Below are 288,358 nucleotides of genomic sequence, written 5' to 3'. Positions count from 1 at the left end.
CAGGAGGGAATGTCACAGGCTAAATATTTCATCACCGACACTTCCTGCAGCTGTCTAAAGTACCGTTCATTCTTCTCTATGGTCCAGAAAGCAAAATAACGAGAATCTTCACGATAGTGATGGCTGAGTGTTTAGCTCGGGATTTAGGACTGGAAGGAATTTAGCTGAGGAATTATGAAATATACAAGAGGAACTGTGAGGCATGTCATTAGAGAGATGGATGCTCTGGGGCAAATATCCCAACTCCTACTTGCCCTGATGAGTCTAGCCACCCCCCCCCCCGCCACCCCCCCCCAGAGCATAGTTATTACATTCTCTCATATCCCTAATGTCTTTAGTGGGTACCCCCTGAGGATTTGGGGTTTGCCTTTCTAGTGCTATGGTTCATGAACCCCCACTGGTAGGTTCTGCCCCAGAGATCATCAGTTGAGAATCAATTTAGTCAGTAGCCTAAAATAGCTTTTAAAAAAGGGATATTTATTTTTTGTTTTGTTTTGTTTTGTGTGGGGCAATGGGGGTTAAGTGACTTACCCAAGGTCACACAGCTAGTAAGTGTCAAGTATCTGAGGCCGGATTTGAACTCAGGTACTCCTGACTCCAGGGCCGGTGCTTTATCCACTGCAGCCACCTAGATGCCCCGGGATATTTATTAAAATGGTACAGTAAGGATTCTCTAAAGGGTCTGGGACACAGCCCCTCACCAAGCTTGGAAAGCACATGTAACAAAGGGATAATTCATGGCTCCTGGATGTCACCGAAGTCTTTTTTCTCTTCTTCATGGGGGCACTCATGATGTTCCCCTTCTCTATGGTTTAATTTCCTGCTGTGAATCTTCATCTAGTTTTGTTCTTTGGTCCCAATGCATTCTCTGCCATTTACTGTTCTGGGGATGCTACTGGAATGAAAAGATGGAAAGTCTACTAGACCTCCAAAGTTCATAAAGTTCTCCTTGAGTCTAAGAGTGGGGGGTAGGAGGTGGCCAATGCTGATGTTTAAATGTCTTCCTCCCCACTCGCCCAGATGACTCCTCTGTCATTTGGAATGATCTCTCCTGATTCATGGCTCACAAACATCTCTCTCATTTTGTATTGGTCCGTTTTTTAATAGAAGAACCATGGAGTGTGATCACATTTCCTCACTTAATCCAAGTGCTCTTCCTGCACCATCACTCCAGTTTATCTGGTGGCTCACCAAAGACCTTTTCTAAATTAAGCAAGGCCTTTTTCACATTTAGTTGGAAGGCCTTTGATTGTTTTGCTTCAATCAGGATTCTTTTCCAACTGGTTAAGGTACCCAGGTATGGCCTTGAAGTACTTATTGTAGATGGGGGGCGTGATTTTATTGATTTTTTTCCAATTGACCCCACAGTTACAGAGGACTGGAAAAAATTATGGGTAAGATATACAGCAAGAATGTCGGATTTACTGGATGATATGGACAAAAGTCTCCCAGAATGGGTAAGCTTGGATGAGTTACAATAGACATGACTGGAGGGAGTACACTCATCATGGAGAATACAGATTCAATGATATGCTAGAATAATTTAATTGCCATCCAGTCCAGTTTCCACATTTACACATGAGAAAACTGAAACCCAGAAACTGTGCACCTAGCCACCCTGGTAGAATGTGGAAAAACCACTTGACTGGCAAGTGCATGTCTATGGGGCACCATGGAACAACTATTGGACTTGAGCTCAACCGATATGATTATGGACAAGTAGCTTATAAGTTCTCTTCACATCTCAGAGGCAAAGTTTAAATTGAGATCCTCTGACTCTAGAGTCAATGTTCTTTTCAATTCTCATTCCTGAGAAACCTTCTGCAAGGCAGGCTGTTGTAGGATAGCAAAGCTGGATATACTCAGGGCTCTGTCTTGGGCCCTTTCCTTTTTCTGCACCTACTCCCTGTGATTGCATCAGCTCCCCTAGATTCAGCTATCACCTCCTTCTAGCCAATTTCCAAATCTACATGTCCAAGCTTCATTTCTCTCTTAAAGGTCAGTCTCACATTTCCAACTATCTTCAGTGTGGTCTGGAAATGTCTGAAAAGTGATGTGGATACTGGTGCTGGGCAAGGTAAAATGAAGGCTCACCTTTCAGAACCTGGGTACCCAGGGACATGGTATAGGTGATCAAGAAAACTCTGCCACTTCCTATAGAGACTGGTAGATCTATCCAATATTTTCAACTTGTAGTTTTACTCCGTGTTCCTCAGGGTCACTAGAAAATTGACCTTCCCCAGACAGTAAGTCAATTCTCGTAATTTGCAGTAGTTTTGTTCTATTAGGTGACTGCAAACACTGAATTAGTGAATATTGAACCCCTATGGAAATATCGGGTTAGGTTCCTCTGATCCTCTGGTCACAACATTTGTTTTAGTACTTTCCAGAATGGCTTCAGATTGGAGAATTTCCTTTTCCTTTTCTGGATGGACCATGTCATTGATTCATTAATACGGAACCCACACATGCCTGAACCAAACTTATCTAACACATGCATTTTATCCATGAGGCACAATGCAGCCTTCTTGCACTTTCAAAACACAAGACAGTACTTCAACATTATGTTTGGGAGCCACTTTAAACAGCAAAATCACAAAAATGTGAAAAACAGCACTAAGTTGACTGCAAAAAGGACACTTGTTTATAGTATAATGCAGCCGAATCAAGAAAGCAGAGCATCACCTTGTTCAACCTCAGCTGGGAATGTGGGTGTCCAGTGACTCAAATTTTTCACCATGCTGCAGATGTCTGTGAAGTACTGCAAGTATTGATTTTGAGGTTATAAATACATTTTAGCTAGTAGGCGAATTCACAAATACAAAATTTGCAGTGGTTAACATAATGATACTAGCAAAAGTCAATGCCCCTCTTCGAGGGTGGGACTTCATGCCTCATAATTCCCTAGTCTTGACTTTGGTTCCAATCTTTGACTCTGTGGTACACTGTCATGCCAATCTTTCTTCTCCTTGCTGCTCTTTCATCCCATTACCCCTTCAGTGCCTCCATTGCCTTTTTTTTTTTTTTTTGGCAGGGGCAATGAGGGTTAAGTGACTTGCCCAGGGTCACACAGCTAGTAAGTGTTAAGTGTCTGAGGTCAAATTTGAACTCAGGTCCTCCTGAATCCAGGGCAGGTATTTTATCCACTGTGCCACCTACCCATTGGCTTCTAGCTGTTTCCTACAAGGGTTGCTCGGATACAAGGGTTTTGAGGATAGGTCTATGTATGACTTGGCATCCCTGTCTGGGACAAGCTCATTCCCTCCAGAGACAGGTCTACATGGGCTCACTTTCTCTGTGTGGCACCAGCTCCTTTCTGTCAGAGGTCCTGTGGCTATAATGGTCTTCAGCACAGGCCTCTTCCCAGGTTACATGAAGCTGGTGTCTCTATCTCATTGGTCAACCACTGTTTCCAGGTCTGCTTGGTAACACTCTCTGCCTGGTCTTCACGGTTTCATTGTTCTCAGATGGAACTAACTTCCTTTTAACCTGGTTTTCTTCCACACATGAGGGTGAAGGGGCTTTCCTATTTTTTTCTTGGTGAATGTTCAAGATGCATTCCAAGCTCACATCAGTACCTTGGATATTGACAGTGTGGCGCCATGAAAAGAACGCTGAACATGGAATCAGAAGACTTAGTTTGACTGAGAAACTCTGACACGAATTATTTGTGTGACCCTGGACAAGTCACCAAACCTTTCTAAAGCCTTGGTTTCTTCATCTAGAAAACTAGAGGCTTGGAGTAGGTTTCCTCTCTAAGTGATCTTCTAGTACTGTGAGTTTGTATGAATGTGTATGATTATCATTGATCTCTGGCTTTCCAGAAAATCGGCTCCTGACTCATTGCCCATTCAAAATCACTGAAGCTTTTGAACTCTGAGCTCCTTAAAGGGGAAGGGCTGCCTTTTGCCTTTCTTTGTATTCCCACTGCTTAGCATAATGCCTGACACACGGTGCTTAATAAATGCTTTTCGACCAACTAACTGCCAGATTCCCTCCCTTCAGATGCTGCTTTGCCACTTCTGCTGATGGATTTGCCTGGACCCTTCTATTACAGGGACCCCTTGGTTAACATAATAGATAGGTTTCTGAAAAACTGTGTGCAAATTATAGTGGCCATATTTGGGTTTGGAAATAGTGAGATGTGTCCTGACCAAGCAGCAAGGAAGAAGAAACCATATCTGAAATCGTCAGCACTGTCTGACCAGGCTCAAATATATGACCAATCATTAAGAATGCTGCAAGAACACGAGAACGTTCCAAGAAGACACTCCTCTATGGCTAGACAATCAGTAGTCTTCTTAGAAAACAGACTTGGGTAAATGAAATCTGGGTTTTTTCAGATGTCCAAGACCATTTCAGAGACAAATGAGGTAACAGAGGGAACGCTTGTAGAGAAGTCAAATGACCTGGGTTCCAGTCTCTGCTCCCTCACTAACAACAAGCTGTACGATGTTGGACAAGTCATTTAACTTCTCTGCAGCTCAGTTTCTTCATTTGTAAAATGATTAGTGAGGTTCCTTCTAACTCTGATATTCTTTGTTTCAGGGCTTCTCTTGGGTTCTGACATTCTCTAACTTATGATCCTTGTTTACTCTAATATTCAATATTCTAAGATTCCTCCTCCTAGCTCTGACATCCCACATTCTAAGATCCTTCCCATCTCAGATATATTTGAGGGGCCCTCTTGTACCCGACATTCTAGTCGACTACAGATCTATCTTTTCTCTTCATTTCTATAGGGAACAGGCAGTATTTTTTTTGTTTTGTTTTAAAGAGTCCCCTTTCCTCTTCTTTCTTTCCCACCCCAATCTTTTATGCTGCATTGTATATGAAATTCGAGTATCCCGGGAAGCTTTTGTTTAAAGGAAATCTTTTTAAAAAAATAAATGAGGTACCTTTTCATTAATGGTAATACCCAGTCCTCTCATTTGTAAGTTTGTCTTTTGGGTTCACTGGTTTTTCTTAAAGGCACTGTGCTTATGCACTCTTTCCTGGCAGAGAAAAAAAGGGTGCAGTTTTGAGTCATCCCACACTGTAGTCAGCTAGTTCACAGGCGTTTATTGACTGAGGAACATGAGCCGGGGCCCCTCACTAGATGCTGTCATGAATCTCTAAACATCAAAACCATTGTTTCCGAAGACAAATAAAACTCTGGGGTCAAATGAGATCCACTTTGCAAAGCAGAAGGAAGCAGCAAAGCATTAGGGGGGATTCTTCAACTAACATATTTCCCATCTCTTTGTAAACAGGAAACACTACACGCACAGTCTCACAGTCAGGGGTGAGTGATACAGTTCTGTTGCCTATTCACTGTCGCCCCGATTGAGGAAGCTTACCAACTTCCAAGAAAGCTGCAGAAAGTTAGTTAAACCCATGCATTTTAATTTGGTTGTAAAGAAATTTTTAAGAAAGAGAAAAAAAGAAACAGAGGTGAAATGAGAGACCGAGTGGGGGTCAGAGAGGGAGGGAGGGCGGAAGAAGAAAGAAAAGAGAGAATGAGAAAAATGAAGAGAAAGGAAGGAAGAAAAGGAAGGAAGGAAAGAAGAAAGAGAAAATCTTAGAAGGAAATGAGGTTTGAGCTGTTACTCTCGCAGTGGTAACCTCTCACTCTCTTGGATTATCCCTGTCCCCTTGACATATCAACAGGGCATATTAGGAAATTAGGGGTACAGATGTGAAAACAACTGTCCTTTAAAGGCACTGAACCCATTACATTGAATTTATTGGTATTGGATGTTCATCAAAGACAGAGGGAATCCATGAAATGCTTTAGTATGGGGAATGGCTTTAAAAAAGTGTAATCCTTTAGTCAACAAACAACAAATTAAGGACCTACTATGTACCAGGCACTGTGATAAGTATTGGGGATACAGAGGAAGCTCTCAAGGAGCTCAGTCTAATATGGGAAACAACATACAAATAACTATGTACAAACATATAGAAGATAAATAAATAATCAACAGAGAGAAGGCATTAGCATTAAGGGGGCTCAAGAATGACTTCTTGGTTTTTTGTTTGTTTGTTTTTGTTTTTTTGCAGGCAATAGTGGTTAAGTGACTTGCCCAGGGTCACACAGCTAGTAAGTGTCAACTGTCTGAGACCGGATTTGAACTCAGGTACTCCTGAATTCAGGGCCGGTGCTTTAACCACTTTGCCATTTAGCTGCCCCTAAGAATGACTTCTTGTAGAAGATGGGATTTTAGCTGAACTTGAAGGAAGCCAAGGAAGCTAGGAGGTGGAGATGCAAGAGGAGGGAGAGAATTCCAGGCATGGAGACAGCCAGGGAGAATGCCTGGAGTGTGGAGCATCTCCATGAGATGCTGCGTAGTTTATTTTTCTGTCAGATCCACATTCCCTCTTGTCCGTTTCTCAGTTTTCCTGGCAGCTCCTACAAGTGTCTGAAGAAAGAAGGAGGATGCTATGAGTCTCTGGCCTCTGGTTGATAGGGATGTTGTTGGTTTTTGTGTGTATGTTGGCTTGTTCCCCCCACCCCAAATCAAATTCCTGAAAACTTTATTTAAAAAATAACCAAGAGGGGCAGCTAGGTGGCGCAGTGGATAGAGCACTGGCCCTGGAGTCAGGAGTACCTGAGTTCAAATCCAGCCTCAGATACTTAACACTTACTAGCTGTGTGGCCCTGGGCAAGTCACTTAACCCCAACTGCCTCACTAAAAAAAAAAAAAAAAAAAACCAAAACAAGAAACCACAAGTTTCTCTCCAGGGCCTTTTGGCAAAAATGTAGCCCTTTCCAAATACCAATGTGTAGCCTTACATGCATGGACTGATTTTCAGAAACCAACTTGGTAGCCCGTGGCATCTGTTCTTTGAGGTGGGAGTCCGGAGCCAGAGCGGGATGAGTTATTCAACTGAAAGGGAAGGGAACTGTCTAAGGGGCAGAAAAAGTCAGAGGCTGTGGGCTCCTGCAGGGTTGGCTTTGCACCAGGGGACATTTATCAAGCTTTCCTTGGGGCCTGTCTACAGATGGGCTGTTCAGTAGTCAAGGGATACAAGACGTCCTGGAACACTGGATCCATTCCCAATCTTCTATTCAATATCTATCTCACAGGAGAGATAAACACAGGATGGAGCCTGCCCTCCCCATCACTAACTAAGGAATACTAAGAATAAAACAAAGAGCTGGTATGTATGTAGTATTTTAAAGTTGGCAAAGTATTTTTTCTTTTTTTTTGCGGGGCAATGGGGGTTAAGTGATTTGCCCAGGGTCACACAGCTAGTAAGTGTCAAGTGTCTGAGGCCGGATTTGAACTCAGGTACTCCTGAATCCAGGGCCGGTGCTTTATCCACTGCGCCACCTAGCCGCCCCGGCAAAGTATTTTTAATACATTTATTTGTCTCAGCTGAATCTGAAGATGACCTTGGGAGACAAGTACTACAGGAATGATTGTCCCCATTTTACAGATGAGAAAAGTGAGGATCAGAGAAGGGGTTGTACAGTTAACAAATATCACGGGATCCAAACCAAGGTCTTCCTGTCTTGGAGTCTAGTGCTCTTTCTATTCTGGAATTCTATTTTCTTTTCTTGACTCATAATATCCCTCCCAGGTAAGTAGTTCAAGGATTTACTTCTCCCCATTTTAGAGATGAGAAGACTGAGGCTAAGAGAAATTATTTTGCCCAAGGTCACAAACTGCCAAAGCAAAGTTAGAATTAGGGCTCATGTTAGTCATTTGTCAAATAAAGGAGGTGAACAAGACAATCACTAAGTGTTCTTTCAGTATTATACCCTGTGATCTATAACTTTAACTCAGGGCTCTTTCCACTGTACTATGTTGTTTCCACTGGGATTTGGGGGGACTTTTTTTTTTATTCAGACCCATAAATTCAATAATAATTTAGAAATTCCGGCATGGAAAATCCTTCCACTGGTGGAGAGCTGCAACTTATCCGTAACTTCCAATCTTGTTCCTGATTTTCTTTGAATTTCAAAATCATGTCTCTGTTTCTGGTTCATCTTAGAACTTGTTACTTGCAGCCTCCTTGTTCTAGAACATCCTATTACAACTGTGGCTGAGTTCACCCTGGAATACCTCTCCTCAAGGCATTTTTCCCAATTGGTGAGTTCTCCTTGGGCCCACCATTTTGTGGAGGGGCTCAGGACAGCCTGCCACCGTTCCCCTCCTAGTTCAGTTCCTGGCTTTCTCTGGACTTTAAAATCATGCTCCCGGGGCAGCTAGGTGGCACAGTGGATAGAGCACCGGCCTTGGATTCAGGAGTACCTGAGTTCAAAGCTGGCCTCAGACACTTAACACTTACTAGCTGTGTGACCCTGGGCAAGTCACTTAACCCCAATTGCCTCACTAAAAAAAAAAAATTAAAAATAAATAAAATCATGCTCCCACCACACCAAGGAGTCAGGTACCTTCCCCCCTTCCCCCACCTTGATGTTTAGCTCCCTTTTATGTGCTCTCTTTACCCTTTTAAATGGAAGCTGCTTGAGCATGGGTACTATTTCTTTTTGCTAGTATTGGTATTCCCATTTAGCGTGATGCCTGGAACATAATAAACTTTTTGTTGTTGTTGGCAAACCAGGGTGAAGTGACTTGCCCAGGGTCACACAGCTAGTGTCTGAGGCCAAATTTGAACTCAGATTCTCCTGACTCCAGGGCCAGTATTCTATCCATAATGTGCCAACACAGTAAACTCTTTAAAAAAAACAAACAAACAAAAATCATTTTTATTTATAGTTTTGAATTCCAAATTCTATCCCTCTTTCCCTCCCTCCCCTCCCTGCTCCCTGAGGCTATAAACAATCAGATATGGGCTATACATGTACAACTATGTAAAACATTTCCATATTAGTTATTTTGTACAAGAAAACTTGAATAAAAGAAAAAATGAAAGTGAAAGCGTGCTTCAGTCTGTGTTCCATCAATATCAGTTCTTTCTTTGGAGGTGGATAGTGTGCTTCATCACTAGTCCTTTAAGGCTGTCTTGGATCATTGAATTGCTGTGAATAGTTAAGTCGTTCACAGTTCTTCATCAAACAATATTGCTTGTCTCAGTGTACAATGTTTTCTTGGTTCTGCTCTCTTCACTATACATCAGTTCATACAAGTCTTTTCAGGCCTTTCTGAAATCATCCTGCTTGTCATTTCTTATAGCACAATAATATTCCATCACCGTTATGTACCACAGCTTGTTTAGCCATTCCCCAATTGATGGGCATCCCTTCAATCTCCAATTCTTAGCCACCACAAAAAGAGCTGCTATCAATATTTTTGTATAAATAGGTTTTTTTCTCTTTTTGGGGATGTCTTCGGGATGTAAACCTAGCAGTGGTATTGCTGGATCAAAGGGTATGCACAGTTCTTTTTAAAAATTAGTTAATGAATATATTTTTTTAATTTCATTATTTTCTAGTTACATGTATAGTTTTCAATGTTTGTTTTAATAAGATTTCTAATTCCAAATTTTTCTCCCTCCCTCCCCCCTCCCCAAGACAGCAAGCAATCTGATATAGGTTATATATGTACAATCACATTAAACATATTTCTGCATTAGTCATCTTGTAAAAGAAGAATCAGAACAAAAGGGAAAAACCTCAAAAAAGAAAAATAAAAAAGTAGAAATAGTATGGTTCAATCTGCATCTAAATTCCATAGTTATTTTTTCTGCATTTGGAGAGCATTTTCCATCATGAGTCCTTTGGAACTATCTTGGACCATTGTATTGCTGAGAAGAGTCAAGTCTATCACAATTGATCAACACACAATGTTGTTGATACCGTGTACAATGTTCTCCTGATTCTGCTCATCTCACTCAGCATTGATTCATGTAAGTCCTTCCAGGTTTCTCTGAAATCTGCTTGTTCATTGTTCCTTATAGCACAATAGTATTACATTACATTCATATACCACAACTTGTTCAGCCATTCCCCAATTGATGGGCATCCCCTCAATTTCCAATTCCTTGCCACCACAAAAAGAGCAGCTATAAATATTTTTGTACATGTGGGTCCTTTTCCCTTTTCCATGATCTCCCTGGGAAAAAGACCTATAGTGGTATTGCTGGGTCAAAGGGTATGCACAGTTTTATAGCCCTTTGGGCATAGTTCCAAATTGCTCTCTAGAATGGTTGAATCAGTTCACAGCAACACCAACAATGCATTAGTGTGAGAAATGGGTAGTTGTCTCCTCTCAATGTGGATATAACAGTCAGTCATACTCCGCCTGACCTGCTTGTAGGACAAAGGTCTCAGATCCCCTCCACACCCTCAGGTTAGCAAGGTCACATGGTTCAAGGAGCCCTGGTCTCAATAAGGTCCACTCCAGAGTTGTGTCCATATAAGGAAGTATAAGGTCCACTCCTGAGTCATGCCCATACAAGGAAGAGGGGTGGGAATACTGCTTTCCGATTAGCTAGTTTTTGCTCGTAGATTGTAACCCTTGAGTAATTGGACCATTGATGAAAAAGGGGAGGGTCCATTTGCGTTAGAGACTAGGGTATAAAACAGGGCCTGCAAGCCCCCTTTCTGGGCACCCACTAGCTGCACACTAGGGTGCCTCCTTCTCATGAGAATGAAATAAAGCCTTTGTCACTTTGCTGCTGAGTTCCTGAGAATTATTGAGAAGAGGATGGATTTTTCCCTCACAATTAGTGTTCCAGTTTTCCCATAACTTCTCCAACATTTATTATTTTCCTTTTTTGTCATATTAGTCAATCTGATGGGTGTCAGGTGATACCTCAGAGTTGTTTTAATTTGCATTTCTCTAATCAATAGTGATTTAGAGCATTTTTTCATATGGCAATAGATAGCTTTGATTTCTTTGCATGGTAAACCTTTTTTTGGGGGGGGGGCAGGGCAGTGGGGGTTAAGTGACTTGCCCAGGGTCACACAGCTAGTAAGTGTCAAGTGTCTGAGGCCGGGTTTGAACTCAGTTACTCCTGAATCCAGGGCCAGCGCTTTAACCATTGTGCCATCTAGCTGCCCCATGGTAAACTTTTAATAAATGTTTTATTCCTTTCTAGAGAGTTGTCTCAGACTCTGAGAAGTCCAGTAACTTCCTCCAGATCACAGAGCTAGTATATGGTGTGGTAGCCTAGATTCTAAAAAGAAGACATTGGCTTGAATCCCAATTTTGTAACCTACTAGCTGTATGACAGTGGACAAGTCAATTAACCTTTCTGAGCTCAGGTTGCTCATCTATAAAATGGGTTTGACAATAACATCTGTAGTACCAACTCATAGGGTTGTTGTGAAAGATACAATAGAGGAATGCTTTAAAAACTTTAAAGTTATTATGCACCATACTAGTTTCACTTTTTTTTGTGAAGTTTTTTCCCCTTTTGGTCTGTTTCTTCTTTCAAAACATGACTAATATGGAAATATATTTTACACGATGGCACATATACAACCTATATCAAATTGCTTACTATTGTAGGGGGTTGGGGAGGGAGAGAGGAAGAAAATTTGGAACTCAAAAAATTTTTTAAATGAATGTAAGGGGCAGCTAGGTGCTGCAATGGACAGAGCACTGGCCCTGGAGTCAGGAGGACTGGAGTTTAAATCTGGCCTCAGACACTTGACACTCACTAGCTGTGTGAAACTTAACCCCAATTCACACACACACACAAAAGAATGTTAAAAAATTGTCTGGGGGCAGCTAGGTGGCACAGTGAATAGAGCACTGGCCCTGGAGTCAGGAGAACCTGAGTTCAAATCTGGCCTCAGACCCTTGACACTTAGTAGCTGTGTGACCCTGGGCAAGTCACTTAACCCCAATTGCCTCACCAAAAAAAGAAAAAATTGTCTGTACATGTAATTGAAAAAAATACTATGTATTTATATATAGTATTTTAATACACACACACACACACACACACACATATATATATATATATATATATGTTATGCATCAGATGCAAGATTTGAACCCAAACAAGTCATTTTGCTGCCTCCCTCCTTGGCTGTTTAGGGATTATTTTTTAAGGAGCTAAAAATTTTAAATAGCCTACTTTGGCCTTTCTCCTTTTTTCCTGCCCATTTTGTGGGCATGAATTTTTTGTGATGGAGAAAAAGCCTGGAAGACAGTCAAATTCCATGTTTCTGCCTCTCTTGAATTAGTGTTTATATCCCTCAATAGGGTTTTCCTCCATATGCTTATATAACACCTTTTAAAAACAATTTGTGCTGGTTTTTCCCTTTCCTTGTTCCTGGATAAGTTATTCCAACTGACCACTTTCCACCTCAAAGAGAAGTAGTGGAAATTTTAAAATGTGGTGGTGTGGTATAGTGGGTAGAGCTCCAAGTGGGGTCAGGGGACCTTTCATCTCTACATGGCTCTTCTGTGTGCTTGCCATGGGACTGGAACCTGGGTGTTTCCTTTCCTGGTTCCCTATTGCCAACCCACTGAAACTATTTATTCTGGACGGAGTCTCTTAGTGTCCAGTTGTCCAATTCTGGGTTGCCTCCCTCTTCCATCCTACCTCCAACATATACCGTGTTTAGATGGAAAAGTGAATCCTAATTATGGAACACATGATTACCTATTTGTGTCTAATGGCAACCATCTCTAGGGTGGTGGGGGGAAGAGAAGAAAAAAAGGAGAAAAGAAAGAAAAAAGAAATTTATTATACAGAAATTATATATAAAAATTCATTATATATGTAAATGGTATATACTGTATATAACACACATTGTATATTATATATGTAAATGGGATAGGAAGTTGTATATCATAGATTTTCAATGTCATGTTCAATCTTTTTTTATTATACTATGTTATGGAAATTCTGGTTTTATACCATAAATAAAAAATAAAATAAAGTATTTTAAGCATCCATAATTTTCACAATCCAGGACCCCTGAAGTTTTCCCTTAGGCCAAATACCCTTCAGAAGGTGGTTTGTAGTCTTAATCCCAAAATCCAGCAGCAGTCTCTGACTCCATTTAATTCTAGGTCTTTTTCCCCATATGTTAAGTAGGATAGCACCACCTCTGGGCACACTCTCCCAGCACCCACTGATCCTGACAGGTGGAGTTTCCCAAGCACAATGACTACCTTCCACTCTTTCTTTGGGCAACTCTAAGGGACTAGAGTTTTCTAATATTGTCACTTGTGTGCCCCCATTGGCATGCTTCCCTCAATTTTGATTAACTAGTTGATATCAATTAGCTTTTTAAAGGGATATTTCTCTTTTTTTAGTTTTATTAATCACTTTTTATACATAATTTGTAGATTTAAGCTTCCCCTCCACACAAATTTGAAAACATTGAATCCTCTCCTTATAATAAATAAAAGAGAACTCAGTCAATAAAGTAGGTACATAAAATGGTTTCTTATATAGTCTAAATGTATAATCTCTTGTATTTCTAGGAAAGGCAGCAAATTCATCTCATTTTCTGTTCTCCAGGACAACATAATTAAAGAATACATAGTTTTATTTCAGAGTTTTTTGTTTCCCCATTTCCATTGGCTATACCATGGCTAGACCATTCAACCAAAATCAGGAAGACCAGAGTTCAAATATGGACACAAATAGTTTCTAACTATGTACCTAAAGGGATCTTTCTTGAGAAAGCATAGCAAGGAGAGCAATTGAAAAACAACCCTCAAAATCAGTGTGTTCTCTGTACTACACACCTTCAGTTACTGGGGAGACTGGGCTCAAACTTGAGAAGTTTGGGAAGTACAAAGGAATTGAAGTTACCCTATAGGGAACATAGGAAGTCAGGGGTACCTCCTGGCCTAGGAGTCCTTTTCTCCCTTCTCAGAGTCTTCAAATTCACTCCTGGTTGCTAGGTAGTGAATGGATAACTCCCTTGCTTCACTGAGCTAGCTCCTTATAGGATTTAGGGCCTGGGTAGCTGGGTCTAACCACTCGACTACTGCTGCTACCTGCTCTGGTGGTCTTTTGTGGCTTGGGGGCTCTTGCGGTTTCACTGGTCACCCCAGAGCTCTCCTTTGAGGAAAGTCAGTCTCCTAAGGTCAAGAAAAAAAAACCCAAAAGAAACTGAGGCACCATGCTCTTATGAGCATCTGGCAGCTGATGGGAAGATCTGCTTCCTCTCCCCTACATGCTTGTGTTCAGCAATCGTCACTCAAAGCCACTGGGGAAGGGAGAAATCATCTACTTTAACCTTTCATAAGCACTCTCAGTTCTTTCTTAGCCTCTACTGAGTTATTGGTCCTTCCTCTTCCTGAGCCAACTAGAAGATTTTCAATATCACAAAGGTACTCATGGCCGGAAACTGGATCCCCAAAGTTCCATGTATTGGATTGGCAGCAGACAATATTTTTATTCCCTCTAGGAAAGGCCTATTTGCACTTGCCTCTCCCCTATTACATATATTACATATAGGACATATAGTGGCAAAGGATCTTTGAGTCTATAATGGTTAGAGGGCTGGACTCAGGAGTCAGGAAGATGTGTAATTTAAAATTCTAAATGTGGGTTCTAATCTGTCCCCCCAGTTTGGGGGGAAACTGACTAAAATCACTGATAAACAAATTTAGGTTTTTTAAGGGTTTACTGAAAGATAGTAAAAGAAAGAGAAAGATTGAGAACAGAGTTCCTATAACCTGACAACCCTAAACTTCCCTAGCTCCCACTTCTGAAGTCCTCGCCACCACCACAATCTCTCCAGCCAAAAGAGAGTGAGCTCTCTGCCCAGACTCCGCTTCCTCCTTCCTGTTCCCCTCCCAGAAATGGGAGGTTCTTCAAGCTGATTGGTTAACTGGGCCCAAAGGTGGTCAAAATTCAAAGTTGTTAGGTTCTGAGAACAATTACTTTCTTAAGTACCCTTAAGTACCAGCCAGATGTGCTTATACTCTAGTAAGTGGTCAACAGTCAGTCGCCTTATCTAATTCAATCAATTTAACTCTCCTGGTGGGTCCCTGAGTATCTGCTAAATCCATTATCTTTTTTTTTTTTTTTGTAGGGCAATTGGGGTTAAGTGACTTGTCCAGGTTCACACAGCTAGTAAGTGTCAAGTGTCTGAGGCCGCATTTGAACTCAGGTCCTCCTGAATCCAGGGCCGGTGCTTTATCCACTGCGCCACCTAGCTGCCCCTTAAATCCGTTATCTTAACACAAAGACCTGGGTTAAAATACTACCTCTGGGGCAGCTAGGTGGCGCAGTGGATAGAGCACCAGTCCTGGATTCAGGAGGACCTGAGTTCAAATCTGGCCTCAGACACTTGACACTAACTAGCTGTGTGACCCTGGACAAGTCGCTTAACCCCAATTGCCTCACCAAAAAAAAAAAATACTACCTCAGGCACTTAGCTGTGTGCCCATAGACAAATCTCAACCTTACTGAGCCTTGGTTTTCTTGTCCTTAAAATGGGATAATACCCATAAGACCTATCTCACCAAATTGCAATACACCTTGAGGTTCAAATGAGATAATGAATGTAAGGAAACTTGCAAACATTCAAGTTCTACTTAAAATAAGAACTATTATTAGTATTATGATTATTTTAAGCCTGTCCCCCAAACTTGGAATGTTCTTCCTTCTTACCTGTTTCCAAGAGTCCCTAGCCCTCAAGGAGGTCACAGTCTAATGGGGAAGACAATATGCAAACAACTAGGTACAACCAAGATTTAGACACAATAGACTGGAGATAATCATCTGAGAGAAGGCATTAAAATTAGAAAAGATTGGGGGCGGCTAGGTGGTGCAGTGGATAAAGCACCTGCCCTGGATTCAGGAGGACCTGAGTTCAAATCCGGCATCAGACACTTGACACTTACTAACTGTGTGACCCTGGGCAAGTCAGTTAACCCCCATTGCCCCGCAAAAAAAAAAAAAAAAAAAAAAAAGAAAAGAAAAGATTAAGCCTTTTTGTAAATAGCAGGATTTAGCTGAGATGGGAAATGTGGTCAATAAACAGTCTTGAAATTCCACTTGGTCTTATTAAGTGGATGAGTAGACCAAAGAAGGTAGAGCCAAGATGGTGGAATAAAGGCAAGGAGTTGCTTGAGCTCTCCCAAATTCCCTTCCAAACAACATTAAAATAATGCTGTAAGATGAATTCTGGAGTGGCAGAAACAACAAAAGGATGGGGTGAAACAACTTTCTAGGCCAAGACCATTTAGAAGGTCAGTAGGAAAAATTTATCTCACTGGGATGAGAGTGGAGTGCAATCCAGTGCAAGCTACATCCTGTCAAGCCAGCTACAGGCTTTGGGAGTGAATAAATTATCTATTACTTCTGTAACTCTCAGCCCACATATGGTAAGGGGGTTGAAAAACTGGTCAGAAGAAGATTACAAATGACCCTTTTCTGACTCTGGGAGCAAGACTGTTACATTACTCATTTTTTTTTTCAGGGCAATGAGGGTTAAGTGACTTGCCCAGGGTCACACAGCTAGTGTCAAGTGTCTGAGACCTGATTTGAACTCAGGTCCTTCTGAATCCAGGGCCAGTGCTTTATCCACTGTGCCACCTAGCTGCCCCTGTTACATTACTCATATGAGTTCCAAGTCCCAGTCCCAGGGAAAGGAGGAGAACTAGCAGGAGTAGGGATCCTGGTTGCAGTTCCAGGGCAAAAAAGAGTGTTTGTGGTCATTAAAAGACCAGATCACACAAGTTAGGAGAATAATGACCACCCCTCTCCTTAGATTATATCACCTTGGAAGAACTGAAAACTTACACACCTCCAGAACTAGCTCTGAAAACAGCTGCACAAAAAAAAGCTTAAGCTTGCAACAGTGCCCCCTCCAAAGTCAAGAAATAGGCTAGAAAAAATGAGCAAACAACAACAACAAAAGAACCTGACCATAGAAAGTTACTTTTGTGACAGGGAAGATCAAAACAAAAACTCAGAAGAAGACAGAAAAAGCAAAGTAGCTACATATAAAGCCTCAAAGAAAAATATCTGGAAGAGCTCAAAAAGGATTTTTAAAATCAAAGAAGGGCATCTAGGTGGCGCAGTGGATAAAGCACCGACCCTGGATTCAGGAGTACCTGAGTTCAAATCTGGCCTCAGACACTTGACACTTACTGGCTGTGTGACCCTGGGCAAGTCACTTAACCCCCATTGCCCCCCACACACAAAATAATCAAATAAGAGAGGTAGAGGAAAAATTGGGAAAAGATATGAAAGTGATGCAAGAAAATTATGAAAAAAGAGTCAACAGATTGGTAAAGGGGGCACTAAAATATTGAAGAAAATAAGACCTTAAAAAACAGAATAAGCCAAATGGGAAAAGAGCCATAAAAATTCACTGAAGAGAAGAATGCCTTGAAAAGCAGAATTGGCCAAATGGGAAAAGTGGTACAAAAATTCAATGAAGAAAACTCTTTAAAAAAAGAAAAAGTAGAATTGGCCAAGTAGAAAAAGAGGTACAAAAGATCACTGGAGAAAATAATTCCCTAAAAATTAGAACTGGGCAAGAGGAAGCTAATTACTCTATGGGACTTCAATAAACAATAAACTAAAATTAAAAGAATGAAAAATGGGAAAAAAGTGAAATATCTCATTGGAAAAACAACTGAACTGGAAAATAATCAAGGAGAGATAATGTAAGGATTATTATAAAATGATAAAAAAACCCACCTATATATCATCTTTTAAGAAATTATCGGGGCAGGTAGGTGGCACAGTAGATATAGCACTGGCCCTGAATTGAGGAGGACCTGAGTTAAAATCTGGCCTCAGACACTTAACACTTACTAGCTACGTGACTCTGGGCAAGTCACTTAACCCCAATTGCCCTCACAAAAAAAAAAAAATAAAAGAAATTATCAAGGAGGGGCAGCTAGATGGCACTGTGGATAAAGCACCAGCCCTGGATTCAGGAGGACCTGAGTTCAAATTCGGCCTCAGACACTTGACACTTACTATCTGTGTGACTCTGGGCAAGTCACTTAACCCTCATTGCCCTGCCAAAAAAAAAAAAAGAAGGAAAGAAAAAGAAAGGAAGGAAGGAAGGAAGGAAGGAAGGAAGGAAGGAAGGAAGGAAGGAAGGAAGGAAGGAAGGAAGAAAGAAAGAAAGAAAGAAAGAAAGAAAGAAAGAAAGAAAGAAAGAAAGAAAGAAAGAAAGAAAGAAAGAAAGAAAGAAAGAAAGAAAGGAAGAAAGGAAGAAAGAAAGAAAGGAAGAAAGAAAGAAAGAAATTATTAAGGAAATCTGCCCTGATATCCTAGAACCAGAAGGGAAAATAGAAATTGTTTGTTTTTGGTTTTTGTTGGTTTTTTTGTAAGGCAATTGGGGTTAAGTGACTTGCCCAGGGTCACACAGCTAGTAAGTGTCAAGCGTCTAAGGCCAGGTTTGAACTCAGGTCCCCCTGACTCCAGGGCTGGTGCTCTATCCACTGTGCCACCTAGCTGCCCAGGGAAAATAGAAATTGAAAGAATCCACCAATCACTTTTGAAAGTGATCTCAAAATGAAAACTCCCAGGAATATTATAGTCAAATCCCAAGGCTCCCAGGTCAAGGAGAAAATATTGTAAGCAGCCAGAAAGAGACAATTCAAATATAGTAGAGTCACAGTCAAGATAATACAAGATTTAGCAGCTCTTCCATTAAAGGAACAGACGATTAAAATATGATATTCTGGAGGACAAAGAAGCTAGGATTACAACCAAGAATCACCTACCCAGAAAAGTGAATATAATCCTTCCGGAGGAGGAGGGAGGAATGGATATTTAATGAAATAAAAGTCTTTCAAGCATTCCTGATGAAAAGACCAGAGCTGAATACAAAATCAACTCTCGAATACAAGACTCAAGAAAAGCATAAAAAGGTAAACAGGAAGGGGCAGCTAGGTGGCGCAGTGGATAGAGCACCAGCCCTGGAGTCAGGAGTACCTGAGTTCAAATCCAGCCTCAGACACTTAACACTTACTAGCTGTGTGACCCTGGGCAAGTCACTTAACCCCAATTGCCTCACTAAAAAAAAAAAAAAATTAAAAAAAAAAGGTAAACAGGAAAGAGAAATCATAAGGGATTCAATAAGGTTAAATTATACATTGCTACATGGGAAGATGATACTTGCAACTTCTAAGAACTTTATCATCATTAGGGCAGTTAGAAGAAGCATACATAGACAAAGGGCATGAATGTAAGTTGAGTGTGATAGGATGATATCCAAAAAATAAAATTATGAGGTGAGGAAAAAAGATGTACTGAGAGAAGAGGGAAGGGAAAGTCATATTACTTCAAGGTGTATGTTCTGGGACTTTATGGAATCAGGAAAATGTCATCAGCAAATAGTAGCATCTGGATGACCTCCATATCTACAAGGATCACTCTTCAGCCTGAACTCTCAACTGGAAATTTTCCATCACTGCAGGGAATATTTTTGGTTAACATACATCTTTCTGTTTTATGTGTCACCTGAAACGTGTCATCAGAAGGTTACTGAACAGGGTTTTTTCTGTTAAATTTTCTAAGGGAATCTTGGATGAGCTTGAGGTCTGTTTAGGAGACGTCTTGTTGGGAAAAAAGCCTGTAAGTCTTCTGTTCTACTGATTCAAATGCTTTTTTTGGTAATCAATGAATAATAAGCACAAGAGCTCATATTTTTTTTTTTAAGTAGTAGGCAATCGGGGTTAAGTGACTTGCCCAGGATCACACAGCTAGTAAGTGTTAAGTGTCTGATGCCGGATTTGAACCCAGGTCCTCCTGACTCCAGGGCCGGTGCTCTATCCACTGTGCCACCTAGCTGCCCCAAAAGCTCATATTCTTTACATCAATCAGTTAACTGTAAAGTGGCAATTATGTGGTCCATTGTTAACTATCTCTTGCAGAAGTCTCTTTTCCCCCTACAAATACTCTTCTTGCTTATACCCTTCATTTGTGTGGAGACATTTCTCACAAAGGTAGTTGAATAGGCATAGAAGTAGGTAGTTATTGACATTCCCTTGATCATTTTTTTTGGTATTAATAAGATCCAGGATTCCCGCCCCCATATCTTTGTAATTTTCCCCTCCTTAAAATATATTGTACCTCACTCCCTTTAAGCCTAAAATTGTATTGCATCCAGCATGGACTTTCTCTAAATATACTTGGTCTAATCTGATTGTTTTGTTCTCATTATTGCCATTTTTACCTCCTTTAAAAGCATATCTGAGACAGATGTTAGGATCTAAGTGTGGTGGTTCTGTTGTCCTTTTTGGAAAAAAAATACCTTGTTAAAAGTTTTTTCCATTTTTCTTCTGTTTGTTATCCTCCCATTTTCACCTTTGAATGTCTGAATTCTTAACTCATTTACTTACCCAGCTTCTTCAAATTGGTTTTATCCCCAACTGCTTCTCTTGACTTTATGAAACAATACTGTTTATAATCATCCTTCATGTCTCTTTGTAAAATTGTACAAAAGAGTTCAGATTCTACCCTGGTGTTGCCTTTGGCACTTATCCCTAGCCATTTGGAAAGTAAGTTAGTAGAAGAGTATTTTGCCCAAAATGCCAACTTGAAACAGGATGAGGTATAGAACTATCTGTCTGAGTTCTTGACCACTAAGTTCATTACCATCATAGAAGACAGAAGGATAAGCCAGAAGCTCAGAACAAGGTTCAAATATTGCCAAAGGAGTGAGGAACCCATGTTGAAAGATCTCATACTCCAGGTGAGCCAAAAGCACCTGTGGGTCAGAACTATGGAAGAACAGGCAACCAATCAGACAGATGATGAAGATAGGACTAGAAGGAATGAACAGACTGGGGAACCTACAGACAACAGTGAGAATCCTTTCCTGGCTTACTACTCCAGGATGGCCAACCAGTTGGAAACTGGCATTGGTTGATTCTACACCAAGGAAGCATCTGTGTTCCAGGATTCAGAACTATCTAAACTTCTCAAGAAAGAACATCCTCTTGCTCTGCCCCAGACTATTTCCTATATATGTGGCAAGCATCATATGCAAATGCCATAGAGAGTCTGAGGAAATTTAGACTTCGTTGAGTAGAGAAATGAGCACAAGGGAAAGAGTCCCAACTTTGACATTTGCAAGCTTTGTCTGATTTTGGGCAAGTTGCTTAACCTCTTTGTGCCTCACCTTCCTCCTCTGTAAAATAGAACAATAACGACCTACCTTATTCTCAGGGTTGGTGCGACTCAGAACTATATTGCTCTGCTTAGCAGGGATAGACATAGAGGGAGAGGGGAATAGGTATATGAAAGGGTGAGAAAATGAATGAAAAAGACGAGAGAACACAAGTTTCTCCTGTCACTCTTGCTCCCCAAGATTTCTGTATTACTGCTCCAAGGGAAGCCTGCACCCATCCTCCCTAGCCATCTGGCCTGGGTTTGCCCCCCTAGGACCTCTGCCAGTTGATGCTTCTTCCAGGAAACTGGAAAACAAGATGAAGTGAAAGAGAGGCTCTCAGAAGCTCTATCTGAATCCCATTTCTCTCTAAACAAGTGGCCATGTAGCCACCAGTTATGCACTTCCTTATTAGGTAGCCATTTCCACTTTGGAACCATTCTGATTGTTAGAAGTTTTTCCTTCTTTTGAAGCAAAATATTTTTTCCCCAACCTCCAGCCATCATCATTCTCACTCTCTTTAATATCTTCCACAGATGATTCTCTTGTCCCCTTTATTGACCCTCTTCCATCATACCATCACTGCAGAAATAGAAAGAGGCTGTGCAAAGCTGAAGGCTATTTAAATTTTTTTATTTGTTTTATTGGTTGCCGTGAAAAAATATATAAAGGTATATGATATATACACAAAATAAATACATTAATACAAGATAACGTTCAATGACTTCTTATTGTATTTATGATAAAATACAAACTCCTCTGACATTCAAAATCTTTCACAATCTGGCTCTGACCTATCTTTCCAAACTGATTTTGTATTACTCCCCCTTGTGTACTCTATGTTCTAGCTAACTAACTGGTCTCCTTGCTGTTCCCTGCACATTACATTGCTTCCCCTTATTCTATAAGTTTGCCCAAGTGGTTGTGCATATCTGGACAGCATTTTTCTTTATCTCCAAGTTTTAGAATCCTTATCTCCCTCCAAGATGCAGCTCAAGTTCTACCTCCTATATGAGATTTTTCTTGATCTCACCACCCCTACAAGTTGTTATTGTCCTCCCCCATGTAACAACTCCCTTGGTTACTTTCCCAACTTGCATTCATATTGATGGTTTGGATTCCCTGGAAGGTTACTGCTACCTTCTACTGTTACCTTCTATGGGTAACCCTCTGGAATTATACTATAAAATTATACTACAAATTATACTTCAAAACTATAGTTCATGAGCCCCCATGAGTGTTCTGCCCACTTACAGTCATGCCAATAGACACAATTAGCTTTTAGTAAAAGGATTTACTAGAAAGACTTAGCAGCTATTCAACATTTCCTATCTATACCCCCATAAGCCTGGGCCTCACTCTCCCACAAATATACATAGCATCTGGGAAAAGAGTGGGCATAAACTTAGGGTATAATGATAGTGAAACACTCATATTGCCAAGACATATCATAACTCTAGTACTACAGGGTTTTGATACCCTTTATCTATCAATGGAGCTGGAATGAGTGTATTACCATGTGACTTTTGTAGTCCCTGTGTTTAAAGGGAGGAATAGTTGCATGTTCTCCCCCTATCTCCCACAACATGAAGATAAAGAAGAACAGTGACTCTTTAGCCTGTGCTTGCCAACATCTTGTCCTTTCATAGTCTGTCATATTCTTCCTGATATATTAAAATAAATGTTATAGCCAACACATTACAGTAGTGCCCTTTTAACCAGAATCACAGTGTGCAAGACAGATGGGAAAGAGTCAGGATAAATATGTCATAAATCTTCACAATATACCCATCTGTTAAATAATATGTGACCATTATGGTTCTTTCCATAGAAACTGAATGAACTTCCAAAGGTCACTGTTGCTGGAAAGACTAAGATTAGTACCTGGTATAACCAAGAGAAGAGTTAACCTTTGCTTATCCAGTTGACCCTTAGAAAGCCTGTTACCAAAAGCTCAACCCCTCTTCTCCCTAAGTGAAAAGGGAAAAGCAAGAAAGGTCTTACATTAGGAAAAGATTTTTTAAAAAAATCTAAGCAGGGGCAGCTAGATGGTGCAGTGGATAAAGCACAGGCCCTGGATTCAGGAGTACCTGAGTTCAAATCCAGCCTCAGACACTTAACACTTACTAGCTGTGTGACCCTGGGTAAGTCACTTAACCCCTATCACCTCACTAAAAAAAAAAAACACAAAAAAACCCAAACAAACAAATGCAAGACCCTAGAGAAGCATAAAAAGGTAAACAGGAAAAAGAAATCATGAGAGATGTTAAAAGGTTAAACTGTTTACATTCCTACATGGGAAGATGATATGTCTAAATCATAAGAGCTTTCTGAGTATTAGGGTAGAAGATAGGAATAAATTTAGACAGAGGGCAAGGAGGGAGAATTGATTATGAAGGGATGATATCTATAAAGCATTTATTTTTTATTTATCTTTTGGGGGGGGGTTTGGGGTTGTTCAGTCTCTTGTGTCTGAGGCTGGATTTGGGCTTGGTTCCTCCTGGGTCTAGGGCAGGTGCTTTGTCCACTGTGTTACCTAGCTTCCTCGTGATGACTTCTTTAGCATAAAATTGAGGAGGGAGAGGAATGCACTGGGGGAGAGGTAGAATGTGGTGAAGTCTCACACGAAAGAAGCAGGAAAGGGCTTAGTGAATGGGGGAAGAGATGAGGGAAGAGTAAAGAAGTGAATGAGTCTTACACTCATCAGAATTAGCTCGAAGACCTTAATCTCATCCGAAGTGGCTCAAGGAGGGAATAACATACACACTCAATTGGGTGGAGTAATCTATCCAACTTTGCAGGAAAGTAGGAGGGGAAGGGGATAAGGAGGGAAGGGTGAAAGAAGGGAGGGCAGAGCAAGGGAGGGGGCAGTCAGAAGCAAAACACTTTTGAGGAGGGATAGGGTAAAAGAAGATAGAATATAAAGTAAATATCATGGGAAGGGAATAGGATGGAGAGAAACAGTTAACAATATGTGAAAAAATTTTTGAAGCAGAGGCAAGAGTAATGTCAGATGATGATTGATTGATGATGATGGATTGATTGATGGATGAATTGATTGATGAGGAGGATTGAATGAAGAAGATAGGTTTGATTGACAGTGATGAGGATTGACTGAGGATAATGATGAGGATTTATGAATGATGATTGATGATGATGGCAAAACATATGGTACTTATTTTGCTGGGCTATTGTGAAGAAAATTCTTTGTCAAGTTCAAGATACTATATAAAAGTTATCTATTACTGTTGTTGCAATAATCAACCTTATGGTCTCATTGTAAGGAAATCTCTCTTTAAAGTACTATATAAATGTTTACTATAAAAAAATATGATTTGCAGGATACTATCAGAAAGACCTGGAAGGACCTGCATGAGCTAATGCAAAGTGAAATCTACTGTATACAAAATAATAGTAATATTGTGAGATGTTCTGCTGTGAATGACTCACTTATTTTTCAGCAATACAGTAATCCAAGACAACTCCAAAGGTCTTATGAAAAATGCAATCCATCTACAGAGAGAGAACTGATGGTATTTAAATACAGACTGAAAAATAATTATTTTTGTTAGTTGCTTTATTGGAAACCAAAAATAAAATGATTAGCAGGATGCTATTAGAAAAACCTGGGAAAATGTACATGAACCGATGCAGAGTGAAACGTACCATATACAAAATAACAGCAATAGTGTTAGATGATCTGCTGTGAATGATGTGGTTATTTTCAGCAATGCAATGAACCAAGATAACTCTGAAAGACTCATGAAATTTGCAATCCATCTACAGAGAAAGAACTGATGGTATCTGAAAAAGATTGAAGCATAATTTTTTTTATAGTTATTTAATCTGAAGTTTTGTTTTTGTCTGTTTTCTTTCACAACCTGGCTAATGTGGAGGTGTTTTGCACGACTACTCATTTATAACTTATATTGAATTGCTAGAGTTCTTGGGGAGTGGGGTGGGGAGAGAGGGAGGAAGAGAAGTTGCAACACAAAGTTTTAAAAATTGATGTCAAAATTTGTTTTTACATGTAATTTGGAAAAAAAAATTCAAAAAATGGTCCTAGTACTTAAGTTTATGTTCTACTAGAGAACTATAACATATGAACATGCATGCATTATATATCATATAATATAAAACATGTTCATATATGTTTATGTTATAGCTCCCTAGAACATATAAATATATGTTAAATAATATATGTTTATATAACATATGCTGTGTGTATCTCCTATGGTAGGATTCTCTGTAGACTTTCAGTAATTCATGTGTAGATGTAATTATGTGTTTATATACACATTATATATGAATACATATATGTGTATATATAGTATATATGTGTATGTGAGCTTACAGAAGATCTTGACTCCTCACTCAAATATAACCAGGTAGGAAAAAATATATAGAGAGAAAGATAAATAGATTGACAGATAGGTATAGACATCTATATCTATATCTATATCTATATCTATATCTATATCTATATCTATATCTATATCTATATCTATATATCTATCTCAAGATCAGAAGTACAAATATATCCCTCTAAACCAGGGATATATTCTCCTTCACACCACCTCTGTCCCTGGGGAGAGTAGGCACAAACAAAGTGGTTACTACAAAGCATTTGCCTCACCAAGTTCATCTCTGAATACAGCAGAGTCAATGAAGGAAGTTGCTTCTTTGCTTACTAAAAACAGCTTCTTGTGTTAAGGTACTGTTGGGCTAGGTCAAGCATGTCACTCAGGCCCTCATACTTCACTAGGCTTGAAAAGTCTGGCATGGTCTCATCCTTGGATGCTTGGTGCTCTCTCCACCTTTGCAAGCTCACAAGGTTGCAGTCTAGTCCATTCCATATCCAATACTCCTTCTCCTAAAGCAGGAAGGACTAGACATTACAGAAATGTAAGCAACAGAAGGATCCCAACTAGGGGGATATAGGCCACTGGCACTCTCTCCACCTGGAGGCTTACAGCAGACCTTGACTCCTCACTCAAATGCAGCCAGGTAGGAAAAATCAGAGTTGCTACTATGGAAGTCTTTTGGATGAACATCCAGTTTCTACTCAGTAGCCAATCAAAAAGGAAAACAGTGGGGCAGCTAGGTGGTGTAGTGGATAAAGCACTGGCCCTGGATCCAGGAGTACCTGAGTTCAAATCTGGCTTCAGACACTTGACACTTACTAGCTGTGTGACCCTGGGCAAGTCACTTAACCCTCATTGCCCTGCCAAAAAAAAAAATAATAAGGAAAACAGTAAGGACAGGAGAAACATTATAGAGGAAGAAGAGAATATTAACAACTAAGAAGATCATATGCTTAGAGGCACAAGAGAATGTAGATGTCAAATACTCCCTCGCTGTCATTTTACTGATGTGGAAACTGAGTCCTAGAGAGGTGAAGTGATTTGCCAATTTCTACACAGTGACATTGTCAGGATTTGAACCCATGATCTCTTACACTAAATTGAATGAATACTCAATGGCCTCAAAGGAAATGCTTCTCATAGGAGGTGGCCCATGAGCTAAGTCTTTTTTTGTGTGTGTGTGTGAGGCAATTGGGGTTAAGTGACTTGCCCAGGGTCACACTGCTAGTTAACACTTAACACTTAATACTTAACACTGCTAGTGTTAAGTGTCTGAGGCTGGATTTGAACTCAGGTTGTCCTGACTCCAGGGTCAGTGCTCTATATCCACTGTGCCACCTAGCTGCCCCCATGAGCTAAGTCTTAAGGGAAGTGAGGCATGTTTAGAGCTGGAGGGGAGAAGGGACATGGAGATAATCTTTGTAAAGACATGGAGGCAGGAGATGGAGTGTCAAGAGTGGCAAATATCAAATAAGACAATTTGGTAAAGGCATAAAGTGGATTAAAGGATTGATACACAATAATCTTGGAAAGGTAGACTGAAGTCAGATTAGGAATGTCTTTAAAGGGCATTCTAAAGAATTTGCATTTTATCCCAGAATCAATAGTGAGCTACTGAAGATTCTTCTGTACGCAAATGGCATAGCCAGATGTGCATTTTAGGAGGATTTGCGTTATTTTGGTAAGTTTGTATAGAATGGAGCAGGAAGTGAAGGGACGAGAAGCTGGGAGCCAAAGTAGGAGGCACTAGTCCAGGTGAGAGGTTATGAAGTCCTGAACTGGGGTAGTAGTCACGCTAGTGGAAAGGAAGAGATGGACATGACAGGTATTTTGGAGATAGAATTGATAACATCTAACAACAGAATGAATGGGGGTGGTGATGAGGAAGAAGGAAGGGTCAAGGCAGTACCTTAATCCAGAAACTACATGGTAAGAAGGTGTGTCACAAAGATGAATACTATGGGCTATCATGAATATGAGGGGTCCCTATCCAGCATTCCATCATTGCCACAGGAAATCCTATACAACCCTAGACATGGTGAGTATAGAATGACATGAAATTTCAAAATAAACTCATTTGGAAGAGGAAAAGGAAATCCTTGGTGCTATTGCTCCTCATTTACTACACTGAACATCCCTGGTTCTCTGGGGAGCCAGAGGTTATAAGGTGCAGGTCATTGTATGTGGGCATTACTGCCCTCTGCTGGAAGGATTGCTCAAGGCCCTTATTTGGCCCTAGAAATTTGTGTCTAGCAGAGGAGAGGATCAACAAAGGCAGGCTTTAGGAACAGGGAGAACTAAGAAGTTCCTTTTTGGGTTACCCCTTTACTCTTGGGTAAAATCATAGGATTATAGACCTGGAGCTAGAAGGGACTTCAAACGTTATTTAGTCAAGGAGTTCTTAACCTAGGTTCTGTGAACTTTCAAAAAATAATTTTGATAACTATTTCAGTATACTGTGTTTTCTTTCTAGTTCTACTGTTCTATTTTATGCATTCAAAAACATTATTCTGAGAAGTGGTCTAAAGGTTTCACCAGATTACTAAAGATGTCTGTGACACAAAAATGGTTAAGTAGGCAACTAGGTGGCCCAGTAGATAAAGCACTGGCCTTGGATTCAGGAGGACCCAAGTTCAAATCCAGCCTCAGACACTTGACACTAGCTGTGTGACCCTGGGCAAGTCACTTAACCTTCATTGCCCTGCCCCCTCCCCCCAAAAAACCCCAACAAAACCCAACAAAACAAACCAAACAAACAAACAAAAAAAAGTTAAGCACTTCTGATTTGTTACAACCTCTTCGTTTTATGGATGAGGAACTAAAGCCTAGAGATGTTAAGTGATTTGTCCAGGATCACACAGCTAGTAAATATATATGGCGAGGGGAGAGGTTTGAACTGGGAAAGAGAACATCCTGAGTGAGGAATAGAAAGGAGGCCGGTGTTTCTGGATCACAGAGTACTTGGTTGAACAAGAGGTATAAGGTATAGGAAGACTGAAATGGTAAGGTATGGGGGTAGGGGGGCAGCTCCTGGACAAGTCACTTAACCCTCATTGTCCCACAAAAAAAAAAGGTAAGGGGTGGGAGTGTAGATTATGAAAGGCTTTGACTGCCAAACAGAGTATTTTATATTTGATCTATGTTATAGGTTATAGGGAATTTATTGGAGTAAAGAGGTTACATGGTCAGACATGAGTTTTAGGAAAATGATTTTGGCTGAGTGGAGGAAGGACTGGAGTGGGGAGAAACTTGAGGCAGAGAGACTAATCAGTAGGTGATTGCAATGGTCCTGGTGTGAGGTGATGAGGTCCTGCACCAAGCTGGCGGCAATGTCAGAGAAGAGGAGGGGGCATATGTGGGAGATGTTACAAAGGTGAAATTGACAGGTTTTGGCAACAGATTAGATATAGGGCATGAGAGTCAAAGATGCCACCAGGTTGTAAGCCCTCGTGACTAGGAAGATGGTGGTGCACCCAAGGGTAATAGGGAAGTTAGAAAGAGGGGAGGGTTTGAGAGTAAAGATAATGAAATCAGTTTTGGATATATTGAGTTTAAGATGTCCATGGGAAGGGGGCAGCTAGGTGGCGCAGTGGATAAAGCACTGGCCCTGGATTCAAGAGGAGCCGAGTTCAAAGCCAGCCTCAGACACTTAACATTTACTAGCTGTGTGACCCTGGGCAAGTCACTTAACCCCCATTGCCTCTCAAGAAAAAAAAAATTCCTTAAAACAGTGGGGAAAAGAATTTAAAGGGGCAGCTAGGTGGCGCAGTGGATAGAGCACCGGCCTTGGAGTCAGGAGGACCTGAGTTCAAATCCACTGTCAGACACAACAGTTACTAGCTGTGTGACTCTGGGCGAGTCACTTAACCCCAATTGCCTCACCCCCCCCCAAAAAAAAAGATGTCCATGGGACATCCAGTTGGAGATGTCCAATAGAGAGTTGGAGATAAGAGACTAGAGCCACCTATAGAGGTTAGGTATAGATAAGTAGATTTTTTTTTTGGTGAGGCAATTGGGGTTAACTGACTTGCCCAGGGTCACACAGCTAGTAAGTATCAAGTGTCTGAGGCCGGATTTGAACTCAGGTCCTCCTGACTCCAGGGCTGATGCTCCATCTACTGAGCCACCTAGCTGCCCCTAGATAAGTAGATTTGAGAGTCATCAACATAGAGATGATCATTGAATCCATGAGAGTTAAAGAGATCACCAAGTGAAATATGAAGTACTCCAATAGAATCTTGTGATTTATAGCATAAGAAACCCCTTTTTCCCAACTTCCCAGGGCTACCCCTGTATCCTTGAGGGCTTTTATTGCATCAGTGCTTTGGGAACCTAACTTGTCAATGCAAGCATGAGTGGGATAATAACTCCAGGGTACATATATGCTATACCAGTTAGGAAGCTAGTATGATAGAGAGGAAGGCCTTAATTAAGTTGGTGCAATGAAAGTGAATAGAAAGGGACAGATATAAAAGATATTGTGGTAGACACAGCAGGAGTTGGCCATTGATTGTATGTTTTGGATAAGGAGGGATATGTGAAAGACAAATCCAAGGCTATGAACCTGGATCTCAGAAGCACAGAACCTTACAGAGTTGGAAATCATAGTATATTAAAGGCCATATAGTTGAACCCATACTAGAACAAGATAAAGATAGGGACTGGACCTGTGATTTTATTGGTATAAAAGACTCCCAGGTGAGGAAATTCCCTCTATCACTGTAGGTTAGTTCCTTTGCAACTTAGAGTCTTAGAGAGGTGCCTACAGCACTAAGAGATCAAGTGACTTGCCCAGGGGCCAATACATATTGGAGGCAGGACTTTTTTTTTTTTTTTTTAGTGAGGCAATTGGGGTGAAGTGACTTGCCCAGGGTCACACAGCTAGTAAGTGTTAAGTGTCTGAGGCCAGATTTGAACTCAGGTCCTCCTGACTCCAGGGCCGGTGCTCTATCACTGCGCCACCTAGCCGCCCCATTGGAGGCAGGACTTTAACCCAAGTCTTCCCGCCTTTGTTTTTACTACATCATTTCTGATGAGGCAATGTGATATAGTGGATAGAGACCTGGGTTTAAGTTGTGATGTTTAAAATCTAAATGTGTGATCGCCTTAAATTAGAAGTTTTAACACCAGTCTTTGGGCATTAACCATTTATTAAAGCATACCGGGTATTCACCTGGAGTTAAGAAAGTTAAGAAAAGGCCTATGTAGCCTAGAGTTCCAGCCTGGTTGGGTTCTTCCTCCAGTCCTCTGCCAGGAGCCTGCTTCAACCATCGACTCCCCAGCAAACTGAGTGTGGAAGCTCTTTATAGGTCTGGAGCAGAGGCGGTCCTTACACACTGCTTCAAGCTGATTGGTAGTCATCATCCAAATCCATTGGTTCACTGAACTTGAAGGTGGTCTCGAGTTGAGTTCAAAGTCTTTAGCTTCTGAGAACAATACCTTCTTAAGGGCTAGCCATGTGTGGTTACAATCTAATTAACCTGAAGTGGGCTAATCAGCAGTCAATCACTCTCACTTAATTCGATCAGTTTAAATTAATCTCCAGGTGAGCCTTTGAATATCTGCCAAAATCCCATTATTTTCTCACAAAGTACTCTTTCAAACACTGGAATAAGAATCTCCTCAGATATATGGACAAGTGGTCATCTAGCCTCTGCTCAAAGACCTCCTGTGGTGGGAAGCCTACAATTTCCCAAGGTAGCCCATTTCACTTTTGGATAGATATAACTTTTAGGAATTTTTTCCTTGCTTCAAAGTTAAATTTATCTCTGTAATTCCTGCCCATCCTTTCTAGTTCTGCCCTCTACTTGGTGGTCAAGTAGAATATAACAAATTCTCTCTCCATGTGAGAACCCTTCAAATAGTTGAATAAAACTACTGTCTTCCTCCTATGTCTTCTCTCTTCTAGACTTAACATTCCCATTTTCTTCAGTCTTTATATAGCAAAGTCCATCAACATTCAAGATATCCTCCAGTTCCAGCCCATCCCAAAATGTGTGGTCGGAACTCAACATAGTACTCCAAATGTGGTCTGACTAGGGCAGAGTGCAATGGGGATGATCAACTTCTTTCTCCTAGACATAATGCCTCTTCTACTCCAGCCCTCCATTGCATTAGCTTAACAGGTTGCCATATTACACTGTCCATCATTCTATGTACTGAGATAGCAGGCATTTAATAAATAATTTCATTAATTCATCTTGAATTTGTGGTGTTGATTTTTAAACCCAACAGAAAGAGTTGACATTTATACCTATCAAATACCATTTTATTAAATCTGGCCCAAGGTTTAAAACTTTTTGGATCCTTACTCTATAAACCAGGGTATTAGCTATCTCTTCTAATTTTGTATCACCTAAAACTTTTTTTTTGGGGGGGGGGGTGGCGCAGGGCAATGAGGGTTAAGCGACTTGCCCAGGGTCACACAGCTAGTAAGTGTCAAGTGTCTGAGTCCAGATTTGAACTCAGGTCCTCCTGAATCCAGAGCCAGTGCTTTATCTACTGTTCCACCTAGCTTCCCCCTCACCTAAAACTTTGATAATCTATGCTTCCATCCAAGTCATTGATAATACGCATAGGGCCAAAAATAATACCCTGGGGCTTCCATTCTATAAACTAGCGAATCTCCTTCCAACATGTTGACAGACCATTAATGGGTACTTTTGAGGTTTAGCCATTCAATAAGTTCTGAATCACCTTATTATACTATCTCACTTAGCCCATATCTTTCTTTCTTTTCCATAAGAAGAGAGTAAGAGGTCAAAAAGTATAAGTAAGCATTATCTATAACATGCCCCCATCACAAAGAGCTTTATAACTCTTTCAGAAAGGGAAATGAGCTTATTCTGGCAAAACTAGATATTAATGAAACCATGCTGACCCTTTGTGATCACTGATTCCTTTATCAGATACTCACTAATTATCACTTGAAAAATATAGCCTAACCAGGGGCAGCTAGTTGGTGCAGTAGATAGAGCAACGGCACTGGAGTCAGGAGTACCTGAGTTCAAATCCAGCCTCAGACACTTAATACTTAACTAGCTGTGTGACCTTGGGCAAGTCACTTAACCCCAATTGCCTCACTAAAAAAAGAAAGAAAGAAAAAAAAAATAGCCTAACCAAAAAAAAAATGTTTATATATCCTACACTTTTCCCAAGAATCAAAGAAAAGCTCAATGGAATATAGCTTGAAGATTTTTGTGAAACTTAGAACGTTTGCTCTTTTCTAATCCTGCAGTTCCTATTCCATTTTCAATGTTCTTTCAAAGATCACTAATAATGGTTTAGCAATCCCATCTAGCAACTCTTTCTGCAATATTCAGCATATTTCATCTGGGACTGGTGACTTAATATCATCATGGACAGTTAGATGTGCTCTTACCATCTACTTATTTTACATAGTAACTCTCATTTGTCCTTTTTGATTTGTCTTTTTTTCAATACAAAAATCATTCTTGTTGACTGGAAAAAGAGAAGCAAAATAAATGCTAAAAATTTCTACCTTCTCTCTATCATTCATTATCACTCCATTTTCCTAAATAGTTGTTTTGGGGTTTTGTTTGTTTGTTTGTTTTTGTGGGGCAATGGGGGTTAAGTGACTTGCCCAGGGTCACACAGCTAATACATATCAAGTGTCGAGGCCAAATTTGAACTCAGGTCCTCCTGAATCCAGGGCCCGTACTTTATCTACTGTGCCACCTAGCTGCCCCCTTCATCTTCCTAAATAGTTGTAGTATTTCTTCTTTGACCCTATACTTTTTCCTAATGTAGCTTTAAAAAATTATAATTCTTTTAGTTTTTTTAAGCTTTCTGCACCAGGCTCAACTCATTTGGAGCTTTAGCACTTCTGACTATATATATATATATATATATATATATATATATATATTTTTCCCCCCGGTGAGGCAATTGGGGTTAAGTGACTTGTCCAGGGTCACGCAGCTAGTAAGCGTCAAGTGTCTGAGGCCGGATTTGAACTCGGGTCCTCCTGAATCCAGGGCTGGTGCTTTATCGACTGCACCACCTAGCTGCCCCACTTCTGACAATATTCTTACAGGCTAAAGTCACATTTTTTTTTTATCCATCTTTGGTTATCGGTCCTTGCATCCAACTATTTCTATATGGGTGATTTTTAAATTGAGGTTAATAATTGAGTTTCTTGTGAATCCACATTGACCTCTTTTTTCTTCCCATTAGAATTTTTCCCTTTGTGTTTTTAGAATTTCAACTTCTGAGCATCTTCTCTTAGATTAAGTTGTGTTGTTGAATTTTAATATATTGGATCCTATCCATATTATCTCTAAAACCTTTGAAATCTGCTCTCCCAAAAACTAGGGCATCAAACCATGCTTGGATTTTATCTCTTTCTCAATAAAAATGTTTAATATGGACTGTTTCCCTTAAAGGGTCCCATAATTTCCACTCTGATTGGGAAAATTCTGCCCTTTGGGGGTTGGTAAATTCCCATCCCTGATGGTAAAAATCAGATCCAGAAAATAATTTCCCTTTACTCATTTGTTTGACTTTTGTAGGATTAATCTAAACTCTCTGAGGGCAAAACTGTTATTAATCTTTCTTCTTTAAATTTATTTTTTTAATAAACAAAAATCTACTTTCTTTCCCTCCTGCCTTCTTCCCACATTGAGAAAGAAAAACAAAACCTTTGTAATAAATATGAATAGTTAAGCAAAAAAAAAATCCTCCCATATTGGACATGTCCAAAAATATGTCTCCATATGCACTCTGAGTCTGTCACCTCTCTTTCAGAACATAGGTAGATTTCATCATGAATCTTTGAATTCAAAAAAATTTCGAAGGTTGGTCATTGTGTTGATTAAAGTTCTTAAGTTTTTTTTAAAGTTGTTTCTCTTTACAATGTTGTTGCTATTGTATAAATTGTTCTTCTGGTTCTGTTCACATCACTTGGCATTAGTTTATATAATTCTTTACATATCTCTCTAAAACTATCCCCTTCATAATTTCTTACAACATAATAATAGTTCATAACATTCATATACCATATATTATTATTTGTTTAATCATTTCCCAATTGATGTCAGGTACTTCCTTAGTTTCCAGTTCTTTGTCTTTGCTCTAAATATTTTTGTATGTAAATCCTTTTCCTCTTTCTTTGATTTCTTGGGAACATAAGCATATTGGGGTTTTCTGAATGTCTGGATTGGAACAATATACAGTTATACCAACAGTGCACTAACAAACCTGTTTTCCTACAGCCCCTCCAACATTTGTCATTTTCCTTTTCTGACAATTTTGCCAACCTGACGGGTTTGAGGTGAAACCTCAGAATTGCTTTAATTTGCAGTTGGCTATTGATAACTGGGACTTCTTATGAAAACTGCTAGATAACATCTTCTGGACATTTATCAATGGCAAATAATTCTTATTTTTATAAATTTGGATCAGTTCCTTATATATCTTAGAAATTAGAATTTTATAAGAGAAACTTTCTGCAAAGATTCCTCCCCCTTCCTTGCCTGTTACCTGCTTCTCTTTTAAGTTCAGCTATATTGGTTTTGTTTGTACAAAACCTTTTTAATCTTATATAAGAAATAGTGTCCATTTTACATTTTTCCTCTGTTTTTTGTTTTGTCATGAGCTTTTTGCTATCCATGGATCCAAAAGGTAATCTATTCCTGGTTCTTCTAATGTGTTTTTGATATCACTCTTTACTACTAAGTCATGTGCCCATTTGAAGCTCTTTGTGGCATATAGTATGAGATGCTGGTCTATACCTATTTTTTTCCAGATTGTTTTGCAATTTTCCCAATGATTTTTGTCAAATAATGAGTTTATATCCCCAAACCTGAGCTGTTAGGATTTATCAAAAATGGATATTATGTTCATTTGGTTCTGTATGTTGCATACCTAATTTGTTCCACTAATTGACTTATTTTTTTCTTAACCAATTCCAAATCATTTTGATGATTATTGCTTTGTAGTATAATTTGAGATCTGGTACTGTGAGGCCTTTTTCTTTCACATTTTTTTTCATTAATTCCTAAGATAGTATTGACCTTTTCTATACTATCTGTTGTTTCTATGCTTTTTTCTTTCTTTGATCCACTCATTCTTTGTAATTAAGTTTTTCAGTCTTCAGTCTTCAATTTATTTTAAATCATTTCTTCAATGCCTTTTATTGAATATAATTTCTTATTGTGGTCAGTAAATATATTTATTATTTCTGCTTTTATGCATTTATTCATGAGGTTTTTTATTCCCTTATACATGATCAGTTTTTATACAAGTGCCATTTACAGCTATGGAAATATATATATTCATTTGTTCCCATTTAATAATCACCAGAGATCTAATGTTTCTAACATTCTATCCAGGTCCTTAACTTCTTACTTATTTTTTGGTTAGATTTTTCTAGATCTGAAAGGCATACATTGATGCCCCCTACTATCATAGTTTTATTATCTATTTCTCCCTATGCTCTCCCTCTTACTTCTCTCCCTCCCTTTTTTGCTTTTCCTCTTGGTTCCTGGTTGAGTAAAATGTATTTTTATACTCAACTGTGTGTGTATTTTTTCCTACTTTGACAAGTTCTGATGAATGTGAGATTTGTGTTGCTCACTCCTTGCACCCCTTCTTTCTTGTTTGCTTAGTCTTCTACTTATGAACTCCAATTGAGTGAGAGATTTCTGATCAAGACTTGGTCTAGTGAATTTTCTGGGTCTTCATGGAATAGTTGTGAGGGGAGAGCAGGGATTAACAACTTCTTCCTACTCCCCACTTGCCTGGTTCTCTTACTCTTGTCTTTGTATCTCTAACACCTAACAAAATGATCCACATATAGTAGGTGCTTAATAAGTACTTGTTGAATGAAATAAAATTATCATTAAGGACATTTATTAGCAGCACTGCTTTTGAAAAAGAGAAAACTCCAGCAGATCCTTGAAGAATTAAATCAGTCATCATGCTTCCACCAAGCACCATGTTTCCATGGCTTGTGATCTATTTGCCAGACTGATCAATTTCTTTTCCATCTAGGTCAATGACAGTATCACTTTGATTTCTGACTTTGTTGATCTTTGCCAAGGGCTTTCTGTGAAAGGATGGCTGTACCATTAACAGATAATTTATAAAAATATATCATTAAAAGCTCTTAGGGAATCATCTTGGACAATTCCTACATTTTAGAGATGAGGAAAGTAAGATCTAGAAAGATTGAGATTTATCCAAGGTCACATTAGTGGCCTCACCAGAACCTAGATAACTTAGCTCATAGTCCAGAGTAATTTCCTTTGTACCACCCATACTTCTTGGTTCCTAAAACTCTCTTTAGAAATGGGGGGGGGAGGAAAAGAACCTATATGTTCTAAAATATTTATAGCAGCTCTCTTTGTGTTGGCAAAGAACTGAAAATTGGGATGCCCATCAATTGGAGAATGGCTAAAAAAGTTGTGGTATATGATTGTAATGGAATACCACTGCACTATAAAAAAAATGATGAGCTAGAAAAGCATGGCTAGACTTGTGTGAAATAATGACGAGCGAAATGAGTAGAACCAAGAGAATGTCATATACAGTAACAATAATATTGGGGGGTTTTTTGTTTTTTTTTAGTGAGACAATTAGGGTTAAGTGACTTGCCCAGGGTCACACAGCTAGTTAAGTATTAAGTGTCTGAGGCTGGATTTGAACTCAGGTACTCCTGACTCCAGGGCTGGTGCTGTATCCACTGCGCCATCTAGCTGCCCCAATATTGGTTTTTTTTTTTTTAGTGAGGCAATTGGGGTTAAGTGACTTGCCCAGGGTCACACAGCTAGTAAGTGTTAAGTGTCTGAGGCCGGATTTGAACTCAGGTACTCCTGAATCCAGGGCCGGTGCTCTATCCACTGTGCCACCTAGCTTCCCCCCCAATATTGTTTTAAGAATGACATTGATTGAATCAGTCATTTCACTATTATAAATACCCAAATTAACTACAAAAGACATATGAAGGAAGATGCTGTCTTCATCCAGAGAAAGAATTGATAAATAGAAGTTTGCATAGAATGGTTTTCTATATGTCTACATATTTGTGCCTAATGGCAGACTTCTGGAGGGAGAGGGAGGTAAGAAAAAAAGGTTAAAAAAGAAAGTTACATGATAACGTTATCATATATTTAAAAGGAATAGCAAGTTGTACATAACAGATTTGCAGTTTTTATACAATCATCTTTTTTCTATTCTACTGTGTTATGGAAATATTTGTTTTATTTCTTAAGTTCAAAATAAATACATTTTAAAATAAATAAATAATTTTTTAAAAAGAAATGTGGAGTAGAAATATAAAAGTATTTATTTGCATAATACTGCACAGTGAATGGGTCCTAGACAATAATAAAGTTTAAATGTTTTTATTTGGCCATATTACTTAGCCTTTCCAATAAAGTTTGTTTGAAAGACAAAAATCATCTTCCTCAGGATATTACATCATAATATGCTTATAAATACTGTAATGAAAACTCTCATATCCTCATGCTGTTATAACATTCTGCATAAGGGGAACCTTCTTGCCTGCAAGGGACATCATGTCCCAGTCTCCTCAGCAGGCCTCTATATGACTTCAGGTCTCGTGGTCTAACTTGGCCTACTTGCAGGAGTAGGGAAATAGCATTCCATCAGCTCCTCACATTGTTTCCCTCTAATAACATCCTGAGAGGATTCTACCTTGAGGCCAAACCCCTAGAGGTTACAGGGGTTCCCACCCTGTAACATCGTCCCCATTTCAGTGATTCTGAAACCCCTGCTGTCATTATTCAAACCCTATTTTCCAACGCTACTCCCTTCTCTCTCATTCTCACTCCCCTTAACCCAAATCTCAATATCCTACTCCAACACTACTCACCCCTTCCACTGTGTAGGAAACAATCCTGCTCTTATCTTTAATTTTTTCCTTTCCCGCTTTTTCCACCTTTGGGCTTTCACTGAATCTTGGCCCCTTCCTGATGACATAGCCCCCATAGTTGTGCCCTCAGTCATTTCCACTATTCACTGGTCAGGGTGGGAGAGTTGAAATACTTCTTGGGCCCCATTGGTGCTTCCAAGATTTTCCTCTACCATCATCATTCAGTAACTTCTCCTCTTTTTAGGTTTGTTTAATCTATATTTATTACCTAATCATAATTCTGGTAGCTTGTCTGTGGATCTCTAGGACTTCCATCCTTCCCCAATGAGTTTAGTGCCCATAGCTCAGACTTATCTCCTCAAACATATACATATCTCCTCAGACACACAGTCCTTATCTTCCTCATGCCCTCGTATAAGGTGATTTCAATATACACATTGATACTCCTTCTAACACCCAAACCTCCTCAACTCATTCATTTCCCATGACTTATTCTTCCACCTGTGTGGACTGAGTCTGCTACTAATTTATGTTACATAATCTCAACTGGGCCCTCTCTGCTGCAAGACTTATTTTTTTTTACACCTTCCTAATTGACTCACTATTGTGGCTTTTCCCAACCTTTTCATCCCTTCTCAAACCTCTTATGGTTCTTCCTCCACTATTTCAACTGAGAACCTTGCTTCATATTTCATTTTTTATTATTTATTTAGTATTTTATTTTCCCCAATTACATTTTAAAACAATTTTAACATTCGTTTTTTAAATTCTGAGTTACAAATTCTTTTCCTTTCTCCCTCTCCACCCACCTCATTGAGAAGACAAACAATGTGATATAGGTTATTCATGTGTAGTCATGCAAAACATATTAGTCATTTTATAAAAGAAAACAGACCAAAAAAAAAAAAACCTCAAGAAAAATAAAGTAAAAAAAGTATGCTTTAATCTGTATTCGGACACCATTAGTTCTTTCTCTGGGATGGATCGTGTTTTTCATCATGGGTCCTTCAGAGTTGTCTTAGATCACTGTACTGCTGAGAAGAGCCAAGTCATTCATAGTTGATCATCTTACAATATTGCTGTTACTGTATACCATGTTCTCCTGGCTCTACTCATTTTACTTCGCATTGGTTCATGTAAGTTTTCCCAGGTTTTTCTGAGAGCATCTTGCTCATCATTCTTATAGCACAGTAGTATTCCACCACAATCATATAGCACAACTTGTTTAGCCATTTCACAATTGATGGGCATCCCTTCAATTTTCAATTCTTTGTCACCAGAAAAGAGTTACTATAAATATTTCTGTACATATAGGCCTTTTTTGGTCTCTTTTGGGATATAGACCTAGTAGTTTTCCTTGTATCTCACTGAAAAAATTGAGGCCATTCACCATGAACTCTCTCTTCTCCCCTCCTTTTCATATGATATCACTCATATGCCATTATCTCCTTCATGCATGTCTCACATGAAGAGGTGGCCTTCTTCCCTGCCAAGCCTAATCTGGATAACTGAACCCATTCCATTCCATTATCTCCAACAGATTGTTCCTTCTATGATCCCCAATCTCTAACTTATTTTCAACCTCTCTATGGACTGACTACTTCCTTACTGCCTACAAACATATCCATGTTTCCCTCATTCTCAGAACACCCTCACTTGATCCATCCATCCCCACTAGCTACTATCCTATATCTCTTCTTTTCCTAGAGAAAATTCCTTGAGAAAATCTTCTAAAATAGGGGCCTCCATTTATTTCCTCTCATTCTCTTCTTAATTCTCTATAGTCTGGCTTCTGACTTCATCATTCAACTGAAACTCCTCTCTCCAAAGTTACCAATGATCTCTTAATTGCCATATCTAATGGCCTTTTTTCAATTCTCATTCTTCTTGGCCTCTCTACAGTCCTTGACAGTTAATCTCCTTGATAATTTTTTTTCCACTCTAGGTTTCCAATATTCTCTCCTGTCTTGATCCTTTCCTATCAATCTGACTACCCCTACTCAGTTTCCATTACTAGAACTTAATCCAGTTCTCCCCTTTTAATGCTAAGTGTCCTCCAAGACCAATATGTTCCTCTTTTCTTTTCCCTATATACTGTTTCCTTTGGTGCTTTCATCAACTCCCAATTCAACGATCATCTCTCCACCCCTGATTCTCAGAACTACTTATTCAGCCCTAGCCTCTTTGCTAATCTCCACTCATATATCAAATTGCCTTTTGCATATTTAAAAGTGGATGTCCCACAGCCATTTTAAACTCAAAATGTTCAAAATGGAACTCATTATCTCTCTTCCCCAAATCTCTCCACCTCTTATTACTGTTGAGGGTACCACCATCCTCCGAGTCCCACAGGCTGTCATCCTCACTTCATCACTCTTTCTCTCACCTGCCCTATGCAATCTGTCATCATGGCCTATCCTTTCTATCTTCTAGAGAGTTCTTTTATATGCTTCCTTCTTTCCTCTGACACTACCACCACCTGGGTGTAGGTTCTTCTCACTTCCTGCCTGGATAACAGCAGTAGCCTACTGGCTGGTCTCCCTACCACAAGTCTCAGCTGTCATACAGATCTTCTTAAAATACAGATCTGTCAGTGTCCTCCAGAATCAATACACACCCTATCACTTCTGGGATGAAATATATAATTGTCTGTTTGGCTTTTAAAGTCCTTAATGACTCAGTCCGCTTCTATATTTCTTTGTATCCCCAGAATTTAGCACAGCTCCTTGCACAAAGGGAGTACTGAATAAATGCTTGTTGACTGACTGGATTATAATCCACTTCAGGATGGTAATAATTAACATTTTTTTTTACCATCAGTCATTGTCATCATCAAAAATCATTAACTTTCTGGATTTGAAAGTTCTTTTTCAAGTTCTGTAGAGATAATAATGCAGCAAGGTCTTGCTGTTCAGGGAATTTACAAAACAAATGTAAGGAGAGAAAAACTGAAAATATTAGGTTATTGGAAGAGAAAGATAGTAGGGTAGAAAGATTCAACTATCATTTAGAAGACAGCTGGGCTGGAATTCTGGTTCTTAACACTTACTAGCTGGGTAGTCCTGGGCAAGTAGCTCAACTTTTCTTGGTTTTGGTTTCCTCATTTTTAAAAGGGGGAGGAAAATAAGAATGTGCATTTCACTGTGTTCTGAGAATCAATCTGCCTTTAAAACTTATAAGTGGGAGGCAGCTAGGTGGCGCAGTGGATAAAGCACTGACCTTGGATTTAGGAGGACCTGAGTTCAAATCCAGCCTCAGACACTTGACACTTTCCAGCTGTGTGACCCTGGGCAAGTCACTTAATTCTCATTGCCCCGCAAAAAACCCCAAAACAAACAAAAGAAAAGAAAAGAAAAAAAAACCTTATAAGTGCTATTATTATTATTATTGACATGCTCTACTAATATGTAAGAACCAGTCACATTGCAAAAGGGACACAAGTTTTGTCAGGTCCTTCCAAACTGGAAACTCTCTAAGTATGGATCTGATGATGAATTCTGGGGGTGGTGCTCTAGCTTCTTTCCTAGCTCTGACCTTCTGTGTTCTGAGGCCATTCCCAGCACTGACATGCTGTGTTCTAAGGGCCCTCCCAGGTCTAACATTCTGTTAAGGGCCCTCTCAGCTCTGACATGCTGTGTTCAAAGGGCCCTCCCAGCTCTGACATCCTGTGTTCAAAGGGCCCTCCCAGTTCTGACATCCTGGGTTCTAAGGGCCCTCCCAGCTCTGACATCCTGGGTTCTAAGGGCCCTCCCAGCTCTGACACTCAATGTTCTAAGGCCCCTCTCAGGTCTAACATTCTGTGTTCTAAGGGCCCTCCCCGCCCTGACACTTGTGACAGGTAAATGACAGCTCGGCAGAGGCTCTTTACGAGAATGAATGAAATGAATGAATGAACGTGGCATTTCCCCGAGCCAGCAGCGGCGGCCCATGGGACATACACATACTTAGGGCGCTTCCCAGGCCACAAGGAGGCCTCCAGTCCCTGTCCTTACTCAGAAGTCAGCCTGTCACTGGTCCCCTGCAGGCCAGACTCCAAGGTCAGGCCAGGCGGGAACACAGTCTATCACCTTGACGACAAGACGAGAGGACATCCGGAAAAAAGGCGGAGCCAAGAGGGTCAATCTCGCGATAGTTGGTCCTCCGAGCCTCTCATTCTGAGCTCAGAGCGGAAAGTGGCGGACATCTCGCGAGACTTTGCCGGTGTCAGGGCGTCCGGGCCGGCTGTAAGAGAGCTGAGGCTGGAGTTGAAACTGGAGCTTCAGGGAGCGCGGCTGCTGCGAGGGAACATGTCGGACTTAGATCTCGGCAGGAAGTGGGACCGGTGTTTGGCCGACACCATCGTGAAGCTGGGTAAGGGACCGGGGCCGAGGGAAGGCGGCTAGGACTGGCCCGGCCTGGCCTAGTGAGGCGGGGGCGGCGCGGCCCGTGGGCGGGACTGCAGGCCCCGACCCGAGGCCTGCGTGGGGCACGCCGTGGAACGGGCAGGGGCTTTGGGGCTAGTCTCTGCCCTTAAAGGCGAGGCAGGGTGCCAGGGATCTCCAAGCGCCCTCCCAGCTCTGACATCCTGTGTTCTAAAACCTTCCCAGTTCTAATATTCTATGTTCTAAGGGACCTCCCAGATCTGACATCTTGGGTTCTAAGGGCCCTCCCAGCTTATGCATTCTATGTTCTAAGGATCATTCTGACTAACTTTCTCTGGATCCCTTGAGAAAAGGACTCAGTCAGTAAGCTCTTTGCTAAGTGGTGGGGATAGACTAAAGCCCCAGTCGTTGTCTTTAAGGAAATTGGGTTTAGACCACATGGACGTGGTTAAGTATGCGCAGAAATGAATATGGTGTAATGTGGGGAGAGAAGGCATTGGCAGCCAGGAGGATCAGAACTGTGTCTCGAAGGATATCAGAGATGCTGAGGAATGAGTGCAGTTATCTCCTAATTGTCGAATCTAATGCCCTTTTCTCAGTCCTTGATCTCTGGGTAAGCTTTGCTACTGCTGACCCCGTGTTCCTCCTAAATACTCTTTCTTCCCTGGGTTTCTTGTGACACTGTTCTTTGCCCTTGCACTCACTTCTTTGTCTAGAATGATCTCTCCTAAGAATCTTTAGTTTTCTTCAAACCTCAATTCAGATGTCTCCTATATGAGGCTTTTCTTGATTTTTCCCACTGCCTATTCCTTTTCCTCATCTGTTCTTTTTTTTTTTTCTGTACCTGTTTATGAACTTACTTTAATGCCTTCCTCAGTAGCTTGTAAGTTTTTTGAGAGCAGGATCAATTTTAAAATTTTTCCTTGTATCCCCAGCACTTAGCACAGTAAGTGGTACATAGTAGGTGCTTAATAAATGCTTGTTGAGTGATTGACTGATTCCTGATATGGGTACAACCAATCCAAGGGCAGGGGAGATGGGATATTTTGTGTGAGGAACAGCAAGTATGGATCATGGTATGTGGAGTGCAAGAATGTTTAGGAAGACTGAAAAGGTGGGATGGCACTAGGTTGTGAAGAGCTTTAAATGCTAAAATGCGATGCTTCTGTTTTATCTTAGAGATAGTGGGGTGTCACTGGAGATTATTATTTGAAAAGGGGAGAAAGGGTCAAACCTACATTTTAGGAAAATCGTCGTGGCAGCTCCATGGAGGATAGATTGGAGTGGGGAGAGATGCGAGACAGGACACAAATGGGAGCCTGGTGGCTGGGTGAGCGGAGAGGAGTTACAGTTTAGACATGTGGGGAGAGGAACAACAAGATTTGGCCCCTGATATGTGGGGAAAGCCATGTTGAAGACTGCAGTATGCCACTGAGGTTGTGAGCTTAGTTGACTTTCAGAAGGAGGGTGGGCACCTCTGAAGTAAATGGAAGAAGAGTATGTTTGTAGGAAAAGATACTAAGTTCTGTTTTGGGCACGCTGGGTTTGATACATCTAGCAGACATTTAGTTTGAAAGTTCCAATAGGCAGTTGGTTGGTGGTCTGGGTTTGTTGGTCAGGAGAGACTAGGGATAGATAGATAGATAAATAGACATACAGACAGGCAGATCTAGAGGAGATAATTGGACCCTTCAAAGCAGATGAGCTCACCAATTGAGAGAATATAGAGAGAAGAGAGAAGAGAGCCCAGGGCAGAACCTTAGTGTGGATGTGAAGGGGTTATGCAGAGGCACATAGCTAGGAGGAGAATCAGGAGAGAGTTAGGGGTGCTGAAAACCCTCAGATGAAAACGTATCTGGGAGAAGGTGGGCGGCACCACTGATATGATGGAGGCTGTTCCCTTTGGCAGCGTTGGAGAGAAATTTCAGTAGAGAAGCAACGTATTGAAGACCATGGAGAAAAACAGCACATCATAGTGGAAAACTCCGTGGATTTGAGGTATCAGGACTTGGGCCCAAATTTTATTGATGCTGCTTCTAAACCTTGGGCACATTTTCTCTTATATGATAAAGAGAGAAGATGAAATTTGATGCTCTTGTCTAGGTTCAATTTTATGGGCAGTCAGTCAATAAACATTTATTAAGCAGCTGCCATGTGCCGCGTGCTGTGCACTGGGGATACAAAGAAAGCAAAGGCCTTGCCCGCAAGGAGCTCATAGTCTAATGGGGGATAACGCATAAAGGTGAAATGAGTAGGGCTTCATAAGATCAGATGTGGCGCCAGGACTTCAGGGTGACACCTAAGAGGAGACAAACTGAGTCTGTGCCAAAGACAGGACTTGAACACAAGGCTTCCTAATTCCAAAGGCCAAGCCTCTGTTCATTATGTTGTACTTTGAAGCTCTGTGGATGATTTTGAGCTTTAAAATGACAGCAGCGTAGTGGGAAAAATACCATAATGTTATTAACCCACCAAGCCTCTATTAAATGCCTGCTGTATGCACAACAGTGGGGGATATAAATACAAAATGGTCAGTGCCTTCAAGAAGTTTATATTTTCCTCAGAAGAAGAGTAAGAAAAACAACATGCTCATAGTTAAGTAAATACAAAATAGATACAAGGTAACAGTAAGAAGTGAGGCAATCCCAAAAGGCTTCTTGAAGGAAGCAGCCCCTGAGCTGTTCTGGGAAGGAAGCTTGGGGTTACCAGGGGCAGAGAAGAGCTCGAGCAAAAGCCTGGAGGCCGGAGATGGATAATACAGAGAACAGCAAGTAGGACAAGTTTGACTGGGGTGAAGAGTGAGTGAGGGGAGAAAAGGGTAATTCACCTGTGAAGATAGACTGAAGTCTGATAGTGAAGGGCCTTACGTATCAGAGAGAGGAGTTTGTATGTTATTCCTGAGCAAAAGCTAGACAAGTAGATAAGGCTGTGTCAGGCATTGCACTACACGCTGGGGAGAAAAGTACAAGGAACCAGACTGCCTATACAGGGAACTTACCTTCTTCTGTTGTTGAGTCGTTTCAGTCGTGTCCAACTCTTCATGACCCCATTTGGGGTTTTCTTGGCAAAGGTACTAGAGTGGTTTGCCATTCCTTCTCTAGCTCATTTTACAGATGAAGAAACTGAGGCAAACAGGGAGAAGTGATTTGCCCAGGGTCATACAGCTATTAAGTGTCTGAGGCTGGATTTGAACTTGGGTTTTCCTGACTCCAGGCAAGGTACTCTATCCACTTTGCCACCTGGCTTCTCATAGGGCAGACATGTTTGGAGGGACTGTGTAAAATTGTTGGGGCGGGTGGGGGGGTGGGGGTGGGGGAAGCTGCTGTCAAGAAAGTTGAGAAGTACACCACAAAGAGTGGGGATGGGGGTAGCAGGGAGGGATGGGGTTTGACATGGTGACATCTATGCTTGATGACAGTTCTTGCTCTGACTTTGCTATGAATGCTAATTATTCTAGTGAAGGAAGGGCAAAAATCCCTTCACCATTCCTTTTTTTTTTCCCTTGGTGGGGCAATGAGGGTTAAGTGACTTGCCCAGGGTCACACAGCTATTAAGTGTCAAGTGTCTGAGGCTGGATTTGAACTCAGGTCCTCTTGAATCCAAGGCCAGTGCTTTATCCACTGAGCCACCTAGCTGCCCCCCTTCACCATTCTTGAGACTCATTTTCCTAATCTGTAAAATGTAAAATGTGGCTGTCTGTACTTGCATAACCTCTATTACAAGATTATTGTGAGGAAAGTGCTGTAGAACAATTAAAGAAACTCATCTGACCTTCTAAAACAACCTCCAATATTAGCTGTCCCATGACACTCCTTTGGGCCAAGGTGTTTACTGGAGATTCCCTTGTGAGGTCCTTTGGGCACCCTGCCCACAATGGGAGGATGTAGATGTGGCCCACCAGAAGGGGTGGTGAGTACAGGGGAAAGAGCACTGAATTTCAAATGAAAGAGCTTGGGCTTGTTTCCCACTTGTTCCAGATAGTGGCTTTGTGGTCATGGTGGAGTCACTTCACTTTTCCCTCACATTGTAGTACTCAATCTGTACTAATCCTTCTTAACCTGGAGCCCATGAACTTTTTCTTGTTGTTTTTAGCATATTGCTAACATATTTCCTTTGTACAGACTGTTCTTACTTTACATAAATTTGCATTACACAAACTCAATTTTATGTAAAGAATTTTGAAAGAAACCTGCATTCCAAGAAAGTACCCATGTTAACTTTCCTATACAGTATGGTGCTCTCCCTCTCTCTACTTTAGCTCCTCAGTTTGTCACTATGTGGCCTCCCCACAAAACAAAACATCTTTTTTTTTAATCCCGGGGCAGTGAAGGTTAAGTGACTTGCCCAAGGTCACACAGCTAGTAAGTGTCAGGTGTCTGAGGCCGGATTTGAACTCAGGTCCTCCTGAATCCAAGGCCGGTGCTTTACCACTGAGCCCACCTAGCTGCCCCAAAACAAAACATCTTTTAAAAAACCAAACAGGGGGCAGGGGGCGGCTAGGTGGCACAGTGGATAGAGCACCAGCCCTGGATTCAGGAGGACCTGAGTTCAAATCCAGCCTCAGACCCTTGACATTTACTAGCTATGTGACCCTGGGCAAGTCACTTAACCCCACTTGCCTCACCAAAAAAAACAAACCAAAACAAAAAAAAAACCAAACAAACAGTGGGCAACTAGGTGGTGCAGTGGATAGAGCACCAGCCCTGGATTCAGGAGGACCTGAGTTCAAATTTGGCCTCAGACACCTCACACTTACTAGCTGTGTGACCCTGGGCAAGGCACTTAACCCCAATTGCCTCCCTCTCTCTCTCTCTCTCTCTCTCTCTCTCTCTCTCTCTCTCTCTCTCACACACACACACACACACACACACACACACACACACACACACACACACACACACACACACACACCCTTCAAGTGAAGGCAGAAGAATGGATGTGCCATTGCTGCTGGATTGGGGGCTTGAGACTTCTGGTGCAGAGAGAGAAGACCTTTGCCCCACTCTGCCAGCCTACCCTATGTCCAGCCCCTGCTGTCTTCTGTATCTTTCTGCACTCAGGTACCATGTCCTGGCTCCCACGTGTCACCTATCATCTCTTGTCAGTATCAGTGTCCAATCCCTGTGGGTCTGCCCCCAAGTGTTCTTTCTCTCCCTTCCAGCCAGGCCCCCATGTGGCTGGTTATAGCTCCCTCCTGTTCCTCTTCTTGCTCTCGTTTCTCTGTCTCTGGCCTCCACTTATCCTTGAACATGTACTGGCCTCTTCCTTCCACAGCTACATGGCTTCTTTCCTATTGCCTTCTTCCCTTTTCCCTGACTGCAGGCAGATTTGCATTATGTAAAAATCGTTTTACCTAGAGGTCTGCAGAATTTACATAAAGAGAGAACTGCCTGTAATCCTATCTATTTTATTTTATGTATTTAGAAACTTTATCCTGAGAAGAGATTCTTAGGCTTCATTAGATTGCCAGGAGGCCAGGACACAAAAAAGGCTAAGAATCTTTTGCACCAGATAATCTCTAGAAGTCTTAGAAATAAGCTCCTTTTTCCTGGTCCTCCTCCCAACTGTCTGACCCCTCCTGTCTCCTTTGCTTGCTCTTTGGCCAGGCCATACCCAGTCCCTTACTGCTCCGCCCTGGACCTTCTCTTCTTCTATACTATTTCACTTGGGATCCTCATCAGCTCCCATTTTTCAACCATCATCTGTATGTTGATGATTCTCTAATCTATTTATCCAGCCCTGACCTCTCTTCCAACCTCCAGTCTTGCATGCCCACCTGCCTATTAGTCCTACTGACATCTTACATTCAACAGTTTGGTCCAAAACTGAGCTTATTATCTTTTTCCCCAAATCGTTCCTTCCTTCTGACTTCCTCATTCTCTAATCCATATTCTCTGTTGCTATATAGGACTCCATCAGGCTCTCTAGGTAAACTATTTAATCCTTAATTCCTAATACTCCAGTGATTAATTAGGTTGGAAAGGCATTAAAGAGTCAGAGTTCCTGTAGCTGTCTTTATTTTGAAATGATCCAGTGCTTTTCATTTCCTCATTGATAAGAAAAGCCAAATATCACAATAGGCAAAATGCCTAGAAATCTATACCATCTTTGCAATTTTTTCTTTTTTAATTGCTTGCTGAGGAGGAACCTAGCAATGAGTTGATAATTAACATTTTATGGTTATGATTCTTTTTTTGTTTTGTTTTGTTTTTTCATGTTTTTTTTTTCTTTTTTTCGGTGAGGCAATTGGGGTTAAATGACTTGCCCAGGGTCACACAACCATTACGTGTCAAATGTTTGAGGCCGAATTTGAACTCAGGTCCTCCTGAATCCAGGGCTGGTGCTTTATCCACTGCGCCACCTAGCTGCCTGGTTATGATTCTTAATTGTATATTTTCCTCCCTCCTATCTTCTGATACTTTTTTCTTTGCCCCCTGCTCCCCTATTTACAGAGAAGAAGGCACTGAAAAGAAAAATAAATTTTTTTTCACTACTAATAAACTGTAATTGAAATGATCTATTTCTACTCCATTGCCCTTCTCTTATTACAGTTTTTACTCTTTTAATTTTTCCTTCACAATTCACCCTCTGATATTGGAGTTTGTTCTGCTTGTGACTATTCCCTCACTTATCCTGCCTGCGTGGTTACATATTTCTTCTTTCTCTGTCCTTACCTATTTTCCTGTTGCATTTAACGTATATCTATAGCAGACTCTTTGTGTTCAACTTTCTTTTGTATAGGTCAAATGAAAATGAGGCTCATGGGATGACCATGTCCTCTGTGCCTTCTTTCATACTTCATTTCATGCAACTCTGTTATATGAGAATAGTAGATTCTCTTTCCTTCTGATTCCTTTCCTCCTCAATGTATTTCCCTTTCCCTTCTGTTTCTCTCTTAAGCTCATTAAAGCAGCAAAACCACCTTGAAAGCTTTGTCTCTTATTTAACTTTCTCTAATAACCCCTTTGGGGCAGGTAAGTGGTTCTGTGCTATTATTCTTTTTGGGGGGGCATTTTGCTCAAATGTATCTCCATTGAAGGTCCAGCTTTTTTCTTTGATGGTTAGCTTCAGCTTTGCAGGATGTTTTAGGATGCAGCTTGAGCTTCTCAGCTTTTTAAAATATTCTATTCCATTCTTTCTTGGCTATCTTACAACTGTAGAGTAATCTTGGGTCATTCACATTTGCATCCTTCATATTTGAAGGTCTTTCACTTAGCTGTTTCTAAAATTTGTTTTTGAAATTGTAAAATTTAACCACTAAATAACCTTGGAATTTTAATTTCTCTTGCAGTGATCTGTGGTTTTTATGAATCAGCATTTTGTAGGTTTTTAGAAGTTATGAGTAATTTTATTTTCTGCAATACATTACTTAGGCTTAAAAAATGTATTATGGTCTTTCTTCTAGGAGACCTTTGATCCTTAAATTCTTTGTATAGCCTATTTTAAAGATCATTTGGTTTGGTGTTATAAAAAATTCATGTGGTCTTTCGGAGGTTTTTTTGCATATTTATCTTTTTAAAAATTAGGTTTTTAAAATGAAATATATTTTCCTTTCCTCTTACCATTGAAAATAAAAATATTTAAATATACATTTTTTCCATTTACATATTATAACATTTTAACATTTGTGTTTTTTAAAGTTTTGAGTTCCAAATTTTATCCCTCCTTTCTCTTTCCCCCCTCCCTGAGATAGTAAGTGATCATGTAAAACATTTCCATATTTTGTATAAGAAGACTCAAATGAAAGAAAGAAAGTGAAAAATAGCATGCTTCAATCTGTATTCAGAGAATATCAATTCTTTCTCTGGAGGCCAATAGTATGTTTCATCATGAGTCCTTTGGGATTGTTTTAGATTGTACTCATTCACAGTTCTTCATCATACAGTATTGCTGTTACTGGATAAAACGTTCTCCTGGTTCTTCTCACTTCACTTTGTATCACTTCATGTAAGTCTTACTAGGTTTTACTGAAATCATCCTGCTTGTCATTTCTTATAGCACAATAATATTCCATCACAATCATATACCACATCTTTTTTTTTTTTAAGTGAGGCAATTGGGGTTAAGTGACTTGCCCAGGGTCACACAGCTAGTGTTAAGTGTCTGAGGCCGGATTTGAACTCAGGTACTCCTGACTCCAAGGCTGGTGCTCTATCCACTGCGCCACCTAGCTGCCCCCATATACCACATCTTAAAATAAAATATGCATAGTCAGGAAAAATTAATCCTTTCTCTGGCAGTGTTTGTGACTCTCTTTGTGTGTGTGTGTGTGTGAGAGAGAGAGAGAGAGAGAGAGAGAGAGAGAGAGAGAGAGAGATTCTGTACCTTGAATCCATCACCTCTCTGTCAGGAAGTGAATAGAATGATTCATCATAGTTCTCTGGAATCATGGACAGTCATCTCATTGATCTTATAGTTTTCAAAAATGTTTGTCTTTGCATTATTATTAATGTATAAATTATTCTCATGGTTCTGCTCATTTCACTTTTTATCAGTTTATAAGTCTTCAGTTATTCATTTTCATAATAAATACTGATGTCATAGTGCAAATTTTTCTTATTATTATGCTTACTTGAGTCTGTCGTTTATATCAGTCTCATCTCTTTGAAATAATTGATTTCCTCAGTTCCTACAGCATGTTAGTATTATATTATATTATATCATATTCAGATACCAGTTTGTTCAACCATTCCCTAATTAACAGACATCTCTTTAATTTCCAGGTTTTTGCCACAACAAAAGCTAATATAAATATTTTTGTATACATAGAACCATTACCTCTTTCTTTGATCTTTTTTGAGTTTAAGCCTAGGGGGCAGCTAGGTGGCGCAGTGGCTAAAGCACTGGCCCTGTATACAGGAGGACCTGAGTTCAAGTCCAGCCTCAGACACTTGACACTTACTAGCTGTGTGACCTTTGGCAAGTCACTTAACCCTCATTGCCCTAAAAAAAAAAAAAGTTTAAGCCTAGCAGTGGTAAAGCTGGGTCAAAGGATATGCATACTATATTTAGTAACTTTCTATGTGTAATTCAAAATTGCTTTCCAGGATGGTCACATTCTTAGGTCCGCCAAGATTATGTCAATGTTTTCCCACAGCCTTTCCAACATTTGTCATTTTCCTTTTTTATATCTTTGCCAATTTGATAGGTGTGATGTAGAATGTTGGAGTTGCTTTAATTTGCAATTTTCTCATTGTTAATCATCTGGAGCATTTTTTTTTCTTTTGGCTAAAGATAGCCATAAGATTTCTTTTGAAAATTGCCTTTTTGTATCCTTTGACCATTTATCAATTGGAAAACAGCTCTTTTTAAAAATTTGAAACACTTCCTTCTAAGTGGAACATTTTTATTTTTATCAATGACATTAGTAAAGGCATGGAATGCCTGCTTCCCAAATTTGCAGGTAACAGAAAGGCTGAGAGGAATAGTTAACTTTTAACAGTTAGGATTCTGAACTATCACAGGACAGAACGCTGTGCTGAATCAAGTATGATGAAATGTAATAAAGATAAATGCAAAGTCTTACACATAAGTTCATAAAGAGGCATTTTTTTTGTGGGGCAATGGGGGTTAAGTGACTTGCCCAGGGTCACACAGCTAGTAAGTGTCAAGTGTCTGAGGTCGGATTTGAACTCAGGTCCTCCTGAATCCAGGGCTGGTGCTTTATCCACTGCGCCACCTAGCCGCCCCCATAAAGAGGCTTTTGAAGCTTTGGAAAAAGAATTTAAGGAAATGGTTATTTTTCTTCAAAAGATATGTGTCTTACAAATGTGGGCTATCACAGCACAATGTATTGGTGGCTCACCAAATATTGTCTTTTGCTTTGCTATAACACAAACTGATATTTGTATTGTTTCTCAAGATGATATTAATTTAGACTAGAATAGAATGCCTCAGAGGTCTTTAGTTGTTTTGGTTTTGGTTTCAAAGTGTTCACTGCTAATTGTTGAATTAGAAAACATTTTTGTTAGTCCTATTTTCAAACAAAGTTGGGCAGAAATAAACTTTTAGTTTGTCACTACAGTTTGGATAATGAAAAGTTGTGATGTTTCTTTAGGAACATTTTCTGTTACCAACCCAGAATGATGTAGTTGGGTATTGTATGGAACATGAATGCAGATATTTAAAAATTTTCTTTTGCCCTGGTTTCATGCTCTCAGAAAATGTGGTTTAAAATAGTTTATTAGTAAATATGCTGAATTGTTTAGTTTGGCATGTGCATTCCAGTTTTGAGGCCAAGTAAAAATGCAAAGTAATATTTACTTATATAAAAATAATTTGTTAGGGTAATATTTTTATTTGTGAGATCTAAACCACTAGTGTAATTGAAGGTCAGTTCTAGATTAAACCTGATTTATAGAAAGGTTAACTGAATTGTTCATATTTATTTAGAAATGTATTTGGGGTATAAATTGAGTTTGAGGCCCAGAATTTGCCTTCAATAGAATAAACAAATGTAAGCACTGAGCATATGAGAAACTTGTAAACTGGGGAGGGTCACAGTAGTAGTCAAGAGGATATTAGAGTTGGAAGGGACAAAAATTCAGTATTTTAGCAGAGATTGCTGGTAGGAATGGTTAAAAAAAAAATTTGAAGTTTAGATAGGACCCTTGTCATGTGGTGAGTATCTGGTAGGGAATTGTGATAAACAGAAATAACCATAAGTACCTATGATTGATGCAAGGCCATTGCTTGGATAAGAGGTTGGTGGCAGTGAGGAAGAGAAGGATCAGTGGAGGAGAGGACATTTTTTGTTAAAGCTTTAAATCATGTGAGGAACAGTAGAAAGAGCCCTGGATTTGGTATCAAAGGGTTTGTTTCAAATCCCAGTTCTGCCACTTCCCAGCCTTGTGACTGACTGTAGCAACTCCATTAACCTTTCTGGGTATCAGTTTTTTCATCTGTATAATGAAGGTTAGACTAGTTGGCCATTGGATGATTTCTTAAGGACCCTTCTAGCTTTAAATCCTGTGAAATGTCATAATACATTTTTGGATGGAATTTAAAGGTTGGGAGAAGGTATAGTATCCAGTTAGAAGTCAGCTAGTCCAGCTTCCTTTTTTTTTTTTTAAATTAAACTTGATTTGATGGGTGACAGCTAGATAGTGGTGGAGCAGAGACTAATGGGTTTAGTTTTGGACATATTAAGTTTAAGATGTCTAGTGTCATCCAGTTTGAGACATCTCCAACTGGATGTCCAATAGACACATCTTAAACCCAACATGTCTCCCCATTTCCAATCTGTTGCCAAGGCCCATAGATTTTTGTCCTTGCAACATTTCTTTATTATGTCCCCTTTTGTTCTTGGAGGAACAACTAGACGGTGTAGTGGGTAAAGTGCAGGGCCTGGAATCAGAAAGACCTAATTTCAGATACAGCTTTGGTTTCAGATATTCAGTAGCTGTGTGGCCCTGGGCAAATCATTTAATCTACGTTTGCCTCAGTTTCCTCAGGCAGAGTCTGCCTTTAAGTCTCTCCCCAGGATGATCCATTTTCTGTTTAGCCCCCAAAGTGATTTTCCTAAAGCATAGGAAGAACCATGTTACTTCCCTACTCAATAAGCTCCAGTGGCTCCCTGTTGCCTTCAGCATCAATCAATAAATAAACATTTATTAGGTACTTACTATATGCCAGGCACATGCTAAGCAATGAGGATACAAAAAGAGGCAAAAGACTGTCTCTGCCCTCACGTTCTAACAGGGAAAACAACAAGCAAACAAGTATGTACAAACAAGCTTTATGCAGAATCCGAGGAAAAGAATGAAGAGAGAAAACAGTAGAATTAAGAGGGGTTGGGAGGGGGCTGCTAGGTGGCGCAGTGAAAGCACTGGCCCTGGATTCAGAAGTACCTGAGTTCAAATATGGCCTCAGGCACTTGACACTTACTAGCTGTGTGACCCTGGGCAAGTCACTTAACCCCCATTGCCTGTCCCGCCCCCCCCCCCCAAAAAAAGAGGGGTTGAGAAAGGCTTGCTATAGAATATGGGAATTTAGTTGAGACTTAAAGGAAGCCAAGGAAGGCAGTAGGTGAAAATGAGAGCAAACATACCAGACATGGTGAATAGCCAGAGAAAACGTCTAGAACTGAGACATGGAGCATCTTGTTTATGGAATGGCCAGGAAGCTGATGTCACTGGATTGAAGAATTTTTGAAGAGGACCCCAATAGCGAGGTGATATCATGACTTGCACTGAATTGGATTGAAGTGAGGGAGACCTATGCAAGGTCACCAACCTCACTCTCTGCTGCTGGTCCAGTGGTAAGATAGAGCTCAGGACAACTAGAGATGGCTTCCCCAGGTTTTTAAGGCAATTGGGGTCTATAAATAAGTGTCTGAGGCTGGATTTGAACTCAAGTCCTCCTGACTTCAGAGCCAGTACTCTATCTACTGTGCCACCTAGCTGTCCCGATTGAAGAGGATGCAGTGGGGAGTAAGGTGTAAGAAGACTGGAAAAGTAGGAGGGGGGTAGGTTAGGAGGACTTTTTGAATGCCTTTTTTTGCATCCTCAGGCCTTAATCCAGTATCTGGCACTAATAGGCACTTAATAGATGGTTATTGACTGCCTAGAAACCACTAGTGGCAGGAACCACCCTAAGCACTAGGAATACAGAGGGTCCTACAGTCTAATGGAGGAGACAGCTTTCAAGTAACCTTGTACAAACAAGCTGGCTCCAGGATAACTAGGAAATAATTGGCAGAGGGAAGGCACTGGAATAAGGAGAGGTTGGGAAAGTTTTCCCAGGCCCTCGAATGGGGATAGATACAGTTCTTTGAATATTCTATCTAGAGATGACAAATGAATCTATGGAAACGAATGAGATCATCTGTAGAGAGTGTCCCAAGAGAAGAAATGAGCACTGTGGGGAACACCCACAGTCAGGGCTTGTGACGGCTTAGCACCGTGGCTGGCACGTGGTATGTACTTAATGAATGTTTAATGTGGCTTGGGATAGGTGAGGGGCATGGAGTAGGAGGAATAATCAGAGCCTGCATTTCTTTAGGTGTGTGTGTGTGTGTGTGTGTGTGTGTGTGTGTGTGTGTGTGTGTGTGTGTGTGTGTGTGTGTGTGTGTGTGAATGGGGGTGCCCAGGGTCACACAGCTAGTAAGTGTTAAGTGTCTGAGGCTGGATTTGAACTCAGGTCCTCCTGACTCCAGGGCTGTGCTCTATCCACTGCGCCACCTGCCTGCCCCTTCTTTAGCACTTTAAAGTTGATAAAGCACTTTGTGTATTTTATTACATTTGATCCTACCTGTGAGGTAGGGAATGCAAGTAGTTCTTATTTTACAAATGAGGAGAACTAGGCCTGGAGAGTTGATGCGACTAATATAAAACCAAGTAGTTAGGAAGTAGAAGAGCCAGACAGAACTCTGGCCCAAGAGCTTCTACATCCAGTGCTCTGTTCCCCTCATGGTAGCCTAGCTGGAGAGTTGCCTAATGGTAGAGCCACAAAACTACAACATGACAATAGGAATTATTTTTAAAGTTTTACTTTCAAAATGAAAACTCTTCAATTAAGCACTTACATTATTTTGGGGGGAAATGAAAATTAGCTTACTTTTTGCTTTCTTCATCCTACTTAAACCTATATCAAAATCCTTAGGCTAATTTACCATTTCTGTAAGGCAAGTGACATCATTGGTGAAAGGTTGGTGGATTTGCTTTACTTTGACAAATGTTTACAAGTTAGAACAAATGTACCTGATTGTCAGAGTTTGCACCTATAAATGAATAATAGTTTCTTGTAGGAAGTTTGTTTTTATGGTGTTTTAAATAATTAAGTGAGGCAAATGATTTAAGAGGTAAAATTCCCTTTTTTACTGGAAAGGTAACCCGAGGAAAGCTGCCAGTTTCTTGGCATCCATTTCAAATGACTAAATTGGAATCCCTTAGGTTTACCATAGCCAAAGCCCTAATATACTTTTCAGTATTTAGTCCAGACTTGGGAAACTCATGGCCAAAATTCCCTCAACTGATAGAGATTAGTAGTAATTTGCCTGAAACATATACAACCATAGAGGATTGTTTGGGCATCTTAGAGATGAAATGAATTGTCCCTACAAGCTTGGTCATTATAATCTCATGGCATGCAGTTGGAATAATTTGACCGTTGTTTCCACTCACATTGTTGTAGACATTGTATGGATTGTTTTCCTGGTTCCCCCTAATTCACTTTGTAGAATCAGTTCATATAAATCTTCCCACATTTCTATCACATTTGTTGTTTCTTATAGCACAGTAATAGCAATAGCTAACATTTATAGAGCACTTCAGGGTTGCCGAAGCATCACGTAACTAGTGAGTGTCAAGGTTAAATTAGGGCCACTTCTTCCTGACTCCAGATCCATTGTCCTAGGCCCTGCTCTACCTAGCTATCTCTGTAATATTCCTTTACATTCATGTACTATCACTTGCTCAACCTTTCCCAATCATTGGACAGGTAGTTAGTTTCCTTTTTTTTTTTTTTTTTTTTTTTTTTTTTTTTTTTTGCTACTACAAAAAAAGCGCTGCTGTAAATATTCTGGTGTGGATATGGTCTTGTTTTGATATTGGCCTTCTTGAGACGGAGCAGTGGAACCTCCGGGTTAAAGGGTATGATCATTTGGAGGGGGGGGTGGACAATGAGGGTTAAGCGACTTGCCCAGGGTCACACAGCTAGTAAGTGTCACGTGTCTGAGGCCCGACCTGAACTCAGGTCCTCCTGAATCCAGGGCCAGTGCTTTATCCACTGCGCCATCTAGCTGCCCGGTGTGATCATTTTTATTCTTTGTTTTCTAGAATGGCTAAACCAATTCATCGCTTGACCAACATTACATTAGTGTGCCCATCTTTCCACAGCCCCGCAAACATTGACTCTTTCCATCTTTTGTCATCTTTCCCAATTTGCTAAGTGTAACCTCAGAGTTGTTTTTGATTTGTCTCCTAATTGTTTGAAGAATTCCTTCAGATGCTTGTTTTTTTTTTTTTTTTAAGTGAGGCAATTGGGGTTAAGTGACTTTCCCAGGGTCACACAGCTAGTACGTGTTAAGTGTCTGAGGCCGGATTTAAACTCAGATCCTCCTGACTCCAAGGCCGGTGCTCTATCCACTGCGCCACCTAGCTGCCCGTTTTGTTTTGTTTTGTTTTGTTTTGTTTTGTTTTGTTTTGTTTTGTTTTGTTTTGTTTAAGTGCACATGCTTGTTAATAGTTTGCAGTAGTCTTTTCATTCTTTTGATAACTGTTTTTTTCAGAAGATGATGTACCAAAAAAAATACCACAACATTTCAGGAGCTCATACCTAGAGAAAATGACTGTAACTTATTTCTAAATTATCCATATATAATATTTCATTCCTGAAAAGGAATTTATTGTAGAGGTCTTTGTTCCTATGTTAGGTTTTTTTGTTTTGTTTCTGATTTTGATTGGCCAGTGAGGGATAAGTTACTTGCCCAAGGTCACACAGCTCAGGTCCTCCCCAATCCAGGGCTGGTGCTTTATCCACTGCGCCACCTAGCTGCCCCCAATCACACCTTTTCTGAGCCTAATATTCCTCATTTGCAAAATGAGGGAGTTGGACTACGTGACCTCTTATGGTCGTTTTAGCTTTAAATCTCAGTCCTGTGACACAGTTGAACCAGAAGAACAGTATACATAAGGACTACACTATTATAAATGATAACACCAGAAGGAAGCCAAATTGATTAATTGCAATGTTCCTCAGTCCAGGGAACCTGTGATGAAACTTGCCTCTATCCTCTCAGTAGAAAGGCAGGAACCACAGGTGCTAAATGTGATGTTCACTGAAAGAGGCAGTTGCTGAGTGAGTGGGTTTTGCTTACGTGTTCTCCTTTTTAAAAGGAAGGGTTCAGTGTGGAGGGCAGAATAAAGCAGGATATGACTGGTATGAGAAGTCGTCAGCACCACAGAGATGAAAAAATGCTTATCTGTATCTCAGTTACTTATTGCAACCATTTTATAATAAATGGATCAAAATATATGACTGCCGGGGGCAGCTAGGTGGGCAGTGGATAAAGTACCAGCCCTGGATTCAGGATGACCTGAGTTCAAATCCAGCCTCAGACACTTGACACTTACTAGCTATGTGACCCTGGGCAAGTCACTTAACCCCAATTACCTCGCCCCCCCCCCCAAATCAAAATATATGACTACCTAAAAAACCCTATAATAGATTTTGTTTTGTGTGATCAGAGAATTTAGAGCTGGAAGCTATTGATCATTCACAAGCCACATCTCATCCCTCCTCATGATGGGATGACTAGGAATTTGACACTCAGAGGAATGAGGTGACTTCCCAAGCTCAAACAAGTATAAGTAACAGATCTGAGACTTGAACTCCTTCATTCCTCTGATGTCAAATTCTCTGTTCTTTACACTATTTTCTTTTTTCTTAATGGTCTAATTTATACTTTTTTCCCTACCCCTTTCTAAAACTTTAGCCTCCTTTCCCTTGTTTCCTATAACCTATACTCCCAAATAAATTACCTAGTTTCTTTTAGATTAAGTGCCTGTCTGGATGTAAGTCTCTGTCTCTGTTCTGTCTGTCCGTCTCATCAAACTTAGCATGGACACTCAGTAGGCTTTAGCCAGAAGTCCCCAAATTAAATCAATCCCCCAGCCTTAGTTTCCCGCTGTAGTCCCTGTAACAGTATTACCAGTTCATGCATCACTTCATGCAAAAGACAAAATTTACTAAAAAGCTGAGTGCCAGAATTTAGAAAGCCTAAATCTGGTTATGTGCCCTGAGGAGCTCACTATTTCAAGGGATCCTTTTCCCCTTTAGAAAGAAACTTCTTGTCATGAAATTGAACTTCCCCTTATATATTTTGTTTGTAAATTTCACTGTTCATGTGTTGCCTTTTCTTAAAGCAACATATATTTGTCTTCTGGGATACATAGCAGGCAGTGGGTTAAACTTTTACTAAACACCTGCTGAATGCTTTTCTTTTTCCAACCTGAGACCCATAAATTGTTGTCTACCTGAGAACTTCCTGCTGTTCTTGTATCCTCTGGCTAACTGGAAGAGGCTATAAATAGGGCCCCTGAAACATCTACTTTTTTTTTTTTAACAGTGTTGGCTTTTGAGAAGCTGAGCTAGAGGAACTAGCTCTTGGTCCCTTTGTACTGACATCTTTTTTTTTATTAATTCACTTTGAGAATTTACATGACTTGGCATTTTAAACACGGACACCTGAAAACCCAGTCTCCAAGGATTCAGCTAGATTGGAGCTGTCTTGAAGCTATTTCCCTCTCCCCTTTTTAATAGGATCCTGAACATCTTTCATAAATAAGGAATGCATCTTGGAAATATAATTCTCACTACATTCAGTCCCAGGGGCACTTTTCTATGAAGGCATGTACCTGTTTTGTCCTGTCATAACAAATGCCCTTGATGATGGTAAGAGCTTTGATAGGGACATGGCTAGACAAGAAAATACAACTATTGCAAATAAATCAAGTTGGAATTAATGAAAATTTGCTAAGACATAAATCTCATTTTATTAAACATTAAAAAGAATATTTTTTAAATTGCCGTTTAGAACAAAGCTATAATAACCATTAGCAGGATTATCAGAAGAGCCGCTTATCTATTTAGGTGTATAAGAAGCTACTTTTTTTTCAAACCATTGACAGCTAGAGGCAGTGCAGTCTATAAGAAAACCTGCTCTGAGTTCCACCTCTGGCTCCCTCCACAGTGTCACGCTGAGCAAATCCTGACTGCTTGGAGATAATTCCTGACTGCAGCTCACTATATATCTTAGCCCTTTACTAAGTGCCTTTGAGTTGCATAAAGTCAGGGCACTGTTTCTTATCTCTACTTTGTGTCTTCAGGAGAGCCTAGCATAGTGCTTTATAAATGCTTGATAAAATTGAGTCGCAGGATGCTTTATAAGAGTAAGGCCAGGTTGTCAAGAAGGCCATTAAATATTTGTCTCACTTTGGGAAATTATTTCAGGTCTTTGTGTAAAAGCAATGAAAGAAGTTTACTAAATGGTGGCCTCCTAGTCGTAAGAAGCTACATTTCTGTAGTGCTTTTTAGTTTGCCTGGAAACAACCTCATAAGATGGGTGGTTCAGGTTTTGTTGTTCTTGCATTACAGAGGTATAGAAAGGCAGAGCCTTTGCTGTGGTCACATGACTTACAAGTGACACAGGTGGGACTTCACCCAATTCTTCCAGTCTTTTTTATGCTGTCTTCTTGTAGCCTGGGAAATCATTGAGTCTCCTCAAAGTGAAATTTACTTCTCCCAGACCTTTTTTCATGTCTACGCACTGCTGACTCCATAGTTCTATTATTTACCCACATCCTGATGTAGATTAGTACATAAATAAAACGATGTCATATACTTTACTCATGGGTAGGAGTAGGAATGGGGGTGGGTTTCCAGATTTCCCATTGGCCACTTCATGTCCTTGGGTATATCACTTACCCTCTCAGGGCCTCAGTCTCTGTACATGCGATGATGATGACAATGAAGATGGTGATGACAATGAAGATGGTGATGTATAATGATTACTGAGATTTATACGATACTTTTTAAAGTTTGAAATGCCCTTTAAATCTCTAGCTTCATTTGAGCCTCATAATAACCCTGTGAGGTAGGTGGTAGAGGTGATGTGTACATGGTGAATGGAGAATTGGCCTTTAAGTTAAGAAGAGCTGGGTTCAGGGGACAGCTAGGTGGCACAGTGGATAGAGCACCGGCCCTGGATTCAGGAGGACCTGAGTTCAAATCTGGCCTCAGACACTTGACACTTACTAGCTGTATGACCCTGGGCAAGTCACTTAACCCCCATTGCCCTGCCCCCCCCAAAAAGAAGAGCTGGGTTCAAGTCCTGACCGTGTGACCCTTGGCAAGTGTCTTGACCTTTCTGTGTCCTAGCTAACTCTGTAAAATGGTAAGTCACAGAGAAGGTGCAACCTACTCTGATAGAGGGAATTTCTTTGCCCTGGATTTCCTGTGCCAATAAAATCCCAGGTCTAATCCCTATCTACACCTGTTTTTTATAGAAGGGGAATCCCGGGTAAGTTCAGTTAATCAACAAGCATTTATTAAACACTTGCTCAGTGCCAGGCGCTGTGCAGAGTATTAGAAATTGAAAAGCAAAAATGAAACAGTTCTTGCCCTCAAGGAGTATATCTTCTGAAGGGGAATACAACATGAGCACACGTCCAGGGCCCAGCACTTGGTAAATTCCAGAGGAGGAATTTGAATTTAGCACTTCGTAAAATGAGGCAGTTGGATTAGATGTACTCAGAGGTTTCTTCCAGCTTTAAATCTACAGCCCTCTGCAGCTGACTCTGGTTTTTCATACTTGATAACCTCAATAAGTAGCTTTTAGGCTTAGTAATAGATTCCCCTTTTTATGAAACTCAGCTATTGAATGTTAGCAGGGAAATGGAGTTGAGGATAAGTCTGAGGTCTTTCTAATGTTGATTACTCTCCCAGTTCCTAGTGCCCCTTTCCCCCCTCCCCCCCAGATTATTTTACCCCAGCCAAGATTATTTTGTATCTATTTTATGCCTGTTGTGTATATGTCACCTTCTCTTGCTAGATTATAAATTGGGGATTAAGGACTGTTATTTTTTTCTATCTCCCAGTGCCTGGTTATGTAGTAGGTACTTAATAAATGCTCATTGTTTGATTACCAGTGATTATATTTGAGTCTGTTGTCTCTGGGAAAACCAAACATATTGTGTCATTCTTTTAAATTACAAAGTTCATGGGCATAAACAAAGGAGCAAGAAGGACAACTAGCATCCACCAAGTTTTATTAATATCATTAACGTCTTTTCCCAGGTGATCAGTTGAGGACTTGGTCTGTCTTGAGTTCTGGGTTATCCACTAGACAGTTTTATGATGGAATTTGGGGCATAGAGCACATGTTTGAGTGTATAGCAGATTGATTTGGGGTATAGTCATTTCTTTCCGAGAGACCGAGTGTCAGAAGAGTTTGTTCCAGAAAGTGTTTTAGCGCATCAGCTCCTTCGTGTGTGAATTCTTTATAGCTCCTCTCTGTACTTGCAGCAAGTCTCATTGTCAGGCCCATCGTAGGCACCTATCACAAGGTTTATCCAACACACTTGGAGGAAAAAGTAAACTTAGGACTGAATAAACAATTTTCCTTGTTTAAACATTCACCTTAGGGAGGTGAAAAATGCTTTGGACTCCCTTCCTTTGGCATTTTCCTCCAAGACAGCCTGACATGCAAAGAAAGGAAAAGAATAAAAGTGGCCCAGGGCAGGAGGGAAAAAATCTTCCCTTTTGCAAGTTGGCTTGTTTTCCTTGTAAGACAAACCTTTCATGTTTTATTGTTATGAAGTTGAAGCCTGGCCTCGCCTAGAGGTGCTGATCTCGGAGGAGAAACAGCTGCAGAGTCAGTGTCCCCAGATCAGGCGGGAGGTTCTTTGAAGCAACACGTTGCCTTTTAAAAGGAAATTGAGCATGTGAGAACTTGAACCTGTAAAACTCATCAGCAGGTCCCACCGTTGTTTATCTCTCCTAGAACTGAGATCACTAACCAAGTGAAACAAACCAGCAGCCTATTTTTTGTTGATAGTATTTGTGTGCCTGTGAGTGCTTCCGCATATCTGTGCGTTTGTAACGGAGAGGGGCGCCTAGCCTAGCTTTCTGCCTTTAAAGAGAGGAGGCAATGAATGAAAGAAAGAAAGAAAGAAAGAAAGAAAGAAAGAAAGAAAGAAAGAAAGAAAGAAAGAAAGAAAGAAAGAAAGAAAGAAAGAAAGAGGAGGTGATAGGAATAGGCTGCCAAGATTGACCACTTATGAAAGGAAAATGTCATCTGATTATTATAGGTAATAAATATTTCTTAATCATGTGAATGAATTTATGTGTTATTTTTATGGTTACACAGCAAGTTCTTTGATAATTCCTTTTGCTGGTCTAAAGTGATTTTTTTTTCTTGCAACAAACATTTATTTTATTTTCCATTTACATGTAAGAGTAGTTTTCAACATTCATTTTCATAAGATTTAGAGTTCCAAATTTTTCTCCCTCCCTCCCTTTCCTCCTCCCTCTGGTCTAAACTGATTTTAAGCAGATATTTAAATTCAGAAACTTCTTTTACTCTTCTTGGTGGTGATAGTAGTTGCATACTGGCACTTGGAAGCATTTATCTTCATGATATCAAGAATCAGTGTGACATCTTGGGTGTTCATACTTCTTCCAGTGACAGCCCCTTATGTATGTAGGACCAGCCTGTTAGAGCTGGCAGGAACTTGAGAGATCATCTAGTTCTGTCCCCACCTCATTGGACACATGAGCAAACTTGGAAGGGAAGTAGAAAAATCAGGACTTGAATTTGGGTCTCTTGTTTCCTGGACCAAGGTGCTTCCTCTTAGCACTGTGTGCTAAATTGAGGGGACACAGTGAGATGAAAACAGCTCCTGATCTCAGGAGCTGAAGGGAGAAAAGGAGCACACACGTAAATATAGAAGGCAATACCCATGCAATTTCAGGGCTGGGGCAAAGCTGGAGTTAATCTGTAAGGGTCTCATGAAGAAGGTGGCTCTTGAGGCGAACTTGGAAGGGCTCTTGGTACTCTGCACCTCATTTCCAAGTTGGCTTAATGAGCTGCTGTAGCTGAAGAAAAGAAATGGCTTAGTGGCTGATCTTCTGGTGCTGAAACTCTCTAGGTCAGTCCTGGGAACAAAGACAGCCTGTTGCTGGGCCTGGATTTGAAACCTTTGCAGAATGTCAAGACCGGCCAGAGCTTCAGCATAACCAGCCTTTGAGAGCTCAGGTCACTTCCAGGGCCCAGAGGTGAAATCTGGAGAAAGAAAGGTTTTTCTAGCTAATACTTATCTATAGGGCAAAGTGGCGCAGTGCATAGAAGGCTTGGTTGGTGTGGCTCCTGAAAGGCCTGGCTTCAGCTCCTATGGTGGGGCATCCCCATATCGAACCGGGCCATTCCAGATCTTTTACCTGCTTGGCCACTTAGCTGTGGGAGGGTGGGTTGGCATCTCATTTAACTTATCTTATTTCAGCAAACATTTCTTTAAGAAGCACCTTTAAAAGTGATAAGACCTGGGGGGCAGCTAGGTGGTACAGTAGATAGAGCACCGGCCCTGGAGTCAGGAGGACCTGAGTTCAAATCCGGCCTCAGACACATAACACTTACTAGCTGTGTGACCCTGGGCAAGTCACTTAACCCCAATTGCCTCACTAAAAAAAAAAAAAAGTGATAGGACCTGGGAGGTACAAAGATGAGCCAGACTTGGTCTCTGCCCATCCCTGCCCTGAAGGTGTATGTGGTCTAGTTGGAGAGAACCTCCAAGGGCCTCCTTTCCCTCCTGTATAGAATGAGCAGGATGGATTAAGGTCCCTTTCGGCCGTGACAGTCTCATGTTCTTGTGTTGTTTTGGATTGATTGATACAGGTAGAAGCAGATTTAGCATTATTCTTGGTCAAGTGCTAGGAAAAGTTGATCATCAGAGAGCATGCCTTCCATAGGGGAAAGAGAAGACAGGCATAGAGTATGAGGGAGAAGAAAAATGCTGAAATATTTTTTTCCTTTTGGGCTTTCAATTTATTTGCCCCCAAATTGCCTCCAGATGTAGCAGACCTAAAGCTGTGATTGTAACCTATCCTGTTTTTACTGGCCCATCTCACCATCCCATTGCCCGGTTTGAAATCTGCAAGCCAGTCCAAATTCTTTACCTCATGTTCTAGTACTAATTTGCCACGTTACTCATCTTTCAGCTGCAAGGGGGTGAGGCAAATAGCCTTGAAATTAAACTCAGGGTCATTTCATAAACTGGGCAATGATAGATACTTGCTAGAGAGAATCAGTCTTGGTAAATCTCATTTGTGAAGTACTTGAATCCCTGTCCCAATAGCCCAGATAGCCCATAAATAGAGCCAGATCATCAGTTCTTAGATTCAGACCTTAAGAGATTAATAGAAGGTCCCGAGAGGTCTGGTAGCTTGTCCAGGGTCACATATGTGGTTGGTAAGTAGCAGAGCTGGGACTTGAACACACTTCTTTTGACTATAAATCCATTGCCCTTTCCCCTATCCTGTCAGGGTAGGTCATGAATCCTAACAACCGCTTGGCCCTGTGTGTACTTGTTAGTAGCCTGGTTGCCTAGTACTGGTGTTCCGCATTGCTGCGTGGGGACCATGGATCATTTTCTGGCAGCATCTCATTTGGCTGGCAGGAGAAATCCTGGCAGTCTTTACTTGGAAGGTAGTAATCTCATTGGGGGAAGAAATTGGAGGAAGACTCCTTGGTCTTTAATGCCTCATGATGTCCAGCTCACTCTTATCATCTGGCATCCTCGACTATGTTTTAGAAACTGATCTGTTTGCTTTTGTTTTTCTGCTGTACTAACTCTGAAGACAGGCTAGTTTTAAGGCATTACATTCAAATGATGCAAGATGTGTCTCACTATAAATAACTTTTCATTGATTGGCCAATTGTTTAAGTTGGATGTAAAAATTCCATGTAGGATTAGAAGTAGGTGGTAGCTGTTCACTTCTGGCTTTTCAAGTTTAACAGTAAAAGCGACGCCTAATGCTGGCTTTGTTGGCCTTTGTGAAGTAATCATTTTCAGTTCAAATTTAGATCTTTACAGGCCAGCAGTCAGAACAAATGAGAAGGCCTAATGGCCACATTCAGTAGGAAAGACTTGTCAGAAGGTACCCTGGGTCAGGGGTCAAAACAGTTTATTTTATGAATTTTTGTAGATAGCAATTCTTCCTCATAGTATAATTCTTCAGGCCAGCAGCAGCTGGACTGTTGCAAAGGTATTAGGAAGGAAGTAAATGAATCAGAAACCTCTCTTGGAAAAGTGGTAGGAATGAGGCTGTGGCTTAGTGTGACACCAGTTTCTCCTCAATTGGAGATGACGTGGATGGCTCAGATAGTGTTGGAGCAGCCTGCTTTATTGCTTTATTACCAAAACAGCATGAAATTTTGGTTAGACATTCAAAATCTTGGGGATGTAAGCCCCCATACTATGAGACTAAATAAAACAAGGGAGTATTCAACCTTATGCTTAATGATAAAGATGCTAGTTGTGTAAAAACTGATTGGTGGGTTGTCACTGAAGTAAGTGGCATGTTTGGGAAGATTGGATATTCAAAATATCTTTGTAAAGCAGATAGGTCTTTTATAATTGGATCATGGAAACTATTCAGGGAAGAGAAAAGGTCTTTTAAAAGCAATTGTTAGAATAATTCTGTGACAAACCTAATAGATTGAATTTCATCCCTTCCATTGTACACAATGGTTGTTTTTATTGGTAAAACCAGCTTATCTCATATGTGGGATGCTTTTTATATATATATATATATATATATATATATATATAGAGAGAGAGAGAGAGAGAGAGAGAGAGAGAGAGAGAGAGAGAGAGAGAGAGAGCTCTGTAGTCTAACTTTCATGAAAGAATTAACTTGCCTGATGAAGAAAGTTTCCATAGGAAGTAGATCACATTCAGGGTTGTGGGGGGTGTGTGTGGGTGTGATGTTTATGGGTTTTGTTGCAATTGAAGGGCCATGGAAAATTTAAAAGCAGGTATTAGTACTATGTCATTAAAGTACATTTGTATTTGTTCTTTATATTTAAGACCAGTTTTAGTGCAGAACATAGTTAATACTTGGTGAAATGAGGGTGCTAGTGCTCTGTGATTTCTTCTCTTTTAAAACTTAAATTGTTTTTTTTCTTTTCACTTAACAAAAATATTTTTTCTTTCCCTTGTAAATGTTGACTGCTAAACTTATTTTTTCCCCTCTTTCTTTTTAGCTTTTTCTTACAAGGAATGGTTCACTGAGTGGGAAGAAGGATATATTTGTAAATGAATGTGATATAGCAACAAAAGACAGCAATGAAAACAATTTAGATAGATTTGGGGGGATATCCTTTGTTTCTACATCACCTAGATTTCCCCATGTCCTTCCTCCTTCTCTTAGGGAGCCATCCTTTATAACAAAGTGGTGGTGGTGGTTTTAAAAAAGAAAAAGAGAAGAAAAAAATTCAGTAAAACCAGTTAATACATGGAAAAAAACTGACATTATATGCAATAATATGTCTACTCCTTGGACCCCCCCCCCCTTTGTAAAGGAGTGGGGGTGGGATTAAGGGTCTTCTTATATCTCTTCTTTGAGGCTAAGCTTGTTATTTTTGCCACATTCAGTTGTGTATAATGTCTTCTGGTTCTGCTTATTTTTCTTTGCATCATTTAATTGTAAATCCATGCTTCTCCATATTCATTATGCTCTTTTCTTATTGCACAATAATATTCCGTTATATTCATTTACCAAAATTTGTTTAGCCATCCCTAAGCAATGGATATCCATCCATTTTGTTTCCAGTTCTTTGCTATTTCGAAAAGTACTACTATAAATATTTTGGTGTATATTTGCCTTTCTTTTTATTAAAAACTTTAGAGTCTAGTAGTGAAATCTGGATCAAAGGGTATGCACATTTTAGTCGTTTTATTTGCATCATTTTAAAATGGTTTTGCCATTTCACAGCTCTGCCTACATGCATTGGTATGCTTGTCTGTCTTTTTGCAGCCCCTCCAACATTAACTATTCCCATCATTTATCATCTCCAACAGTTTGTTGAGTAGGAGGTGAAACCAGAGGTTATTTTTATGTGTATTTTTCTTTATTTTTTGTGATTTGAAGCATTATTTCATATGGTTAATAATTCACAATTTTTCTTTTGAGAGCTGTCTGTTTATATCCTTTGGCTACATCTATTGGGGAATGACTTTTACATATTTACATACATGATTCTTACATATTTTTGCTAAACATCTACTTATCTTGGATATCAATTCCTTGTCAGATATATTTTATATAAAGACCTCTTCCCCCATAATGGCTTCCCTTCTTATCATAGATGTCTTATTAATTTTGCTTGTGCCAAATGTGATTGTAATCAAAATTATCTCTTATCTTTTGTAATTGCTTCTATCCCATGTTTGCTTGAGAATTCATCCCTTGCCTTTAATAGTATATGATCTGTTTCTCTTCTGATTTTGTTATGGTATGATCTTTTTTGGGGGTAGGGCAATGAGGATTAAATGACTTGCCCAGGGTAACACAGCTAGTAAGTGTCAAGTGTCTGAGGCCGGATTTGACCTCAGGTCCTTCTGAATCCAGGGCCAGTGTTTTATCCACTGTGCCACCTCGCTGCCCCTGGTATGATCTTTAATAGTCCGGTCAAGTATCTGTTCTAAATATATTGTGGAATGTAGTCTAAGATATTAGAATGAGCCTAACTTTTGCCAGACCATCCTTCATTTTTCTGCAGTTCTTATTAAACAGGAAGTTCTTCCTGAAGTAGTTTATATTTTCAGGTTGATCAAACACTGGGTTATTGTGTTCATTTGTTTCTTATCCTTCCTTGTTCTGGTAGGTCAGGAGAATTCTGTAGAAATAACGTATGTAGTCCTTAGCAAAGCATTTGATATAGGGACTTCTGCTGTTCATCTGGAAAAGCCGAGAAGATGTGATGTGAGCTAGACAGCAGTATAGTTTGGTGAGTTTGCAGCTGATCAGATGGCCTGGCCCAAAGCGCAGTCAGTCATTTTTTGTTTCAAGTTCTCTAAGGACTCAGATGAACTAGAGATGTATGTTGAATATTTTTATTCAAAGACTTTTCAGATTTATAGACTATGCAAAGCTGAGAGGGGGTAGATAATACATTGGGTATAAGAGTCAGGATTTATTAAAGATATTTACAGGCAATTCATTGGGCTGAATCTGATAAGATTACATTTAATAGGGACAAATAGAAAGTCTTTTACCTGGATTCAAAGAATCTATTTCACACATAGGTAGACAATGGAGGAAGCATGCCTGGACAGAAGCTTGTCTAAGAAAGATCTAGGGGTTTAGTGGAATGTAAGCTCAGTGAGTCAGCAGTGTCATATAGCAGGCAAGAAAACGAATGTAATCTTAGGCTTTGTTAAGAGACAGTGTCCTTGATGGGGGAGGTGATTATCCTTCTGTTGTAGACATCTGGAATATTGTGTTTGGTCCTGGGCGCTGCTACATTTTTAGGAAGGACATTGAAAAGCTTAATTTTCCAGATGATGGCAAGAACGATGATGAAAGGTCTGGAGTTCGTATCACATGAGATCCCTTGAAAATTGTCGGGGTCTGGAGAAGAGTTGTCTTCTTGGGGGAACATGATCATTTTCTCCGGATATCTGAAAGGTAGTTACAGTGCAGAGGCATTGGGTTTGTTCTGCTTGGCCAAAGAGGACCCAACTAAGAACAGTGGCTGGATGTTACAGAGAGGCACATTTAGGCTGGATGTCAGGAAGAATTCCCCTAACTTCTGAGCTGTCTAAAAGGTGGGAGTGGCTCCCTCACTTGGAGTCCTCAAGGAAAAACTTGATGAACAGTTTTTGGGTGCGGTGAAGAAGGGATTCTTTTGGGGTGATCTTGTGGGGAGCTCCAAGAGGTTGCCTTTCCTCTGCCATCTTGGCTCTGCCCCGAGAAGGGATTCTTGTTCAGGCATAGATTGGGCTAGAGAGCTGGCCACTGAAGTTTATTCCACCAATGAATTCTGTGATTCTGGGGCATTGGAGGTGGCACAGCCAAGAGAGTTCTGGACTTGGAATCTGAGAATTGAGTATACTACCTCAGACACTGATTAGCTGTTAACCTGACCCTGGGCAGGGTACTTCACCTCTCTGGGCCTTCCTTTCCTCACTGTGAAATTAGGAAGTTGGATTCGATGTCCCTTTCAGCTCTAAATCTATGAGCCTGTGATTTTAATAGAGACATGACAATAATAGCTTACATTTCTGCATTATCTCTTTTTAAAAAGTTAAAGCCACTTACCAATATTCCCCTCTGTTAAAACATCCCTTGTAACAGAAAAAGTTAATAAAACCAACCCACATAGAGAATGCTTCTGATGGTGCTTGTATATGCAGTGTTCCATGCCCACAGTCTTCCATTTTTCTATGAGGACAAAGAGTTATTTCATCCTCTTTCCCCTGGGATTGAGATTGGTAGTGACATTTAATTGAAGTATAACTGCCTTTTGCTGTTTTCAGTTACATTATCCTTTCACAGCAGTGTTAGATCAGTAGAGCAAGTGTTTTGTTATGCCCGTTTTTTAGATTAGGACTCTGCAAAGCTATGACTCAGACCCAGATTTGTGACTCCCAGGCCAGTACTCTTTTTTTGGGGGGGGGGTGGGGCAATTGGGGTTAAGTGACTTGCCCAGGGTCACACAGCTAGTAAGTGTCAAGTGTCTGAGGCCGGATTTGAACTCAGGTCCTCCTGAATCCAGGGCCAGTGCTCTATCCACTGTGCCACCTAGCTGCCCCAGTATTCTTTCCATTATACCCCAGGGAAAGGCTTCTTTTCTAGATGCTTCAACATATCTCTATCACCTAAAATGTGTCCAAAGGCACAATTACTGTCTCATTAATGTCTTAACCTGTGGGTAAGATCTTCTAGCAGAATGGGTGAGAGAACCCAGGAAATGTAGCAATGCTTTGTAGCAATTTTGAAAGTCTCTGAAGAGAGTTCTCCACCCGTTTTTGAGCCTTAGAGATCCTTTCAATAGGATTTTAGTGGACTGCAAGCTCCCTATGACTCAGCAGGGTCACATGGTGGCCAAATATGCCATCATGACCTCAGGTTGTGGGAGTTGATAGCCCTGCTATCCCCTGTCTTGGCTCCACACACATCTGGATTTGTCATGTACCATTCTGAACAACACAGTCGGAGAAGGGCATGGACACACTGTACAAAGGAGGACAGCCAGGATGGTGAGAGGACAAGAGACTCGGCCATGTGAAGATCTGTTGGAAGGAGTCTTCCAAGCCCTGGCTCTATGCATGACTGTGCTGAAGCTCAGAGAAATGGAGTTACTTGCCTGAGTTTACACAGTTAGAGCTGGTTTTGGAACTCTGGTTCTATGACTCTGAGTAAATTGTTTTTCTTAGGCCAGCAATCTTCAAGGTATTCCTATTCAGGTAGGGTTTAAAGTAGATGACTGCTAAGATATTGTCAGAGGAACATAGATTTAGAGCTACCCAGAACCTTAGAGATCATCTAATCCTTGGGGAACAGGTTGGGCTAAGTGGAGAAATTTCAAGGAATCCAGGAACTTGGATGGGGAAAAAATTACATATTTCTTTTTTTTTTTTTAACTTAAAAAAATAAGGCAGCTAGGTGGCACAATGGATAGAGCACTGGCCCTGGAGTCAGGAGTACCTGAGTTCAAATCTGGCCTCAGAAACTTAACACTTACTAGCTGTGTGACCCTGGGCAATTCACTTAACCCCAATTGCCTAACTTAAAAAATAATAAAACATTTGTATTTAGAGTTTTGAGTTCCAAATTTTATCCTTCCTTCCCTCCCTCCCCTCCCCCTTCCTGAGTTGGTAAGAAATCAGATATGGGTTATACATGTGCAACTCTACATAAAACATTACCGTGTTAGTCATTTTGTACAAGAAAACTTGAATCAAAGAAAACATGAAATAAAGTGAAAAATGGCATGTGGTCAGTATGTGTTCAATCTTTGGAGGTGGAGAGTGTTTCATCCATAGTTCTTTGGGATTGTCTTGTTGAGAATAGTTAAGTCACTAGCAGTTCTTCATCAAACAGTATTGTTTTCACTGTGCACACTGTTCTCTTGGTTCTGCTCACTGTACTATACATCAGTTCCTACAAGTCTTTCCAGGCCTTTCTGAAATCATCCTCCTTGTCATTTCTTTTTTTGGGGGGGGGGAGCAATGAAGGTTAAGTGACTTGCCCAGGGTCACACAGCTAGTAAGTGTCAAGTGTCTGAAATCAGATTTGAACTCAGTCCTCCTGAATCCAGGGCCAGTGCTTTATCTACTGCGCCACCTATCTGCCCCGCCCTTTGTCATTTCTTATAGCACAATAATATTCTATCACCATCATATACCACAGCTTATGTAGCCATTTCCCAGTTGATGGGCATTCCTTTGATTTCCAATTCTTAGCTACCACAGAAAGAACTGCTATAAATAAAAAATTACATATTTCTTTTCACTTAACCCTAACTGAAACTTAACATTTTGTTCAATTATTTAAAAACATAATTCTTTGAAGGGATCTATAGCTTACAAACTCCCAAAAAGGGGACTGTGACATAAAGGTTAAGAACCCCTGAACTGATCAAAGCATCTCACTTTATAGAAGAGGAAACCAAGGTCCAGAGGGGTAACATGACCTTCCCAAGATCACAGAGTCAATAGCATAGCTGCAATTTGAATCCAGGTCAACTGGCCCTAAAATCTCTTTCTGCTCTAATATTTTACCTTCTAATTCTGTTGTATTATCGTTGTGTGAGGTGGAGGAATGGAATTGTTATTTCTAGTTGCCGAAGTAGAAGCTGAGCATATACTGTAAGGAATTAGAAAAGTTAGTCATGAAGACAGGACAAAAATTAAGGTTACTGCAGTTGGGAATTCTAGCAGTGACTCTGCTCCTAGTGGTCAGGAGGAAATCGTTCTATGTTCTGCTGGTAGACGAAAATCTAAAACTTAAATGTGAAATCGAATCGAATGTGGATGGGATCGTTTGTTTTCTCATAAATAGGCTTAACATGACTCTTTCTGTTCTCTCTTTCTACAGGTACAGGGTTTGGATTGGGAATTGTTTTCTCACTTACATTCTTCAAAAGTAAGTGTGACCATTATTGAAATTTCTTGTACATTATAGAGTAAATGCCTCAAAAGCAAACACTGGGGAAGAGCAAATGTGGGGATGCCAGCCCTTTTACTGCTGCGCTCAGATCCAATCCAGATAGGCTGGACAGCACAGAAATTGTTCTGAGCATTGATCAAGGCTTAACCACTTGTGAAATCCCAAGGCTCAGCAGGGAAACAGATTTCTAATTAATTGGTACTTTTCCATTCTTATGACCATTCCAGAAACTTGTATTGAACTCCTGCTGTGTCATGCACTGTGGGAGATAGGAAGATTAATAAGGCCAAAGTTTTAGCTGGGTTCAAACCCAGCTAAATCTTCTTCAGACTAAACATTGAAGCAATAAGGCCCCCATCCTCAAGCAGCTTAGAGCCCAGTAGGAGAGATGATGCACATATACAACTCTAATCCAAGGGGAAATGAAGTCAGTGTCCTCAGAGGTATGGACCGTGTGCTTGAGGAGTGAGATGGTTTCTGGCTGTGGGATCAGAGAAGGCTTCCCAGAGGAGGCAGCATTTGAACGAAGCGGGGTAGGGGTGGGGTGGGGGAGAAAAGAAGGGCCTGACAGAAGTGGACAGGGGGCAGACAGCATCAGAGCTTCCTTTCTTGTGTAAAGGGGCTTCCCAGTTATATTAGTAGACCTCCCTAGCATGCTTTATTGGCTGCAGACATTTTCTTGTTTAATAAAGACAACAACGCGCCTATTTCTCTAGTACATAACAATCCTCTGAGGTGGGTGGTGCCACAGAGGAGGGAGAAAGACAGAGGACAATCAGCTGACCCCTGCCCCAGACCTCAGGTCTTTGAACACCCCTCCCAGAGCCTTTCCAAGAGTGGGGAGCTCCTTGATACAAGAGGCAGGAACACAAACATGGCATTCTTGGCTGCCTTGACTCTTGTCGGCAGAGTTCCACTGTGGCACATGTGGCAGCATGTCCATGCTTTGTTGTGCAGTCTTTCTGTGAAGAAATGACTGCGAGCGTATTCCAAGCTGACCTAAAATAAGGAGTCATAATCAGAGCATTCATTTTTAGGATGAAGAATAATGGCTTATTAAGAACATAGTATCATAGATTTAGAACTGGGTGGGAATTTGTAGATCACCTAGCCCAACCCCTTCCTTTTACAAATGAAGAGCCTGAGGCCCAGAAAGGAAAAGAGTGACTTGTCTATAAGCCTGAATTAGTAGACTTGATGTATCTGTATTAAAAGATTCCTTATTTGGTAATAGTAATGTATGAAAAAGGAAGAGGGATCCCATTCTCAGTTTCGGTTTCATGAGGACAGGGTCTAGTACCGTAGGACCACTTAACAAATTACTCGTTGAAATTGTCAGATCTTGGTAACGTCCCACGAATTCTAGATGAGCTGGTTAATTCACCTTCCCTGCCCTTTCTTTGCCATGAAGCACACACAGTGCCAATAGAATCAGAGGGTATCAGAGCTGGAAGGGAGCCTTTAGAGAAGGCACAGCACCTTCATTTGATCAAGGAGGAAAAATGAGGCCCTGAGAGGTGGTGACTTGTTGACAGTCACACAGTCAGGAAGTGGCAAGGGCAGGATTGAGCTAAGGAAGGCTGGCAAATTTTCTTCCTTGATGTGGAAAAGATTTCATGTTTGTTGAGGGCTGGTGTAGTTGGTATTCTCGGTTAATAGCTTCAGTTATGTTTTTTTCTTAATGTTTTTGGATTGGTATTTTTTTTTTCTCTTTTTTGCTTTTCTTTCCCTTAGGAAGGATGTGGCCATTAGCCTTTGGTTCTGGCATGGGATTGGGAATGGCCTACTCCAACTGTCAGCATGATTTCCAAGCCCCATATCTTCTGCATGGAAAATATGTCAAAGTACGTACAGAACTGATATTTCCTTTATTGACTCATTCTGCCTTCTCTCCTCCAGAGGAAATGCATTTCTTGCCAGGGCTAAAGAGTGCCATCCATGGCAGAGAACTTGGAGAAGCTGAGCTCTGAGCTATTCTGGCTCCCTCGGGGTCTAATGCCTTTTGACATTTACCTAACTGTGTTAAAAGTGAATACAATCATCCCTAAACACAAGTCAAAACTTGAACACAGCCCTTCTATTTCCCTTCAGTCTTCTCTTCTGCAGGCTAACCCTTGAAACTCCATACTCTTTTATAAAAAGCTTTGGATTTGGAGAGAAAGGGCCTGGACTCAAATGCTGGCTCTGCTTCTTAGCATTTCTGACAATGGGCCACTGCTTTCCCCTCTCAGGGGCTCAGGCTCCCCCTTTCTAAAAGGAGGGCTGTGATAAGGTGATTGAGAAGGTTCCTTCTGGCTCCGAATTCTACGTTTTGTGCTAACTGTCCATTCTCTGGGTCTTGAGAGCCAGATCAACCTGAGATTCAGCCTTTTCTACTCTCAGGCATTCACATTCAGATAAACCTGCAGATATACAGATTTCTGTCTTTGAAAGCTTCTCACTCTGAATCAAACAAACAGTGCACATAGAAAAACTTTGTTTCAGATTCAGTGCTCCACAGTATCTCACCCTCACAACCTGGTTCTACAATGGCTTGGGATTACCTGGTTTGGTTTTGGGTACAGGTGGGAAAATTGAGGCACTGAGGAGTTACTGACCTGCTAATAGGCATTTAAACCATCTGTGATGATCATGGGGATGAATACCGTGCCAGATCTGCAAGGGACCTTAGAACCTAGAATGTTTGAATTTGGAAGACCATAGAATAAAAAATATGAAAAACACCCAAAAGATATCTCATAGGATCAGAGGAAAGAACCTTAGAGATTCTTCCAAGCCCCTCATGTCATAAAGGAGGAAATTGAGATTAAAAATGGTCAAGGGGCTTGTACAAAATCCCACTGATGGTTCGGAGGATAGTAGATTTAAAGCTAGAATGGATCTCAGAGGCCATGGTATTTAACATCCTTTTTTATGGGTGAGAAAACTGAAGCCTAAGTGACTTGCCCAGGGTAACATAGTAATAAGCAGCTGAAGTGGTCTCAGATGGGTTCTGTGGTTGAACTCCAGCCCTGCTCCTTAGAGACCTACTCTAGTGCTGCTGTCCATCTAGGAATATTTAGTCTGCAGAAGGATGCTAGTGATTGAAACAGTTTGGAAAATGACACAGTCATACATTGGAAGGAAGTTTGGTACAGTGGAAACAGCTGGATTTGGAAAAGATTCATGTTCTGGTGATTCTGCTTCCTGTGTGCCCTTGGGGAACCACTTTAACGCCTTTTGGCCTCAGTTTCCTCGTCTATTAAAATAACAAGTGCAGTTGGACTATGAGACCACTGATGGCCCTTCCAGCTCTAAACCCTGGAATCTCTGACGTGCCATATACAAATAGAGACATGGGGGGGGCGCGGGGGGGGGCGGGGTTGGGAGTTCGTTGATTTGTCTTTAGAATTTTTAATCAAGTGATTTGAGGGAAGAATGTGCCTCACAACCTTCCTTGTTCCTTTACTTAGGGGGAAGGTCCCTTGGAAAGAAGTTTCGGTGATGGGTTAATAACGAGTACCTATCTCCCTCCAATGTTTGGGGCTCATGGCTCAGCCCCCTCTACAAAGTAGAGCCCATAAGCGCATGGACCTTTGATGAAAGAAAGCATTGAAAGGCAAAGGGCCTCTGCCCCGTTAAACGGTGGTGAGGGTTGAGCTGAGTGCAGGGCACAACAGCCCCAATATCCCATAAAGAGCTATATTTGCTGCATTGATCTTCACAGAAACTGCTTCACAAATGTAGAGACTGAGGCTCAGAAATGGAAAGTGACTTGCTCAGGGTCTCCTAATAACGGGGTTACCAGATGCCAAGCCCCAATGATGAGACTCTCCCAGCCGTTGGGCAGTCTTCATTTTAAACCCTGCTGGACTCGCTGCGAGATGACTTAGTAACAGACGAAGAGGGTTTGGAGCAGGGAGGGTTGGCGTGCTAAAGAGTCTGGCAGCCTCTTCTTCCATGTTACTGAATAATTTCTGTCCTGTAGCTAAGGGTGGTCCAGCTCAGGATGAGGTAATCAGTGGGCCGGTGCTGAGAAGCAGCGCAGCTGTTTGCGTGGCATTGAGGCTGAGGACAGGCCAGCCCCCCTCCTCCCACTCCCTGCCTGGCCATTTTCCTGGCACAGACCAGCCATGTGCTTGGGCGCAAAGAAGGGGGGGCAGCCAACGAGGCTTAATTGTTTCAAACCTTGACATTGGTCCAAGATGTTCTGTCATGGGTAGTGGCCCAAGGGTGATTAGCTGCACAGTGTCTACTTAACGGCTGGTGGTTAGAGTAGAAAACGTGTTGGTTTTTTTTTTTTTTTTCCAACAACCAGACCTGCCCCATTAGAGAATGGCTTTGTTACTTTATCTGAACTTGAGTCTTTGCTCTGGTGTTGTCATCCTTTCCTCCTCAAAAAGAATGTGATACTGATTTGAGGCTTAGATGAATTAGGGGCCCCAAGTCTGCCTGTAACAGTTTAGTCCCGTCACAGATGGCCGCTGGGGTTTTGTTTTAAATTTTTAAAGTCTTGGGGGGGGGGTGGCGTTGCATCCTCTGTGAAGTGAGATGGGAAGGAGGCAGCGCTTCATAAAGAGGCTTCCCAGCAGTGGATGAGGCAGGCTCCCAGCCCCTGACTTTGCAGAGGATCACAGCCACATTGAAACTCTGGGGTCTCGCGTGAAGCGGGCGGTTAAAACAGGGAGTCCAGAGCCTGAATTTACAGCAATAATCTGAGTGCTCTTGCCTTACAGGAGCAGTGACTTATGGCTGAGAACATCCCAGTGGGAGGAAGAGAAATCATGTTTATTCCTCAGGAATATTGAAGTGCCCTGGAGTAAGCTGAAATTCTTCTATAACAATGTTATCAGTAAATGCTTTCTACTCCAGCACACTGTTTATGTATTTGAAACCTAGTCTGTTTCTTGTTTTGTATTTTCTCTCTGGAAATTGCAAGAAGAAGGTCTTAGGAGAAATAAATTAAATGAAAATAGGATGAGGTCTTGTGTGTTTCTTACTCTGTGCTGTGAATGCCAGGAAGACTGAACTGCCGACAGCTGTGACCACCTGGCTGAAGCTCGTCAAGCATTGTCCCAGAACACCAGCTGTTGTGTGTCCCTCCCCACTCATGCCCTGATGTATGGTTTACAGGAGTGCTTCCACCTTATGTGTCTCAGGCCAGGAGATACGGCAGCTGCTGCTGCTGGATACAGTGTGCAGGGTTTGGATTTTTGAGGCCTTGCTTTCCTTACCCTTCTGCCTTTTCTTCCTCCTTATGCAAGGCACTAAGTGGGGAGATAAATATCAGATGAATCCCCTGCAATAAAAGATAAACACAGAAAAGGTCTGGAGCTGCACTGAGAGGTACACAGATTACAGGAACTGGACCCAGGGAAGTCTTGGGTGAGAAGGCTTCCAGGGCAGGCTGGCACCTTCTCTACCCCAGAGCACTTTAGAGGTTAAGGGACTTGCTGAGAATCACACAGCCACTACATGTCAGAGGCAAGATTGACCCCAGGTCTTGGCTTTGAGGCTGGCTTTCTCATCACTACACTTTGTTGCCTCACACAGAAAAATACAATACAAATTCAAATACAGTCAGTACTTCTGAATCCCCAGTAAGTATCATGTGCTAGATGCGTAGTTGTGATGACTTATTAATAACACAAAGCCTCACCTCTACACATAGGCTTCAGCTGCTCTCTGGGAAGAGTGGGTAAAGGCAAAATTAGCTGGAACCTCTCCTTCCTGCCTAGGGGCATAAAGAACAGCTCTTTGACATGTCAGAGAGCCCTCCTTTCCTACACACATAATACCACTGAAGCCCAGATGAGACTTGGCTCCAGAGTATGACCGTCAATTGGGTAAACTGGCCTTGACACAATTCAATTTTCTACTTTTCTGATACAACCACCTGTCTGATTCTGGTGTGGCAGCAGCCAGGGCCATTGGGAAAGAATGAATTTTCCCACAGCCCACTAAAAGGACCAAACTCCTGTGACTGGCATTCAAGGCTCTATACAACCTGGCACTTCTCTATATTTCCAGCTTTATCTTCCCATTGACATTATCTGTATTCCAGCCCAATCTGACCCTGTGTTTCCCTGCCTCCACACCTTTGCTAATACCGTTTCCTGTGACTGGAATTGCCCTTTGTCCATAACTACCTATTGACACTGTGCCTCTCCCTAAAAGCCTAGCATGAATTCCACCTCTCCCATGAACCCTTCTCTGATTGCTTGATCTCAAACTGGAAATGGGGGGCAGGTAGGTGGTGCAGTGGATAAAGTGCTGGCCCTGGATTCAGGAGGACCTGAGTTCAGATCTGACCTCAGACACTTGATACTAGCTGTGTGACCCTGGGCAAGTCACTTAACCCTCATTGCCCTGCAAAAAAAAAAAAAAATCAAACTGGAAATGAACCTTCCTTTCAATCTGATAACACATCAAATACTTACGTTTATTACATTCTCATTTGTACTGTGTAAGGCATAGTTAGGTGGCATAGTGGCTAGAGTGCTAGATCTGGAGTCAGGAAGACCCAGTTCAAATCTAACCTCAAAGGGGCAGCAAGGTGGTACAGTGGATAAAGCACTGGCCCTGGATTCAGGAGGACCTGAGTTCAAATCCAGACACTTGACACTTACTAGTTCTGTGATCCTGGACAAGTCACTTAACCCTCATTGCCCCGCAAAAATATAATTTTTAAAAAGCCAAACAAATCTGACTTCAAGATACTAGCTATCTGACCCAGGGCAAGTCACTTCACCTCTGCCTCAGTTTCTTCATCCATCTAGAACAGAAATCATAGTAGCATCTATCTCCCAAAGTTGTCAGGAGGATCAAATATGATATTTGTAAAAGCACTGTATAAATGCTATTATTATCCTATCATATCAGAACCTTCTTGATGGTGTTTGCTGTGCTTTATTTATCTTTATGTCTCTGCACTGAGTTCATTTCACACAATAGGTACTTAATACATGGGTATGGTTTTGTTGAATTAGCTGAAGCACTCCATGAAAGAAGGGAATGTGAAGACGTGCTTCAACCCCTTATACTTGCCTCCTGGGTATTAGTATTGAAAGTTAATATCGGTATTCCCCTTAATTAAAAGTTGTTTCTATTCCAGTGTGAACCAGACATGGAGGAGAGTGATTCACTTAAGTGAAAATCCAAATTGTGCAACCCTTCTCCAGCTCTGCCAGCGAAATCAGGAGGGGAGAGACACTGCAATCTGTTCGTGGTATCTCTTCATGCTTTCTTTGAGGTGGGAGTTCATCCTTGTCACTGCCCAAGCCCTCTGTAGCTCCTTGTCTCCTGTGATTCTTGACCTCATTGACCTTAGTTCTACTACTTACCACTGATGTGACCTTGGGCAGATCACGTTGTCTCACTGGGCCTGTTTCCTCATCTGTAAAATGGGGGCATTAAACTAGATGATGTCTGGGGTCCCTTCCCAATAAGATGAGCCCATGAATTTTTGTATTTCTGAGATCACATTGTCCTGTCTGTGATTTGCAGCTATGTAACTTAGAGATGGGCTTTTGTGGCCAGCAGTGACTTGGTGCTTGAAAAGTCCTGCTCAGTGTCCTAAGTGCAGTCAAGCCTAATCTTATTCTCTACACTGGTCTATGTTTATTGTTGTTTTTGTTTTGTTTTTTGGTTTTTTTTGCAGGGCAATTTGGGTTAAGTGACTTGCCCAGGGTCACACAGCTAGTAAGTGTTAAGTGTCTGAGGCCAGATTTGAACTCAGGTACTCCTGACTCCAGGGCCGGTGCTCTATCCACTGCGCCATCTAGCTGCCCACTGGTCTATGTTTATACTGTTATGAACTGGCTCAGTAGATTGCCCATCCATTTGCATGATGTAGGTTCTCTTTCATCTACTTTGTTTTCCCAGTGTGCATTGGTAGACCAGTTTTCCCTCCCAGTGACCTTGGATCTTATTTAGGAGGGTCTTTAGCTTGGTACAGTCAGCACCATCTTGCTATTTTATTACTCAGTCAGCAACAGTCGTTTGGATGGACCCCTTTCTCCTTGGCCTTTTACACAGTTACTAGTTGAACAGTTGAGAAAGTGGTCAACTCCATGGGGAACCAACTTCTGATAAAGGTTAGGAAAGAGAATACTTTGATGTTGACTAATCCAACTAATGTTGAGTATTTTGTGTTCCTATCCAGTCACATTATCCACCATCTAAGCAAGATGCTGCCACAGGCATGCCGTCTGCTCAGTCCCCTTTTCTTCCCCTCCCTTCTTATGATGAATGCAGTCATTGGATCAGTTCAGGGCCATTGGCAAAAGTCCACACTTGCTCCACTTCAAATTTAATGAACAATTCAGTTCCTCAGAGACTCTCTTCCCCTCGTGGCTATGAGAGTTCAGCTCTCTCTAACATACTCCTTCTGGAAACAAATAGGAGGAATCCATTGCTTTAACTAAAAATGATAGAAACTCAGCTGGCCACAGGATGCTGGAATATTGTGGTGGCTCCCCAAAAGTATCCTACCTGGTCAACATATATAAATGTATATACACTCTATGTTGACACTGTATAATTTGGCCCAGAACAATATGTATCTTGAATTCATTTAGGTGAATGACTTTGACATTGCAAGGATCACAGAGGACTTTATCAGAATGGAAAGGAAACTTGGTATATTGGGAAGGGCACCAGCTCCGGGGCCATCCCTGCCCCTGCTAATTATTCCCTTTGTGTTCTTGGACAAATTACTTAACCTCTCTGGGCCTCAGTTTCTTTATATGTCAAATGGGGTTGGGGGGTTTCAGTTAGATGACCTCAAAGGATCTTTCTAGTCATCGGTCCTAGGACTAGCCTTCTTGCACAAACGCCTTACTTCTGAGAAGTGACTTCAAAGACCTCCAAAAGTTTTTGCTGATCCTTACACTGTCCTATTTTAGAAGAGGTGTCCTGGCTTTCTTTTAGCTCCAGCTAAAGTCCCATCTTCTACAAGAAGCCTTTCCCAATCTGTTTGTTTGTTTGTTTTTAGGGTAGTGAGGGTTAAATGACTTGCCCAGGGTCACACAGTAAGTGTCAAGTATCTGAAGTCAGATTTGAACTCAGATCCTCCTGAATCTAGGGCCGGCACTTTATCCACTGTGCTACCTAGCTGCCCCCCCCCCCAATCTTTCTTAATTCCAGTGCCTTCCCCCTGTTAATTATCTCCTCTTTATTCTGCATATAGCTTGTTTATACATTGTATGTTGTCTCCCCTGTTAGATTATAAACTCCTTGAGGGCAAAGATTGCCTTTTTTCTTTTTTTTTTTTTTTGGTAACTCCATTGCTTAATAACTGAGGGGTAACAACTTTCCCCCCTCAGACCTTACAAAGCCCTTTTTCTTGTACCTCTTTTGTGCATTTATCGTGTGTTCTACAGTTTGAACCTCTCTGATGAACTTAATGGAGTCTATATTTGTTATGCCACTCTGATGTACTTATGCATTCTGGGTTATTATTTCTGTATATCATATTCTCCTACTGCATGTAAACTTTACGGTGGAGAGAGACTATGCCTTAGCTAAATTTTGTGAAATGGTTCAACATCAGAAATGAATATGGTTTTATCTGTGTAAATGACATTAAAGAAGATGCAACTTAAGGTCCATGGACTTTTCACCTAAGTCCTCAGCTGAAACCTTTATGTGTTCTTTCCCCCATTAAAATGTGAGCTCCTTGAGAGCAGGGTCTGTTTCCATTTTCTCTGCATCTTGGGTACTTTGCACATTAGTGCTTAATAAAAGCTTCGTTCGTTCGTTCATTCATTCATTCATTCATTCACTTCCCCAGTGTCTTGCCCAGTGCTGCCCACAGAGTAGCCACTCACTGCTTATTGAGTCAAATACAGTAATAACCCCAGCTCAGTTTGTATAGTACTAGACAAAGGCTTACCTCCTAACAACCTCAGGAAGTAGGCAGTGCAGAGAAGGTAAAGTGATTTACCTAAGGTGATAGACCCAGTAAATGGCAGAGTTAGAACTCAAACCTAGGCACTGACTCTATTACATCCCATTGCCTCTCACCAGATACAAAAGCTGGATTAGCATTTTTTGGGGGGCGGGGCATTGAGGGTTAAGTGACTTGCCCAGGGTCATACAGCTAGTAAGTGTCGTGTCTAAGGTCGAATTTGAACTCAGATCCTCCTGAATCCAGGGCTGGTGCTTTATCCACTGCGCCACCTAGCTGCCCCTGGATTAGTATTTAATGAACATTTCCTTCCTCATGCAGCAATAAGAAAGTTCTTCAAGTGCTTGGTGTAGGAAATATAGAGATTTAGGACAGAAAATAACTGGATAATTTTGCTTTTGGTTCTTCAAAACCTCTCTGTTTACATTCCCCCCCCCCCCCCATATATGTGTGTTATGTATATATGTATAGACAACCAAGCTACAATTGCATCTTGCGGGCTGTAGTCTAATTTGATTGTATTGTTGAACAACTATTTTTTAATCTGACCAAATAAATTGTGCAAAGTGTTTCCACAAGGATGTTATCTATAGCTTTAGGGTCCGTTCTCATCTTGAATGACCCTGGGGCAGAAGCTGTTCCCTATTGTTTCATTTTGAATTGTGTGGCCGGCTGGAGGTGGAAGGGAGAAAGGGGAGGAATGTTAAGTTTAGATAATCAACTCATCTGGAAGTGATCACCACTTTTTCCCCTTGGAGTCTGCCACAATCACCACTTCCTCTCAGATAAGAAAAAGATCATTTGAGGGCAAACATGGAGGCAGAGCATGGTGGACCAAAGGCAGAAGTCTGCAAATTTACTCATTTTGCTGAGCAAGATTTTGAGATAAGAATCCAGGTCTCCTAAGAATTGGATATAAGGGGAGCCTTCCACATAATTAATTAGAGCTTGAAGAGACTTTAGAGATTATTTTGGCCAATCCCCTCATTTTACATATTAGGAGAGGGACTCAGAGAAAGAAACTGATTTACCTTGTATCAAAAAGCAAGTCAATTCCAAAGCCATGAAGAGCATGGCAAAGTAGCCTATTTTCTGCCTTTACAAATGAGCAGACGGCTAATATTTGAAATAAATCGAGTGTATGATATAATGGGAGTTTGCTGCTTAGGATAATCAAGAATAAAGAGATAGGGAATCAAACCTGAGTTGTAATCCTATCTCTGTTCCTCAGTAGCTGTGACCTTGGGTAAGTCACTTCTCTGGGCCACACTTTCCTCATTTGTAAAATGAGGAAGTTAGATGATAGGCTCTCCAATCTTTCCTACTTTTGACATTCTGCATTCTCAGGACCCTCCAAGCTTTGCCATCGTCTCATCTAAAACCTCTTCCAGCTCTCATATTCTCTCTTTTTAAGGTTCCTTCTAATTCTAACATTCCGTGATTCTTAAGAGAAAATGCAAGCCCAGTGTTTATGGAATCTATCTAGGTTAGGATAAGTGATGTCCAAGAGAGGATGACTCTTTTAACAGATACCTGAGGACGCCTCAGAAGATAATTTAAAATGTGTTGGAAAGCAACTCCAAATTCCTTGCATTTTTGTAATGCTCTTTTCCTAAGTAACTCAAATAACAACACATTAATTACATATTCTTAATACATTTGCACGACAACCCATTGAAAAAGTAGCACCAAAGCTATTTTTCCTTTTCTCTTTACTCTTTGTGTGACAGGAAACTTGCTTGTGGACCTCAGTTTCCTGATCTGTCAAATGAGGAGATCGATTAGACCAGTGGTTCCCAATATTTTGGAGGTTGAACAGCACTTTTTGTTTGTTTGTTTTTTGGGGTTTTTTTTTTGGTTTTTTTGGTTTTTTTTGCAGGGCAATGGGGCTTAAGTGACTTGCCCAAGGTCACACAGCTAGTAAGTGTCAAGTGTCTGAGGCCGGATTTGAACTCAGGAACTCCTGAATCCAGGGCTGGTGCTTTATCCACTGCACCACCTAGCCGCCCCTGAACAGCACTTTTTAATGTAAAAAAATAAATTAGATCCTTTTAAATGAGTATCTGTTGAGAAAAGACAATGACAATCTACTAATTAGGCACAACAGCATTTGAGAAATAGTAGTTCATGTGCATGTAAGACATTACTTTAGTCTACAGACATTTTTTGTTTATTCTAGATCTTGAAGATCCTTGCTATAAACTCATGGTTTCCCAAAGGAAAGGGAAGGGGATAAGCATTTAAATGGCATCTACTACATACTTGGCACTGTGCTAAGTGTTTTGCAAATATTATCTGATCCTCCCACCAACCCTGAGAGGTAGATGTTATTATTACTCCCATTTTACAGTTGAGCAAACTGAGGCAAACCGACTAAGTGATTTTTCCAGGATCACATAACTAATAAATGTCTGAGGTCGGATATGAACTCGCCTCCTCCCGACTCCAAGCCCAGCTCCCTAGCCACTGTGCCACCTATACCTGCCACAGATTAGTAGTGAGTGGATTATGATGATCTCCAGGGTCTCTTCCAGCTTGAAATCTTTCCAAAATCCTCCCCTTCAATCCTTCTTTTAAAAAAGTCAACAAATATGGAGCAAGAAACTCTAATAAGCCTTCCCTTTCCCTAGCATTTTTGAGGCTTGGTTTTCTTATAACAGCCCTAGCAGGTAAGTAATGCAAACATTATTGTCTATCTTACAGGTGAGGAAACAGGTGTGGCAGAAAGTAAACTGATTTGTCTAAAGGTTTTATACACACTCATAGTCACAAATACACACACTAAAATATTTGTAGCGGCACTTTTTGGTAGCAAAAAGCCAGAAACACTCAAATGAGAACCAATCACTGATTGAGATCGTAGCTGAACACATTATACTTTTAGAATGGAATACTATTGTCCTGTAGGGACAAATGTAAGGGGCTTCAGAGAAATGCGAAATTTTGTATGAACTGATCATAGAAAGCTGTATTCTGGGTCACAGAAGCTGGGTTCAAATCCAGACTCTGCCATTTACTACCTGGGTGATTGGACAATTGACTTAACTTGTTCTGAGCTTTAGTCTTCTCTAAAGTGAAGGGGTTGAATTAGGTGACTTCTTTTATTTATTTATTTATTTTTTTAGTGAGGCAATTGGGGTTAAGTGACTTGCCCAGGGTCACACAGCTAGTAAGTGTTAAGTGTCTGAGGCCGGATTTGAACTCAGGTCCTCCTGACTCCAGGGCCGGAGCTCTATCCACTGTGCCATCTAGCGGCCCCAATTAGGTGACTTCTAAGGTCTTTTCCAGTTCTAAATCCATGATCCTGGGGCACGGCTAGTAAAGATAACAAGCTAGATTCATACCTAGACTCCCAATCTAGTGGGGATTTTCTTTTTCTTCCCTCCTATTCAAATCAACAAATACTTATTAAGATCCTACTATGGGTAAATCAAAGCCAATCGGGAATAACCAAGAACATTCCTTGTCATCCATTGCTCTTCCCACTATCTCACACTTTCCATTATCTCAGTAAATTGTATATGGCTCCAAGTGTTAAAGGAGTAGGGAGGGGACCGGGAAAGAGGCTGAGAGAAGTACACCTTTGTTAAGGGCTAAAATTCTAGCTAGCCTGTCTAAAGTATCCAATGAGTGGTCGCCAATAAATGATAAGCTTTAGCAAGAGTTAGACTTTTAAGCGTTTATTAAGGAAAATAAGAATTTGATAAAGAGAGAGAGATAGGCCTAGATTTCTATCTATTAAAGGGAGAGCACATTTCTAGCTCCGCTCTCCACCAGAGTCCAGAGGAAAGAGCCCGAGAGCGAGCGCCAGTCTCTTCCTTCCTCCTCCCACTCGCCCGCGTCACTTCCTGACGCCAAAGAAAAAACTCCTGGTCTTGCCCTCAAAAACCTTCGCTTCATGGGTGGAACTCTTCTACAGTAGGTCTCCAGCAGGTGGCGTCATTCCAATCGTTACACCTTCATGCCCAACATCCCGAAAGTCAAGGATGGAGCTTGATTTGTCTGGGCATGCTTTTTCTCAAGAAACCAGCATCTGCATATATGTTCCTTTTCCATAGGACAGACAAGACTTCCAACTGACTCAAGTCTTTGGGTTTGTGTGTATGTGTGTGCGTGCACCCGCAATAATACACTTTTATTCTCCTCCTACCTTTGTAGTCATCTTTGAGTAATCATTGTGTAAATAACAGAGTAGAATGAAATGAACTTAATCCTAAATGTTGTTTCACCTTCCAAATCCATTTTAAGATGAGATGTAACAAAGTGGTAGCATTGAAGACTAGATGTTGATTCAGACTTCAGATCTCACCTCGTGACCTTGGGTAAATCACTTTATTTCCTGAGGTTGTTTCCTCATCTGTAAAACCAAGGGGGTGGGGCAGCTAGGTGGATAGAGCACCGGCCCTGGATTCAGGAGGACCTGAGTTCAAACCCAACCTCAGACCCTTGACACTTACTAGCTGTGTGACCCTGAGCAAGTCACTTAACCCCAATTGCCTCACCAAAACCAAAAAACCAAGGGGGTGGATTAGATAATTTCTAAGTTTTAAATCCTGTTTTGTCTTGTTTTTTAACATAAAAGTATTTTATTATTTTCTAGTTACATGTAGAGATAGTTTTCAACATTTAAATCCTGTTTTATGATACAAACAAAACAAAAATATTAAGCACCTATTATGGGCACAGTCCAGTGTTAGACTATGAAAATACAAAGATAAAACAGTCCTTCCTTCAAAGAACGGAGAGCCTTTGAGCTACTGAGAAAAGCATTTTTAATTTGATCATTTTCAAAAAAATTTCCCCACATGTTCCATAGTTCTCTCAAGACTATTACTATTTCTTGCACTGAAGCGATTTGATTAATATTCTGTCTCTGAAGAAGAAGGCTTATAGGACTGAAAGCTAAGAAGGAATGGAGAGATTACTTTGTGCACTTTGGGGACAAGGAAATGGAATAAGATGCCTGATCCATTGCAGTAGTCTTTGATCCCAGTCCTGTGTATCTACTGCTAGATTCATTTTCCTCAAGCATCATTTTACATGGCAAATCGCCTGTTTAAAGAGCCTTCAGTGGCTCCCTGTTACCTGCCTGGCACATAGTAGGCACTTAAATGTTTATTGACTGGCTGACTGACCAGTCTGCCTCCACAAAGTCTGCTCCTATCAGCCTCTCCAAATCAAGCCAAGAAACATTGATTAGATGCCTACTATGTGCCAGGTACTATGCTAAGTGTTGGGGGTACAAAATAGTCCTTGAAAAGCAGTCTCTGCTCTTGAGGATGTCAGTATAAAACATGCAAACAACTATGTACAAATGATATATGTAGGATAAATTAGAGGCCGAGCAGCTGGGTAGTGCAGTAGGTAGAGAACTGGGCCTGGAGCCAGGAAAACCTTAGTTCAAATCCTGCCTCAGACTCTTACTAGCTCTGTGACTCTGGGCAAATCACCTCATCCTGTTTACCTCACTTTCCTCAGTTGTAAATGATCTCGGGAAGGACGGGCAAACCACTCCAATACCTTTGTCAAGAAGACCCCAAATGCGGCCACAAAGAGTCAGGCACAAACAACAGAAGTCAGAGACTAAGGCATTATCATTAAGGGGACTGAGAAAGGCTTCTTGATGAGATTATAGCTGAGATTTAAAGGAAACCGGGGAAGTTAAGGGAGAGAGATGAGAAGAGAAAGTATTCTAGGCATGGGAGAGAGTCAGTGAAAATTCAAGGAGTCATGGAATGTCTTGTGGGAGGAACAGCAGAGAAACCAATGTCTCTGGATCTCAGAGTTGTTGCTAATTGTCCTTCCTTCTCTAAGAAGACCGTGACATCAGGAGATGATGTCATGACTTGCACTGAATGAGATTTAAGTGAGGGAGGGGGGGGCCGTGCAAAGTCACCAGCCTCACTCTCTCCTCCAGAGCCTTCTGGGTCCAGTGGCAAGATACAGATGAGGATGACTGGAGATGGCCCTGGATGTTTGAGGCAATTGGGGTTCGATGACTTGCCCAGGGTCACACAGTAAGTGTCTGAGGTGAGATTTGATCTCAGGTCCTCCCAACTTCAGGGCCCGTGTTCTATCTCAGAGTATGTGAAGGGGAAGAAAGTAGAATATTGGGAAGGTAGGAAGGAACCAAGTTATGAAGGGCTTTAAAAGCCAAAGGACTTTGTAATTGATCCTGGAGGTAATGGGGAGCCATTGAAGTTTATTGGGGGTTGGGCGTGATCAGAGCTGCATTTTAGGAAGATCACTTTGAGAGCTGAGTAGAGGTGGGTCTCTACTTTAGCTCTCTTTATCCCTGTTACTTAGCCTCTGTGTCTCTCATCCCCATTTTTGGCCTCCCATTTCTGACACAAACTAATTCCCACTGCTATTCCTTGCACTTTACCCTTCCCCATCCCTAGTATTTAACCCCCCATCCTTGGCACTTAAGAGGTCTCCTCCATTCTCTTCTTGACACAGTCTTCTCATTTCTAACACTAAGCCCTTTTCATCATTGGCACTTAGCCCTCCCCATCCCTGGCAGGTCTCCCATTACTAACAGATTTCCTAACCCCAGCATTAAACCTCATTCAGTCCCTGGCACTTCATTCCATTCCCCATCCCTTCCACCAAATCCCTCCATTTCTCTCCCTGACCCAGTTTCTGACAGTTTCCCCATTCTTTGTACTTAGACAAGTTTTGACCCCACTGCCAGCACTGAGCCTCTCATCCCTGACACGGTGCCTAAATCCTGGCATTCCATCCCTACTCCATGGTCCTTGGTTAGCCTTTCCCCGTTGCTGAATCTCTCATCTCCAGGACAGAAGGCATTTAAGAATGTTTTCTAGGCTACCTCGGAGGGCTCAGAAGTGAGTGAATTTCCCTTTTTCAAAACCTTAAGGCTCAACCTTGAATTTTGCTTTTAGGTTATGACCGCACTGGCCACATCTTCAGGGTCTAGTATGCCTCTCTTTTCAGCCGCAAGCACAATCTGGTTTCATGAATGCAGGTCAATGGAAAAGTTATTGAAATAGGATTGCTCTGTAAGGAAGCATAATTATAAAGACTTCAGAGAAGTTTTATGCAGTGATATGAAGTGAAGAAAGCAGAGCCTCAGTAGCAAACATCCACAATGACTGAAACAATGTCAGTGTGGAGAGATCCCTAAAACTCAAATACAGCAGTCAAGGATGGTGTCATATTGACGAAAAATACATAGGTACATTCATAGATACATATGGACAGAGAGATGGATGGATGAATGAGTGGATAGTTGGAGCATTTGTTAAACTCTTACAAAGAAAGGCCAAGGGCAGCTAAGTGGTGCAGTGGATAAAGCACCAGCCCTGGATTCAGGAGGACCTGAGTTCAAATCTGGCCTCAGACATTTGACACTCAGCCACTGTAGTAGGCACATTTTTACAGATATCTCATTTTATACTCACCACGATCCACAAGGTAGGTGCTATTATTATGATTGCCATTTTTCAGTTGAGGAAACTGAGCTATATTCTAATGGGTGAAGATAATATATAAAAAAGGAGCTGAAAATCAGGGTGTATCTGTGCTTGGGATGGGGGGCAGGGTGGTGAATGTAGTCCAGAAACTCAAGGGCTGAGGGGGCAGCTAGGTGGTGCAATGGATAAAGCACTGGCCCTGGATTCAGGAGGACCTGAGTTCAAATCTGGCCTTAGACACTTGACACTTACTAGCTGTGTGGTCCTGGGCAAGTCACTTAACCCTTATTGTCCGCAAAAAAAAAAAAAATAGTTGTCCCTTAATGAAAAAGAACATTATTTCTGTTCATTAAAATAAACTAAAACCTAACTGAATTAAAAAACAACCTGAGGGCAGCTAGGTGGCGCAGTGGATAGAGCACCGGCCCTGGAGTCAGGAGTACCTGAGTTCAAATCCGGCCTCAGACACTTGACACTTACTAGCTGTGTGACCCTGGGCAAGTCACTTAATCCCCATTGCCAAAAAAAAAAAAAAACCAACCTGAAACTCAAGGGCTGAGCTGAGTTTGAAGTGAGCCTGACTTGTCCTGGGTACTTTTTTTTTTTTTTTAAGTGAGGCAATTGGGGTTAAGTGACTTGCCCAAGGTCACACAGCTAGTAAGTGTTAAGTGTCTGAGGGCAGATTTGAACTCAGGTCCTCCTGAATCCAGGGTGAGTGCTCTATCCACTGTGCCACCTAGCTGCCCCCCTGGGTACTTTCAATGGAGGCTCTGGTAGGGGTTAGCTTTGGCATCATGTGAGACAGGGGTAAAGGAGGAGATAGCATCTAAGTGATAGGAGATGAGGAGGAAGAGAAAAGAGGGAGTTCATGATAAAATGGACTCAAATTTTTTCTGTAAAATTATGAGGCAAAGATCTCAGCTAAGAGGGTAAGGGGTTAGGGAGCCATGGGAGGTTTGGGGAGAGATGAATTTAAAACTACTGTGAAGAATGGGACAGTGAGTTGATAAGGGAGATATGGAAAGATTGCCTAGCAGCAGGGAGGGCCCAGCTGAGGTTCTGTAACATAAATTTGTAGTAGACCCAGTCAGAATGGTTATGTGATTTTTCTTCACATTTGTTCAGTAATGGGTGTGTAGGAATGAAGATGGGAATACATGCGGGGAGTCATCCAAGGCTGATGCCTGGCAGGGAGTTATTAGTGATATGATAAAGGGCTCAAAGGAGGAGGGTGGTGAAGAGTTGAGTTTGTTTGCCAAGTGGTCAAGATGAGGAAAACAGGAGAGAATGGCTAACACAAGGGAGGTGGCCAGGGAGAAAATTGAGGGGTCAAGAGATTGGAAGTCAGTGCAGATAAGAGTAGGTTTTTGTAAGAGAAGGAAGATGGAGAGGTGAAAAATGAATAGATTATAGTTAGATAAGGGGATTCGGGAATTCTTTTTTTTTTTTTTAGTGAGGCAATTGGGGTTAAGTGACTTGCCCAGGGTGTCACACAGCTAGTAAGTATTAAGTGTCTGAGGTCAGATTTGAACTCATTTACTCCTGACTCCGGGGCTGGTGCTCTATCCACTGTGCTACCTAGCTGCCCTGATTTGGGAATTCTTAAACATGAATGTGGCACATTTGTCGGTGATGGCAAGATCAAGGGTATGACCACCTTTGTGTATAGCTGATGGAGGAGTTGCTCATGGGAAGTGAGTGGGTTGAGGAATTGAGTGGTTAGGAAGTTTGAGGGAGAATGTAGATTGAAATCTTCTAGTATGAGGGAAGGAGAGAAAAGTTGTGAGCCATGTACTGAACTCATTCATGAAGGAAGGAGGGTGACCTGGGAGGTCTGTAGACAACAGCTACCAGGATTTTGATAGGGTGGTAGATGTTAATAACACGAACCCCAAAAGGAAGAGGGTTACTGAGTGATGGTAGAAGGGAGAGAACCCAGGAGTGGCAGTGGGGAGCAAGGAGTATTATTATTATTAATTTTTTTTGGTGAGGCAATTGGGGTTAAGTGACTTGCCCAGGGTCACACAGCTAGTAAGTGTCAAGGGTCTGAGGCTAAATTTGAACTCAGGTCCTCCTGAATCCAGGGCTGGTGCTCTATCCACTGCGCCACCTGGCTGCCCCCAGGAGTATTCTAACTTTACTGCCTTGATCAGTGAGCTGAGGAGACTAAGTGAAGGTGTAGCCAGTACTGGAAGGCTATGTCATCTTGGGGAGCCAGGTTTCCATAATAGTTTGTAGATAGAAGTGGGAGAGCAAAAGATTCAGGATGAAGGGAAGTTTCTTGCCTATGGAACAGGCATTCCAGAAGGCACAGTGGAAAGACTGGGTGGGGTTTGGTTACAACTCTGAAGTAAGAGACTTGAGGGGGATGAAGATAAGAAATCAGGTGCTTGAGGGGGTTTGGAAGATAATCTCTAGGGGTTCGGAATTACTGCGGTGTGGAGGGCATGACCAGATGTGAGGATGTTCATCATTGAACGGAAGATGCTCCTCTGCCCAGAGGAGGTTAGGCTAGAGGCAAGTGCAGCATGAGATGGGAGGGAAACAGACGGGAAGCCCTACTTCACTATTCCTCTAACTCCCGAAGGGTGGAGATCAGGCAGAAAACGGGCACAACAGGACATGAAAGTCACACCCACATAGCAGGAACAAGAAGTCCTGTCTCCCTTTCCTTAAAATTCCAATGTTCCAGTCGAATGTTAGCTCCCTGAAGGCAGAGACCTTTTGGCTTTTGTCTTTTATCTCCTGTGCCCAGCAAAGTCTAGCCCTCCATAAATAAATGCATATTGGGTTGGATTGGATCAAAACGTCTCTTGTGCCATAGGAGCCGGAGTCAGAGACTGTCAAAGCTAGAAGGGACCTTAGAGGGATCGTCCTGGGGTGTAGCTGCCCTGGCTGGTTAGTGGAAGGGGAATACACCAAACATGCCTCATTCCTCTATAACCAGCCAGTCTCCGGCACTCTACAGAAGCCTGCCTTGGCCATCTAGCAGGATGGGGGCCTGGGCATCTTCCCTACTGTGCTTGTCACTCCTTCCCCCTGCTCTCTCCACCTCTTGCCCACAATCCAATCAGCATTTCTATTGCCTTTATAAAGGGTGCCAAGATCTACCGCCCTGTTGCCCCATTCAAGGTTGCCTAGGCCGAATGAAGTTTTCTTCTCCAGCCACCAATGTCTCCTATTCCTCATCCCAGCTGATATCTTTTCCATCCCTCCTAGGTCCCTATCCTCTGCCCTCACTAACCTCTCATTAGCTAGGGCCCCAGGTTGCCATGTGATCTTCTAGGCAGTGAGTGGGCTTGTGGGAAGGGCACTGGATTTGAAGTCCGAAGGCATAGGTTCAAATCCTTGCTCCTCTGTTTCCTACTTGTAAGCCCCCTTTCTCACCTGTAGAATAAAGGGGTTGGCCTAGGCTCTCTCAAAGGTCCTTTCCGACTGAAAATCCTACGAAGATTGTGTCACCCTGCCAGGGAGGAGCAGGCAGAAGCAGGGCCAAGAAGATAAGTGATGAAACACCCTGGGCCTTGCTGGCTCAGATGGGAGGGGAGCGGATTTTCACGTCTGCCCTCCAGGCTCCAGAGGCATTGGCACCAGCTCCACTGATCTCAGCTGCCTGAGACACAGAGAGCCTTTGCTTATTTTTTCTTTCCCTTCCATGAGAGGGCAGAGGTTTGGACTCATGTGGGAGCCCAGGCTGATGGGATTAGAGGAAACAGCTGGCTCAAGCCAGTGCCCTGTGGGAGCTCACATTCCAGGGACTCAGCTCCCTGCTGCCCACTTGGATTGTGGGTCTTTTGCCTTAGGCCAGCTGTTTTCAAAGGAGCTTGAGAAGTGGGCCCCATGACCCTGCCACCCTGGCCTGAGATCCCATGGTACCCTAAGTCATCCGCACTATCTTCCTCCTCACCCTGGCCTGGCTCAGCCGTGTCTACACGAGGTAGCTCTGTGCTCAGGGGCCCCATGGCCCATGCCAGCTAGGCTTGTCTGGGCAGCCCGAGTTCTGCTGCCAACCAGGTGTGTCTCTTGAAGCCTGGAGCCCCATGGCCCTGCCTTTCCCACCAGGGACCCACCTGACATCCCTCCTATGCAGGGACACTAAGCCAGAATCACGATGGACAATTGCAAAAGAGAGGGTTTGTAGCCTAGTGGAAAGAATGCTGGTTTGGAAGGCCCTTGAAAGTGGGGAGACCTGAATTCTAGTCCCACTTTTACAATTAAATTGCTGGATGACCTTGGGTAAATCACTTCCCTTTCTGAAGAGTTTCAGGTTTGTAAGAAGAGGGGGTTCAAAGAAAGAACTTAGAGTGGATCATCTCCAAAGTCCCATTTAGTTCCCTTCTACCAACATTTAGTGAGTTAGTTACCCATAATTATTGGGGGCCTTCAGTATTCTATTCCTAACAACACTCAAAGAACAGGCACCCCTGTCCATGACAATATATTTATAGCAAGAATGAAAAGGACAAACTCTATCTTTTTTTTTGGTGAGGCAATGGGGGTTAAGTGACTTGCCCAGGGTCACACAGCTAGTGTGTATCAAGTGTCTGAGGTCAGATTTGAACTCAGATCCTGCTGAATCTAGGACCGGCCCTTTGCCCTTTATCTGCTGTGCCACCTAGCTGCCCCCCCCCCAAGACAATCTCTATCTTTGCTTTCCCTCATATTTTAGAGTGCTGGGCCTGGAGTCAGAAAGACCTGAGTTCAGATCTGACCTCAAACACTAACTGTATGACCCTGGGCAAGTCATGTCACCCTGTTTGCCTCGGTTTCCTCATCTGTAAAAGGATGGAGTTGAATAAAGTGATTTGTAAGGTGCCTCCAGCTCTGATTTTCAGTGATTCTGAACTTCTACAGGGAAATGAGGGAAAAAAACGAATAGAAAGTGTTTCAAATCGTCCTTTCCCTATCTCCTTGTTCCTGTCCTGTTACAATTGGCTCTTTTTGGGAGGCAAACCCTGCTCTTTGCATGGACTATCCACACTTAGGGTAGAATCTAGAACTCTACCCCAGTCCCCAGCTTCCAGCCTTAACCCCCAAGTGCGGCCCTACAGGTCTGGCTCCCCCCAAGCCCTCTTGGGCACCACTAGTCCCAGAGCCTTCTATTTCCCTCAGGGAAGCCCCAATGGGATACGTTTCCCTTCCTTTCTCCTCTCCTTTTCTCCTTCCATTTTCCCTTTCCCCTCCACTTTTTCCTCTTTCCTTTCATCTTTCCCCTGCTCCCTCTCTTGTCCCCTCTTTTCTGATTTCTTTCCTGGCCTCTTCCCATTTTTCTCCTCCTTCCCGTTTCCTCCTCCTCCTTCTCCCCATCCCCCCTTTCCTCCCTCTTCTTTTCCTCCCCCTCCTCTCTTCTCCCCTTTCTCCTCTGCTCTCCCCCTTTTTCTTCCTTTCTCCCTTCTTTCTTCTCTCCCCTTTCCCCCTCCTCTCTTCCCCTCTTGTCCTCTCTCCTCCTCCCTCTCCCCCGTTCCCCCTCCTTTTCTCCTTCTCCTCCCTCTCCTCTCCTCCCTCCTCCCCCTCCTCTCTCCCCTATTCCCCCTCCTCTCCTCCTTCTTCTCTCTCTTCCCTCCTCCCTTCTCCCCCTCCTCTCCCCCACTCTCCCTCTTCTCCCTCTCCCTCTTTGCTCTCTCCACTCCCCGACTCCGGGAGGGGCCGGGCCGGGCCGGGACTGGCTGCACAGCCGAGTGGGAGCCGGAGCCGGAGCCGGGGTCGGGTTTGGATCGAGCCAGAGGCGCCTTCCCGCCGCCGCCGCCGCCGCCGGAGCTCGGGCGCTCTCAGGCCCCGCGGAGGTGGACGGGCTGTCCTCGGGCCAGGAGACAGCGCTCGGGGCGGGCCGGCCGGCCGGGCTCGGGGCGGTGCTGGGTGCTGGGCTCGGGGTGGGGTGGGGGGCGGGAGCGGCGGCGGGGCTCGGCTCGGCTCCGCCGAGCTCTGCGCGCCGGCCCGGCCTCTCCCCGCCCCCGCCCTCTCTCCCTATTTGGAGAGGAGACACCCCTGACGTGGGGCTGTCCCCGCCGCGCCCCCGCGCCCGGGCCGCCCGCGGGCTGCTGCGGCGTCAGACGGGATCCCGCAGGCGGGCAGGCGAGCATCCGTCAGTCCGTCTGTCAGTCAGTCCGTCCGTCCTTCCGAGCGGCCGGCCGGCCGTGCGTCCCCACCGCGCCCCAGGGCGAAGCTGGCGTGAGCCCTATGGGAGCAGCCTTCTGTCCGGTGCACGGTGAGTCCCGGCCCCGCGCGCCCCGTCCGCCCGCCTCGGGGACCGGGTCCCTGGCGCCCTGGGCGAGACGCCCCCCGCCCTAGGGCAGCCCTCCAGCCGGGAGGGACGGGGGCGGGGGGAGGGAGGACCGAGCCCGGCGGAGAAGCTAGAGGGGAGCGGACGAGCCGGAGGGGAGGCTGGGGCTCCACCGCGGAGCCTCAGTGTTCTTCCCGAGCCATCAGGGCAGTGGCTTGGCTGGAGCCGGAGGAGGGCGAGGAAGGGCCAGGCAGGGAAGGGGCGCGGGGGAGGGAAGAAGCGGCCAGGGCAGGGCACGGGCAGCCCGGGTCCGAGCGCCCTCCCAGCTCGAGGCCCCATTTCCATCTCTTGGATTTCGGGGTGAAGGGGGACAAAAACAATCAACCTGTGAATGGTGGAGACTTGTTCTGAAAGACCTGGGCAATTGGGGGACCGGGGTGGGGGGGATAAGCAGCAGCTCACCCCGCCCCCCCCCCCCAACAGGGGCTCTGCCTCGCACTTGATCTGCTCCCTTGGGTCTTTCGGCCCGTCCCTTGCCCTCACCCGCCTGACTTTTTCTCTTTTCTCTTGATATCCCAAGTCTCTTTCTCTCTGCCCTTCGCTCCCTTCTCTCTCGATCCTTCTCGCTGCCCTTGCTTGTCTTTCGCTTTTCCCTAGCTCTGTCTCCTCTTTCTTACTTTCCTCTGTTTCTTTCCCCTTCGCTTTGCTCTTTCCCTCCTCGCGGTTTGTCTTGTCTCCTTTTCGCCTTCTTTTTCTCTCTCCCTCTTTCTCCTTTCTTTTTCTATCTTTCTCTTTTTCTCTCCCATTCTTTTCTTGCTTGTCTCCCCTTCTTCCCTTCCGTCTTACTTTCCCCCCTCTCCCTTTCTCTCTCCCCTTCTCCCTCTCCCTTTTCCTTTCTCCCTGTTCTTCTTTTTTTTCTCGTAATCTCCTTTCCTCGCTCCTCTCTCTCCTGTTCTCTCTTCCTGCCGCGCATTCTCTATCCCTGCCTCTTTTTCCCTTTCCTTGTCTCCCTTTCCCTTTCTTGTATCTCTCTCCCTCCTCTGCTCGTCCCCTCTTCTCTCGTTCCCTCTCCCTCTCTGTCTTTTCCCCTCTCCGTGTCTTTCATTCTCTCTGTCACTGTCTCGGTATCTCTTTTCTTCCTCCGTTTCAACATACTCGGCTATAGTGAAAATCTGGTTTGGGGCGGGGAGGGAATAGAGCTCTCTAGAGAGGTATAGATAGAATAAAAAATCTTTGAATTAGGAAGAGGAAGTGCTTCCCCCAATTTATAACTTCAATCTCAATCTCTCTCTCGATCTCTCTGTCTCTGTTTCTTTTTTTTCTCTCCTCTCCCCCCCTCCATAATCCCAGCTCTGTAGCTTTCTGTCTTTCTCTTGGATTCTTTGGGGAGGAGGGGGCTTTCAAGATTCTAGGGAAATCTCACCCCCCCCCATTCTGGTGCTCTCAAGGCCCCTAGCTGAGCTCAGGGTCCCTTGCTTTGGGTCACCTGCATGGACTCCCTTCTGTGCTAATATTGATCTTTCACTGAAGCCATGGAAGCAGCTGTGTGTGTGTGTGTGTGTGTGTGTGTGTGTGTGTGTTTATAGCTGGGGCACATTGGCAGGGGTCAGGAGAGAGGAGCACATTGTTTAGGGTTTCCAAGGCACTCTTGGAGCTGCAAGCCCTGGGTTTGGAGCTAAAGGAACCTTTAGAAAAAGAGATTAGGGCAGGGCTAGAAGCTTCAAGCCTGCTCCCCACCCAAAACCTGGGAGAGGGCCCCTTCACCCTTTGTTAATTTCCGAATAGCCAGATTCTTGTTCTGATCCCCTTCTTTCTGTGGTAGTGCCCTACAGAGTGGGGACGGAATTTGCTCCAGTGGCTGAGGAAAAATAGGAGGTGGAGACTGACTCATTCATTGTCTGGGGCTGGTGACCCTCTCCCACCCTCACCTTTCTTTCTTTGGGGATCTTGAAGGGCTAAAGGAAAACCCTCCCTCTAGGTGATTTCAGAGTGTATATGTGTGTCCTTATTCTTAAGTGAAACTTCAGATTCTTAAGTTTAACTTCTAGTTTTTTCTACCCCAAGGGCTGGGGAGATTGCTGTTGCAGGAGAGCACATGACAGAGATGCTGGTGGGGTCTGCAGTGAGACTTCTGTTGAACAGATGTGAGGGCCAGGGCGGGTCCCTGCATTAGCACAGAGGCTTGTTATTAGGAATTTTCTTTGGAGACTGTTTTCTCGATGTGTGTTGGGAAGGGGGGGGGTCCCTGTTGGAGCCCTCCAGCTCTGAGGGTTGTCTGGAGGTGGAAGGGTAGAAAGGCAATGGCTTGAAGGGTGTGGTTCCCTCTGCCTACAGTTAAAAAGTATTGGGTAAGGGGAGTGTGTGTGTGGGGGGGAGGGAGTTGTAGCTGCAGATGCACCACCCTGAGAATTGACATTTTTATAGAATTTGGGGGCTGGGAGGGACCTCAGAGCAGAGAATGTCAGAGCTGGGAGGGCCCTTAGAACACAATGGTAGAGCTGGGAGGAGGCTTAGAACACAGGATGTCAGAGCTGGGAGGGGGCTTAGAACACAGGATGTCAGAGTTGGGAGGAGGCTTAGAACACAGGATGTCAGAGCTGGGAGGGCCCTTAGAACATAGGATGTCAGAGCTGGGAGGGCCCTTAGAACATAGGATGTCAGAGCTGGGAGGGGGCTTAGAACACAGGATGTCAGAGCTGGGAAGAACCTTAGAACCCAGGATGTCAGAGCTGGGAGGACCCTTAGAACCCAGGGATGTCAGAGCTGGGAGGGCCCCTAGAACCCAGGATGTCAGAGCTGGGAGGGGCCCTCAGTGAGGATATTGATTGTAATCCGTATAAAATCAAGGCTGAGTGAGGTTGGCCAGGGTCACATTTGGAACTCTTGGAGTTAGAGCCACAGCTGCAGTCCAAGTCTTCCTACTGTGTATGTTTACAGCTGGGTCAGGAGAGAGGGGCACATTGTTGAGGGTTTCCAAGGCAATCCTGGAGCCTTGAGTTTGGAATTGAAGGAACCTGTAGAAAAACAGATTAGGACTGGTGCCTATTACTGTTGCCTTTAGAGTCCCCCTGAAATGCCCTTAAGCTGGAGCCTAGGGGAGCCTCTTTTCTCCTCTAGCTTTTCTGAACATGAGGCCCCCTCCCCAAACCCTGATTTTCATTCCTTTCCTCTTTGAATGTAGGGCAATGCTTGTGTCTTCCTGAGGGAGCTGCCCACAGCCCTCAGATGACCAGTAGAGAATCTTAGCCCCTGGAGCAAAACACATTTTAAGCTCTTTTTCTTTGGGCTTTGAATTTAGATCTGGAAGAGAAGTTAGAGTTCATCTAATTCAATTCTCTCATTTTATGGATGAGAAAACCTAGGCTAAGAGACTTGAATTCACCTGCCCGGTGTCCCATAGGCAGTAAGGAGCAGGTCCAGGCTTTGATCCTAGGTCTGTAGTGGGTGCTCTTTCCTCACTATGCTCTGCTGACTTCACAAACATTTCAAAATGGCAGGACCACACCTCAGACACTCTTGGGCTCCTTTAGGTTCTTCCTTCCATCCCGGTTGTTTTCTTTTGCTTCCTTATTCCCCCCCCCCCCCCAGCAGTCTCTGGGACCTCCCTTGGCTCTTGTCCTCCTCTGAGCTCCGGGTTCTTGAGAGAGAGTTTGCTGGATGGGAGAAGAGAGGAAAGAGAATGGGAAAGTGGGAAGAATGTAGAGGAAGGCAGGGAAAGGAGGAGGAGGGCTGGGGATAAGTGGTTATGAGAAGGGCCCTGAGAGGACTCCCCAAGGTCGAGGTTAGATCCCACTGGGGCTTTTTGCTATTCCTGTGTATGTGGATTGGAAAGAGGCTGAGGGAGGAAGCAGAGGACAAGCTCCCTGAAGAGAGGGCAGGGAGAACAGAGAAGAGTGTGTTATCTTGTTATTCATGTTCCTGGCATCCGAGATCCTCAGAAGCCATCTGGTCCAATCCTCTCATTTGACAATTGAGGGAACCGAGTCCCTTTCTTCTGAATGAAAAACAAAAACTAATCCCCCCCTTCCCCTGTGCCCCCTCCCCCCTCAATGATGTTTCTCTTACTGAAATGTAAGCTTCCCGAGGCCAGGGACTCTTCCCTTTTTTTGCCCTTTGTGGTCCCAGTACCTAGAATACTGTTGTTGTCCAGTTGTATCTAACTCTTTGTGACCCAGTATGGAGTTTTCTTGGCAAAAATACTGGAATGGTTCGTGTTCCATTTCCTTCTCTGGTGGATTAGGCAAACAGAGGTTAAGTGACTTGCCCAGGGTCACACATATAGTGCGTGTCTGAGGCAAGATTGGAACTCAGGTCTTCCTGATTCCCAGTCCAATGCCCTATCCACTGAGCCATCTAACTGCCTCCACCTAGTACATAATGGTCATTTAATAAATGATTGTTGATTGATTATCTAATAACAACAACTCATTTTTACATAGAACTCTAAGGTTAACAGAAGGATCTCTTTATAATAGCTCCATGAGGAAGGTAGTGTAAACATCCCCCTCATTTTACAAATGAAGAAACTGAGGCTCTGCCGAGTAGTTAATTGGATAATTAGTGTCAGACCCAGACCCTGAACATTGCCTGGAAAGGGGAATAGATAGGGCTGGTACCTCTCCTGCCCATCATGGAGTCTTCTCTCTGGGATGGGTCCTCTGCCCGTTTGTTGGGCTTTGTCAACCAGACCCTCCTGTGATCTCTGACCTGCCCTTGTATCAGAGAGTGTGGCCACACTTCCCCAAACTAACTCACAGGGCAGAAGTGATGTGAAGACAGTGGGGCGGACTGCTCAAACCCTGTAGGGAAACCTCTGGATTAGGAAACTCAGGGGCCGATACAGAGCAAGGAGACTCCGTGCCCTTAGGAAACTCCTGGTCTGGAAGAAAAGAGAAACACGTATTTAAAAATGGATTATCTGGATTTGGGGTGCCCCTTTTGGGAAGGACCCTGACAGAGGGAGAGGGACCTGAAGCCGGGCCCTGGGGGAGTTGGTGGAAGGAACTGGGAGATGTTTAACACAGAAAGGAAGGCAGGGGCAGGCACCATCGAGTCTAGAGATCTGAAGGGCTGTTGTGTGGATGAGAGAAAGGCTTGTCCTGCCTGGAGCTTCAGGGCCTATCTAGGGCTGGTAGGTGGGTCTCAAGGAGGCAGATTCCTGTTCAGCGTAAGAAGGCTGTCCTAACCAGCAGACGGCCACCCATGGAAGGGGGCCCTTTGGGGAAGCAGCCAGCTCCCAGTTGCTGGAGATGGTCACACGGAGGGGAGGAGGGATGGTGTAAGAGGGGATTTCCTGCTCAGGCAGACCCTGGCAACTTAAGAGATTCTGTGATTCACAGGATCTCAGATCTAAAGCGAGAAGGCACCTCTTCTAGGCCAATCCTCTCCTTTGACAGAGGCCCGGGGGGGGGGTGACGTGCTTCACCCGAGTCGGACAAAGTAGAGCTCAAGAAGAGGCTTCCTCTGTGTTGGAGATGGCACAGGGCGGAGCCTTGAGGGAGGCTGAGGACTCCAAGGGGAGGTGGTGAGGAAGGGGAGCCCTCAGGGAAAGGGGACAGCCTGTGCAAAGGTGTCAGGGTGGGAGATGGCCCCCGCAAGGGTGGAACATAGACGTGCAGTCAGTCTGGGAAAGGAGGTTGCAGCCCAATTGTCCACTGGTCTTGTTTTACAGATGGGGAAACTGAGGCCCTGCGGAGGGGGTGGGACTTGTCTTTTGCCAATCAGTGAATCTTTCAGAGCCGGGATTCTTGCCTCGGTTCTGTGGTGGGGCTGAAGAAACAGTGGTTCAGGGTGAGGTTGGGAACATCCCTTCCTGAACAGACTGTGGACAGTCATGCATAAATGTCAGAAAGATCTGGAAGCTGAGCCCAGCAGGATTGAACCCTGATAATCTAGGCTGGAGACTGTGGCAAGATGGGGTTCCTTAGGCCCTCCCTTTGCTCAGCACCCAAGAGACAGCGTGACACAGGAGAAAGAGGACTGGATTTGGCGTCAGAGGTTGTTATTGGGTTGTTTGTCAGCTGTGTCTGACTCTTCGTGACCCTATTTGGGGTTTTCTTGGCAGAGATACTTGAGTGGTTTGCCATTTCCTTCTCCAGCTCATTTTTACAGATGAGGAAACTGAGATAAACAGGGTGAAGTGACTAGTTACACAGCTAGTAAGTGTCTGAGGCTGTATTTGAACTCATGAAGATAACTCTTCTTTCTTTTTTTTGGTGGGGCAATGGGGGTTAAGTGACTTGCCCAAGGTCACACAGTTAGTAAGTGTCAAGTGTCTGAGGCCAAGTTTGAACTCAGGTCCGCCTGAATCCAGGGCCAGTGCTCTATCCTCTATCCACTGCACCACCTAGCTGCCCCCGAAGATAACTCTCCTTGACTCCAGGCTGGGTGCCACCTAGGTACCCTGGGGTCAGAGGACCTGGGTTCAAATCCTGCCTCTAACTGATGTTGGGCAAATTGCTTGGCCTCTCTGGGCCTCCATTTCTTCCTTTGTAAAATGGGGAAGGGGATTGGACTTTGAGGTTCCTTGTGTCAGCTTCCATTTCACACACACACACACACACACACACACACACACACACTCATGCACGAACATGAACAACCCTCCTTTTAACACCCCTGACCCACTATCAGTGAGACTGTCAGTGTGGGGTAGTAGAAAGAACTCTGGACCTGGGTTCTAATTCCACCTTTGTTCCTTACTACTAATGTGACCTTGGGTAAACCACTTCTCTCTGAGCCTTGTTTTCTTTCTCTGTAAAATTAGGGAGTTCAAGAAGATGATCTCTAAGGGTTCTTTCAGCTTGAAATCCTACAAACGGGATGAAGATAGTTAGGGACATTTGTTTAACAGCTAAGCACTTTGTAAATAGTATCTCGTTTATTCTCACAACCCTGGGAAATGGATATTATTATCCCTGTTCTACAAATGAGAAAACTGAGGCAAACTGAGGTTAAGTGACTTGCCCACTTTCTTTTTTCTTTTTGCGTGGGGCAATGGGGTTAAGTGACTTGCCCAGGGTCACACAGCTGGTAAGTGTCAAGTGTCTGAGGTCAGATTTGAACTCAGGTCCTCCTGACTCCAGGGCCGGTGCTTTATCCACTGCACCATCTAGCCTCCCTGACTTGTCCACTTTTACAGAATAAGTAAGTGTTGGAGGCTGGATTTTAACTCAGAGTTTCCCAACTCCAGGCCCACCGCTCTACCCACTAGCTGCTTAATGATGAGATTTCGCTTATGCCTACAGATTTGTTACTCACATCCAGCCTGTGTGGTAGGTGCAATTTGAGGTCCATTTTGCACATCAGGAAACAGAGGCTCAGTAAGTTATTTGTCCAGGGTCAGATAGCTGAAGAGTTGGGGGAAAGTTTGGATGTCACTGGGAAGTCCAAAGTTTCAGGACTGAGTTTTTCTGCTTTATTTGATCATATCAAGGACTGGTTAGTTATTTCGGCTTCATTAACTCAGGACAACTGAGGCTATTACCCCAGCCTCCTTTGAGTCCTTAACCTTCAGCTGTGTGAAGGGCACCTGGCTTGTGGCAACATCTACCCCAGCCAGAGCCTCTGAAGCTCCCAGAATGGGAATTTCCCTTCTCCTTGAGCATTCCCTTATGATCAATAATCATTGAACCACACAGTTTTAGAGATTATGGACTTTATGGACATTTGACTCCAACCCTATCATTCTACAGAAGAGAAACTGAGGCCCAGAGTGGGGAATTAGCTGGCCACAGACCACACAGGGAGCTGGAGTCAGAATTTGAACTCATGCCCTTTGGGTCTGAATCCAATGCCATTTCTATTCCACACAATGCAACAGAACCCAGAGAAAGGGAGGGGCTTGTCCAAAGTCACACCAGGATCCAGGACTAGAACCCAGCATTTCTGACTCCCAGCCCAGTGTGTTCTTCCCTGGACACCAGGTAACTTTCCCTCTGAAGGTTGGATTGTCCGGCAATCTCTGGTTCTGGATCTCTTCCCTCCTTTCATCCTTTCCCCTTCTTATAGACAGAGGCAGGGACCCAAGGACACTGTGCTGTAAGTGTATTTGATGACCACTAAGTTATCCAAATGGTAAAATGGAAATCATCCGCAGAATTGAATTGATCCTCAGAGAAAGAACAAAGTTCTCCGTTAATATCACTGGAGTGAAGCCTTTTTGAGCTGTGGCCCTGCACTGCCATCTGCTGACAAGACTGGGTACTGCTCAGCCTCCTACTACATTACTAGACTATGTACCCTTGGACGTTGAACTTAGTCAGTCATAGTGTGCTCTCTGTCTCTCTGTCTCTCTGTGTGTCTGAATGTCTCTCTCCTCTCTATTTCTTTCCATTTCTTTCCCCCCTCTGACTCTCTCCCTCTCTCCCCACTTTTTTCTCTCCCCCTCCCTCCCCTGTCTCATTCTCTCCCCCCTCTCTCCCTTCTCTCTGTATCTCTTTCTCTCCCCTCTCCCCTTCTTCCCTCCCTCTGTTTCTCTCTCTATGTCTGTCTCTTTCCTCTCTCCCCTCTGCCCTTTCTCTGTGTCTGCGTCTGTGTCTGTGTCTGTGTCTGTGTCTGTGTCTGTGTCTCTCCTATCCTCCTCTTTCCCTTCCCCCCGCTCCTGATCTCCAGGTTTTCAGGAGGGTAGGTGGGATATAAGTCTGATGTTCAGAAGAAGAGAACCCCATGGCTGAGATGGGTAGTTCTGCATCACTGATCATAAGCTTGTGATGGCTGAAAAGTAAAAAGGGAGTAAGAAGATTGATTTCTCTGGGCTCAGTAGATTTAAATCCTACCTGGGTCACTTCATAGCTGTGTGACCACTGGCAAATCACTTAATCTCTATGAAACTCAATTTCCTCATCAATGAAATGGGATAGTAATACTTTACTCAGTGGATTGAGCATTGGACCTGGATTCAAGACCTGAGTTAAAATCCAGCCTTAGATACTTAGTAGCCGCATGACCTTGGACAAGTCACAATCTCACTTTCCTCATCTGTGAAGTGAGGATGCTAAGAAAACCTCCTTCACAGGGTTGTCGTGAGGGTCAAATGATATAATATTTGTTAGCCGTTTTGTGAACCGTAAAGCACTATATCAATGCCATCTATTTTTGTGGTAGTTGGCTATTCTGTTCAGGTGAGATAATACACGTAATGTGCTTTGTAGACAATAAAATGCTATGTAAATGTACTATTGTTATATCTTCACTACCTGCTGCCTAGGGTTGTTAATGATGATGATGATGATGAAAACAGCTGGCTTAGCACTTGCTGTGTGCCAGGCACCCAGCTATGCACTTTTACAAAGATTTTTTTCACTGTAGAAATATGAGTCTTTTGTCTCCTCTGAGGTTAGCTGATGTACTGCATTGAGAATTCCACCCCTGGGGCAGCTAGGTGGCACAGTGGATAAAGCACCAGCTCTGGATTCAGGAGGACCTGAGTTCAAATCCGGCCTCAGACATTTGACATTTGCTAGCTGTATGATCCTGGGCAAGTCACTTAACCCATCCAGGTGGATTTTCTGATTATGCACCAGATTGTCAATGCTCCTCCTAAAATGTGCCGCTCAGAGTGGACATGGGATTCCAGGCACATTTTCCCAGGAGAGAGGGTGACAGAAACATTATCTCTGCCACCCTGAACACTGTTAAAAAGCCCCATGAGCTTCTGGGGCCATTGGCTTATATGAAGCATGAACTCCGTCCACCAAGACCCTCAGGTCTTTTTTGTAGGGTCACATGAGGAGCTAGTGTCAGAGCCAGAGCTAGACCCCAGGTGTCTCCAGCCACACCTCCTCCATTCTGTACTTGTGTGCTGATTTTTCCCCTTTTTTATGATCTCTTTGGTATATAGACCTACTAGTGGTATTATTGGATCAAAGGGTATGCACTTTTTATAGCCTTTTGGGCATAGTTCCAAATTGCTCTCCAGAATGGTTAGATCAGTTCACAACTCCACCAACAATGTGCATTGATTTTTTTTGAACCCAGACAGGACTTTGTATTTACCCATATTGGATTCTATCTTTTTCAGTGCAGCTCAGCATATTAAATGGGTCCTTGTGGCAAACTTATAAGAGAATATGGTCAAGAGTTGCTCAGATGGGTAGGAATGAATGAATTTCAATTTGCATTCTTAGAGGCAATTTCCAAATTAACATTATTGCGGGGCGGGGGTGGGGTGGGGGGGTGGAGCTAGGTGGCACAGTGGATAAAGCACCTGACCTGGATTCAGGAGGACCTGAGTTCAAATCGGATCTCAGATACTTGACACTTACTAGCTGTGTGACCCTGGGCAAGTCATTTAATCCTCATTGCCCTGCAAAACAAAAACAACAACAAAAAAGGAAAGAAAAAAAGAAAAACAAACAAAAAAAGAGATTGCAGGGTATTTGAGAGATATAGCTCTGGCTTAGCACACACTGCTATTTATTGCTTACTGAAGAAGTGAATGAATAAACTGTATGTAAGTCTTTGAAAACAAGAGAGTAAGAGCTACTAGGTGGTTCAATGGATAGAGTACTGGGCCCAGAGTTAGACTCTTCTTCCTGAGTTCAAATCTGGCTTTAGACACTTACTAGCTGGGTGACCCTGGGCAAGTCACTTCACCCTGTTTGCCTCAGTTCCCTCATCTGTAAAATGATGTAAGGTCTAAAATTCTAGCTGTGATGTCTAAAATCTAATGAGTGGTCACCTTAAATTAGAAGCTTTAGCAAGAGTTTAGCCTTTTAAGTATTTATTAAAGTGTATTAGAAGTTAGTGAAGAGATCGAGAGAGGAAAACAGATTTCTTATAGCATGGAAAATCCTAGCTTAGATCTATTTGGTATAGCCAGAGAGAAAAAAACCTTCCTTTCCTAGCAGCCCACATGAAGACCCCCACCATGCCAAAGTCTGTAATCGAAAAGACCTCGCTTCTCCACTGCTTCTCCCAGAAGCCTCCCAGGAAACAGGGCCGTACACACACACACACACACACACACACACACACACACACACACACACACACACACAGCTCCAAGCTGATTGACATGACCCACAGGTGGCAGACATTACTTTCTGATGCCAATCTGATCTTTGAAACCCCAGAAAGGTCACTTCTGGATGCTAAGTCACATGCTTTCTCCTCATGGCAGAGTTTTCCTGCAATATCTTTCTCAGCAGGTTGGTAGCACTCTGATTCTCACAATGAGCTGGAGAAGGAAATGGCAAAACACCCCAGTATCTGTACCAAGAAAACTCCTAATGATTCCCCAGTTGAGAAATGGTCAAAGGATATGAACAGGCAGTTTTCAAATTAAGAAATTAAAGCTATTTCTAGCCGTATGAAAAAATGTTCTCAATTAATCACTACTGATTAGAGAAATGCAAATTAAAATTATTCCAAGGTACCATCTCACACCTATACAATTGGCTAATATGACAAAAAAGGAAATTATAAATGTTGGAGGAGATGTGGGAAAATTGGAAACACTAATGCATTGTTGGTGGAGTTGTGAATCGATCCAACTATTCTGGAGAGCAAAAGGCTAAAAAACTGTGCATACCCTCCAACCCAGCAATACTGCTACCAGGTCTAAGAGATTGTAAAAAAATGGAAAAGGACCCACGTGTATAAAAATATTTATAGCTGGTCTTTTTGTGTTAACAAAGAATTGGAAACTGAGGGGATGCCCATCAACTGGGGAATGGCTAAACAAGTTGAGGTTTATGAATGTAAGGGAATACTATTATGCTATAAGAATCAATAAACAGGCAGATTTCAGAAAAACCTGGAAAGACTGACATGAATTGATGATGAGTGAAATGAACAGAACCAAGGGAACACTGTACACAGTATCAACAACACTGTATGGTGCTAAACTGTGGTAGACTTAGCTCTTCTCAGCAATACAATGATCCAAGACAATGCCAAAAGACTCATGATGGAAAATGCTTTCCATATCCAGAAAAAGAATTATGGAGTCTGAATGCAGATTGATACATACCATTTTCACTTTTGTTGTTGCTTTTTTGGTCTTTATTGTTGTTTATTCTTTCTTGTGTTTTTTCTCTTTTGTTCTGATTCTTCTCTTACAATATGACTAATATGGAAATATGTTTAATATGATTGTAATATATAACCTATATCAGATTGCTGCTTTTTTGGAGCGGGGAGGGAAGGGAGGGTGGGAGAAAAATTTGGAACTCAAATCTTTAAAAAGTTGAAAACTATCTTTACATGTAATTGGAAAAAAATAAAGGTCTGGAAAAAAGGGGGAAAAAAAGAAAACCCTAAATGGGGCCACAACTGACAAACAATTAAACAACAATAACCATTCCTTCAGTATTTATAAGATTTGGAATTTCAGTGACATAGGTGCTCCATCCATGAGGGAAGAATGTAGAGATGGTCTTTGTAGATTGTTGGCTGTGGATGAAAAAAAAATTCCAACCCTACCGTCCAGCTCACTGCCAATGAGTCTTTTCAAGCTTAACTAGGCTGACCCTTGGATATTCCACATAGAGGTCATCCCCAGGGCTTGTACTAGAAGCCTCTCCAGCTTTGACAGAACTTGCCAAGGCTTTTATTTCATTGCCATGCCCAAGGCCCCCTCCTCACCATCAGAATGGGGCCTCAGGGGAGGGATTTAGGAATAATTCTGTCCCAAAGCTGACAGGGGAATGAGCTCTACGACTTCGCTAGCATGAAGCCCTGCAGAGGACACTGGGCTTGGAGTCTGGAAATCTTGGAATCCTTGGTTGTGCCATGAATACTCCCATATCATCTTGGGGAAGTAATTTCCCATATCTGGGCTTCAGGTTCCTTCTCTGAAAAGGAAGGGGATTGGCTAAGCCCTCTTTCATCTCTAACATTCTGTGTAGTCTGAGTAGTTCCTTCCACTTCAGTGATTTCAGCTCCTATGGAGGGTCCTTCATTCAGGCCTTTCTTGATTTCTGATTTTGTAAAACAAGTGAATGGTATCCCATGGTTGCCTACAACCGCTACTGGGTATGCTTTGGTCTAACATAGAGCTAGACGAGGACCTGTACTATTTCATATTTTTTATCAATGACATATAAAGGCGTAGGTGACCTATTAATCAAATTTGCAGATGACACATAGCTGGAATTAAATCTAATTAAATGAAATGCAATAGAGGCAAATGCAAAGTTTTACATGGATTCAAGAAATTGACTTCCTAAGTATTTTATGGGGAAGGCATGGCTAAACAGCAGTGCTTCTTTTCTTTTTTTCAATGTTGTACAGTACAATCACGTTAAACATATTTCCACATTAGTTATGTTGTGACAGAAAAATCAGGAAAAAAGGGAAAAACCATGAGAAAGAAAAAACAAAAAAACAACAAAAAAGTGAAAATAGTATGCCCCAGTCTTCATTCAGACTCCATAGTTCTTTTTTTCTTTTCTTTTCTTTCTTTCTTTCTTTTTTTTTTTGCAGGGCAATGAGGGTTAAGTGACTTGCCCAGGGTCACACAGCTAGTTAAGTGTTGTGTCTGAGGCTGGATTTGAACTCAGGTCCTCCTGAATCCAAGGCCAGTGCTTTATCCACTGTGCCACCTAGCTGCCCCAGACTCCATAATTTTTTCTCCAGATGTGGAGACCATTTTCCATGATGAGTTCTTTGGAATTATCTTGGATCACTGTATTGCTGAGAATAGCTAAGTCTATCACAGTTGATCATTGCCCAGTGTTAACTGTTACTATGTATTGTGTTCTCCTGGTTTTGCTCACTTCACTCAGCATCAGTCCACTTAAGTCTTTCCAGGTTTTTTTTCTTTTTTTTCGATTTTTATTTTTATTTTATTTTATTTTTTAGTGAGGCAATTGGGGTTAAGTGACTTCCCCAGGGTCACACAGCTAGTAAGTGTTAAGTGTCTGAGGTTGGATTTGAACTCAGGTACTCCTGACTCCAGGGCCGGTGCTCTATCCACTGTGCCACCTAGCTGCCCCTTTCCAGGTTTTTAACAGCAGTTTTTCAGTAGAAGGTTTGGGGATTCTAGTGGACTGTGAGCTCGACATGAATTGATAGTGTGGTAAAGTATCAAAAAAATAATGTGACTTTGAACTGCTTTAAGAGAGGCATGGCTTTCAGGAATCAGGAGGGGATGGTTCTGCTCTGCTCTGCCTTGGTCCAAGATCTGGAGTACTGTGTTCAATTTCAGACACCATATTTTAGGAAGGACACTGGTAAGTTGGAGAGAGTCCATAGAAAAATAATCAGGATGATGAAGGGCCTCAAGTGTTTGCTATATTAGGATTGAAGGAACTGGAGATTGTTTAACTTGGAGAAAAGAAGTTAGCAGGAAAGCTGTGTTTAAGTATTTGAAGGGTTATCTCATGGAAAAGGGATTAGACATGTTCTATTTAGCAACAGTGGGCAATTCCAGGAACATTGGGTTCAGTGTTGTGAAGTAGTAAATTTAGGCTTGATATAAAAGATCTTGCCTAACAATTAGAGCTGCCCAGAAGTAGAATGGGGAGTGGACTCCCCCTCAGTGGAGACCTTAAAGCAAAGTATAGATGGCCACTTGTCTGTGTGATGGAGAAAGAATCCTTTTTAAAAAATAAGTTTTTATTGATGTCTTTTATTTTTTACATCACCATAATTTCCCCCAATATCCCTCTCCCCCCTCTCCCAGAGAACCAACCCTTATAACAAATATTATTATTATTATTATTATTATTATTATTATTTTTGCAAGGCAATTGGGGTTAAGTGACTTGCCCAGGGTCACATAGCTAGGAAGTGTTAAGTGTCTGAGGCTGAATTTGAACTCAGGTCCTCCTGACTCCAGGGCCAGTGCTCTATCCACTGTGCAACCTAGCTGCCCCACAAATATTATTATTATTATTATTAATTTTTTTGCGGGGCAATTGGGGTTAAGTGACTTGCCCAGGGTCACACAGCTAGTAAGTGTTAAGTGTCTGAGGTCGGATTTGAACTCAGGTCCTCCTGACTCCAGGGCCGGTGCTTTATCCACTGTGCCATCTAGCTGCTCCACAAATATTATTTTTAAGGACAAAAAAAGAAAGCAAAAGAGGAGAAAAGAATCAGTATAACTGAGCAATAATATTGAAAAAGTCTGAAATATGTGCACTTCCCACCTCTGCCAAGGGGTGGTCCAAGAATATCTTTTCATCTCTTTTCTTTTGGGCCATCCTTGGTTCTTTATCATTTTGCAACATAAACTTTTTATTTTGTGTGTGTGGTTGTGTTTTCTGTTTACATTATTGTAGTCTTTGTGTATATTGTTTTCTTGGTTCTTTATTCTGCATCAATTAATATATATCTTCCTATGCTTCTCTATATTCATCACATTCATTATTTCTTACAGCACACTAATATTTTGTTACATTCATGTACCACAATTTGTTTAGCCAATCGATGAACATCTACTTTGTTTCCAATTCTTTGCTATTATAAAGAGTGCTACAATAGATATTTTGGTGTACATGGGGACTTTCTTTTTATCAATGGCCTCTTTGGTGTCTAAACTTAGTAATGGAATCTCTGGGTCAAAGAGTATGGACATTTTAGTTACTTTACTTGCATAATTCCATATATATATATATATATATATATATATATTTTTTTTTTTTTTTTTTTGAAATTGACCAACTTGCTTTAATAGAGAGTTAGAGAGAGACAGTTGGTGTTCAATGATCCAGTCATCAGGAGGCAGCCCTATAGTCTTTGAAATCCAATCAGTATGGCCTAGGAGTCATGAAGAGGTGTACTTAGGTTGCTTTCCAACAATGACCCAGACCCAGTGATCTCATCAGGTTGATTGAGGACCTTGTCAAATTGATTGGGGAACTCTCTTCATCACTCACAATACACACACACACACACATATATCGTACATGGGTATTTTAAAAAAATTAATAAAGTATTTTTTCCCGTTACATGTAAAGATAGTTATCAACTTTTGTTTATATAAACTTTCCAATTTCAGATTTTTCTCCCTCCCTCCCCTCCATGCCCCCTCCCCTAGACAGCAGGTAATCTGATATAGGTTTTATATATATACACATAATAACATTAAACATATTTCTGCATTAATCATGTTATAAGAGAAAAATCAGAGCAATGACGAAAAACCTCATTCAGCATCTATACTCCACAGTTCTTTTTTTTTTTTCCCCTGGATTTGGAGATCCTCTTCTATCATGAGTTAATTCCATATTGTTTTAAAAAATGGTGGTACCAATTTACAGCTTCACCAGCAATGCATGAGTGGGCCTATCTTTCCACAACTCCTCCAACATTGACTAATGCTATCTGTTGTCATCTGTGCTAATTTGCAGAGTGTGAGATGAAACCTCAGGGTGTTTTGATTTACATTTCTCTTATTATTAGGGATTTGGATCATTGTTTCATGTGGTTATTAATAGTTTGTGATTCTTCTTTTGAGAACTGTGTGTTCAACTCCTTTGACCACTTAACTGTTGGGGATTACTTTTGGTTATATGTGTATATTTGTATGTATACATGTGCATATACACCTACATATATACAAACACACATATATCTCAAAAAGTATTTGTTATTTTCAATATATGTATCTCTAATCTATCCTCTACACATACATATATATCCAAAATGCCTTTTGGCAAATGCCTTTTGTTTATTTGTTTGTTTTTTGGTGAGGCAATTGGGGTTAAGTGACTTGCCCAGGGTCACACAGCTAGTAAGTGTCAAGTGCCTGAGGCCAGGTTTGAACTCAGGTCCTCCTGACTCCAGGGCCGATGCTCTATCCACTGTGCCACCTAGCTTCCCTGAACAAATGCCTTTTGATCTATTACTAAAATACAGTTAATAAATTGATTGTAACTATAACATATCTATCTATGTCTGTTAACTATTTTTGTATCTTGGATACCAAACCCTTATCAGAAAATTTAATACAAAGATTTTCCCCCCATTTAACTACTTCCCTTCTTATCCCAGGTGCATTAGTTTTGTCTGTGCAGAAGCTTTTGTTTCACGTAATCAAAATTAACTATTTTATCTTTTGTAATTACCTCTATCTCTTGTTAAGAATATATCTCCTAACCCAAAGTTTTAAAAATGGATGTTAAAAAAGTTTTTACATGTAATTGGGAAAAAGAAAAGAAAACATTAAAAAAAGAATATATCTCCTAACCATACCTGTGGGAGGTATGTAATTTGTTTCTCTTCTATTTTTTTTATGGAATTATCTTTAATATTAAGATCACATATGATTTTAGAGTATATTGTGGAGTGTGGTATAAGGTGTTAGTTTAAACACTTTTTCTACCAGATTGCTTTCTAGTTTTTGAGAGAATTCATTTTTGAGTACAGGTTGTGCTATATTGCCATTTAGGTCTTTTTTACTCTAAAATGTTGTCATTCTGTGAAGTAGGATAATGAAATTTAGATCTTGAAGGGATCCAAGAGGCACCTAGTCCAACCCATAAGGGAGGGGGGTAACTTGCCCAGAGTCTCATAGGTAGTAAGTGGCAGGGCTGGCATTTAAAAACATGCTTTATTGATGTTCTTTTTAAAACATTAGTTATTTCTGGGGGGCAGCTAGGTGGAGTAGTGGATAAAGTACCGGCCCTAGATTCAGGAGTACCTGAGTTCAAATCCGGCCTCAGACACATGACACTTACTAGCTGTGTGACCTTGGGCAAGTCACTTAACCCTCACTGCCCCACCAAAACAAACAAACAAACAGAAACCCCCCCACGCCAAAACATTAGTTATTTCCCAGAGACTTCCTCCCTCACTACTCCCTTCTAATTAATAAATCAATGAAAAAGCATTTACTAAGTGCTTGCCATGTACTTGTGAGGGCCACATTTAATATATGGGGAGTTAATTGAGTGGCTCACCGTAATATTGTGGTCCTGGAAATAATGAGGGACCTCTAGGTCCAAAGCTCCCTCCCTTCTGAACTGCCTTTTTAGATATTTCTTCCAGGCCAATAACAAAGGAGCCCAACAGCCTCTTTTCCACAAATGAATCAGATTTTATTAATGGGAACAAAATAAACAGCAAAGGTGAAATTAATAAAAATCAAAGATAAGGGAATAGGGAAAAAGAAATACAGATAATCCTCCTAGCTCTAACCTAAGTCTACACAATCCCCAACTCGCTTCCAGTTCAGCTAATTAATTCAAAAGAAAGCAGGGCTTTTATGTTAACTCACCACCTGGGTGTCTGGAAAGAAGGAGACTCTGGAAGAGACTGAGACTCCCTTCAGCGAGCTTTAATCTTCCTCCCCCAAAAGGGGAGGTCCTTCAAAACTGCCTGTGGAGAGTGATTTCTCCTGCTGACATCAGCAGCATAGTCACTTCAGGGCAGGCCAGGTGTGGCCCCTCCCAATGAGTCAGCCAAATTCCAATAATCTTACCACATTATCCCCTTTGTTTCTTTGAGGAACACAGGGTGTTTACTTGATGAAACAGTAAAAAATAACAGAATATAATACCTTATGCTAACAAACAATATGTTAATAACAGTATAGAAAAGGGAGAAAGGGGAAATTTTGTCCAGAGGGGCGATCCCTCATGAACCAACACTTTGACGCTCTGCCTCTGCAGAGAATATATATTACAAATGGTGTATATAATAACAGAAGTGAAAAACCCAACAAAACAAAACTGTTCATTTAAAGTCTTTGAGATCTTGTCTTTTTGGAGTGGTGAGATGTCATCAGGAAAACTGGACTCTGGTCTGGACTTTGGTTGTCTCTGGACTCTTACTTTAGCTGTTGAACTGCTGGATTTTTAGCATAGCACTGTCAATGATCACATTAAAAAGTGAGAGTTCTTCAAAATATAACTCATACTCAAACTTGATATCTATATATGTGTATATATATCTATATATACATATATAGATATATATAATATTATATTCCCCACCTTTATATAATACAGAGTTGAGGCAATTATGTAATCTATAATACTTCTTACCACCATGTGTCTGGATCAAGGCCAAATTTAGTAATGTGTCTGTGATGACACCTGAAAATGTTATGGAAAGGTTACCATACCACATCTCTTGGTTCCGAGACATCTACCTAGGGCCTAACGCATACTAGATAATGGAGATACAAATGAATGAATGAAAAATCCTTTATTGAGTGTTTACTTGTGTAAAAACTGTGGCTACAAATATAAAAAGTGAGACAGTGCCAGCTCTTGAGCACCTTACACTCTACTTGGGAGAGATGATGTATAGTAATGGGTTAAGCTGCAGGGCAGAAGGCCCAGAGATTCAAAATTGGGGTGCATATCAAGGCCCAGGGAACTATGGATCACATCAAGATGTTAGATGACAGTGCCTGGGGACATGGAGGACATAGAGCCATGGCAGACAATGATGAGGGTCCTCCATTTCTGGAAGAAATCAAATCGATGAGTTCTATCTCATACAATTGATACAAACAGATGGCTTGGATGGGATCTGGGTGGCCAGGAGTTCTGGGTAAGGGGTGAAGGGAAGGCAAGGGGAGAGATGGCCTTTGGTGGTGGCGGGTCTTCCTAGAGAAGAATGAAATAGTTCCTGCTCTCAAGGAGCTTGCATTCTGTCTGGGGAAACAACATATGCACATATAAGGAAATATAAAGTACAATCAAATACAAGATAGTTTTGCAACAGGTAGGCATTAATAACGGGGGGGGGGGGTAGTGGTACCGGAATTCCTCATGTAGAAGTTGGCATTAGAGGTGAGGTTTGGAAGAAACAAGAGATTCTAAGAGGTTGCAGTGAGGAGGGAGTATATTCTAAACCAAGGGGGACAGCCTGTGCAAAGATTGATCCTTATCAGCCTCCTTTGATGAATTATCATCCCTATCTACCCCTCTCCCAACTGTGGATATCCTTCAAGGCTCCATCCTGGATCCTCTTCCCTCTTCCCTTGTTGACTCCATCAACTCCCGCAGATTTAATTATCTTTATTCAGAAGACTCAGAAGACTCCAGCCTTCATTTCTCTCCTGAGCTCCAGGCCCATATCACCACCTGCCTACTGGACATTTCAGTTTGGATGTTCAGTGGCATCTCAAACTCAACAATCCTGAACATAACTCATTCTCTTTCCCTCTCAACCCACCCTTCTTCTGAACTTCCTTAATGCTATCAAGGGCACCACTATCCTTCCAGTCCAGCCAGGTTCATGATATGTAATCTTTGACTTCTTCTTCCTGGCCTGCTATATATAATTGAATGCTGCTTCTTGTCAATTCTCCCTCTCATCTTTCCCCCTGTCTCTATGCGCACAACCACCAGCCTAGTGTGTACCTTCTGGAGCTCTCACCTGGATTATTGCAGTAGCGGTCCAAATGGTCCTCAACACTTCAATCCTCTCCCTTCTCCAGTCTACCCTTTACATAGCTGCCACAGTGATTTTAGGAAAGCACACACCAGATGCTGTCACTCCTCTCCTCAGTAAACTTCAATGTCTCCCTGTTACCTTTAAGATCAAATAGAAATTCCTTTTTTTTGTCATTTAAAGCCCTTCAAACCTCATCCTGATCTGCCTTTCCAACTTCGTTGTACATTATTCCCTTTCCTGCATTCTGCATTCTAGCCAAGCCAGCCTCATGGCTGTTTCTCACACAGGATTTTCCACCTCCAACCTCCATGCCTTTGCATTGGCTACACCTGGTGAATGGAACGTCCCCTCTCATTGCCACCTCCCAGAATCCTTGGTTTCCTTCCAAGTTTCTACTAGTCATTACCTTCTACCTGAGGCCTTTTCTGATCCTTACCCTGACTTATGTTTCTTCCCTTCAAATTACCTTGTATTTGATTTATATACATTTTATGTATTATTTCCTCAAATAGAATGCAGACTTCTTAAGGATGAAGGCTAATTTATTTTGTTCTTTGCATCTCTTGTGCCCAACATAACTCCTGGCATAGGTGCTTAATAAATGCCCATTGATTGGATATTGATAGAGATGAGAGATCAATGTTATGTATGAGGAACAGAGACAGTATGTACCGCATTGTTTACCTGTAGTCCACCACTTTTCTCCTGAGAGGTTGCAGGCATCAGGGCTAATATTTGAATCCAGGCCTGATTCCAAATCCAGGACTATTCCTACTGCTCCATGTTGCCTGGGAAGGAACTCCCATTCTCAACTGGAGAGGCCAAGCTCTACTTGACTCTACTGGACGTGATCTTCCTGACAGCAGGACCTCATCTATGGGTTCTGGGTCCAATTACAGGGCTCTGGTGGTGTTGGGCATGATGCTGTGGGTCCTGGTGGGTGCCCTCCTTCCTGTGGTGCTGTTGGCTGCCCCCCCTCCCATCAACAAGCTGGCACTGTTCCCAGACAAGAGTGCCTGGTGTGAGGCCAAGAACATCACCCAAATTGTGGGGCACAGTGGCTGTAAATCGAAATCCATCCAGAACAGGTAAGAGCTGGACTGAGGGAGAGATGGGAGGAGGTGAGTGTGGTGAGGAGGAGGAAATTGAGGGGAGGGAAACAATCAGGGGAGAGGATATTTGGGGGAGGGAGGAAGGTGCAGGAAGAGGGAGGGTTAGGACCCTTCTTGATGTAGGCAGAGGCTCAGTGAGTGTCTAGAGCTGGGCACTGGCAGAACCTGGTATCTGCCTCTTGACACAAAATGACTGCAGGTTCCTTACCCGGCCCCACTCTCTTTGCCTCCTGTGACTCCCACTAGAAAATTGTGGATCTGAGAGAAGCTGGGCGATGGGGAGTGACCTAATTTGCTTGTCTCTACTTTGCTTTTTTCTCTCCCCATCCTATCAGGGCCTGTCTAGGACAGTGCTTCAGCTACAGTGTCCCCAACACCTTTCCCCAGTCTACAGAGTCTCTGGTACACTGTGACTCCTGCATGCCTTCTCAGTCCATGTGGGAAATTGTGAGTATGACCCCTGGGAATCCATCCTTCCTGACCTCTTCCCTGAACACTCTGGTCCCTCAGAGAACGAATAGGAGAGCCTCCTCTTCATTAGAAACTACAGCTGTCTCCATCCCCCTCCTTTCTCCACAACTGTTAGCTCCTTCTCTCCTATCTCCTCCATCTCCCTTCTGTCTCTTTCAGTGTGTTACCTTTGTCTTCCCTTTGTTTCTTCCATTCTTTGTCTTTATCTCTCTTCTCTTCTTTTTACCTCCATCCCACTCTCTCCCATCCATTGTCTTCATCTTTCTTCTGTTTCCTCCAGTTTATTCCCTCCGTCTCACCTCTGTCTCCACTATCCATTGCCTCTATCTCGTTTCTTGTCTCCTCTGTCTTCACCCCCTTCCTCTATCTTCCACTCTCTCCATCTCTCTTTTATTTCTCTTTTCCATTTTGCCTCTACTTGCCATTTCCTCTGTCCACCATTGTCTCTGTCTCCCCCACCTCCTCCATTTCCCCTTTGTTTCCATTTTCCCCATTTTTCCTCCTACTTGTTACCTCCATCTCCCCTGTGTTTCTTTCTTCTTTTTTTTTGTCAAATCATTATTGGGTAATTTACTGGGTAACTGGGGCAAGGCAGGCAGGGTCCAGTCTAGCCCTTCTTGGCAGCGTCCTTCCTCATGGCAGCCAGGACACTGCTGAGCTCCTCTCTCTTGGCTCGGATGTGAGTGCCCACCCTTTTTTTGATGAACTTTAGGGCTCGCTTATCCTTGGAGACCTTTAACAATTCCATGGCCCGCCTCTCATAAGGGGTAAACCCACACACCTCCCGGATCCTATCTCGCACAAGCTTGGTGTGTTTGGTCAGGCACCCACGGCGGCGGCAGTGTCACGTCTTCGAAACGTTCTTGGTAACTTTGTGGTCCTTGTTGAGGCCCACGGCCATGGGGTAGCAGATGGCCATGGCTGTGGTGCGATTGTAGCCTCAATGGCAGCCACAACCAAAGCTCCCCTGTGTTTCTAACATTCATCACCTGTTTTTCCTGTTTTCTTGGAAGTAGCTAGGTGGTGCAGCAGATAATGTTGCACTTGGCGTCCGGAAGACCTGAGTTCAAATCCTGCCTCAGACACTTACTAACTTTGTAATCCTAGATTAATCACTCAAATTCTCTCAGTCTGTTTCTTCATTTGAAAAATGGAGATAATAAAGATGGTAACGACAACAGTGCCTACCTTACTTACAGTCTTGTTGAGAGAGGCTCAAATAAGATAACATATGTAGGGGGCGGCTAGGTGGCACAGTGGCTAAAGTACTGGCCCTAGATTCTGGAATACCTGAGTTCAAATCCGGCCTCAGATACTTGACACTAGCTGTGTGGCCCTGGGCAAGTCACTTAACCCCCATTGCCCCGCCAAAAAAAGAAGATAACATATGTAAAGTGTTTGTTTCTTGTATCTTCCTTCTCCCCTCCCCCCTTTTCCCCATCCTCCATTGTCTCTGTTACTTCCGTCCTCATGTTCTCCATGTCCTCTCTTCTCCCTCCTTTTGCTGTGATCCATCTCCTCTCAGTCCACTTTCCCTTCTACCTTCTCAGTCCTCCTTCAGGGGCTTGCAAGCCCAGGAAAGCAAGGCGGGGGTGGGGTTCCCCAGTGTGCTTGATCAGGGTGGGCAGCCTTTCCCTTGAGGATCCCGAATGTCAATGGGGGGCAAGTATCGATGGGAGTGGGCCTGTGGATTGTGGGAAACATCTCCCCTGGCCTCTCTCTTCTTCACAGGTGACGCTGGACTGTCCCAGTCATGATGAGATGCCCCGAGTGGACAAGCTGGTAGAGAAGATTGTCCACTGTAGCTGCCAGGCCTGCGGCAAAGAGGCGAGCCACGAGGAAATGAGCTTTTTCACGCACGGCAGAGAGGAGCACCCTGCCTCCCACCCTGGCCGCCATTCCCTCGAGGTCGAGGAACCTCCTGGTCCCACCCACCCTGTGGAGGAGGGGGCTGAGGAGTGATTTCTTCTTTCTTTTTCCTTCCCCTCCCCCCAACCCCCCTCCCTTGGAACTCTGCTTCCCACCTTCCTGTGGGGAAGAGGAGAGGCTGGGCCCCCACCCCCCTCCCCATGGTCAGTGGATGGACTTGGACTACTGCCCGGTTGTCATGGCAATTATTGAGAGTAGGGGGAAGCAGGAATCCATGCTGCACATGTTCATCTATTCTGTATGAGAAACCTGGGGTGGGCGTGGGGGATGGGAATGTTGGGGCTAAGTGGGGTCCTCAGGGTTCAGCTCTTTCTTTGAGGGTTACATTGACTCAGCCCTTTAGTTACCTAGAGCCAGGGCCAGAGAGGTAGGAAGTGAGGGTCCCCGGCTAGGAGCGGGACTGGTGGCATTGTACCCCCTGGTACCAGGGCCTCTGAGGGACCTAAGACAGGTGTATTACCAAGGAATAGATGGATTTAAAAAAATGTGGGCAGCTGGCAGTAGGGAGATTAACTTGCAGTGCTGTGTAGATGTGTGGCATGGTGGGTGGGGTGGGGCGATGGGGTACAGCAATGTGGCATTGACTCTAGAGCTGGGGAAGGTGGAAGCGGAGAGTTTTTCTCCTCTCATTGGAGAATGTTCCTCTTCTCCCCCAGGGGTCCTTTCCCATGATACCATAATTTGCTGGGGGAACATCTGAGCACGTGGGAGGCACCATCGCCGGGTCTTCCTTTTGGCTTTGTTCTAGATACACCATGAAATGGGGGAGAGATACTTTCTCTGCCATCTGAATGGTGAAGATGAGGAGGAGGCTTTGGGGGAACCTTTCAGAAACACTTCTCTGTCTTCTCCGGAGACACCCCAGCACCATCTGTGCCCCAGCCTCTTTGGTCCCAACCCTTTCCAGGCCGTACATTGGAGCCTGGCCTAGCCTAGGGACGGGAGGGATGTTTTTCCCAAGGTTAAATGGGGGCTTTCTCACCTGTCATCTCCTTTTGTGAGATTGACCAGAGCTGCCCCTCGAGAAATGGGGACCCCATCCTCGAAACCTTCCAGGAAGAAAGGCCTAGATCCTACCCCATTTGGAGGAGGAAGGTAGATGGATAACTATTCCAACCTTCATGTAAGTGATCTAGAAATCTTTGAGGGTTATCCTGGGTTGAGTCAGAAGTGTTTGAACAGACACACTTTTGGGGCCCATTGGGGGAGGCACAGTCCCCCCTCTCCCAATTCTACTCCTGCTTCTTAACCAGCTGCACTTTAATCCTGAGGGAGGGGATGGAAGGAATGGAAAACTCAAGAAGGGTTGAAGCTATTTTCTAAGAAAGGGGGTGGGAGTAGACACGATCTGCACCCTGGAAATGCCCCTAGTTCCCCCAAGATCTTCCCAGGACTGCCTTTTTCCAGGGAAATGTTTGCCTCATCCATAAAAGCACCCCCTTCCATCCCCCTCCCCAACCCTCATGACTCATGGCTGGAACTTGTAACCAGTAGCCTGTCTTCCTTCCTTCAAGGTTTTCCTAAATAAATAAGTTCAATGTCCTTTTGTGAGCCATTGGTTGGTCATGTGGACCTGGGCATATGTGTGTTCTGGGGGTGGGTGGGAATGGGCAAGTTGGCAAGCATTTATCAAGCACCTGCTGCATGCAGGACATTGCACTGCATCCTGGGAATACAAAGAAGGGCAAAAATAGCCTCTGCCCTCCCTGAGCTTCTATTCTAAAGACCACATGCAAACAACGACTTACAAACAACATCGAGATGGGACAGATTGAACAGAATGAACCAAGGGAAGGCGCTTCGTTAAGGGGGATCTAGAAATTCTGCTTTTAGAATCAAGGGTAGGGGCAGCTAGGTGGCACAGTGGATAGAACACTGGCCTTGGAGTCAGGAGTACCTGAATTCAAATCTGGCCTCAGACACTTAACACTTACTAGCTGTGTGACCCTGGGCAAGTCACTTAACCCCAATTGCCTCACTGAAAAAAAAAGAAAGGGAAGAATCAAGGGTAGAGGATGAGGGGGCCCCCTGGTGGGACTTGTGGTAGTGCATGGGCCACTGGGATAAGCCTGAAGGGACCCATTTTACTGATAACAAGGATAACCAAAGTAAACAAATAATAGCCGGTCTTTACAGAGCGCTTTGAGGTTTTGTTGTTGTTTAGTCATTTCAGTCAAGTCTGACTCTGTGACCCCATTTGTTTTGTTTTGTTTTATTTGGCAAAGACACTGGATTGGTTCAACATTTCCTCCCCGGCTCATTTTATAGATGAGGAAACTAAGGCAAACAGGGTGAAGTGACTTGCCTAGGGTCACAGAGCTACTAAGTGTCTCTGAGACTGGATTTGAACTCAGGTCCTTGTGCTCTGTGGACTGCTCCACCTAGCTGTCCACTTTGAGTTTTGCCAAATGCTTTGCAAATATTATTTTATTTTTCCCTCATAACAGTTCTGAGAGACAGATGCTGTTATTGTCCTCATTCTACAGAAGAAACTGAGGCAAGCAGAAGGTCAATGACTTGCCTAGGGTAACACAACGAGTAAGTATCTGAGGTTGGATTTGAATTCAGCCCTTCCCGATTCTAGGTTCATCTCTGTATCCACTGCACTACACATATAGGGTCATTGAAAAGTGAAATGAGCTCCCCCATATCACAGAGCTAATTAATGTCTGAGCCATGGTTCCAACTCAGGCCATAGGATCTATATCCTTCTGGAGGTCAACGACAGGACCTCAGAGGCCCAGGAGATTGTGACTTGGCCAAGGACACACAGATTGGATTGGAGCCAGTAGTCTTAGCACTGTACCATGTCCAGTGTCCCTGCTCCAGGGCTGCTTCTACTTTACCACATGACCTTAGGCTGCCCCCTTGCTTTAATACCTGAAGGAGAACCAAACAGAGAAATGGGATTTCAGAGCTGTAGGAATCCTCTAGAGATTTTTCTTCTCCAGTGGATGAGGGGCAATGGTGGTCATCCTTGTTTCTCCTACTTGGGACAGGCTTAGGAACTGTGTTGCTAAACCAATCCTGTGGAAAGACTGATTGGTTGGAAGTCAGACAACTTAGGTTCAACATTTTAAAATCACATACTACTTGTATGGCCTTGGGCAAATACTTTGTCTCGCTAGACCTCAGTTTCTTCATCTATAAAATGAAAAGATTGGACCAGATGACCTCTAAGGTTCCTTCCCATACTGTATGATCTTATGAAGCAGATCTAGCCACCTATTTGTCTTCCATTAATTTTCCTTTTTTTTTTTTTTTTTACCATTCTCTACTCTGATCAGTTTCCTTATCTGTAAAAATGAGCTGAAGGAGGAAATGGTGCCAACCACTCCAACCTCTATGCCAAGAAAACCCCAAATGGGGTCCTAGAGAGTTGGACACCACTGAAAAATGAGGGAACAACAACACTCTAGTAAGGTCTCAAGGAGGAAAGAGCCAGCTGTTCCTGAGATAAAATGGAAACTTGCCGTGACTTTGGGAAAGCCACTCAAACTAAAAGCCTTAGTTTTTCCATCTACAAAATGGGATTTCCCCCTTCCCTTTCCCTGTTAAGCATATGTAGTGAATGACTGCTGTCTTTAAAACCTCTGGTCATACCAGGAAAAAAAACAACAACAAAATTCAACAGTAGTAAAAAAGAATCTATACTTTTGCTCCCAGACTATACAGGAAGAAACATACCTTGCTCCTCTTGGGTGTGGAATGTCATATATACTATAAGAAGGAGTCACTTTGTTAGTTGTATTTCGCTCAAAATTTCCTTTGTTACAAGGAAGAGTTCTGTGTGTGTGTGTGTGTGTGTGTGTGTGTGTGTTTGTGTGTATAAGTAAATTAATATGATGTTAAAATACTCAAATGGATCTGTGATCTCAACACTGTGGATGTCCCCTCCAATGACGAAAATTCCCACTCCCCCATTCCCATGTGTTTATGACCCTTGCTTATGTTCTCTCCTGTTTGCCAAAGAGAGCCCAAACAATAGAGAGGGCAGGGGATCTTAATCTCTTTTTTTTTTTCCCTTTTTTTAGTGAGGCAATTGGGGTTAAGTGACTTGCCCAAGGGCACACAGCTAGTAAGGGTTAAGTGTCTGAGGTCGGATTTGAACTCAGGTACTCCTGACTCCAGGGCCTGTGCTTTATCCACTGTGCCACCTAGCTGCCCTGATCTTAATCTCTTTTAATCAACATTGAGGGATATGGGTGCCATCCCTGCCTGCTCTTAAAAACAAAGGTTTGTTTTTGGTTTTGTTTTTTACTGTGGTCTGGGATAGGGGAAAAGGTCTGAGAATCCAAGGAGTTGTCATTGTCCCTGTTCCCACAAGGTGGCAGCACTGCTTTGGGAGAATCTCAGTCTCAGAAAGGGTCAGGAGGGGCTGAGTGCTTCTATCACACTAGGGGTGGGGGAGCCAGGCAGGTCTCTCTTCCCAGGGAATGCCAATTCAATCACTGTCACAGGTAGGTGGGAGGCTACTGTTTTCTAGGAATATTCTTTATTATTGGGAGACAGCAAAACTGAGTATTCTATCTCTTATGCTTCATGTGATTTAATTCTGCAACTCCTCAGTTACCTCATCAATAAAACCCCTTTTGGGGCAACTAGGTGGCAGAAGTGGAAAAAGCACTAGCCCTGGATTCAGGAATATCTGAGTTCAAATCTGGTCTCAGACACTTGAGACTTACTAGCTGTGTGACCCTGGGCAAGTCACTTAACCCTCATTGCCTCCCCCCCCCCCCAAGAAAAAGAAAACAAACCCTTTTTCAAGAACAGGAAGGAAGTGAGAACAGGAACAGCTGGGACAGCCACATGCAGGGGATGAACTGATTCATTATCCACTAAGTTAATGCTTTTTTAGTATGCTGCCACTGCATGGTCGTGGGGTAGGGGGAGGAATGAAGGCATGCAGGCATTATCCAGTCTCCCAAGTTTCCAAGCCTTTTTAACTTTGAGGGAATGTCATATTGAGGAAAGCCACAGAGACGTTTGGACAGCCATGGCCTCTCCATCCAGAGGTGCATGCTTCTCTAGCCAAACTCAGCAGAAACCTTCAGCCCCTGGAAGCAGAATTTAGAAGTGAGACCCCTTGTTTCTCCCTCCCCCCCCCCCCATTCTGACCACATCCAGAGCATTGTCTGGGAAAGCCCTTTTTTCACCACTTTTCTTCCCATTATTCCCTCCAACTGCTAGAAAGTGGGCAGCCAAGAAAGGACCTAATCACTAGGCAGCAATTCCTATTGCAGTCTGTTGTATCTTGCCTTAATGCCTATCTGTGTTTTATGCTGTTTAATAATGTGATTAACTGGGGCAGCTAGGTGGTGCAGTGGATAAAGCACCGGCCCTGGATTCAGGAGTACCTGAGTTCAAATCCAGCCTCAGACACTTAACCCTTACTAGCTGTGTGACCCTGGGCAAGTCACTTAACCCCAATTGCCTCACCAAAAAAAAAAAAATAATAATGCGATTAAAACATATCTTTAAATGTGATTTTTGGCCAGGCCTTAAGTGTGCAGTTTAGGATTGAGAAGGGAAGATAACTCAAAGGGAGAAGAGATTTCCTCCAATTAATCTGGAGAGTAAGGACAAACCAATTAAAGAAACTGCAATTTTAGTTATAGTCTCAAAAATATTCCAGACCACCTTTTATGAACCCAGAGAGAAAATTAAAAAGGAAACAAGCCTATAAGTGGAGAGGTGAAAGGGGTTGGTACATTGTATCCAGGTACTCCTATTGTGCCTGTCACCTACCCTCTCCTGTCCTGACCTATGACCCCTGCCACACATGGGGAATGCTACCCACCCAAGAGTTTTGAGCAAGAATAAATTGAAAAGGTCTTAGAAACCTCAGGTAAGAAGAGCAAATGCGATTGGGGGGCATTCTAGAGATGTCTCCAGAATTTTTTAGATGTGTCATAGAATATCAGAATTGGAAAGGACTTTTCTCCCCTTCCTATGGAATTGTGGGCCACTAAATTTGGAGTCAGGAGACAAGGGATTAAATCCTAACTCTTGGGCAAGGCATTTTCCTAAGCCTCAATTTCATCATCTACAAAATAAAATTTGCATTAGATGCCCTCCGAGGTAACTTTCAGCTCCAAATCTAAGTTCCTATCTACCTTAATCCACCTTATACTTGAGCATGATTCTCACACCACTTCCAACATTACCAGAAGGTGACCAATCTGAAGACCTCTAGTGATGACACATTACCCAAGTGGGGAAATGGATAGAACACCGAATCTGAAGTCAGGAAGACCTTAGGTCAAATCTAGCCTCAGACACTTATTAACTGTGTGACCCTGGACAAGTAATTTCACCTCTGCCTCAGTTTCTTTATCTGTTAAAATGAGGATAATAATACCTACCTGACAGGGTTGTTGAGAAAAAAAAAATGAGATAACTCATGGAGCTATCTAAATGCTATTTTTATTTATCTATTTAATTTATTATTGTTATTATTATTATTATTATTAACTTGACAAACAGCAACAAACATGAACTTTTTTTTGGAAAAACACAAGGAGACAATTATACAATGAACTTCCCAATCTCTATTATAAAGAGCTTGATCCATTCTCTTTGATAAGCCCTTGGGCAGGTCACTTCGTTGGTCCTCAGTTTACACATCTGTATTCCCTCCCAGCTAATAAGATCCCCAGATGTCCAGGCGGCCCATCCAACTTTTGGGCACCTCTCTTTGTTGGGAAGTTTTTCTTTACCAGGAACCTTACTCTAACTTTCTGCAATTTCCACCTATCGACCCTGGCTCTGCCCCCCGCAGTCAAGCAGAGGCACTGTATCCATGACAATCCTTAGGCTGCTCGAATGAATTTGGACACTTGGAAGGTCTCTTGAGATTCCTTTCTACTCCGACAAGCTACTGCAATAGGAAATGAGGTCCAATATGATGATAAACTCTTGGTCCCGCAGAGGACGCTCCAGGCATCCCTCCCCGGGCTCGGGATCTTCTCTCTTCCCCCGCCTCTGGGGTCCCCCGTGGCGCCGCCTCCACCAGGGGAGGGAGCTTTGACAGCTCTCACAGGGCATCGGCTTTCCTAGCTGTTTCCACTCTGGCCAGCGCTAGTTCTACCGCTCCAGCTCCTTCCCGCACTCGGGTAGGGGGTTGGGGGTGGGGAGAGGCACCTGTGCCTGGCTCCTGCGCTTGCAGTCCTCAGCTATCCAGGATCCAAGCTCTTCTCCTATAGGCCGGGGAGCGAGGAGCAGGGAGCGGGGAGCCGGGAGGCAGCTCCAGGTCCTCCCTCTCCCCCCCCACCATCCACGCCCCTCACCCCCACCCCCGCCCTCGGTGGCAGCAGCGCCTGTTGCAGTGGCCTGGAGCTCAGCCCAGGTAGGGGCCGGCAGCGGAGAGGAACGCGCGCGGGAGGGGACGGGGTAGGATGTGGGACCGAGGCTCGGAAAACCCTCTCCGGCCACTAGGATTGGGGCGCCCAGCCACCGACCAGCTCTAACGGGCTGTGCTCCTGACTCCTCCTCCCTGCAGCCCCACTGCGGGCTGCCCGGCCCCCCTAGCCCAGCAGACCGAGCAGCTGTCTTGGGCTTCTGGTCTCGGTCTCTAGAGATGCCACCTTAGCCCCTGCGCTCCTCAGGCCACACCCCTTCATCCCCCGGGGTGGCATCCCCTGAATGCGGGTGCCGGGCTGAGAGGGTAGGGGCCTCACGGCTTTCTCCAGCCTGGTCCCTCCGGACCTGCGCGCTCCTGCCTCCCCCTTCCGTCCTTTCCTCCCACGTTCCACCTGGGTCTCACCTTCCCGACCCTCGCCCGTCACGGCGTTCCCCCTCCCCCGGCCGCACCGCGCTGAGCGATCCCCTTCGGTGCTGTCGCGGCTCCGCATGCCCCTATGTACTCCTCCCTGGCAAGCTCCCAGCCCGGCTCCTGGTGTCGGCTCTTCTAGTGCCTTTTCTCGGCGCGCCGCGCGCCCCCCCCCCTCAAGTCCATCCCACAGCCCACATTGCACCTCTTTATCACCTTCATCCTTCTCCACCTGGTGCGCTCCCTGTCACTGCCATCTCTTGTCCCTTGTCGCTCCTCATCTGTAAAATGGGCGACCGATCCCGATAGAAAGCCGACTTCGCCAGGAGCAGGCCCCTTGCTCGCTCGGACTCTGGGATGCGCCTTCCTCTCTCTCCCGTCCACGTCGCACCTCATTAGCGCTTCCCTTTGGGTCTACTACCTCTGGGCCTCGAACTGCCCTAGGCCCTCAGAGTCCTCCCGTTACGCGCTGTGTCCCCCCCCCCCCGCCGCAGCCCGCGTTACGGCTGCCATCTCTTCCTCGCCCTCTTTTCTGCCCGCGGGAGCCCCCGACATCGCCACCTTCTACCCTGTTTGCCCTCTCGTCCCTTCTGCTCCTACCGCCCTCACCCCGACTCGGTGCCTTCGTCCGGCCAGGGCCAGTCATCGCTGCCGCCCCCACCCATGGCCCTGCACTTGGGTCTGGCCAACAGCAGCAGCCCGAGCTGGGGGACTCCCGAGGGCAGCGGATGGGTGGCCGCCGTCCTGTGTGTCATCATCGCCTTGACCGCTGCGGGCAACTCGCTGCTCATTCTGCTCATTTGCACACAACCGGCTCTGCGCAGCACTTCCAACTACTTCCTCGTGTCGCTTTTCACGTCGGACCTGCTGGTGGGGCTGGTGGTCATGCCGCCCGCCATGCTCAACGAGTTGTACGGCCGCTGGATGCTGGCACGCAGCCTCTGCTTGCTCTGGGTGGCCTTCGACGTCATGTGCTGCAGCGCCTCTATCCTTAACCTGTGTCTCATCAGCCTGGACCGCTACCTGCTCATCCTGTCTCCTCTACGGTACAAGGGACGCATGACCCCGTGCCGGGCCCTGGCCCTCATCCTGGCCGCCTGGAGCCTGGCCGCCCTGGCTTCCTTCCTGCCCACGCACATGGGCTGGCACCAGCAGGGCCGCCTGACGCCTCACAACGCCACTGCCGAGGCCTCCTGGGCTGACCTGGCCCCTGGGGGGCAGTGCCGCCTGCTGGCCAGCCTGCCCTTCGTTCTGGTGGCTTCAGGGCTCACCTTCTTCCTACCTTCTGTGGCCATCTCCTTCACTTACTGTCGGATCCTGGTGACAGCCCGCAAGCAGGCAGTGCAAGTGGCCTCCCTTGCCACCAACATGGAGGCCCTGCAGGTAACTGAGAATGCTGGGTAATGGGCCGTCCTCCCCCACCTTCATTCTTTCCTCTCCATCTCTCGAAGTCACGGGTCCGGAGAATCATAAAATCTTAGGGGCTCTGTGTATGTCTCTTTATTTACAGATCCAGTGTTGCAATTGGAAGAGACCTTAAAAATAACACCTCGAATTTATTACAATGCTTTAAGATTTGCAAAGGTGCTTTCTCTATGACCCTGTGAAGCCAACAGTCAGTCCAGGTGTTACCATCTTTATCTCACAAATGAGGAAACCCTTCATTTTACAGATGAAGCCTCTGAGAGGTGAAGGCAGTACTCAGGATTTTTAACTCAGGGCAGAATCAATCATACTTTCCATTAGAGATTAGACTACACAGCCTTTCAAGGGGAGGATTTCACATAGACTCCTTTCCAAGCCAGAAGGGTGTCTGTTCTAAATTCCTCCATTGTGCTTAATTTCTTTCTTCCCCTGCTTTGTTTTGTTCTTTTTTTTTTTCAGGGCAATGAGAGTTAAGTGACTTGCTCAGGGTCACACAGCTAGTAGGTGTCAAATGGCTGAGGTCAGATTTGAACTCAGGTCCTCCAGAATCCAGGGCTGGTGTTTTATCCACTGCACCACCCAGCTGCCCCTATTGTGCTTAATTTCAAAGAAATTTTAGAGACCCAGTTACAATCTCTGTTTCTTAGGCCACAAGCTTCTGCTCTCTAATTACTTTTGCTGGCATTGGTGGTGCGAGTAGAATCAGCGTCTGGGTTAGCTATACTCAAACATAGTCTCCTGATTATCCATCAAAGCGTTAAATTGTCTTTCTTTTTAGGTGGGAGGATCAGTCTTACTAAGGTCAGATTCCTGAATTCTAGAAAGGGAGGGGTTTAAAGGGTTGTTGAGTATGTGGATAGAATCCTGAGTTTTTACTGTCTCAGTTTCCTCATCTGTAAAAGAGACACTACTTGCACTGCCTATGCCATAGGGTTTTGGGGGAAAATATTTTGATTTTCCTTTTTTTTCCCTCAGGGCATTGGGGGTTAAGTGACTTGCCCAGGGTCACACAGATAGTAAGTGTCTGAGTCTGGGTTTGAACTGAGGTCCTCCTGAATCCAAGGCTGGGGCCTTATCCACTGTGCCACCTAACTGCCCTGGGAAAATATTTTGTAAACTGAAAAACACAATAGAAATATGAAATTGCACCCTTGCTTCAAACTCCAAGGTAGGCTCCATCCTCCATACCAGAGGTGTCGAATCCAGCCAGAAGGCTGTATGTGGACCACAGTGCCTATGAATGGGTCCAAACCAGATTAAAATGGAATTGGGAAACATCTAGCAAAGTAAATAAAAATACCATCCAACGAAGATGCTGTGGTTTTCTAGGTCAATATGTGGGCTGCAGTGATCCTTGTGTATGGTTTAGGGGCTAATTGTCTTTTTTTTTTTTTTTTTAGTGAGGCAATTGGGGTTAAGTGACTTGCCCAGGGTCACACAGCTAGTAAGTGTCAAGTGTCTGAGGCCAGATTTGAACTCAGGTCCTCCTGAATCCAGGGCCAGTGCTCTATCCACTTCACCACCTAGCTGCCCCACTAATTGTCTTTTAATGTCACTGCACTACACCCCACTGCCTCAGCAGGCATTTAATAAATACTTGTTGAACTGAATTGATTTGTAATGAGATTATGAGCAGCAGAAAGACCCATCTAGATTTCCTATGGCAAAATGGATGGTGTGCTCTTTAAGCTAGACTTAGGAAGACTGATGTGGGTTGGAATACCATCAATGACACTTATTAGTTCCATGGCCCTTGGTGAGTCACAATCTGTGAGTCTCAGTTTCCTTATCTGTCAGTGAAGGAGAGTAACATTTGTGGTACCTCCCTAATAGGAATCTTACCAAGCTGTCCTGGTGGTTCATTTTAACTGGAGATAACTTGTACTGGAAGGGGGGAGTACATAAGGGAATTTGTCTCTGTTACAATCCATTTTTTTTTTGGTGAGGCAATTGGGGTTAAGTGACTTGCCCAGGGTCACACAGCTAGTAAGTGTCAAGTGTCTGAGGCCGGATTTGAACTCAGGTACTCCTGACTCCAGGACTGGTGCTCTATCCACTGCACCACCTAGCTGCCTCCTACTACAATCCATTTCACCTTAAGGAAGAATATTTTGGACTGTGAGGCACCAACTTTCTTCTGAGACAGGGTCCTTGGATTGAACTGGACCTGATGGGATTGGATTGGCCTGGATTGGATTGGACAGAATAGCATTGGTTTGGATTAGACTGGACTGAAATAGACTGGATTGGGTTAGATTGGACAGGGTAGGATAGGATAGGATACTATTGGCTTAGATAGGACTGGTTTGGCCTGGACTCAATTGAATTTATAGAATGGCTGGATGTTAGGAATAATGCAGAGGAGACTCTTGGTCAGGTATATGTTTTCACTAAAGTTGCTGCCAACTTTGAGATTGTGGATCTTTGGGGGGGGGTTCCTCTGGCCCTATCAGGGAGTGAAGACACGTTCTTTCCAGCTCTGACATTCTGTGTTCTAAGCTCCCTCCTAGATCTTGTAACGATTGCAGTGATGCTACCTGCTGGAGAGTTACTGTAGGAAAGCTCCGCCATGAGGAGAAGGCATCTGAGGGCAAGGCATGTGGTCAGTTCCTTGGTGTCAGGAAGTGACATTTGCTCATGGGTACTGTCTAGCAAAGCTGCCAGCCAATCAACTTGAGGAGCCTCCCATTTCTGGGAGGAGGACACGAAGTAGAAAGCAGATGCTGGCAGATGAGGTCTTCCTCTTTTGGGTTCGAGACATCAGCTTGGTGGCAGGACTTCACATGGGAGGTTAGGAAGGCTAGGATTTCCATGCTATAAGAAATCTGTTCTCAATCTTTCTCTCTCTTTACTATCTTATATCTTTTAATAAACCCTTAAAAGCCTAAACTCTTGGTGAATTTATCAGAGATTTTAGCCAGTTTCCCCCCAAAACTGGGGGGCGGACAGATTAGAATCCACATTTAGATTTTCTTTTTTATTCTTTTTTCTTTTTTTTTTGTGGGGCAATTGGGGTTAAGTGACTTGCCCGAGGTCACACAGCCAGTGAGTGTCAAGTGTCTGAGGCCGGATTTGAACTCAGGTCCTCCTGAATCTAGGGCCAGTGCTTTATCCACTGTGCCACCTAGCTGCCCCCAAAGAGCTGTCCTTCCAGCTTTATTTTTTTTTGTAGGGCAATGAGGGTTAAGTGACTTGCCCAGGGTCACACAGCTAGTTAAGTGTCAAGTATCTGAGGCCGGATTTGAACTCAGGGAGTCCTGAATCCACGGCCGGTGCTTTATCCACTGCGCCACCTAGCCACCACCACATTTAGATTTTTAAACAATACAATCTGACATTCTAGGTTCTAAAGGCCCTCCTAGCTCTAACATTGTATGTTGTAAGCTCCCTCCCAGTACTGACATTCTAGGTTCTAAAGGCCCATTTCGCTCTGATATTCTGTGTTCTAAGGGCCCTCCCAGCTCTAATATTCTTTGTTTTTAACCTCTCTGGTGCTTCACTGTCTTCATCTATAAAATGTGGGTCTAGATCTATGATCATTTGTTCTAGGATTCCCAGCAGCTGTAGGTGTATAAAATTGTGCAGAGGAAATTTCAGTACCACGGACAGAACCCTTCTCTCTGGAAGGCTCCTAGGGCTATGGTGGTCCTAGGGGTAGAGGGAGAGAAAAACAAAAAGGGTAGGAAGACCATTTTGGGAAGTAGTGCCAAGGACTCCTGGAAGTTGATGGATCGGGACATGATAATTAGCTATGGAGTCAAATGGGAAGAGTTTGAATCCTAGGCTCGGCTTCTTGTTATTTCTTGGGTAAGTCACCTAATTTGAGGAGCCTCAGTTTCTTCATGTGTAAATGAGGAAATTGAAACAGATTATACCCAAAAAGTCTCTCAATTCTGACAGTCTATGTTCTAAAGAACATTCCAATTCTGTCTTTACTTAGTATAAGGTCGTTTCTAGCTCTGACATTCTATATTATATGATTCTGTATCATATTAAGTGTTGAGGCACCTGTGGGGCCCTGGGATGAGAAGGGGTCTAATGGCTTCTCTTCTACTGTCCGCACACAGAACCACGTCTTCTCCCAGCTTCTAGAAGAGGCCTGGGCACATATGCCCCTTCGCATGTTCTCCCAGTTGTCTGTGGCCTCTTCCTGATGCTCTCATTTCTGATTGATTGGATTGGACTGGCTTGACCTGGACTGGATTGGACTAGACTGGACAGGATAGGATAGCTTTGAATTGGACTGGACTGGACTGGGCTGTACAAGATAGAATTGCACTGGATTCATGGAAAGGCTCTGAGTCAGGAATAATGCAGAGAAGACCCTCTTCCCCTCTGTGGCTCAGATTGCTGGGAAGCTTGGTAAGACACCAAAACCTAGGGACCTTCCTGCTCAGCTGGCCTGGAATTCTTTCCCAGCATACACATTGCCCATAAACATACATAATGCAACATACAAGTTGGAAGTAATTTACAGAGCAATAGCTCATCCTTATAGATTATACTCATACTTATACAAAGTCCCCTACAAGACTGTTTTGATACAGAGCCAAGACTTGGGTTTGAGTCCTGCCTCTGATAAAGAGTAGTTCTGTGATTCTGGGAAAGATGACTTCAATGTTCTTAAGTACGTGATGAAGGAATTAAAATGGATGCTTTTTTTGTGTGGGGGGCAATGGGGGTTAAGTGACTTGTCCAGGGTCACACAGCTAGTAAGTGTCAAGTGTCTGAGGCCGGATTTGAACTCAGGTCCTCCTGAATCTAGGGCCAGTGCTTTATCCACTGCACCACCTAGCCACCCAAAATGGATGCTTTTTAAGGTCCAGTCTCTGCTCTGGAGTACACTTCTGTTTTCTCTTCGGTACAATGAAAGAGTTGGCATATTGGGTTCACTTTTGGGCACCACAAATTTAGAAGGATATTAATAAACTAGAAAGTGTCTTTGTCATACAAGCATTAGTTGGAGGAACTGGGGCTGATTTGCTTGGAGAAGGCTGTAGGGGGGGGGGAAGGGGTATTGTGATATCTAGCTTCAAATTTTTTTTTAAAAAGCTTGTGTAAAAGGGATTATGTGTTCTGCCTGACCTCAGAATAAGAAAGAATGGGAAGAAATGTCAGCAAAACAGAATTAATTCTATGTAAGGAAATCTTCAAAATGATTTAGAGTATCTAAAAGTAGAATGGGGCATCTAGATGGTGCAGTGGAGTGGGAATCAGGAAGCCTCCATGAGTTCGAATCTGGCTTCAGACACTGACTAGCTGTGTGACCCTGGGCAAGTCACTTAACCCTGTTTGCCTCAATTTCCTCATCTGTAAAATGTAATAGAGAGGGAAATGGCAAATCACTCCAATATTTTTGCTGAGAAAACCCCAGATGGAGTCACAGAAGAGCCAGATATGATTGAAGAGACAACAACAAACAAAAGTATAATGGATTGTCTTGGGAGGTAGTGTGTTTCCTCTCACTAGAGGTCTTCAAGGGAAGTATCAGAGACTAATTGTTGGGCAAAGGCATGTAGTTGGACTAGAGGGAAAGGGAAAAGAGAGGAATAAAGCATTTATTAAGTGCCTACTATGTGTTAGGCACTGTGCTAAGCAGAGATCAGTATATTATCCCATTTGATCTTCAAACCAACTCTGGGAGGAAGGTCCTATTATTTATATTGATTTTACAGGTAAGGAAACTGAGACGGACAAGTTAAGTGACTTGTCTAGGTCAAACAGCTAATAAGTGCTCAAGGTCAAATTTGAACTCAGGTCTTCGTGACTCCAGGCCCAGTGCTATCCACTGTGCTGCATGAATGAATGTAAGAGAAAAATTGGAACTATATCCCCGTTTTGTGTTTCCTAGGGACACATCTCAAGCACACCGATAAATCCCATGACAGCAAATACAATGAAAGTTTTTATAGATCAGAAAGATTTCCAAGCTTCTTATTTCAGAGCCATAATCTTTAGTGAAATAAGGTTTGACCCAAATGAATTGAAGGATACTTTGGAGGGGCCTTGACTCGTGCTTCAGACATGAAAATGAAGCTTTCATTTGTTGTCTATGTGGTCTGAATTCAACTTGTGTTTCTGCCCTCAGTGGTAGGGCTGAGATGCACCAAGCCATCCGCAGCTACAATGTTCTGCTCATGAGCAAGATCATTTCTGGGATTACTGGTTGGAGTCAAGGTTAGTCTGCAGAGGAGGTTAGGAGTTAGTCTGGAGTCAGGCTTGGAGAAGTCATCCTGGGGATGGTGAAGGGTCAGCCTGTGGCTACCGTGCCCCACCCCCACGATCCTCAAAGACGTGTCTCTCGCAGGTGCCAAGGACTTCAAATCTAACAGCATCAGCCTCAAGTGAGAACAGACGGTTCGCTGCCAAGCACAGCAGAAAGGCCCTGAAGGCCAGCTTGACCCTGGGCATTCTTCTGGGCATGTTCTTTGTGGCATGGCTACCCTTCTTTGTAGCCAATGTGATCCAGGTAAGGCTTGAGCATTCCCCAGGGTAGGGTTTGGGGAGGAAAATGCCATGGCTGTTTAGAACTTCAGACATGAAACAAACCCCTTGGGCTTCCTTCCTGGACAAAAATCCTGAATATTGGAGAGGGTGGGTGGGTGGAGGGGCAATGTACGAACAGACCTGGGTTCCCTGCTGAGCAAATGTCCAGAAAAGACATTGTAGGTGCACAAGTTCAAGTCAGACACCAGCTATAACTTCCCAAGAGGAAGTACTTTGCCCTGGTCAGACCACATCTGGAGTCTGATGCTCACTTCTGGGCCCAGGAAGCTATAGCATGTCGGGAGGAGGCTGTCCAGGTTGGTGAAGGTTCTGGGGAACGTGCTAGATGAGGACGGGTTGAAGGGACAGGCAGAATATGAGAGCTGGGGAGGAGAGGGGCGTGACCACTGCTTCTAAGAATTCGAAGAACTGCCCTGTGGAAGAAGGATTAGGTGGAAGTTACAGAGGCAGAGGTAGGCTCAGGGTGAGGAAAACCTTCCCAGCAACTGGAGCTGTCCAAGAGCCCAATGCGATGTCTTGGGGAGGTGGTGACCTCTTCTCTTCAATGGGGTGTTTCCAGTGAAAGATGGATGCCCACTTATTAGAGATGTTAGAGAAATTTCTGGACCAGCTGCTCTCTGATCTAGCTCTGACATGCTTTGACTCTAGGGGACATTCTCTAACCTTAAAGAACCAGGAGAGAAAATTAAGGGACTCTCTTTCTACCAGGCCTTCAGTTAATGAGAGTCCTCTAGGGCTCAGGGGAAAGAGAGGCCTTCCTGTAAGTAGGGGGATGACCTCAGGCTCACTGTGGGGTAGTGGGGCCTAAAGTTAGCCTTGTTGATGACTGACTTCGTGAACCATTCTCAGTGGGAATTTGGTAGCTGGATTGAGCGTGATGAGCTTTCTCCAAACTCCAATTTGTTACCTGTCACTAGGTGGTCACTCTGGGGCGAATGAGCTGAGCTTTTGTGTATAGGGTTATTCCTAAACTCTAATAGCCACTTGTCCTTGGTGTTTAGTTTTTTTTTTTATTCCTGCTACTCTTCCATTGTCAAACTCAGCTGTTTGATCATTCGCCTGGCCTTTTCTGGGGAGGCGTTATCCCTGGACCCAGATTCTGGAGCCATGCAACAGGGAATGAGGAGAAGAAATGCATCTGATAGTCCTGTCAAAGGAAGAGGCCTGGCCATGTGCTGGAAAGAATGACAGATTTGTAGTCAAAATATCTAGCTTTATTAGATTCATATAGTGTTAGATCTGTGAGGGACCTTGGAATATGGAAGGTCTGAGCTGGAAGAGACCTTAGAACATAGCATGTTGGAGCTGGGAGGGGCCTTAGAACATAGTATGTAAGAGTTGGGAGGAATCTTAGAACAGAGAATGTCAGAATTGGGAGGGGCCTTAGAACATAGGATGTAAGAGTTGGGAGGAATCTTAGAACAGAGAATGTCAGACCTAGGAGAGGTCTTAGAACACAGAAGGTCAGAGCTGGAAGGGGCCTTAGAACATAGGATGTAAGAGTTGGGAGAGTCCTTAGAACAGAGAATGTCAGATCTAGGAGAGGTACTAGAATCCAGAATATCAGAGCCAGGAAGAGCCGTAGAACATAGCTGGGAGGGATTTTACAATGTCCCAGGTGACAGGTCCCTTAGCATCTGGTCCAAGCCCTTTCATTTGGTAGATCGGGAAATCGGATGCTTGCTGATGGGCCGATGACACTTTGTCTTAGAGCTTCAGTTTCCTTATCTGTAGAATGAACATAACTGGGGCAGGGCTCCCTAGAGGATCTCTTGAGACAATGTAAGTCCAGTGTTTTGCAGAGTACAATTGGCTGCTGCGGTTGGTCAGTCACTCACCCAAGGCCGTGTGTGTGCCTTGTCCCCTTGTCCCCTGCAGACCGTGTGTGACTGCATTCCCCAAGTCTTCTTCGATGTCCTCACCTGGCTAGGCTACTGCAACAGCACCATGAACCCTATCATCTACCCGCTCTTTATGAGGGATTTCAAGAGGGCCATGGCCAAGTTTGTGCCCTGTGCCCGCTGGGCCTGGGATCGAAGGACCAGCCTCATCTCGCTCTCCTGGCGCAATTCCCACAGCGGGGCCCCCCAGTTCATCCCCCCGGTGGGCTTCTCCTTGCAGCACAGGATGACCCTCCCTGGAGAGGTAGACTCGGGCACCTCGACCCTGCAGGTCACTGATCAGCCCCGGGAGACCCTGCCTGGCCACTCCCCACCCACAGGCACTGATGCCGTCAGCCTCTTTGATACGGACCCTGTGGAACCTGAGCTGAAGCTGTATCCCCTCAATGCCCCCATGGACTGAACCCCCAAGTCGACACCCACTGGGCCTTGCTCTAAGGGGGGACCTGGCCTGGGGGCTGAGTTGGTCAGGGAAGCAAGATCCCCCATTCACCAGCCCTTGCCCACAGCAAGGAGGCTGCTGCCTCCTCCCATCTCATTTGCGTGCTTTTCCCAGTGGTGGAGAAACAGCTCACGGAGGCAGCCTGCTCTGCCCCAGACGTGTCTGTGAGGGGCCTCGCCAGAGAACAGGTTTTCTCCGGGTGAAGTTGTTGAGTATAATCTGTGCTGGAGGGTGGTATGGATCGGGAAGTGGGGGTGGGACCTCAGGGAACCTTGGGGCTGAGGAGGAGCCACTAGTGTCTGTCCTCTGAGGCCGTGTGCCCAAGTGGTAAGGGCAGACAAGCCCTGTCCCTGGGAGCTCTTAGTCTTGGGGGGGGGAGGAAGAGACTTAACTCGGGATGGGAGAGGGGAACCAGTCGTTCCTGACCCAGTTGGACGGGGGAGTCCCCAGTCTAGGAGGAGACAACACAAAGCAGAGCAAGGCTGGCACCTCAATGTTCTCCACCTCTGTACTTGGTTCAGGAGCAATGAGGCCCCAACAGAGGGGATCTGGCTACTGGAAGCCAAGGGGGAGGTGCTTAGGCTGCTGAGTTCCACAGCAAGGAGACCAAGGTCAGTTCTGAAGGGCCAGCAGAGTTTTGGGTGCTATATATGTGTGCGCATGTATGCGCATGTGTGCTTGAGATCAGTGGGCTTCATCTGGATCAAGTATTAATGAGGGAAGAGTTTTTGGAAGTGGGTCTTCAGCATACTTGGCAAGGAGAGGACAGCATGGGGTGTTGTCTAGAGTACAAGACCAGGAGTCAGAAGACCTGGGTTCAGATCCTGGTTCCTGCTACTTCTTCACTGCATGAAGACACTTTTCTCTGAGCCTCAGTTGTTTCATCTGTAAAATGGCTATAATCATTACTGGCTCTCCCTACCTCACAGGCCTGTGTTGTGTGGACTGTGCTTTGCCAACTACAAAGAGCCGGATAAGGTGAGCCAACATTGCTACTGTACCATTTCTTGTAGGTGTGAGGTCAGGCTGGAGGTTGGGGTGGACTGGGTGTGGGCTTGTATGAAAGTGAGGAACAGGGAGGAAAAGGCAACAAGGGCCTATAGGGGAAGCCCTGGCCTCGCCCTGTAGTAAGCCCTGCTATGTTGCTCATTATTTGTGCCGCTTAGGACAAGTTAGCAGAACCCGAGGGATCTCACATCTGTGAAAAGCAGGCCCACTGTCATGTAGTCTTCTGTGTTCTAAATTCCCTTCCAGCTCCAACATCCTATGTTCGAAAGTCTCTCCTAGCCCTCACATTCTGTGCTTTAAACTGCCTCCTAGTTCTGACATTCCATGTTCTAAGGCTCCTTCAAGTTCTCACATTCTGTGTCTTAAAATGCTTCCCACCTCTGACATCTAAGGTTCTAAGCTCCCTTCTACCTCTGACATTCTTTGCTCTAAGCCCCCTCTCAGCTCTGAAATTCTATGTTCTAAGTTCTCACCCTGTTCTGATATTCAATGTTCTTAGGGCCCTTCCAGCTCTGACATTCTATGCTCTAAGCCCCATCTCAGCTCTGAAGTTCTGTGTTCTAAGTTCTCACCCAGTTCTGATAGTCTATGTTCTTAGGGACCCTTCCAATCTGACATTCTATGCTCTAAGCCCCCTCTCAGCTCTGAAGTTCTGTGTTCTAAGTTCTCACCCAGTTTTGATATTCTATGTTTTAAGTCCCTTTTCTCAGTTCTGAAATTATATATTCTAAGTTCTTACCCAACTCTGACATTCTGTGTTCTAAGGGCCCTCCCAGCTCTGACATCCTATGCTCTAAACCCCATCTCAGCTCTAAAGTTCTGTGTTCTATGTTTCCACCCAGTTCTGATACCCTGTGTTCTAAAGCCTCTCCCAGCTCTGACATTTGGTTCAAAGCATCCTCCCATGTCTGATATCCTATGCTCTAAGGCACCATCAGTCATAAGTACCAATAACCTGTGGAGGTAGATAATTAAAGTTCACAGACCAGGGGACAGCTAGATGGCATAGTGGATAAAGCACTGGCCCTGGATTCAGGAGGACCTGAGTTCAAATCTGGCCTCAGACACTTGACATTTACTAGCTGTGTGACCCTGGGCAAGTCACTTAACCCTCATTGCCCCACCCCACCCCCCAAAAAAGTTCACAGAACATCTTCAACTTTTCAGCCATTTGGTTTAATATCTTTTCCATCTGCCTTCTAACCACAGCTGCTCCTAAGAAAGATGGACTCATCTGCATCCCATCTCCTTCCACCTTTCTCACTTATTCTTTAGACACTAATTGCTACTTGACCTTCTGGGACTCAGTTTCTCCTCTGGTACAGTTCATAGAGGCGTCCCTGCCCTTCCTCTCTTCTGCCCTCCCAGGGATGTCAAGAGGTACAAGGTAGATTCTGAATGCCCTTGAAGAGTGAAAAATGACCTGCTTCAGGTAATCCACATCTGGTATCACTCATCTCCAGGTACCAGGTTGAGAACTCCACGTATACAGACAGTAGGAGTCTCAGAATCTCTATAGCAATCCACTTTCCCAACAACAGGAAGAGCACACTTATAATTGCCCTTTCCCTGTCTAGATGTTCCTTGGTCCCTAAGTGCCACCATGTACAAGTACCAGCCAGAGACAGTGGAGATGAAACAAGAGAAGCAGACAAGGCTCAACAGAGGTACAGTACTCGCCTCTCTCCACACCCACCCTGACCCCAGGATCATCTTCTTTCTCAGCTGGACTCACCATCTGATATTGGCAAGAGAAATGTCTTATTGGCTTAACAGTCTTGAAAATTTCTGATTAGTCGATCCATAAAAAGCCCTCTGAACCCAAACCTCTGACACTCTCATTTCTTTGAGTCCCTCACCCTCCAGTTTCCTGAGTACTTTTGCTTTTCCAGGGTCAAAGATCTTCAAAACTCACTCTAGCTCAAGAAGACCCAACACCTAGGAGCAAATGCCACCCCCTTACCTGGCTCTGCCAGGGGGCAAATGGTGGGGGGGGGAGGGAGAGTTTCAGGGAAGAGTGCTGGGATGGCTGCATCTCCCATTTCCCCCAGCTCAGTGGTGCTCAGGACTACCAACCTCATTATTGTTGGCACAGTCTGGGCAGCCCAGTGGGTTTGGGCCTAGGATGTGGCTGCAGATGGTGGAGCGGTCTACACTGCAGGCCTCATCTAGGTTCTGAGACTGGCAGGGTTCGGGATCAGGGGAGACCCCGGGATGATCCGTGGGGTCCTGGGCCTGGCAGCTGGGCTGGATGGTCTCCTTGGGGTCTGTGGCTACATTCTCTTTCGGAGGTTCTGAGGCTGATGGCTGTAACTCCTCTCTTCCCTGGAGGCTGGGAGCGATGGTAAAAATCTTGTCTCCTGAACTGTCTTCTCTGGTGCGAATGCCTACGGCCTTCAGAATGGTGTCCATTTTCTTCATGTAGTCTAGGTGGCCACTGACCTGCAAAGAGCACAATGAGCAGCACGGGATAGCATAAAAAACTCTGGGCTTGGGGTTAGGAAAGTTCCAGGTTCCAATCCTGCCTCTAGTCCTTAATACCTACGTTACCATGGCACATCTCTTTACTTGTTGTCTGAGCCTCAGTTTCCTTAGCTGTAAAACATAGATAACAACACTATCCCTGCCTACCTCATATGGTTATGATGAGAATTTAGTAAGAGGAATAATATAGTGGATAGATAACTGAACTGGAAATCAGGAAGAGCTGGATTCGAAATCTGCTCTTTGTATGGACTAGCTAGGAGACCCTGGGTAAGTCATTTAATTTTTCTGAGCCTTAGACTTCTCTTCTGTGAAGTGGGGATAAAAATAACATCTACCTCATACAGTTTGTTGTGAGGATCAAATGAGGGAATATAAGCGACATGCTATTCCAACCCTGAAAAGACCGTATGGCATGAGAGAGAGAGAGAGAGACAGAGAGAGAGAGAGACAGAGAGAGAGAGAGAGAGACAGACAGACAGACAGACAGAGAGACAGAGAGGGGTCTCCCTGAGTTCTGCTGTCTGACAAGCCAGCTGTATGACCCTGGGGAAGTCTGTTAACCTCTCTGTGTCCCAAACAAAGCTCTGAGACTATAACTTTTAAAAATTAACGTTTCCCCCAACAAGCATTTATTTTCTCTTCCCCCCACTGGAAAAAGAAAATAGAAACCCCCCTGGAATAGATACATACAGTCAAGCAAACCAAGTTTCCCGCCATGACAAGTCCTAACCCGCGTGTCCCATTTTGCCCCCGTCTGTCCCTCTCTACCACAGGAGGTGGGGAGAATTCACTGGTCCTTTGGAATCATGGTATGTCATCATTGATCAGGGTTTCTTAGGCTTACAAAGGAAGCGCCGAGTCTTCATTGGGTAAGAAGAGACTCCTCATTGGGAATTCCCGGGTTAGACCATTAAATTCACAATCGTAAGTCCAGTCCAAAAAAGCCTCATTATTATGATTTGAATGTATGTAAAGCACTGTATAAATCTCAAGGTACTATGTAAAATTTAGCTATTCTTATAATAATATTAGGTGAGCTGATCCAGCCCCACTCATGGGGACTCAGGACCCCTCCTCTCTCCCAACCACCAAATCCTTTTCCCTGTTCTGAGGGTTATAAAAAGAGCCCTGGGCTTGGGGTCGGCAGGGATTGGGTTTGAAACCTGCCTCTGACATTACCTGTGTGATCCTGGGTCAGGGTCTTAACCTCTCTCTAGCATCAGTTTGCTCATTTGTCAAATGGGCACAATTAGAGCACTTACCTCACAGGGTTGTTGTGAGGGATTAAATAAAATAATCTCTGTAAAGCACCTTGCAAACCTTAAAGTATTAAAATAAATGTGTCAACTGGTTGTTGTTGTTGTTTGTCATGTATTAAAAAGTTTGAGAGATAGAATTTCTGGGTGGTCATTTTATCAATTATTCTGGTGGACATAACTAATAAAAGGGGCCAGTGACACTCTCGAATGCCAACAACCCAGCGTGGAACCCACTTGATGCTTATATGCCCTTGGAAGAGTGGGTGTTATTGAATGGCAATCAACTCTAATTGGTTAACCATTCATGAGAAGAATGACTATTATAATGAGAGGTGGGCTTATTCTAATGAGGAGCAGGGGGACATGACTCTAATCACTGGTCTTGGTCAAAGAGACTTCTCTTTTATCCAGACTACCCCCACCTAGGGCAATCTAGACAAAAGGGGGTCTACCTTCTCAGACCTGGCTGATGAAAATACAATGAGCCAATTTTCACCTGACTACAATCTCTTTGTAAGGTCTTTCTAGTTGGGTGGGGCAACAACTCCACCTAGATAAGATGGTCTCTGGAGATATGAGTAAACAGAAGAAAAATGCCAAACACTTTAAAGAAATATATAAGCTGAGAGGCACCCACAGGGTAAACAGAGGAAGAGAATAATTAATTACACAACAAATCCCAAGAGAGCCTCAGAAGAGAAAAAAAAAGACTTGGCCACAAGGACTACCTGGAGGAAACGAAATGAGAGCTATGAAATATAATATTAAAGGAAAGGATAGTTAGGGAAGAAGTGGTGGCAAGAAGAATTAATAGTTTATTACAGATGGTTGTAAATCGTACCCTCAAATTGAACTTTCTTAAAATTAGAACAGGTCAAAGAGATAGCAACAACCCCATGAAACAAAAAGCTTTCAAAGCTTGTATTATTAGTCTGATCAGCCCCAGTTGGATACACTGTATCTTTTTTTTTTTTTTTTTGGTGAGGCAATTGGGGTTAAGTGACTTGCCCAGGGTCACACAGCTAGTAAGTGTCAAATGTCTGAGGCCGAATTTGAACTCAGGTCCTCCTGACTCCAGGGCCGGTGCTCTATCCACTGCGCCACCCAGCTGCCCCTGGACACACTGTGTCTTGACCCCAATGTGGTGATTCCATTTTGGTCCTCTTTGAGTATGAAGGACAAAAGTAACCCCCAGTTTGGCTATAAGACAAAGGAAACATCACACAAGATTTGAAATTCAGGGTAGGATATCTGTCAGTGCCTGTATGTAACTTATAACACTTCCATTAGTCATTGTCGTAGTCATCGTCTTCATCTTCTCCTTTCCAGCAGACCATTAAGCAGCTGGATAAAATGACTGCCTTTTGTAATGATCACTATCAGCATGCTGCAGCATCATTATTCTGACATCATGGTTTAGTGGAAATATATATATAGGCAATGGGGGTTAAATGACTTACCCAGGGTCACACAGCTAGTAAGTGTCAAGTGTCTGAGGCCAGATTTGAATCCAGGTCCTCCTGAATCCAGGACAGGTGCTTTATCCACTGCGCCACCTAGCTGCCCCCATTTAGTGGAAATATTATTGCACTTGGTATAAGGAGAGATCCGAGTTTGAATCCTAGCTCAAACACTTAACTGGATTTTCTTCCCTATGTTTGTCATCCTGGGTCTATCACTTTAGGTCTCTGAGTCTCTGTCTTCATCTGTAAAACAGGAATAATTTCCTAACTCACTGGGACTTCAGAAGCCTTTAGAGCCCTGTAGAAATGGGCTCTATTATGAGTATGTCACAAAGAAGACAAGGGTTCTTGCCCAATGCCACGTGTTCCTGGTGCATTTTGAAACTTCATTAGGTCTGATTGAGCTCTTTCAGTCCCACAGGACAAGGCTTAGAAGCCCACTGCTGCAGGGGAATCTGAGTCACCCCCTTTTGAAGAGTGGGGCTCTGGGAGATTCTGTTTGTCGCTTGCCAAACAGAGAGAGACTTTTCTTTCTCCAGCTGGGTGAGACCCCCCCCCCCCCCGCCCCCAATCTGTTCCTTCTTCATCACACCGCCAGCTCCTGAGGGGGCTGGGCGGCTGATGTCTGTGGAACCTTTGGAAATTGCCATGTGGGGCTGTTGGCTGGGAATGCAGAGTGTGTGTTTAGCAGGTGATGCAGGGAAGAAGACCAATTACCTGTCTACCTCCACCCCCACCACCCCCATCGATGTCTCATCTGTCCCAGAAAAGAATCAAAAGATGTCTGATAGCATCTAATTACATGGAAGTTACAGGGAGGTAGATTTTGCTTCAATATATAAAAAGACTCCCTAGGAATTCTGTGAGATGGGCTACCTTGGGAGGCAGCGAGTTCTCCATCGCTGGTTACAAGGGATGATCTCTTGTCAGGCACCAGGTAGGGTTGGAGGGCTCTTTCCTCAGGTAGAAGCTGGACTAGGTGACCTCTCAGGTCCCCTCCAGTTCTGAAATTCTATAATTGAAACACTTATTCTAGGGTTCAAGGAAAATGTTAGGGTATTACGCAGGTTGCTCTCATCAGATGGACCAGTCAAGGGAAGTAAGCATGACTCATCATGTCTTCAATACAACAAGGAACCTGCCACATTGTGAGTCAATAAGGAAAGACAACAGAGGGTATTTGGTACCTACTGAAGGGAGGAATTTTAAGGCCGAGAACACAGTGTGATAGAAAAGGAGGAGCACTGATTGGCCTTGGCCTTGGGCAAGCAGGGTTTGAAATCCTACCTTTGTCACTTCCTACCCATGTGACCTTGGACATATCTCAACTTCTCCAGGTGGGGGCAGCTAGGTGGCGCAGTGGATAGAGCACCGGCCCTGGATTCAGGAGGACCTGAGTTCAAATTCGGCCTCAGACACTTGACACTTACTAGCTGTGTGACCCTGGGCAAGTTACTTAACCCCCATTGCCCCGCCAAAAACAAAAACAAACAAACAAACTTCTCCAGGCTTTAGTTGCCTGAGGTCATTTCTAAGGTCCCTTCCAACCCTTAAATTCTATGTTAGGGGGTGGAGGGGCTCACCTGACAACTGTAGAGCTCCCCTGAACTTTAGGGATCCCAGAGTGAAGGAGACAGGAAGACGGAATGTCAGAACTGTCAGCTGGTCAATGAACATTTATTAAGCACCCACTACCTGCCAGGCACTGTGTTAACCTAAGGGATACAAAAGGAGGCCAAAAACAGTCCCTGCCCTTAAGGAGCTTACAATCTAATGGGGAAGGACAACATGCAAACAAATATGTACAAAAGGCAGGATAAACAGAGGATAATTAAGAGAGAGAACGTGTTAGAATTAGGAGGGGTTGGGACAGGCTCCCTGGAGAGGATAGGATTTTAGTGGGGACTTGAAGGAAGCCAGGGAGGACAGTGGGTAGATGAGGAGAGAGGAACTGAGGCACAGGACATAGCCGGAGAGAATGCCAGGAGCTGAGACAGGGAACTAGGAGCCAGTGTCACTGGATCCAAGAGTAGGTGGTGGGCAGTAAGGTGTAACATGCCTAGGAAGGTGCTGGGGGGAGCTGGTTATGAAGGGCTTTATTATTATTATTTATTATTATTATTATTATTATTTTGCTGGGCAATGAGAGTTAAGTGACTTGCCCAGGGTCACACAGCTAGTGTCAAGTGTCTGAGGCTGGATTTGAACTCAGGTCCTCCTGAATCCAGGGCCTGTGCTTTATCCACTGTGCCACCTAGCAGCCCTCTTTATCATCCTATTTTACAGTTGAAGAAACTGAGGCAAGCAGAGGTGAAGTGACCTGCCCCGGGCTCACACAGCTTCTAAGTGTCCAGGATTGGACTTGCACTGAGAGATCAGGGAGTCTTGCTAGGACAAGTACACATGATCCCACCAATGGTAGGGAGCAGAGTGAGGATCTGAACGTAGCCAAAATAGAACAATTGGCACGTCTCTCCCCTTGATGTACTCCGTGTTCTAGCCAATGTGGCCCACCTGCTGTTCCCTGTAATGACATTGCCCCAGGCAATGAGAGGGTAAGTGAGTTGTCCAGGGTCACAGAGCTTGGGGACGTCAGAGGTGGGACTTGAACCCAGCTCTCTAGCTGATTCTCTGTTATGTCAGGAGGGAAGGAAGGAAAGGAAAGAGGGATCCTCAAAACCACCCTTGAGCCCTAGAGTGAGTGAGTGACATAAGACCTGGGCTCTTATTCTAGCTCTGAAAATAATGAACTGTGTGAGTTTTGGCAACACTTCAAGCTCTGGGAATTGGTTAATGCACCTATAAAATGGGGACGGGGCGGGGGTGGGGGGGTGGGGCTGGAGGGAATGGTTCCTAAGATCTCATCCAGCTCCCTTTCCTAGCTCTGGTATTCTTAGGTTCTAAGGTCCCTTTCAGGTCGGACATTTTCTTTTTAAGCTCCTGTCTGGTTGTGATGTTCTGTGTCCTAAAGTCTCTCCTAGCTATGACATTCTGTGTTATAAGGTCCTTTTCAGCTCTGACAGTCTATGTTCTAACATTCTATGTCCTCAGGTTCATTATTCCATATTCTAACATTTTGGGTTCTAAGGTCCTTCTCAGTTCTGACATTCTATGTTCTGACATCTTATATTCTAAGGTGCTTCTCAGCTCTGACAGTTTATGTTCTAAGGTCTTTCTGGCTCTATAGAATTTTCTACTGTTCTAGGGTCTATGGAAAAGTCTGGGATCCATGCCTCCAGATGAGAGCACATTTCAAAGTGGTCCCTCTCAGAGTGTTACCATGGTTTCCACCCCTTCATCTTCACAGTTCTGCACAGAGCCAGCCTTTGGCCTACTGATTCCATTGAATAGCTCCAAAAGCTCTAATGACTTTAACTGCTCCCTTTCCTGCTCCCACCTGCCCCTCCTCCAAAGGCAGATGAGCCACTAACACAGAGAGGTTCCTAATTTCAGCCTCATCTATTTTGAGGGGGAATTACTCAGGCCAGATTACCAGCTCTGCTGTAGAAAGCCTCTGAACACGTCAGTTGTCTTTAAAGGGACAGAAGGTTTCTTACCGACTTCAGTGGGGGAGTGAGAGGGTTTGTGGTTCGCTCTGGAGCCAAAGAGTCATAAGAGAAAGAAGAGACATCATGGATTGGTGGTTGAAGGTATGTGTCAAGAGAACTGGGTTTGGGGGCAGCTAGATGGCGCAGTGGATAGAGCGCAAGCCCTGGAGTCAGGAGGACCTGAGTTCAAATCCAGCCTCAGACACTTAACACTTACTAGCTGTGTGACCCTAGGCAAGTCACTTAACCCCAATTGCCTCACCAAAAAAAAAAAGAAAAAAAGAACTGGGTTTGGGAAAATCACTTCTCTCTGAGCCTTAGTTTCCTTATCTGTAAAACGGGAGTCATATATTCACAGTAGCAGCCTTCTAGCAAGAATGTGATGAAAGTGCTTCGAAAAAATATTTCAGAAAGCACATAGAAGGACCTTGTCCCCAGGGCTCTGAGAGACAGAAGTTGTCCCCCCGTAGAGACATCAAGGTCACACAGGAAGCAAGCAGAGGAAAATCTTGATGAACCTCCAAGAAGAGGAGAGGACCTGAGGGCTGGCAGTCCTGGGGATTCTCTAAGCACTCTGGCCCTGCAGAGTTCTGCCATGACTTGTCTCCTTTGGCCCTAATTGACCATATTCCAGAACTGGTCCTTTGCACGTTCTTACTTTCTAATCAGCCTCATGGCACAATTAGCCCCTGATTACATACTGTCTCGCTCTCCGGTGATCTCGTTTGTGCGCCTACATTCTCCAGTTATGCCGGTGTACTGAAAAGCTCCCTGGTCTCAGGCTGAAATTCTAGGCTGTCTTCTGGGTGCTAGCACTTCGTTTCTGGGTGACCTAGAACAAGTCACGGCCCCATTATAGGTCTCAGCTTCTTCATCAATCAAACACTGGGGGGTGGGCTCCATCATGACCGCTAAGGTCCCTTCCCGCGATGCCTCTGATTATATTCTACAATTAATAAAGTATGGTTTGGGGACCATCCCCAAGAGCCTTTCAGGGTGTCCATGAGGTCAGAATGATTTTCATAATATTACTAAGAAGTTATTTGCCTTTTAAAACATTCATCTACATATCTGTGTGAAATTAAATTGTTTTCATCCATTTCAACCAAAATAACAGATCACAACGGACGGTGCAGAATCAGATAGGAGAGTCCAGCTGTCTTCTACAGTAAAGAGTTTTGCAAATATATGTAAAACAATGCCATGCTTGTCACTAAATTTTATCTGTTTAGGAAAATATGGTTATTTTTCATGAAAATGTTATTTATGTCAACGTGTGATGGATTTATTCTTTATTTCTAAGTGAAGGAATAAATTAATATTTAAAAATGCTGTTTTAATGATCAATTTAATTTTAATTCAGTAAATATTGATAGTAACTCACCTAAACAAAACTAATTTAATGTCCTCTATAATTTTTAAGAGAATAAAGGGATCTTGAGACAAAAAAGTCTGAGGACCTCTGTTTTAAGGATTATTTTTAGTTCTAACATCCTTTGTTCTAGTGTTGCTTTTAGTTCTAGAAATGTATATCCTAACCTCTGTCCCAGCTATTATTGTGTCCCAAGGACCCTCCCAGCTCTGACATTCTGCATTCTAAGAGCCCTTCCATCTCAAACATCCAGTGTTCTAAGGGCCCTCCCAGCTCTGATATCCTGTGTTCTAAGGGCCCTCCCAGCTCTGATATCCTGTGTTCTAGGGGCCCTCCCAGCTCTGACATCCTGTGTTCAAAGGGCCCTCCCAGCTCTGACATCCTGTATTCTAGGGGCCCTCCCAGCTCTGACATCCTGTGTTCTAACATTCTTTGTTCTAAAGTCTTTTCTAGTCCTAACATTTCATTATATACCATTCTCCCTCTGGGAACTGGCTGTATCATACACTTCCTTTGTGTCCTTCCACTGTACTTAGCAGCCATTCAGCAAATACTTGATGGATTCTATTGCACATCCAGAGATAAGACAAGTCCATTCAATTAGGTTGTTATTTATCAGATTCCTCCAGTGTACAGATTGCCATATGTTCAGGACTTGCAGAGAGGAAAAAGTTAGCTAAGAGACAGTCCTGAACCTCAAGGACCTTCTTATGCAGTAAAGGACGGGGGAGGTATCACAAACACAGAGAATAATACAAACTGACTACATGAAAGTGTGATCTAGTGGGTAGTGAGGTAGCCTCAGAATAAGAAAGAACTGGTCCTCCCTCTGACACATACTGGCTGTGTGACCCTGGCCAAGTCATTAAACCTGTCAGTGCCCCCAGACAAGTCTCTGAGATCATGATAATAATAACCAGCATTGATCTATCTCTTTAAGGTCTGCCAAGCCTTTCCCATGTAAGCATCATTTGATCCTTACAAGGCAGGCACAATTATCTCCATTTTACAGAGTAGGAAACTGAAGCACAGAAAAATTAAGTGACTTGTACAGGGTCAATAGCTAGTGCCTGAGTCAAGATTCAAACTTAAGACTTACTGATTCCACCTGTCTATAAATTGCAGAGCAGGTACCAATATGTCTCAGTAAATGACATTGCTCACTAAGAGCTCAAAATATAGATGAAATGACAGACCTGTTTTTTACACATTTACACATACACCAATACAATATATGTGTATATATGTACATAGTACACATATAAACATGCATGTATCTATACACATGTGCATGTATGTATATTTATAGACATGTACATATCTACCATATAGGGTCAGAATGAAAGTGGGCCCTGCTGACCTCTTACCATCCTCTCATCCTAAAGATTACCAACACAAGGTAAAGAGCTCTTTATCACTGCATGAAGTGGACCCCACAGGAAAAATAAAGAGGCATTTATTGACAAGTTCCCAGCCAGTTCTGGGAGGGAGGAAGGAACACTGAAAATGTTGGGAGGGGCAGTTAGGTGGCGCAGTGGATAGAGCACTGGCCCTGGAGTCAGGAGGACCTGAGTTCAAATCTGGCCTCAGACACTTAACACTTACTAGCTGTGTGACCCTGGACAAGTCACTTAACCCCCACTGCCTCACAAAGAAAGAAAGAAAGAAAGAAAGAAAGAAAGAAAGAAAGAAAGAAAGAAAGAAAGAAAATGTTGGGAAATCATTAGTATTGCAATTTCCCAAAGATGTTTCCCGTGTTCTTTTATTTTTTTTTTACAACTGTGAATAACTTAGATATTCCTAGCAATACAGTGATCCAAGACAATTCTGAAGGACTTATGGTGAACGGTGCTCTCCATCTACAAAGAAAGAACTGGGGGGCAGCTAGGTGGCATGGTGGATAAAGCACTGGCCCTGGATTCAGGAGTACCTGAGTTCAAATCTGGCCTCAGACACTTGACACTTACTAGCTATGTGACCCTGGGCAAGTCACTTAACCCGCATTACCCTGCCAAAAAAAAAAAAAGAAAGAAAGAAAGAAAGAAAGAAAGAAAGAAAGAAAGAAAGAAAGAAAGAAAGAAAGAAAGAAAGAAAGAAAGAAAGAACTGGTGGAGTCTAAATGCAGATTGAAGATACTTTTTCTTTACTTTCACTATTTTTCTTGTTTTTGTCTGTTTTTTTTCATAGCATGACTTAATTGAAATATGTTTTTTATGACTACATAAGTATAACCTATGTCAAATTGTTTGCCTTCTCAATGAGGGGTGGATGGGAAAGAAGGAGAGAATTTGGACTCGAAATTTGAAGAAAAAAAGAATGACAAAATTGTTTTTACATGTAATTGGGGAAAATAAAATATTACTTTAAAAAGTGTATCATGACATTTCGGCTGCAAAAAAAGGTGCATCTACTTCTGTAAAACTGATTTTTACCAACTAAAATTTAAAAAGTTAATTTCTGGATAAGAAGAGAGACTGAGTGGCTTTTTCAATGGTTTAACCCTCTTCTTGTGTGTTAATTATAATTATTTTCCCCAAAAGTTTATAAATTACCAAAAAAATTACAGATGAAATCACTTAGCTCACAGCTAGGATTCCTATCCATTTGCAAGTTTTATTTTTATGGTTTTTGAGGAAAAGGGAAAGAAAAAAGTATCTAGCTATTTTTAAAAAAAAGTGATTTACTTATCAGTTTGGCCTGAAAAAGGACATTAGACCACACATATCAGAGCTGGAAAGGAACTTACAGGATCAGAGATTTAGATGTGAAGGGTACCTTACCAGCTATGGAGTACAACCCGCTCATTTTTCAGATAAAGAAACTGAGGAACAGAGCAGATCAGTGATTTGCCTGGGGATGTACAACTAGTAAGTATCTATGGCAGGATCTGAATCCAGATCTGCTTGAATTTTGGTCCAGTTCCCTACCAATTATGCTCTATTGATTTTTTTTTTAATTTCTTTTTTTTTGGCGGGGCAATGGGGGTTAAGTGACTTGCCCAGGGTCACACAGCTAGTAAGTGTCAAGTGTCTGAGGCCGGATTTGAACTCAGGTACTCCTGAATCCAGGGCTGGTGCTTCATCCACTGCGCCGCCTAGCCGCCCCGATTTTTTTTTTTTTTAGTGAGGCAATTGGGGTTAAATGACTTGCCCAGGGTCACACAGCTAGTAAGTGTGTGTTAAGTGTCTGAGGCCGGATTTCTATTGACTCTTAAGAAATTAGGATGTCAAAAATGAAAGAGATATTAGAACACAGAATGTCAGAATAGCAGGGCTCTTAGAACACAGAATGTTAGAGCTGTTGGGGACCCCTAGAACATAAAATGTCATTAGATAGGGGCAGCTAGGTGGTGCAGTGGATAGAGCACCAGCCCTGGAGTCAGGAGTACCCAAGTTCAAATCTGGCCTCAGACACTTAACACTTACTAGCTGTGTGACCCTGGGCAAGTCACTTAACCCCAATTGCCTCATTAAAAAAAAAAGTCATTAGATTGCTTGCTGTCTTGGGGGGGGGGTCGGAAGGGAGGGAAGGAGGTAGAAAAATCTAGAACTCTAAAATCTTATAAAAATGAATTTTGGAAACTGTTTTTACATATAATTGGAATAATAAAACACCATTTACATCAGAACACAGTATGTCAGAGCTTAGAGGGCCCCTAGAATATAGAATAACAGAGCTGGGAGGACCCCTAGAACATAGAATGTCAGAGATAGTAAGGGATATTAGAACCTAGAAAGTCAGAGACCTTAGAACCCAGAATGCCAGAGCTGGAAGGGCCTTTAGAACACAGAACATCAAAGCTGGGAGGGCCTTTAGAATCCACAATGTCAGAGCTTGGAGGGCCCTTAGAACACAAAATATGTCAGAGCTGGGAGGGGCCTTAGAACACAGAATGTCAGAGCTGGGAGGGCTCTTAGAACACAGAATGTCAGAGCTGGGAGGGCCCTTAGAACACAGGATGTCAGAGCATTTGTAAGGTTCCTTAGGACACAGAATGTCAGACCATATAATTTCAGAAAGGCCAAAAAATCTTCTTAAAACTTCTGATTGAGTCATTGCTCTTGCTCAGGAAGCTCTGTATGGCCCTTAATATAAAACGCAAACTTCTCATCAATCCAAGGCCTCTTCCAGTGAATCTAACCCCTATGCTGTCCATCACTATAGAGGTCTGACTTTGAAAAGGCTTTCCTGCCTGAGTAGTGATGCTGAAACAAACACAATTTAAAAACTGAAAAGAAAGGAAAGAGAGAAAGAACAAAAAAAAAATAAAAGTAAAAGGAGCGAATGAAAATTTAAGAATTGGATACAGGAGAGTGGAGGGAAACTCAGAAGGGCACCCAGAGAAGCATGGCAATTTTGTTACTACTCTGTCAAATCTGATCTCTACTTAAAAACTGAAATAGAGGGGCAACTAGGTGGCGCAGTGGATAGAGCACTGGCCCTGGATTCAGGAGGACCTGAGTTCAAATCAGACACTTGACACTAGCTGTGTGACCCTGGGCAAGTCACTTAACCCCAATTGCTTCACCAAAAAAAAAACAAACAAACAAATAAACAAAAACAAAAACTGGAACAGAAGCTCAACTTCTCATAGACAACCCCTTTTTCTATTCTGTATATACTGAAATGTTCCTGTTCAATTCATCAGAACATTTAAAAAAGAAACCGTTTTCTTCTACTAGCAGATTCTTCCTGGTAGCTGACACTGTCCCTGTCTCTACTATTCACGCAACATCCCCTCCTCCACTCTGGCTTTGTTTCCTTGTCTTCTTTCAAGGCTCGGCTCAGCTTCTGCTTCCTACAGGAAGCCTTCCCTGATCCCTCAGGTGAAGAGGTTCTTTCCTTTGCCCAATCTTTCTCTCTGTCACCACTTACTTATCATGTTGTCCACAAGAAGGTAAGCTTCTTTAGGGCAGGGGCGGCTTCCTCCGTGCTTTGGTGTCCTTAGGGCTCATTCAGCACTTAATAAAGGCTAAAAACAGCCTCTCTTCAAAAGGGGCAACGTGGAATGGGCAGAAGAGCCGGGCTCCAGCACTGGGATTCCCTAGAGGGGCCCTGCTCCCAGTCTGAGTCTGGCAAGCCCTTGTCTCCCACTTTGGGTCTCCCTTGGCTCTTCGTGGAAATGTCAGACCTGGTGCATGTACCTCCTGTTTCAACCGAAGCCTCCAGATCAGCTCCAGCTCAAGGCAGAGAGAGCTGTTTCCCACACCCTCCTCTTTTAGCAAGAAAGGACAAACCCACACTTACCACTGATGACAGGTCTATGTTGACCATCTTCCTGTCATCCAGGGTGACAGGCTGGAGCCCGGCCACTTTCAGCTGCACAGAGGATGTCCGGTACACGAAACTCAGCAGCCAGTCTCCCCTGGGAAAGGAACAAGAAAGAGCCAAGTCACACTCTGGTGGGACCCCATCAACTCAAGTCTATTCAATTTATTTCAACAAGGTTTTTTGGCATTTTGGGAAATACTTTTTTTTTTTTGGCTATATCCTTCTTTTGCATACCTTACATTTCCAAATATTTTCCTCCCCCTCTCAGAAAGAATTAAAATTAAAGACAAAGAATTTAAAAGGGAAATAAAAAATACCAGTTCAGTTAAACTAAATCACATATCAAAAAGGTCTGACATTACATGCAGTGTTCTAAGGACTTCCTGTTCTGTTCTGACATCCTGTGTTCTAAGGGCCCTCCTAGCCTTGGCATCCTTTGTTCTAAGGTCCCTTCCAGCTCTGACATTCTGTGTTCTAAGGTCCGTCCCAGATCTCACATTCTAAATTCTAACATTCTGTGGATAATAGAGAACAATGAGTTCTATATACTTTGTTTTTCCCTTGAAAATGCTCGACTGACTGAAGAAGTGGAACTTGAGCCAGCCATAGGCAGATCTATAGATCCTTAGAGCTCCACAGAGAGATCCATAGGCAGAGCTATGGGATGGGGGTGGGGGGCATTCTTATGCTCAAAGGATGACTTGAGCCTATACAGATCAGCAGGAAATGGCAGGACACTGGGTAGCTTCTAGGGGTCTACCCTGACCAAGAAAATAGTGTATGGGAAAGAAAGTGGAATAAAATAAGGCATAAAAGGTAAATTGGAACCAAAGGACAGAGAGCCTTCAATGTCAGGCAAAGGAGTTGGTGTTGGCAATAGGGAACCACTGGAGGAGTCTGAGCAGGAGAGCGATCCCATCAGACCCATGTGCTAGGAAGAGAGCATAAGAGTCATGAACTGAAAGGAGTGGTGAGGCCAAAAGCAGGGAGATGAGGTAGGAAGCTGTTGTTACAGTCAACAGAGAGTATTAATGTTAGCAAAGGAGATGATAATGTTAATCAGCATATAGTCAAGGGCCTCTTTTCCTAATATGACTGGTGAAATCAGAGAAGCATAAAATGCCAGAGCTGGGAGGGCCCTTAGAACACAGGATGTCAGAGGTGGGAGGGGTCTTAGAACACAGGACGTCAGAGCTGGGAGGGCCCTTAGCACACAGGACGTCAGAGCTGGGAGGGGCCTTAGAACACAGGATGTTAGAGCTGGGAAGGGCCTTAGAACACAGGATGTCAGAGCTGGGAGGGGCCTTAGAACACAGGAAGTCAGAGGTGGGAGGGCCCTTAGCACACAGGATGTCAGAGCTGGGAGGGGCCTTAGAACACAGGATGTCAGAGGGGGGAGGGGCCTTAGAACACAGAATGTCAGACTTGGGAGAGTACTTAGAATATAAAATGTCAACCAATCAATCAATAAACATTTCTTAAGTGTTTACTATGTGCCAGGCACTGTGTTAATCTTATGGGATAAAAAAAAAGGCAAAGAATGGTCCCTGCCTTCAAGGAGCTTCCAATCTAATGGGGAGAGAGAACATGCATACAAATATTTACAAACAAACTATGTATAGGATAAGCAGGAAATAATGAAAAGAGGGAAGGCATTGGAATTAAGCGGGGTTAGGGAAGGTTTTCTGTAGAAGGTGAGGCTCAAAGGGAGCTAGGAAAGGGGGGCAGTTAGGTGGCACAGTGGATAAAGCCCGGGCCCTGGATTCAGGAGGACCTGAGTTCAAATCTGATCTCTGGCACTTGACACTTACTAGCTGTGTGACCCTGGGCAAGTCGCTTAACCCTCACTGCCCTGCAAAAAAAAATAAATAAAAAAAGGGAGCCAGGAAAGTCAGTAGTTAGTGGAGAATATTCCAGGCATGGGGGACAGCCAGAGAAGATGGCCAGAGTTAAGACATGAAGTGTTCTGTTAGTGGAACAGCGCAGAGGTCAGTGTCACTGGGTCAGAGGACGTATCTGGGAATAAGGCATAAGAAGATAGAAAGGGAGGGGGGATCCAGGTTACGAGGGACTTTGAATGTCAAACAGAGCATTTTGTGTTTGATCCTGAGGGAGACAAGGAGTGTATTGAATAGGTCAGACCTGTCTGTGTTTTAGGAAAGTCACTCTAGTGGCTAAATGGAGGTTGGTCTAAATGGGGGAGAGACTGGAGAAAGACAGAGCCACCAGCAGATCATTGCGACTATCCAGGCGTATGGTGATGAGGGTCTGCATCAGGGCGGTTGCAGTGTCAAAGGAGAGCAGAGGGGATATTTGAGAGATGCTGCCAAGGTGAAACTGATAGGCCTTGGCAAAAGATCTCATGGCGGGGGGTGGGGTGGGAGGTGGGGAGAGATAGCGAGAAGTCCAGGATGACTCCAAGTTTGCTAACCTGATGGAATGGGAGGATGGTGGTGCCCTCTATAGTAATATGGAAGGGAGGAGAGAGGAAACCCAGGGAGAAAGATAATGATTTGGAGGTTTTTTTTGGAGTGATCGTGTTGTGAGTTTGAGAGCTCACTGCCTTATTTTATTTTATTTTTAAATTTTTTTAGGGCAATGAGGGTTAAGTGACTTTCCCAGGGTCACACAGCTAGTTAAGTGTCAAGTGTCTGAGGCTGGACTTGAACTCAGGTCCTCCTGAATCTAGGGCCGGTGTTTTATCCACTGCGCCACCTAGTTGCCCCCATCACTGCCTTTTTGTGAGAAAGATAATGAGTCCCATTTTGGACAGGTTGAGCTTAAGATGTCTATTAGAGGTTCAGTCTGAGATGTCTGGAAGGTAGTTGGAGATGGGAGAGTGGAGGTCAGTAGAGAGGTTGGGGCAGGACAGGTAGATCTGAGGATCATCAGCATAGAGATGCCATTAAATCCATGGGAGTTGATGAGATCTCTAAGTGAAGTAGTATAGAGGGAGAAGGGAAGAGGGCCCGGGACAGACCCCTGAGGGACATTTATGGTTAGAGGATATGATCTAGAGGAGGATCCAGGAAAGGAGACAGAGGAGGAGGAGACGGGCCTCCAGACACAGAAATCGTGAGAAATGAGAGGGTTTAGAGCGCAGAATGGTAAGATTTGAAGGAAGCTTAAGGCATCGAACATTAGAGTTAGAAGGGACTTGAAGTGAAAAAATCTATTCCACAATGATGCACGGTTTCCTAGAATCCCTGTTCTATGAAGGGGTGTTCTACTTTGTTTAGGGAAATGCTCATTTTTGTGAGGGGGTTGGTTAAGTTCAGAATTTAAAAAATGAAACTGAAGAAAGAAATTATACATTCCAACTTTTATTTTACAAATGAGGAAACTGAGGCTCAGGGAGGGAAAGTAACTTGACCAAAGTCACAAAGGAGGTTAGAGGAAGAGCTGAGGTTCAACACGCAACACCTTATTTCATAGAAAAGGAGACTCGAGACCCCAAGAGGCAGCAGGATTTGATAAAGGTCTCACAGAGAGGCAAGAGTGGCAGAGACGATTCTTGGTTAGTACCATCCTGAACCTGTAAGCCTTAAGGAAAAAACAATGATTGGAGTACCCCGATCTCTCTCTTCCCTCCTCTCCATCCTGTTCTCTTGCTCTCTTTCCATCCTTCCCTCATGCCTCTGTTTTTCTCTTCCCTTCCTCTCTCCCCTTTCTCTTTTTCTCTCTCCCTCCCTCTCTTGTGTCTCCTCCCCCGCCTCTGCCCCCTCCCTCTCTCTCTGTCTGTCCTCTATCTGTCAGAGCTGGGAGGGCCCTTAGAACACAGGATGTCAAAGTTAGGAGGGGCCTTTAGGTAACAAGAAGGATAGAGTGGTGAAGTTGGAATCAAAAATCCCTGCATTCCTGTCCTCTATCAGACACTCAGTAGCTGTGTGACCCTGGACAATCTTTTTCTTAAGTTTCCTCACCTGTAAAATGGAGTTAACAATAGAGCCTACCCCGCTGAGCTGTTGTGAGCTAAGATTCTAGTGAGAACATGTACAAAACCCTTTGCAAACTTAAAGCATCTCAGACATATCGACTCTGACTTTCTGAGCTATTGGGGTCCTCCCAGCCATTTAAATTTGAGTCCTATTTGTGACCTCAAGGTCAAACAAAGGACTTTGGGGTCTAGGTTTCTATTTCTTGGCTAGGCTAAGTAATGGTAAAAAAAAAAATTATAAACAGGGTGATGAGAGACCCTGGATTCATAAAAGGGATGAAAACCACCCTTTCCCAAACCCTGCTCTTGACAAAATAGATGTTTTTAATAAAGTTGTGCTTTCAGAGTCTAAGATTTTCATTTAGAGTTTGTGAAGTACAAAACCAGAACGAAAACAAAGAAAAGATCACCCAATCCCAAATTACACGTGCAATAATATACTTCAAGAGAATGTCCCTTCATTGTGGAAATCCTACTGGAAGGGAGAGGGGTATCCTAATTCATTCATTCCCTGCACCCAGGGCTTCATAGGGTGCCCCGCTGCTTCTCTGGCTGGTAGACTGTAGCTGTGGTGTGGCCTCAGCAGGTTCATTTGTATATACCCAGGATAACATCCATATCTCACTCTCTCTCTCTCTCTCAATCTCTCTCTCCCTCCCCCTTCCCCCCCCCCCCCCCCGAAACAATGAGAGTTAAGTGACTTGATGAGTCACACAGCTACTAAGTCTCTGAGACTGGGTTTGAACTCAGGTCCTCCTGACTCCAGGGTTGGTGTTCTATCCATTCAACCACCTAGATGCCTCAACAACATCACTCTTAGAACCAACTTCTACCTTTTCCTGGTCAGGCCTATCAACAGCCATCCACAGTTTTTATCAGGGTAGGGGCTCAGAATCACAGGGTCTCAGAATATAAAGAAACTTCAGTGGGCATTTAGCTATACCCAGAACTAGACAAGAATCCCCTTTATTAACTACCAAATAAGAAATCATCTTATGGGACAGCTAGGTGGCACAGTGGATAGAGCACCGGCCCTGGAATCAGGAGTACCTGAGTTCAAATCCGGCCTCAGACACTTAACACTTACTAGCTGTGTGACCCTGGGCAAGTCACTTAACCCCAACTGCCTCACCAAAAAAAAAAATAATAAAATAAATTAAAAAAAAAAAAGAAATCATCTTATCTGGCTTTTGCTTGAAGACCCTCATTGAAGGGGTACCCACCACATCCCAAGACAGACCACTCCATCTGAGAATAGCTTGCGTGGCACATAGCAGGCACTTAATGAATGTTTATTGATTGGTGGTAGGAAGTTTTTCCTGGTTACAAGCTTAATGTCCCTTTTTGAGACTTCCTCTCTGCCCCCAGCCCTTCTCTATTTCTCCTAGTTCCATCCTCCAGGGCCAAGAACAAGGCTAATTCCTCCTCACAGACTTAAAGACTGCTAGGATGAACTTCCCTCACCCCCACCCCCAAAAGTCTTTTTTCTAGGCTATGAGTCCTTAGTTCTTTAGTCCAATCCTCCTATGCCATAGACCCAAGACTCTTAACCTTCCAGGTTAGCCTCCTCTGCTCCATCTGTACATCAGCAGCTCTCAAAATGTGGTCCAGGGACTCCCAGAAGACCCAAAGACCCTTTGGGGGGGGTCTTCAAAGTCAAAACGATTTTCATAAAACTACTGACATTAAAATTTCTAATATGGCAAACATCAAGAGATATAACCCATATAAACAAAAGTTCTTTGGGGAGATCCTCAATAATCTTTAAGTTTAAGGGGGTCCTGAGTTCGAGAGTTGTTGCTCTGGTTTATCACTTTCAGTCCTAAAATGTGGTACCCAGAACAGAATGCAATATCCCTGTGTGGCCTGAAGGGGCACAGGACAGAAGGACTATTGCCTCCTTATTTGTAGAAGCCAGCTCTCTCTGAATGTGGTCCCAAATCCCATGAGTATTTCTGGCTGCCATAGGAATCTGCCAATTCCAAAGAGCTTGTAATCCATTCAGACAGCCAGATCCTTTTCAGATGGCCTAAGGTTTTCTCACCTTGGGCCACTTTGAGGCCAGTTTTTTGAACCCAAGTTAAAAGATGACCCATGAGGCTTGGCTGAACTGAGTCAGGCCAGGTGGTGCTCATCACAGAGAAAGAAACATCGAAGCTTTTAGACACACCTGGCATAGCCATTGATGATCCTCCCAGCCACCACCTTCTTGAGAGGCTTCCAGTACTTGGCTTCCCCTTCCACTGGTGCTCCGAGTAGGATGATGTCCTCAATGATCCCCTGGCAATCTGAGGGGGAAACAGCCAATTAGGGTTAATTAGGAGGCAGGCTTCAAGGGCAGGAAACATTAAGTCACAGTTAGACATCTACTCCAACGGGAAATTAACCTTGGCCAAGGGCAAACAGTCAATGGGTGGCAGAGTCAGGATGCAAACCTAGGCCTGCGCCTGAGATTCAGTGAGCCAACACTGTCCTGCCCGTTTCTTCTTCTTTTTTTTTTTTTTTGCGGGGGGCGGGGGAATTGGGGTTAAGTGACTTATCTAAGGTCACACAGCTAGTAAATATCTGAGGCCAGATCCAGGGTCAGCACTCTATCCACTGTACCACCTAGCTGCCCCTGGCTGTTTCATGAACAACACACTCCATCTCTGGGCTCTGGGCATTTTCTCTGGCTGCCCCCCATACCTGGAATGCTCTTCCTCCTCAGGAAGCCGGTTTCCCTGGCTTCCTTCAAGTCCCAGCTAAAGCCCTCTCTTTTACAGGAAGCCTTTTCCAACCTTTCTTCATTCGAGTGCCTTCCCTGGATTAATCATCTCCAATTTGTCCTGTATATAACTTATTGTACATAGCTGTTTGCATGTTGTCTCTCCCATGAGACTGTGAGCTCATGTCCATGAGGTCTTTTGTTTCTCTTCATATCCTCGGTGCTTAGTACAGTGCCTGGCGCATAGTAAGCACTTAATACACATTTACTGACCAACCAATTGGCCTAAGGTCCTTTCCAGGTCTAAATTCTATGACACCAGAATCTTTTTCTTTCTTTCTTTTTTTTTTTTTTTGTGGGGCAATGAAGGTTAAGTGACTTGCCTAGGGTCACACAGCTAGTAAGTGTTAAGTATCTGAGGCTAAATTTGAACTCAGGTCTTCCTGAATCCAAGGCCGGTCCTTTATCCACCGCGCCACCTAGCTGGCCCCTTTTTCTTTCTTTTTTGAAAAACATTTCGTTTCATTATTTGTTTGTTTATTAGCATTATTTTCTTTTTAAATTTTTAGTTCCAAATTCTTTCCCTCCCTCCCCATTTTCTGGATGAGGAAACTGAGACAGAGGTTAAGTGCCTTGGCCAGAGTCACACTTACAAGGAGTATCTGAGGTAAGGGCTTCAAATCTAGAACTTTCTAACTCCAAATGTGGGACTCCAGTTACTGCACCATTCTGCCTGCTGGCGGACAAACTGTCACCTAATATTTGTCTAAATCTCTAGTGAACGGGACCTGCCCCTATCCCCACTCCTCTCAAGGCAGCCCCTCCTGCTTTGAGGGGTAGTTTTTCCTCTATGGAGCCTAAATTAGTGTTTGTAACTGCCATGGAGTGAACAAGACGAAAACATCTTCCATATGGAATCCCAACACATTCTTGAAGAATGTTATTCTGTCACCCCTGAGCCTTCTCTTCTTCTAGTCCTGACACCCACAGTTCCTTCAATCAGCTCACTGCCCACCTCTGGGCATCCCCAGCCTATCGATGACCCTTGGGGGTTCCAATCCCTACTGTGACACTCTCACTGGGCAAGACCAAGGCACAGCACGTCGCCTCTCCAGGTCTCGGTTTCCCCATCTGTAAAAGGAGGGGTTGCATTTTAAGTTCCCTTCTAACTCCAAGTCCTGTGACCTGTGACCTGATCATTCAGGAATTCTAATCTCTGCGGGCAATCCAAGGCAGCCCTTCTTCCCATCATGCTTTTGCTTCCAAGAGCTCGGGCTAATCCAATTCCCATCCAGAAATCTGTCCGCAAATCCAATCCAGTCCAATCATTATTACTAATAATGGATAATAATAATCCTATTTATTAAGGGGTGCCTATTCCTCGTAAACTTTTGTGCCACATACTGAAAATACACACAAAAGTCAAAGCAAGGGCAGCTAGGTGGCACAGTGGATAGAGCACTGGCCCTGGATTCAGGAGGACCTGAGTTCAAATCCAGTCTCAGACACTTGACACTTAATAGCTGTGTGACCCTGGGCAAGTCACTTAACCTCCATTATTGCCCTGCAAAAAAACCAAAAAAAAACCAACAACAGACAAATCCAGCCTCAGACACTTAACACTTACTAGTTGTGTGACCCTGGGCAAGTCACTTAACCCCAACCGCCTCACCAAAAAAAAAAAAAAAAGGTCAAAGCATGCCTTTGCTTCCATGGAACTTACATTCTATGGGGGGGATAATGACTGTGCCCAAATACATACATGATAACTTGAAGAGGAGAGGGGAGGCCAAAACACTAGAGGCGCTCCGCAGAGTTCACTTAGTTAATTCAGCAACTATTGGATGCTTACTGTATGCACAGCACTGAGGCAGCTACACAGATAAATAAGAAAGGACCCCTGGCCTCAGGGAGCTCACAGTCAAGGACAGGAAATCAACAAGCATTTATCAAGCCCTGCTGTGTGCTCGGTGGGTTAGGATTTCCACAGGTAAAGAGGGAAAGTTGCAGGTGGAGGTTTACTGGGAGAGTGCCCTCTTCAGAACTGATGCACAAGCCATGGGTCTGGTGAGCCTTGGGGCTGAGGCATTACAGAACAGGACTGAAATGGAAGATATTACATATAGCCAATCATCAAACCTCTGCCACCATTCTGGGCCCTGGGCCTTTTCATTTTGTGCTGGATTCCTTATGAAAGCCCCAGGAATCATGCTCAAGGAGATCAAAGAGATGGTTCAGAGTTGAAATGAGGCTTTGAAAGGGAACCTCAGATAGCAGCACCAGGAAATTGGCAGAATGCGGTGATGGCTCTGTTCCCCTCCCCTGTTTTGTGGACTCTTCCAGAGCCCCCCAAGCCAGGCCTCAGGCCTCAGGAGAATACATAATACAGTCTCTTCTGTGAGAGCCCAGGAATCTACCTGGAACCAGAGAATTCCCATGGAATTCAAAGCACAGCAGCTCTCCTGTTCCCCAGTCAGGGAAGAGTCAAGGCTCAAGATGAGCTGTGGTTAGTAACCGCAGCTAACATTTACACAGTGTTTTAAGGTTTGCACAAGACCTTAGAACACAGAATGGTAAGAGGTGGGAAGGGCCTTAGAACATGGAATGTTAGAGCTGGGAGGGGCATGGGAAGAGAATGTCAGAGCTGGGAGGGCTCTTAGAACACAGGATGTCAGAGCTGGGAGGGCTCTTAAAACAAGGAATGTCATAGCTGGGAGGGGCCTTAGAACACAGAATTTCAGAGCTGGGAGGGCCTTAGAACACAGGATGTCAGAGCTGGGAGGGGCCTTAGAACAGAATGTCCGAGCTCTATGGTTCCTTAGAATAAAGTACGTCAGAACCAGAAGGTTCTTTAAAATGTGGAATGCCCATGTTCCTTTATTGAGCACCACCTTTTGGAAGGCCTTACTGCTTCTCTCAGATGCTGGTGCCCTCCCTTCCAAAGCTACCTTTTCTCTGCTTTATGTTTTCTGTATATACCTACACATGTGCATGGGATCTTCTCTGTTAGTTCCTTGAGGGTGGGGATCCCTTGTATCTCTGAATGCTTGATTGATTGAAGACAAGAGTTTTTGAGCATGGAATGTTAAAGCTGAAAGTGACCTGAGAGCACAGCATGTTAGAGGGGACGGGGGCCCTAAAATGGAGAATGTTAGTATATAGATAAGTAGGGTTGGAAGGGACCAAGCATCGAAAGGAAATAAGCATTTATTAAGTGCCAAGCACTGTAGTAAATGTTTTATAAATACATTTCATCTGATCCTGACAACCATCCTGGGATGTAGGTGCTGTTATTATCAGTTGGGGAAACTAAGGCAGGTAAAGTTAAGTGACTTGCTCAGGGTCATACAGCCAGTAACTGTCTGAGGTTGGATCTGAACTCAGGTCTACCTAACTATAGGCCCTATCCCTAAGGAAGGGACCTTAGTGACCAGCAAGTATAACTGCCTTTTTTTTTTTTTTAAACAAATGAGGACACTGAGGCTGAGACAGTAGAAGAGACATTCTCAAGGTCACAGAACTATCAAGTGTCTGAGGTAGAACTACTCCTAGCTGCTTCTTGCCCCATGACTGGGCCAGCTCTTTTCTGGGATGACACTCTTTTCACCACTTTTCATCACTTCCCTTAGGTGATTTATCACTGTTGTAGCCCGCCTACTGCCAGCATCTCCATTGACCTTTGGGTGACTCCCAACTTCAATCCTTTGGAGAACAGAGTGTTCTATGACTCACAGCCGCACAATAACACTGCGAATGTCTCCAAAAGATGGGCTTTTGTTTGTGGGAAAAGACTGGGGTCGTTAAAAGCACCCGGAACTTTCCTAAAGGCAATCTTGCTTCCCTTTCTTCAAAGCTGGGCACGATTCACTTTCTATGCAATCAGTTCTGATGGATGAGCTGTCTAGGTTGGGCTCCCAACTGTGTGGCATGATGTGGTCTAGACAAAAGGCACTTTCTTCACTTGGTTTTTCCTTAATGTATTTGTATTATATAATCTATTAACATAGTTATGTGATAACAAATTATTATAACATATTTATATTATAGGCAATCTAACAACAATATTATATGTGTATTTGTATATAATTGTAACTATAGTATATAATCTAACCATGTTATATATTATGCAGTGTAATTATATGATATGTAATATTTTACATAAATGTATCATTAAGTTATAAAAAGATGATGCATACTATGTAAGCAAGTAGCAATAGGTACTGGACTTGTGATTTCATTGGTATAAAGACCCCCGGGCGAGGAAACTCCTATCAATATGGATCAGCACCTTCTCTGCCACTTATAGCGTTACTGCTGAAAGACTAAGTGATCTACTCGGACACACTCATTGAGAATACGTTGAGACAGGATTCAAACCCAGGCCTTCCTGCCTCCAAGTTCAGTGCTCTATCCACTAGATGATGTTGCCTCTCAACAGAACATCCTTAAACGTTTTTCTAGCTCTCGGAGATTGTCAGTAAGGTACAACCCCTCCCCTGGTCTTGTGGCTGTGAATCCCTTCCCATATCCCAGACTGCCTGTCCTTAACAGCCAAGTTCTAAGGTCTGTGACATGTGCAGCAGCAGCAGCAGTGGCAACAAGAGGAAACATCTAGGAAGGAAATCTGAGAGCAGATGAATTTCCTCTCTAGGAGAATCTCTCACCTTAGCTACTGGGGTGGTTTCCAACATCACTTCAGCGATGGCGCTTGGCCGGCTGCCTCAGAAGCTGAGGTAGCTGCGAGGACACGGCCCACTCACTCTCTCTTTCAAAGAATTTAATTTGTCCTCTGTCATTAAGCAGTGAGTCTAGGATCACATAAAACCCTCTCCCTCTGGCCACCCCTGCAGTGCAGGTGAAGATGGAGGCAGTCACTGCCCAGGAAACTGCGTCAGGGAGGGACAGTAGCTTCTATTTTTGCAGTGCCTGGAGGGAGAGAGGCTGTGCCATTATTACTATGCCCATTTTTACAGATGGGGGACACTGAGGTTCAGGGAAGGACTTACTCAGGTTTGTATAACTAGGGGATTTTAGGGCTTGGATTTGAACCCAGGTCTCCTGGGGAGTGAGTGAAAGAACTGGAAGGAGAAGAGAAGACTTGGGGTGGGGGGTTATGTTCTTTAAATATTTGACTATCCCTGAGAAGAAGGGTTAGACTTATTCTGCCAGGCCCCAAAGGGTAGAACTAGGAGTGATGGATGGGGATGGAAAAGAAGCAAATTGAAGCTTGGCTTTAAGGAAAGCCTCCCTACCAATTATAGCGAGCTCCAGTGGAAAATGAGCTGCCATGGGGGTAGTGGGTTTCTTGCACCATAAGGGAACCTGTTAAGGCTCCTTCTGGCTTTAAAACAATGATCTCAGGAACTTAATCTCCATCTTGGAGACTTGGTTTCCTTGTCTGTAAAACGAAGAGATTGTAGCCTAACATATTGGATTTTTTTTTTTTTTGCGGGGCAATTGGAGTTAAATGAGTTGTCCAGGGTCACACAGCTAGTAAGTGTCAAGTGTCTGAGGTTGGATTTGAACTCAGGTACACTTCTGAATCCAGGGCCGGTGGTTTATCCACTGTGCCACCTAGCCGTCCCCTCGGTCCCTTTCTCAGCTTTAAATCCTGAGCCTAATACCAACAGCTCACATCTCTACAGAACATAGAAGTTTGCAAAGCACTTCATAGACAAGGTTTTAGGGTGAAAGAGTCTGGACCTGTGACTGCATCAGTGAAATGAAGGCCAGAGGTCTTCAAGTAAAGGCTATAGGGCCACTTGTAGAGGGAACTGTTGTTTGGGTCCAGGTCAGGCTCGGGTTCCCTTCCCCTACCCCAGCTCTGAGATTCCATATTGCTGTGATGCTAAACCCACTGTTCTTTTTGTTGTTCAATTTTTTTTTTCTGTAATAAACAGACCCTGCCCTCAGAGAACTTATATTTTACCTGGGGAAACAGTATAAACATATATGAGAGCAGCTAGGTGGTACAGTGGATAGAGCCCTGGGCCTGCAGTCAGGAAGACCTGAGTTCAAATCCAGCCTCAGACACTTCCTAGCTGTGTGACCCTGGGCAAGTCACTTAAGCCTGTTTGCCTCAGTTTCCTCATCAGGAGAAGGAAATGGCAAACCACTCCAGCATCTCTGCCAAGAAAACCCCAAATGGTGTTGTGAAGAGTCAGACCAGACTGAAACAACTCAACAACAACAATAATCATATAAAATAAATGCAAGGCTATTTCAGGAAGACATTAGCAGCCAGGGGAAGTGGGAATGGGGTCAGAAAAGGTTGCATTTGAACTGAGCTTTGAAGGAAGCTAGGGTTGCTCTGAGGCACAGATGGGGAGGGAGACGTTTTAGGCCGAGGAGACAGATTATACAAAGACTCGGAGATGAAAGCCGGAACACTGGATGTGCCGAACAGCATAAAGGTCAGTTTGTCTGGGCGGAAGGGTGAGTGAAGGGGAGTAACACAGAGGGGGCCAGTTATTAAAAACCAAATAAAGGAGTTTATATTTGGACCTAGCGGCAGTGGGGAAATGATATGGAGAGGGAGGCTGGGGCCAGGCTGGTCAAGGGCTTAAAGGCCAAATAGAGAAGTAAGAACAACGGCATCTCACGCCCTAATTGATCTCTTTGGTATCTGGATTTTCATATTAAACACCTTCTGAAAGCGAGGCCTGATCATAAATAGGTTTCCAGTTGCTTCTAAACTGGCCCCCTCTCCTTTCCAGGCTGGGAAGGCAGCATCACACTGAAGCCTGTCCATTTGTCAACAGAGAGAGTCCATTGGTTTGCAGACACCAAAGCAGCTACACTTTGATAAGCTGAAAAGAAGGATTTCTCTGTACTTGGCAGGAGGCAGTGTGTGCAGTGACTGATAAGACTGGGGAACCAATGAGGTAATTGCCTCTTGTCAGCAGGCTCAGCCAACGTACCTTGAAGGAATGTAAAGCATCTGCCAAGATGTGCAAAATCTATTCTAGCTGAGGGGAGGGGGAAGAAAAGAGAGGGAGGGGGGAGGGAGGGAAGGGGGAGTGGAGGGAGAGAGAGAGTGGGAGGGAAGGAGGAAGGGAGGGGGGGGAGAGAGACAGACAGATGGTATTTTCTACCATCTGCCCCTTCAGGAATGAGGTTCATATTGGAAATAATTTAGAAGATAGACTTTTAGATTTGGAAGGAACCTCAGAACAGTCAGTTTTAGTATACAGAATGTCTGATCTAGATAATCCCTCATTATATCAAATGTCAGAACTGGGAAGGGCCTTAAAACACAGAATGTCAGAGCTTGGAGAGCCCATAGGATACAGAATGTCAAAGCTGGGAGGGCCTTTAGAGATCAATCAGTCCAACTTTTACATTTTCAATATGAGGAAACAGGCCTAGTGAGACCAAGGGACTTATCCAAGGTCACACAACTAGTAAGTAAGAAGGCTAGAATGGGGACTCAGATCCTCTGAGTTAATTAATCTCTTTCTCCCCCCACCCACCCTGGTCCTGACAAAACACTGTCCCAGATCACTTTGTAGCTCTTTGCTTCAAGGACCCTCTATCTTGTATTATACTGATCTATGTACGTGTTGGGGCAGGTAGGCAGCTCAATGGATAGAGTACTGGGCCTGGAGTCAGGAAGATTTATTTTCTGAGTTCAAATCCAGCTTCAGATACTTTCCAGTTGTGTGACCTTGGGCAAGTCACTTAACTCTGTTTGCCTCTGTTTCCTCATCTATAAAATGAGCTTGAGAAGGAAACGGCAAAACACTCTAGTCTCTCTGCCAAGAAAACCCCAAATGAGGTCATGAAGAATTGGACACGACTGAAATGACTTATCAACAAATGCACGTGTTGCATAAATGCACGTGTTGCATTTCCACTCCCCTCCCCCACTTATATCAGTGAGGACAAGAATCTTCACATGACAGCACAGAGTAGATAGTAGACTCTTAATAAATGCCTTTGGAATCCAAAGTACCATTTTAAAAGGTCAGATCCTCAGTGAAGGGTGATAACACTTAACACTTTCATGGCCCACGGGGAGTGAACAAGGCCCCAAGCCCAGCTGACTCTGCTGTGTCAGCAATCTCCAGCTCAGGACAGAAGCTAAACAACACCCCGATGGAAGCAGGTGGCCCTCTCTGTGGCATCCCACTACTGGGGGAAGGTTGCTGGTCCCTGGGAGGTGCCTGAGGCCCCCAGCTGGGCTGACAGGCTCACTTCCCCGTCAGGGCTCCTGTCCTCATGCTAATATCAGCCTTGCAAGAGGAGGGCACAGAATTTTCTTTGTGTAATTGATTTAATTTGATGGAAAAAAGATGCCAGGTGCAGAATATAATTTCACCATTGCTGTTCCTCTCTTTCTTTTCAACTGACTGCTCATTCCATTTCCATAACAATTACTGTAACAAAGGGCCAGAAGCAGATTGGTAAATATAGGATCACTGAATATTAGAGCTGAGAGGGGCAGTACAGCATGGAATGTCAGAGCTGGGAGGACCCTTAGAACACAGAATGTCACAGCTAGGAGGGCCCTTAGAACACAGAATGTCAGAGCTGGGAAGGGGTTTAGAACACAGGATGTCAGAACTAGAAGGACCCTTAGAACACAGAATGTTGAAGTCAAGACTCATTACCTCCTTGTGCTTATATTTTTCCTAGCCCATTTGAAGCTCTCCTTAAAAGTTAGAATCAAAATACCTTCACTGCCTTTATCTTTAGTAGATTTGGGTACAAAATGTTAGAGCTGGGAGGGCCCTTAGAACATGGAATGTCAGAACTGGGAGGGCCCTTAGAACACAAAACATTAGAGCCGGGAGGGGGCTTAGAACACAGGAAATTAGAGCTAGAAGGACCAATAGAACACAGAATGTTGAAGTCAAGACTCATTGCCTCCTTGTGCTTATATTTTTCCTAACCCATTTGAAATTCTCCTTAAAAGTTAGAATTGGGGGCAGCTAGGTGGCACAGTGGATAGAGCACCGGCCCTGGAGTCAGGAGTACCTGAGTTCAAATCCGGCCTCAGACACTTAACACTTACTAGCTGTGTGACCCTGGGCAAGTCACTTAACCCCAATTGCCTCACCAAAAAAAAAAGAATCAAAATACTTTCACTGCCTTTATCTTTTTTTTTTTTTTTTTTAGTGAGGCAATTGGGGTTAAGTGACTTGCCCAGGGTCACACAGCTAGTAAGTGTTAAGTGTCTGAGGTCGGATTTGAACTCAGGTACTCCTGACTCCAGGGCCGGTGCTCTATCCACTGCGCCACCTAGCTGCCCCCACACTGCCTTTATCTTTAGTAGATTTGGGTAGAGAATGTAGAGCTGGGAGGTATCTTAGAATATGGAATGTCAGAACTGGAAGGGCTCTTAGAACACAGACTATTCTAACCAGAAATGACTACACATAATTTAGTCCAGTCCCCTCACTTGAATGGAGCTCGTGTGCCACTGGGACCAATTTGTTTAACACAAGGAAGAAGGAACTAGTTATTCCCAGAAACTCCCTGTATCAAACCCTGGAATCCCAAGTTGGGGAAAGGCTGGAATTTGGCCACATAATTACTCAGTTTATGACCCAGGCAACTGTTGGCAGTTCTGCAGAAGCCCATAAAGAAAGAAATTACCTAAGGAGCTATCCTTTATTAATTGAATTCAGCATATTAATCAACTAGCCAGTATTATTGAGAATCTAACAGTTGCTTTCTTTTTTTCCCTTATTCTTTTACTTTTTTTTGGGGGGGGGGACAGGGTAATGAGGGTTAAGTGACTTGCCCAGGGTCACACAGCTAGTAAGTGTCAAGTGTCTGAGGCCAGATTTGAACTCAGGTCCTCCTGAATCTAGGGCCGGTGCTTTATCCACTGTGCCACCTAGCTGCCCCGCCTTTTTTTCCCCCCAACAGTTGCTTTCATCAGATATTCCAAAATTCTCTGTTTCAAGATCCCTTCCAACTCTGACATTATACATTTTATCACACATCCTGGCTCCACAATGCTTTTCTCCAAGTCCGCCCTGCCCTAGTTCTGACATTCCGCATTCTAAGGGCCCTCTCAGCCCTGACATCCTATATTCTAGGAGCCTCCCAACTCTAACATTTTTGTTCTAAGGCCCTCCCAGCTCTGACACTATGACTCAATTCACACCCAAGTCTCTTCCATTCTTGGGGAGGTAGTATAGATTCAGTGTGAGAAGAGGATTCCGCCAGTTGACCCTGTTACTAATGTAGCGATGTAAAAGTTTAAAAAAAAATCAACTTGTAGTAGCAGCCTAATGGCCTGGGACCTGTTAGGGATACTCTGGCCCTGAGGAAGATGCTCTGACCATGGAGAAATACGGTTGATCAACTTCCTGAGGTCAGTTAGAGATGACTCTTTTCTTGGAAAAGCAAAGTAGTTAACTAACTAGATAGCGGTTAGTCAAACAGATAACAAAGACGACGTGTCACAGACACCCAGAAAATTGGGCACCTTGAAATTTATAGCATCAGCTTAGTTGGGAGCCAGTCATGTTTGCGATGTGATTAGGACCAGGTAGCGACAATAATCTCAAGTTAGGAATATGGCATATTTACTGCTTTATGTATCCCACTCCCCAAATAGCTAGCATCATCATTTTCCAAACTGCTGTAACTTTGCAGTCTCTTGCCCCACCCCATTCTCTCCTCTATAAAACCATCACCTTCTCCTTTGTTCGGGGAGTTGAAGTTTAGACTTCTTCCAGTCATACCTCTGTGTGCCAAATAATAAAAACTTTTACTTGAATTCTTTGAAAGAAGAATATTTTCAGACCGAGTTTTGTGGCGACAAACTCTAGCCTAGGGCTTTACTGTTCTTCAGATATCATCCCACTGAGATGAGAACGACAAAGGGGCCAGAGAGGTCACCTAGTCAATCCCAATTTGTTTCACAGATGGGCAAAATGAGGCCCACAGAAAGGAGGGAACTTGGCCAAGGTATGAGTGAGTTAGTCACAGGGCTAGTAATCAGTTAGAAAATAAATGTTCATTAAGTTCCTATATGCCAGGCACAGTGCTAGGTACTGATGATACCAAGAAAAGCAAAAGACAGTCCCTGCTCCCAACAGGCTCACAGTCTTAATGGGGCAGACAACATGCAAAGACTGTATACAAACAAGATACAGAAGAAACTGGAAATAATCAACAAAGGGGAGGCGCTAGAATTAAGGGGATGGGGAAGTATGTTAACTAAGCATATGAATAAATTAAAGAGCCAAACCTGGGGTTGGTCACTCAGTCCAGTGCTCTTTATACATGATGGATTTAGATGATAGGGAGGTCAGAAAGGGTGTGTATGTGTGTGTGTGTGTGTGTGTGTGTGTGTGTGTGTGTGTGTGTGTGTGTGTGTGTGCAGAGCTCAGAAATCTTGCCCAGTTTTTTGTTTTAAACTAAGAATGTCTGATGTATTGTAGATAAAAAATGGGAGAATTGGAGACCATGCCACATACGAATCAATTAAAGGAAATGAGAATGTTTAACCTGGAGAAGACTGAGGGAACCAAGATGATAGATCTCTTCAAGTGTATGTAAGCTGTCATGGGGCAGAGGGATTAGATTTGTCCAAAATAGAATGCCTCTGGAGGCATTCGTTGGGAATGGAAGCTGAAGTGCCTATTCAGGTAGGGGTTGAATTAGGCAGCCTCTGAGGCTCCTCCCAAATGACATTCCATGTTCTAAGGTCTCTCCCAGCACCAACATTTTATTCTGCCAATTTCCCCTAAATCCAGATCTAACCACCCTCACTCAAATAACTCTTGTAGATCCCTATTGCCTCTGGGATCAGATCTAAACTTTTTTGTTTAATTTATAAAGCCCTTCACAGCCTGGACCCAATTTAACTCTGAGATGGGTAGAAGTTGCCAGCTTATTCATGAATATGAACATTAGTCAGCCTTTCTCCCTCAGGGCTTGCTTGATGCTTGGTAGTGCCATTGTTATAATTTGAGGTTCCACTGGGGAATGGTGGCGGGGGTTGGATTCTCTCAAATAGATCCACCCCACAGCTTCCAGAGCCTTTGGGAAGTTTGATGGAACCCTAGTGACCAATGTTCTGGGTTGATAAAAGTTGGGGAAAAGGGTCAAATAACAGCTTCAAGGAGATTAGAATCTAGTGACTCATTCCTCATTCCCCGAGCCTCAATCACCTCACCTATAAACTCAGCAAACATTTATTTTTATTTATTATTATTTTTAATAATCCAATTTTATTTTATTTTCAGGTCTGCATTCTCTCCTTCCTACCTCTTCCTCCTTCATTAAGAAAAGCAAAATCTGTTAGTCAAATCAATAAAATATAATCAATATAATCAATCAAAACAAATTCCTTCACTGGTCAGGTTCCTGCCCACCCCCCCCCTCCCAAAAAAATCTGGCCTCAGCGTCCTCCCTATTCTACTTAGAGATGGTCACAGCCTGGTTTATCATGAGTCCTCTGCTATTGTGTTTGGTCATTGTGCTGATGAGAATTTCTTAGCCTTTCAAAGTTGTTCCAACAAGCATTTATTGAGCACCTGCTGTGCACAGCTCTGGGTTCAGCATAGGGGAAATGCTGAAGTTTAGACCTTTGCTCTCTGTGGCCTATTAATTGTTTAGTAGATTTGGGTAGGAGCAAATCTATCCAAATCTGTTGTTGTTCAGTCGTGTCTGACTCTTCATGATCCTATTTGGGGTTTTCTTGGCAAAGATAATGGAATGGTTTGCCATTCCCTTCTCTGGTTCATTTTACAGATGAAGAAACTGAGGCAAACAGAGTTAAGTGACTTGTCCAGGATCACACAACTAGTAAGTATTTGAGGCCAAATTTGAACTCAAGGAATTGTCTTGATTCCAAGCCCAGTGCTCTATGCACTATGGCGCTACCTAGCCAATAACAAAAAAACACTACAGATATGGTTTGGACCCATGGCATTCCCACTGGAAGGGCTTTGACACATAGACTAGTTCCTTCCTAAAAAAACAATGAAATCATCTTCAAGACTTAATTGGTATCTGCCCTCAGACGCTTGACACCTACTAGCTGTGTGACCCTGGGCAAGTCACTTAACCCCAATTGCCTCACAAAAAAACAAAAACAAGCCAAAATAAAGACTTAATTGGTACAGGGGGTAAAGCTTGAGCCACTGACAAGAGCTCCCCAGTTCCCAAAAGTACAAGATGTGCTCAGGTAGTAGGTATTTCTCAGGCTTGACTGAATTCCCACCACCGTGAGGGAGAATACACCCTTCTGACCCAGTATGCCACTTTTAGAAAATACAGAAGAGGGGGTAGCTAGATAGCGCAGTGGTAAAGCACTGGCCCTGGATTCAGGAGGACCTGAGTTCAAATCCGGCCTCAGACACTTGACACTTACTAGCTGTGTGACCCTGGGCAAGTCACTTAGCCCTCATTGCCCTGCAAAAAAAAAAAAGAAAATACAGAAGAGGGAAGAGCTACACCTAAACAAACCATCGCTGCATCTTTGCTAACGACAGCAACAACAACGGCTAGCATTTATATAGGGATCTAAAGTTTGTGAAGCGCTTTGCATACTTAGACTCTTCAGGCTTCAGTCTCCTAAACTGTAAAATACAGGGGTTGGACCAGACGGCCTCTGAGGATTTTTCTGTTTCTAGAATTTGGTCCCTAGAACTGGGGGTGCTTGGGCAAAGGCTAGGAAAACACTTGTCAGGGCTGCTGTGGACAGGGGGCAGGAGGTTGCCTGAGATGCCTGCTCTAAGCAAGGATGCTGGGACCGCTTTGCTTTTCCAGCAAGGAAAGCTCACAGAGCCACCTGCTCTACCTGATTTGGAATCAGCCAGCCCAGGTCTATTTTTATGACATCTTGAACCAAGCTCCCTTCCTGATGACATCCTATGTGATGAAGGCATTTCTATGCAAATGCGTGGAGGAGAGGGGAAGAAAGCAATTTGGTTTTCAGAGCCCCAGTGCCATCTGTGAACACTGCAAGGCACAGCTCATTGCAGCAGCTGACTCGAAGGGACTCGGGCAGGGGCTGGAAACAGTTTGGATCATGGGTTCTAAAGTTGGAAAGGTCCTCAGAGATGATATCCTCCACCTCCTTCTTTTTATAGATGAGATGGAAGCCCAGAGAGGAGAATCCATTTGCCCTAACTCACACAGCCAGTAAGTGACAGGGCCAGGTTTCAAACTTGGGTCACTTGATTCCAGATCCAGGGCTGTTGTCATTTCCTTGGCCCCAGGAAGAACCCCAAGACTCCCTCATTAGAGGTCAATTTTCTTTCCTCAAATTCTTACTTTTTTTTTTTTTTGTATGACAATGAGGGATAAGTGACTTGCCCAGGATTGCACAGCTAGTAAGTGTCAAGTGTCTGAGGTCGGATTTGAACTCAGGTTCTCCTGAATCCAGGGCCGGTGCTTTATCCACTTTGCCACCTCGCTGTCCCCTTCTTTGTCTTTCTTTTTGTCTAAGAGTCTAAACATCTGGCAGGAATTTTGATTGTTTTTTTTTTTTTTTAAATTTTTTTTTTTGTGAGGCAATTGGGGTTAAGTGACTTGCCCAGGGTCACACAGTTAGTAAGTGTCAAGGGTCTGAGGTTGGATTTGAACTCAGGTCCTCCTGACTCCAGGGCCAGTGCTCTATCCACTACACCACCTAGCTGCCTGAATTTTGATTGTCTTAAACTTGGCTTTTAGCAGAAAGGATCCATACCTACTGAACTCAGAATTTTGGGTGTTTTTGTGTCTCCAGTTAATTTAGTCACTCAGTCTGGATGTCATTAGGCAAAACCACAGCTGGCTGTTAGGTCTGATAGGTTCATGTCATCCTGGGCTGGGAATGGGGGTTGTAGTTAGCAGGGCCCTCGGGGAACACATAGTCCAACCCTTCATTTTATATATATATTTTTTTAGTGAGGCAATTGGGGTTAAGTGACTTGCCCAGGGTCACACAGCTAGTAAGTGTTAAGTGTTTGGGGCCGGATTTGAACTCAGGGACTCCTGACTCCGGGGCTGGTGCTCTATCCACTGCGCCACCTAGCTGCCCTCATTTTATATATATATATATTTTTTTTGCGGGGCAATGGGGGTTAAGTGACTTGCCCAGGGTCACACAGCTAGTAAGTGTTAAGTGTCTGAGGCTGGATTTGAACTCAGGTATTCCTGAATCCAGGGCCAGCGCTTTAACCACTTCACCATCTAGCTGCCCCCCTATATTTTTAAATATATATTTACTACCTTCATTAGAATGTAAGCTCCTTGAGGGCAGGGACTGTTTTTGCTTATTCTTTGTATCTCCAGTGCTCAGCACAGTGTCTGACACATAGTAAGTGCTTGATAAATGTCTGCTGATTACTGGTTTACAGATGAGGAAATTGAGGCACAAAGGGATTATGTAATTTTTCAAAGTTACACAGGTAGTAAGTGTGGGATTTGAACCCAAGTCCTGTGACTTCAGAACCAGTACACTTTCCACTGTACCATGATGTCTCAGTGATAGATGTACCACCTGAAGGGCTATCATGTGAAAGAGGAATTTGATTTGTTCCATTTGGCCCCCAAGGTTAGTAATAGGAGAAATGGGTAGAAGCGGCAAAGAAGCAAACTTAGGCATTTGTGGCAGCCGGCAGTTTGCATTAGTGACAATTCCACTGGCGTATGGGACACTTCACACTCATGAGAGATCCATCAGAGTGACTACATATGTAATAATAAGAGAAATGCGGATCAAAACAGCTCTCTAGTATCCAATTTTAAATCTCATACACCTTACATTCAGTAAACTGGCAAAGAATACAAAAGATGGGACTAGTCAATATTGAAGGGATTGTGGGATGATAGGCACACTAATACATTGTGGAGCTGCCAAATGGTACAACTATTTTGGAAAGCAATTTGGAATTATGCAAATAAAGTGACTATCATGTCCCCATATTCTTTGGCTCAGAGATTCCATTACTGAATTAAGACCCCATGGAGGCCACTGATAAGAAAAAGTTCCCATGTACACCAAAATATTTGTCACAGCATTTTTTGTGATAGTAAAGAAGTTTTTTATTGACTGGGGAATGGCTAAATAAGCTATGGTTATGGTATATGACTGTAATGGAAAATGACTATTATAAGAAATGAAGAATGTGATGAATATAGAGAAGTCTGGGAAGATATTCATGAACTGATCCAGAAGGAAGCAGAGCCAAAAAAACAATAAAACCTACAACAAGTTTTTTTTTGGGGGGGCAGGGCAATGAAGGTTAAGTGACTTGCCCAGGGTCACACAGCTAGTAAGTGTCAAGTGTCTGAGGCCGGATTTGAACTCAGGTCCTCCTGAATCCAGGGCTGGCATTTTATCCACTTCACCACCTAGCTGCCCTCAAAACCTACAACAATTTAAACAGAAAGAACAACCACACACACACACATACACACACACACACACAAATCTAAAGTGAATGTTGCAAAATTAGAAAGAATAAGCATGGCTCAAAAGAAGGGAGATGAGAAGGCATCTTCATCCTTCCCCTTTGAAGAAGTAGGAGGTCCACAATATTGTTCATTAAACATATTTTCAGTCTTTTTTGATATACTGATCAGTTATTTTAAATCTGTTGAATTTTTTTCCGCTTCTTTTTCTGTTGTCTTTAAAAATACCATTTGTCATAAGGTATGGCTTTTAGGGAGGCAAAAAGGGAAGGATACTGGGGAAATAAGATATCAATAAAAACATCAATAAAATAAAAATAAAGAATAGTAACATTAAGAAGTTAACTAAGCATGATTTTTACTACAAATTGAGCCATAGACTCCAAAAAGATCTCTGCAGACTGGAACAGTGGGTTGACTATAACAAGATAAAATCTCATAGGGATAAATGTAAAGTCCCGTATTTGGATTTAAAAAGTCAATAGCAAAAGTACAAGACAGGGGAAGTGTGGCTAGGCCTTGGTTCATGTGTAGATCTCTATAAATCTATGGTGTGATTCAGCAACCAAAAGAGCCAATCAAAGCTTAGTGAACAGATGTGTGGTGTTTTTGACAAGGGAGAGAGGATAGGTATGCTGCCTCCCCGCCTCCCCTGCCTAGGCCACATCTGGTTTGTGTTCCATTTTGGGCACCACATTTTAAAAGGCAGAGGGATGAGCTACAGAGTGCTTAAACGAGGGAGACTAAGAAGGAAGTCATGCTATATGAAGGAAGATCAGCTGAAAGAATTAGGGGTATCATGGCCTAAAGGAGAGAAGACAGCAGGAAAAACTTAATGCTGTCTTTTGATATTTGAGGGAGCAGACAGTCTATTGAGGGCCTATGAACAGAAGTTACAGAGAAGCAGTTTTTGGCTCAATATAAGTCTTTGCTTACTAAGAATGGCAGTGGCCCAACAGATGGAAGAGGATGACTTGTTAGGCAATTAGTTCCTTATCACTTGAAATGCTCCTGCATATGACTGATGACCACCAGCTGGGGATGACAAAGAGGGGACATTTGCATGAGATGTGTGACCCGGATCATTTGCAAGCTCCCTTTTAGCTCGAATGTTCTAGGCTTCTTTGCATACTGACCAAAAAGGAAACTGAACTACAGTCACATAATGTGCACAAATGACAGGGGGCTGAGAGAGTGTTGTAAAATTTCATCCCAAGGATTTTGAGCTGAAGTATTTAATTACAGTCAATCACTCAGTGCAGTCATCCAGATTCAAGACCTTGGAGTCATACTGGACTCTGCCTTTTCTCTCATTTGCCCTAGTCAACAGTTGCCAAGAACAGCTAGTCTCACTTCACAATATCTCTTTTTTCCATTCACGCAGCTACTAGCCTGGTTCCTGGGCAGCTAGGTGGTACAGTGGATAAAGCACTGCTGTCAGGAGTACCCGAGTTCAAATCTCACCTCAGACACTTACTAGCTGTGTGACCCTGGGCAAGTCACTTGACCTCAATTGCCTCAAACATCCAGGGCCATCTCCAATTGTCCTGATGTATATCTTGCCACTGGACCCAGATGGCTCTGAAGGAGAGAGTAAGGCTGGTGATTTTGCACAGCCTTCCCTTACTTAAATCAAATTCAGTGCAAATCATGACATCACCTTCATGTCATGGCCCGCTTCAAGAACAAAGGACCAACTGCAACAGCAACAGCAACAACAACAACAACAGCCAGGTTCCTCAACACCTCTCACTTGGATTGCTGCCAAACCTCTTCATTGGTCTCCCTGCCTCTAGTCTCTTCCAACTCCAATCCATTCTCCCAAATGAATATCCTCCAAACCAACTCCCTACCCCAAAATGGCTCCCTATTGTCTTTATGATAGAATACAAAAATCCTCAGACTGTCATTTAAAGCCCCCCACAATCTCGCTCCCCGCTACCTTTCTAGTTTTCATGTTAGTCCCTTTTCACACACTCTATTCCAGGCAAACTGGCCTTTTAACTGTTGTCTGAAAAAGAAATTTCATCTTCCTAACGTGGAAATATGTTTAACACAATTGTACGTGTATATCCTTTATCAGCTTGCTTGCCATCTTGGAGAGGAAGGAAGGAGAAACATTTGGAACTCAAAAGCTTATAAAAATGAATGGGGGGCAGCTAGGTGGCACAGTGGATAAAGCACCAGCCCTGGATTCAGGAGGACCTGAGTTCAAACCCAACCTCAGACACTTGACACTTACTAGCTGTGTGACCCTGAGCAAGTCACTTAACCCTCACTGCCCTGCAAACCCCTCACCTCAAACCAAACCAAACCAAACCAAACCAAATCAAACCAAAAAAACCCCAAATGGATGTTCAAAACTATCTTTACATGTAATTTGAAAAAATAAAATACCATTCACTAAATAAGAAAAAAAAAAGAAAAGAAATTCCATTGTCTCCCTTTGTGCCATTGTGGTTATCCATGCCTGGAATGCCCTCCCTCCTTCCCTCCACCTTGGAGGGTCCCTAGCTCTTTCTGAAACATATCTCGGATGCTACCTCCTACACAAGACCTTTCTTACTCTCCCCTCCCCCTACTTATTAGCACTCTCTCCCTCTTGATAGTATTTGATGTTACTTTGCATGTATTTGACATTTAATTACTTGCACACACATTTGCAGCTATCCTGTACCTCCCCATTGCCCTCCAATTCTTTGTAGACCACAGTATTCCATGCAGATGTGGAATACAGCAGACGCTGCCATAAATCGGCACTAATGGAATGTTGGTTTTTTAAAAATAGGGGCCTTTGTTTCCAGGAGAATCGTGGGGGGGTAATTAAAGAGCCTGTTGCAATCTCCTAAAGGTGATCTAGCCAGCTCACCTTCTCCTGTTCAATGCTGGGACCAATTCATCGCCCATCTTTCTGCTCTCCTAGATAAACACACACACACATGCACACGCAAGCACACGCGCACATGCACACGCACACGCCCCACAAATGGACAAGTGGTACAGTAGATTATCCTTCTAAATCCATGTCCTAATCTGGGCAACAGATGGCAGGCTCCAACACAGAACCAACAAGGAACTTTGAAGATGAGCAGGAGAAAAAGATATCAATAGGAAAATGCTCTTGTGGTAAGGGATGCCTGGTGGGTGGTCGGAATGCTCCAGTGGTAGCTTTGAGATGTCAGGAGAAAGCAAGGAAGGCATGTTTGAAGGCCATGAATGAGTGTGTTGCACCAGGTGGGTGGACATAGGTAGGTTGAGATCTGTAGCATTGGAGGGAACTTCCAAATCAATGAGATCACACATCCCTTAGAGCATGAGGGTTAAGTGACTTGCCCAAGGTCACACAGCTAGTAAGTGTCAAGTGTCTGAGGTCGGATTTGAACTCAGGTCCTCCTGAATCCAGGGCAGGTGCTTTATCCACTACAGCGCCACCTAGCTGCCCCCGCACCTAAGCATTTGGGAGCACATGGGTTGTGGCCCCTAGTTAGAAAGGAGACGCCTTGAGGGCAGGTGCTGTTTCACTTTTCTATCTTTGTATCCTCAGTGCCTAGCACTGTTCGATGCTCATGGCAGACACTGAATAAATATTTGTTGAATTGAACCGAATGACTTGGGTGAATGTTGGAAGTTCTTCCTGTTCTAGGGAGCTGTCATCTCTCTCCCTGACACTTTGACTCATTATTCTGCCATCTGGGGCCAGGCGGAAAAGGTTGGCTCATTCCCTACTGCCTACAAACATGCCCATTCTCCCTCATCCTGAAAAAAATCCTCACTTGATCCTTCCATCCTTGCCATCATCCTGTATCTCTTCTGTCCTTTGGAGTAAACTCCTCCAAAAGACCAGCTCCTTTCTCTGCTCTCAGCCTCTTCTTAAACCCTTGCAATCTGCTGTCCACCCACACTGCTCTCTCCAAAGTTACTAATGATCTCTTAGTTGCCAAATCCACTGGCTTTTTCTCCAACCTCACTCTCTGCGACCTCTCTCCAGCCTCTGACACTGTGGATCACTTTCTCCTCCTTGATACTCTCTTCTCTCTAGGTTTTCAGGACTTCCTTCTCTCCTGGTTCTCCCCCCACCTCTCTGACCTCTCCTTCTGTCTCCTTTGCTGGATGCTCTTCCAGATCAGGTCCTGTAACCATAGGTGTCCCTCAGGATTTGTCCTGGGCCCTCTGCTCTTCTCCCTCTATGCTACTTCACTTGGTGATCTCATCTGCTCCTGTGGATTTAATGACCACCTCTGTGTTCATGATTCCCAGATCCTGCCCCAACCTCTGGACTGATCTCCAATCTCCCATCTTCAAATGACTCTCAGATATCTCCAACTGGATGTCTGGAAGACTTCTTTTTTTTGGGTTAAGTGACTTGCCCAGGGTCACACAGCTAGTAAGTGTGTGTTAAGTGTCTGAGGCTGGATTTGAACTCAGGTACTCCTGACTCCAGGGCCGGTGCCCTATCCACTGTGCCATCTAGCTGCCCCTCCGGGAAACTTCTTAAACTCAATATGTCCAAAACAGAACTCATTATTTTCTCTCGCCAATCCTTCTCCCCCTCCTGCCTTCCCTATTATTGGAGAGAGCAACCCCATCCTCCCAGTCCCTCAGACTTACAACCTAGGTGTCATCCTGGATTCCTCACAATCTCTAACCATCCCTGTCCCCGCCCCCCTCCCACATCCAAGGCATTTCCAAGGCCTGTTGATTTCACCTCTACACCATCTCTTGAACATGCCCCCTTCTCTTCTCTGACACTGCCCCCTCCTCTATTGCTGACCTCATCACCTCACACCTGGATTATTACAATAGCTGCTGGTGGCGGGGCAGCTAGGTGGCGCAGTGGATAGAGCACCGGCCCTGGAGTCAGGAGTATCTGAGTTCAAATCCGGCCTCAGACACTTAATACTTACTAGCTGTGTGACCCTGGGCAAGTCACTTAACCCCAACTGCCTCACTAAAAAAACCCAAAAACCAAAAACCAAAACCAAAAACCAAAACCAATAGCTGCTGGTGGGTCTGCCTGCCTCTGGTCTCTCCCTGCTCCAATCCTTCCTCCATTCAGCCATCAAAGTGATTTTCCTTTCCTTTTCTTTTTCTTTTTTTTTTTTTTTGGTGAGGGAATTGGGTTAAGTGACTTGCCTAGGGTCACATAGCTAGTAAGTGTCAAGTATCTGAGGTTGGATTTGAACTCAGGTCCTCCTGAATCCAGGGCCAGTGCTCTATCCACTGTGCCACCTAGCTACCCCCAAAGTGATTTTCCTAAAGCACAGGTCTGACCAGATCACTCCCCTACTCAGTGAACTCCAGTGGCTCCCTATCACCTCAAGGATCAAATACAAAATGTTTTGTTTGGGAGTCAAAGGCCTTCATAACCCAGCCCCCTCCTACCTTTCCAGTCTTCTCACACCTTACTCTCTTTCATGTACTCTTTGATCCAATGACACTGGACTCCTGGATGTCCCAAGAACAAGACACTCCATTTCTTAACTATGGGCATTTTTTTCTGGCTGTCCTCCATGCCTGGAATGCTCTCTCCTCATCTCTGACTACTGATCTCCCTGGCTCTCTTTAAGCCTGAACTAACATCCTATCTTCTACATGAAGTCTTCCCAAACTCCTCTTAATTCCAATATCTCTTCTTTGTTAATTGTTGAGTCGTTTTCGGTTGTTTCTGACTCTTTATGACCATATTTGGGTGTTGTTTTTTTTTTTGGCAGAGACACTGGAGCAGTTTGCTATTTCCTTCTCCAGCTCACTTTATAGGTGAGGAAACTGAGGAAAACAGGGTGAAGTGACACAGAGCTAGTAAGTGTCTGAGGCTGGATTTGAACTCAGGAAGATGAGTCGTCCTGACTCTAGGCCCGATACTCTATCCACTGCACCACCATTTCCTATGTAGCCTGTCTACAGCTTTCTTCCTACATATTTGTTTGCATGTTGTCTCCCTCTTTATACAGTAAGCTCCTTGAGGGCAGGGATTGTCTTTTACCTCTTTTTGTTTTCCCAGCGCTTAGCACAGTGCCTGGCACATAGTAGGTGTTTATTAAGTGGTTTGTTTTTTTTTGTTTTGTTTTTGCAGGGCAATGAGGGTTAAGTGACTTGCCCAGGGTTACACAGCTAGTAAAGAATCAAGTGTCTGAGATCAAATTTGAACTCAGGTCCTCCTGAATCCAGAGCCGGTGCTCTATCCACTGCGCCACCTAGCTGCCCCCTTAATAAGTGTTTATTGATTGATTGCCACTACACTAGTGCAGGCCCTCATCACTTCATGCCTGGACTAGTATAATAGCCCTTTCCCATGTGGTGGCCCTTCAGATCATTAAAAGCAGTAATCATTTCTCTCCCTCTCCCAATTCTCCAGATGAAATATCACTCCCCTCCCCTTTCCTTCAACTTATCCTCATAGGACCATGGGAGATGGGCAGAGGGGTTTGGTGAGCAACATACTAATTCTCCTACCCCCTCCCTTCCAAGTAAGGCAAATTTTTCCATAAAAGGTATGGAAACCATTCTTGAGACTTGATTGGTTCAGAGAACAAAAGGCTCAGGCTGTCCAGATCATTTCCTGGTAGCCTGAATACAAAACAACAAGGAGATGCCTGCTACAGGCAGTCTCAGATGTTTGGCTGATGGACCACAATGGAAAACAGAGGCAGGGGTTCTTTGCTTGGCTGAATCAACTTAGGGAGTCCTCAAGGCAGATCCTTGGCTACATAAATCTCCTTCTGCTATCTGTTCAATGACCTGTGAGGATCTTACTTTGTTCTGATATCAAACAGAAACCACCAGGGGCCTGGCTTCAGTCAGGCCCGGCCCAGAATGGGGTGGGGGTGGGGGGGTGATGGAGGGGGGGAACTTCCAATTCCCATTTCATCCCATTTGGTCCCTGAGTTGTCATCGTTCATGTAAAAAATGCATTTCGATGAGAAAGGTTTTGGAGATATTATGAAATTATACAGGAGCCTGTTAGAAGGTGTCCACCACTCTAAGGATCAGTGAAAGCAAATACCTTCCAGTCCTCCATCTGCAAGACAGCTTTTTTCTATTTGCACCAACAGGACTTCACGGGAAATGCAGAGTGGTTTGGGGGGGCTATCTGAAGAGAGATCTATGAACCCACCTGGAGTCACTTAGGAAGCCCACCAGAAGGACTGAATTAAACTGATGCACTTTCAAACAGATCAAGGATGTTATTTATCCATTGCTGAGGGGAAGGCGTGGGCTCACATCCCGGCTGATGCAGCCACAGCCAGATGGGACTGCAGCTGGCTCTGATCAATGGGAAGGCACAGAAATCCCCAGGCATCCCTATCTCAGCAGAAGGGAGCCTTCCTCAAAGGATTCTGAGATCAAGGGCAAAGACGGAGGTGGAGGGAGGGAGGGAGGGGAACAAAGACGGGGCTCACCACCCACCTTTAGAAATGGGAAGCCAGAGAAAAGGATGGAGAGAAATTTGGATTCTATGACTCAGTTCTTCTCACCTGAGATTCATACTTTTGATGATGGCTGGATGACTGATACTGCGTGAGGTGCCCAGACATTGTTCTAGCCATGGGGTTGTTCCCATCTGGGGAGCTCAGCAGAGCAGTGACAAGACATTCTCATCAAGTCCAGGGCCCTGCACCCCAGATTGTCCTGGGCTGCCAAATGATTTATGTTCAGTCGCATAAATAGGTTACATGCCTCTTGTTTCTGGGACACAGTTCAGTAGAGTGCATGGAATAGTAAAGAAACCCAGCTCTGAGTCCTGGCTATGCCCCCAGCTAAGAGTGTGTTTGTGGGAAAGCCTGAGCCTCAGTTTCTGCATTTCTAAAATGCGGATTGGGGCAGCTAGATAGCACAGTGGATGGAGCACCGGCCTTGGATTCAGGAGTACCTGAGTTCAAATCCAGCCTCAGACACTTAACACTTACTAGCTGTGTGACCCTGGGCAAGTCACTTAACCCCAATTGCCTTACTTAAAAAAGAAAAAAAAAAGAAAATGCGGATCAATAAAACCTGCACACCCAGTTGCCCAAGGACAATGTGGGAAGAGCTCTTAGTAAACCTTAAATACTTAAGAAACACAAGCTATGGAAGAGTCTATTTCTTCTTGTGCCTAACAACGAAAGCTGTCCAACTGTGGAATCAATCCACCTTCCAACAACCTGCCCAAGGGTCCATGCAACCACGTCATCCCCCTACTTAATAATCTCTGGCGGCTCCTATTACCTCTAGGATAAACTATTGACATCTTTGTTTGGGTTTGGAAGCCCCTCGTGAACTGGCCCCTGTCTGTCTTAACAGACTCAGAAAGGTTTAATAGCATAATGCTGCATTAAGACTTTTGGAACTTGCTGTCCATCACTCCTCTTCCTGTCCACTGGGGTCTGGCTAGACTGGCCTTCCCTCTCTGTTCCTCATCCACAGCACTGTGATGAAATAATGGGATTTTGCAGATACTCAAAGACCCACCTGGAGATTAATCTAGACTGATTGAATCAAGTGAGAGTGATTGACTGCTGATTAGCCTACTTCAAGTTAACTGGATTGTAATCACACCTGGCTAGCCCTTAAGAGGGTATTGTTCTCAGAAGCTAGACTGTGAACTCAACTTGAGAACACCTTCAAAGCCAATGGATTTGGATGACACCAACCAATCAGCTTGAAGCAGTGTGTAAAGACCGCCTCTGTTCCAGACCTATAAAAAACTTCCACAATCAGCTTGCTAGAGTTCCTGATTAAAGCAGGCTCGTGGAGGAGGACTCCAACCAGGCTGGAACTCTAGGCTAGGTAGGACTTTTTTTTTTTTCTTCTGAACTCCTTGTGAATACCTGTATGCTTTAATAAATGTTTAATGCCCAAAGTCTGGTGCTGAAGCTTCTAATCTAAGGTGACCACAATTTAGATTTTAAACATCACAGCACTCTGTTCCCATCCAGGGCCCGCTTCTCTCTCCCACTCTACTTGGAGATCACATCAGCTCACAAGCGTTTAACTATTATTTCCATGCAGGTGATTCTCAGGTTTTTATACACACACCTGTGTATATGTATGTGTATATTATGTATACACACATATAAAATCTCTTTAAAATCGATAATATAATGTAAACCCATAATAATATGTGTATATATTCATATATATGAATGTATGTATCTGCAGACACATGTAATATATACAAAATAAATACCAGATTTATGTATATTATATATGTATACACATTATATATAAACAATATAAAATATATCTGGTATTTATTTTATATATATTATATATATAACTTGTATTTATTTTGTATATATTTGTACATATTATTTTGTTTATATTTGTATGTTTTACCAGTTATATAAATACATGTATATAAAACTGGTATTTTATATTACATGTGTCTGCAGATATATACATTCACATATATATAAACACACACATATATATATACACACACCCTCTATATCTTTATCTATCTACATCTATATCTATCTAGATTGATAGACAGAGATATGGAAGTGGATGGATGGATGGATAGATAAATGTACATAGATAGATGTTTTTTCCTCTATAGAGGAAAATTTACACTCTATAGAGTGTAAATTTCTTGAGAGAAGGGATTACTCATTTTTTGTCTCTGTACCTAGTGCCTAGCAAAGTGCCTGCCACATAATAAGCCCTTAAGAGATGAATGTTGATCGACTGATTGATGGTTGCCTTGGAAGGCGGTTATTTCCATAACCCCCAATAATAAGCATTACTCTGGAAAGTTTGTCATTTACAACTAACCTGGAAAGGCGAGTGTGTAATGCCTAGAATTAACTCTGCAGGGTGAACAAAGGCTTCAGAGGTATAATGGTCCAATGAGTAACATGCAATTTATGTTAATTGCCTGTAATCACCTGAATTAAGAACTGGGTCTATTAGTAAAACAGCAGCACAGAAGGTCATGCAGAAATTGGCTGGTGGTTTCTGCCTAGCTTGCGGAGAGGGGATTGAATGATTATGGAAACAGCAGATAGTGTTTCATGAATGTATTTCACTGGCTCCTCTAAAGGGACGGTTTGTGAGACTGTGTAGAGAGGCTTCAGAGGATGTTTATTTAAAAAAAAAAAGATAAACTTTTAACAAGCACATGGACGAATGCTCCAGATCACTAATAGTAAGAGAAATACACATTAAAACAATCTTAGGGAGGGGCAGCTAGGTGGCGAGGAGGATAAAGCACCAGCCCTAGAGTCAGGAGGACCTGAGTTCAAATATAGCCTCAGACACTTAACACTTACTAGCTATGTGACCCTAGGCAAGTCACTTAACCCCAATTGCCTCACCAAAAACAAACAAAAAAAATACATATTAAAAAAAAAACAATCTTAGGGTTCATCTGGCATCCAGAAAATTGACAAAGATAACAAAAAGATGGGAAGAGTCAATGTTTGAGGGGATGTTGGAAGATGGGAACACTGCAGTATTACTGTGCCAAAAGAAATGATGTAGTCAGGTGATGAATACAGAGAAGTATAGGAAGATCTATAAGAACTGATGAAGAGGAAAGTAAGTAGAACCAAGAAAACAATATAGCCTATGACAACGACAGTGTAAATGGAAAGAACCACCACACAGAAACAAATTAAAAGTGAATGTTGTTGGGGCAGCTAGGTGGTACAGTGGATAGAGCACTGGCCCTGGATTCAGGAGGACCTGAGTTCAAATCCGGCCTCAGACACTTAACAATTACTAGCTGTGTGACCCTGGGCAAGTCACTTAACCCCAATTGCCTCACCAAAAAAAAAAAAAAAAGTGAATGTTGTCTTTCAGCATATTAATCATTTATGTTGATTTTTCTTTTTTTCTTTTTTTAATCTTAAAAATCTTGTTATATGGGATTATTCTCTGGAATGAGGAGTGATACCGACTAGAAGAAACTAAAGGACATCAATAAAAATGTTTTAAACAAAACCCCTTTCAGCAAGAAGTGAATATCATCAGATCACTGGTCATAGGCCAAGAACTGGAAGAGATCTAAGATCTAGTCTAATCTCCTCATTTTATAGAGAAGGAAACCGATGACCCGAGAAGTTAAGCAATCTCTCCACTTCTAGAACAATGGTGTCAAACTCAAGGAGAAAAGGACCCCTGTGGGCCAAATCCTGACTCAGAAAACCACAAATTAACGTTATCCATGTCGTGCTGTAGTTTTATTTATTTTGTTAGACATTTCCCAGTGACATTTTAACCTGGATCTGGCTGGGGAGTTTCATGGGCCTCCCAGAGCCACGCTGACATGAGTGTGACACTTCTGGTCTAGAAAGAAGTAACAGAGATGTGATTCAAACCCATCTGATCCCAAATCCAGAGGTTTTCTCAATGTAACACATTCCCTCTTGGATGATGCCCCCAATCACTCTGGCAGGAAGCATTTTTAGGATTAAAATACAGCAAAATGTAGCATGGTGTAGAGGACAGGGAGGTAGTTTCAGAGTTCAAGTCCTGGGTTCTGACATATTCTGGGCAAATCACTTAACCTCTTAGTGTTTCCCTCTAATCAACTAACTAACTAGCATTTATTTAGTGCTAGGCACTAGAGATATAAAGACAAAAACAAAATAGACCATTGCCCCAAAGGAGCTCATATTCTGAGGGGGAAACATTCTCTACATATGCAGATATATTCAAAATACAGGTAATAGGGAGCTACTGGAGTTTATTGAGTAGGAGAGTGACACATCAGGCCTGAGCTTCAGGAAAATCACCGTGGCAGTTGTTTGGAAGCTGGATTGCAGTGGGGGATAGACTTAAGGCAGGGAAACCAATTAGGGGATTGTTGTTAAAGTCTGGGCGAGAGGCGATGAGGGTTTGCACCAGGGTGGGGGCTGTATGAATGGAGAAAGGCAAATGGGTATGGGAGATGTCAAGGAGACAGAAATATCACAAGGTGACGGTGAGCAGATACTCGGAATGACAGAGTGGGGAGCTGAGGACAGGTCACTGCAAAGATGGCAGTGTTGTTGACAGCTACAGGGAAGTTTGGAAAAGCTATAGCTTTGGGGGGGAAGATGATGATTCTGTTTTGACTCATTTGAGATGCTTACGGGATACCCGGGTCAAGATGTCCAAGGAGGCAACTGGTGACTGGAGACTGGAGCTCAGGCGAGGGACAAGGCTGGATCTCTAGATCTGGGGGGTCATCTGCATAGAGATGATAATTAAATACGTAAAAGCTGATGAAGTCACCAAGTGAGAGATTATGGGAAAAATAGAGAGTCTAGGACAGAGCCCTGAGGGACACCCAAGGTTACTGGGGGTGGGGGGGGGAACCCTGGATGAAGATCCAGCAGAGGAGACAGAGAAGCAGTCAGAGAGGTAGGAGGAAAAAGACCATTAAGTTATAGAAGAGTAGGGGCAGCTAGATGGCACAGTGGATAGAGCACCGGCCCTGGAGTCAGGAGTACCTGAGTTCAAATCCGGCCTCAGACACTTAACACTTACTAGCTGTGTGACCCTGGGCAAGTCACTTAACCCCAATTGCCTCACTAAAAAAAAAAAAAAAAAGTTATAGAAGAGTTGCTATTCTGTGTTAGCGGAGGGACTTTCCTCCTGAGGGAGTTCTATACACCAATGAAATCAGGGTATTAGAGAAAAAAAAGTAGGAAGGCCAGATGGCTGCTGTAATGGAAGGAGTTTTGGATAAGGACTTGGAAAGTCTAGGTTCTTCTCCCACATTTCTTCCGTTAGATAGATGGATGACATTGGGCAAGTATTTTTCCCTCTCTGAGCCTTCATTTCCTCCTCTGTAAAATAGGGCAGCTAAGTGGCGCCATAGTGCATAGCGTGCTGGGCCTGGAGTCAGGAAGACTTGTCTTCCTGAGTTCAAATCTGACCTTAGAGAGTTACTAACTGTGTGACCTTGGGCAAGTCATTTAACCCTGTTTGTCTTAGTTTCGTCATCTGTGAAATGGGGATAATCATAGCACCTGCCTCCCAGGGTTGTTGTGAGGATCAAATTAGACATTTGTAAGGCATCTTGCAAACTTTAAGGCACTACATAAATGTCAGCTATTAGCTCTCCTAGTCTCAGTTTCCTCATTTGAAAAATGGCGATATTAGTACTTGTGCCCTCAGAGCTTTAATATGGACACTGAAAGATATAATGCTCATAAAGCATTTTACAAAGCTCAAAGTGCTGTGTAATTTAGGGGTGTGCCGATCAAACTATCAAAAAATTTTACAGATCTAGAAAAAATATTAATAAAATTCATCCGGAAGACCGAAAGCTCAAAGCTATCAGGGGAATCAATGAAAACAATGTGAAAGAAGGTGGTCTAGCAGCACCAGATCTCAAAATGTATTATCAGGCAGTGATTATCAAAACAACCTGGTACTGGCTAAGAAATAAAGGGGTGGATCAGTGGAATAGAATAGCTACAAACTACAATATAGTAAATGGTTATAATAATGTAGTATATGATAAAACAAAGATGTAAACTTTTGAAACAAAAACTCATTATTTGACAAAACTGATGGGAAAACTGGAAAAGAGTATGCCAGAAACTGGGTATAGACCAACATCTCACACTGTATACTAAAATAAAGTCATAAAGGGGGATACCATAAGCAAATTAAGAAAGCATGGGATGGTTTATCTGTCAGATTTATGGACAGAGGAATAATTTAGGATCAAAGAAGATACAGAGTAATACAAAATGTAAAATATATCAGTTTGATTATATAAAATTAAAAAGTTTTTGCACAAACAAAACTAATGTAACCAAAATTATAAGGGAAGCAAAAAACTGGGAAAGAAGGTTTGAAACAAGTTTCTCTGATAAAGACTTTATATCTCAAATATATAGAGAACTGAGTCATTCCCCAATTGATAAATGGTCAAAGGATATGAACAGGCAGAAATCAAATCACATGAAAAAATGTTCTAGATCACTACTCATCAAAGAGATGCAAATTAAAACAACTCTGAGGTATCACCTCACAGCTAATGGCTAATGTGACAAAAAAGGAAAATACTGGATGTTGGAGAGGATGTAGGAAAACTGGGACACTAATCCACTGCTGGTAGAGTTGTGAAAAGATCCAACCATTTTGGAGAGCAATTTGGAACTATGCTTAAAGGGAACTGGGCATACCCTTTTATCCAGCAATACCACTGTTAGGTTTAAATCCTCCAAAAGAAAAAAAAGACCTATTTGTACAAAAATATTTCTAGCAGCTCTTTTTGTGCTGGTTAAGAATTGGAAATCAAAGGAATGCCCATCAAATGGGGAACGGCTAAACAAGCTGTGGCATATGATGGTGATGAAATATTATTGATCTATAAGAAATGGCAAGCAGGATGATTTCAGAAAGGCCTGGAAAGACTTGTATGAACCGATATATAACGAAGTGACCAGAACCAGGAGAACATTGTGCAGTGACAATATTGTTTGATGATGAACTGTGAATGACTTAACTATTCTCTGCAATACAATGATCCAAGACAATCCCAAAGGACTAATGATGAAGCATAATATCCACCTCCAAAGAAAGAAGTGAACACTGACTGAAGCATGCTATTTTTTACTTTCTTTCATTTTTTTTTCTTTTATTCAAGTTTTCTTATACAAAATGCTTAATATGGTAATGTTTTACGTAATTGCACATATATAACCTATATCTGATTGCTTACTGCCTTGGGGAGGCAGGGAAGGAGGGATAAAATTTGGAACTCAAAACTTTAAAAATGTTATTAAAATGCTGTATAAATATGAGCTATTAATAGTTGGCATTTATAATAATTAGGAGAATTGATCCAAATGTATAAGAACTAGAGCCTTTCCTTAGGTGATAAGTGGTTAAAGGGTGGGGAACAGGAAGTTTTCAAAGGAAGACTATCAATAACAATTTGGGGAGGGATGCAAGGAATCATGAATAATTAAAGCTGTGCTCTGATTATTCATTAAAACAACTCTGAAGCTTCGCTTCACCCACCCATTAGAGTGGCAAAGATGGCAAAAAAAGGAAAATGAAAATTGCTAGAAGGGACGTGAGAGGAGGATGGGCGCACTAATACACCATTGGTGGAGCTGGGAATTGGTCTGGCTATTCTAGAAAACAATTTGTAACTGGCCCAAAATTCACTCAACTGTACATACTCTTTCCCCCAAATATATGGGGAAATGACCAATATCTGTAGAATTTTTTAGCAGCCTTTTATGTTTGTATTAGTCTTTGAAAGCCCACGCAGCCTTGGGCAAGACAGTGATTCATCATGACTTCAGAAGACTGACAATGAAAATTCTACCCACGTATTGGCAGGAAAGTGAAGGTGGAGAATGAGACATGCATTTTCAGATAGGCATGGACAAAAGTATAATTTGCTTTGCGTGATTCTAGTTATTGGTTATAAGGGAGGGAAGATAAGTAGCACAGTACATACCATACTGGAATTGGAATCAGGAAGAACCAAGTTTGAATCCTGCCTCAGACACTTATTAGCTGTGTGACCTTGGGCAAGTCACTTAGCTTCTCTTGGCCTCAGTTTTCTCATTTGTAAAATGGGGATAATAATAGCACCTACCTTCTAGAATAGTTATGGGGATAAAATGGGATAACACATGTAAAGGCATATTTAATAAATGCTTATTAATTATTTGCATTAATTAATTAAGGCATTATTTGACAAATAACATAAATGGCAACTATTATTTTATTTGGATGGAGGTATGAGTTAGTGGGATTTGAAAGAGATATGAAAAATGATTAAAAGAACACCAATAAGGGGAAAGCTAGGTGGTGCAGTGGATAGAGCACCGGCCCTGGATTCAGGAGGACCTGAGTTCAAATCTGGCCTCAGACACTTGACACTTACTAGCTGTGTGACCCTAGGCAAGTCACTTAACCTTCACTGCCTTGCAAAACAAAACAAAACAAAACACCAATAAGATATTTACAGAAGAAAACAAAAAGTTTTCTGAAGGGGGCACAAGCAGTCATTTTGTTATTACTGTGTGAAATTTAATATATAATTTTTAAAAACCCACGTAACTAAGGTTTATAGTTTCATATACAATCCTCTCATTTTGCTTCTCTCCATATATTTAAATGCTTCTTTTGATTGATGATGATTAAATTCCTAATTATAAAAATATTACTTTAAGAGGGAGGTGACATGGGAAGCATTAGCTGCTGGTGGATAAATCCTTCAATATCAGTATCACACTGTAAGATACCCCATGCTTTCATTCCCCAGGGTGCCCTATACCCTAAAACCAGGATGGAACTCAGAGCATAAGTTCTCAAAGGGGATTCATCTGTACTCCCATTGGCTGCCATTATTTACTTGCTTCACCACTCACGTGTCATGTTAGATGCTCATCACTGAGCAATCTTTCCAGGCTCTTAGTCCAAATCTCTAAGGCATCATGATTCATATTCCTTTTTGGGTGTATTCTGCATCCTGGCTCTAAAGTGACAAAGGAACTGGTTGTAGACTATATGTAGACACCAGGGGGAAACAGAGGCATGCCACATAAGCACGTGACTGTATTCCCAAGGTGATCAGCAGCCAGGGCCATCTTGAACAAAAGACCACATTAAACCAACATAATGGCTGCTGCAAGTTTCTTGAAGCCTTACCAACTATTTATTCCAACACTGTTTCATATACTTTGCTGTTAATCTCACAAAAAAAGGCCAAGTATATGCCAGCACTTCATGCATGATAAATCTAATTCTTCTGCGATTTGGGTACACATGAGGCTTTTGAAGTTCACCTTTGATCCGCAGCCCCAGTTGTCTTCCTTCACCCCAATTTCTAATACCACAAGAGTCACCATTCACAGCATCTACAACTTTGGGAGAGTATGTGAAGTCATAATTCTACCCAATGAGATTTGGTAGCTCCAACTCTACTCAGAAGAGTTATGCCCTTATCAATCTCCATTGGAACCCCTAGCTTTCAAGAACTGGAGATGCCACTCTAAAATTCCAACTCAAATTGGTGTGGCAACTCGGTGTGCATGCTGAAAGGTTGCCAGCCCTGCCGAAATGTAATTAACAGAGTGCAAGTCTCCCTTTTCTCCTTATGTGGGTCCTGCTGTGCCGGCAAAGAAGAGAGCCCCATTCTGGACTGTTTGGGGGTGGCTTTGGTTCTCATCTGTTTGCATTCAGCTGAATGAGACTCACCTTCCTCCTGAGCCATCTCTTGCAAACAGAAATAAATGACTCTTGCTCCCAGGCTGAAGCCGATCAAAGTGACGGGTCGTCTACCCTGGGAAGGAACAGACAAAGATCGTGGATTAGAATATAATCAAAGAATATTAGATCTGATAGAGAGTTTAGAATACAGACTTTGGAATCCTGAAGAGACTTTAGAACTTGGAACATCAGAGTTAGAAGGAATCACTTAGAACACAGAATCTTAGATCTGGAAGATGTTTTAGAACATAGAATGCCTGAGCTGGAAGGGCTCTTAGAATATTATTTCCAACCTATTTTTAAACCATATTTTCATATTTCTCCCCTTCACTATGGGGTATTCCAGTCAAATTGGACCACCTCTTGTCTCCTAAATATGTCCCGCATTCTCCTGTTTATCACCTGCCCTACAGGTGAATGTCTTCCCCTCCTGAAAACTCTACCTTTTGATTTCCTACTCATTCTTCAAGGCCAAGCTGAAATGTCATCTTCTCCATGGGGCCCTCCTTGGTGCCCCCTCTGCCAACTCCTGAAAGTACCATCTCTCTACCTTAAACTCCAATCCTTGTACCACCTTGTAGGCCTCTCCTCACTCCTCATTCTTTAATTTCTATTCCTGAATTTGTGTTTGATCTCTCCTTCTGGATAGTAAAGACTTTGTATTCCCTCCCCATTCTCAAAACTTGCTACTGAAAACCCAGTAATCTGAATATAGTAGATGTTTAACTGGGATACTGCAGCTAAACGCTTTGCAACTCACCTATTATTATTAAAAATGGTTGATTGGGGGGGGGGAGCTAGGTGGCGCAGTAGATAAAGCACTGGCCCTGGATTCAGGAGTACCTGAGTTCAAATTCAGCCTCAGACACTTTACACTTACTGTGTGACCCTGGGAGAGTCATTTAACCCTCATTGCCCCACCAAAAAAAAAAAAAAAAGGTTGATGAATGAATGAAATATATCATAGAATTCTAGCATTGGAAGAGCCATCTAGTCCAACCCAAAAGGAAATGTACTATACCATACCCCAATCAACGATCACCCAACCTTTACCTAAAGACCTGCACTGAGGCACAAATCATCATGTCTCCAGGAAGGCCATTCCACTTCTGGATTATTCCAATTGCTAAGAAGTTTTCCCTAACATACCTAAATCTCTGTAACTCCTACCCACTGCAGCTGGTTTTGCCCTCTGGGACCAAAGAGAACGAATCGACTCTTTTTTCCCTATGACAGCCCTTCAAAGTTTTGAAGACAGCTAGTCCATCTCCCACTGAGTCTTCTCTGCTCCAGGCTAAATGTCCCAGACTAAATTTAGTCTCCAGACTCATTTCTTCAATGGACTGCACTCTTTTGAATACTTTCCAGTTTATGAATGTCTTTCTTAAATTCCCCATTCTGGAAACTATACTGCTCTTAATGTGGCCCAAACATTTCCGCCAACCACAACACACTGCTGACTTATACTGAGTGTGTGTGTGTGTGTGTGTGTGTGTGTGTGTGTGTGTGTGTGTATACACACCTTACTCTTTGTTTTTTGTTTTGGTGAGGCAGTTGGGGTTAAGTGACTTGCCCAGGGTCACACAGCTAGTAAGTGTCACCTAGCTGCCCCACACCTTACTCTTTGTAACCCCATTTGGGGTTTTCTTGACAGAGATACTGGAGTGGTTTGCCATTACCTTCTCCAGTTCATATTATAGATGAGGAAACTGAGGCAAACAGGGTTAAGTCACTTGCCTGGGATCACATAGCTAGTAAACATCTGAGACCAGATTTGAACTCAGAGAAGAGGAGTCTTCCTGACTCTGGGGCCAGAACTCTATCTGCTGTACCACCTAGCTGCCTCATATTGAAACTACAGACCACTAAAATCTTCAGAGTATTTTCTGGCAAAGTACTTGTTTCTCTACTTGTAAAGTTGATTTTTTTGAACCCAAGTATAAGATTTTACATTTATCTCTACTGAATTTGATCTTAGTAGATTTGGCTCGGTGCCCTCCTGTGTTAAGAACTTTTCATTCTATCATCCTCTGGCAAGCCATCCCTTCCACCTTTGTGTCATCTACAAATTTGATGAGCCTTTATCTCACTCATTGATAAAAATGTTAACTAGCATATGGTCAAACACAAAACCCTGCTGCCAACTAACAATGAACTACTTTTGAGTTTGGCCATTTAACCAGTTCTGAAATGATATTTTATAAGATGCTTTGTTAAAACCTACATAATAAAAAACAAAACAAAACAAAACCTACATAATCCATATCGACAATATTTCCCCTCATGTTCTAGTTTAGTAACCCTGTTAAAAAAAGGAAATGAGGTTAGTATAGCCTGACTTGTTCTTGATGAAGCCATGTTGGCTCTTTGTAATCATTGCTTCCCTTTCTGGATGCTCACTAACCATCTTTCTGATGACTCAGTCTAGAGTTTTCCCAGCAATCAAAGCTAACTCACTAGCCTATGCTTTGCAGATTTTTCTTCTTTTTTAAAATTGGGATATTTGCCTTCCTTCAGTTCTATGGTTCTTTTCCCTTTCCCATTGATTATTTTTTAAGAGAAGAACATACAACTATTTATTGGCCATTGCTCACCAGTATTTACAGTAAAGTAAGCAATATATAGTTGTATAACATTCCAATGGCGAAAAATTATTTTTGCCTTAGTCCAATGGAACTAAGAGACCCAAATACTAAAAAGGCTAGTCCTATGTATTTAAGGGATGGATTGGAATAAAGAAAGAAAAACATGCATGTCATTAGTATATAGAAGCATAGAGAAGACTACAAAATATTGGTAAGTTTGCTTTCCCACTTATGTCAATAGTGATAGAAAGGCAACACTATCAAATATCTACCCTTATTGGAAGAATATTAAGGTTCCAGCACATGGAGATGTTGTTTATTTTTTGCATCAGCAACACTTGTAATTTTGAAGAAGCAACTACAAGCTCTCTGTATTGACTTTATCACTGAAAAGAACATTTGATACTAAGGAACTGTTCATTTCTTTCACATTCAAGAAAAACTCCATGATTAAGAAAAGACCTTTTTGTTAGTAAAATAAGAGGGGACACCCCTACTTTCCAAAGCAGGAAGTCTAAGTTTTTTTCTTTGAAAATCAAAGCAAAAACGATTTAATTTTTAAGGTTGTGAAAAAAGGGGGCAGTTAGGTGGCACAGGGGATAAAGCACTGGCTTTGCATTCAGGAGGACCCGAGTTCAAATCCAGCCTCAGACACTTGACACTTAGTAGCTGTGTGACCCTGGACAAGTCACTTAACCCTCATTGCCCCACCAAAAAACCCCCCAAAAAAACCCCAAACTAAAAAACAAACAAACCACATTTTGGCAGCATTTATCCATGTTTCTAACCTAGGATTGAAAATTTCCAGACTGGTAACATCATCAAATGAGAGCTTGGACTCTGGGATTATGCAAACAAGCATGGCTACCCTTTTACAATGAATGGGAGAAAGGGGTTGTTTTCTACCCTAAATCTGCCCATCTGAATGACCATCAATGAGGATCTGGAGAGAAAGTGTATTTTCCCAAGATCCCTCTTGGGAAAATCTAGAGTTATTTTCACACCCTGTGTCAATGCAGGGCCCCCTCTGGGTCCATAGGGAAGATGCTCATCACCACCTTAACAGACACAGAACATTCTTAGGACAGCTCTTCATTCATTTCTACCCCATCCAGCAAGATGTTAAAAGTTTTTTCATCTGTTCCTAAGTGGATCATGTTTGGACACTTGGGAGACAACATTTTCTGTGGCTTAGGAGGCACTGATTCCTAGACTAACCAGAACCAAGTAATAATGAGAATCAGCTGCCATGATAATAATAATGAGAGCTGGCATTTATATAGCTCTTTAAGGTTTGCAAAGCACTTTACAAATACTATGTCATTTGATCCTCACCTGGGAAGTAGGTGTTATTATTATATGCATTTCACAAATGAGGAAACTGAGGCAGACAGAGGTTAAAGTGACTTGCCCAGGGTCACATAGCTAAGAAGTAGCTGAGGCCAAATTTAAACTCAGGTCTTCCTGATTCCAGGTCCAGGGCTCCATCCAGTGTGCCACCTAACTGTCCAAAAGGCCAGAAGCAATTGTAGGTAAATTTACTTCTAGTCATAAAATGTAGTTTTCATTAACAAGATGGGTTTCAAGAGAATGCCAAAATCCTACCTCAATTCACAATTCTTTTTTTTTTCTTTTTTTCCGGGGCAATAAGGGTTAAGTGACTTGCCCAGGGTCACACAGCTAGTAAGTGTCAAGCGTCTGAGGCTGGACCTGAACTCAGTTCCTCCTGAATCCAGGGCAGGTGCTTTATCCACTGTGCCACCTAGCTGCCCTAGATTTATAATTCTGTTAGACAGATAACCTTGGACATACATGGGTTGAACATGTTAGGGTTCAGAAAAATGACTATGAATTGTATTAACAAGTATTTATAAAAGTTTTCTTGAATGTAGAGAAAGTTAATATTTCCTTAGTATCAAATGATCTTTTCTCTGATAAAGTCAATGCAAAAATCAAACCCCAAACCTCAAACCAACTCAAGCAGAACAAAAAACCAAAAACTTTAAAAACTCATTTAACTCAGTTCTCATTAGAATGTAGATGGTTCCTCACACGACTATTAAAGAATATAAGTGAAATTCTGATTTTATATATATGTGTGTGTGTACATATATATATGTATATGCATGTACATATATACAGATATAAGCATATACATATATAGGTACATGTTTTTGCACATGTATATGTAATTATAGGTCTCTTCCCCTTCCTTACTGCTCTATCTGCCAAGCAACAAAAGTAGTCCCCATTCGTGGAAGGTTTCTAGCTACCTGCTGCCGGCTGAGTAGCACGTGGGCCAGGTGTTTGCCAACCTCTGCTGACCGTCGAAGGCACACCCCCCAGGGGTTGTCGATGACATTGGCCACAGTGAGGAGGGAAGATGGCCAAGTCAACGCTGTCAAGATACCTGGAAGAGATAGGGAAAACTTCAGGTATGTGAAGCAAGTCTTGAGAGAAAATGGTCAGCCTGTGAAATTGGTGGCACTGCCCTAAGTCTGAACTGAGTTTTGCCCAACTGATGAGGACTGGTTTAAAGACTAATGTGCACAGGGTATGATGGTAAATGCCTATAATCCCAGCTCCTGCAATGCCTGAGACTAGCAGATCTCTTGAGCTATGGAGTACTGAGCCACAGTGGGCTAGGCAAAGTGGGTGTCTGCATTAAGCTTGGCAATAACATGGTGAGAGTCTAGGAGTGGGGTGCCACCAGTTGGCCTGAGGAAGGGGAACTGATCCACGGCAGAGATGGAACAAGTCAAAGCTCTTGTGACATCAATGGTGGGACTTTGCCTGTGAGTTGCTACATTACTCCTAGCCTGGGTAAGATGGGGAGATCCAGTCTTTATTTTAAAAAAAAAGTTTAGTCTGACTCTGATTAAAATTCTCAGGTTTTGTGTATTAAACAAATATGAATAGGAAAGGGCAGGTTAGGAAGGAAATTATAGAAAAGGATTAGACAGATCATAAAATCATAGAGCCAGGAGGGCCCTTAGAACCCAGAATGTCAGGGCTGGGAGGGCCCTTAGAACCCAGAATGTCAGGGCTGGGAGGGCCCTTAGAACACAGAAGGTCAGAGCTGGGAGGGCCCTTAGAACACAGAAGGTCAGAGCTGGGAGGGCCCTTAGAACCCAGAATGTCAGGGCTGGGAGGGCCCTTAGAACACAGAAGGTCAGAGCTGGGAGGACCCTTAGAACACAGAAGGTCAGAGCTGGGAGGGCCCTTAGAACCCAGAATGTCAGGGCTGGGAGGGCCCTTAGAACACAGAAGGTCAGAGCTGGGAGGGCCCTTAGAACACAGGATGTCAGAGCTGGGAGGGCCCTTAGAACCCAGAATGTCAGGGCTGGGAGGGCCCTTAGAACCCAGAATGTCAGAGCTGGGAGGGCCCTTAGAACACAGAAGGTCAGAGCTGGGAGGGCCCTTAGAACCCAGAATGTCAGGGCTGGGAGGGCCCTTAGAACACAGGATGTCAGATCTGAGAGGACCCTTAGAACACAGAAGGTCAGAGCTGGGAGGGCCCTTAGAACAGAGAATGTCAGGGATGGGAGGGCCCTTAGAACCCAGAATGTCAGAGCTGGGAGGGCCCTTAGAACAGAGAATGTTAGGGATGGGAGGGCCCTTAGAACACAGAATGTCAGAGCTGGGAGGGCCCTTAGAACAGAGAATGTCAGGGATGGGAGGGCCCTTAGAACCCAGAATGTCAGAGCTGGGAGGGCCCTTGGAACAGAGAATGTTAGGGATGGGAGGGCCCTTAGCACACAGAATGTCAGAGCTGGGAGGGCCATTAGAACATAGAACATCAAAGATGGAAGGCTCTTTAGAACACTAACTGTCAGAGAAAGAAGGGATTTTCCAACAGCCAAGATCAAAGTTAGAGACAACCCTAAGAGTCTAAGCCCCTAATTTTACTGATTGGGAAATGAAGTCCTGGGTGGTTGAGTAACTCGTCTGAGGTCCTAGCGGTTGTGAGTGGCAGAGCTAGGCTGGGAATCCTAACCTCAGCTCCCAGTTCACCGTGCTGCCCTGTCTCCCCTCGCTGGATTGGGCTGGGGAGGTCTCACCAGACAGGATCGTGTATTTCAGCGCTTCTTGAGCCATCATATTCACCAGGCCATTGAGCAGGGTCTCCAGGGCGCTGCCGAGCTCCATCAGGTACTTGGATTCCCAGGCCAGGCAGTACTGCTCGCTGCTCCGCGCCATGCTGGCCCAAGGCGTGGTGAACATTCCTAGGGAAAAACCACAGGGACAAGGGTTCCCGTGGGAAGTGGAGAGAGCCAGAGCTGAGCCAGAAACACCAGCGAGGGGGCCAGCCGAGGAGATCACAGAACAACACCAGCTAGAGAGGAGCCCCCTCCTCCGGAGTAACCTGGGCTCTCAGCTTCTTTTTTTGGGGGGGGTGGCAAAGAACACAGAATGAAGAGTCTGGAAACCTAGGTTCTAGTCCTGGCCCCACTACCCCAAGAACCATTTATTAAGCCCCTGCTCTCTTCCAGGCAGTGTGCAAAGCAGTTCCTGCCTTCAAGAAACTCACATTGTATTGATGAGAATGGGTACAGGGTAGGGAGAACAACACTTACACAGGTAAGAAAATACAACATATTTATAAAATTTAAAGAAAAGAAGGAAGCACTAAGCATGGTAGGAAAGCAGGGGACTTCTAAAGACTTGTTAACTGTTAAGGAATGTTAAGGGGTTCCCCGCAAAGCAGGTCTCTTCCCTTGCTTAATGAACTATACTGGCTCCCTGTTATCTCTGGGATCTAATATAAAACCCTCCATTTGGCATTTAAAGCTCTTCATCACCTGGCTTCTTCCTGTCTTTTTAGACTTCTTTTTGTTTGTTTGTTTGTTTTTGTTTTTAGTAAGGCAATTGGGGTTAAGTGACTTGCCCTGGGTCACACAGCTAGTAAGTGTTAAGTGTCTGAGGCTGGATTTGAACTCAGGTACTCCTGAATCCAGGGCCAGTGCTCTATCCACTGCGCCATCTAGCTGCCCCCTTTTTAGACTTCTTAAACCTTTACTCTCCTCTGTGCAGTCCATGATTCAGGTCCACTGGCCTAGCTGCAGTCCCTTGAATGTGATCATTCATCTCCCATCTCCACCCCTTTGCACTGGCTGATCCTGCAATGCTCGGAAGGCTCTCCTTCCACACTTTTGCCTCTTCGTTTCTATTGACTTTCTTCAAGACCCAGCTCAAATCCTGCCTTCTGTAGAAGCTTCTCCAGGTCCCCCTCAATGCTGCTGCCTTCTCTCTGAGATTACTTCCCATTTACACTGTAAATCTCATGTGTGTATATACACGTCTATATTGTGTATATACATGTGTCTATATACAAATGCATATATTTATATGTGTGTGTGTGTGTGTCCATATGCAAATATATATAGTGGGTTTGCATGTGGTCTCCCCCATTAAAATATAAGCTCTTCCAAGACAAAAAACCATGTTTTCCCTTTCTCGGCATCACTAGCACTTAGTGCAATGCTCAGCACATAGCAAGCATTTATAATGAGTTCTTGTTGACTAAGTGACTACTTATAGGAAGCTACACTAGAAGTAAGCCTTGATGAGACCCTGGTATTCAGAGGTGGAGGGCAGGAGGGAGAAAGCACCAGAGGTAGAGCCTGCTTGTGCAAAGGCAAGGGGATGGGAGATGGCATTTCATATATAGGGGTGCATGCCCTGACTAAAAGTCCTATCGAATAGGTCAGTTCAGTTGGAACACTGAGTACCTCAGGGGCAGTAATGTGTCATAAGCCTGCCAAGTCTTCCAGAGTCTTCTAGCACTTCCTTGATGGAGGACGATAGATAACTCCCTTTTCCTCCTCAGGCCTTCTACTTTCTCCTCTATAAAATGGGCACAATAAAATTTACTTTATCTATTTCAAGGGGCTGCTGTGAGGAAAGCATCTTGTAAACTGTACACTGTTACAGAAACATGAGTGATTCTTGTTATTATTACCTGACAGTGGTATTGTGGGGGGAGAGGGGGAAGCCCTGCCTTTAGACTTAGAAGATCTGGGTGTCACTCCCAGTTCTGCCTCTTAAAGCCATGTGACCATGGTCAAGTCACTTCCTGCCTCTTGGCTTCAGTTTTCTTATCTGTTAAATGGGATACCTATTTCAATTCTTCAAGAATGTGTGACTTTGGGGCGGCTAGATAGCACAGTGGATAAAGCACCGGCCCTGGAGTCAGGAGGACCTGAGTTCAAATCTGGCCTCGAACACTTGACACTTACTAGCTGTGTGACCCTGGGCAAGTCACTTTAACCCCCATTGCCCAGCAAAAAACCCCAAAACCAAACCAAACCAAACCAAACCAAAACAAAGAATGTGTGACTTTGTCAGTTCAGGGAGCAGGGATAGGAGCTCCTTCTACCAAGGAAGGAAGGCCATAGCTTCCACACCTTTGTTTTGGAGGGTCATTGTGGCTGGAAGCTCTCCCTCTGGTGATGAGCTCCTCTTAGCATTTGGCTAAGCTGGCTCCTGGACAACAGACACCCAGTCCATTACCCACTGGAGCTTCCAATCTTTTGTTAACAGGCTGCCTTTGGGGAATGATGGTACTAGCCCAATGCTGCAAGCATAGGATGCATCTATGTGGCAGCTTTGGGAGCCAGCTTCCAAAAATTCATGACAGAGGTACCCTTTTCCTCCCCACTTCAGATCACTGCAGGCATCCTATTTCCTGTCAGATGACTTGTGACAACAAAAGTCTTTTAATAAGATGCTGAGCCTAAACTAGGGGGACATACAAAAGCCTAAAAGAGATGAACCCTCCCTTCTTTGAAATCTTTAAGTGAGGAAGAAGAAAAATTACTAGAGACCTCAAGGTTGGGGGAGAAGTACCAATAGCATCATAAGCCTGTTGTTACAGCTGCCTTATCTCTCTACCTGGTTACCACGTGGTCATGAATCTGTTGTGATTCAGAGGAAATCTCAGGTGAGTGAGTGTCAGAGATAGAACAGACAGAATTACGACCTTGTGAGTTCTTTGGGATCCTCTTGGGGAACAAGCTGGTAACAGCAGGATAGTCTGGGGCCCTGAGGAGTGACCTGCTTGACCCAACCTAGCAGTGAATCAACGCTGTCAGTAGCTGAGACACTCTGTCCTGCAAGCAAGGGAGTGACTCATCCATTGGCTACAAACACCCCTAGAACTTAGTGGGGGGGGGGTGGCAACCATTTAGACTAAATAAGCCCACTGTCCCCAGGGTCTAAAGTAAAAGAGGAGAACATGCTCTTGGTTTGTGGTGTTTCTGTACCTTGATCCTTACTTTACCTTACAAGCAAATAGTGCTTTGTAGAGATGTGGCATCCTGGCCCGGCTACTGACTCCCTAGGTGACCTTGGAAAAGTAATGTGACCTCTCTGAGCCTCAGTTTCTTCATCTCTAAAACAGAGGAGCTAGGCTAGATGAGCTCTAAGGAAATTTGAAGCGCTAGATCTATAATTCTTGTTTTTGTTTTGTTTTTAGTGAGGCAATTGGGGTTAAGTGACTTGCCCAGGGTCACACAGCTAGTAAGTGTTAAGTGTCTGAGGCTGGATTTGAACTCAGGTACTCCTGACTCCAGGGCCGGTGCTTTATCCACTGTGCCACCTAGCTGCCCCTAGATCTATAATTCTATGAATGATCATCCCCATTGACAGATGAAGAAACTGAGGCCAAGGACCCAGAGAGGAAAGAAAAGGGGAGGAGGTGAAAAGGGGAAGAAGAGACTCAGTGAAATGTCTTCCCCAGAGTCACATAACTCATAATGGAAAGAACTAAGGAACTGGGCCCAAGTTTTCCCTCTCTTGTACTACCAGTCCTTCCTGACCTCCTGCACGGGGGTATGCTGTGTGGACTAAATGAGATAACGCAGGCTATGTCAAATGTCAAGTACAGACATTCTTTTCTTTCCCTCAAGTCTATTCAGCATCAGTGAAGTCAGCACCAGGGCTAGCTCCAGATGCCCACAGCCCCCTCCCTCTTGGCCCACTCAACCTTAAACCGAGATGCCATTTCATAATGTAACTTTTCAAAGTAAAATTCCCGTGGGTGTGTTGGAGGCTGTGTTGGCCTGACTTGCACACAGCTTTCTTCCATCAGAGATGATTTGAGTTGTGGGTGTAGGAATCTCTCTCACCAAGAAGGTAGGTTTTTTCATGAGTCACGTGAGCTTTCTATCAATAGTCAAAAATAACTCTTTGCAAAATTCCACCATTCCTCTGCTCAGGCCCTTTTTAAAGTCAAGAGGCAGCACAATGTATAGAAAAAACCCTGGCCAAAAGACATGGGGGTCAAACCCCTCCTCTGTAAAGCCGTTCTCTGGGCTTTACTTCCTATAACATGACTGGGAGAGGCTATGTTGCCCAGCGGATTGAGAGCCATCCTTGGAGCGAAGAAAGCCTGGGTTCAAATCCTACCTCTGAAACAAACATACTGGCTTTCTGATGACCCGAGCAAGTCACTTAACTTCTCAATACCCTAGGTAAAGTTATCTAAGATCACAAGTTGCCAAGCAGGTGCCACCCCACCTTGGTAGAGGAAGTTTCTTATACCAATGAAATCACAGGTTTGGTCTAAAAAAAAAATGAAGGCATTGAAGGAATTGATCTCTAAAGTCCCTTCTGGCTCTAATGAGTCTCTGATCCAATGTTTTTTTGTTTTTTTGCGGGGCAATGAGGGTTAAGTGACTTGCCTAGGGTCACACAGCTAGTGTCTAAAGGTCTGAAGTTGGATTTGAACTCAGGTCCTCCTGAATCCAGGGCCAATGCTTTATCCACTGCGCCACCTAGCTGCTCCTCTGATCCAATGTTAATATGAAGTCCTCCACCCTATGAGAAGGCCACATTGGGGCTGAGGACCAAACAGGTGGCTGCCAACCCGAGATTGGTGGATCTTGGTCTCTGCTTGCCTACTGACTTGCTGGCTAGCAACAAGAGATGAATGTAAGCTACTTAATAACATTAATATTCACCTCACCCTTCTTTTGAAGCTTAATTCCCTTGCCCTCCCCACTCTGGCCCCCACACCTCAGTTAAGTACATTGTGTGCCATGCTGCCAAGTACTTTTCATATAATATTGTACGGTATAATAGAGGCCAATTGGTATAGAGACAGCCCAGTGTAGATAGATAAAAAGTCAGCGGGGGCAGCTAGGTAGTGCAGTGGATAGAGCACCAGCCTTGGATTCAGGAGGACCTGAGTTCAAATCCGACCTCATACACATGACACTAGCTGTGTGACCCTGCACAAGTCACTTAACCCTCATTGCCCTGCCAAAAAAAAAAAAAAGTCAGCCTCAGAGTGAACAAATTGAAGGCCAGGACCCCGAGAGAGAGGGACCCAGCAACCTGGCAGAACTAGGTCCAAGTTCCAAGTTCTAAGTCCCTCTTCTTCTTCCTTTTTTTTTTTTTTGAGGTAATCAGGGGTAAGTGACTTGACCAGGGTCACATACCTACTAAGTGTCTGAGGCCAAATTTGAACTCAGGTCTTCCTGACTCCAGTACTTGGTGCTCTATCCACTGTGCCACCTAGCTGCCCCTCCAAGTCCCTCCTCTGACACATATTATAATGGCTGCATGATTCTGGGCAGGCCACTTAACCCCTCAGTTCCCAGGCAAGTTTCTAAGATAATAATTTGTAGAAAGGTTGCCAACATGCATTGGGGTTTGGGGGAAGTATTTACTAACCAGGAGTCCCCCTAAACCAATGAAATCATAGATTCCAACCTCTTTCCCCTGCCCATGACAGAGAAGTGTGATGGACAGGCTTTCTGGACTTGAAGACAGAAACACCAGGTTCAAATCCTGCTCCCAGAAAGTCTCTGCACCTCCACAGGCCTCAGGCATTGTCCTCGAACTTAACAATCAATGCACAAGAATTTATCAAGTGTCTAGTATGGACCAAGAGCTGGGTCTGATGCTGGGGCTATACATACAAAGAATGAAACAACTCCTACTCTCAGAGAGCTTATGTTAGAACAGAGGAGACAATGAGTTCATAAGTAAGTAACCAATCTAAGTGCTAGGTGAGGGCAGCTAGGTGGCGCAGAGGATAAAGAACCAGCCTTGGATTCAGGAGGACCTGAGTTCAAATCCGACTTCAGACACTTGACACTTACTAGCTGTGTGACCCTGGGCAAGTCACTTAATCCTCATTGTCCCGCAAAAACAAACAAACAAACAAAAACCAAACCAAACCAAAGAAAAAAGCAAAACCCCAAACATCCCCCCAAAACCCCCCCAAAAACCCCAAAACCCAAAAAACAAACTAAGTGCTGGGTGAGTTGTGATCTGTGCTGGAGAAGGGAGTGTCCCATGCTGATAAACCACAGATCCTTCATTCCATCCACTGTGTATCACAGCCAGAGCTATGCTGAAGCCATCTTGTACCTGCTTGTGAGAGATTGTTAAATTTTCAATGTGAGCATTTATACCTCAGAAATTAGCAGAGCTAAAAATCATGGCTTGACTTACTGTTTGGTTGATTGTCTAGACTTCAGAAATTGATGGAGAAAATGCTAATACTTCAGATTAAACTGTAGCTGAGTGGCTCAGTAAGCAGGCTACTGGGCCTGGAATCAGGAAGACCTGTGTTCAAATCTAGCCTTGGACATTCACTAGCTGTGTGACCCTGGGCAAATCACTTAACCTGGTTTGCTCCAGTTTCCTCATCTATAAAATGAGGATGATAATAATAGAACTTACCTACCAGGGTTGTTGTGAGTTTTAAGTAGGATAATCTTTGTTGTTGTTGTTGTTGTTGTTGTTGTTGTTTTTTAAGTGAGGCAATTGGGGTTAAGTGACTTGCCCAGGGTCACACAGCTAGTAAGTGTTAATAAGTGTCTGAGGCCGGATTTGAACTCAGGTACTCCTGACTCCAGGGCCGGTGCTCTATCCACTGCGCCACCTAGCTGCCCCTATTTGTAAAGCACTTAGTACAGTCTGGCATATAGTACACACTACATATAAATGTTAGCTGTTATTATTATTTGGGCAGCTAGGTGGCGCCATAGCACATAGAGCCCTGAGACTGGAGTCAGAAAGATTCATCTTCATAAGTTCAAATCTGGTCTCAGCCATTCACTAGCTGTGTGACCCTGGGCAAGTCACTTCACCCTGTTTGTCTCAGTTTCCTCATCTGTAAAATGAACTGGAGAAGGAAATGGAAACCACTCCAGCATCTCTACCAAGAAAACCCCAAGTGGGGTCATGAAGAATCAGACAAGACTAAAACAACTGAACAACATTATTATCATTATTATTGTTGTTGTTTTCCCCCCGTAAAGTCAGTTGTTAAACATTTACTGTTGCTCACATACACATACAAAGAATGAGACAATTCCTACTTTAAAGGAGCTATCTCTATTAGGGTTTGGCAGACTTTGTATCTCTCCTCAGCACAGTGTTCTGCATACAGTTGGTGCTTAATAAATGTCTGTTGAATGAATACATGGTGTTGTGGGAGTGACCCGGGATTCCTGAAGGCCACCCCAGGCAAAATGTAAGCTCTGCTGGATCCTACCAAGATGGAAAGGCTTTGTGCACATTATTAGTGATTATTATCAGGCTGTCTTTTGGTCAAGCACTAGCCAGCAGCGCTGCCCACAGGGAATCAAGAGAAGAGATCACTGTCTATACTGGGAGAAGCATCAACACTTATGAAACCAGGGATTCCAGGATCATCTGTCTAGCGATGAAGAGTCCTCAGAGGCCAACCCCTACAGATGAGGTAATTGGGGGCCCAGGAGGTGAAGCGACTTGCCCAAGGACATAGAGGCAGTATCAGAGGTGGGATTTGAACCCAGGACCCCGACTCTAGAGCCGGCATTCTTGCCACTCTAATAGATTGCCTCTCTACCTTTCTAAACCAGTTCAGATAATACCAAATATGTTTAATGGAAATGAAGCTCTTCTGGATGGAGAGAGCTGTACTCTCTGAGGGGAAAGAAGGCACTTCTTCTCTGGGGAAATCTTGCTATGGAAACTAGGTGCTGTCAGATAATGGCTCGCTCAGCAAAGAACAGGAAGAAGAGGAGGATGGGGGTGATCGGTGACTCCTCCAAGAGGCACCGAGGGGGAGGTGGGGCTGCTCTCCTGGGGTCTCGGATGAGACAGAAAACCTGCTGAGTCTCCTCCAACCTGATGACTGGCTCCCACCCACTGCCGGGGATTCACATGGGTACACAGAACACTGCCAGCAGGAGCTTAGAAAGCCTTGCTAAGGATTTTCAAGTTTGGGGCAGGAAACTGAAGACTACAAGGGCACAGCTGGCACTTTTGTCACTGCGGCTATGGATCCGAGGTGAGGGCTCTGCAGCAGAAAGGTGAATCTGGGAAGTGGACTGCTGGTTAGGGAGGTGGTGTTGGAGAATGAGACTGGGAGTTCTGGACCACAGACGGAGCAGGCTCCTGGCTGGGGATGGGGCGTCACTAACATGGGCTGCTCAGAAGATACTGCCTTATTGATGGATCAGCTGGTTCATTGCGGGGTTTGTGGGTGATGACTGGTGTGAAAACTAGAAAACTGTTTTTTTGGTTTTTGGTTTTTTCCCAGGGCAATGGTCACACAGCTAGTAAGTGTCAAGTGTCTGAGGCCGGATTTGAACTCAGGTCCTCCTGAATCCAGGGCCGGTGCTTTATCCACTGCACCACCTAGCTGCTCCCCAATAAAACTTTTCTAAAAAACCAAGTAATTGCCTGATCAACCTCATTTTTGAAAAACACAGTTACTGGATTGGCCGTTAAGGAGACTTCCACAGGAAGAGTTTAACTTAGATTTTATATATATATATATTATATATGTGTGTGTATGTATATATTTGTTTTGTTAAATATTTCCCAATTCCATTAAAAATTTTTAACATAAATTTTAAAAAATTGGGTTCCAAATTCTCTCCCACTCTCCTGTCTCTCCCCCACCCCTTGAGAAGGCAAGCGATATGATATCGATTCTACATGGAAAGTCACACAAATATATGAAAGTCATAGATTTCTGTGTTAGCCATTTAACCTAGATTTTAGAAAATCATTTGACGAAGCTTCTTACTCTTGTGGAAAAGATGGCAAGGTATGGGCTAGACAACAAGACAGTTAGGTGGATTTAAGAATGATTGAATGACCAGACTCAAAATCATCAGTAATGCTTTGATGTAACAATAATAATAGCCAGGCTTTCTCTAGTTTTACAAGGTGCTTTACAAATATTATCTCATTTGATCATTGCAAAAAACCCAGCATAGGTAGGTGCTATTATTATCTCATTTTATAGATGAGGAAACTGATGTGACAGAGTTTAAGTGACTTGCCCAGGGTTATACAGCTAGGAAACAGAGGCTGGATTTGAACTCAGCTATTCTTGACTCCAAGCCTAGTGCTCTCTCTCTATGGCTGCCTTGTCAATTAGGAAAAGGGTTTCTAGTGAAAATTGTTCCAGAGACCTGGACTTGGCTAGTTGACTTTTTTGGGGGGCGGGGGAAATGAGGGTTAAGTGACTTGCCTAGGGTCACACAGCCAGCAAGTGTCAAGGGTCTGAGACTGGATTTGAACTCAGGTCCTCCTGCATCCAGGGCTGATACTTTATCCACTGCGCCACCTAGCTGCCCCCAGTTGACATTTTTAACAGTACATTTTTAACCCACATATAAGGTATAGATGGGGGGGGGGGGCGCAGCGAGGTGGCACAGTGGATAGAGCACTGGCCCTGGATGCAGGAGGAACTGAGTTCAAATCCGGCCTCAGACCCTTGACACTTACTAGCTGTGTGACCCTGGGCAAGTCACTTAACCCCAACTGCCTCACCAAAAAAAAGCTCATTAACTTGGGTTCAGGACTAGAGAGGTGATGGTCCCAATACACTTTGCCCTGATCCTGCCACAACTGGAGTTCTGTGTCTTATTCTAGGTGCCCTATTTTAGGATGGGCTCAGGAGAAAATTCAGAGGAGGGCAAGGAAGATAATGAAAGGCCTCAGGATTATGTCAGTTAATTAAGAGAAGAGACATGGGGAGAACACAGTATCCCTCTCAGAATTCTTTTTCAGCTATAGGGTAGGGAAGATGGCCTAGGAGTTCCCTTTGCCCTCTGAGATTCTGTTATCCTGAGTGACCTAAAAGCTCTCATTTACAGGGGCCTTTGCAATTAGTGATTGCTTTCCTCGACACAACCTCGTGGGATCAATAATCCAAGAAGTAGTATACCCATTTCACAGATGAGGAGAAAGAGACTCTGAGAGAATCTGACTGATTTGATTCTGGTTACATATTGAATAAGTTTCTGAGGAAGGATTTGAACTCAGATCTCCCTAGTTTACTCATTTCACTATGTGACATCACTTATTCATCTCAGGACCACTGAATGCCACCCCACCCTGCCTATTAAAGTTAAGATCAAAGGATCAGGATTGGAAAGCACCTTAGCAGGAGCCTGCTGACTTCACAAATAAGGAATAGAACAGGAAGTGACTTCCCAAGGGTCATTATAAGGGTGCTAAGTAGAAATGGCAGGATTTGAATCCAGTTCCTTATTCTAAAGCTAGCACTCTTAAAACAAAGCACCCCCCCCAAGAAAACCCCCAAACCTCAAAGTATTTATTGCTGCCTTTTTGTCAACCTCATTTATCCTCACTTTCTATCGAACTATGCTTTGTGACAAGGAAAAACAATTAAGCAAAAATATCTGAAAACAGACATCGTACCTGAAAACACATACACCATTCTGCCTTAGTGGCCCCCCTCTCTATCTGCCATCAGAGAAAAGATATGTTTCATTACCTATTTCCTTAGGACCTTCACTGGACAAACCCAGATCTCTTTATGCTATTTGGTCATGTCTTTATTTCATTTTTTGAATTTCTCTTTCCAGGGCCTAGCTCCCAGGAGGTACTCAATAAATGTCTGTTAAAATAAATGTCTGCAGTGATGGCAGGAGTACCACATCCCATCAATGTGGTCATGGGTCTCCTGTGACATTATCTGATGACTTGCTGTTAGTTAGGCTGCAAATATTTATGTCCATATTAAATATTCAAAAGAAAAACCCGTTTCACATGCTGCTGTATCAAGGTTATCTGGACACAGTCAATGACTATTGCTATGCTCCTGAGATGAACGCCCTCCCCTGACTTCCTTCCGGATTCAGCTCTTTGCAACCCTGTACTCACCAGTGGTCTCCTATCTCTTTAAGACAATCACAGATATTCTTATGTTTCTGAAATGTGTCATCCCCCCCCCCCCCCAATTTGGATGAATTGGAGAATTTCCCTTTTTTTGTCTTTTGTTTTAGCGCTGCTAGCCTAATGCCTGGATCCTGGTAGCCACTTAATAAATACCTATTGTACTAAATTGGATAAAGCCAGGTATTGGTGGAGCAGGGGCTCAAACTCAGGATGCGTAGCCAAGAAAGTGACTTGCCCAGGGTCACATAGCTAGTTAGTGCCTGACTTCCTGATGCCTGGTCCAATGCTCCACCGATTGTACCATTTTGTGTGTGTGCTGGGCACCTCCATTGGTCTGGTCTGGTGAAGCCCACGGACCCCTTCTCAGAATAAGATTTTGAAATGTATAAAATGAAATGCATAGGACTACAAAGGAAGCTAATTATACTGGAATATACTTACTGAAATATTTTAAAAACAGATTTGTAGAGACTATGTTAAGAATCTCTACTATATGGGGGATTTACAGGAAGAGATGGGTGAGACTGGCATTGGATGAGACTGGCACTGGATGAGACCATGGATGGGAGGGAAGGGCGGTGCTGATCAAACCACAAATTCAACTAAGTATCCAGGCAAGTGTGATTATCCAGGACAGAATACACTACAGTAGGTGGTCTGACCAAGGACTTGGCCACACTAATTAGGGATCCACATTTTTGCCCACCCCAATTCTTACCGTATTTACCGGAACAGAGCCAGCCAGTGATGGCGATAGTTATGTGAAGCTGCTTCCCATCAGTTAAGGGTAAGAATTCAAACTCTTCAATGGCTCCCACTCGCTTCTTCATCTTATAGCCTAAAGACGAGAGCAGTACAGATTTAGAGCAGGAAGGACCTTAGAAACCACTGAGTCCAAGTTTCTCATTTTATTTTTTAAATGATATATATTTTTAATCATAAAAATTTGTCTTTTCTCTCTCCTATTTCCTCCTCCTTTGAGAATGAAAGGAAAATAAAATTTCTGTTACAAATACATATAGTTGTAGGGGCCAAATTTAATATGGGGAGAGTTAATTGGGTAGCTCGCCGTAATATTGGGGTTCAGAAAATAATGAGGGACCTCTAGGTCCAAAGTTTCCTCCCTTACAAACTGCCTTTTTTTTTAGTTATTTATCCCAGGCTAATAAGAAAGGAGATTAACAGCCTCTTTTCCACAAACAAATCAGGTTTTATTAATGGGAATAAAATATATAACAAAGGTGAAATTAATTAATCCAGTGACAGGGAAATAGGGAAAGAGAAAAATGGATAAGCTCCCTGGCTCCAGCAAAGACTGACTCAATGGGGGGGGGGCAGCTAGGTGGCGCAGTGGATAGAGCACAGGCCCTGGAGTCAGGAGTACCTAAGTTCAAATCCAGCCTCAGGCACTTAACACTTACTAGCTGTGTGACCCTGGGCAAGTCACTTAACCCCAATTGCCTCACCAAAAAAAAAAAAAAAAAAGACTGACTCAATCCCCAAACTTGCTTCCAGCTCAGCTAATTCAAAGAGCTGGACAAGTTTCTATTAACTCACCACCTGGGGCCCGTAGTTTCAATAGGAAATAGCTGTGTTCCCTTTTCTACTTTTTCTTTCCCTCCCCCAAAAGGGAGGTCCTTTAAGCTGGATGTCGGAAAGTGGTTCCCCTGCTGACATCAGCAGCATACATCACTCAGGGCAGGCCAGGTGTGGCCCATATCCAATCATCCCAAGTAGGTACCTTGCCAGTTTCCCAAACAATACTAGATAATTCAGGTGGGACCCCTGGGTGTCTGCCAAATTCCATTATTTTATCACATTCCTCTCTTTGTTTCTTCGAGGAACACAGAATGTTTCCTTGATGAAACATAGTCAAGCAAAACAAATTTCTCCATTGTTGTTGTTATTGAATTGACTCCATAACCATACTGTCCATGGGGTTTTCTTGGCAAATATACTGGAATGGTTTACCATTTCCTTCTCCAGGGGATTAAGGCAATCGGGATGAAGTGACTTGCTCAGGGTCACACAGCTAGTAAGTGTCTGAAGTCAGATTTGAACTCAGGCCTTCCTGACTCCAGGCCTGGTACTCTATCCCCTGTGCCATATAGCTGCATCCAATTTGTGCATTGGCCATGTCTAAGAGACATGTATGTATATGCATGTGTGACTACCACTAACAGACATAGAAATATGTGTATATGTGCACGTACACATATACACATACATATATATGTTCATGTACACATATACACATACATAAATATATGGATACATACATACACATGTTTGTTATTTAGTTGTTTCAGTCGTGTCTAATTCTTCATGACCCCATTTGGGGTTTTCTTGGCAAAGATACTGGAGCAGTTTGCCATTTTATTCTCCAGCCCATTTTACAGATGAGGAAACTGAGGCAGACAGGGTGAAGTGACTTGTCCAGGGTCACATAGCTAGTAAGAGTCTGAGGCCAGATTTGAACTCACAAAGATGAGTCTTCTTGACCCCAGGGCCAACGCTCTATGCACTATGGTGCCACCTAACTGTTCCATATATACAAATACATGTCTTAATAAGTACCCTTTTTCATGTCTCATTAGAAGGTAGGTAGCATGCTTCATCATTAACCATCTGAATAGTATCAACCCTTTCACTTTACAAATGAGAAAACCGAGTCTTAAAAGAATTAAATGATTTGTCTAGGGTCACACAGCTGGTAAGTGTCTGGGGCAAGATTCAAACTCAGGTCTTCCTGACTCTCAAACCGGTGCCTTGTCCATTACAACACTGCTACAGGGGGCGGCTAGGTGGCGCAGTGGATAAAGCACCGGCCCTGGATTCAGGAGGACCAGGGTTCAAATCCGGCCTCAGACACTTAACAGTTACTAGCTGTGTGACCCTGGGCAAGTCACTTAACCCCCATTGCCCCACCAAAAAAAAACCCCCAAACAAACAAACAAAAAACCCACTGCTACAGAAGCAATTCAACTCAATTCAATTAGACAAATGCTTACTGATAGAACAGAAATGACTGATGATCAGGTTCCATTTGCTATAAATACTATAACACGAACCTCTTTCTTCTTTCTTTAGTTAACTATCATGGTCACAAATCATTTTTGAACTTAGGTCAATGAATCTTGTTCCTTTTAAAGTATCTCCCTGGTGACTAGGAGGTCATCAAATGCTGAAACTTGTGCTCTTGCTAATGAACCTGTTGTCAAGTCCAATCAGTTCTAATCTTCCAGGACATCTCCAGACACACCCCTGCATGTTCCCTTCCTCCCTCCCAGGACAGCAATCTTTTATGTGGTATCTTCTCTTAGGAGAATGTAAGCTTTTTGAGGGTAGGGACTGTCTAGATTGCTTGAATTTGTATTTCCAGCACTTAGCACAGTGACTGGTATAAAATAAATGCTTAATGAATGGTTTTTTTTTTTCTTCTGTATTTCTAATGATAAAAAAGCCAGACACACCCGTGACTGGGTTGGGGGAGGGAGACACCTTGAAATTAATTTTTTAGGCAGCTGGGGAAAGGTCCATGGGCACCTCATTATTCCTATAATGATAAACAAAACAAACAGAAAAATTCCTGCCCTCAAGAGGCTTACATCCTTCTTAGGGGTTGGGAAGACTATAACGTATACATAAATAAGCCATGATACAAAGCCATTCTGAGGAGATCATGCTAATGACTGGTGAGGAGGGGGTAAGGGTGAGAGGAAGGAGGAGTGGGGGGTGGAAAAGTAATCCTGGAGGGCTTCATGTAGGAGATGGCAGCAGGGGGTGGATGATGAAGCTTTGGCCAATAAGAATGCAGCTCTTTATGATCACCAGAGCATCCTGCAGCTGGTTAAAACCTGGTCCCTCCTACCCCGACCTTCACCCTCTCATGCCTTTCTGAGCTGCTTATCTACTGAGGGGGAGGAGAAGGAAGGTAAGGAAACGTGTAAGTATATAGCGCTGATTACATACCAGGCACTGGGCTAAGCACTTTACAAATATTCTCTCATTTAACTCTCACAACAACCCTGGGGGTAAGGGTAGATGTTATTATTCTCTCCATTTACAGCTGAGGAAACTGAGGCAGACAGAAGTTCAATTACTTGCCCAGTCATCCCATAGCTAGTAAATGGAATTTGAACTCAGGTGTCCCAGATTCCAGGCCCCGCATTCTATCCATCACAACACCTGGCTGCCTAACTATTGTTAATGAGACCAAATGTCAATGAGACCAAAAGTATGCCAAAGGTGAAAACGGATACTTGTGCCTGGAAAGTAGTGGAGCCAAGTGTTTAGGAAACCCTCCATACTATTGAGTCAGTATCAATATCTTTCTTTGATGCTGGTGACTGGGCATTTTTGGCCAGGATGCAGGTGACTCAGCCACTGGGTGCTTGTGACAATCCCTAAGGAGAATTGAGTGTGTACAGAGCAGAATGTGACTCAGTGGGAGGGAGGGAGAGTGGTAGCTTTCAGAGTGAGGGAGGTTGTGTTTGGGTGGGAGACCCCAGCTAGGCTCTGGAATGAGAACGAGAGGGATCCAGGGATGGGCCAGAGTCAGCTCCCAGGATGGAAAGCCGATTGTTAAGTTTTCAGTGTGAGCATTTACACTTCAGAATAAATCAGGGCTTGATTTAGCATTTTGTTGATCATCTAGACTTAAGAAAGTGATGGAGAAGATGTCGACGGTGCAGATTAAACTCATAAGTGTGTCCTGCATATTTTCTTTCCCCTAGAGAGATGGTTGTTAAATATTTACCAGCATACACCTGCTTGGCACTCCATGAAGCTGGGTTTTTGAGCCTGGATCTGTAGGGGTTGTGGGCATCATGGCAGGCCCCAGAGGCAGTCATGCAGTTAGCCAGAGACATACAGTATAAGCTTCTGGTACCCAGCGTTTCCCTGCCTTCCAATGGTGACTCCATTTAAGGAAAAAGGACAATTGTCTGCAAGGCATATTTGGTCTTATAATGCTATACTATCCAACTCTCATAGTTTGAAAGCTGGATGGGACCTCAGAGGTCATTTAGTCCAACCTACTCATTTTAAAATTGAGGAAACTGAGCCCCAGAGAGGTTAAGTGATTTCGCCATGGTTATACTAGTAATAAATGGCAGAGATGAGATTTGAACCCAGACCCCTGGACTCAAAATCAGTGCTCCTTCCACTATGCCATGTAAATTTATCTAAACTGGCATTTGATGACCTTGTAATTGGGGTGTGAGCCTCAAAGCAGTGAGATTCTATGATTTGTGTCAGAATTATCAGCAAGCTAAACAACTAACAACAACAAAAGACCCCCCAAGAGAATGGCCTGGTGCCATCCTATGGCTTAGGGGGATACTTCATAGCTGCCAACAGTTGGCCTTGAAGGAATGTAGCCTCTTGCCCACACTGCTGTCTACCTTCCCTTGGAGATTCTCTTGGCATAGCCTAAGGAGGGGGCTACATGTAGCTATAGAACATGCTAGAGGCATTGTAGTATAGTAATAACAGTCATCATCCTCTAAGCTTTGCAAAGCAATTCATAAATATTATCTCATTTGAGCTTCATAACAACCCTGGTAAGTAGGTGCTTTTTTTTTTTTTTTTTTTTGCAGGCAATAGAGGGTTAAGTGACTTGCCCAGGGTCACACAGCTAGTAAGTGTCAAGTGTCTGAGGCCGGATTTGAACTCAGGTACTCCTGAATCCAGGGCCGGTACTTTAACCACTGCGCCATCTAGCTGCCCCTAAGTAGGTGCTTTTATCAACCCCATTTTAGTGATGAGAAAACTGAGGTTGACGGAGGTTAAGTGACTTGTCCAGGGTCATGGGGCTACTAAGTGCTTGAGGCTGGATGTGCGCTTCAGTTCTTCCTGACTACAAGCCCAGTGCTTCAGCCTCTGCACCACCCAGTAACTTTTCCCATTAACAATCTCTAAAACCTTGGGATAAGTCAGAAGCTCAGTTTCCTTATGTACAAATCTCTTATACTCTGTCCTTAATATACTTAATGGGTTGGGGAAGCTAGGTGATGCAGTGGATAGAGCACCAGCCCTGAATTCAGAAGGACCTGAGTTCAAATGTGGCCTCAGACACTTGATACTTACTAGCTGTGTGACCCTGGGCAGGTCACTTAACCCCCATTGCCTCGCCAAAAATATATACACAGACACACACACAGACACACACACGCACATACTTAACGGGGTTCTCGGGAGGCGATATGCTTTGTAACTGTGAAACACTTAGTGAAATCCCAGCTGTAGTTACGAAGAGAAATCAGTCATCCAGTCTCACCTGCCAGACCAGCTCCTGCAGCTCCAAACAGAGAGGTTATGACCGCAATGCCTGCCACGGAGCCCAGTGCAGCTGCCCCAGAGGCACCAATGATAGTGGCTGCTCCTGCAGCCACAAACGGGGCAGCCAGACCCCCTGTCAACCCTACAACGAAAACAGAATGGCATTTGACATGGGGCCCCCATATCCACCTTCCCAGTCCAAATCGGAATGCCCTCCCAGACCACAACTCCCCTTTATGTATGCTTAGTGTCCAGAAGTCAGGGACTGTCTGATTTGTGCACATAATAATAACACCAATAGCATATAGCATATACCAGGCACTGGGCTATGCACTTTACAAATATCATCTCACTTGATCCTCACAACAGCCCTAGGAGGTAGGGGCTATTATCACCCCCATTTTACAGATGAGGAAAGTGAGGCGACAGAGGTGAAGTGACTTGCTCAGGGTCACACAGCTAGTAAGTGTCTAAGGTTAGTTTTGAACTCAGGTCTTCCCGACTCTTGGCTTAGTACTAAGTCATCTAGTTTTCTCTATCCTTAGGCCTAGCACAGTGCTTAGCACAGACTAAGTACTAAATAAATGCTTTCTCATGTTTCAGTTCATTCATTCATTTTTCATTCATCCATTCATTTGACATCAGAAACTGATACAGAGGCTATTATATTTGTCTAGTTGAGAAGTATAAGGATCTGAACTGGGATGATTTATAGAGAAAGAAGAAAAGAGGGTCAGGCTGAAACATTTTTCAAAAATAAAGTTTTTAGTAAATTTAGTTTAGTTTGTTTGTTTTTTGTTTTTGTTTTTGCGGGGCAATGAGGGTTAAGTGACTTGCCCAGGGTCACACAGCTAGTAAGTGTCAAGTGTCTGAGGCCGGATTTGAACTCAGGTACTCCTGAATCCAGGGCCGGTGCTTTATCCACTGTGCCACCTAGCTGCCCCATAAATTTAGTTTAGTAAAACTGGACATGACTTATTGCTACAAGGATTATATCCCAAAGAGATTAAAGAAAGAAGAATATGACCTACATGTATAAAATATTTACAGCAGCTCTTTTTGTGGTAGCAAAGAATGGGGAACTGAAGGAATGCCCCTGACTTGGGGAATGGCTGAATAAGTCGTGGTATATGGATGGGGTAAAATACTACTGGGGCTGTAAGAAATTATGAAGGGAAAAAAAAAAAAGAAATTATGAAGGGAAAGACTTCCAAATAACCTGGGAAGACTCACCTGAACTGATGCAAAGTGAAGTGAGCAGAACCCGGAGAAAAATTTTTACAATAACAAAAAAGACAAAAAACAACTTTGAAAGACTTAGGAATGCAGATCAAGGTAGTGACTAATCACAATTCCAGAGGAGCCAGGGTGAAACATGTCATCCATCTCCTGACACAGAAGTAATGGACTGGAGGTTTGGGGTGATGGGAGGGAAATTGTGTGTATAAATATGTGTATATACACACATACGTATGTATATATAGATGACTGTAAGTTAGAGAGACAGGCAATTTGGGAATTTGTTTTGCTTGACTATGCATGTCTGTTGCAAAGGTTTTCTTTTCCTTTCATTTTCCTTTCCTTTTTTTTTATTGGGCAATGAGGGTTAAGTGACTTGCCCAGGGTCACACAGGTAGTAAGTGTCAAGTGTCTGAGACTGGATTTGAACTCAGGTCCTCCTGACTCCAGGGCCGGTGCTCTAACCACTGCGCCCCCCAGCCGCCCCCCATTCCTTTCATTTTTAATTGGAGTTTTGGAGGAAGAGAAAATAAATGCTTGTTTATTGGAAAATAAAATAAAATCTAAAAAAATACAAAATGAAAACAAAAGGTTAAAAAAAAGAAGAGAAGAATGTGAGTTAGAAGGAATGGGCCCTGGCACTCACTTGGCTGGGGGTGGGGTGGAGTTTGAGGCCAAGGACCGGTGCTGAGGTGGCTCTGCAGTTATGAGCCTGGGGGAGTGAGAGCAGGCCCCCTCCATGGATGGGGTTCTAGGCCATAAGGCCAGCTGATTTCCACCTGCACTTTCATTTCAGACTTGGGCAGTCTTCTTGACAGTGCTTCTGATTAGATTAGGGAGTTTCTGGACCCTGCCCCAAAGCCATGAGTAGTCCCTTACCTATTGCTGTCCCACCCCCAACGGTGGCCAGGCCAATTAGGAGGTAACGCTTCCATTTCTTCCGATTTTCTCTCTTTTTTCTTGAAGCTTCAGCAGCTCTAGGGGGAGAAGGAAGAAGAGGAAGAGGAGGAAGAAAGATCTTGGCTCCCAGATTCACCCACAGTGTGGGGCCAATCACAGGGGTTCCATCATGCAGGGCTCACGGACAGAAACACCATGGTTCAGCACTGATTTTAAAGGGCTGAGAAGCCGAACAGGACACAACGTTCAGGACGTGCTTATACTTACCCCATCGGTCCATCCTAACTGGACTGCAGTTTGAATAATGAAAAAAAAGCACAAAAGGAATTTTAAAATGGGTGCACTGGGAACACCCGTGAAACACACCCTGCCACCTTCTCTGAGCTCTCTCACTCACCCTCCTCCCCCTGCCGCACTAACCCACAGGCTCACAGACCAAGGTCGTTCAGAAAAGTTCACAAGAGGAGAAAAGGGGAGCTCCGAATGTCTGCCTTGGGGCTGGACTGTGTCAGACTGAAAAGGCAAATTCTACAAAAATGGGCAAGGAGAGTCTGGAAAAACCCTAGAAGGAGGTGAGATACATGTACATACACATGTACGTATAGACACACATGCATACATCTATAATATACATGTGTATATATACTTTTGTTTTAGCTTGATAGGGTTGGAAAGACCATCCACCTAGATTTTCCAAACACAATGCTCTGTCCTTAGGTGCCATGTAAGAATCCTAGAATGTCAGAGCTGGAAGGGCCCTTAGAACACAGAATGTCAGAGCTGGGAGAGGCCTTAGAATAAAGGATGTCAGAACTGGGAGGGGTCTTAGAACACAGGATGTCAGAGCTGGGAGGACCCTTAGAATAAAGGATGTCAGAGCTGGGAGGGGCCTTAGAACACAGGATGTCAGAGCTGGGAGGGCCCTTAGAACACAGGATGTCAGAGCTGGGAGGGGCCTTAGAACAAAGGATGTTAGAGCTGGGAAGGGCCTTAGAACACAGAATGTCAGAGCTGGGAGGGGCCTTAGAACAGAGGATGTCAGATCTGGAAGGGCCCTTAGAACAGAGGATGTCAGAGCTGGGAGAGGTCTTAGAGAATGTCAAAGCTGGGTAACCCTTTCTGAGCCTCAGTTTCTCCATCTATAAGGAACCAATGATAATACACACTATCTACTACACAGTGACTTGTCTGGGTCACCCAAGTCACATCAAGTAAAGCAGTTAGGTGGTAGGTTTGTGACAAGTTGAACACTCCTATTTTTGCATGGAATTAATTTCAAAAGTCCCATAGCAAGGAAAAATGTATCTCGAATACTGGGTCACTAGATGGCATAGTGGATAGTGCTGAAAATGGAATTAGAAGTCTGGGGTTCTAATCCTGCCTCAGACAGTTCCTAGTTGTGTGACACCCCCTCCCTCAGCTAAGTCATTTAACCTCACTTTGCCCATCTGTGAAATAGGGATAATAAGAGCACTGACCTCCTTGGGCTGTTTCAAGGGTCCAATGTGCTACCATACACAACAAGGTGCTCTGCAAACCTCCCTGTGTCTAGGAAGATGCTAACTACAATGGTTAGTGTTTTAACATGATGAGTGTGTCACATTTCACAACTTACACGGCACTTCCTTCAGGAACACCCCTGGAAGCAGACAGTACAAGTACTATCACCCCCACTTTACAGCTGGGGAACAGGCTAAAAAAAAAGCTACGAGGCTAATAAACAGCAGGCCCTCCATGGCCCTGTTTGCCGCCTAATCATGAAACTGAAAGCTCTCTCCCTCCGTTCCCCTTTGCCACGGGCCGTGTGGTGTGTAGAGCCCAAAGCACGTGGCTCTAAGCCCAGATGCAGCGGGGACCCCCAAACCTTCTGCCTAGGCTCCCCAGAGCAGGCAGGAAACTTAGCAAAGGAAAAGACTGGAGGCCTGAGGGAAGAGGTCAGGGCGCCCTGCCCCGTGGGCTGGTCTTCCAGGGTGATTGTGTATGTCGGGCTGATTAGATACATGGGAAGTCTGGCTCCTGATACCGCTGCCCCTCTGATCAAGTCAGTGACCTGCATTCCCAGTCCTCACGGCCCAGGGAAGCAGGGCCAATGTTCATTCTCTACAGGGAGACACAGGGGAGCCTGTCACTCAATCGGTGGTGGTGGTGGTGATAATATCAGACACCTTAAAATTTACAAAGGTCTTTCCGAGGGAATATAATAAGAGCACAACTCTGGAGCTGGAAGGGGCCTCGGTAGTCATCTAGTCCAGCCCCTTTGTCTTACAGATGGGGAAGCTGAGGCTTGCTGTGAGGAAGTGACCTGCCCAAGGTCACTCAGTCAATCTGTCAACAAGTATTTCCCAGGCTCGCCCCAGCCATGTTCCAGGCATTGTTCTAGGCACTTAGGATACAGAAGACAGAGAAGGAAACCTCTTTTTGCAAGGAGCTTCCGTCTTAATGGGGAAGACAAGTCCACATTCAGCATAAACAGAAAGAGGATAAATAGGAAGTAGTTAAAGACAAGGTAGTTGGAGAGGGAGGGCCCCAGGAAAGGCTCCTCAGCTTCCTCTTAAAGGAAGAGAGGGCCTGGATGAGGTGGGGGGTGAGGAGGGGTGAGGAGGAGCAGGGAGTTCCCACATCTCACTCATCTCCTGTGATCTTCACGAGGAGCCTTTTTTCTGCTTTGTATTCCTAGTATGTGGAACATTCTCAGTGCTTAATAAATCCTTGTGGATTGACTGAGACTGATCACTGAACCCTATAAGAAAATACTGACTCCCAGATCCCCACTGAGGCTCAGAGATATGAGATTCTGCAATTCTGTCACTTGCCCCAGGTGACACAGTCCCTCATTAGCAGACTTGGAAGTCAGGTGATTCAAATTCGAATCCCACACATTTACTAACCACGTGACCCCAGGCCAAGACAGTTAAATTCCCTGAGCCTCAGTTTCCTTATCTGCAAAATGGGCATAATATTTGTACTACCTGTCTCAGGGGTTTGATGGGAGAGAAGTATTTTGCAAACCTTAAGATGCTATACAAACTGGAATCATTAGTATTAACTTAATTAATATTATTATCATGAAAAGGCAGCCTGGTATAAGGGAAATTGTCAGAATCTCCACTAGACTGTGAATTCCTTTAGAGCAGGGACTGGTTTTTGTTTGTTTGTTTGAATTACCTTTCTTTATATCCTTTGTAGCTGGTGCATTGTGTTTTCAGTTTAGTCATTTCAGTCCTGTCTGACTCTTCATGACCCCATTTGGGGTTTTCTTAGCAGAGACACTGGAGTGGTTTACCATTTCCTTCTCCAGCCTATTTTACAGATAGGAAATTGGAGCAAACAGGGTGAAATGACTTGCCCAGGGTCACATAGCTAGAAAGTGTCTGAGGCTGGATTTGAACACAGGAAGATGAGTCTTCCTGACTTCAGGCCCAGGACTCTATGCACTATGGTGCCATCTAGCTGCCCAAATAATAATAGCAGCTAGCATTTATATATAGTATGGACTATGTGCCAGGAACTGTGCTAAGTGCTTTACAGATATTATCTCATTTAAAACTCACCACAGGAGGCAGCTATATGGTGTAGTGGATAAAGCACTGGTCCTGGATTCAGGAGAACCTGAGTTCAAACCCAGCCTCAGACACTTGACACTTACTAGCTGTGTGACCCTGGGCAAGTCACTTAACCCTCATTGCCCCGTAAAAAAAAAAAAAAAAAAGAAAAGAAAAAAGAAAAAAACAAAACAAAACAAAAAACCTCACCACAGCCCTGGGAGGTGAGTTCTATTATCCTCATTTTGTAGATGTGGACACTGAGGCAAACAGAGTTGTTGGTCCTTTGTTCGTGCAGTAGGTGCTTAATAAATGCTTAGTTGACTGACTTGGAGTCAGCATACAGAATCACAAAATCAGAGAGTCTCAAAGTGAGAAGGGACCGCTGATGTCATCTAGTCCAAACTGACCCTGAAGGGATGCCTCTACAGTGTACATGACTGGGGGTTATCCAGTGTGGAGACTGCCAAGCCCTCTAGGTGGCCCATCCCTCTTTTAGTCAGCTCTCATTGGGAATTTCTCTTTACAAGGAGCCTATGAGGCTTCTTAGCAACTTCTATTCTTTGGGACCAATAAAAGTGCTTGTTGACTTGACATAGCCTCCATCTTTGAAGCCATCTTCACTTTTAGCCTGCTTTACTTTAATAGCCTTCTTACAGAACTCCCACTGTGGGGGCACTGGAGTCAGGAAGACTGACCCATCTTTCTGAGTTCAAATCTGGCCTCAGACATTTACTAGCTATGTGACCCTTGGCAAGTCACTTCATCCTGTTTGCCTCAGTTTCCTCATCTGCCAAATGAGCTGGAGAAGGAAAAATGGCCAACCTCTCCAGCAAAGAGCCAAATGGAGTCCGGGAGAGTTGGGCACGAATGAAAAATAGCAAAGGGCTCTCAGCTTCCAATTTCTCCCCTTTCTGATCCACCCTTCCTGGTCTGTACCTCTAAGAATCCCTGGCTTCCTTCAAGGTTCAGCTCATGTGCCGCCTCCTAGCCACAGCTAGGAAGTATAAGGCTGGATTTGAACTTGGGTCTTCTAGACCCAAGTCTAACAGGCTCTATCCACTGCACCAGATTCTAGCTGTTTCCTAATACTGGAATATATTTCTTCTCTCCACATACCAACTTGTGAAAGTGATTTCTCGAACCCAAGTGTAAAATCTTACATCTGATTCCTATTAGATTATATTTTATTATATTCAGCCCAGTGCCCTATCTGCTAGGATTTTTTTTTGGGGGGGGGGAGGTAGGGCAATGAGGGTTAAGTGACTTGCCCACAGTTACACAGCTAGCGTCTGAGGCGGAATTTGAACTCAGGTCCTCCTGAATCCAGGACCAGTGCTTTATCCGCCACACCACCTAGCTGCCCCCTCTATCTGCTGAGACTTTACGGGCTCCTGACCCTGTCATCCAGTGCCTTTGCCATCTTTCCCAGCTTTGTTGTCCACAAGCCTGAGAAGCAGTCCATCTATGCCTTTATCTAGTCATTGACAAAGATATCACACAGCACAGGGCCACACAGAGACCTGGGTTCAAATCCCAGCTCTGACATTTTTGAATTGTTGGCTGGTTGTTGTCCTTTGTTCTCGAAGAGGACCAAAATGGTATCACTATAATGGAGTCAAGGCACAGAGTGTCTGACTGAGGCTGATCAGACCCATACGAGCTCAGAAGGCTCTACTGCAGGCCGGGCACAGATAGTCCATGTAAAGATTTGGAGGGGAGATGCTGCTAAATTTGCACATCTTGTGTTCCTTTATTATTAATATTAATAATATTAATAAATTGTTGTGTACTTTGTCTGACAAGGCAAGGACGGGTGTGATTTTTCTAAAATTGATTTCCAGCTAACATAATGAAACCCCCCCAAAAAAGAGTTTTGACGATTAAAAGGGTTAGCTGCAGGGGCAGCTAGGTGGCACAGTGGATAGCGCACCGGCCCTGGAGTCAGGAGGACCTGAGTTCAAATTTGGCCTCAGACATTTAACACTCACTAGCTATGTGACCCTGGGCAAGTCACTTAACCCCAATTGCCTCACCAAAAAAAAACCAAAAGGGTTAGCTGCCGTTAACTAGAAGATCCCCTCACTTGATCCTCACCACACTCCTGGGAGGAAGGTATTAAAGGGGCTATTGTGCCCATTTCACAGAGGAGAACACTGGGGCTCCTTCCCTGAGGGCAGATGTTCCTGAAAAGTCACAAAAGCCACCTTACTCAGACTCTTCTTGCTGCCTTCCATTCAGGCTCTCCAAGAATGTCTCTTCTAGGTTCTCCAGCTCCTCTGGAGGTATTTTCAACAGCCAGGTGATGTGGCACACAAGCACCCTGGCCCGAGCATCATAGGCACCTTCAGATGGAACAAAACCATAGGGGGGGGGGATTATCATCAAGAACGAAAACAGTAACTTCTTAGTCCTGTGGTCTTTCTACGGTGTCATGAACTACCAGACCGGGAATATTAATAAGGACCCGCATTTCCATAGTGACATTGAAGATTTGAAAGGCACTTCCTTCATGGAAGGAAGCCCTCTATACTGAACCATGGATCTACCCAGGGAGCAAGAAAGGGATAGGGTGCTAGATCAGGAGTCAAAAAGACTCAAATTCAAATCCTGCCTTAGATACTGTGATCTTGGGCAAGTCATTTAACTGTCAATTGCCTCAGTTTCCTTATCTGTAGAATGGGGATCCTTTCTCCCAAGGTTGTTGTTAGGATCAAATGAGTGATCAATTGTTAAATGAATGTGTAAAACACTTTGCAAACCTTCAAGTGTTATATGCATGGTATCTATTATAATACTGTTTTTAATATCCATTTATATTTGTCTCCCCCATTAGAAAGTAAGTTCCTATAAGGTAGGAACTTTTAGCTTTTTCTTTGTATTCCCAGAGATTAACACTGTGCTGGATATCTTGTCAATGTTAAGGTATGCATTTGATTAACTGGTTCATAAATATTATCAGGGGCAGCTAGGTGGCGCCATATTGCATGGAGGATTCGGCCTGTATGGAGGATCTGAATTCAAATCCAGCCTCAGACACTAGCTGTGTGACCCTGAGCAAGTCACTTAATCCTGCTTTCCTCAGTTTCCTTATTCAGTAAAATGAGCTGGAGGAGGAAATGGCAAGCTACTCCAGTATCTTTGCTAAGAAAACTCCAAATGGTCACGGAGAGTTGGACACAACTGAAATGACTTGACAACAGCAAATATTATCATCACCATTTCACAGATGAGAAAACAGGGTCACGGAAGGCTCACAGAATTACAGACCTCGAGCTGGAAGAGACTCCAGAGGCCCATGAGTCCAATCTCTATACTTTACAGAAAAGGAAACTGAGGTCCAAGAAGGTTAGATGATTTTCCCAGGGTTGATACGAATCTAGTTCCTCTGATGGCAGAGTCAGGTGCTTTTCCCATTGAACAGTCCAAGGTCACAAAACTAGTATGTGGCATAGCCAGAATTCAACCCACATTGCCTGACTGTGAGTGCAGTCCTCTTGGCATTACAGAAGAAGTCAGTCCCCTTATCCACTCATGCTGTCTGGCTGGTGGTTAGCAGGGGCTAAGCCCCAGGTAGGGGGATGGTGAGCTCCTTGAGAACAGGGACTGGTTTTTGCCCTTCTTTGTATCACCATCAGTAGACACAGAGCCCGGAATATAGTAGGTGCTTAACAAGTGCTGGTGGGGCTGCTAGGTGGCACAGTGGATAAAGCACCAGTCCAGGATTCAGGAGGACCTGAGTGCAAATCTGGCCTCAGACACTTGACACTAGCTGTGTGACCCTGGGTAAGTCACTTAACCCTCATTCCCCCCCCCCAAAAAAAGTGCTGGTTGACTGATGTTGTCCCAGAGATGGGAATCTGTGCCACTTGGTGATGGCATGAGAGCCCAGCCCTGTGGGAGGATAGGATAGAGTAAATGGTGACCCAGACTGGGAAGACATTGGCCAGGACATGTCTGAATGTCAGGCCATGGGAAAGGAGGCACTGGGGGTAGCTGGGAGGGTCCTAAGCAACCTTAACTCCAAGAAAACAGGGACCTTAAGGACCTTAGTGGAGGGCCTATGATCCACATGTAGTCTCTTTGGAAGTTACTTTACTAGATCGTATTTCTTGTTCAAAGAATCCACATTTTGGGCAGCTAGATGGCGCAGTGGATAGAGCACCGGCCCTGGAGTCAGGAGTACCTGAGTTCAAATCCGACCTCAGACACTTAACACTTACTAGCTGTGTGACCCTGGGCAAGTCACTTAACCCCAATTGCCTCACTAAAAAAAAAAAAAAGAATCCACATTTTTCTAGCGCCTAGAGATATACACAATGCTTTTCTCACCCAGTTAGGCTGTATAAAGATTCTTATCCCTGTGTATGGAGGGAGACTGTGAGCCATAGCATTCAGGGACAGCAAGAGGAGAGATGAAGTTCATCCATCCTCAGGCTGAAGAGAGTAACGACTCCTCTCTGAGGGCCCTGGCTGGCTGAGTCAGAAAAGAGAGCCAGGAGGAAAGAATGAATAAAGAAAAGAGGGCAGAAAAGGAAGAAGAGTCTGAATGAGGAAGCTGGGAGACTGGGAGACTCGGGCCCACTCCCTGCCTGGCTCTGTTCCCTCCCTCACCCAGGCACACCCCTCTTGGGCCTCCCCAGACCTGTATTAACCAGCACACAACAACTAGATCAAACGGCTACGTGCTGAGGGTCAGACATCTCATGCCTGTTGGTTACTAGGTCAGCCTCGACGGCTCCTTTGGAGTAAATAGCTGGTATCAGCTAATCAGCGCTCATGGGACAAAAATAACCTTCGGCAGCTGTCATTAGTCGATGAGAATTATAAATACCCATTAATATAGGTGTCATTAATCAAGGTTGTGGTGACTAAGCTGGCTGGAATATCGGTCAAGATGCACACCACTGAGTAAGATTTTCCAAGGGCCTCTGAGGTACAAGGCACTGGGAAGTCAGTCCCGAAGGTATTAATGCTCCAACATCTGGAGGGGTGGGCTGCCTTGGGAAGCACTGGTTATAATAACAATAATATTTAACATTTATATAGCATATTAATGTCATCTCATTAGGTCCTCACAACAAACCTGGGAGGTAGATGCTATGAGTATCCGCAGTTTACTTTCAAAGAAACTGAGACAGACAGAGGTTGTGGTTTATTCAGAGTCACACAACTAGTATCTGAGACCAGATTGGAGCCTGGGTCTTCCTGAATCCCCAGTCCAGCAGATGCACCATCTAGCTGCCCAACAAGGTGCTTCTCATACTGCCAGTCCTAAGAGGGAGGGGAGAGGGGCAGCTGGGTGGCGCAGTGGATAGAGCACCGGCCCTGGATTCAGGAGGACCTGAGTTCAAATCCGGTCTCAGACACTTGACACTTACTAGCTGTGTGACCCTGGGTAAGTCACTTGACCCCAACTGCCCCGCAAAAAAGAAAAAAAAAAGAGGGAGAGGAGAGCTGAGAGCATTTAGGATTTACCGAAAGCACAAAAAAATAGACAGTGGACATTTTTTTAAAAAGTTATTATTTTTTTTTGGTGAGGCAATTGGGGTTAAGTGACTTGCCCAGGGTCACGCAGCTAGTAAGTGTTAAGTGTCTGAGGCTGGATTTGAACTCAGGTCCTCCTGATTCCAAGGCCAGTGCTTTATCCACTGTGCCACCTAGCTGCCCCAGACAATGGACATTTTAAGGGATCAGGGGAGTTTCATGTCGCAAAGGGCTTTAAGGCTTGCAAACTGGCAGCTAGAAATAACCCAAGAAAACTGTGGATGACTACTGCCTTACTCTGACCAATCAATCAATCACCATTTATTAAGTGCCTACTATTTGCCAGCCACTGTATACTGCTACAGTGTTGGGTTCAGTTCCAGGGACCAGCCTCAGTTTAGGAAGGCTGTGGAGAGGATGTAGATTGTTCCTAACAGACATCTCTGTGCTAGGCTAAACATTCCTGGTTTCTTCAGTTGGTCACAGAATTAGAGACTTGGATTCGGGAAAGGGAGATCAGAGGCTATCTAGTGCAAACCTTTCTCTTTTGTTTTCTTTTTTTTTTTTTTTTTTTTTTTTTAGTGAGGCAATTGGGGTTAAGTGACTTGGCCAGGGTCACACAGCTAGTAAGTGTGTTAAGTGTCTGAAGCTGGATTTGAACTCAGGTCCTTCTGAATCCAGGGCCGGTGTTCTATCCACTGTGCCACCTAGCTGCCCCACAAACCTTTCTTTTGAAGATGAGAAAGCTGAGGCTCAGAGTGATCCAGTGACTGGCCCAAGGTCATATTGTTTGTTGGTCTCCAGTTCAAGCCACATAAAGATCTGGATTTGTAGGGCTTGGGCTCCAACCCCACTTGTTACCTGCGTGACTTTAGATAAGTTATGTGACCTCCATTTCCTCAGTTGTAACATGAGAATGTTGGACCAGATGGGCCCTGAGCAACCTTTCGGCTCTGGATCAATGATCCTATGATCCCTGGAAGAACTGAGGAGGTTTGGCATAGAAAAAGGAATCCTCACGTGGGGACCCGTTCGTGGTTGTCTTTGTATTCCCTTCACTCAGCTTAGCACGAGGCCCAGAGCAGGTGCTTAATAAATGCCTACCGATTGACAGGTTGGCTGGTCTTTAAGTAAGGCCGTCCTCCCATGTGGAAGAGGAAATCTGTCTGTTGGAATGGTGTGATGGGGTTCTGGTTGGGGAGGGGCTGGACTAGTTGACCTCTATCATCTCCCAACTCTGAAGCGCCAATTCTAACGATCTTAGGAACAACTGAGATTAATTTGTCAACCTGGAGTCCGGGAACTTGGTTTTAGAAATATTTTGAGAACTCTATTTCAGCTGAAATTGGTTTCCATTCTAATCGTATGGGTTTTATTTTATGCATTTCATATTATTCCAAGAAGGGAGTCACAGAACTGCCAAAGAGGTCTGGGACACAAAAAGGGTGAAGGGTCACTGCGGGACAGCTTCTAGGAGTTCCAGACAAGCCAGAGTCCACTTGGAAATCCAGGTGAAACGAGCCTGTGCTTAGCGAGGCATTATGCTGGGGTGGGAAGAGTATGAGCCCAGATGGGTCATCGCAGCTTTGTGGACTTCAGCTCCTTTATCTGTTAAATGGGGATAATAATGGTAGTGCCGCCTAACTTCATAAACAGGCAACAGAAACAGGAGCAGCTGTTAAATAAGAGTTGGGTTACCGAGGGTATCTGAACAGAGCAAACTTCCAGATGTGGGATGACACATGTGCCCCCAGTCTTACTGTCAGAAGTCTGGCCTCCCTTGTGGCAGCTAAGCATGCCATGGGGGCCTCTTTTTTGTTCACTACGTTTTCTTTGTCATGTATTAAGTAATTTATTTTTCAATCAAAATCTGCTTTCTCTTCCTACTTCCTTCACTGCTCCAGCCCCATTGAGAAAGCTCAGTTATAGTCGAGCAAAACAAAAATGAATACTGAAAACTATCCTTACATATAATTGGAAAAAATAAAATAAAATACTATTATGGGGGGAACCAATCTGAAGCACTTTCCTCTGGAAAAAAAATTGTTGTCTAAATTATTCTGCTCACTTCCCTCCATGACAGTTCATACAGGTCTTCCTAGGTTTCTCTCCTTTATCTTTCCTTTTTTTTTTCTTTTTGCAGGGCAACAAGGGTTAAGTGACTTGCCCAGGGTCACACAGCTAGTACGTGTCAAATGTCTGAGGCTGGATTTGAACTCAGGTCTTCCTGAATCCAGGGCCGGTGCTTTATCCACTGCGCCACCTAGCCGCCCCCTCCTTTATCTCTCCTTAGAACACATTCCATTAACATTCATATATCATAACTTGTTCAGCTATTCCCTAATTGATGGCAGCCCTCTCAGTTTCCAATTCTTTGCCACCACAAAAAGAGCTGTTATAAATATTTTTATACAGTTGGGTCCTTTTTCTCTTTCTTTTCTATCTCTTTGGACCTAGTTGTATATTCTGGGTCAAAGGGAGTACAGAACTTAATAGTTTTGGGGTACAAAATTCTTTCCAGAATGGCTGGACCAGGGGCAGCTAGGTGGCGCAGTGGATAAAGCACTGGCCCTGGATTCAGGAGGACCTGAGTTCAAATCCCGCTTCAGACACTTGATACTTACTAGCTGTGTGACCCTGGGCAAGTCACTTAACCCTCAATGCCCCCCACAAAAAATAAATAAATGAAAATTAAAAATAATAAACAAAATGGCTAGACCACTTCCCAGTTTTGCCTACAGTGCATCACAGTGCTTGTTTTTCCATGACCTCTTTTTGTTGTCTCCCCCCCCTTTTTTTTTGCCAACTTTGCCAGTTGGAGGAGTGTGAGGTAGAATTTCAGAGTTGTTCTAATTTGATTTTCCCTAATTATTGGCGATTTGGAGCATCTCTTTGTACGGCTATTGATAGCTTGGATTTCTTCCTTGGAAAAATCTACTTTGACCATTTATCAAATGGGCAATGGCCTCGTGTCCTATAAGAGATGTCACGCTCATCACAAGCTCATGACTGACCTTCTTTTCTCCATACTCCTCCAGGTCCCAAGGAGGATCCACTCCCTCGCAGGAACCTAGTTTAATGTTTAATTGACCTTCAGTAGGGTTTAAAAGAGCAAAGATGTCCCATAACCCATGGGACTCACAGTAAGTCCAAGGCTGGCAGGGCAGAGCAGGAATAGATTCAAGCACCTTGGACCTTGAACTTTCAAAGTTATTTAAAGAACGAAAGTAAATCCATGAAAGATTGAATCCTTCAGAATCACAGAGATGTAAGGAACCTTTAGAGATAGTCTGGTCCTTGTTCTGAGGAGAATTTTCCAAAGAACTAGAAAGAAAGTATGCTTATCACCTGAGTTAAAGAGTTTAGAGGGCCCTTAGAATACAAAATGTTAGAGCTTGGAAGGCCCTTAGAACATAGAATGTCAGAGCTGGGAGGGACATGGAATGTTAGAGCTAGAGAGGATAATATGGTGCAGTGGTAAGACACTAGCAGCTTGTGGGTTCCAAACTGCTTACTAACTAGGTGACCTTGGGCAGTCGATTAATATCTATGGTCCTCAGTTTCCTCACCTATAAAAACAGAACTTACAAAGAAGGGACTTTTAATCCTTGGGGCCACGTATGGAGATGACATCTGAGGCACCTCTGATTTAACAAGCATTTATTAAGTGCCTGCAGTATACACAACCCCTTCCTAGATAGTAGGTACACAAAGACCAGAGGTCCTTCTTCAAGGATCTTATCTGCTCTTTCCAGTTTTTGTCCCCATAACCTTGGAGCACAGAATGCTAGAGAAAGAAAGGACATCGGGGCGGGGGAGGCTCTCTGATCCAAACCCCTCATTTCATAGTTGGGAGCAGACTCTGAGAGGGAAAGGCTTGTGTCTAAGTCACACATGGTATTCATGAGTTTTTCCCTGATTTTCAGGCCTGTGTTCTTTCTACTATCCTACACTGTCCCTTGCAGATCACAGAATTACATAATCAAGGAACTGTGTAGGACCCAGAAGCCAAAAGCTGAGTTCAAACAATACCTGAATAATGATCCCTTCTAATAATAGATAAAAGTAATAAGGGCGCAGCTAGGTAGTCCAGTGGATAAAGCACCGGCCCTGGATTCAGGAGGACCTGAGTTCAAATCCGACCTCGGACACTTGACACTAGCTGTGTGACCTTGGGCAAGTCACTTAACCCTCACTGCCCTGCAAAAAACAAACAAAAGTAACAATATTTTATACTATGCAAAATACTTTGTATATATTTAATCCTCACAACAACCCTATGAGATAGGTGCAGTTATTATCTCTATTTTACAGATGAGGAAACTGAGAGAAACAGGGTTAAGTGATTTGTCGAGGGTCACACAGTTAGTAAGTGTCTTAGGCAGGATTTGAACTTAAGCCCAGCAACCCTCTAGCTGCCCAGGGAGCAATTGTTGCTCTGGCATAGGCCTTCCTCCTGAATGTCTTTTATTCTTTTAAAAAACAGATTCTTATCAATAGCTTTTGTTTTTACATCACACACATTTCCAAATGTATTCTCCTAAACTTCACTTCTTTTTCAAAGCAGAAGCATTTTAATAAATAAGAAAAATAAGAATAGACTCCTTCCCCCCACAACATGCATGAATATATTTACCACTGCATGCATAGAAAAATACGCACATATATACATACACATGCATATGCAGGGAGAAATATGCATGAATACACACATCAATGCATGTATAGAAAAATACACATGCATATATGTGTGTACAGACATGCATAGGTATGAACATGCAGAGGAATATGCACAAACACATATACCATCAGTGCACATATAGAGGGAATGTGTGGAGGGGCAAACACCTAGAGAAGTGGGCAGTTTCCTGCCTCGGTTTCCCCAATTGTAAAATGGGAATAGTAATAGCACCTCTCTCCTTGGTCTATAGTGAGGATCAAATGAGATGATATCTGTAAAATGCCTGGCACATAGTAGGTGCTTGATAAAGGCTTTTTCCTTCTCTCCTCTCTCCCTTTACTACTGGGCTACCTATCTCTTACTTAGGGGAAGGAATGGGCTCTGCAATACTTTTAGTTAAAATTCCACAGGCTTTTGTTAAACATATCTTTTAGACAAGCAGATTCCCACAGGCTTAGAAGCAGCATCAGCTCTAAGGGAAAGAAATCTCAACTCCATTCTCTCCCCTCCCCTTTATACAAGTTGCCTGTGGCTTCCCTTCCACAGGGACTTGTCTGGGTGGCATTTCATCTCTAGCAGAAAGTTCTGGAATCTAGGCTGTTTGGGACCCAGAGCTGGGTTCTCCTAGCTAGTTAACATCATCCAGACTTCTCCTCTGTGACAGCCAGGAGCGAAAACAGAGTCTAAGGAAGCCATGTGAGCTCCCCAAACACAGAAGGAATTGTTTACCAGCGACGTTTCTGTGGTTCTGAGCTAATGCTAGATCCCTGCTCTTACAATTTCAGCAAAGCTCCCTGGTCACGGAGCTCATCCTCTCAACAAAGCAGGAAAGCTCTCCTGGGCAGTTCAACCCTGCCCTTCTTCCTGGTTATATGGCTAACAGTGCCCCAGTGTTTCATGGCACAGGTTCTACAGGGAGTAGTTTTCAACAAGGGGGAGGGGGGATGTGGTAGGCTCCCAGGGTCAAAAAAAAATGAGGAAGGGCTGCCAGAACTTAAAAAGCACAGCTGTGAAAGCAGGACCCTGAGCCCCCCAGATGGGGATCAGGATGTGGCTCTAGGGGAGCCCAGGATTCCACTTAAGGCTTGCCACTACCTTCCTGGCCTTCAGCTTCCCCACCTGTAAAGTGAGGCAGGTGAACAAGGACTAAAGTCCCTTATAGCCCTGTCATCCTCTGTCCAAAAAATGCTTCCAGCTCTGACATTCTGTGTCCTAAGAGCCCTCCTAGCTCTGCCACTCTGGGTTCTAAGGGCCCTCCCAGCTTTGACATTCTGTCTTCTAACAGCCCTGCCAGCTCTGACATCCTGTGTTCTAAGGGCCTTCCCAGCTCTGACATCCTGTGTTCTGAGGGCCCTCCCATCTCTGACCTCCTGGGTTCTAGGACCCCAGCCAGCTCTGACATCCTGTGTTCTAAGGGCCCTCCCATCTCTGACATTCTGTGTTCTAAAGACTCTGATATTCTTTTCAAAATTCTCTACTAGTTTTGACATTCTGCGTTCTAAGGGCCCTTCCTAGCCTCGATACTTTACTTTCTAAAGTTCCTTCTAGTTCTGATATTCTAAGGTCCCTCTTACATTCCACATTTTAACAAGATCCCTTCCAACTGTGATAGCCTATGTTCCAAGGCCTCTTGCACGTCTGACGTTCTATATTCTAAGATGCCTTTCCTCTGTGATTATTTTATGATTCTTCCTTTCAATGATTTGAGTCAATGATTACCTCACAAAAATGCACTTCCTAACTTGCAGTTAGCAATTTCAGGCTACTCAGTCCCTAAACTCCTCATTATCGCAGGGGTATTATTGAAGGCCATCAGATTAACCTGGAACACTTCACAGATGTTATCAGAATTTGATACTACCTAGATATGAGAGAATGATTACTCACACTTGGAGATATCCATAGGACACTTGGTTATTCTTGTAGATGAAGCCTCTGGGCCTGAAGTTTATTTAATGTGTCCTCTCTTGTAAAGCCTGCATGAAGACCCTTGGGAGAACTCACAAGTACATGGGTGGGGAGGGCAGGAGGTGATGTAGGGGAAGCCATTGTAACAGAGACTGCTGTAGTTTAGTGGAGAGAAGACTCCCCTTGGGAATCAGAAGATCGGCAGTCCAAATCATGGCCTGGATGCTAACCTCAGGTTACCCATCAGCCCCTGGAGGGCAGAGATTTTTTTCAGGATTTTGTTTTTGTTTTATTTTGTATCACCAGTGGCTACCCCGGTACCTGGCACATAGGCTCACACATTTAGAACTAGAAGGGGCCTTAGCAACCATCCCATCCAATCCCTTAGTTTTGCAGTTGAGGAAACTTGGGGTTCCCTTCCACACAAGGAAGTCTGTGTCACCATTAGATTGGGAATTATGAATGAGCCCAAACCTCCCATTCTAAACCTGGAATATTATGAGTATTGGCCCTAGAATTAAGAGGGTACCCCTCCACCCCCCGCTTTTTAAAATAAGATTTAGGAAATCAAACTTACCATTCCTGAGTGAGAAGGTCAGAAGATCCTAGAAAACAAAAGGATACTAAGGATTTATATGAAATCAATGATTAAAATCCTATTATGATTCAAGCTGTGCTTGGAAGAGACTTGAGAACACAGACCATGAGCCCCTAAAGGGATTTAAGAGATCACCTGGCCCGACCCTTTCCTTTAACAGATGGGGAAACTGAGGCACAGATAAGTGAAGGGACTGTTCAAGTTCATGGCCATCTCTTTGGGCAAACATCACCGCTTACCCTCATATGCATTGCCCTAACATCTTTGGGTGCCTGTCCATTTCACAGATAAGGAGAAAGCTCAAAGAGTTTGGATAACTTGCTCAGGGTATTCAATATACAGCCAAAGATCCATGTTCCTCAAGTTTAGCCCAGTCATTTCCCTTCAGAAGGAGAAGTACAAGAAAAAAAATTAAGAGCATAGAATACCAGAGCTGGGAGGGCCTTGGAACAGAGAACGTCAGAGCTGGGAGGGCCCTTAGAACCCAGAATGTCAGAGCTGGGAGGGCCCTTAGAACACAGGATGTCAGAGCTGGGAGAGGCCTTAGAACACAGAATCAGAGCTAGGAGGGGCCTTAGAACAGAGAATGTCAGAGCTGGGAGGGCCCTTAGAACCCAGGATGTCAGAGCTGGGAGGGCCCTTAGAACCCAGGATGTCAGAGCTAAGAGGTATTAGAGGTACATTTTAGAGATGCTGAAGAGTCTGCAGCACTCCTAGTCCTTAAAATCCATTTCTAGTCTGGCTCTGGAAAAAGATTGCATTTTCCACTTCCTTCTCCCTTGCCCAGGGGGTCTGTGTACCTGAGTAATCACCAGTGGATCATTCTTCACAACTGGATCTTTCAATAAAATTTCAGCAAATGTCACCTCCTCTTCTCCTCCCAGGCCATCAGCAAAGGCTGCCATGGATGGAAGGACTGTTTCTGGTAACTCCAGCCATTTCACTAAGTCTTCCACAAATTCCATCCGGAAGGAGCTGAAAGACACAATTCTGTCAGGCACAAAGACTTCGGCTTTCCTCTCTTCCAATTCTATCTCCTGATTATGCAACACTGGGAACAACTGGGATGAATGAAATCCACAGATAATTTCAAAATCTCATTTTAGTAAAAACTTTAGGGGCAGCTAGGTGGCGCAGTGGATAGAGCGCCGGCCCTGGAGTCAGGCGTACCTGAGTTCAAATCTGGCCTCAATCACTTAACACTTACTAGCTGTGTGACCCTGGGCAAGTCACTTAACTCCAATTGCCTCACTTAAAAAAAACAAAACAACTTTATTAAGTGGCTAATAAATCACAAACTTAATGATGATAATCCTGCAACAACAATAATAACAGTTAACATGCATATCGCTCTTTACAGTTTACAAAGTGCTTTACAAATATAATCTCATTTCATCCTCACAATCTCCTTGAGAGAGAGGTGCTATTATTACCCTTATTTTACAGATGAAGAAACTGAGGCAGATGGTGAAGTGACTTGCCCAGGGTCACACAGCTAGGAAGTATCTGAGTTTGAACTCAGGCCTCCCTGATTCCACTGTGCTACCTAGATGCCCAAAGCACCAACTTTATGAGGCACAAGTGTTAAGTTCAAGTCCCGGCTCTACCCTGAACTTACTGTGTGATCCTGGGCAAGTCACTTCCCTTCCTTATGCCTCAGTTTTTATATTTATAAAATTAATAACAACTCTCATTTTCTACAGAGCCTTAAAGTTTTAGAAAGTGTTTTCCTTACAATGTCCCTATGTGGTAAGTAGTGAAAAGATTCTTACTTCCATTTTACAGATGAGGAAACTGAGGCAGAGAGGTCATATAACTTGCCCTTCATGGAGAATCACAGAATCGAAGAGCTGTAAACCTCAGAGGTTACCCAATCCAATTTCTATTCAACCAAGAATCCTCTATGACATCCCTGACATGTGGTCATCCAGAATCCACCCAAACATCTCCAGGAAGAGTAAATCCGACACCTACTGAGGCAAATCCACTGGAGAGCTCCAAGTGCCAGAAAGTACCCTATGTAGGACTGAACCCAAATTGGCCTCTGCCTCTCCCATCCACTGCTCTAGGACCAAGCAGAACAAGTCCAAATGCCTCCTGTGCATGCCAGCCGTTGAGTTGCTTTAAGAGTTCAAATCTTATCCTCTCCAGGCCTGATGCTCCCAGCACCCCCTGACTGATCCATGAATGCTATGGTCTCCAGGCATCTGACCATCCTGGTCACCTCCCTGCAGGACACCCCCCAGCCCACCCACATCCTTCCCAAAATATGCCATACAAAACTGTTTCTGGAAACTGTGGCCATTTCACTAGACCTTCCACAAACTCCATCCAAGATGATATTAAACTCATAATGACTACTATTTGGGTCAAAGTTGGGATTTGAACGCAGGTTTATAATTACATGTCAGACTCTATTCTGAACATCCAACATGCAAGTTACATACAATTTTTAGCCAAAAAAATTTTTAATAAATTTTTACCCAACACTTAGAAGTCATGCATGAATCAATAGGGGCAGCTAGGTGGTACAGTACAGAGTGCTGGGCCCGAGTCAGGAAGATTCATCTTCCTGAGTTCAAGCATGCCTTAGACACTTAATAGCTGTGTGACCCAAGGCAAGTCACTTAACCCTCTTTGCCTGTTTCCTCATCTGTAAAATGAGCCAGAGAAGGAAATGGCAAACCACTCTAGTATCTTTGCCAAAAAAACCCAACAACACCCTAACCTGGGGCCACAGAGGGTCAGAACGGTGGTACAGATGAAGGATGGTGGGAAAAGAAGGGTAAATACAAAATGATATCCGATCCCTTCATAGATGGTTTATTCCTTACTAAGGAGATAAAGTGTCTTTACTAGGATTTTCCATCCAAATAATTGTGTCCTGCAAAATATTTGGTCAACAAAGTCCCAAAATAATTCTTAAAAAAATCAGCCAATTTAGATCTTGGCAAGAAATGAGGGTAATTAGATATGATGACAGACCAGCTAAAAGAGGGTCTTCTATGGGAAAGAAAGAATATAATGAAACATTATATTCTCTACATGGTGTAATCCTATCTAATCTATAGCCTGGGGACACTGTAGAGATGACTCATGTGTTGAACAATGAAATTGGATTGGGTGATTTCTGATATTCTGTGTTCTGAGGGTCCCCCCAGTTCTGATATTCTGTGTTCTAAGGGCCTTCTCAGCTCTGATGTTCTGTGTTCTAAGACCTTTCTTAGCTCTGACATCCTATGTTCTAAGGGCCCTCCCAGATCTGACATTTGATGTTCCAAGGTCCTTCCCAGGTCTCAAAATCAAGGATTCCATGATTCTAAGTGAAAGCAGTCACCTTTGTTCTGGTTCTGGAAACAGCCAAGCCAGGGACATCCCACAGAGGGCAGTATAGGCGAAACGACTTGCTTCTTCCAGCTCCTTGCCTGTGGGCAGAAGCAGCTCTGCTTCTCTGGCTGGCTCGGGGTGCTTCCCAGACCCTTGGCCCTGCCCCGCTGGGGTTGCCATCCTCCAACCTGCCATAAATATAGTACATGTTAGTCACCAAGGAGCACCGAAAATTCTTTGTATTGAGATTCCCCGAACCTAACAGTGCCCAGGGCATAGGGCCTGGGTTCCTGTTCTGGCCTTGAACTTGTATCCCCTCTCTTAACTGAGCTTACCTTGCTCAGAGGTATGTGGATAAAAAAAGAAACAATATATTTGAAGAGGATCTCAGTTCTTGGAGGAATGAGAGCCATATACACACTTCATATATAGTCTTCATACACATACACACACACACATTCAATTCAACAAACATGTATCAAATACCTACTATGTGAGAGGCAGCATGAGGTAGCAGGTAAAGGGCCAATCTTGGAATCAGTAAGGCCTGGGTTCAAGTTTTGCCCTTGAGACATACTAGCTAGGGACTACAGGCAAGAGATTACAGTTTTGAAGCTGTTAAGAGACCTTGGAAGGGCCGCTAGGTGGTGCAGTGGATAGAGCACTGGCTCTGGAGTCAGGAGTACCTGAGTTCAAATCCGGCCTCAGACACTTAACACTTACTAGCTGTGTGACCCTGGGCAAGTCACTTAACCCCAACTGCCTCACTTAAAAAAAAAAAAAAAAGACCTTAGAGATTAACTAGTCAGACATTGCTTATTTTGTCAGTAAAGAAATCACAGCCCAGATATGTGTGAGAAAAAAAGATCATATTTGGACTCCTCAGAGCCCTAAAGACAGAGTGAATCTAGTTTCAAGCCCCACAACCTTATTGCCACCCCGCGCCCCCCCCCCCATTCCCAGCAAGGGGCTGCCTGGCACACAAGACTCTGAGGAGTCAAGGCTCCTGGGCCTTAGGCCTCAGCAGGGCCTGGAACGAAGCCTGTGTCTTATGGGAGCCGAGCTAAGCTGAGAGTTCACCTTGAAGCATCTGGGGTGATTCCAATGTGACCCTGATGTTCAAACCCCGACTTAAATTTTGTTTCTTGATAAATTATGTATGGTTATGTGTGTTAACACAGCACTGTTCTAGTGAGGAATGGGGACATTCTTGCCCAGAATAAGGTTAAGGCCTAGTGCTGCAATCTGATTGGCTGACCAATGCAATCTGATTGGTTGTTAATGGGGCAGTCTGATTGGCTGATACAATCTGATTGGTCCTTACAGTTACCATATATGGGGGGGGGGTTCATACTATATGCTGTGATTGGTTGCTTTTGTAATGCTATGTGTAAATGAGAGCTGTAATGTGATTAATCCAGAGGGACCCTTGAGGGGTATAAATAGAGGTGAGGGCCCTCACTTCAGTGTACTCTTTGGCACATTCAGAAGAGTGCCTATCTTTGGGCAATACTTGAGCTGCTCAACACAATTAGAGCTGTTAGCAGCATTTCTAACATGTGAAACAGCTTGCTCAAAGTCACAGAGATAGTAAGTAGTAAAACTAGTCCCCAGATTTCCATTGTGCTGTGCTGCCTTCCCTAAGAGGTCATTTAACTTCCATTCCTCAGCAACTCTCTAAGACTAGAAGTAAAAAAAGATGATAGCAGATTCTCATTAGTGGAGAGAACTTCCATCCTGAGAGTTACCTCAAAATAATGAAATCACAAGTATGGATTTTTTAAAAAGCGGAAGGCACTGGGCTTATAAAAAGGACCAAAAATTCAAACAGTCCCTTACCTCAAAGCTTACATTCTCCTTATCTCCTAATAATAGTTCTCATTTGTATAGTCCTTTAAGGTTTAAAAAACATTCCTCACAACAAGTAGGTAGAAGATACAAGTATTAAGAAGGCAAGACTTGTAGTCAGAGGTCCTGGGTTCATATTCCAGCTCTGCTACTACCCATGTGGCCTGGGGTTAGTCATTTTGCTTTTCAAAGCCTTGGTTTCTTAGTAATAATAATAACTTATGACATTTCTAGGTTTACAAAGTGCTTTACAAATCATTTCATCTTTACAATAACCCTGGGAAGTACATACTATTATTATCCACATTTTACGGATGAGAAAACTGAGGCAGAGAATGGTCAAGTAATTTAACCAGGGTCACATAACTAAATAAGTGTTTATGGCTGGATTTGAATTCAGGTCTTCCTGATTCCATGTTTAACACTGTCTATTGAGCTACCTAGATGTCTGATATCATCTGTAAAATGAAAAGGTTGGATCAGGTGAACTTGAAGCTTCTTTCAGCTCTAAAACTATGACTCCCCTTTTGCAAAGCAAGAAATGGACTCAGAATTGTTAAATGACTTGTCCAAGGTAATAGAAGACAGGAGAGATGAGGAGACACTACGGGCTAAGGGAGCATTGTAAGCAAAAGCAATTTTTTCCCAGTCACTGAACAAGCAATATGTGCCTGGCACTGGGCTCAACACTAGGAATATGAAGTCAAAAAACAGAGTCCATGCCCTTAAGGAGCTCATATTCTAATGGGAGAGACAATATGAAAATATACATGTAAATATAATTATATATAAGACATCTACAATGATCCCATGTGGTACAGGGTATACTGGAACTGTGTGGGAGGTTTTTTGCTTGTTCAATTCGCACTTTAAGCCTAGTAGAATATTTTCCTCACAATAGCCTTGTGACTGAGTACACTAAATAGCTGAAAAAACTAATATTCAGAGAGAGGAAGTGACGACCAAAGTCACATGGCTATTAAGTATCAGATCCAGGATTTGAAGCCAAGTCTCCGGACTCTACATTTAACCCTCTTTCCATTACATCTCAGCTACTAAAGTATAAGACAAAGCCTGGCTCTATTTCTTTGCTCAAACTGCGTCCTCCATGCCTCTTCTTCTGTGTTCCCCAGAATCCCTCTCTGAAGCCACCTTCTACATGAAGCCTTTCCTGATTCCCTTACAATTTCCCCACCCTCCCATGCTGGGACCCTCTGCCCAAATTTCCTGTTTACTTTGTTTTTATTCACCTCATATAGATTTTGAATCGACTTAGATTATACTCTATTGTCTCTCCCATTATAACAGCAAGATCCTTAAAGAGTAGGAATTGTTTCATTCTTTATATTTGGGTTACCTCTAGCACAATGCCCAGCACATAATGGGTAAGGTTTACTATAAACTGATTGGTTGATTGAAATCATTTCCTTCATGGAAGTAAGCAGTGGGGAACAAGGCTGGAAAGGAAAATCAGTGCATGAGTGTGGAAAGCCTCAAGTGCCAAGGGGAAGAGTTTGCATAGGAATTTGAAAACAGGACCTCTGACTCCCATGATGCATTAATGGAATCCTAGGAAGCAGCCCCGGATGGATTGTTTGGTGTCTGGTTTGCAGATCTCTGACACCATTTACCTTCATGTGTGAAAACAACAATAAAAACAGAGATTAAGAGAGAGTTGTGAGGGGCAGCTAGGTGGCGCAGTGGATAGAGCACCGGCCCTGGAGTCAGGAATACCTGAGTTCAAATCCGGCCTCAGACACTTAACACTTACTAGCTGTGTGACCCTGGGCAAGTCACTTAACCCCAATTGCCTCACTTAAAAAAAAAAGAAAAAAAAGAAGAGAGACTTGTGGGCAGCTAGGTGGCGCAGTGGATAGAGCACCGGCTCTGCAGTCAGGAGCACCTGAGTTCAAATCCGGCCTCAAACACTTACTAGCTGTGTGACCCTGGGCAAGTCACTTAACCCCAATTGCCTCACTTAAAAATAAATAAATAAATAAGATAGAGTTGTAAATATCCATTTATTCAACAAAGCCCCCAAATTATTTAGGGTTAGATTAAAAATTCAACACGTGGCTAAGACATAACCTTTGCTCTCACAAAATTGAACTATAATATGATAAATTATATAAGGTAGTATAATGGTGACATGAACTATATGTTTTAAGATATGCTATGTATTATAATGTGAATTGAACTATATAAGACATGCAGCTAGGTGGTACAGTGCATGAGGCCTGGAGCTAGGAGAACCTGAGTTCAAATCTGGCCTCAGATACTTACTAGCTGTGTGACATGGGGCAAATCACTTAAACATGTTTTCCTCAGTTTCCTCATCGGTCAAATGAACTGGAGAAGGAAATAGCCAACTTGCAGTAGATCTGCCAATAAAATCCCAAATGGGCCCACAAAGAGTCAGATTTGACTAATTAACTAAACAATAACAAGATCTGCTAAGTATTATAATGTGAACTGAACTATAAGACATGCTAGGCATTATATGTTATATGAACTATCATCTATTATAAGATAATGTGATATGAATGATAAGATCATCTAAGGGGCAGCTAGGTGATGCAGTGGATAGAGCACCGGCCTTGGATTCAGGAGGACCTGAGTTCAAATCTGGCCTCAGACACTTAACACTTACTAGCTGTGTGACCCTGGGCAAGTCACTTAACCCCAATTGCCTCACCAATAAAAAACAAAACAAAACAAAACAAACAAAAAAAATCTTTAAAAAAAAAAGATCATCTAAGACATGCTAGGTGCACTGGAAAGGTCCTAAAGCTATGTGAAATCTCTGGGGGAAAGGTCTTACTGACAATTAAGATCAGGGAGAACTTCCTGGAGGTGGTGGCCTTTGAGCTGGGTTTTAAAGGATAGCTAGGAATTCCACAGAAGAAACAGGGGGAGCAGTCGTAAGGACATTCAACAAGGTGCTAAGGTGAGACAGTACAGGGTGAACTGGGGGAGAGGGGAAGGGCAAATGATCATCCAGTTTGGCCGGAGCACAGGGTACACAGAAGGGAAAAGACAGAACCAGGGTCGTAAAGGAAGGATGCTAGACTGCATAGGGAGGGGGTAAGGGTCAGCGAGTCACTGCTCACTTTTGTATAAAGACCTGACATGACCAAATCTCCATGGAAGAAACATCACTGTGTTAGTTGTAGAGAGGATTGGGGGGTGGGGGGAGGAAGGCGGTTGAAGAGGGAGGGAAGACCTATTAGAAGCCTAAAAATCCTGGCCAACAGGACACACCTGATGTTATGCCATTTGATAAAATGAATAATGTGATGGGATTCCAGTAGTAGACCTTAAATGAATCTGATAACATGGATGGAACAGACACACTCCGTGCATAGTGCACACAGTAGGTGCTGGAGCTGCTTTACTTCAGGCTCTGGCTATATAATAACCTTATCTCTTAATTTCTCTGGACTTCAGTTTTTTCACCTGAAAAATGAGGTTACATTAGAGGGTCTCTAAAATTTCTTCCAGCTCTGACATCCTGTGTTCTAAGGGCCCTCTAAGCTCTGACATTCTATGTTCTAAGATCTTTTCCATCCCTGTTCTATTTCCCTCTCAGATCTAACACTGTATATAAATATACCATACAAGCAATCATCTCATTTTACAGAGAAACTTAGGGCCAGTTTCTTGAAGGCTGGGAATGGCTCACATTTGCAGTGCCTTGCCCAATGTGCACATAGCAAGTGCCCAATAAAGGTTTGTTGATTGATTAGTTTAAGGCACTTACTCAAGGTCACATATTAGGACCAAGACTGTGTATGATATGATTATGGATCTGAGTCAGATTAAACTCTGAAGATGGGATCTGGAAGGTACCCAGCCCTGCCCCAGTATAGTTCGTTTAGAAGTTTATTGCTTGTCAAATTCTCACTGTCTCCTTTAAGTTTTATTGCCAATTAACAGTATTTTTACTTCTGCTCAGTCTCCCCACTTGTCAGCTACATATTAGTTTTGTCTGCAATCCATCATGTGTCAGAACCCCAGTCAGTGGGTCAGGGAGTTTGCCCACCAATTTAATACTCGGGACTCAAGAAGAAAGGACGGGGCTCGGCACAGGATGCAGCAATTGAGTTGAGACCAGATGTTAAGTGACATGTCTCTTTTTCTCAGAGCAGAATCCCCTTGACCCTAGGGTCCCAACAATGTGTTATTCTTTTATTCTTTATTCTATTTCTTTGACTTCCCAACATAGCTGAAGATAAATTTTAACCCTGTCATCCTTAACAATGCTGAAGCACCTGAGTGACTCTTCCTGTTATTCAGGTTGAATATCTTTAGAGACAGGGGCCGGGAGAGGGGAGTCAGTGGGAACTGTGAGATCTGAAACATCTGACTGTCACTCCCCTGTTTCCTCTTCCTTTGGTTTGACCTTGTTCCCCCTCCCCTTTTCCCCCTTGTTCCTGGAACACATATGCATGTCTCCATACATTGATCACGAGCTGAACACGCACCCTGGGTGAGACAGGATTGGATGTTAGATTGTGAGCTCGACCTAGTGTGCGTGGGGACTTCCCCTCTGACCGACATTCCTATATAAGGTCAAGGAATGTATTGGCTGGCGCGGTTCGGGTATTGAACTTGCCCATTCCTAAGGGAATGTAATAAATCTGTTTCTGCTTGACTTGGTGGTCTCCTCGAGTTATTTGGGTAAACTGAGGCAGTTTGCTCCATACAACTGGAAGTTTCCTTCCCACTAATTTAAGGCTGCTCTCTTAGGATGGAACAGAGATGCCAGACCTAGATGACAGCTAGTCTGTGGGGCTCTGAGACTGAGCATACAAATGAGGTGTGTCACTGGGTGGGGACAGGGAGGGATTTCACCTTGAGTACCCTTTAATTAGCCAGCTTCTGACACTATTAATAACACAGTTGTTTACACTTGGGGGGCACCAGAGAACATTCTACCACCACTGGGGGCTGGCAGCCCATTCTTCCTCAAATAAAGTGAACTCGAGACCCAGACATCCTGGCACCTTTGATGGTGGAAGAACAGGCAGAACCAAAGGCAAAATCAGGTCCCAAGCACTACCTGGGCCATTCATCTCAATCAACTCCAAATAGCAGTGAGTGCTAGGGGAGTGCAGGGCAATGGGGGTTAAGTGACTTGCCACAGTTAGTATGTGTGAAATGTCTGAGGCCAGATTTGAATTCAGGTCCTCCTGAATCCAGGGCTGGTGCTTTATCCACTGTGACCCACTTTCCTACCTGCCTTTTATGAGCCAAGAGGATGATCATCACAACTGTACCTCTTTTTATGGCATCAAAAGGTTTTTGGAGCATCCTTCCCCAAACCAGAAGTCCTCCTCTCTCTGCCTTTCTGTCCCATTTCCCTTGGTCCCAAACCCATCCAGGTGCCTCAGTGTTCACAAGGTTTGGAGAGAATGGAGCCACCAACTCTCTCTCTCTCTCTCTTTTTTTTTTTTTTAGTGAGGCAATTGGGGTTAAGTGACTTGCCCAGGGTCACACAGCTAGTAAGTGTTAAGTGTCTGAGGTTGGATTTGAATTTAGGTACTCCCGACTCCAAGGCCAGTGCTCTATCCACTGCACCACCTAGCTGCCCCGACCAACTCTCTTCCTTCTGATGAGGTAGAGGGCCACCAGGCTGGACCATCTTTCCCTGATGCTCCCACCTGTAGACATACTGTCATCTGGCCTATCTGTAACCCCTGGGACCTTGCCATCTGCCCCACTGCAGCTCTCTTAGATGCCTTCTGGGCTGTTACACTCTCCCTGCAGCACAGTCTTTCCTCCCCATTCACCGGAATGCCTTGAGGGCAAGATTTTTCTTGTGTCCCCAGTGTACTGCTTGGCACACAGTAAGCACTTAATAAATACTTTTTTATGGGTTATTTTTTAAAAATCCATTCATTCAATTCCCCTAATAGGTAGGCTGTACAAAGACTAGCAGTCCCATTCCAGAGCTCAGAAAGTTGGGGATCAATGAGGTCAAACAGCTAGCTCCAGGTCACACCAGTATGACCTAATCCAAGCATCTCAACTCCAGCTCTTTTCACTACACCAAGGCGGGAGAATAGATGTTCTTCTCATCACTGAATTAGGAAAAACTAGCCTTCTCCGGCGCTGTCTACATTAAAAAACAAACGGCTTTTCCTGAGCAAAATGTTAATAACTGTTTGCCTCCACCCCCAATATCCTTAAGGAAATTTAAAGTAACACCTTTGAGTTTGAATTCAGATTTTCTAATTTCCTGAGATCTTCCCAGTTAAAATATATTAATGAGGGGGCAGCTAGGTGGAGCAGTGGATAGAGCACTGGCCCTGGAATCAGGAGGACCTGAGTTCAAATCTGGCTTCAGACACTTAACACTTACTAGTTGTGTGACCCTGGGCAAGTCACTTAACCCCCATTGCCTAAAAAAATAAAAAAATAAAATAAATAAATAAAAATATATTAATGAGGCCGGAGGTTTTTAAGAACACAAACCAGAAAAACCGGATCCCTGACCCAGGTCACAAGTGGGGAACTTGAGGCGTGGACTAGATGATGAAGTTGAATTTATTTTTACATAATTTATCATCTGTCCCTCCCACTGCCCACCCCGCTACTGAACAACAAAAGACAAAAAGAAAAAGGAAAACCCTCATTGTAAACATGCACAGTCCAGCAAAACAAATTCCATCTCGGTCATAATGAAAATGTTTGTCTCTGCATTTTAAGTTCATCTTTTCTGGTAGGAGATGAGTCAGTGCTATCATTTAACCAAGTGGCCTCTGAGAAATGAAATACTCCCAACAAAAAGCAAAATCCCCTCAGAAACCTTAAAAATTGGGAGGCCACATGTTATGATGGAAAGGATGCTAGGTTGTCAAGGAGACCTAGGATCAAGTCTCAGCTGGCCTACTTACTACATGTGTGACCTTGGGCAAGTCACCTTCCCTACTCTGTAAAATAAAAAAGGTTAAACTAAGGTCACTTCCAACTCTAGGTTTAGTATCTGTGACCTTCATTGGCTCCCTATTGGCCAGATAAGGAGCAGCAAGGGGGCACCATAGTGCATAGAGCACTGGGCTTGGAATCAGGACATCTTTCTGAGTTCAAATCTGATCTCAGACCCTTAGTATCTGTGTGACCCTTGGCAAGTCACTTAACTTTGTTTGCCTCAGTTTCTTCATCTGTAAAATGAGCTGGAGAAGAAAATGGCAAACCACTCCAATATCTTGGCCAAGAAAACCCCAAATGGGGTCAGGAAGAGTCAGACACTACTGAAAAATGACTGAACGACAACATTGCCTGACAAAAAGATACGATCATAGCACTGAAAGGAACTAGAGATCACCTTGTTCAACCCCTTCATTTTATAGATGAGGAAAGTGGCACCCAGAGCCAGAATTTGAACCCAGGCCGGATTCCAAATCTTTCTACTGTACCACAGCTGATTCTCTATTCAATTAAATTCAACAAGCATTTGTTAAGCATCCATCACTCCAATCAATTAACAGGCCTGGATGTGCTGGGTCCACAAAGAAAAAAAATTCACAATTCCACCCACCCAGGAGTTTAGATGAGTCAAAGAAAATGACTTGTAGTTATAAGTAAATACCAACCAAGTGACTTCTACATCAGACATGATGACATTTTGGAATGGAAGGAAAGAAACAGGAATTTATTAAACACCTACTGTGTGTCAGGCACTGTCCTAATAAGTGATTTTATAAACATGACCTCATTTGATGCTCAATACAACCTTGGGAGGTAGGTGCTATTTTTATCTCCAGCTTACATCTGAGGAAATTGAGTTAGAGGTTGAGTGACTTGCCCAGGGTCACACAGCTACTAAGTATATAAGGCTGCATTTAGACTCAGGTTTTCCTGTCTCCAGGCCCACCATTACATCCACTGAACTTAAGCGAACTCTAACTTGTATCATACTTCTCTGTGTGACTGTCTTTAGAATACAAGCTATTTGAAGGCAAGGGCCGTTTTCTTTTTGTCTTTGTATTTTCAGCACCTAGCATGCATAGTGCTTGGCACAGAGTTGGTGCTTAATAAATGTTTATTTGACCCATAATTTCCACTTAGGCAAGGTAAGGTCCCTGAGGGCAGGGCCTGGGCTTCATACAGAGCACGATGATCTACACAAAGCAGATGCTCAATAAACGCTTGTTGAAATGGTGAACAGTTGGGTGATTAAATGAATGTATTAACCAGGCCACTTGATGAGGGAATGAGAGGAGGTCAGTGTGCACCTAGCCTCTGCTAGGCACTGTGTGGGAGACAAAGCTGTGGAAGGCAGAGTTCCTGTCTCAGAGGAGCTAAGAAGAAACAAAAATAACAAGACCAACCCAAGAAAAAGACGAGACCACACATAGACATATAAACAAATGCTTTACACTCAGGACTGAGGCTCTAAGGATAGTGATTTACAGAGAGAGAAATGAAATAGAGGATCTGCATTCTTCTCAAGTAGCTTCAGACAGGCCTGAATCCCACTTTAGAATCTCATCATTGGGTCTCCAGCTTAACAAACTGAGCCAGAAATTCAAATGCAGCCTGTTATTTCTGCCATCCAAATGCATTTCCATGGTAACAGCTTAACTGATAAACCCAAAGGTCTTCAGATAATTGAGTTACTGAACTGGAGGGGAAAAATGTATATATTCACTGAAACTCCTTCCATCCCCATTTGAGACAAGACAGACCCCTGAAGACTTAAGGGGTTTAACAGCCAGTCTCTTGTAAGGCCTGAGATGGGTTATCTAAACTCTGTAGTGCCCTTCATTCCTCCCTCTGTCCCCTCAAAAAGTCCAGTATAAATGTAGGTGTGCCCCAGACTGGTCCAGTTCCAGAGGTTAGGGCTGGATCTGAAAGAGAGAGGTAAGGAGTGGCTCATCTCACCCCAGACTTATTGGAGGCAGAGACCTGCCTTACCCCAAAGTCGCAGTAATCATAACCACAGGAGGCAACACTCAAGAGGCAGGATTTGAACCTGGGTCCTCTGGCTTTAGAACTACTTTCTCCAATAATCTGTTGCCTGCAACGGGAGGACTTCCCTTCTATCTCTGGCAATAATCACTGGGGCTAATACAAAGGGATTTCATCCAACCAAAAAGCAACAAAAACTCACATTTCCATGGCACTTTAAGGTTTATTAAGCACTCTCCTTAATAACAATCCTGTGAAAGCTGGGAGTTCACGTTTATTATTTCCCTCATTTTATAGATAAGGAAATAGGGTCAGAGAGATTGGGTGATTTATTCAGTACGGTAAAGCCAAGACCAGAACTATATTTTCTGATTCCTTACTAAGTCCAATTCTCTTTCTACTACAGTATGCTTCACCTTTGAAACACCCAAGAAAGCCTCCCCTCTCTCCTCCACACAGCCAAATGATATACTGCAGGGTCAATTCAGTAGTAAGAAAGAGGACTGAGGAAAGGCCACTGGATTTGGTAATTAAGAGATTGTTCAGTTGGGTTGTGGGGCAGAAATCAGACTGCAGAGCTGAGAACCGAAGCAGAGAAGAAAAGGAAGCAATTAGCTGGTGGGCTTTTTCTAGAAGCTAGGCCACAAAAGGGAGGGGAGGCTGAATGACAGTCAAGGTCAAGTGAAGGGTGGTTTTTTTGTTTTGTTTTGTTTTTAAGAACAGAGGAGATTTGGATATGTTTGTAGGAAAGAAGTAGAGAAGAAGCCAGTGGATTAGAATGGAGAGATGGTGGTGGTGGTGGAGATGATGGAAGGGGCAAACTCCAGAAGGAAACTGGATGGATGGCACAAGAAGTTTTAACCTTAATGAGGAGAAGGGTTCTCTCTTCATTGGAGACTGGAGCAGGGGCAGCTAGATGTCGCAGTGGTTAAAGCGCTGGCCCTGGATTCAGGAGTACCTGAGTTCAAATCCAGCCTCAGACACTTAACACTTACTAGCTGTGTGACCCTGGGCAAGTCACTTAACCCCCATTGCCCCACAAAAAAAATAAATAAATAAAAGAGACTACTGGAGACTGGAGCAAATGAGAAGAGAATCCAGGGTGCCATTGGGGTTTATTGAGGTTAAAGAACAGTGTGCTCAGTCCCATCAAGTCACTATTCAAACCCTTCTTTAGTCTCTAGGTATGCTCAAGTGTCAAAGGATAGGCTCAGGGAGATGGGAGCTTGGAGGGTCTGAGGAAGAAGGAAGAGTTTGGGAGACCGGAAGTTGTCCTGGATGGCCATCAAAAACCAGGGAGAAGGGGGCAGCTAGGTGGTGCAGTGGATAAAGGACTGGCCCTGAATTCAGGAGAACCTGAGTTCAAATCCGGCCTCAGACACTTGACACTAGCTGTGTGACCCTGGGCAAGTCACTTAACCCTTATTGCCCTGGAAAAACCCCCCAACAAAGTACTTAACCCCCATTGCCCCACAAAAAACAAAAAACAAAACAAAAAAACCCCAAAACAAAAACAAAAACAAACAAACAAAAAAACCCCAACAAAACCAGGGAGAGAAGAGGGTCCAGAGGGAGGTGTATTCAGGCCAGAAACATAGTACCAAGGGGAAATTTCAAGGGCAGGATGGATTCAAATCTATTTTTGTTTTCTTATACAAAATGGTTAATATGGGAATGTTTTACATGATTGCATATGTATAACCTATATCTGATTGTTTACCCCCTCAGGGAGGGGAGAGCGGAGGGAGGGAAGGAGGGATAGAATTTAGAATTCAAAACTTTAAATAAAAATGTTCATTAAAAAAAAAAATTTGGACCAAATGACAGGAGTGAGAGGTCCTTGTGATCCTCGAAGGACATTTCCTAATCTCAAAGTGACCTTATGTTCCTGGGCCCACAAAATGATAAGAATGGGCCACAAGGATTCTTTAGGCCCTTTCCAACTCTAGATCTAGGATCCAATATTTTAAAGGGCATTTCTCAGATTTCTCGGTTGCCATCTATAGTGAAAAGGAAAAGTTAAACAAGTTCTGCTACTAACTTAGTATGTGACCTTGGATAAACTATTCTTCCTCTCTGGGTCTCAATTTCCTAATCTACAAAGTGAAGGGACTAAATCTAGAATATCTAATCTTCCTCCCATCTCTGACATTCTGTGTTCTAAGGTTGCTCTGAGCTCTAATATACTATGGATGAAAGCCCTTTCCAGCTGTTTTAAGTTGCATGGTTCACTCTAGGTCTGCCATCCCATGTTTTAAGGTCCCTTTCAGATCTTCCACTCTGTATTCTAAGGGCCCTCCCAGCTCTGACATCCTGTGTTCTAAGGGCTCTCCCAGCTCTGACATCCTGTGTTCTAAGGGCCCTCCCAGCTCTGACAGTTACTGATCCTTCCCAGCTCTGACATCCTGTGTTCTAAGGCCCCTCCCAGCTCTGACATCCTGTGTTCTAAGGGCCCTCCCCCCTCTGACATTCTGTGTTTTAAGGGCCCTCCAATTTCTGACATCCTGTGTTCTAAGAGCCCTCCCAACTTTAAAATCCTTCAAGTCAAGGGCAATTTTACTAAATTGTTTCCAGAAGGCTAGTCAGGTGCTATTACTGCCTGACCTAGGGCATAGCATCCTTCACTGATTTTTTTTTTTTTTTTAGTGAGGCAATTGGGGTTAAGTGACTTGCCCAGGGTCACACAGCTAGTAAATGTTAAGTGTCTGAGGCCGGATTTGAACTCAGGTACTCCTGACTCCAGGGCCGGTGCTCTATCCACTGCACCACCTAGCTGTCCCGAATTTGTTTTTTTTTAATGAACATTTTTATTTAAAGTTTTGAATTCTAAATTCTATCCCTCCTTCCCTCCCTCCGCTCTCCCCTCCCTGAGGGGGTAAACAATCAGATATAGGTTATACATGTGCAATCATGTAAAACATTCCCATATTAACCATTTTGTATAAGAAAACAAAAGAAAAACAATGAAAGAAAGTGAAAAATAGCATGCTTTGATCTGCATTCAATCAATATCCTTCACTGAATTTGGAGGTCACTAAGGGTTGAAGGAGGCAAGTAGGTGGCTCAATGGATAGAGTGCTGGGCCTGGAGTCTGGAAGGCCCGAGTTCAAATCCAGCCTCAACTAATTAACCTGTTTTTCTTCACCCGCTAGAGAAGGAAATGGCAGCCCACCATGCCAAGAAAACCCCGTGGACGGCACGCTGCACTGGGTGACCAGGAGTCGGACATGACAGAAGAGCAATAAGAGGGGCTGAAGAACCAGGGGCAAGCGAGGCGGTGGCCCCCTCCACCCTAAGGAGGAGGGGGTCTGGCCATGGGCTGGAGGAGCCCCGGGGAAGGCTGAGAGGACCGGGAAGGGGCCGCAGCGCAGAAGTCAGGGCGCGCGGTGGGGGCGGATCTGGCCCGCGGAAGTTTGTGCCGGGGCAGGGGGCGGAGTTTGGAGAACAGCTGAAGTCCCAGCTGTAAGGGGGCAACGGGGCTGGGGGAGAGGGGCTCGGTGCACGCTGCTGCGGGGCAGAGGGGAGACCGGGAGATGGGCTGGGGGGGAGGGGTCCACACTAGCCCTCTCAGCGCGGGAGGGAGGGAGGAAAGCACGCAGTCGTGGGAGGGGGAGGAGAGTTCAAGGACAAAGTAACCTGCGGTCCGGGGGGCCCGGGAGTGGGGTGGGAGGGCGGCCGCGCGGCCGGAGCTCTGACTGCAAGGCTGGGCTCCCCGCCCGGGGCAGCCCCCCAGCCCCCTCCCGCCCTGCGCTCAGCCTTACCCGTGTGTTGGCCCCAGCTCCTTCCCCGCCGGCTCCGCCCAGGCTGCCAGCCCTGGCCCCTCCTCCTCTTCCTCCCCCCAGAGCCCGAGAGCAGCAGCCCAGCCCCAGCCCACCGGGGCGGGGGCATGACGCCACTGGCCGCCGGCGGGCCCCGGCTGGCCCCGGCTGGCCCCGAGGTGCCCCGCCCAGGCTCGGAGGCAGAGGGATGCTCAAAAGATGCTCCAAGGGAGGAAGAAGACCGACCCAGCAGCGCGATCCGGGTTCGAGTTCCGCTTTGTCATCCATCAGTGTGCTTTTATCAAGCACCTGCTGTGTGCAGCTGGACAAACAGGAAATAGCCCCTGTCCTGCTGGAGCTTAGAGTCTGTGTAGGGAGGGAGCAGATGCGAAGGGATGGGGAGACACCCCAGCATCTGGGAGGTCCGTGAAAGCAGGCAAGGGACTTAAATCCTAAGAGGAGGAAAAGGCAATACTAATGGAGTCCCCAAACACGCTGGGAAATGGCTCTCCCAGCCTTCCACTTCACAGCAAGTCTGGTCTCCAGGGGCTTCTGATTGGCTCGGTCTAAAGCTGTGGATTGGGGGCCCCTAATATCAACCCACTGGTTAACGTGCCTCTAATGTCTAACCGGTGATTCACTAATAAGAGCTAGCGTTTATAGAACTCTTTGAGGTTTGCAGAGCACTCGACAAGTCTTCTCTTATTCTCAGACAGCCTTGGGAGGTAGGGGTTATTATCATCTCCATTTTACCTTCTCACTTCCTCTTCCCATCCATCACCTCTGACTTTCTTCAAGAATCATCTCAACCTTAGCTGCAGGAGGCTTTTCCTACCCCACCCCCTTCCCCTAGCTGTGAGCGCCTTCTGCTCTGAGCTCTCTCATCTTCCCCACTGCCCATCTCCCAACCTCATAACTTCACCCTCCGATATCACCTTTATTCTATTCTCTAACAAAGAGGCCAGGGCCTTGTCTCCCAGTCCAGTTCACTCGTTACAAAGATTCTGGATCATCTCATCTTCTCCAGAGGATAACTCGCCATTGGCCTCACTCTAACTTTAAATCTCTTTCTATTGATTTCTTCCCCTTCTGCCTTCAAACTCACCCAAGTCTTTCTCATCTTGAAGACTGGTTCCGACCATCTCTGCTGGCTGTAGTCTTCTATCTCTTCTCCCCTTCTCAGCCAAACTCCTTGAAAAACAAACCTGTCGATACTTGTACCTCCATTTCCTTTCCTCTCCCCCTCTCTCTCTCTTTTAAACCTTCTATAATCTGGCTTCTGACTTCATCACTAAACTGAAACTGCTCCTTCCAAAGTTACTAATGATATCTGGATTGATAAATCTAATGGCATTTTCTCAATTGTCTTTCTTGAACTCTCTGCACACTGTTAACCAACCTTTCCTCTTAGACAACTTTGCCCTCCCACTGCATCCTAAGGACCTCCAGGCCTTGCCATTTGGCCTCTAGTTGCACCCTCTTATAGATTATTCTCCATTAGAATGTAAGTTCCTTGAGGGGATTAATTTTTGTATCTGTATCCCCATTGCTTCCACATAGTATGTATTTAATAAATCTTCATTCATTCATTCATCCATCCTAAGTAAGATTCATCCCAGTTTTGACATTGTATGTTCTAAAGCCTCTTCTAGCTCTGAAATTCTATGTTCTAGGGTTCCTTTCAGCTGAGACATTATAGGTAAGAGTTTCTTAATTTTTTTGAGTCAAAGATGCTTTTAACAGTCTGATGAAGCTTATGGACCCTATCTCAGAAAAACATTTTTAAATGAATAAAATAAAATACATGGGATTACAAAGGAAACCCATTATATTAAAATGGTTATAATACATCTATATATCTATATATTTAAAACTTCATAGGCCCCAGGTTAAGAACCCCTATGAAATTCTAAAACCCCTTCTAGCTCTGACATTCTATATTCTCAAGTACTTTCCAACACTGACATTCTATATCCCAAGGCCTCCCTCGGGTCTGACACTCTATATTCCAAGGTCCCTTCCAACTCTGACACTTTGTGTGTTAAAACCTCTCCCAGCTCTGACATCCTATATTGTAAAGTCCCTCTCACTTCTGACAGTTTATGTTCCAAGATCCTTCCAGCTCTAAAATTCTTTGATTGTGTGATCTGGAAAGAGAAAGGCAGAGAAGAAATATGAAGTCTTCAGTTTCCAAGTTTATGGAGAAAGTGAACACAAAATTGTTCCCCACTTACTGAAACACTAAAGTTCCCACATATATCTTGAAAGGGTAAACTTTTGACTCATAAATGTCTTTCTTCCTCAAGAGGCAGTCAAGCATTTATTGTGCCCATTATGTGCCAGGCACTATCATAAGTGCTGGGGATAGGAAAAAAAAGACAAGAGACAGTCACTGTCCTCAAGGAGCTCACAGTCTGATGGGTTCTACTCCTGATGGATTTAAGGAACTCAATCCAGTAAATGATACAGACTCAAACTATAAATGAATTATCAGAAAGTTCCTACCACTGACATCCTTCTCCAAAATAACTAGGTGGCTCAGTGGATACTGTTGGTTCTAGAGTCAGGAAGACCTGAGTTCAAATCTAGCCTCAGATACTGACTAACTCTATGACCCTGGGCAAGTCACTTAACCTCTCTCTGGCTCAGTTTCCTCATCTGTAAAAAAACAAATACAAAAAATGATAGAATGGCTGTGAATACAGAGTCAGGTGTCCTAGTAGTCTAGATGACTATGAAGAAGGCTGGATTTCAAGTTAGAGGGCTTGGACTCCAGTCCTGCCTCTTAGAACCTGTGTAATTTCTTTAAAAAAAAAGTATTTTATTATTTTCTAGTTACATGTAGAAATAGTTTTCAACATTTGTTTATATAATATTTCCAATTACAAATTTTTCTCCCTCCCTCCCCCCTCTCCTAGACAGCAGCAATCTGATATAGGTTATAAATACATAATAACATTAAACATATTTCTGCATTAGTCATGTTATACAAGAAGAATCAGAGTAAAAAGGAAAAACCTCAAAAAACAACAGCACCAAAAACAAAAGAAATAGTATGGTCCAATCAGCATCCATATTCCACAGTTCCTTTTTTTTTTCTGGATTTGGAGAGCCTTTTCCATCATGAGTCCTTTGGAACTGTCTTGTACTGTTGGATTGGTGAGAAGAATCTAGTCTATCACAGCTGATCAACACATAATGTTGATGATACTGTGTATAATGTTCTGGTTCTGCTCATCTCACTCATCATCAGTTCATGCAAGTCCTTCCAGGTTTCTCTGAACTCTACCTGCTCTTCATTTCTTACAGCAAAATAGAATTCCATTACATTTATATACCACAACTTGTCCAGCCATTCCCCAATTGATGGGCATCCCCTCAATTTCCAATTCCTTGCCACCACAAAAAGAGCAGCTATAAATATTTTTGTACATGTGGGTCCTTTCCCCTTTTTTATGATCTCCTTGGGAAAAAGACCCAAAAGTGGTATTGCTGGGTCAAAGGGTATGCACAGCTTTATAGACCTTTGGGCATAATTCCAAATTGCTCTCTAGAATGGTTGGGTCAGGGGGCAGCTAGATGGTGCAGTGGTTAAAGCACCGGCCCTGGATTCAGTAGTACCTGAGTTCAGATCCAGCCTCAGACACTTGACACTTACTAGCTGTGTGACCCTGGGCAAGTCACTTAACCCCCATTGCCTGCAAAAAAAAAAAACCCAAAAAACTAAAAAACAAAGCAAAAACAATAAAAAAAAAATAGAATGGTTGGGTCAGTTCATAGCTCCACCAACAATGCATTAGTAGAACCTGTGTAATTTCAACCAAGTCACAAGACCTTTCTAGAATTCAATTTCTTCATCAAATGGGGGAAGAGGTTGGAGGTGGTGGCTGCCTAAGGTCTCTTTGCAGCACTGAATTCTGTGATTCCTTAACCTTGCTTAAAAAAAAAAAAAGTGAATAGTAATCAAGGTCTGGTCATAGACGATGTATAGATGATTATTTCAGGGATTCTAGGAAGGCTTTCCTGTGGTCTCAAAAAACCTGTCCCATTATTTGCTGGCTGATGCCTAGAACTGTACAAGTAGAGGAAACCATTCTCTTTAGTTTAAGGAATTGCTCCTGGATTAAAGACTGGGAAGGCTCAGGCTTTGAGCTAGTATTTAACATTTTAGAGTAACGAATCCCCTGGGGGAGACTACGAGGACACCAGGAGAAGCTGGGGGTATCTTTACCATTTTTGCTGTAACAGGGCTGGCCCTGATAGCAGTAGGTGGTCAGTCTCCTGATCCTTGTAGTGACTTTTTCTCCTCCTTGATACCAATTCCCTTCTCCCATATTTACAGCCTTCATCCAGGGGTGAGGACTAGCACTTCTGGTGCAAGCGCTGCCAAGCCCTTGTCAGGGCTGCTTCCTCACCTTTGGTGACTCCCTGGTATTCTACTTTCACTTGTGGCTCCAAGAAGCTGCAGCATGGGCAGCAGGCACACCCAGGTAAGCCATCTTGGCAGACAGGTTAAACCAGGTTGAAGGGAACCGACAGTAAGTTGGGGGGATGTCTACCCCAACTATGTGAAGACTTCCCCTGGTGGAAGGGGCGGATGAGAATCATTTGTTCCATTGGCTGCCAAGGTGGCTAAAGCAGGGACTATAGAGCATTTAGAACTTGGTCAAACATTGAAGACACCAGGGTCATCCATTGCATTGTGGACCATCGCCAGCCATCCCGAGTTTTGTCCTGGCATTCGGTGACTCTGGAAGAGAGAGTGAGGCAACTGTGCCTCACCTAAATCCATTTCTTGCATGAGTCAAGACATCACCCTATGATGTCATTGGTCCTCTTGGGAAATGAAGGACGAGCAATCTACAACCCTGTAAAATGAAAATAATAATAGCTCCTAACTCCCAGGGTAGGTACTGGGAGGATCAAATGAGATAGTATTTGTAAAGTGCCTGGCACACAGTAGGTGTTTAATAAATGCTTGTTTCCTTCTGTCCTTCTCTTTCTTTCCTTCTCTCCTTCCTTCCTTCCTTCCTTCCTCATAACTGAGTTCTTGGAGGCTCTGTGAATGGAACAGAAGCTCAGGTAGGTCTATCAAACTGGAAAGGTAGGAGGAGGGGCTTGGTGACAGAATGTATCTGTTTGGAGAGGCTCCTACTACTAGAGGATGACAATAAGGGACTACAATCAAGACATAGTCATTAAGAAATGTTGCTGAGGGGCAGCTAGATGGCGCAGTGGATAGAGCACCGGCCCTGGAGTCAGGAGTACCTGAGTTCAAATCCGGCCTCAGACACTTAACATTTACTAGCTGTGTGACCCTGGGCAAGTCACTTAACCTCAATTGCCTCACTAAAAAAAAAGAAAAAAAAGAAAAAAAAGAAATGTTGCTGAGGAAAAATCAAAAGGACTTGTTAATTGATTGAAGATAAAGGGGGGCGGGAAGCAGGGCAGCTAGGTGGCACAGTGGATAGAGCACCAGCCCTGGATTCAGAAGGACCTGAGTTCAAATTTGGCCTCAGACACTTGACACACTTACTAGCTGTGTGACCCTGGGCAAGTCACTTAAACCCCATTGCCCTGCAAAAAAACCCCAAAAACCAAAAAAACAAACAAAAAAGATAAGATGGGAGAGGGAAAGTAGAGTGAACAGTTACTCTAAGATTAATAGCACAAAAGACATATAAGTAATGAGAAACAGAAGTAGATTTAGGAGGATGTTCTTATTGTGTGATTATATTGAAGTCCCAAGGTTTCTGGGGTCCAGTCCCCCCTTCTGTGTGTCACAGGGGAAAGGAGGACGGGAGATTGGCAATGAAGGCCCATTCCTAGGAGCATTAGCAGGCGCTCTGCCCGGTGCCAGCCCGTGGTGTTTGGAGATCTGATGTTATACAGTAGAGGGGCCTGGCTCTCCACTTTGGAGCATATGCATATATGCAGGGTCTAATTCCTTGTCTCTTATTGAGTGGTCAGGAAAAACTTTTTGATTGGCTGCTGAGCTAGAACTGGGTGTACACAGAAAAGGCTCTAACCAGTCAAACCATTCTCTCTATTTCCAGGTGGTGAGGTAAAGAGTGCTGTAAGCCTCTGGGTGGGTGGGAGAGAAAGAGAGAGAGAGAGGAGAGAGGAGAGAGGAGAGAGGAGAGAGGAGAGAGGAGAGAGGAGAGAGGAGAGAGGAGAGAGGAGAGAGGAGAGAGAGAGAGAGGAGAGAGGAGAGAGGAGAGAGGAGAGAGGAGAGAGGAGAGAGGAGAGAGGAGAGAGGAGAGAGGAGAGAGGAGAGAGGGAGAGAGGGAAAGAGGGAGAGGGAGAGGGAGAGGAAGAGAAAGAGAAACAAAGAGAGACAGAGACAGAGAGAGAGTGCTGTCAGCTTCCCCTCCCCACTCAGGATGGCCTCATGGCCTTGCTGCTGCTTCTGTCACTGCATCTACTCTTCCCAGTTTGAGGGTGGAGGAGGACTGGAGACAGAATGTCTGTGAGAGCCAGCAGAGTTTGCCACTAGCTATGGCCACTGGAGCCCTGAGCCATGGGCACCTCTTGGGATGCATGAGATTGCCAAAGGAGAAAGTGTAAAGAGAGAAGAGTGGGGGCCTCAGAGGGGACAAGCCTGTATGACACTCCTCTTAGGTGCCAGGCCGTTGTGCTCAATGCTTTACAAATATTAGATAACCACATTTCTGGGTGAGGTGGAAGCAGCATCTGCTTGATTAGGCCGGGTTGATCTCTCCTTGAAGGGCCAGGAGTTCATCCTGGGGATTTGATTGGCACAGGGGACTAGGGCCTGAGTCATTGGTGTGACTTCCTGGCTGCCTGAGGTACAGAGCTGATAGCCCGGCCTGAGAGGAATTGGGGCTTCTCAAACCTGACAGAAGTCTCACTGCCATGGGAATTGACGAACCAATTTGGGCACTGCTACCTTGGCAACAGATCAGGAGGCAGAGGGGAACTGAATCCACCCGAATTGGTGCTGTGTCCTTATTGATCCTTTCGGTCACTGAGTAAACATCTCTTTGTCCAGTATTTTATGGCTCAGGAATATTTAATTGCCTTCCTTCCAGTCTGGAGCCTGAACCACTGGAAGTGGTCTGAGATAGACTCAGCCCAGAACAGTTGGGAGGAATATATCAGAGAATGAGCTGTTGTTAGAGTAGTTGAGCCAAGAGCATGTGCTTTCTCTGAAGCTAAGAGAGGACAGAATGTCCAGTGACTTGCATGCTGGTTAAAAGCATCCCAGCGGGGCAGCTAGGTGGCGCAGTGGATAAAGCACCAGCCCTGAATTCAGGAGGCCCTGAGTTCAAATCTGGCCTCAGACACTCAACATTTACTAGCTATGTGACCCTAGGCAAGTCACTTAACTCTCATTGCCCTGCAGGAAAAAAAAATCTGTAATTAAAAGCATCCCAGGCTACAGGGAAGCGCCTGGATCCAGCATCTAGGAGGTCCTGGGTGACCTTTGGGAGAGCAATTTTAATGGGGGCAGGAGTCAGATGGCAAGAGGGGAGAGTGAGAGGGTGTCAGTAGGAGACATACAAAATGTTTTCTTGACAGTCTCTGCTCCCAAGGAGTTCCCAGTCTGATGGGGGAGACAACATGGAAATAACTAGGTCCAAACAAGCTATAAACAGGATGAATCAGAAATAATCAGCAGAGCAAAGGCACTAGAATTAAGGGGGATCAGGAAAGGATTCTTAGAGAAAGTGAGACTTTACATGGGGCAATCCAGAGGGGCCAGGAGGTGGGGATGAGGAAGAAGAATGTTCTAGGCATGGAGGATAGTGAAAATGCCTGGACCGTGGGAGTGGTTAGTAGGAAAAAAGAAGAGAAGGGCTCAAGGAAGGCTTTTTTAGGATCCGGGAGATGAGGGATGAGGAGTCTGTGGTGAAGTCAAGATTTATGGGGGTGGGGGCTGGTGACTGCTGGAGCAAGGCCCTGGCAGAGGAGAAGGGAGGGAACAGGATCAAGGGTGTAGGTAGTGAGATTAGCCTCAGTGAGCCATTGTTCAGTCATTTTTCAGTCATATCTGACCCTTTGTGACCCCATTTGGAGTTTTCTTGGCAAAGATACAGAGTGATTTCCCATTTCCTTTTCCGGCTCATTTTACAGATGATGAAACTCAGGTAAACAGGGTTAAGTGACTTGCCCAGGGTCACACAGATAGTAAGCATCTGAGGCCAAATTTGAACTCAGGCCTTTTTAAAAATTAAAAATTAATTTTATTCTGTTTGTTTGTTTGTTTTGTTTTTGTTTTTTTAGTGAGGCAATTGGGGTTAAATGACTTGCCCAGGGTCACACAGCTAGTAAGTGTTAAGTGTTTGAGGCCAGATTTGAACTCAGGTATTCCTGAATCCAGGGCCGTGCTCTATCCACTGTGCCACCTAGCTGCCCCTTTATTCTGAACTTAAGAAATAAAACAAGCATTTCCATAACAGTAGAATGGGGGGGTGGGGATTGCACATGGATTTGCAAATATACTATGTACAGCCTGCTATTCCTTTTAAATATATAATAAAATTATCAAATAACTTTTTTCTTTCTCTCCTCCCCTGCCCCTGCCCCAAATGTAAAATCATTCCATTTATCAGTTATTTCTCTGGATGCAGATAGTTCTTGACTTCATGCCCAGTGCTCTATCCACTGTGCCACCAGCTGCCCAGGGAGCAGTAGGGATCTCTCTTTGGTGATCAGAGGGAAGGAAGAGAGGATTGGAGGATGATGGTTTAAGAATGGAGGAGGGGTTGGGCAGCTAGGCGGTACAGTGGATAAAGCACTGGCCCTGGATTCAAGAGGACCTGAGTTCAAATCCAGCCTTAGACAATTACTAGCTGTGTGACCCTGGGCAAGTCACTTAACTCCCATTGCTGAAAGAAGAAAGGAAGGAAGGAAGGAAGGAAGGAAAGAAAGAAAGAAAGAAAGAAAGAAAGAAAGAAAGAAAGAAAGAAAGAAAGAAAGAAAGAAAGAAAGAAAGAAAGAAAGAAAGAAAGAAAGAAAAAGAGAGGGAGGCAGCTAGGTGGTGCAGTGGACTCAGAAGGACCTGAGTTCAAATCTGACCTTAGACCCTTGATACTTACTAGCTGTGTGACCCTGGGCAAGTCACTTAACCCCAATTGCCTCACAAAAAAGAGAGAGAGAGAGAGAGAAAGAAGCAGAGAATGGAGGAGGGGGTTGAGGAAGCCCACACTGCATGGGCTCAACCTTCTCATTCAAGTTCAAAACAATGTCATCTATACTAAGTGTGTTGGGAGAAAGGATTCAGGGCAGAAATGAGGGGAGAGAGGAGAAAGAATTTATTGTGCACTCTCAGGAAGATGAGGGTTGACTTTAGGACTAATCTGATAAGCCATGAAGCAGAGGACTTGTACTTTCTTCCTGGTTCTTCTAGGGACTTCCTGCAGGTGTTTTAAAAAACCATAGCAATTCCAGCTTTCTACCGGGGCTGTCTCTCCCTTCTCCAGGCCATCCTCCACACAGCTACCAAGGTGATTTCCGCTCAGTGAAAGATCTGAACCAAGTCATTTCCTGCCTCAATTGTCTACATTGACTTCCTATTGCCTCTAGGATCAGATACAAGCTGTTCGGTTTGGCTTTTAAAGCTCTTCACAACTGGGCTCCACCCTCCCTTTCAAGGCATTATTCTCCTTCCTGTACTCTTCTATCATAATGGGAACACTCTATTACTTCCCTTCTTGTAATTTATGTCAGAGGCAGGGCTTGAACCCAGGTCTTTCTGACTCTGAGGCCTGCCCTTCACCTACTATGTCACACAACCTCTTCCTGGGAGGATAAGACATTTAGACAGGTAGATGAGTACAACATGATTTAAATAGGGGGAAAGCAGTGACATGTGGGGCGATGATGGAAAGGATCCCCCAGGAGAAGCCTGCCTCTAAATCTCTTGACATTGCATCAATATCTATAGAGTATACAGGCCATTTATGAGTTATTCATCATAGCTGCTGTGTGCCCAGCCCACCTCCTCCTCTAGTCATCCATCTGTCCTGATGATATCAATTCCTCATGGATAACGTGATACAGCCGACTTGTATCAGCTACCCCACTGTGAGATTTAAAATTGGATACGAGAGCATTAAACTCCCCTTTAACCTTTCCCTTATTTACTCCCAGACCAGTAAGTGAAAGAAGCCTCTGATCTTTAGTTAGGGCTTTTATTGTTTGGGAATTACAAGGTGATGTTGATTAGAGAGATAGGAAAGTAGAAATACAAACAAATAGTCTTAGATCTAAGCTTAGTCTGTATTCCTTATAGAACTCACCAAAAACCCAAGGCTACCTCTGAGGTTGAGAACCGCATCAAGCACGTGCTGTTACGGAGAACCTGGCCAATCACCAAGGACCACGCTAACGAACTTGAGTCAGTGTGTGTGTATACCGAGTGAGCCAGCAAGCGAGAGCAAGAGCGAAAGACCGAAAGCACCAAAAGCGAAAGACCGAAAGCGCCAAAAAAGACCTCACTTCCATTCTCTCCTTGCCTTTTAAGTTAGCACCTCGGAAGTGGAGTGCTTAGCAGATGCATGGCTGGCTCCTCACGGTCTCCTCCCCAAAAGGGTGGTCCTTCAAAAACTGGTGTCCTAGTCCTAATTGACTGTTAAAAGCTTTCACTTTTTACCACACCCCTCTCCATTGCCCTGTGGGTGATCTACTTTTTAATTCTCTAGAGATTGGGGTATTCTATGACTTGCCTAGCTCATGATTGGCACTTAATCAATGCTAGTTGACTTGACATCTTGTGAGCCTCCAGCATCACCATAAGGAAATTTATGGGTCTTGATTTCAGGGAGCATCTTGGGGCCATTAGAAATTACACAGTCCAGCTCTCTTTCATCCATCTGTTTAATTCTGTTCATTGTCTATCAGTCAATCAGCAATTAAGTACTATGTGTACATTGTACTAGATACTAGGGATGCAAGGACAAAAAATGAAATGTCCTCTAGTGTGAGGAAATGGGTAATTGTCTCCTCTCAATGAGTATATAACAGTCAATCATACTCCTCCTGACCTGTTTTTAGGACAAAGGTCTCATATCCCCTCCTCCCCCTCCAGCTAACAAATCACATGGTTCAAGGAGTCCTGAGTTGGTCTCAATAAGGTCTGATCCTGAACTATGTCCATATAAGGAAGGATTGAATAATCATCCCTGTATCACTTCCCCCATTGGCTAAGAACTCAAAGAATGATTATGGAAATTAGGGATGGGAATACTGCGTTCTGATTAGCTCGTTTTTGCACATAGATTGTAACCCTTGAGTAATTGGACCAATGATGGAAAAGGGGAGGGTCCATTTGCATTAGGGACTAGAGGATAAAACGGGCCTGCGAGCCTCCATTCTTTGCACCCACTAGCTACACACTAGGGTGCCCCTTTCTTGCAAGAAGGAAGGAAATAAACAAGCCTTTGTCACATCACTGCTGAGTTCCAGAGAATTATTGAGAAGAGGATTGGGTTTTTTTCCTCATAATTTGGAGGTCCCCCCGAGATTTTTGAAAGGAACCATGTTCCAGCTCTCTTTGACAGGATATCCCGCTGAACTGTTATCAGTGGTTGAATGATTGTAGGAGCCCAGGGGGCCCCCCACCCCCACTCCTGAACTGAGCTGAACTCAGTGGAGATGTCCCAAATGCAGGGTGGAGTGCCCTCATGAAGCGGGCAAGAATTTATCAGAGCGGGGAAGGACCTCAACCATGTAAGTCTGTACACACAGATCCCAAGGGGAGGAAAGGGCTGTCAAGTACTCCTTGGATGGTTCCCCCCCAGGGCAAAAGGCAAAACTCTGGGTGTGCCAAGTGGTTTGAGTCCGTAGGCATCGGATTGATGGAGCTATAGGGAGGATGGTTCCTGAGAATTCAGAGTTCATTAGAGACTGTGTTGAAGGAACTAAGTAAGATGGGCAATGCCACCTTTAGTAATACAGAAAAAGAAGAAAGTATATTTCCTGAACTTCCCAAAGACACCTCTTTGGGAGACAAATTAGGAAGCTGGGATAAACTTGAGAGGTATAGAGGAAAATGCAAAAAGAGAATGATAAAATATTGTTGCCTAATATGGGCTGGGGTTCCCCTCAAGGGAGGTTCAGTTCTTTGGCCTAAATTTGGGTCTAGTGAAAATCGGGTATGCCAAGCCTTAAATGTACATATGAATAGTAAAAACCCCCAAAATCAAGAAGAAGGAGAATATGCTAAATTATGGCTGTCTGACACTAGCCTGTTTCCTCTATAGAATAAAGAAACTAAGGACAGGGAGAATAGCTCAAAGTGGGATCCATTAGAGTACTTGCCCCTTCCCCCCTATCCTCCCCTCCTCCCAGTTGTAGAAGCGTCTGGAATACAAGAGGGGGAGGGGGCCTTGAGTTCTACAGCCCTCTCATCCTCTGGAGCCCTTCCTAAACCACATGGAACTCTCCAGAGAGAGCTCCGCCAACTTCATAAGGATATCCAGAATCTCCCTCTGGGATCAAAAGTAGAAAGTGTCAGTAAACAAGAAAGATTGTTCCCATTAAGGGAAGTTCCTTTAGCAGGGGGTGAAGTAGGTTACATATGATAGTGTTATGGGGGAAATGGGGTATGGGTTGGATTAGGGGTTGGGGTTTTTAGGAATTCCTCTTTAAAGAATTACACCCTCTTGCACACAATAGCAGTTAGAATAAGATGGTAGTTTATTCAGGGGCAAGGGAAGGGAAGGGAAGGGAACCCAAGAGAAATCCTTGGACTTCTCTTGGGGAGAAAGGCACAAAGCACGTGGCTCTGAGGTACCAATCTCCTCCAGCAGGAGATTGGCAGGTACTTTTATAGGGGACTGATGGGGGTGTGACCATCTGTCTGTGGAAAGTTCCTTTAGTGAGAGAGGACCATCCCCCACTGGTGGTGGCTAGAGGAATTGGGTGAAGGGTGGCTGCCAATCTCTCAAGCCATCTCCTCAGAACACAAAGGCCACACCCAGAGTTATCTCCCCAGGGGTAAGGGAGATCAGAATGAAGGGTGGAGGTCTTGAAGCTAGCTCAGCCTGGTCTGGTTCCGCTTATCTCTCTAGGCCTATCTGTCCTCTGGCTTAGTTTCTCAAGGAGAAGATTCCTTGATGTGCCCCAGAGAACTTCTGGGGTGCTCTGTGCCCTCAACAATAGGAACGGTGTGTCTGCCTCAGTTGTTAGGATATATTATTCAAGTCCTGAGGCCTTCTTACCCCCATTTCCACCATTCCTTCCTTTTTCTTGCTGAAGTAACAGTTAATCAGTAGAGTATGTTTCTCTCAGATAAGAACAAATTACATAATCCAAGCCCTAAAAACTTATTCCCACTCCCCAAAATTTCCCTTCCTTTTCCCTGCTGAGTCAACAGAGGTTTTATAAAGTTAGGGAACAAAGAATTATAAAATCTCAGGGTCTAGTGCTCCCATGGGATGGGGGCAACAGTGGTGCCACATCTTGGGGTGGGGTCTACATGTTTAGAAGTGTTGTGAAGAATGTGAACCCAGATAGGGGAAGGACCTTGCATTAGATCTAGGATAAAAAGGAGGACTTCACTGGGACAAATCATAGTACCTCCTTGGGGTGCTTGCAGTTCTTGCAAGACCGAGAATAAATGGCCTTCCTGCTTTGCACCAGACTGGGGGTCCTGCCTCAGTTTACCTGTTTCTTACACATAGATGCTCCATTAACCAGCCTAGATATAAGAAACTTTAAGAAAGAAATGAGACCCTTATTGGAAGACACCGCTGGATTAGCAGAGCAGTTTGATCAGTTTCTAGGTCCCAGTATATATACCTGGAAAGAGTTAATGGCAATCATGAACATTCTATTTTCCAGGAAGGAAAGATAGCAAAACAGAAGGGTAGCAATGGGAAATTGGGAAAGGTGACATGCTCGTGGGGGGGGGGGGGCAGTCCTAGCTGATCAGAAATCACCTTAATCATATTTAGGGATTTAAGGGAATTGATAATACAGGGAATAAAAGAGTCAGTCCCTAAGAGTCAGAATATCAATAAAGCCTTTGAAATACAGCAAGGGAAAGATGAGTCCCCTTCCACATTTTTAGAGAGACTGAGAGATCGGATAAGACACTATGGAGGTATGGACTCTGAAGGTCAGCTAGCGCAGGGAATGTTTAAATTAAACTTTGTAACCAAGTCCTGGCCAGATATTAATAAGAAACTACAAAAAGTCGAGGGGTGAAGTGAGAAGCCATTGGAGGAATTATTGAGGATAGCACAAAAGGTGTTTATAAGGAGGGAAGAGGAGAAACAGAAGCAAAAAGCTAAGATTATGGTGTGGACAGTGACTGAAATTATGCAAAAGCAGGAAATGAACAATAGTAAGAAAACTAGCCAGCCATCCCCCAGGGGGATTTCCCAGGAGGTACCAAGGGAACTGTGACCAGTATGGGAGAGCTAGTTTAAGGTAAGCCCACGGAGGAGGGTTACTGAGAGAAAACCCCTCACCTGCTTCAAGTGTGGAAAAATTGGGTGCATGCAGAAGAATTGCCCCATTAGTGAAAAGAAGGCCAAAGTGCTCTGCTTGAAGGAATTTGATGATTAGGGAAGTGGGAGGTTCTTTATTTTGGGCCCTTGCCCAGAACCCTTGATAAATATAAGGGTGGGGCCAAAAGGGGAGAAGGTGATTTTTCTGATAGATACTGGGCCCCTGGATCCCCTTTGGCAGTCATTCTACCTGGAATGACTCTGAAGCAAGATAAATTAATGATAGTAGGAGTAAAAGGGAAAACCTTCCTTGTACCTTATTTTGAACCAACCAAACTAGAAAATAACAACAAGGAAATTTATGAGAGACGTCTGTACATCCCTGAAGCGGAGGTGAATCTGTTTGGGAGAGATTTGATAGTAGAGATGGGAGTAAATCTTCAGGTACAGGGAAACAAAATTGTGACTAGGCTATTAACTTTGAGGGAGAGCAGGCAGCTAGGTGGCACAGTGGATAAAGAACCAGCCCTGGATTCAGGAGGACCTGAGTTCAAATCCAGCCTCAGACACTTGACACTTACTAGCTGTGTGACCCTGGGCAAGTCACTTAACCCTCATTGCCCTGCAAAAACAAAAACAAAAACAAACAAAAACCTTTAAGGGAGAAAGATGAGAAGGCTATTCAACCTTCCCTTTGGGCAAGTGAGGGTAACCAGGAGAAGCTGCAGATTACCCCCATTAAGATTAATCTAAAAGATCCTTCCACGGTAGTGAGGGTCCAGCAATATCCAATCTCACTTTGACTCCTGTAATAGAGGGACTTGTCATGGGAGGATTTAAAATGGCGCTCCCCAAGCTAGTAGGGGAGGAAAGCGTTTTGTTCCTGCAGAACCTTCCTCCCAGCCAGTTTCTCTTGTACCCCAATAAAACCTGTTCTTTTATTCCTAATTAGGTCTTTTGTGAAAGTCTAATTCTTTTTTTTTTTTTTTTTTGGTGAGGCAATTGGGGTTAAGTGACTTGCCCAGGGTCACACAGCTAGTAAGTGTTAAGTGTCTGAGGCTGGATTTGAACTCAGGTACCCCTGAATCCAGGGCCGGTGCTTTATCTACTGCGCCATCTAGCTGCCCCGAGAATATAATTCTTTACAGAGGAATCCTAAGGACCCACGTGCTTTCTCCTCCCGGTTTTTCCCCCATATCAGACTCATAAGAGATGGCCTGTTGGAGCCATGTATGTCTTCATTTAATACCCCAATATTGCCTGTCCGAAAATTGGATGGCTCCTATAGGTTGGTACAAGATTTAAGAGTTGTAAATAAAATAGTAGAAACCAAACACCTTGTAGTCCCGGACCCCTATACCCTAGTGTCATGGGGTGCAGAGCACCCCAGAAGTTCTCTGGGGCACACCAAGGAACCTTGTCTTTGAGAGGCAAAACCAGAGGACAGATACGCCTAGAGAGATAAGCGGAACCAAATCTGACTGAGCTAGCTTCGGATTCCCACCCTTCATTCCGTTCTCCCTTCCCCAGGGGAGATAAATTTGGGTGTGACTTCGGCCTTTGTGTCCGGAAGAGAGATCTGTAGCCACCCCTCACCCAATTCCTCCAGTCACTGCCAGTGGAGGATGGTCCTCCCTCACTAAAGGAACTTTCCACAGGCAGATGGTCCACCCCCATCAGTACTCTATAAAAGTACCTGCCAATCCCCTGCTCAAGGAGATTGGTACCTCTGAGCCACGTGCTTTGTGCCCATCTCCCCAAGAGAAGTCCAAGGATTTTTTTCATGGTTTCCCTTCCCCCCCTTCCCTTCCCTTGCCCCTAAATAAACTACCACCTTATTCTAACTACTTTTGTGTGCAAGAGGGTGTAATTCTTTAAAGAGGAATTCCTAAGAACCCCTACCCCTAACGCAAACCTGTACCCCATTTACCCCATTACACTAGTGAGTAAAATCCCTTTTGAGAGTAAATGGTTTAGTGTAGTAGAGTTGAAGGACACATTCTGGGCTTGCCCTCTAGATCCTGAAAGCAGGAATCTATTTGCATTTGAATGGGAAGATGCCCAGACTGGGAGAAAACAGCAGCTGAGGTGTACTGTACTCCCTCAGGGTTATACTGAGTCCCCAAACCTGTTTGGTCAGATTTTAGAAGAGTTACTCCAAGAATTGAATTTATCCAGAGGCATAACTCAACTCCACTATGTTGATGATCTATTGATTGCGGGGTGGGGGGCAAGGGGGGTGGGGGTTAAGAGTGTCCAAATCCGAGTTACAATATGCTGAGAAGGAAGCAAAATATTTAGGACACTTAAGTGCAGGAAGAAGACTAGACCCTGAAAGGATTATGGGGATCCATCGCCTCCCCCTGCCTAAAACAAAAAGAGAACTATGAAAGTTCTTGGGCTTGGTAGGGTATTGGAGGCTATGGATTGACTGCTATGCCCAATTCAGTAAACAACTATATTCCAAGCTGTTGGAGGAGGAGCCAGATGTCATAAGGTGGACAGAAAGAGAAGAGCAAATAGAAGAAATAAAGCGATTATTGATTAAATCCCCAGCGCTAGCCCTTCAATCTCTACAGAAACCTTTTCACTTATTCGTGAATGCAGATAGAGGAACAGCTTTAGGGGTTCTGGTACAACTTTGGGGAGGACAAAAAAGACTGGTAGCCTTCCTGTTGTAATGGGGGAAAATGGGGTATGGGTTTTGGGTTAGGGGTTGGGGTTCTTAGGAATTCCTCTTTAAAGAATTACACCCTCGGGGGCAGCTAGGTGGCGCAGTGGATAGAGCACCAGCCCTGGAGTCAGGAGGACCTGGGTTCAAATGTGACCTCAGACACTTGACACTTACTAGCTGTGTGACCCTGGGCAAGTTACTTAACCCCAATTGCCTCACCAAAAAAAAGAAAAAAAAGAAAAGGATGACTTGGTACTCACTGTGGAAAACTGTTTGAACCCCTCATCTTTTCTTTGGCATGGTGTTAGTGATAACAATGATCCATTGGAGCATGATTGTCTGAACTTTATAGATTACCAAACGAAAGTTTGGGGGGACTTACAAGAATTTCCAGTTACTCAGGGGAAACACTTGTTCATAGATGGATGGTCCTCCAGGGTGGTGGAGGGAAGGAGATGTAATGGTTATGCTATAATTGATGGGGACCGTGCTATGGTTATAGAGAGTGGAAGGCTGCCAAACAACTGGTCAGCACAAACTTGTGAATTATATTCTTTGAATCAAGCATTAAAATGTTTAGCTAATGAGTCAGGAACTATAAATACCAATTCAAAGTATGCCTTTGGAAAAGTACATGTGTTTGGAAAAATCTGGGAGGAGAGGGGAATGATAAACAGTCAGGGCAAGAGTCTAGCACACCATGAACTAATAAAGAAAGTTTTAGAGAATTTAAAATTGCCAGAAGAGATAGCTATGGTGCATGTGACCGGACACCAGAGTACGGATATGTTCGAGGCCAGGGGAAATAGACTTGTTGATCAAGAAGCAAAAAAAGTTGGTCTCTGTGAAGAAAACCCAAACCAATTAGTGGTCTCGATACCAACCTATCTGTGTTCATCCATAGAATCTGTCTGACATGTATGTGCTGATGGTACAGGTTATCTATCCAACTCCCTGTCATAGTCTGGACTACAGACCTTTATCCACTTGGGTTTTCCTGTGTGGATGGTTGGGTTGAATTCCTTGGAGTGGTTATGCTTTTCACGGTTATGCTTGGTAATGTTCAGGGTTGATATAATTAACAAAATGTCTGCAAAAGACAAAAGACCATTGGAATTGGAGTAAGAGGATATGGGTTCAAATCATAGTTCCACCAGTTACTATTTGTGTGGCTGGTGGAGCCATAGTATATAGAGCACTGGGCCTGGAGTCAGGAAGACTCATCTTAAGTTTAAATATGGTATCAGACATTCACTAGCTGCATGACCCTGGGAAAGTCACTTCATCTTGTTTGCCTCAGTTTCCTCATCTCTAAAATGAGCTGGAGAAGAAAATGGCAAACCACTCCAGTATCTCTGCCAAGAAAACCTCAAATGAGGTCACCCAGAGTTGGACACAGTTGAAATGACCGAAGGACAGGGGCAGCTAGGTGGTGCAGTGGATAAAGCACCAGCCCTGGATTCAGGAGGACCTGAGTTCAGACCAAGGACCAAGTGTTCAGACGCTTGACACTTACTTGCTGTGTGACCCTGGGCAAGTCACTTAACCCTCACTGCTCTGCAAAAAAAAAAAAAAAAGAAAGAAATGATTGAAGGACAACAACAACCCTGACCAAGTAAATGAATCTCTCTGAGCCTGGCTTTCCTCATCTGTAGAACAAGGGTGGGGGGGTGGGGGGGGGGATTAGATCCCCTCCAGGTTCCCTTCCAGCTCATCAACTCTACGGCAACCCTCTGTCCTCTGCACTCTGTGGTGAACTTTCTCCATGCCAGAGGCAAACACCTTTGGTGAGCACAAGTCTTCTTGTTTTATGCCTCACTTGAAATAAAAAAAAAGAGTCATTTAAACAAGTTATCTCTATTGTTGCTTCTTTTAGAGAATCTTCCATGATTTTTGACATATGCATAAGATAGATTAGAGCCTAGTCTCTTTCCTTATGCTCTGCCAAGTAAAAGCTTTTTATGAAAAATAATCAGAACGGTAGAATCTCATTGTGTGACTATAGAGACATAGTCGGCAGAAGAATACAGTCTGTGGATGTCTGCCTATTCTTTCTTTCAGCTAGTGGATAGAGCACTGGGCTAGAGTCAGGCAGACCTGAGTTCAGATCCACCCTTAGACATTTATTAACTGTGTGACCCGGGCCAAGTCACTTAACCTCTGAGGGTCTCAGTTTCCTCCTCTGTAAAATGGGGATAATAACAGCACCACCCCTCCTACCAGGGTTGTTGTGAGAAACAAATGAGATAATATTTATAAAGCATTTTGTAAATCTTAAAGTACTCAAAGTAAATCTTAAAGATTTAGAAAAGATGGGAAAATAAGCACTAATCAGTAGTTATTGCTATTTTCTTTGTTGTCTTTATTTTGGTAATAGGGTCTGAATTTTTTTTTTCTTCTCAAAAAAGAAGGATGAAACTCTGTCAGTTAAGGTGCTTTATTGGCCAAAAGGACTCTTAGAACAGAGAATGTCAGAGCTGGAAGGGACTTTAGACCACAGAATATTAAAACTGGAAGGGGGGGGGGCAGCTAGGTAATGCAGTGGATAAAGTACGGGCCCTGGATTCAGGAGGACCTGAGTTCAAATCCAGGCTCAGACACTTGACACTTATTAGGTGTGTGACCCTGGGAAAGTCACTTAACTCTCATTGCCCCACAACACAACATGACACAATAAAACAAAACAGAACAAAACTGGATGGTTCCTCAGAACATCAGAGTAGGGATGCCCTTTAAAACAGAGACTATCAGAGCTAGGAAGATGGAACCTTAAAGATCATCTAATCCAAGCTCTTCTTTCCACAGATGAAGCAATCCACCAACAAGTATTTTTAAAACTAAATTCTTATCAGCTCTTTTTTTAAATATCATCCATACTTTCTGATGCATCATTCTCCCTAACCCTCCCCAAGACATCCATGGAAAGACCTAAAAAAAAATTTTTTTAACAGGTGGGGCAGAGCCAAGATGAAGGAGTAGAGAAAGTACTCTGCCAAGCTCTCCAAACATTCCCCTCCAAACAACTTTAAAATAATGCCTCAAATCTAATTCTAAAATGGCACTTACAAGAAAAGGTCAGAGTGAGACATTCTTTTAGCCTAAGTCAACTTAGGAGATCAGAAGGTGATATTGGCATGAAGGCTGGCCTGGAACCCACATGGATACAACATCAGTAATGGAACAGAAGCAGCAGAAGTTTGAGGAGCTCTTAAGCCAGAGATAGCATGGGATCCTGGCAACTGGTAGAGATTACAGGAGACCCTTGTGTTAGCACTGAATGTAGGATTGGATGCTGTTTGGTAATTCCATTGCCTATGTCCACTTCTGAATCACAGTTGAAGGGCAGAAGGGAAAACTTTTGGTTAAGAGGGAGCAGGGGTCCTGAGGAGCAGTATAGCTTGTAATCCCAAGGGACCAGGGACCTTTCCTGGGTAAGGATCAGAATGAAGACCAGGAGAGCAGTGTACATACCTTTCCCCAGATCATACCATCTTGGAAGTACTGAAAGCTTCCAAACCACCAAAACTAGCTTTTAAAACAGTGGTGTTAGAAAAAGCCTAAACCTTGGAACAGTACCCTCACCACTCCCCACACAAGGAACAGAGCCCAAATTTAACATAAAATTCAAAGTCAAGAAATAGACTGGAAAAATGAACAAACAACAACAACAATACAAAAAAAGTACCTGATTATAAAAACCTACTATGGTGACAGGGAAGATCAAGACACAAACACAGAAGAAGACAATTATGTCAAAACAGTTACAATCAAAGCATAAAAGTTAAAAAAAAAAAGTGAATTGGATACAAGTCCGACAAGAATTCCTGGAAGAGCTAAAAATGATTTTCAAAATCAAATAAGAGTGGTAGAGGAAAAATTAGATAAAGAAATGAGAGTGAGGGAAGAAAATTATAAAAAGACTATTAACAGCAAGCTGTTTGTAAAAGAAGTACAAAAAATACTGAAGAAAATAAGACTTTGAAAAACAAAATTGACCAAATGGGAAAAGAGGTACAAAACTTCACTGATGAAAATAACTCCTTAAAAAAAAGAATTGGCTTAATGGAAAAAGAGGTACAAAAATTTACTGAAGAAAATAATTCCTTAAAAATTAGAATTGGGCAAATAGAAAATAATGAGACCACGAGACATTAAGAAGCCATAAAATAAAGTCAAAAGAATGGGAAAAATGTGAAATATCTCATCAGAAAAACAACTGACCTGGAAAATAGATTGAGGAGAGATAATAGAATTATTGGACTACCTGAAAGCCTTGATCAATAAAAGATCCTAGATGTCATATTTCAAGAAATTATCAAGGAAAACTTCTCTGATATCTTAGACCCAAAGGGTAAAAATAGAAATGAAAAGAATTCACCAATTACCACCTGAAAGAGATCTCAAAATGAAAATTCCCAGGAATATTATAGCCAAATTCCAGAGCCCCTAGGTCAGAGAGAAAATACTTGAATGAACCAGAAAGAAACCATTCAAATATTGTGGAGCCACAGAATACACATGATTTATCAGCAACTACATTAAAGAAATGGAGGGCTTTGAAAATGATATTCTGGAAAGTAAAAGAGCGAGGAGTATAACCAAAAATAACCCAGAAAAACTGAGATGGATTTACAAGTGAATTATACCAAACATTTAAGGAATCTCAATTAGAAACTATTTGAAAAAATAGGTAAAGAAGTCCTACCAAATTCCTTTTATGACACAAATATGGTTTTGATAACTTAAAACTGGGAAAGCAAAAATAGAGAAAGAAAACTATAGACCAATTTCCTCATTGAATACCAATGCAAACAATTTAAATAAAATACTACCAAAGAGATTACAGCAACATATTACAAAGATCATACATTATGACCACATGGGATTTTCACTAGGAGTGCAGAGCTGGTTCATAAGCATAATTGATCATATCAATAACAAAAACAACAAAAATTATATGATCATATCAAGAGAGGCAGATCAAAGCTTTTGACAAAATATAACACCCATTCCTACTAAAAATATTAGAAAGCATGGGAATAAACAAAGCCTTTCTTAAAATGATAAATAGTATCTATCTAAAACCAAGACTAGGGCGGCTAGGTGGCGCAGTGGATAAAGCACCGGCCCTGGATTCAGGAGTTCCTGAGTTCAAATCCAGCCTCAGACACTTGACACTTACTAGCTGTGTGACCTTGGGCAAGTCACTTAACTCCCATTGCCCTAAAAAAAAAATTAATAAAACCAAGACTAAATATTATCTGTAGTGGGGATAAAATCGAAGCCTTCCTAATAAGATAAGGGGGTGAAGCAAGGATATCCATTATCACCACTACTATTCAATGTTGTATTAGAAATGCTAGCTATACATAGCAATAAGACAAGAAAAAGAAATAGAAGGAATAAAAATAGACGATGAAGAAACAAAGCTATCATTCTTTGCAGATGATATGATTGTATACTTAGAAAACCCTAGAGAATCGACTAAAAAACTGATTTAGCAAACTTTAGCAAAGTTGCAGGCTATAAAATAAGATCATGTAAATCACCAGCATTTCTATATACTACCAACAAAATCCAGCAGGAAGAGATAGAAAGAAAAATTACATTTAAAATATATTGCAGACAATGTAAAATACTTGGGAGTCTAACTGCCAAGACAAACCCAGAGATTATATGAACACAATTATAAAACATTTTCCACAAAAATAGACAGATCCAAACAATTAGAAAAAAATCTAAACAATTAGAAAAATATTAATTGCATATGGATAGGCGGAGCCAATATAATAAAAATGACAATTCTACCTAAGTTATTTTACTTATTCAATGTTAGAACATTCAAACTACCAAGAATTATTTTATAGAGCTAGAAAAGATAATAAAGTTCATCTGGAAGAACAAAAGTTCAAGAACATCAAAGGAAGTAATGAAAAAATAGCCTGGCAGTACCAGATTTCAAACTATATTACAAAGTGGTAATCATGAAAACAATCTGGTACTGGCTAAGAAATAGAGAGGTGGATCAGTGAAATAGATTAGATACACAATACACAGTAATAAATGACCATAAGTAATCTATTGTTTGATAAACCCAAAGATCCAAGTTTTGGGGGCAAGAACTCACTATTTGACAAAAATTGCTGGTGTTAAGGCTAAAATTCTAGCTAAACTGTCTAAAATATCTAATGAGTGGTCGCCAATAAATTATAAGCTTTAGCAAGAGTTAGACTTTTAAGCATTTATTAAGGAGAATAAGAATTTGGTAAAGAGAGAGAAAAAGGCCTAGATTTCTATCTATTAAAGGGAGAGCACATTTCTAGCTCCCTTCTCCACCAGAGTCCAGAGGAAAAGAGAGCGAGACTGAGCGCCAGTCTCTTCCTTCCTCCTCCCACTAGCCCGCGTCACTTCCTGACTCCTGGTCTTGCCCTCAAAGACCTTCCCTTCATGGGCAGAACTCCTCTACAGTAAGTATCCAGCAGGTGGCGTTATTCCAATCGTTACAGTCCCCCCTGTTGTTCCTCAAGAAACAAAATGTTTCCTTGACGGAACAGTAAAAACAATATGATAACTATTGCTAACTAATAATATGTGAACAACAATATAGAAAAGGAAGAGAGGGGCGATTTTTTTTGTCCTCATGAACCGACGCTTTGACATTAGTCTTGCAAAGGGAGGGCCTCTGCAGAGAATACATGTTACAGATGGTGTATATTATAACAGAAAGAGAAAAAAAACAACAAAAACAACAAATCAAAACTGTTCATTTAAAGTCTCTGAAAGTCTTTTCTCAGATGTCCTCTAGGTGTAGTCATGGAATGGAAGTCTTTTCAGGGGTTGATGTGTGGATGCTGGTAATCAGCCAGGAAAATTTCCTACAAAATTGAGCTTAACACAACTTTAAAATAGCTTTGTCAATAATCAAATCAAACAATGAAAGTTCTCAAAAACATGTCTAAGGGAATACAGAATCTTAGTTGTTACACATGAAACATATAATAAAACAAAAATTGAAACATTCTTTAAAATTATAATATTACTATAGTCCCCCCCTTATGGAGGGTAATTGAGAAGACAATTGCTGCAATATTAATTATTAAAAATAATTTTTTATCTTTGTTTCATCACTTTTTGCATCATCTGCCTAATTATCCTCATGCCATTATGAGAAATTTAAAAATCTAATATAATTGGTAACAGGTGTCAAGGCCAAATTCAACACTGTATTTATCATGACACCTGAGATAATTATGGGGGTTACCATAAAAGAACAGAGAAATGATGGGATATGAGCATTCCCACACTTGAGCAATATATACTGTCCATGCAGTATGCCAGGCTTAAAATAGGTGGATGGAATATATGTCCATGCCACCGAACATATTGGAGGAAACTGAGTCAGACTTAATCAGATGCATGGGATTGAGATGTCCATGGCATCAGGCATATAGGAGGGAGCATAGAAGCCAGGTGTAGAAGTGAGATGGGTGGGATCAATACTTCCAGCCATCTGTACAATATTGTGGGGAAAAATAAAATAAAATATTAAACCAAGAGAATCCAACCTCAACATTTGTCAAAAGCCGTTCCCTCGGCCATACCTTGACTTCATGCATGTCTCCCCTCATGTGACAGTTCAGTGTCTGCTCTTGCATGTATTCCTCTTGTGATTGGATGGCATCTTGGCCAACTGGCATCTGATAACTCAGAATAAAGGCAATTAATGTCTTAAATGATAAGTTCCCATAATCCAAGTCTCATATGGATTTAAAAATTGAGGATAATAAATGATTGCAAAAAATGTGAATACATCTTGACTCAGAACACAATATATAATTATGCAACAATTTCAAATAATACCCCTTTTTTTTGTACTTAGTATACAATTACTTTTGTGAAAAATCTGAACATATTTAAATACAAGTTAAAGCACAACAGAATCTCAAAGAAAACTTTTTTTAAAAAAAGAAAACTTTTACAAATGTTCCCCTCTTTTTTTTTTTTTTGGAGTATGCTTATCAAAAATAATACTTCTAGAATCAATTTACACTTGCCATGGCAACCAATTTGCCAGGGAAATGCTTTGAAGAGTTTGATCAAATAATCAGTTGAGAAAAAATAACAAAAACAAACAACTCAGAACATGGGAGCACAATACTCCTAGAATTAACATTGTATTATGAAATCAAAACCATCTTGCAATTTTTTCAAAATTAGATAAATGAATAGAAGAAAATACACATGGAACAATAAAAGACAATGAAATTCAAACTAGGGAATCTAAATGAATATGAACTTAATATTAATGAGTCTTATAAAATATAAACTTGATCACAACTATAAAAAGCTTTTACAAATATTCTCCTTGTTTTAAAAACTAAGTATAAGACACAATCTCAAAAGCCTGAAAATCTCTATGAAAATAAACCCATACCATTAATTTCAAAATGTATATATAATAGCATAGAAATCCTATGTAACCTCTGAACTGACATTAATACTCTGAGTGAATTCAGAACACTTTTGATTCCGATATCTAAAATCCCCAATACTCATATCAATACCTTGCTGCTTACTTCTACATTTCTGTAAAATATATACCCTTCCATGGCAAAAGAAGCAGAGTCTTGAACTATGTTGATTGTCATTCTTATTCAGCTTAAGTTTTTCTTCTTTAACCCCTCTATATTGTCTGTCGGGCTTTTCACCATACAAACGCTTTATAAGATTACTAATTAAAGACAAAAGCAGGTTAGCAAAATTATGAACAAATCGAGCATATCTGGAATTTAAAGGGTTTTCTAAAGTTGTCTCAGAAGCACAGCCAGGCTGGGGAAGGGCTGAGCCTGAAGCTGCAAATGTAGTTAGAGAAAGTTGCGCATGAGCATTAGATTTCTGGACTTCCCAGGCCAGGGAAGCAATGGGCTTGGCCATGGGAGGAGTAGAGGGTGGGGTCTGGAGAGGAGGGGAGGGACCAGAGCAATTTGAATCAGACTTGATTTTGAACTCAGGCCTGGATTCCTCTTCCCCCACTTTGCCTCCAGGTGCTAGGGGATTAAAAGCTTCAAGAGGGTGGGTCATTGCCTCCAGGCATGCAAAATTAGAGCAACAATTAGTGTTAGAACTGGGAAAAGCTGCAGGAATCTCTTCAGGTTTCTCTGAAAAAGCATGGTTGGGAGAGGGAGAGATATTTCCTTGTGTGAGTAAGTTGCTGGCTCTTTTAACAAAAATAAAAAGAAAAATAGAAAATCCACAAAGACAAAGCATTAACATGATCTTATCTCCCATTTGTCTGGTTAAACAGACTAAAATCAAAAATAGGGTAATTAGGGAGTTTAAAAGTTCCATTCGAAAAAATTTAAAGGGAAAACACAGCCAGTGCGCCAGTACTTAGCAGTTTAAAGGGTAGGAGAAATTTCTTACCCAACCGGAAGATCAGAAGTGAGGTTCAGCTTTCCTCTTCGTGGTCAGCCATCTGTTAAGGCTAAAATTCTAGCTAAACTGTCTAAAATATCTAATGAGTGGTCGCCAATAAATTATAAGCTTTAGCAAGAGTTAGACTTTTAAGCATTTATTAAGGAGAATAAGAATTTGGTAAAGAGAGAGAAAAAGGCCTAGATTTCTATCTATTAAAGGGAGAGCACATTTCTAGCTCCCTTCTCCACCAGAGTCCAGAGGAAAAGAGAGCGAGACTGAGCGCCAGTCTCTTCCTTCCTCCTCCCACTAGCCCGCGTCACTTCCTGACTCCTGGTCTTGCCCTCAAAGACCTTCCCTTCATGGGCAGAACTCCTCTACAGTAAGTATCCAGCAGGTGGCGTTATTCCAATCGTTACACTGGGAAAACTGGAAAGTAATTTGACAGAAACTAGGAACAGACCAATATCCCTCAATATATACCAAGATAAAATCAGAATGGATAAATGATTTAGTCATTAAGGGTGATATCATAAGTAAATTAAAAGGGGGCAGCTAGGTGGCACAGTGGATAAAGCACTGGTCTTAGATTCAGGAGAGGCTGAGTTCAAATCCAGCCTCAGACAGTTGACACTCACTACCTGTGTGACCCTGGGCAAGTCACTTAACCCTCATTGCCCTGCAAAAAAAAAAAAGAACAGGAGAAAATGTACCTGTCACATAAGGGATAAGGGAAGAGTTCATGACCAAACAAGAGAGAGATAGAGATAAAATGGATAATTTTGATTATGTTAAATTAAACATATTTTGCACAAACTGCAGCCAAAATTAGAAGGAAAATAGGAAATTGGGGGAAAAATTTATAGCAAATTTCTCTGATAAAGGCCTAATTTCTCAAATGTGTTGGGAACCAAGCCAATTTTCTAAAAATACAGACTACTTCCCAATTGATAAATGATCAGAGGATATGAACAGGCAGTTTTTCTAAAAAGAAATGAAAGCTATCAATAGTCACATGAAAAAATGCTCTAAATCACTATTGATTAGATAAATGCAAATTAAAACAATTCTGAGATACCACTTCATACCTATCAGATTAGCAAATGTGACACAAAAGGAAAATGACAAATGCTAGAAAGGATGTGGAAAAATTAAGACACTAATGCAGTGGAATTGTGAACTAGTCCAACCATTATAGAGAACAATTTTGAACTATGCCCAAAGGGCCATAAAACTGTTGTACTCATATTCCAATATATTTACATACCACCATTTGTTAGCTATTTGTTTTGTTTTGCAGGACAATGAGGGTTAAGTAACTTTGCCCAGGGTCACACACCTAGTAAGTGTAAAGTGTCTGAGTTCGGATTTGAACTCAGGTCCTCCTGACTTCAGGTCCAGTGCTTTATCCACTGCGCCATCTAACTGTCCCTGTTAGCTATTTCTTGGTTGATAGTTTGTTTCCAGTTCTTTGCTACCACAAAAAGTACTGTTATAAATATTTTGTTTTTTTGGGGAACCTTTCTTTTTTGGCAGTGACTTTCTTGGGGTATTTGCCTAGCAGTAGAATCTCTGAGTCAAAGGAGATGGCCATTTTAGCCTCTTTATTTGCTTAATTCTGAACTGCTTTCCACAATTGTCCTCATTCTCGGCTCTACCAGCGATACATGAATGGGACAGCTAGGTGGCGTGGTGGATAAATCACTGGCCCTAGATTCAGGAGGACCTGAGTTCAAACCTGGTCTCAGACACTTGACACTTACTAGCTGTGTGACCCTGGGTAAGTCACTTAACCCTTATTGTCCCGCCCAAAAAAACCCCAAAAACTCAAACCAAAAAACAATGCATGAGTGCCTGTCTTTCCGCAGCCCCTCCAACACTGACCATTCTTTTCTTTTGTCATCTTTGTCCATTTGTTGGGTATGAGGTGAAATCTCAGAGTTATTTTGATTTGTATTTCTCTTATTATTACCGGTGCTTTGGAACATTCATATGTCACCAAGTACTTATTTAGCATTTTCTCTGTGCCAGGAACTAGCACTATGTTGAGAAGAATAATTTGAGTTTTAAGGAGGTCCCAACTGCCAGCTAGTGACAAAGCCAGGAGTTTCAGAACCTAGGTCTCCTGGATCCCAGTCTGATGTTTTTTCTCTAGTTCCCACTAGGGTGTTTGTTTTAAAAGGTAAGGGCAGGCATCTTCTTTCTGGAGAGTTGTTCCCTTCAGGAAGGAGCAAACAGTCCAGTGCCTGTGTCTGAAGAATGCTTCCTTTCCAAGGCTCCCTGCTCTCTGTTTGGGTATGTTTACTTCCTACTCAGAAGGCTGGGCTTTAGCCTAGGCTTACAGCTCTGGTTTCCCTGGGCCCACTGAACACTTGGCCTTTGTCCTCTGGCTCTGCATTTGTATGAAGCCCATTAGAAAATCCTCTGCCTAGAAGGATGAGCATTGATTTTTCGCTCCCTCTCCTCGTCCTTGCTTTCCCTCTTTGTCTGATTCTCCATTGGGATTTCAGGGGCTGATGCCACTATGCCCTGGATAGGCCTTCCAGCTGAGATCATACTTTTTGGTACAGAATTTCCACTTTCCACTGAAGAAGCTGTGAGCAATTTAAAAACATTAATTGACTAAGGACAAGTCAGCAGAAATGAAGATCAGAGAGGTTCAGTAATTTGCCTAAAGACACATTGCAGTGTACGTGGGAAGAAAGATTTACTGGGTAGTTATAATAATAGCTAACATTCGGCTATGCTGAAACTAGGGCAGTGACATAGTGCTAGGTCCCTGTGGTAGTCAGGAGGCTCACCTGCACTGGGATGGCCTGAACCATGACCTGACCCCTTGGCCACCATCCCCAGGGGCCCATCCTAGAGCTGTTCCCTCCTGGTCTACCTTCCTTCCAACCTCTGCAGGGTTAGAGAGTGAATCATCCTCTTTTTACCCTCACTACCCTTCTCAAATGAACTGGAGGTTGGGCCTAGCTGTTATGATGCAGAGTATTTGTTCTACCAACTGAAGGCCAGAGAGTGAAAGCGATCCCCCCCCCCAAGAAATAGCTTATATAAGCACCTGAGTTGGAATTCCAACCCAGATCTCTTGACTAGAAATCCATTATACCTCTAGTTCCTAGAAGAACTGAAAGGGGCAGCTAGGTGGTGCAGTGGATAGAGCACCGGCCCTGCCTGGAGTCAGGAGGACCTGAGTTCAAATCTGGCCTCAGACACTTAACACTTAACTAGTTATATGATGCTGGGCAAGTCACTTAACCCCAATTGCCTCACTAAAACAAACAAACAAACAAAAAATCAAATAAGAACTGCAAACTGTCTTCCAAGTAATTGGTCACAATGAAATTTTGCCACTTACCGGTGACAGCTGGACCTAGTAGGTAATTTCTTGATTATCCTTCTGTAACATGTTCTGTGGGATGCTCTCTCCCTTGGGTACTCACATTCATAGGTCAGGGTCCCCAGAAGGCAACTAATTACTCTTACTCTTTTAGGGTTCTTCTCAAGTAATCCTAAAGGGGATGGGGTTTCTAGTACTGTTGATGATAAGACCCTATCAGTCTGCTTCCCATTGGTAGCAAGCTAGATTTAGTTAGCTTTTTCTAAAAAAACAAACAAACACAAAAATCATTTTTATTTAAAGTTTTGAGTTCCAAATTCTATCTCTCCTTCCCTTCCTCCCTCCCCTCACCTCTCCCCGAGGCAGTAATCAATTAGATATAGGTTATACATGTGCAATTACGTAAAACATTACCGTACTAGTCATTTTGTATGAGAAAACTTGAATAAAAGAAAAAATGAAAGAAAGTGAAAAATAGCATGCTTCAGTCTGTGCTCAATTAACATCAGTTCTTTCTTTGGAGGTGGATAGTATGCTTCACCATTAGTCCTTTGGGATTGTCTTTGATCATTATTGCTGAGAATAGTGAAGTCATTCACAGTTCTTCATCGAACAATATTGCTGTCACTGTATACAGTGACGCTCTGTCATAGAATCTTGGGTCTCTTATCAAAGAGACCACAAGAGGTCAGCTAGTCCAACCATTTCCCCCAGTCCTCTTTATAATAAGCCCAGCAAGTGATCGTCTAACCTATGCTTGACCAAGAGTCAGTATAGAATAAAAAACAGTGATGTAGGATCAAAGGACTTGGGTTCAAGTTTTTGTCAAGCTTTGGAACTTCAGAGAAGTCACTTAAACCCTCTGAGTCTCAGTTTTCTTATATGTAAAAGTCAATAATACTCAAATTACCTACATCTAAGGGTCACTATAAAGTGCTGAGCAATGTTCCTAAAGTGGAGTTATGACCTCATTAGTCCTCTGCTCTATAACCTTCAATGGTTCCCTATTATCCCTAAGATAAAAAATAAATTCCCCACCTTGGTATTTAATGCTTTAATCTGCATGCTGAGTCTCTCAGGTCTCTGTTTCCTGATTAACTTTTTTTTTTTTTTTTTTTTTTTTTTAGTGAGGCAATTGGGGTTAAGTGACTTGCCCAGGGTCACACAGCTAGTAAGTATTAAGTGTCTGAGGCCGGATTTGAACTCAGGTACTCCTGACTCCAGGGCCGGTGCTCTATCCACTGCGCCACCTAGCTGCCCCCCTGATTAACTTTTAACTCTTATTTCACATTTATGCACTCTCCATTCCAGCCAAACTGGCCTCCTTAAGATTCCTCAATCTCAGTATGTTTTGTTTCCCACCTCTTTGCCTTTGTATGGGCATATACCTGGAATATACTCTTTGCTCTCCTCTACCATAGAACATAAGCACCCTGAGGGTAAGGATTGTGTAAAACTGTGTTGGGGTATCTGTGGCACCTAGCACAATGATTTTGCACATAACAAGCAGCTGCTTAATAAATACCTGTGGTAAAACTTAAATCTCTCTATAAACATGAGCTTACATAATGTAATTCATTTTCAAATAGGGAGATAATGACTTGGGGCCAGTCCCCATCCCTTAGATTTTAGTTCTAGTCGTTAAAAAGTTCTTTCCTACCACTTTGGGTGACTACTCCCAGGTTCTAGTAGATTGAGGGTCTGCTCAGGGTCCCCCCACTAGTGAGTTTTCCTTTAGCCAGCCATAGACAGAATTAGCTCATAGTAACAACATTTGTTCAAATTTCATAGTAAGAACTGGTTACAAAATATTCCCCCTCTCCCCCAAACCTGCATCACACTCCCACAAATATATTCAGGGTCAATGGGAACAGTAGGCACAAACTTAGATTATATTTATTTTCTTTGTTCTTTCTTTCTTTCTTTTTTTTGGGGGGCAATGAGGGTTAAGTGACTTGCCCAGGGTCACACAGCTAGTAAGTGTCAAGTGTATGAGGCCAAATTTGCACTCAGATCCTCCTGAATCCAGGGCTGGTGCTCTATCCACTGCCCCACCTGGCTGCCCCTAGCAAGTAATTTCTTGATAGTTAATGCACATGGCAGACCCTATCTGAATGGTCCCTACTGGTGAAGGTCTGAATTAATCAGGAGTTGTTCGTATTTTGGGAAGAGCCTGAAGGAGGTTTGACTTTCCTGCCTGACTTCATGGGAGCAGAGCTGACCTGAACTATCTGTTCTTTGGTCAGGCCACCCGAAGGACGTGCTGGCTCTCTGGATGGGTGGAGTGAGCCAGGAGCCCAGCTCACTGAATCCCATGGTATGCCTGGGATATACCAGGCAGACATACCGAGTACCACAAGGTAAGGTTCAGTGGAATGAGCATGGCCAAGACATGCCCTACCTGCATGAGCAGGGAGCACCTGGGCTGGGCGCCTGGAGGGATGGGGTGCTGAGAAGGAAGAAAAATTTCATATACTTTACAGTTGTGTCTAAAGCCAAGCAGGGTCAGAAAACATATCAAAATAGGAAGGAACCTTAGATTAGGGAATGTCAAAGCTGGAAGGGATTTTAGGAATCTGAGCCAACTCATTCATTTTACAATTGAGGAAACAGGTTTAGAGAAAGTAATTGACGTATCCAAGACCATGCACTTGAAGGTGGAGTTAAGTCTAGAACTCAGGCTTCCTGGCTCTTTCTACTACATCATTAATTTTTGTTTGATGCACACATATGGAAGTTCTGGGTACTGGGAATGAGGGGCAGTGAGGTGGCTCCATAATGCATAGAATGCTGGGCCTGGAATCAAGGAGACTCATCTTCCTGGGTTCAAATCTGACCTCAGGCACTTACTAGCTGTGTGACCCTGGGCAAGCCACTTCATCCTGTTTGCCTCAGTTTCCTTATTTGTAAAATGAACTGGAGAAGGAAATGGCAAACCACTCCAGTATCTTTGCCAAGAAAATCCCAAATGGGGTCATGAAGAGTCAGATGTGATTGAACAATGGGAATGAATGAATGAATGATAAAACATTTATTAAGTGCCTACTATATGGTAAGAACTGTGTTAAGCACTGGGGGTAAAAATACAAG

The 288,358-nt window shown here is 43.4% G+C and overlaps 4 protein-coding genes and 1 pseudogene across 5 annotated transcripts; 3 read left to right on the top strand and 2 right to left on the bottom strand.

The window, feature by feature from the left end:
- The first annotated feature begins 42,325 nt into the window (after positions 1-42,325).
- Positions 42,326-78,167, top strand: MICOS10 (mitochondrial contact site and cristae organizing system subunit 10). The gene is made up of 4 exons (XM_043991072.1): positions 42,326-42,526; positions 73,141-73,188; positions 74,947-75,056; positions 77,928-78,167. The coding sequence occupies exons 1-4, from the start codon at positions 42,463-42,465 to the stop codon at positions 77,934-77,936; spliced, it is 231 nt and encodes a 76-aa protein (XP_043847007.1). The 5' UTR covers positions 42,326-42,462; the 3' UTR covers positions 77,937-78,167.
- Positions 78,168-96,517: 18,350 nt separating this feature from the next.
- On the top strand, positions 96,518-122,110 carry LOC122751256 (neuroblastoma suppressor of tumorigenicity 1-like). The gene is made up of 4 exons (XM_043998241.1): positions 96,518-96,742; positions 117,955-118,143; positions 118,503-118,614; positions 120,370-122,110. The coding sequence occupies exons 2-4, from the start codon at positions 117,974-117,976 to the stop codon at positions 120,598-120,600; spliced, it is 513 nt and encodes a 170-aa protein (XP_043854176.1). The 5' UTR covers positions 96,518-96,742; positions 117,955-117,973; the 3' UTR covers positions 120,601-122,110.
- LOC122746215 lies at positions 119,246-119,557 on the bottom strand (annotated as a pseudogene).
- A 6,880-nt stretch (positions 122,111-128,990) lies between the features above and the next one.
- HTR6 (5-hydroxytryptamine receptor 6) lies at positions 128,991-140,574 on the top strand. Its single transcript, XM_043998195.1, has 3 exons — positions 128,991-129,721; positions 136,071-136,232; positions 138,149-140,574. Exons 1-3 carry the CDS (start codon positions 129,002-129,004, stop codon positions 138,572-138,574), a joined length of 1,308 nt encoding a protein of 435 aa, XP_043854130.1. The 5' UTR covers positions 128,991-129,001; the 3' UTR covers positions 138,575-140,574.
- A 194-nt stretch (positions 140,575-140,768) lies between these two features.
- TMCO4 (transmembrane and coiled-coil domains 4) lies at positions 140,769-255,510 on the bottom strand. Of its 2 annotated transcripts, XM_043998194.1 has the most exons (14): positions 255,421-255,510; positions 240,906-241,083; positions 238,369-238,543; positions 237,548-237,575; positions 227,107-227,239; positions 221,332-221,429; positions 219,212-219,355; positions 213,650-213,769; positions 201,831-201,995; positions 200,043-200,179; positions 195,173-195,257; positions 161,129-161,246; positions 154,998-155,115; positions 140,769-142,063 (listed from the first exon to the last, which is right to left on the bottom strand). In XM_043998194.1, the coding sequence occupies exons 2-14, from the start codon at positions 241,073-241,075 to the stop codon at positions 141,674-141,676; spliced, it is 1,881 nt and encodes a 626-aa protein (XP_043854129.1). In that variant the 5' UTR covers positions 241,076-241,083; positions 255,421-255,510; the 3' UTR covers positions 140,769-141,673. The 2 variants fall into 2 exon arrangements, 1 of the variants encoding a protein (XP_043854129.1); XR_006355780.1 differs by lacking the exons at positions 140,769-142,063; positions 154,998-155,115 and having other exon boundaries at positions 161,190-161,246; positions 201,767-201,995.
- Positions 255,511-288,358: the final 32,848 nt, after the last annotated feature.

Source organism: Dromiciops gliroides, chromosome 3, assembly GCF_019393635.1.
Source record: "Dromiciops gliroides isolate mDroGli1 chromosome 3, mDroGli1.pri, whole genome shotgun sequence".
NCBI lineage: Eukaryota > Metazoa > Chordata > Mammalia > Microbiotheria > Microbiotheriidae > Dromiciops > Dromiciops gliroides.
The sequence above is the reverse complement of the archived record's forward strand: the minus strand, read 5'-3'. Positions and strand labels throughout refer to the sequence as shown.

Excerpts from the sequence above, each read along its gene's own strand:
- HTR6 (XM_043998195.1), top strand. The coding sequence starts at position 129,002 with ATGGCCCTGCACTTGGGTCTGGCCAACAGCAGCAGCCCGAGCTGGGGG. Across the intron at positions 129,722-136,070 it reads CCAACATGGAGGCCCTGCAG|GTGCCAAGGACTTCAAATCT; the intron begins GTAACTGAGAAT and ends TGTCTCTCGCAG. Across the intron at positions 136,233-138,148 it reads TTGTAGCCAATGTGATCCAG|ACCGTGTGTGACTGCATTCC; the intron begins GTAAGGCTTGAG and ends TGTCCCCTGCAG.
- TMCO4 (XM_043998194.1), bottom strand. The coding sequence starts at position 241,075 with ATGGCAACCCCAGCGGGGCAGGGCCAAGGGTCTGGGAAGCACCCCGAG. Across the intron at positions 219,356-221,331 it reads TGGGGGTGGGACAGCAATAG|GGTTGACAGGGGGTCTGGCT; the intron begins GTAAGGGACTAC and ends TTTTCGTTGTAG. Across the intron at positions 195,258-200,042 it reads TGCTACTCAGCCGGCAGCAG|GGTAGACGACCCGTCACTTT; the intron begins GTAGCTAGAAAC and ends GTTCCTTCCCAG.
- LOC122751256 (XM_043998241.1), top strand. The coding sequence starts at position 117,974 with ATGATGCTGTGGGTCCTGGTGGGTGCCCTCCTTCCTGTGGTGCTGTTG. Across the intron at positions 118,144-118,502 it reads TCGAAATCCATCCAGAACAG|GGCCTGTCTAGGACAGTGCT; the intron begins GTAAGAGCTGGA and ends CCATCCTATCAG. Across the intron at positions 118,615-120,369 it reads CTCAGTCCATGTGGGAAATT|GTGACGCTGGACTGTCCCAG; the intron begins GTGAGTATGACC and ends TCTTCTTCACAG.
- MICOS10 (XM_043991072.1), top strand. The coding sequence starts at position 42,463 with ATGTCGGACTTAGATCTCGGCAGGAAGTGGGACCGGTGTTTGGCCGAC. Across the intron at positions 42,527-73,140 it reads CGACACCATCGTGAAGCTGG|GTACAGGGTTTGGATTGGGA; the intron begins GTAAGGGACCGG and ends CTCTTTCTACAG. Across the intron at positions 73,189-74,946 it reads CTCACTTACATTCTTCAAAA|GAAGGATGTGGCCATTAGCC; the intron begins GTAAGTGTGACC and ends TCTTTCCCTTAG.